The 237030-nt window shown below is 45.4% G+C and overlaps 4 protein-coding genes, 2 long non-coding RNA genes and 1 other non-coding gene across 8 annotated transcripts; 5 read left to right on the forward strand and 2 right to left on the reverse strand.

Annotated features, from left to right (window-relative positions):
• The first annotated feature begins 386 nt into the window (after positions 1–386).
• Positions 387–29910, forward strand: Ppm1f (protein phosphatase, Mg2+/Mn2+ dependent 1F). The gene is made up of 8 exons (XM_005077571.4): positions 387–502; positions 8163–8431; positions 13135–13268; positions 16995–17197; positions 18095–18283; positions 20675–20818; positions 24997–25090; positions 26230–29910. Exons 2-8 carry the CDS (start codon positions 8229–8231, stop codon positions 26607–26609), a joined length of 1347 nt encoding a protein of 448 aa, XP_005077628.1. The 5' UTR covers positions 387–502; positions 8163–8228; the 3' UTR covers positions 26610–29910.
• Positions 29911–38384: 8474 nt separating this feature from the next.
• On the forward strand, positions 38385–57574 carry LOC121142008. The gene is made up of 3 exons (XR_005879015.1): positions 38385–38821; positions 55430–55468; positions 56925–57574. It is a non-coding gene; the product is annotated as an uncharacterized LOC121142008 (long non-coding RNA).
• A 40172-nt stretch (positions 57575–97746) lies between these two features.
• Mapk1 (mitogen-activated protein kinase 1) lies at positions 97747–160474 on the forward strand. 2 transcript variants are annotated; one of them, XM_021231503.2, is made up of 9 exons: positions 97747–98078; positions 134033–134215; positions 135559–135748; positions 139303–139419; positions 140753–140867; positions 141070–141201; positions 150151–150260; positions 153328–153448; positions 156731–160474. In XM_021231503.2, exons 1-8 carry the CDS (start codon positions 97966–97968, stop codon positions 153442–153444), a joined length of 1077 nt encoding a protein of 358 aa, XP_021087162.1. In that variant the 5' UTR covers positions 97747–97965; the 3' UTR covers positions 153445–153448; positions 156731–160474. The 2 variants fall into 2 exon arrangements, with proteins under 2 accessions (XP_021087162.1, XP_005077625.1); XM_005077568.4 differs by having other exon boundaries at positions 97748–98078; positions 153328–153453.
• A 3010-nt stretch (positions 160475–163484) lies between these two features.
• On the forward strand, positions 163485–163591 carry LOC121142103. Its single transcript, XR_005879111.1, has one exon. It is a non-coding gene; the product is annotated as a U6 spliceosomal RNA (small nuclear RNA).
• Positions 163592–176665: 13074 nt separating this feature from the next.
• Positions 176666–177745, reverse strand: LOC121142009. Its single transcript, XR_005879017.1, has 2 exons — positions 177534–177745; positions 176666–177115 (listed from the first exon to the last, which is right to left on the reverse strand). It is a non-coding gene; the product is annotated as an uncharacterized LOC121142009 (long non-coding RNA).
• A 73-nt stretch (positions 177746–177818) lies between these two features.
• On the forward strand, positions 177819–202496 carry Ypel1 (yippee like 1). The gene is made up of 5 exons (XM_021231441.2): positions 177819–177966; positions 192934–193213; positions 196657–196700; positions 197111–197219; positions 199940–202496. Exons 2-5 carry the CDS (start codon positions 193097–193099, stop codon positions 200027–200029), a joined length of 360 nt encoding a protein of 119 aa, XP_021087100.2. The 5' UTR covers positions 177819–177966; positions 192934–193096; the 3' UTR covers positions 200030–202496.
• Positions 202134–234305, reverse strand: Ppil2 (peptidylprolyl isomerase like 2). The gene is made up of 21 exons (XM_040751131.1): positions 234171–234305; positions 232898–232947; positions 229540–229585; positions 226685–226747; positions 225328–225379; positions 219025–219076; positions 216110–216201; positions 215257–215346; positions 214536–214611; positions 212961–213121; positions 211401–211476; positions 210891–210997; positions 210418–210507; positions 210072–210105; positions 209389–209506; positions 205874–205930; positions 205176–205248; positions 205027–205089; positions 204742–204878; positions 204314–204434; positions 202134–202656 (listed from the first exon to the last, which is right to left on the reverse strand). Exons 1-20 carry the CDS (start codon positions 234200–234202, stop codon positions 204338–204340), a joined length of 1566 nt encoding a protein of 521 aa, XP_040607065.1. The 5' UTR covers positions 234203–234305; the 3' UTR covers positions 202134–202656; positions 204314–204337.
• Between the last annotated feature and the right edge of the window lie 2725 nt (positions 234306–237030).

Here is a 237030-nt window from a genome sequence, read left to right on the forward strand (position 1 = left end):
GGCCAGAGTGAAACTGGAAAGGGTGCTTCCACAATGTGCAAAGGCATTACACATGGCCACTGGTATTGAATGAGTGTTTCCTTTGACCTAAAGGTTATTTCCTTTTGATTTTCAAAGAAAACATCCCCATGACCCTCTCAATTAAAAAAACAAGCAAACACACGACCCAGAGGAATATGCCTGTCTTTGATGAGCGGCCAGCCCTGGGCAATATGTAGACACATCCTGCCCTGCGGCTGATCACCACACAAACTGTTTAATTTCTGAGCGTTGTGGAACAAGGACTACTTTCTACCTACTCGAAGCTGGAGAAGTGAAGCAACTTGTCGGTGGATGGAGCGCGTCTCCTCCCAAAAACAAGAAGGCTAAGAGACCGCCAGGGGGCAGCACAGGCCCACTCGAGGTCCGACTGCGCTTGCGCGGAGCCTGCGGCGCCCCAGGACGGGAAGTAGGCGGGGCCGGCCCAGAGCAGCTCGTGGGGAGCACTGCGGCAGGCTGGCAGGTGAGGCCCGCGGGGTGCTAGAAATGAAGGGCGAGGGTGGAAGACTCGGGCTAGGGTGGCGGTCAGGTGGGAGCATGAGGGTGAAATGAGCCTGAGGACGAAATGGAGAGGTGAGAAAGCACTGAGGACAAGACGGGTTTCGGGTGCCCGAGCCCAAGGGACATGGGGGGGGGGTTGCAGTGAGCAAAAGAGCGGGGCAGGCTGCAGGGACCCTGAGGAACCGGGGCAAAGCATGGGGAGCTAAGGACATGGACCTGGGAATCCATTAACCCCAGGGGATGTGACTGAACCATGATCCAGGAGGGGGCTGAGCTGTGAGGCAAAACAGTGCCAAGGGGTGACAGTCCTCCGTTCTCAGGGATCTCTCATTTTGCCCCCTCCCCAAACATGTGAGCCAAGCCCACGGCCCTGCCCTCAGCCCGACCAGGGAGGCCCCCTCTGGGACCACAATTTATTTGAACGTGAATGCCTGGCCCAGTGGCGCTCCTTCTACGTGTGTTAAAGCTCGTGTTTTAGTTAACGCCTGGCTTGGAGGCTCGCACTGAAGCTGTTTAGATTGCTGTAGAGCCTCAGTCATGAGAGCCTGGGCGCCACCATTACAGCTGTGTGGTCTCAGGCCAGCCCCTAAGCTCTCTGTAATGAGAGAAAGCACCAGGCTGTAGGAATTTCTGCACAGACTAACATCTAGGAGGCCCAGCGGAAGGCGGTGGTCTCCTCCACCAAGACCTTCTATTTCGAGGCCCCTTGAGTAACAGATGTCTTCACCATCTGCCCTGGGACAAGTTCTGTGAACTGTTCCCACCTGAGGAACCGAAAGAGAACCATCTCTACCTCGTGGTCTCTGTGCTGATATCCTTGCCCTGTCAAATTTCACCTTTTCTCCACAACAAACTGATATGGACGTGGCCAAGTCACTGAGCACCAGAGTGCTCAGCGGAGTCCTGCTCTGGTCACGTCTCAGTTTGTGACCTGAGAGTAGTACTTTCCTCCTAGCACCTGGTTTTTTCAGCTGCAGTGTCGCCTGATGACATGCACGGTTCTGAGAGATAAACAGAACTAACAATTGTTTTAAAAACCATAAACCTCCCACAACAGATTAATTTCTAGAATTCCTTTGTGATGTCACCTGAAGCCAGCCTTGTCTTAAGGCTGTCTCTGCTACCCAATGTGCTAAGGGAGTCTTTTCTATTCCTTTTTTAATAGCTCCAGGCCACAGGCTGCTTATCTCACACTCAGTGGCCATTCCGATTTGCTGAGCACAAAGGGCCAGGGTCCCTGACCACATGGAGCTTGGGATCCACTGAAAAGGAAAATGGCCACATAATAATATGACTGTCCTTGTTGTGGCAGAATGGCCCATTAAAGGTGGTTAAAGTGGGGAATGGGTGTGGCTGGGGTACAGAGCATCCTCAGCCTGCACGGGGCCCTGGGTTGAAACTCCAGCACCAACAGAGGAAAAACCTACTCTTAAAGTGGGGTATCTTTTTTGGGGGTTTGTTTTGTTTTGTTTTTGAGACAGGGTTTCATATAGCCCAGGCTGGCCTCCAACTCATAATGTAGCTAAGAATGACATGGACTTGTGATCTTTCTGCCTCCGTCTCCCAAGTACTGGGATTACAGGTATTTGCCAGGACTTCATGTGCTCAAGACAAGTATCTACCAACCAAGCTATACTCCCAACCAGCACCCCACCACCCCTCTGCCCTTTGGTTGGTTTTTGATTGGTTTATCCTTTTTTTTTTTTTTTTTTTTTGGTTTGGTTTGGTTCAGTTTGGTTTAGTTCTTCAAGACAGGATTTCTCTGTGTACCCCTGGGTGTCCGGGAATTTTCTCTGTGACCAGACTGACCTAGAACTCCAAGATCCTCCTGCCTCTGCCTCCCAAGTACTGGGATTAAAGACGTACACCACTGCCTGGCTGGTTTTTCTTTTTTGAGACAAGGTTTCATTCAGTAGCCCAGGCTTACATCAAACTAGTGGATTATAGTCCTGAACCACCATGCCAGGCTAAAATGATATTTTTAATATATATCTTACCACAATATTTATAATAAGCATCTTTAAATATAAATGAAATCCTGTTCATGTATGAAGTAAAAGATTGGTTAAGTTCTAGAAGGATTTACACCAATCTATTCCTAGCAATCAGTTACAAATAAAGAACTGAGCCCTGGAACTAGGGATAGAACAATGTTGATGGGCTGCTTACCCAGCATGCATGATCGACCCCAACACCACGTAAGCCAGATGTGGCATACACCTATGATCCCAGTACTGGACGGGGAGGCAGGGAGGTCACAAGATCAGGGTCTTAGGAGCAGCTGCCAGCTCATAAGTATAAAGAGGCGCCAGTCTAGAACCAGGGTGAGCCAGCCAAGGCCATGCAGCCGTGGCAGTCAGGAGCTTGGTGTCCCTCTGACCCTCCCCACAGGTCCTTGCTTAGTGACTTGCACACACTCATGCACTTGTCCCTCTCATCCTGAGCCCTTTGCTACTGGGAGGACACCATTGATTTCCAAACAGGCCCACAGCAGGCCTGGCATTTCTGTCCTGCCCCACCCCCATTCTCCGCAGACTCCTTTGTCCAGCTGCTGACTACCAACCAGCCACTGCTCTGCCTTCCAGTGACCCCAGTGGTGCCAGGCCCCTCGCCAGACCTTCCTGCTGCTGTCTGAACCTTTCTCTCTGGATCTGGAGTTCCCAAAGCTTTGGAAAGGCATCAGATTTAGGAGTTGATCAGAAAGAGGGAAGACAAGAAAGAGCCTTGCTCTTATCCTTTGCCTCAGCTAGACCCCAGGGAAGGAAAACTGGCCTGGTTCTTCACCACAGTGCAGAAATGGCCACAACAGGCAGAATTTCTCTGGGTGCACTGCCCTTGTAGTGCAAGTGAACAGTCAGCACAGGCCCTGAGAGCAGGCCAGCAGACACGAGCAGAGCTTTGCACAAGAGCCTGAGCATAGTGTCATGCTGTGTGCCTTGCCACCCAAAACCCCACTCAGCATGCGTGGTGCAGATAGCCTTGGGGGCCATAACAGATCCTGAGCCTGGAGCAGAGGGCACAGGGCAGTGAGAGCAGGTATATACCAGGTCCATTAAAGGCTTGCTTCAAGAGGGCTGCAGTGCAGAGGATGAGCCTAGCCTCCAGGGAGAACAGGTGGACTGGGGAAGGACTCCCGATGCAGGAACAGCCCAAGGACAAAGGTTAGAAAGAGGCACCTGCCTTCTGAAACAATGCAGGCAGGGTGATGCTGTGGGCTGGACTTCACCAGTTGGGGCTTCCTGTGTACTCCGGGGTATGAGCATGCTGCCCTTTCACGTTGATCCTAGTCATCGCTTTGTGTCGGCCCATTTAGCACTGCTGGAGATTTTGGTGCCTCTGGGTCTTATAGAACTGCATGGAATAATCCACATGCTCATCACTTGCTTGGGGACAGCTCTGCGGGATTCACACTTCTGTCCCTGCATGCTAAAAGGCTAGAGCACTTGGTGGTTTGGGTACAGTGTGACACTTAGCCTGGGCCTCTTGGAAATTAATGCCATCTCTTTGTCTCCATGCTCTGCAGCTCTATCTGTGTAAGACTGCCTACTGCCTCTGTTGTCCATCTTGCCAACCCCCAGCCCAGGGCCCACTGGCTTCTTCTGTCCTGACTTTGAATTAGACTGGATCTGTCTCATTCCCATCCTAATCTTTCCTTCTTTGCTTTATTTATACTCTGTCTTCTCACCTGCTCGATCTTTGTAACCCAGGCCACATTTTATTAACTTGTAAGTAAATCTAAGTGTAGTCAGTGAATTTAACTCTAACAACATAACCTTCAATAAAAAGTGCTGTATCTATATTTTTGTTTGTTTTTTACAAAGTTACTTTTAGTATTTTGGGGTATGTCCCCATAGGAATGAAAGAACCCTGGGAAAGGGTAGCCCCTCACCTGAAGGAAAGGAAACACAGAAAGGACCCACTTCAGAGTCGAGACAAAGGGAATGTGCTGGAACCTGTGAGCACTACAGGGAGGAAGGGGAGCATGATGGGGCTGACTCCAGACCCACAAAGGATAGGAAAGTTGAGCACGAAGCCTCTTAGGGTCCTCCTCATTTGCCTTCTGCTTCTGCGGCATGATCTCCAAGTCCCTCTGTTTGCAAGTGGCGACAGAAAGCCTGTGGTCTCTTACTCCCTTAAACTAAGTTGTTCTGCTGTATCGTACTCTGCTGGTGGATGAGCTCAAGCTGCCTGCGGTAGACCATAGTACAGCATCCTGCCCCTGTGACATCCTTGGAATCTGTTTGGTTTTTAACACAGTGTCTCTGTAGCCTGGCCTAACTTGGAAATTGCTATATAGACCAGAATGGCCTCAAACTTGTGGCAACCCTCTTGCCTCTGCCTCCTGAATACTGGAATTGCACCAGCTCATAGCTTCTGTGTGTGTATTTTTAAAACAGATTAGCTCTTGATTCCAGCCTCTGAAAAAAAGAAAGAAGTGTTGTGTTTTGTTTGCTTATCACTTGTATCAGTTACTTTTCTTGTTGCAAAAGAATACTTGACAAAAGGGACTTACGGAATGAAGGATTTGCTTTGGTTTTCAGCTTCAAGGAATCCAGTCCATGATGGCAAGATAATCTTGAAGAGGCAGCTGGTCACACTGTGTCCACAGTCCAGAAACAAGAGATTAGATGCTGGGTTCAACTAGTGTACTTCATTCATTAGTATAGGAACCCAGCTGATAGCACGCAGTTGACCTTCTCGCTTAAAAGAATCCCTCACAGACACGACTTGCTTCTTCAGTGACTCTAGATCCTGTCGAGTGGACAGTAACTGTCACGCGACACCTTTCCTTTTGTACCCTAAATACTATTTTGATTGATGTAATACTGGAAGCCCTCCCACATGTACTTGTTTTTGTGTTTTGTTAGTTTTATGTCGTTTGAGACAGTCTCATGTAGCCCAGGATGGTTTTGAAGTCGTGCTCCTCATCCCCGACCTCTCAAGTGCAGGGTCACAGGTGTCCACTACCACACACCAGTTTATGTTGTGCTGGGCATTGCAGCCAGGGCCTCGTGCGAGCCCGGCAAGCGGTCTACCAACTGAGACACCTCTCCATCCCCCTCTTGCGTTCTCTCTCTTTTCAGTACTGGGAACTTGGTTGTAAGTTAGGAATTGTGAGGACGGCCTTTGCTGTGGTGTGCGCTTTGAGTCCGCTTGAGCCCTGCAGGCTTTCCTTGTCCCTTGTCCTTCTCAGCCCTCCTTCCAGCAAAGTTTGGAGGCACCGTCTGTGGTGGTTCTAACGCTGATGGTTCTAGAAGTCTCTCCTGTCTTTCTGCCTGGTCCGTTTAGTGTTAGAACCTGAAAGGCCTCCAGAGGGGACTGTGAAGCTGCTCTCCAGGTTCTCCTACCCGGAGTCTTGTACCCAGTTTATCACCTTAAAGATCGCCATTTGTTTCCTCTGATGGTAAACACTGGACTCTTTCCTACTGAAAGTTCCTAAGCCAGAATAGTAAGTAGAGTCCCCAAAGGTGCCACGCCCTTGGGGAGCTAAAGTGAGTGGACAGCCACACGAGGCCTGGGGTATAACTGACAAAACGCAGTGACTGCAGAGAGGCTCTGTGTGAGCAGATGCTGGCAGAGAGGTTGTGTGCCCGCTGTGATGGAGAGTGGGACTCCACAAGATAACCCCGTGTCCTCCACATGTCCACACACACACACACACACACACACACACACACACACGCACGCACGAACGCACAAATTTCATCAGTGAAATGAATTTTACTTCATTAGAAGCTTTTTAAATCCTAGATATCAACCTGAAAATCGAAAGTGTTGACCTTTAAAATTATCCCTTATGTTACCATTTCCACTTGTGCCACTGTTATCTTCAGCTGAATTGCTCCCACCTTTCAAGGATTTAACTTGGAATGGGTTCTTTAAGAGGCTTTTGAAATGCTTAGTTAGTTATGACTTTGGATGAGACACTTTATTCTACCCAACACCTTACTGGAGGCGCATGTGTGGTGGTTTTGATCAGAGTGGCCCCCAAGTTCATATATTTGACTGCGTAGTTATCAGGAAGTGGCACCATTTGAGAAGGATTAGAAGGTGTGGCCTTGTTGGAGGAAGTGTTTCACTGGCAGTGAGCTTTGAGGTTTCACAAGCCTTGGCAGGCCCCGCCTCTCTGTCTCTGTCTGCCATTCAGGATGCAGCTCCCAGCTGCTTCCCCAGCACCAAGCCTGTCAAGCCTGCTGCCATGATCCCTGCCTTGGTGTTAGTGGACTAATCCTCTGAAACTGTAAGCAAGCCCCCATTAAATACTTTCTTGTATAAAAATTATTAAAGAAAGAAAGCAGTGCTCTGCTCCCACACCAAGGGGGGCAGTGGGAGGGAGGGACCATAGTGCATCACAGGGACATCATAAAAGAAAGGCAGAAGGGGTTAATGTGTGGCCCAGTAGAACTGGGCTTGCCTTGCTGCGTGAGACCTTGGGCTCAATTTCCAGCACCACAGAGGAAGAAAGCAGCAAGCCATAAGCAAGAGACACTCAAGCATTATTTGAGACTAGATGGTTGTAAGGGAGGATAGGAGTCCGTTTGGGTCGTCAGGTATCTAATGTGGTGACAGCCTAAAGGACCAGCCTGCAAGAGTATAGAAGGACTCGTTGACCGTGCTGGATGTGACTCTGAGCCAAATGAGAGCTAAAATCCCACCCCAGGGAAAAGGACAGGGTACAGCTATTGACTTGCAAGAGTCTTGGGCATTTTGTGTACCTCAAATGTGAAAAGATCGGTGTGGGTAGTGACAGTCGGTGGCTCAAGCAGGCGTTCCTCCAAGCCCTGTTCTTATCCTGACCTTAGGCAGGAGACCACCTACTCCAAATCTTGGTAAAATGTGGATTTAACCTGGCTTTGAAGAGCTTGGGGCCACACCCAGGCCCCGACAGCTACAGAGCCCTCAGTGTCCTTGTGTGGGGACAGGCTGGAACTCATGTCCCCAGCTTCAGAAGCCTGGGGTGTTCTAAGCCCTTGAGACACACTTCCCGTTAGAGAGCAATGAATAGACCTGACCACATCACAAAGGCCCCTTATCCCTGGCTATCCCTCTGCTTCTCCCCATCAGGCAGCCCCAGAGGTACCTTCTTGCTCCTACTTTGCTCTGTCTCCAAAGTAACAATGCCCCGAGTGCCCATGTGTGTTGGCTCTTCTGTTTCCCACCATCTCTACTGCCTGGCATATGTCCCTTTCTGCCAGCTGGTCAGTTACTGGCATGCTGGCATCACTTCTTCCCTGAGCCCTCCTGGCCACTGGCATCCTGAGACCTGTTTTGATGACGTGGTCCTGGTGTCCCTCTCCTGCTTGCCTCTGGTCATACCCGCCACTCTGTGGGGAACATGCATTCCCTCTGCCTCTTCTCTGAAATGTCTTCATGGCCTGCTTCTGGTCCCATCTTCTGAGGCTGCTCTCTAGGCATGCGTGTTTCTCCATTTGAACCCATGTCAGGATACTAAATGGGATTACCGCTCCATTAGCTGTATTCCCTGAACTGTCTAGGCCCAGGGCTTTTTAAGGTATCTGTCTCGCCTTGCATGCTGGTGAAAGAGACAAAGCAGGGACCTATACCCCACGTCGTACAGAAACTGCCACCTGTAATATTCTAACCCTGACATCTCTCCCCAGGGTGAAGACTCACTACTGGAGACCGTCTCACCCCAGCCTAGCTGCAAGCCCCCGGGATGCACTGGCATGGCCTCTGCAGTCCCACACAACAGCAGCCAGATGGCCTGTGACAGCGAGATCCCAGGCTTCCTGGACACCCTCCTCCAAGATTTCCCAGCCCCACTGAGCCCGGAGAGCCCTTTGCCATGGAAGGTCCCAGGGACAGTGCTGAGCCAGGAAGAGGCAGAAGCTGAGCTGACCGAGCTGGCAATGGGCTTCCTGGGCAACAGGTAGGCCTGGGCTCCCTCAGGAGGGAGGAGCCTGAGGGAAAGAAGCAGGGTGCTGCAATGTCTGTCAGCTGCAGACCTTGACCTCCCTAGGTCTCATGAGAGTGCCCTTCTCTGTAGGGGTCCGTTCCAGCAGAGCCTGAAAGTCCAGAGAGTGCTGGCTCTGTTACTCAGTGCTTTTCCTCCTGAGTGAGCACTGAGCAGCATAGACCAGGCCACGTCTCAGACAGAAGACTCATCCAGCATAGCCCTTAGCAGTCTCAACATGACTGGGGATGGGTGCTTTTGGATTTCTTTTGTTTCCTTTCCTTATGAGGTCAAGAACTTCCACCATCTCATTTAAAGGGAAAGCTCTATGGTTTCTCTTCACTGTCTGAATGCAGCATCACTACTGCTGAACTGTGCAGCTATTACTGAGTAAAATAGGACAGCTGCTAAATGACTAGTGGATAGGTGCACTGGACAGACATGGTTATGGTTCCCCGTAAGACAAGCACGTGGCTAAGCTTCCATCATGCCACTCATAATAGTTCACCTATTTCAGGTTATTTCTTTCTTATTTCTGCAGTTGGATTTTCTCTTTTACTAATTTTATTGTATGTGCATGAGTGTTTTGCCTGTATATATGGATGTGTGCCACATGCCTGCCTACAGATGGTTGTGAGCCACCATGTGGGTGCTGGGAACAGAACCCAGGTCCTTTAGAACAGCAAGTGCTCTTAACCATTGAGCCATCTCTCCAGACCATACACTTTTCCATTTAATGTTTAAGACTCATTGTTAATTAAAGAGGCAGGAAGTGCAACTTTGAGGCAAGGATGCTCCTGTGTAGATGCCCTGTGGCTACAGTAACAGAGTATTACAGTCGAGGGCTGAAAACAGGGGTTTGTCCTTTGACAGGTCTAAGGGCCAGAAATCCACAACCAAGGTACGAACAAGACCTTGCTTTCTCAGATTATGGGGAAATTGTTCTAGGACTCTCTGGGGCTTTTAGACTCTGGTAAATCGCCTCGTTCTCCCTGTCTGTAACCTCACTTTGCAAGGGTATGTGACCATTACCTGTGGTATGAGCCTTGTATGTAGCCTGCATTCACAGTCACGCATGTGTACACACATACTTACTTTGTGCCCCACAGGCCCTCTTGCTCATGTCCCCACAGCCAGTTTAGAGTTGAGGGTATAAAGGGCTCTTTTTTTTTTTTTTTTTTTTTTTTTTTTTTTTGGACAGAGTTTCTCTGTAGCCTTGGCTGTCCTGGAACTCGCTCTGTAGACCAGGCTGGCCTTGAACTTACAGAGATCTGCCTGAGTGCTGGGATTAAAGGCGTGTGCCATCACCACCTGGCAAGGATTTCTGATACATTGATCCATTGGCTCTTTTTTTTTTTTTTTGGATTTCAATTTGTATTCCCTCTGAGACCATCCAGAAGTCACGTCTGTGACCTCTGGGCTTTGCACTCTTTTTCCTTTCTTCTCCTTTTATTATGATTTTATTGTCACATCTTTAGGTCCCTGAGCAATATAAAGCTTACACTGTACTTATCCAGGTGTAGTTTTCATCCTGTTACATTGTAGGCTCCCGATAACTCTTCAGGTAGCCATTTGCTTGGCACAGTGCCCTCTAGCCAAATTTAAGAGCTCCCAGGGCCAGAATCAAGGCTGACATTTGTAGTGTGCTGACAGAGCTGGGGGCCTCCAGGACCCGTGGGTGGGTCTCTGGAATAAGGTGGAAGCCTTATCCAGGAAGGAAGTGCTGGTGGCTAGAAGCCAAGCATTGTCTGCATCTCCATGACTGGAAACTGCCTCCCTGCCCCCTACAAATGGAGCAGCCAGTGGGCAGGAAGCTTCGGGATGACCTCACCAGCCCCAGATGAGAAGGTACCCTCTCCCTGCCTCTAAAGGAAAACCCAGGGCCTGGCAGGAAATGCCTCAGCACGGGGGAATTTGTTCTCATGTCTTGGCTCACGCTCTTCTTTATTTGGGGTAGGGAATGTGGCAGGGGCGGAGTGGAGATGCAACCCAGGGGCTCAGCAAGCTAGGCGAGGGCCTTACCACGGAGCTGTACCCCTCCCAACTGCTCCGTTTTCAAAGGCACTTCCAGAGGCCTCTCCCCGAGTCTCTCTCTTTGGAAAACTTTGGCTCATTGTACAGTTCCAGAGACTGTCCGTAGCAGAGCCTGGCAGTGCTGTCGCATAATCTCAGTGCAGGAGGCTTGATGGCGCAGGCCTGCTAGGATACAGGGTATGACTGAAGGGTGAAACCTTGGCTCAAAGAGTAAAAAGAAAGCTGTGATACACTTTTGCCTAGCCTGAGGAGTCTCTAGGTTCAATCCCAGTTCTCTAAAACTAAAGGCCATCAGTAGATGGCCCTTAGGATAGGACTCATCAGCTGGACTCTTAGAAGGTGATTGCTGTCTTCAAAACTGAAGTGTCAGCCTGCCATGATGGCGCATGACTGTAACCCCAGCTCTCTACCTCAAGAGGCAGACCTGGGAGAATTAGGAGTTCAAGGTTAGCCTTGGCTACATAGCAAGCTTGAGACTGGCCTGGACTACATGAGATACTGTGGGTTTGTTGTTGTTGTTGTTTTGTTGTTGTGTTTCTTTAAAAAAAAGAAAAGGTCATAAAGGGGCTAAGGAGATGGATGATTTGGTGGGTAAGAGTGTTGTACAAGCCTGAAAACCTACATTCAGATCCCCAGTAACCACATAAAACCTGGATGTGTCTGCATGTATATGTAACCCCAGTAGAGACAGGCAGATCCCAGAAGCTCAGTGGCTTTTAGGTTCAATGAGAGTCCCTGTCTTAAGGGACTCCAATAGAGTGTGATAGAGCAGGACATTTGCTATCCTCCTCTCACCTCTGCAGAAACATGTGAATGTGCACCCACATGCATGCATATTTACAACACATGCATATACAGACAGAACGAGAGAAAGAGAGATGGTGTAAAGCCAGGCGTACTGGTTCACAACAATAATCCCAGCTGAAGCAAGGAGGATCACAAGTTTGAGGCCAGCCTCGGCTACATGGCTACTTTAAAGCCAGCCTGAAAAGCCAGACTGTCGCCATGAAGACTCAGCCGGATGCCCTTTGGAATAGGCACCCTGGGCTAGAGCACACGGTCTAGCTTCTGGGATCCCCCACTAGACATAGAGACAGGTTCTAAGGTTAAGGTACATTCTGAAGCTTTTGAGGCCCCAGGAAGAGTGACTCCTCTGCCAGTGACTTAGGGCTTCCATTTTAAACAGGATTCCCAAGGCTCAGAGCCCCATGGAGGGCAGAGCAGCCATAGAGAGGTGCATGTCCTCAGCCCACAATCTTCACCGCCCCTGGCTACAGCAGACTTGTCTCTTTTCCAAGCACTTCTCTTCCTTGGTCCCTTGTCCCATTTTGCACTGCTGCCTGCCCAAGGCCCCAACAGGAAACTGACGTTTCCTCTCTTCTGACCGCTATCAGTGTGAGGTGATGTTCCTTTCCGCTCTCCTGTGGTCTTCATTCTTCTGTGACTCCAGGACGGTCTGCATTCCTCAGAACCATTCTTCTGTGGTCCCTCCCCACTCCTCCAAGTCTTCCTGGAGCTGGGCCTCACAGCCTTCATTGCTCCAGGGCTCTGTGTCCTGCCACACCATGTTCCCTCAGCTCCCCAGGTCTCCTGAACTCTGCAGAACCTGTGGAACAGAATCGGGCTCCCTATCCCAGCTGGGCTCATTGTGGGGCTCCCTCTCCTCCCCAGCCAACTGCTCGCATCAGATACCTTGATTCTCTGTCCCTTCCTCTGACCCACTCTGGATCTGCTCCCCGCACTGTTCTACTCTGTCTGTCACCAAGGCTCCCTGCCCAGCCCTTAGGCCTTGGCCTCTCTAGACTGTTGTCACCAGCATCCATCATTCGGCCCATCCTCCACGGGCTCAAAGAGATCCAAGATCAAAACAGACCAGGGTTCCCTGTGGCCACAGCCCGCGCTATCCCCAGCTCCCTTCCCCTCAACCCCAGCAACTCAGAGACCCTGAGCTGTACAGAGCACAGCTTCTACCGGGCAGCCCCTCCCACGAGCAGTTTCCTGGGGCTGTCATCCCAAAGCACACAGACCATACACCGTCGTCATAGTCATCACTGTCTCACAGGATGGAGGCCAAGTGGAGGCGAAAGTGTCTGCTTGGCTGAGCCCTCCTTGTGGCCTGCAGATAATCATGGGCGTTCCTTGGTGTGTAGGGTCACCCTGCATCCCTGTCCTACCGATGGCTTTGTCCTCATGGGTGTGTTTGTGTCTGTTTACCCCTCCTCACAAAGCAGCCACATGCTGAAGCGGGGCCTTCCCACTCTACCATAGTCTCACCTTTACTAGTGCCATTCTCCTTGAGCCTACCTACAAGATCCATCCATCTGAGGCAGTAAGTGTTCAGCCTTCAGCATGCGAATTGGGAATACAGTTTAGCTCTAACATGCCCTGGTCCCAAGGGTCACCGGCTTGAGAATCAGGGCAGATTCCTGGCCAGTGAGGTTCACATTCCCAGCAGATCCTATCAGGTGGTGTGCCTCTGGTGTTGTGTGAGCATTCATTCCAGGCCCCTGGAAACAGTTATGACCTGCTTGTGATGACACCGTGCAGAGGGTATGAGCCATCATCTCCATGTCCGAAGTGAAAGATGCCAGGCCTAGGCTTGAGCTGGGAGCTGCTCCAGCCTGCCTCTCATGTCTTCTCCCTAGGAACGCTCCCCCACCGTTTGCTGCCGCTGTGACCCACAAGGCCATTTCCCAGCTCCTACAGACAGACCTGTCCGAATTCAAGAAGTTGCCTGAACAAGAGGAAGAGGAGGAGGAAGAGAAGGCCCTTGTGCCCCGTGAGTTCCTCTCAGATGTCTCTGAGACTGTTTAGCAACTGACAGACAGGTTGACACTAAAGGTCAGTGCCCAGGGTGCTGTCAAGACAGCAAGGTCAAAGTACAGAGGAATATGACACAGCAGCAGAAAGCCTGCCCAGCGCCCAGGCCGGAGCCTCCAGTGAGGAGGCATCTGCTGGTGCCGGGCACACCCTGGTCTTCTCTGGGTTATGCTTCAGAGCCTCAGAAGTGAATGGTGCTCGTTCTGCTTCACATGTGAACCCAAGGTGCTGCCTCAGCCATGCAGCCACCTGTGCTCGCTGCTCTTCCTCAGCGGATAGGAGGCATGTCCACCCAGGGAGGGGAGCAGCTGTTGTCGAGGCCCCCTGCCTCGACTTACCTTAGTTGGGACCACTAGATGTCAGCACTCGGTGATCCCATAGTCATGAGGTGGCAGAGACTTATGTGTCTGCTGCTAGTGGACATCACAACCAGGGGGACCCAGGGACCGGAGTGAGTGCCGAGGCCATTTGACAGAATTCACTTGTAAGAATGCAGGGCTCTTACTCTGCATGGCTCTTCCCCAGTCTTTGCCAAGGCGTTGGTTACTGAAGACCAACCAAAGGCACCAGGAAGGAAGTGGCGGCTGCAGGAATGCACCACACGGCTGTGGGGCCGTGTTTCCCAGACTGTAGAAAGCAGGGTCTCCTACGCTGCTGCTTTGCATACGCTAAGCTCAGCATTAGCTCATGTGTAGAAGGGAAAACAACACAATAGAAGGAAAAGAAAACTAGACGCAGCCGCCAGCACTTGTGCCTACCAGCCATCCTCCCCACCGCTATTTCTGGCGTCCTCTACAACTTCCTGCCAGCCTTCATCCCAGCCTCTGCCTGGGAGACAGCTATCCTCAATGACAGGCAGCCATTGTTCTCTCTGAACCCAGCAGGCTTCCAGCCTGGTGGCAGCTGCCACCAGGGCCCCACAAAGGAAGCACCCCCACCTTATGCTTCCAGAGAGGAGACAGCATCGCCTGCTGGTAGGAATGAGAATTGCAGCTGATAAGCCCTGCCTTCCACCAAGGCTTGTTTGTGGAGTAGGGAGGAGCCTGCCCCACCATCCCTGTCTGTCGCAGAGCTGCCTGCCATGCAGGCCCAGGCTTGTGGCATTGAACACTTGTGGCAAGTCTGTAGTTTCCAAGCTGCTCTTGCCCAATTATATCGGCACATCCTGTGAAGCTGACTGCCACAGGCAGACACGTGACTACGGCATCTTCGCCCGGCTGCCAGCAGCTTCCCTGTGTTGTGACCACAGACCTTCCAGGCAGTTCCTGAGGCTCAGTTCTGGCCCTTGGCCAGAAGTCAGGATAGGACTCCAAGAGCCCGAGGCTGGGCATTACTGTAGGGCTTGCCGCCTCGTTTTGAATTGAGCAAACATCCAAGTCCAAACCTGTTGCTGGAAATGGCAGTGCAACCTATGGCTGAAAAGGAGGCAGCCCAGGCCTAGAGGCCCTGGCATGCTCAGAGCTTCCTAAATACCAGCTGTTTCCAGGAGCAAGGGGACCACAGCAGCACCCAAGACAGGGGCATGAGTCTCACTGTCTACAGAAGAAAGAATGAAAGACCTAGGAAGTGGCGTGGTTGGAGACAGGCTGGATAAGGGGCACACAAGTTCAACAGAAGGCTACACTGGGTCACATTCTAGGTGTGGTCCCTAGGTTCTCCGGGTCCTCAGCCTGCCACTCCCACAGCTGTTGCTGAATGCCTGAGTGGGGCACTGTCCTGGACATGATGCTGCGGGAGACTGTACATGTCCAGTCTTGATGGAGATTCTGCTTGGCCTTATCGTTCTCCCTCGCATGTCCTCTGTGCCTCCCTCTGGCTTCCTTTCTCTTTCCTTCCACAGCCGTACTTCTAAGAGCACTTCTCCCTGGAGCTGGAGAGATGGCTCAGAGGTTAAGAGCACTGACTGCTCTTCCAGAGGTCTTGAGTTCAATTCCCAGCAACCACATGGTAGCTCACAACCATCTACAATTCAATCTGGTATATATGTAATAAATAAATAAATCTTTTAAAAAAAAAAAAGAGCACTTCTCCCAATTCTCCTTGTCCCTCTGTCGTGTGGCCTTTGATGCTTGAACTCTAGTTTTCGCTTACCTGACTTTGCACCATCCTCTTAGCCAATGGCTCTGACTGCCACACGACCCAGACTGCAGGAGGCTTTCTGCATTGAGATGAAGTGAGGCCTAAAAGCTCAGCCGGGAAGTCTCCTTTGAACACGATCCTTGTTGATCTCTTCTTAGAAGCTAGGCGTTGCGGGGCTTTTTATTTTAAACTTTGCATCAAGCCCGCAGCAGCAGCTTACCAGGTCTGACACCCAGGAGTGGCCTGAGCCCCGCTGGCTGAAGAAGCAGCGGAGTTCAAGGTCACATGGGGCAAGCACCAGTAACAGGGAATTGGGAAAGTATTAACACCTTGTACATGTGAGGACTGGGGGGGCAACATATGCAGCTCCTGGGGTCCTACTGCCTGTGTCTTGATTGTACAGAGACCATTTCTGCCTTTTTTTCTGCAGCTAAGTGACTTTTTTCATGTACCTGTGAATAAATATATATGTAATTTTCTACCATTTTCTCAATTTAAAATCATCATTAACAGTTTCACATTCTTGTAAACTTTGTAATGTCTATTTCTGTGTTGCTGTATAGTTTCTCTGTTTGTGGTGCTGGAGTCTAACTCAAGCCTTGGATGTGCTAGCAGAGGCCTCTGTCATCAGGCTACAGTCCCAGCCCTAACTGGCTTTTTTGTTTGGTTTTGGTTTTGGTTTTGGTTGCTTGCTTGTTTGGTTCAGAGCTTGGGTGGGGCTGGGGGAATGGGGAGTTGTACTGTTCTGTTCCATCTTTTAAATAACCTTTGTTTTGAAATAACCGTAGGTATACATGCAGTTAATTATGGAAACTAATGCAGAGATTTTCCAACTGTACATGACCCAGTCACAAAACTGTAATAATATGTCACACACAGGGTCTGAACATGGTCAGACACAAGACAGTTTCCTTATAGAAAGAATCCTGCATGTCACCTACAGGCCACCCAAACACACCTCCCCCACTATGCCCAGCCCCTAACTCCTGTCAGTGACTGGTTTTCTCCCTTTCAGTGATGTCATTTCATTTGGTGTGATTCTCCGGGGACTGACCTGGCTGGGCACTTTTCAGTGTGTCCCTCAGTTCTGCTGCTGAGCCCTCACCCAGGCCTAGCTGCCGAGCCATTTGTAGGTTGGAGGGAATCTGCACAGACTACAGATTTGGGCTATTACAGATGAAGCTGGGATGAGTCGTGTGGTGTTCTCGTGGGAACGGTCCTCAGTTTTCTGGGATTCACACCCAAAAGTATGGATGCTGGCTTAGAAGATAAGTGTGTGTTTAGTTGTGGACATCTTTTTAACAGAAGCCTAATTTTTCATCAGGACAGGCACAACTCACTTACGCCTCTGTCATTGGACCTAAAATATTCCTAGTTAGCAGGTGGTTACCAGACATTTTTTGTCACCAGTGACAGGCTTTCTTGCATAGTTTATAGGTTAGTGTGCTCAGCATGCCCTGGTTGGTGAGGTGGGGCCCATGTAGGCTGTTGAGAGGAGCTGTTTAAAACCTGGGAACATGTCAGGAAAGGAGTACGGGAGAGTAGTTAAGCCTCAGTTGCATGGTTTTACTTTTTGGTTAACAATTTTTTCCATCATGCCCATCAGTGCTAGATGCCAAAGGCCTGTCTCGGAGCTTCTTCAACTGGCTTTGGGAAGTCTGTAGCCAGTGGCAGAAGCAGGTGCCATTGACTGCCCAGGCCCCTCAGCGACAGTGGCTGGTCTCTATCCATGCCATCCGGAACACACGGCGCAAGATGGAGGATCGACATGTGTCCCTTCCTACCTTCAACCACCTCTTCGGCCTGTCTGTGAGTGTTACACCTGCAGAGCCCAGGAACGGGCAGTGTACCGTGGGGGTTGGGGGCTGACGCAGAAGGTGGGGAGCCGTGAGCACTGAGAGAGCTGCCAGCCAAAGCCAAGCCTTGGGAAACAAGAGAAGTTTCTAGCTTGGGGCTGAGTACTAGGCAGCTCTCAGAGTGCCACCCTGCTGAGTCTGAGAAGCTAACTTATAGCACCAAGCTTCCAGGCACATTCCTTCACATGGCCACAGACTAAACAAAGCCAACAGTTGGCCTGTGTTTTTATATAGAGTGCTAGGTTCAGACTTGGATTGCTGAGGCTGTACCAGCTCAAGCCTCCTGATGCATCTTACCTTGGGTTATGTCTGCAGTAGCCTGGTAGAGCTGGTGAGACTGAGACCTTTCCCATGCCTCCCTGTTTGCAGTAGTTGAGCAGTTTGACTTGTGTGATGGAAAGGGCATCACCAGTTCTTCCAGACCCTACCTGTCTGTTTTGTTGCCTGAGACTGGATCATTTATAAAAACGTATTTCTTACTGCTCCAGAGACTGAGAGACATTAAGGCAAGGGGCTGCATCTGAAGAGGGCTTCATGCTGATGGGGAACTCTGCAGAACACCAAAGCAGTGCAAGCCATCACATAGCAAGATAGAGCATGTTTCCCAAGGAGAAAAACTACTCCTTGATGGTCCGTTCATGCCTAAGTCGATTGATCCCAGTCACCTCCCAGAGATCTCCCTTACGTACTGGAGGGTTAGGTTCCAGCATAAGATTGTGTTGTTGCAACCATATTGCTGCCCTAGCTACCCCCTGGAGAACACCCCTCCCCAGATGAGAGCAGCTGCCTAGGGGTCTGACTCAGGCAGGTGCAAGGCCAGGAGGTCAGACTCCCACTGGGCTCCCACCAGGACTCTGTGGACCGTGCCTACTTTGCTGTGTTTGATGGTCACGGAGGAGTGGATGCTGCGAGATATGCCTCTGTCCACGTGCACACCAACGCTTCCCACCGGCCAGAGCTACTCACAGACCCGGCAGCGGCCCTCAAAGAAGCCTTCCAGCGCACTGATGAGATGTTTCTCTGGAAAGCCAAGCGAGAGGTGAGAACAGGCAGCTGGGTCTAAAGTCTGTCTGGGGAACTGTAGCAGTGAGCACTGGGGAGTTCTGGTCTCTGTAGAGGAAGGAAAGTGAAAGTGGTGGGTGGCTCAGGAGGGAAGGGTCTCACCGAGCGCTGCTGGCCTTCGTGCTGCTTCATTCCTTCAGGCACGGGGCTCAGTTTTCATCTGAATGAAGGCAACTCAAAACTTGTCTTTTGTACTAGCCTTGTTTTTCATAACCATAACAAAATAATTGAGATTGGGCCACTTTTAAAGACAGGTTTATTTTGACTCAGTTCAGGACATGCAAGACAAGTGGCCTTCTTGATAATGGTCTTGCTAGTAGTATGCCATTGTAGCTAAGAGCAAGAATAGGGAGGAGAGAGAGAGAGAGAGAGAGAGAGAGAGAGAGAGAGAGAGAGAGAGAGAGAGAGAGAGAGAGAGAGAGAACAGATAATGCATGTACACCTGTATGGGCATATATATGTATTTTCTGGGCTCCCTCCATCTCCCAATGCCACCAGGACCTAACTATGAGGAGCTCTACCCTCTACCCTGTCCGTTCATGGATTTATCCAGCCCCAGTCACCTCCCAGCAAAGTCATCTTCCCCAATACTATAGCTGGCGTTTTTACCCTCCTAATCTCTCATGATAGAAATTAAGTTATAGCACATAAAGCCTTGGGGCCTGCAAACCACAGCACTCCTGGGTCACTGTGCTGGTTCTCCACATGGTCTGCCAACCTAGCAGAGGGCTACATGACTTAAGATACAGGTTGGTTCCTTCAGCTGAGCATGGTAGAATGGCAAACGCATACTTAAAAGAACTGATCACTTATAGGTTCCAGGAGCCAGAGACAGGACAGAGAGGCAAGCCTGGTTTTGCAGGAATCTAAGTGCCAGCCAGCTTAGTACTGGGTACCCTGAATTACACATGCTAGTCCAAGCTAGCCAGTGCCGGGAGAACTTGGGCCCTATAGGTGAAGGAGGTGGCTTTGGGGGCATGGGCTCCAAACTGGCATACCTGTGAAAGTTAATACCAACAGGGCACTAAAGGTTCAACAGCTCTGGGAGCGGTGGTCTCACCAAGATCAACAAAACCTCAAATACCAGTTCATCTAAAAGCAAGTCAAGCAAACAGAAAATATAAATCATGATTAACAAACTGGCCCAGTGCCCCTTGTTCAGCCAGGTCTCAACAGGCTTCTAGTAGCCACTGGGAACTTCTCTTCTAGGAGTGACAGTGTGTGTAGGGATGAGGCCCTTGTTTATAAAATAAAGACAATGGGCCTCTCCTCTGTGTCCTAAAGCCGACCTCACTGGGCCCTCCCAGCAGCAGTGAGGACAGGGCCTAACTGTAGCCATCTTAAACATTGAGACACTGATGCTTACACAGCTTAAGAAACCAATCCCAGAAATGGGTCTGTGGGGCCTGCGCTCAGGCCAGCACAGTCCTGCAACGCACACAGAGGGGATGGCCTCTGGCTGACAGTGAGCAAGGAAGCCACGCTGCCCGGAGTCTGGAAGACCTCAGGCCTGGCCGGAGCTTCTGTGGCAGAGGCCGCCCTGGAATAAGAACTCTGGAGAGAGATTCTCAGTCATCATACAGTGACCAAACAACCTCAGTGGAGTACAGCAGACCTGAATTCCATTTCTCAACAGAAAACTATGGAACATCTAAAACTCTAGGGGAAGCCTAGTGGCCTCCATCACATCCAGCCGATGAAGCAGGGCATGAGATTAGGGTTACCCCTCAGCAGAGGGAAGTTTCTCCTTCCCTTTCCTCCTTCTCGTTCTGGGGATCAAACCTAAGGGCCACTGATCTACACCTTCAGCCACCCTTTTTTTTTTTTTTTTATGCTTTTTCGAGGCAGGGTTTCTCTGTGTAACAGTTCTGCCTGTCCTAGAACTCGCTTCATAGACTAGGCTGACCTCGAACTCACAGAGATCCACCTGCCTCTGCCTCCCAAGTGCTGGGATTAAGGCATGCGCCACCACTGCCCAGCCACTTTTATTTTTTTTATACAGAGTTGCTGAGATGCAGTTCGAGTATGTATTGTATTTGTTTACGGTATACAGCTGGGAGGTTTTGACTTACACATACACTCATGAAGTCCTGCCTCACTATTGGTCATGCCTGAATCTTCTTCCTGCTCTGTGGTCCTTCCCCATTCCTGCCCTTCCATGCCTGTTCCCGCTATCAGTAGTGCACTTCCTGCCACCGCAGGCCATCTTGCCAGTTCCAGCATGGGGTATGAAGGGTTCCTGTAGGACCTGCTCTCTCCACACAGCATGAAAACCACACGATCCATAAGTACAGCTGTGGGGTCCTTTGTGGAGGTTCACCTTCCTCCTCGGTCTCAAACCTCCATGACTCTCCTCCTCTCCCCGCAGCGACTGCAGAGTGGCACCACAGGTGTGTGCGCGCTCATCGCGGGAACTACCCTGCATGTAGCTTGGCTCGGAGACTCTCAGGTCATCCTCGTACAGCAGGGCCAAGTGGTGAAGCTCATGGAACCACACAAACCCGAGCGACAGGTAAGTCTGGGGACTTAACGGGGGAGTGGAATGCCAGGAGGTCACAGCTTGATGCTGTTGGGGCAAACTAAAACATGCAGAGGGTCCAGAAGCCCCTGCAGAAGGACAGTTCCTTTGCCTGAAGGGGGTCCCATGGGAGCCCTTCCTGGGAGACCAGAGGTTCAGGCAAGAACAGGGCCTTGTGCCCTAACAGGTAAGCCCAGAAATAGAGCCTGTGCTCAGGCCGGCACAGGATCCTGCAACACTGACAGGCAAATGGACGGCCACTGACTGAGAATGAGCAAGGAAGCCACACCGCCCAGAGTCTAGAAGACCTAAGGCCTGGAGCTTCAGTAGGTAGAGGCCACCCTGGAATGACAGAACTCTAAAGTCGCTCACTCCTGAGTCTTGAGGTCCTCACCTTGGACATTTGAGTTACAGGTGCTCAGATCCTGGTCTCCTGGAGTCAGAAAGGGGATGCTTAGAATCAAGGGATGCCTCTGCACCGCCTCCCCCAACCCTGCTTTCCCCATGCTCCTCTCTGCCTTGTGTCACGTATTTGTACAGCTGGGACCTCCCCTCATTGGCCCATAAAGCTCTCACCCTTTCTCGCAGGCACATAGAATGATCTTCCATTCCCAGGCCAGTCCCCAAGTCACAAACATGCACTAGGGTTCTCTTTTTCCCGTTCTGAAATGTGGCAGCAATAACTGTGTATATCACATGGTCCAGGCTCAGGCATCTGCACAGCAGGCTCCTAGGAGCAAGGATGCTAAGTCACAGTAGACAGACTGCAGTCTTGGAGATTTGCCCAGCTTCTGTCTTCAGCCTGGAGCAGCCTAAGCTGAGCACTGCTGCTGAGCGGCCTCCAGTCTCACCAGTACATGGAGTCTGCCCATCTGTTTCATGACATTTCATGGAGAGAAATAAACAAACACCTGTTCGCTCCAGCCCAGACTCACTTCTCCCAAATCTAGTGGGTGAACCAGTTTATTAGGATTACTTACTACCCCAGGCTCATGAAGGCTTCATCCCTGCAGCTTCCTGTGCAACATTGTGGGCCTCCCAAACCCTAACAGTCCAGGGAACTTCTCTTCCTCCAAAAGGGTCTATTTCAGTTGGAAGGAAATCATTGCAACACCAGCTGGAAGGCAAAGATACCTCATTTTCCCTTCATTTTCTCTTTCAGAGTGAGTTTTAGTCTCTTCATTTGTTGTTTTTTAGTGGGTTCTTCCTATGTAGCTCTGCCTGGCCTGGAACTTGCTATGTAGCCGAACTGATCTCAAACTTGAGACAGTCCCTCTGCCTCTCTGTCTCTGTCTCTCTGTCTCTGTCTCTCTGTCTCTGCCTCTCTGCCTCTGCCTCTGCCTCTCTGCCTCTTTCTCTCTGTCTGCCTCTGTCTCTCTGTCTCTGCCTCTCTGCCTCTTTCTCTCTGTCTGCCTCTGTCTCTCTGTCTCTGCCTCTCTGCCTCTGCCTCTGCCTCTCTGCCTCTTTCTCTCTGTCTGCCTCTGTCTCTCTGTCTCTGCCTCTCTGCCTCTGCTTCTCTGCCTCTGCTTCTCTGCCTCTCTGCCTCTGTCTCTCTGTCTCTCTGCCTCTCTGCCTCTGCCTCTTATTGGTTTTTGTTTGTTTGTTTGTTTTGTTTTGTGTTTTTTGTTTTTTTTTCCATTGGCTGTAGGCACTACAGCCATGTTAGGGGAGTCAGCTCCTGCCTGGGGACTTGGACATGTTCCCCACACAGTCCTCTTTTGTCATGTAAGGGCAGGGAGCAGGCAGGGACATGTCTCCTGGTTTGAGAGGCACATGTGTTCATCCTAGTGTATAGAAGAAAGAACCAAGGTTCAGCCACTTGCCCAGAGCATGCAGCTAATGTGGTAGCCTCTGCCACTCTATTTCCATCACAACCACAAAGGCCTGACATCTGTTCCCTGCAGCCCTCTTCCCCTGGGCAGGTAAAATATAGCCAGGTCTGGATGAGTACCAACCTTTGCTCAGAGGCTGAATATCCTGTTTCCCCCTGTAGACGGTGTCCTGTAACCCTGTTTTCCACCCAGTCCTGAGCCCTGTTTGGTCCTAGCTTGACCCTTCCGAGCCTGTCAGGCAGGGTTCCTTGTGGTATAGGATGAAGATGAAATTAGTGTCTGCACAGGAGAAACACACATGTAGCCTGCCAGAGCCCGAGATCAAGCCCCAGCTCCTTCCCCATCCTGCCAGCTCTTGCCTGGGATCCCTGCCACTGCCCACCAGCCGCTGGAAAAGCAATTAAACATCTGTACAAAACCCTTGTTGAAGCCAGGGCCACAGCAGGAACACATGAACCTGACAGCATGAGAGCCTCAGAGAGGGCTCAGAAACCACTGCAGTGACTCTTGAGGGTTGCGTGGGGACTTGTGATGGTATCTCATCCTGCAGTTGTCTGAACAGAGCCCATCCCACCCTGGGCTCAGTTTAGGCCAACTGACATTCAGTGTCTACTTAATGAGATGCTTTCCTGAGGCAGTACCCTCTGTCCAGGCACTCCGTCTGGGGGAGAAGCAGGGCCCAGTGAGGGTGCTGTAGACAACGCACATAAGGCATGGGCTGGGTCATGAAGACAGGTGTGACTGCAGCAGGTCAGTGGCAAGAGAGCGAGCAGCTTATGCACACTGACCTGCAACTAGGAAACTAGAGTGGAAAACTCACAAGGAGTCACTGCCGACCCTCATCATGGCCAGGCCACTAGAGGGCAGGCTGAGGTCAGGAGGGAGGAATCTAGACTGTGGGGAGGTATGGAAAGGGCCTTGGGAGTCCACACAGGCGCTGTTGACCTAGTGCAGCCTGGTGCCAGGGAAAGGGGGACTGTGGCTGTTGATAGCAGCTGCTGAGCCATCAGGCTTCGGCTGCAGAGAGGCTGTTTCGGGAGGTGGGGAGGATAAAGCAAGAGGAACTAAAGGGATGGTGTCAGAGGAAACAGGCAAGGATGGGTGGCTTGCACTTGGGACACGTTTGAGCACGGAACAAGGCTGTGATCAGTACAGACTGAGGAGGGATCCAAGAAAGGGAAGAAGGACCAGGATAGGACCGAGGTTACAGGGCCAAGCTCCCCAAGGCCAGCCAGCTCAGCACTTTTTTTGTTGTTGTTGTTTTTTTGTTTTTTGTTTGTTTGTTTGTTTTTTCGAGACAGGGTTTCTCTGTGGCTTTGGAGGCTGTCCTGGAACTCGCTTGGTAGTACAGGCTGGTCTCGAACTCACAGAGATCCGCCTGCCTCTGCCTCCCGAGTGCTAGGATTAAAGGCGTGTGCCACCAATGCCCAGCGCCAGCTCAGCACTTTACTCTAAATCCTGGCGCAATTGCCTGTCATGGGGGGGGGGGCACTGGTCAGTCCTGTTCCCACAGCCAAATATCTCAGGACCCGGAGCTTCAAAAAGGAGGAGGGTTCTGCAACTTAGAAGCCTCATGGAGGCTCTGCCCCAAGGAAAGTCAGCTTTATAAAACAAGTAAAATGGAGATTGTAAGTGAACTCCTTCATCCAGAGATCCCTTGCCCCAGAAAGCACAAGGCATGCACCAGCCTTTAATACTGGCCTCCAGGAGTCAAAGGACATCTGGGAGGCCTCTCCTCAGAGGGAACTGACAGGACCAAAGAGAGTTTCGAGATACTTGGGGCTAAAGCAAGCCTCTGCCCATCCCCTTGCAGTCAGGGTTGGAGCACCATGACCCTCTAGCAAACAGAGAATGCCTAGGAGTGAGCAGGGAGAGGGAGGACCAGGGCCGCCTCTCGTGGCCTGACTCCAGTGTATGTCCTGCCCCGTGGCCTTCCGTACACAGCACATGCTTCACCCAATGGTTTCCAACATGGACATAGAAGCCCCAGGTTAAAGTTGAGGGATCAAGCCTCCGAGTCTGAGCTAACACCAGTCTCCTGCCCCAAGAGTACCTTCTTGGCCCAAACACTGCTTAGAGATGCATCAAGGGTTACAGGGTGACCCTTCTCTGCTGCCCCGTTACTTGATTAACCAACCATTCCCACAGCTAAAAGATAGTGAGGTTAGTTATAGTTGATGCTGTTTTTCATGATGTCTGATTTAGATATTTAGCTAAGCCTCTTGACTAGGTTCAAGTGCTTTGGCTGCAAATGTCTTAGTGACTTAAGTTCTAGTTACATAGTAATATTTGAGTCCCCCACCCCCACCCAAGTCCCCACCTAATGACTGTCTCTTGCAGGATGAGAAAGAACGTATTGAAGCACTGGGTGGCTTTGTTTCTCTCATGGACTGCTGGAGAGTCAACGGGACCCTGGCAGTGTCTAGAGCCATTGGTAAGGGGGTACACCAGGGCCGCTGGGGGCGTTGGGGGAGCCACACGCTTACTCAGGTGACTCAGGGCAGAATAATGTTCCCTGAAGAACTCACAGCATATAGACCTAGATTACAGTGAGCAGTCTCCAAATAAACCATGATAAACTAAAAATACTGTATTCAGAATGTGATCCACCCAGCCTAGTGGAGCCCAGCTTGGCACAGTGTAGGGGAGTGTCAGCAGTTGCCTCCAGAATCCTAGCCAACTGTAAGCTGCAGTTCTCTGCTGCTTCCTTGGCACTGAGAGTGTTGGAGCAGGTCGCTCTACCCAGGAGAGGCCCAGGTTCAGGGTGTAGTTTCTGTTTACTGAATACCAACACACACTGTAAAGTCTGGAAATTATTAAATAAGAAGAGTGGCTTGTTCGGTAAAATGCCTGCCTAGCATGTATGAAGTCCTGGGTTCAGTTCCCACTTGTGCACTCCTTAAATCAGGCATGCTGGCACACAGCTGTGGTCCATCCCAGCCTTCAGGAGGTAGATGGAGGAGAATCGGAACTGCAAGGGTATCCTGGGCTACATAAGGTATTTGAAGCCAGCTTGGGCTAGAGTTCTTGACTCCAGTGATAATAATCAAGTAGAAACAGAAAATCAGGGACCCTCTATAGGTCCTCCTAAAATACAGTAGAAAAACCCTAACCTCTAATGGTTCTTTTCTTCCCCGCAAAACAATGTTCAAAATCCATTTTCCTCTTGGAAAATAGCTTTCCATTTTTCTCTGTATCCCACCACCGCTGGGACCCAATTCAGAGGCTTCTAACAACTCTACCTCCGTCTAGTCCCTGGGAGTCTGGCATCTGCCCTTCTCACCTCCTGTAGCCTCTGTTGGCTCCTTCCTCACAGCTGTCTTTATACCGCTGTAGCTGTTTATCTGTGGACACACTGTAGGCGGCAGCCATTCCTGGAGCGAGAACTGCTGTAGAGCTGGGGGATGATGACTCTGCTCCCGGGAGAGTGGGAAGCACTAGGCCTGCGGACTCTCGAGAGCCAGCTGCACTACATGTAGGCTCTGCCTCTGCATGCCCTTGGGGATGGAGATAGGAGGTTGGTCCTGAGCTTGTGGGCAGTAGGAAACAAGGCACTCTGTCTGTCCATTCCAGGGGATGTCTTCCAGAAGCCCTATGTGTCTGGCGAAGCAGATGCAGCATCCCGAGAGCTAACAGGCTCAGAAGACTACCTGTTGCTTGCCTGTGATGGCTTCTTCGATGTGGTCCCCCACCAGGAAGTCACGGGTCTTGTCTACAGCCACTTGATCAGGCAGAAGGGTAGCGGGTTACATGTTGCTGAGGAGCTAGTGGCTGTGGCCCGTGACCGGGGCTCCCATGACAACATTACAGTCATGGTAGTCTTCCTTAGGGACCCCCAAGAGCTGCTGGATGGCAGAGTCCAGGGAACAGGGGATGCCCAAGCAGACGTAGGAAGCCAGGACTTGCCCACTGGCCTCTCAGAACTTGAGACCAATAACTCACAGAGAAGCTAGGTGGTCCAGGCCCCCGGGCCCCATCCTGACTCCCCTCTTCCCTTGTGATCCTCCCTTCAAAGATCTTAGATCCAACAGGTATAGCGGGCAGGGGTGCATGCCCTCACAGCATTCCCCTAGCACCCCAGCCCTTCATGCCGCCTGCCAGTCTGTCCCCAGAACTGCAGAGCTGCAGTGGGCAGCACGTGGCTCTCAGAAGGAAGCATAGAAAACTGGCCTCACCAAAGAGAAAGTGGCTGAGGTGGTCCCAGCAATACAGGGCTGCGGACAGAAACCACAGGCACCTGTTGGCAGCCTAAGCAAAAACCCAGGTCAGGTCTTAAGAGACCCTCCCACAGACCTTTCAGGCCCATCCTAGGGTAAGGTCTGCAGCCAGGTGTCTGGCCCAGGCTTGTGACTTCTCACTGTACCCAAGGCTGGGAGGGTTTGGTCTGTACTGACAGACAGACTCGCAGTCCTGATTGACTACTGGCTTCCCCAAAAGGAGACATTGGCGTTGCTGGGAGGAGCACCAGGGGACTGGCCCACTGCCATTAGGGTCTTCTAGACCTCTCTTTCCCTTGATCATCTTAGGGAGGTAAAGTCAGGGGTGTGTGTGTGTGTGTGTGTGTGTGTGTGGTGTTTGTGTGCTTAGATTTATTGCAGGGAAAGGTCTAATCCAGAATCAGTGTTCAGGTTTTATCAGTGCCAAGCTGACCCACAAGGTCATGTAATTTAAGCTAAGCTTAGCATTTATTTTATTCCTGAAAACTTAAGTATTTTACTTTTTTATGTATTCATGAAGACATTTGCAGTATTACTCATTTTTTTTTCCTAAATCAAGATGGAAAGAAACTTTTCCAGGTTGTGTTAATAAGCCACTTAAGTGCCTTAAACAGCTTTGGCGTGGATGAGAGCTGCTGGCCCCGCATGGATCCTGCTAGGCAGACATGTTCAGGTTCTCAGAAAGGCAGCATTGGTTGTGGGAAGGCATGCTTTAGGCTAGAACTCTTTCTGGGAAGCTTCCTTTGTGTTCTGGGCACCTCAGAACTTCCTTGAAATGATTAGCAGAGCTAGGCTTCTGGGATGACAGTGGCCTCCTTGCCCATCCTTGGGGTCTGGCTAGATCCTGACTAGGAAGATCTTCCTGCTCGTAGACTAGAAGTTTCAGAATCTCTTAGTATACTTGTAGTATCATTGGGTACAGTGCATAGTTAAGGAACTTCGGCGACCCAGCAGTCCACCCCATCGGGGAGGTTCCTAGCAGTCTGCCGCCATGGTCACCACCTGTCTCCTGTGGCTGGTGTTCCTCCCTGCTGGACTCTGTCCTCTACCTGAGCAACACGAAAGACCTCCACATCCCTAGAGCAGGGGGCAGTGAAGACTTGGCAATGATGCCTGGGTGCTTGGAGAGCTGTGATGTATAAAACCAGTTAAGGAAACCAGGCAGAGGAAGGGGCACCTGGAGTAGAAGGACTAAGGAGGCCCCCAGAGAGGGCCAGTGTGAGTCACGGCTGCTCCATGCAGATGCCAGCAGGTCCGGAGGATAATGGGTGACTTAGCAGAGGCGCAGGGGCGTCAGGGAAGAAGCTTGGCGTGAGGTCCCCGTGGAGAGGATGATAGCCCACCAGTGGAGAGCACAGCCTCAGCAAGGCTCGCACAGTGTGCCTCAGTGCACCTAACCCTCTCAAAAGAAGCAGGGCACACATGCTTTTGTCCCTGAGGCAAGTCCAGCAGTGTGGGGGGAGCCACCTTTGGTTGGGCACACCACCTGTATGCTTGGCATTCACCCATTCCCACATCGGGGATGGAGGAGTTCTGGCCATGTAGTTGATTCCTTGATCAAAGTCTAAACACTTAGATGATTGCCCGCCATGACTGGGTATTGCTCAACTCAAAGACCTGGTATCCTCTCAGAACAGGAGTGTGGTGGTTTGTCCAACCTGCCTGTAGCAATGACCTTGATAGAGGGAGATAATGACATTGGTTTTCTCCCTTTTTTGCTAATCTTATTCTGTTCATTGCTGGTAAGAGTGGACTTTAGGCCCACATAGATGTCCCTTGATGGTCTGATTCATACTCACATATAAGGTTGTGCCAGATGCCAAGGGCTCAGTGTAAAAAGGGAAGCTCCCTTCCCAGGCTTCCCTGAATGCCTCCCCTCCTCCCAGTCCATCTGTAGTGGTGATTGCCAAGCCCCTGCTGGACAGTAGTCCAGGACCAATGCTAGGCACTGCTCCTCCTCTCCTAATGGCCAAGGGAGAGCACATTCTCCTGCTGTTGAGAACTGGCCTTGTGCTAGCTCATAGACGCTTCTATTCTAACTGGAGCTGCCAGTATCTAGCTTATAAGACTTCTTGGGCATTCTCTCTTCAGGCTCTCATCCCAAGAGGATCCCCTAGCCAGAGTGATCCCATTTCTTAAATCCCAGCTTTGCCACCATCTCATTGCATGAACTGAACAAGGCACTGCACCTCTCTGGCCTCAGTTACCCTTTGGTAAGGATGGAGGGGATGCACAGCATCACCAGTCCCTCCAGCCTAGAATGTCAGAGAGATAGGGGCTGCTGTAAGAGCAGAGGAGCCCATCCTGCACAGAGAGAGTTAAGTATTATTAATGTCTATTCTTAAAACTCAGTGGGCTGGAAAAGAGCTGAGTTACAGACGCCAGTGTCTTGCTTGGATACAAAAGCTAAAGCAGTCAGGCCGCCTCCCAACTAAGCCCGTAGGAGTAAGAGGTGGGAGGGCACAGGCAGGGTGTTAGTCAGGGACCAGCATAGGAAGGGGTGTGGAAGCAAGGTATCTGCGACATAGCTTTGAGAGTCTCGGGACTCATGGGAGAGGTCTTGGGAAAGCCCCTGCCGCTCACCATGATGTCTGCCCTGTCCCCTTGGGTCCTGCATGCAGTGCACCCTCACCCCATGGTAGGTCTCAGAATAGGTGTCCTGGCTACCTCAGCTGTATTCTCAGGGCCAGGAGGACAGCCCTGTCCACACTGTAGGGAAGCCAGGCCAACTTGTGTGAAGCGAGCTGTGTTTCTGGCTTGATAGTGCCTCTGTAGTCCCCAGGGATCGTCTTCGAGAGTCCTGAGCTTCCACTGGACTCTACAGCTTTACCAAACACTCTGAGCTTTGCATTTACATGCCATGTGGGCCTTGCCAAGGGTTTATTTCAGGGGGCTTCCTGGGAGTCATATGCAACAGTGAGCCTTGTTCTAAGATACCATGTTTCTCTAATCTTAGGGAAAAGTCCCAGGGTGGTGAACTCAGAAGGAAAGTCTCCTGGGCCCATTGTGCTGGTGTCAATAAACTGTGTATTCAAGATTGCTGAGTACCACGTGCATCTCCCTCTGAGTGTCTGTCTATGGTTACTTCTGTATCATAAAAAGGGCAGTGTTAGCTAAAGGTATTCTAGACAGTTCAACCTATGGTTGATCCCATGTGCTTGCACAGGACATGGTGGCAGGAGTATGTGACAGACTTAATGGGTGTCTACCTCAAAGCCAACCCAGGAAGTATGAGGAGGTGACAGGGACTCACACCAAGTGATAGGCTTCCTCAAGCCAAGACCTGCTTGCTATTTTCTGCAATTTCCCAAGATAGTACCAACAACTTGGGACCAAGCTCTGAAAACATGAGCCTTGGAGAGACATTTTGGATTCAGGACCCTCTTGGTGTCCAAAGTATGTTTTGAAGCTGCTGAGGGAATGAATACCTAGCCAGTTGGTCCTAGTTGTCCTCCTGACACTGTGCCACCAGCCATGGGGACAGTAAAGTGGGGCAGGGCTTCTCGGGAGCTCCAGCAGCATCAGTGCCTCACCACAGCCAAGAGCCTGAAATGGCTCAGGCATTTGTCCACGGAGACCCCTGCCTGCTGCCTGGCACTCTCTTCCTGCACATAGGGCCTTCGAACAGGGCAAGGGCAGGGGCTCTCAGCAGAGGGTACACAGTGGGGAGCATGGCTGCTGAGCCCTGAGTGAATGTACTAAGCTCTCAACACTGGTTTCTGAGGCAGGGTTATGAAACATTCCTTTTCCTTATTTAGGCTTTCCCCTGAGTTCCGTTAATACAGCAAACATGCTTTTGTTTTCAGTCAAATTTTATTTCAGTAGAACAGATGAATATTAAAATACTGTATTTTGGGGTATGTTATCTCCAGATACCCAAATGTTATCTCCAGATACTTTCATATTACTGTAATTTAAAAAAAAGCAAGTGATGGAAGAAGGTTCCAGAAGGGCACAATCCATCTGGATGGGGAAGACATGTCAGGAGGATGAGGCCAGCCCAGCAGCCTGGAAGAGTCATCTCATCTCATTCATACAGTGGAAGCAGAAAAAGACCAGAAAGTGAGGCCAACTATTAGTCTTCAAAGCCCACCCCAGTGACCCACTTCCCCCAGCAAGGTCCCAAGCAGTACCACCAGCTGAGGAGAAGTGTAGCGTTAGGGTCTGTAGGGTGCAGCTCTGGCTGTCCTGGAACTCACTCTGTAGACCAAGTTGACCTTGAACTCACAGAGATCCGTCTGCCTCTGCCTCCGCCTCCCAATTGCTGGGATTAAAAGTGTGAGCCACCACCACCCCAGCATGGTGTGCATTTCATATCAAGCCACAGCACCAGACAATCTTAAAACACCCCTTAGATTTACAACCCCTAAGGGGAGTCGGAAAGAGCTTGGTGTTGCTATGTAAACAAACTGCAGCACAGTGCTATGGGCCAGGAGTTACACACAGTTCCATGACTGAATCAAGTCAAAAAGGTTTTTGCCAAGAGCAACTGAAGTATCTGACTCGTAGAGAGCGTGCTTTAGACGGGCCAGTGGTGGTGCACACCTTTAGTCCCAGCACTCGGGAGGCAGAGGCAAGTGGATTTCTGTTGAGTTCGAGACCAGCCTGATCTACAAGAGATAGTTCCAGGACAGGCTCCAGAGCTACACAGAGAAACCCTGTCTCGAAAAAACAAACAAAAGAAGAATCATTAGAGCAGGTGGCCTTTAAGAGAGACATGCCTGGACCTACCCATCTCCTCATTTGACTCCAGACCTGCAGCCTCCTATTCCTCCACAGTGACCTCACCTTGGGGGCCTCACCCACCTTGGGGACAGCCAACAGCTGGCTAGAGTGGGATTTGCTCCCAGAGGCCTCAGCTGCAGTAAGTACATGCAGACGAAGTAGATCGGAGCCCCCAGGACATAGGAAACCTGCTCTTCAGGACACCCAAAAGCCTTCTCTGTGCCCGTCAGGGTTAGTACATCATTTCAAGTCAAGATGACTGAGGAGCCACCAGTGGCAGGGCTCAGTCTAGCCATGTAGCAGACACTAGCCTGGCATGTGTAACGCAGCTCCTGATGCTGAGATGAGGGAGCCCTCAAAGTCAGCCACCGAGTCCCCACCGAGAGTGGAAGACCCCCTGCCTGCCAAGTCTCCAGTGGCAATTCTTCAACCCAAGGAAGAAGCGGTTTTCGGGATCCCTAACTGTAGTTTCTATCAATTGGTTTGTGATTCCTTCATCAAACAGTAGCAGGTGACAGCGGCTGCAGCCTCAGGGACCCACAGAGAACATTAAAGCTAACTACGTGAAGCACAGCCTCGAAATGCCAATGAGGATAGGAGGGGTCATCCAAAACCAAGTATGCAGGAAAATGCCATAAGGAAACCTGTTACTGTATAGACTACTGAAAGCCAAAAGGCCTTCCAATAAACCTCACTCTGCCTTTTAAAGTGTCCTGAACGGATCCCTAGAACTAGGAAAGGCCCTTATACCTTAGGCTTCGGGGAGGGTTTACCAGCCTAGGCCCGCCACACCCCTTCCTCCCCAGCATCATCTCAGCCCAGGCCAGGTCCATTCTGCCTGTGCCTCTGGGCCTCTGTTGCTCCCCAGTGTCTGCCTTGTTTCCCCCAACCCTTCCCCAGCCACCCAGACTGGTCCTTCCAGGGCTGAAGATCATGCTTCACAGAAGGCACCCTCATCTGCCGCTGTTTAGAGTGGGAATGGGGGATGCTGGGGCTGGGGTGTGGCAGAGCCAGGCAAAGAGGCAAGAATTCTTTTTCCCTTTTTCTTTTCTTTTTTTTTTTTTTGGTTCTTTCACAAATGTACATAATACAAACACTCCTACAACCCACCCTCTCACCTCTCCCTACTACCTCATAAACCACTTCTCTCCCCTACAAATCTCTTTTCTCTGACTAGTGGGCTGGTGCCTAGCCTGTCCCCCGAACTCCCTGCCCCCAGAGGACACAGATGCCCACTAGGCAACAAGCCCAGAAGACGATAATGCCAACATGCAAATCTGGGGGTTCCTGCTCAGGCCCTGCCCCCCTGCTACCCACGCATCCATCTGTCTTCCCCTCCCCCCACCCACACAACTCCTCCAGAGCTCCTGGCAAAGCCTCCTTAAGTATATGCTGCCTTACTGTTCCCTGATGAGTCGTCTCGTGTATCTGAATCTCCAGATGGTGGTTTGCACTCCCCCTGTCCTCCAATTGCGTGTAGCTTGACACCCTCTCTCAGAGCCACCAGATGGGAGTGGGGGAGGCCTGGAGCACAAGTAAGGTGTGATGGGCAGATAGGTGCAAGCTGGAGCTATTCCACCCAAGTGACCAGGCTACCAGCATAGGGCAGGGAATGTGTGTTAGACTCGACCAGGAAGGAGCCGCAGTCTGCTAGGGTAGGTGGGATTGGGTCTTATTTATGTCTACCCAATGAAGGCTTCCTTCTGAGGAAGGGAACCTGAAAGCCAGGTCTCCAGGCAGGAATACTGGCTAGCAAGCTGATATCCAACTTGATTACGTATCTCCCCACTCACTAATCCTACACACCCGTCTCAGCCTCATCAGCTTGTCTGATGGGCTCTCAGCCGGTCAAAAGAGGACGTGAGATGGGACCCTTGGCACATAGGTCACTATGGGGTCATAACCCCAGCACTTAAGAGGCCAAAGAAGAGAACTGAAATCTCAAAGCCAGCCTGGCCTTATATTGGAAGACCTTGTTTCAAAAATTCAAAACAAGAGGCTAGGGAGACAGATCTTCTGGTAAAGTGTTTTTGCCTTGCAAGCAAGAAGACTTGAGTTCAGTCCTTAGAATCCATGATTTTAAAAAGCCAGACTTGATGGTGTATGTCCCAGAACTGGGGAGCCAGACAGAAGGATTCCTGGAGTTCTTTAGTCAGCTGGCTATATTAGAGGTTTTCAGAAGAACAGAAGCAATAGAATGAATGTATATTAAAGGAGATTTATTAGATTGGCATATATATTTATTAGATTGACTTTAGATTGGGTAGTCCAACAATGGCTATGTCACACCATAAAGGTCAAGAGTCTGGCAGTTGCTCATTCATGAGGACAGGTTGCCTGCTAGCTGCCCGTCTTCAGTCTACAGTAGAAGCCTTAAAAAGCTGGTTCTAATATCAATAAGGAGTGTAGCAGTTGCATCAGAACAGATGAATTTGCCAGCAAGAATGAAGGCAAGCTTCCTTCTTCTCTCTCCTTTTTATCTAAGTTGCCACCAGAAGGTGCCACCCACATTTAGTATGAGTTTTTTTCATTTTAAATAATCTAACCAAGAAAATCCCTCAAAGAGAGATGATGGTGTACAGTTTTAATCCTAGCACTCTGGAGGCAGAGGCAGGAGGATTTCTGTGAGTTCAGGGCCAGTGTGGTCTACCGAAGGAGTTTCAGGACAGCAAGAACTACATGAACTATCTCACAACGAAAGGAAAGAAAGGAAGGAAAGGGAAAAGAAAGGAGAGGAGGGGAGAGGGAGGAGAGGAGAGGAAAAGAGACTGGAGGGGAGGGGAGAGGAGAGAAAGGGAGGGGAGGGGAGAGGAGAAGAGAGGAAGGGAGGGGAGAGGACAGGAGAGAAGGAGTGCCCAACACTTAGTTGATAGCAGATCATCCATCCCAACAACCTAGCACACTTGGCAAGTTCTGGGTCAGTGAGAGACCGACTCTCAAGACAAAAGAATAAATAGGAAAGGTGGGTGGCATTTGAGGAATGAATGACACCTGAGGTAGTTGTCTCACACACACACACACACACACACACACACACACACACACACACACACACGCATGTACGTTTACCTAACAATAGCCTAAAGCAGAGCATTGAAGCAGAGGCCCTGTTGGGAGTATAGTGAGCGAACACCTGCTGGTGCCTTGGATTGTTAGGAACTAGTGCTCGTTACAGTAAAACCAGTTATTTCTGGGTGGTTAGATGCTATAGGTTTTTTTTTAAATATTTATTTATTATGTATACAATCTTCTGCATGCCAGCAGAGGGCACCAGATCTCATTCAAGGTGGTTGTGAGCCACCATGTGGTTGCTGGGAATTGAACTCAGGACCTCTGGAAGAACTGTCAGTGCTCTTAACCTCTGAGCCATCTCTGCAGCCCCCAGATGCTATAGGTTTTTATATATCAAAAAAAATGTATCTTCTTTTTGCTTCTTTGTTTGTTTGTTTGTTTTCAAGACAAGTTCTCTCTATGTTTGTTTGTTTGTTTGTTTTAGACAGGATCTCATGTGTCCCAAGCTGACCTTGAACTCCTGATCCTCCTGTAACTCCTGAGTACTTGAATGACAACTATGTACCACCACACTTTGCTTAAGTATGTTTTTTTTCTTCCTCCTCCTTCCCTCCTCCTCCTCCTTTTATCATCATCATCATTGTCATTCATCAATGTCATTGTCATCGTCATCTTACTACTGAGGTTGAACTCTAAGCCACACCCATGCCAAGAATGCACTCATCATTCATTTAGCTGTGTCCAGCCCTCATTTTCCTTTTTGTTGTTGTTGTTGATTTTTGGTTTTGATTCAGGGTCTCTTGTAGCCAAGGCTGGCCTCAGACTCACCCCCACCTGGAAATACAAGCACACACGATCACACATGGAGGAGTGGGGGTGGGAGGTGGCACTCACTGAGCCCCCCCCAAATATGCCTAGATGAAGTATGTCACCATAGCTGAGTGGAGACTTAGAGTCACACAGCAGAACCCCACTGTGTCCTTCTAGGCAATCAGAGTTGAGCCTTCCTCTCTCTGGTCACCACCTGCTGTATCTGAGAACTGGGATGGCAAGTATGTACATGTGTGCTTATGCGAGTATGTGAATGTGTGTGTGAGAACACGAGTGAGGGTGAGGATGCTAGCATGTGTGCTGGTAAATGTGTCTATGAGCATATGAGTGTGGAGAGAATGTGAGTGTGTATGTATGGAATTGTATGTGTGAGTTCATGATAGTATATGTGGAATATATCTGTGAGTTTTGTGTGTGTGTGTGTGTGTGTGTGTGTGTGTGTATGAGACGTGTGGCTGCCCATGTAGCTGAGTAGATTTAAATAGAATGAGTTTTTTAGAAATAAGACACATGTACCAGCAGTTGGTCTTCAACAAGTCTTGTAGGAACCTTTGGGAGGCTTTAGTCAGATCCAGCCAACTTTCCCAGTTCATATCTGAGAGGGGGAGTGTGGGTTGAGAAACAGCAGGTAAAGATAGTAAGGAAAAGATAGACACAGAATAGGGTCAGGAGGACAATCCAGTGACTACTGAACATCCCAAGTTTATTCTACAACATTCTAATGCACCCAAACCAAAGAGGGAGAAAAGGCAAGAGACTTCTTTATCAAGATAGACTTTCTTCCTTAATTTTCCGAACATTCAGTAGACTTAATCTCTTGTTATCTGACCTTGAGGGTTAAGAGTAACCATACCTTAGACCAAGTCTCTTGTTGTTTAGATAAGAAACCCACACCTTAGACTAACCATCCTATAGTAGCCATACCTTAGAACTTTAGGTCTTATGACTTAAACCTTGGAAGAGTAAGAATAGTTTAAAACTCTCTGACCTTAAGTCAAGATGAAGCGAAGCCATTTTTATGGACCCCCAACAAAGTTTTACTGAATTCTTATATCTTGAGAGAGAATCACTTCCTTAGTTTAGAGAATAAATATGGAGTTGTCACAGTGCTGCTGAGCCTGGGTTGTGTGGCAGTCAAGGTCCTTGAAGGTGACAGCAGAGTTTGCCCTTTACTTTGCCTGTGACACAAGTCTCGCTTGTGGGGATCAGAAAGAAAGTGTACTTCCATGTGAAGAGAGCCCCAGGGATGTGAGCATGCCTTCTGAGCTATCTCAGTTACTTTTAATTATTAACTTTGATGAGTCACCTGGGAAGAGGAGCTCAATAAATAAGGGATTGTCTGCATTGAGTTGTCCTGTGGGTATGTCTGTGGAGAATCACTTAATGATGTTGATTGATTTGGGAAGACCTACCCCTCCACAAGGCAGGGGGTACTGGATGGAATGTAACTGAAGAAACCCAGCTGAACACAAGGCAGCAAGCCTGTGTGCACTCTTTCTCAATGCTCTTGATTGTGGGTGTGGGTGTGACGCTCCTTCCTCCACTTCCCCCAGCGATGGACTGTGACCTGGGATTCTGAGCTGAAATGAACCTTCTTCCCTAAGTTGCTTTTTTTTTCCAGACAGGGTTTCTCTGTGTAATAGCCCTGACTGTCCTGGAACTCTATGTAGACCAGGCTAGCCTTGAACTCACAGAGATCTGCCAGCTGCTGCCTCCCAAGTGCTGGGATTGATGGTGTGCGCCACCACTGCCCGGCCCTGAGTCGATTCTTGACATGGTATTTTAATCACAGCAACAGAAATGAAGCTAGATCTCATGCCTTCTTACGCATGAGCGCTTGCCCTTGTACAAATGATGACATTTGTAGATAGCACCAACTGAACTTGCTGGCTGGCCCGGGAATGCAGCTCAGCTGGTAGAGGGCCTGTGCAGCATGCACGAATGAAGACCTGGGTTTCAATTCCCACCACCATTTAATTGGCATGGTGGTCCATATCTGTAGTCCCAACACTCAGGATGTGGAGGCAGGAGGATCAAAACTTCAAAGATCATTCCCAACTACATAGGGAGTTTGAGGTCACTCTAGGATGCATGAGAGTCTCCCTCAGCAGGCAAGGGGTGGTTCTTTACAGCAAACCCCTTTAACTGCAAGGGACAAATTCCAAGACCTCCAGTAAGCATTTAACCCACAAATCTAACCCCTCACACTTTTGGCTATCTCTTTTGTAGACTGAAAGGGGAAAAAAACTAGCACAAATTTCCTTTTTCTCCTTCATAATTTCACAGAAAAATTTGTTCTTACTATAGGTCTTACCAAACTTAGTGTATAGTTTTTTTAAATTCCCTTATTAAGTCAAGAATTTACACATTTTCACTTAAAGAAAATATTTTTGGCTTCTTTTGTTATATCAAAATCATCAATATCAATACTTTTTTTTTCTTGATTTTTCAAGACAAGTTCTCTCTATGTAACAACCCTGGCTGTCCTGGATGGCCTTGAACTCACAGAGATTGACCTGCCTCTGCTTCCCAAGTGCTGGGATTAAGGGCATGTGCCACCATGCCCAGCCAATATCAATATTCTTGTACTTTAGAGTCAGTACTAAGTAAATTAAGGAAGGGTTCCTAAAACTTGAGCATTTATAATGCCAGTACAATCCTTTATGACTAGTAGGTGGGTAGTGTGTACAGCAGGGATGTACTGGATAAAGGGGTGACTCACATCCTGTGTGGAATGAAGCCAGTTAGTGCAAATTTCATCACCCAGTGCTGAAGAGATGACTCAGTGGCTAAGAGTATTGGCTGCTCTTCCAGAGGTCCTGAGTTCAATTCCCAGCAACCACATGGTAGCTCACAATCATCCGTAATGAGATCTGGTGTCCTCTTCTGGTGTGGAAGCATACATGCAGACAGAACATTGTAAGATAGATGGATGGATAGATAGATAGATAGATAGATAGATAGATAGATAGATAGATAGATAAATCTCTTTTAAAAAGATTAAAACGAACTTCACCCAACTCAGAATGGCACACAATTTAGAACTGACAAATTGTTTATTTCTATAATTTTCCACTTAGTCTTCAAACCACATGTGACTTCAGATACTTGAAACCACAGAAGGGAGGGCAGTGAGAGAGAACTGTACCAAAGTATAGGAAAGGTCAATAAATTGTAGGGCCAGCAAGAGAGGATCTGGGACCATTGCGTGACCCAAGCATGAAGGTGAGGGGGAGAAGAGAGCCAGGAACACAAGCGAGAACTTGGCCTTTAACCTTCTGGTACTTTCTGTCCCCCACCCACCAGTCTTTTCCAGGAGCTTCTGGTCATGCCCACCTGAGAACCAGACCAAAGGGCAAAGCAAACCTGGAAGACAACAGGTATGAGGTGCCCTCAGTGGTGTGGCCTGTGCATGAAAGGATAGATGGTGACATAGTCTCATGATGGATCCCTGTATGTCTGTTTAGAAGATGATATCAAATTATGCTCAGACCTGGGCAAGAGGAAGCAATGACAACACACAAAATTATCCTATTTCAGCAGTGAAAATATAAGAACTTGTGTGTGTGTGTGTGTGTGTGTGTGTGTGTGTGTGTGTGTATGTGTGTGTTTTCCAGTACTAGGAGTTTGACACGGGCTTCCACAAGCACTTATATAAAGAAATAGGTATTGTCTCATAAGTTTCTCCTGAAAATCACATGGAGAATTCTAGTTCCATCTCAGAGGTGATGTGAACGAGATAGTGTGGACTTTCATGCCATGCTTCACACAAGATGCATCATTTTAATTTGTAAAACTCAGTGTCTTAGTCACTGTTCTATTGCTGGAGAGACACCATGACCAAGGCAACTCTTATGAAAGAAAGCATTAAAATGGGGGCTGGCTTACAGTTTCAGAGGATTGGTCCATTATCATCATGGCAGAGAGCATGGCAGTACACACAGTGCTGGGCAATAACTGAGAACTGCATTAAATTGGGGGCTGGCTTACAGTTTCAGAGGGCTGGTCCGTTATCATCCTGGTAGCACACGTAGTGCTGGGGCAGTAGCTGAGAACTGCGTTCTGATCTGCAGGCTGAGGGAGAGAAACAATGGGCCTGACACGTTCTTTTGAAACCTCAAAGCCCTCTCCCGGCGACACACTTCCTCCAAGGCCACACCCCCTAATCTTTCCAATCCTTTCAAATAGTGCCACTCCCTGGAGACTAGGTTTTGGAATAAATGTGCCTATGGGGGGGGGTGGGCATTCTTGTTTTGCTTTGTTTTGTTTTTCAAGACAGGGTTTCTCTGTATTGTCCTGGCTTTCCAAGAACTCACTCTGTAGACTGGACTGGCTTTGAACTCAGAGATCCATCTGCCTTTGCCCCCCAAGTGCTGCAGTCAAAGACATGCACCACCATGCCTTGGGGGAGGGGCATTCTTATTCAAACCACCACAAGGAGTATAAAATATTTTTCTCTTCTCAGTGTGAGTCTAAGAGCTCACATATCTGTAGTGTATGTGTGTGTGCGTGTGGATGCATGTGTGTGTGCCTGTCCACCTCATCTTTAAGAGTCTCTTGATCCAGCTAGGCTGGCTGGCTAACACACTTCAAGGGCCCACCTGTCTCTGCTTCTATTACTATGATTACAAATGTGTGCTACCAGCCAGGAGGTAGTAGTGCACACCTTTAGTCCCAGCAGTCGGGAGGCAGAGTCAGGAAGATCTCTGTGAGTTTGAGACCAGCCTGATCTACAAGAGCTAGTTTCAGGACAACCTCCAAAGCCACAGAGAAACCCTGTCTTGAAAAACCAAAAAAAAAAAAAAAAAGTGTGCTGCCCTGGCTCACAGAGTCAGTCAACGGGGACCCTAGGGCAGGGAGTGAGAATGGGGGGACGAGACACGCGAGAGACAGAGACAGAGACAAGACAGGATTCTGATCAAGTCTCATTTATTGAAAGCACCAACAGGGCTTAAGTAAGGCAGGTAGCAGAAGGGCGGGGGGGGGGGGAGCAGAAGTTTTCCTTGGCAGGGTATGTTCCAAGGACACAAGTCTGCAGCTGGGGGAACCTGGACTGCAGGCCAGGTGGCAGAAGGGTGGGAGAGCCTGGACTGCAGGCATTGAAAATGGGCTGTACAGGAGGATAAACAGGCACAGAGAAACAGAATCTTAACTAAGTGTTAGTCTCCAAGAATACAGTATGAATATTAAGATGGCTTCTATTATGCTATCCTTATTTAGGGCCCTCCACAGTGTGCTACCACACCTGACTTTTATATAAGCACTGGAGATCATAACTCAAGGTCTCATGCCTGCACAGAAATCACTACACTGTCTAAGTCATTCCCTCAGCCCCACAGGGAATATTATATAATTAAAAATGAAAAGAGTAGAGAAGCTTGGTTGTACATGGGAGCTAGACTTAGAAGAATCAGGAGTCCAAGGTCATCCTCAACTGTGTAGCAAGTTTGAGGCTAGCCTAGGCTACACAGGACTCTTTGGGTTTGCAGGGGTGTTAGAAGTCAGAGGTGCTAGAACTGCTAGGCTGAGGAAAAAGCTTAGGTGAAAAGAAGGGTTAAAAGGTGCTTGACAGAGAGGCCAGGCTGTCAATGTCAAGATCAACCGGGCTGTGGAGATGTGGCAGGGGCTGGGCTGCAGAAGACTTGCACACAACCCTTTGCCTCCTTACCCTCCCTTCTCTGCCTTCTCCTCAGAAATGACAACATGGCTGGAAGCCAAAGGAGGCAGTGGTGTGGTTGGAAAATTGAGCAAATATATTGAGGATAGTGTAAGGCAGGATTCTCACTGTTGAGGAAAATAACAAACACAGCTCTTATGTAAAAACCTAAGAAACAGAGCTGAGTTCTTTATGCATGTAATTGTCAGCTTTCAATCACTGTGACAATAAAAATCAGCTTTAAAGAAGCTCAAGGTTTCAAAGATTTAAATTCTGGTGACTTGGCATCATCATTTGTAAGTCTATAGTGATACAGAGCCTACATGGCAATGGTAACGGTCATGTCCAACCTGGAGGAAACAACCACACAGTTCTTGTATAAAAACATTCTATATGAGGATATATATGTATATATATATATATTAGATAAATGCTGTATAACTCTTAACAATATATGTGAACTCCCTCTATACAGGTGTGTTATCTCTCTTTGTACGTTTGGATAGATATCAAGATATAGGGGCCGCTGGGTGGTGGTGGCGCATGCCTTTAATCCCAGCACTCGGGAGGCAGAGGCAGGCGGATCTCTGTGAGTTCGAGGCCGGGCTGGGCCGATAGCCTCTGAAACAATACAGAGAAACCCTGTCTCGTAAAAACCAAAAAAAAAAAAAAAGATATAGGGGCCGACTTGAGAGAGCTCCCCTTCAATGGTCTACCTGACCTTTGGAGTAATGGGGAATGTTTTTCTGTGTATATGTTTGTCTTATTGGTTGATGAATAATGCACTGTTGACCAATAGGGAATCAAGATAGGTGGGATGAGGAGTCAAAGAGGATTCTGGTAAATGTAGTAAAGAGAAGTCACCATGTGATCCAAGCAGGAAGACATAGGGGCGGGGGGAGAATCAGTATAGAAGCAGGGACAAGCAGTCTCTTCTCTGCGGAGACTCAGAACAAATGTGATGTAGACTCCAAAGGAGTAAGAGGCCCGGATCTTCTCTCCAGTAAGATATGGCCACAAGGAAATACATAGATTAGTAGTTAGGGGTTAACAATTAGAAGCCCAAGTCGCCAGCCAACAGCTTATAACTAATATAGTGTCAGCATGTTTCTTTGGGGCAGAGAAGGGCAGTGGGACCTAGCTAGGCCAGAAAAAAACATCACATTACATTGGAGCATCAACATAAAAAGTTATGAGAGGGTAATAGATGTGTCCCAGTGAGTAAAGTGCTTTCTATCATTCATAATGCCCTGCGTCTGATCCCCAGACCCCAACCAACAACCCCAGAACTAACAACCAATGAATCTCAAGGGCATCCTTGGCTACATAGTAAGTTTGAAGCCACTTAGGCCTACATGAGAGTCTGTCAAAAAAAAAAAAAAGAAGTTGAGAGACTACTAACTACTGACTTGTAGAGACATCTATGAGTCCATATTACTCAGAAAGAATGGGAGCTCTTCTCTGTGTGCAGAACAACTCAAGAATATACAAAGAGCAACAAATTGAAAAAGCAGCTGTCTAGTCAGCTTCACTTGGTCTGGGGAGAACAGGCATCATAGAGTTGTGGCTGCTAATGCTGGTGGGCAGAGGTTTGAAGATTAGCTCCACAGAATCCCTCTTCCTCCACTCTCCTGTCACACCCTCCTATCACACCCTTATCAGGAAGTGAGGCTGCTTTCTCTGCCTTGAAAATTTCTGTGGGCCTTGGAACATGGCAGGAAAGAAACACCATGTAACTCCCAAGGTCGGGTCCAGAAGACACCCTCCTCTCTGGAAGCTCCCAATCTGTGACAATTCTCAAGTCCCAAAGGACCATCCCTCCTCATCTGTCTTTTAGCTCCCACACCCTAGGGTTCTATCCTCAGGGTGAATCTGGAGTATGGTGGCTGTTCTTGGATATCAGATAAAGGATGTACAGCCTTTATATACGATGAATGAAGATTTTGATTTTTCCATGTTTGCCCTCACTCTGGCTTGCAAGTCCTCTCCTACACTGGTATTAGAGACTGCTTCTTCGGGATCACAACATGTACTCAAGACCAGCTGAGACATCCAGCCTCGTGGACTTTCCACGGGGAGATAGCAATTGCTGTACTGGCCAAACCTCTAGGAGGCCTGTTAAGCAATTCTAATAAATCGTGTGTGTGTGTGTGTGTGTGTGTGTGTGTGTTCAGACTATCAGTTGTGTTCCTCTAGAGAACCCTGACTAATGCATGGAGCCACCAGCCATTTAAATTATTTTTAAAACATTGATATGCCACAGCCAGACATCATGAGGAGACTCAGAAGTCAAGCCTGATATATTCTGCCTGAATTCCTAATCCACAGAACCCACAATGAAATATATTTGTAATGTCATAATGTTTTAAGCACTCTATCAGGCAAAAATAGATAATACAAACATTGGCAGAGTATTAAACACCTCTGTATGAGACACCACAGGAGTTTTGTAGCAGAAAAGCCAGAGTGACCATTGTACCAAGGTCATAACAATGACCAAGTCGTCACCTTGTCTCTCTGATAGGATGTGATGTGTCTTCCCCACAGCATCATCTTGTATCAGAGCTCCAAACCTTAGAGGCCCCAAGACTTAAGCACAACAAACAAACTCCATGATAGAAATGCCATTCAGGCTGTAAAACTCATCATGTAGACAGTACCACCTTTCAAAACAAAAACAAAGACCTAATTCATCAAAATCCATTTTTCTGGAAAAGTCTCTAAATGTACTAACCTCGCTTTTTGGCTTCTGGAGTTCTGTTTCTAGCTAACTCTTCTTGTTAACTGAAGTATGTCAACTCAGAACATGGCTTTTGTTCTTAAAAGCTCACCCTTAGAAAAGTTCAGGGCTAGGCCGAGCGGTGGTGGCACACGCCTTTAATCCCAGCACTCGGGAGGCAGAGGCAGGCGGATCTCTGTGAGTTCAAGGCCGGGCTGGACCGACAGCCTCCAAAACAATACAGAGAAACCCTGTCTCGTAAAAACCAAAAAAAAGAAAAAGAAAAGTTCAGGGATACACTGAACGCATGGTGTAGTCGCCAGCCAGCTAGTAAAAACTTTCTATTGGCTTAAACCCATGTCTGAGCAGTTTTCTCTGGTGAATACCCACAATAATCTCTGCAGCAAAACATCTAGGTTGAATCAAAAAATAAACGAAGAAGAAGAAGAAGAAGAAGAAGAAGAAGAAGAAGAAGAAGAAGAAGAAGAAGAAGAAGAAGAAGAGACACAGTCAACAAGACAAAAAGACAGTCCACAGAATGGGAAAAGATAATCATTAACCCCACATCTGACAGAGGGCTAATCTCCAAAATTTACAAAGAACTCAAGAAGCAAGTCTCCAAAACACCAAAGGATCCAATTAAAAAGTGGACTACAGAACTAAATAGAGAATTCTCAATAGGGGAGTCTAAAATGTCTGAGAGACACTTGAGAAAGTGCTCAACATCCTTAGCCATTAGGGAAATGCAAATCAAAACAACCCTGAGATATTATCTTACTCCTGTCAGAATGGCTAAAATCAAAAACACCAATGACAGCTTATGCTGGAGAGGATGTGGAGAAAGGGGAGTGCCAACTGGTTCAGCCACTTTGGAAATCAGTATGGAGATTCCTCAGGAAAATGGGAATCAGCCTACCACATGACCTAGCAATTCCACTCTTAGGCGTATACCAAAAGATGCTCATTCATACAACAAGGATGTCTATTCCACTATGTTCATAGCAGCATTATTTGTAATAGCTAGATCCTGGAAGCAACCTAGATGCCCCACAACTGAAGAGTGGATAGAGAAAATGTGGTACATTTACACAATAGAGTACTACTCAGTGGAAAAAAACAATGGAATCCTGAAATTTGCAGGCAAATGGACGGCACTAGAAGAAACCATCCTGAGTGAGGTAACCCAGTCACAAAAAGAGAAACATGGCATGTACTTACTCATATATGGATTTTAGACATGGATCAGGAGAGTGTCAGCCTACAATCCCAGGACCAGTGAGTCTGGGAAACAGGGAGGTTCCCAAGAGATATGCATTATACCCCAGAGAAGCGAAAAGAGGCAAGATCTCCTGAGCAGATTGGGAACATGGGGGGAGAGGAAAGGGAACCAAGAAAAAGAGAGGAGGATAAGAAGAGGGTAGAAGAAGACATGGGGGAGCAGGAAGGTTGAGTCGGGGTAAGAATAGAGACCAGGATGAAAGACACCATAGTAGTTGGAGTCATTATAGCTTTGAGGAGAGAGCTGACACCAGTGAGGTTTCCAGAGATCTACAAGGATAAGACTAACTGGAAAACTAAGTAATAACAGAGAGACTACATTAATAGCCCCTACCTAATGATAAGGTTGATGACTTCCTTATATGACATCCTAGAACCTTCATCCAGTGACTGATGGAAGCAGAGACAGATACATACTCACAGCTAAACACTGAACTGACTCACAGGAGCCCAGTGACAGAGATGGAGGAGTGATGAGCAAAGGGGTCAAGACCATGCTGGTGAAACCCACAAAGACAGCTGACTGGACAAGGGGGAGCTCTTGAACCCCAGACTGATGGCTAAGAGGCCAACAGGGGACTGATCCAAACTCCATGAATGTAGTGTCAGTGAGGAGGCCTCTGAAATCTCTGGGGCCTTGGGTAGTAGATTAGTGTTCACCATGACATACAAATGAACTTTAGGAGCCCATTCCATATGGAGGGATGCTCTCTCAGCCTGGACACATGGGGAAGGGCCTAGGTCCTGCCCTGGATGAAATGACAGACTCTGGAGATCCCCCCAAGGAGGGCCTCAACCTCCCTGGGGAATGATGTGGGGATTGGGCTGGGGGTAAGTGTGGGGCTGGGAGGGAGAAGGGGGGAGCTGGGACTGACATTTGAATCATGCATGTTTCTAACTTAAATAAAAAAAGAAAGAAGAAGAAGAAGAAGAAGAAGAAGAAGAAGAAGAAGAAGAAGAAGAAGAAGAAGAAGAAGAAGAAGAAGAAGAAGAGGAATTAAACAAATGTAAAAAAAACCTCTGGGAACTTTGCTTTTAAATTTTTTTAACTTTTTATTTAACTTTATTTTATGTGCATTGGTGTGAAGGTGTCAGATTCCCTGGAATTGTAGTTATAGACAGTTGTGAGCTGCCATGTGGGTACTGGGAATTGAACCCAGGTCCTCTGGAAGAGAAGTCAGTACTCTTAATCACTGAACCATCTCTCCAGCCTGAACTTTTCTTTCTTAAAAGAAGAAAAAAAAGAAAGCATCAGACAAAGAATTAAACTTACCCAGGAAGAGTAGATGGCTGAAATAATCAAACTGAGGGCTGAAATCAATAAAATAGAAGCAAAGAAAACAATACAAATAATCAATGAGACAAACAGTTGGTTCTTCAAGAAAATCAACAAGATAGACAAACTTTATCCAAACTAATCAAAGTACAGAGAGAGTATATCCAAATTAACAAAATCAGAAATGAAAAGGAGGACATAATAACAAACACTGAAAAAATTCAGAGAGTCATCAAGTCACACTTCAAAAACCTATACTCCACAAAATTTGGAAACTAAAGGAGATGTACCACATACCAGAATTAAATCAAGACCAGATAAACAAATTAAATAGACCTATAACCCCTATGGAAATAAAAGTCATCAAAAGTTTCCCAACCAGAAAAGTACAGGGCCAGATGGTTTCAGCACAAAATTCTACCAGAACATCAAAGAAGAGCTAATGCCAGTACTCTTCAAATTGTTCCACACAAAAGAGGCATTGCCAAACTCTTTTACAAGGTGGCAGTTACCCTGGCACTCAAACCACACCAAGACGCAGCTAAGAGAATTACAAACCAATCTCCCTCATGAAAATTGATGTAAAAAATATTCAATAAAATACTGGCAAGTTGAATCCAGGAACACATCAGAAAAATCGTCCACCATGACCAGAGATGCAGGGATGGTTCAACATATGAAAATCTGTCAATGTAGCCCATCATATAAACAAACTGAAAGAAAAAACCACATGATCATCTCATCAGATGCTGAAAAAGCCTCCAACAAAATTCAACACACCTTCATGATAAAGGTCTTGGAGAGAGTAGGGATACAAGGAATATACCTAAACATAATACAGACGACAATATACAGTAACCCAACAGCTGACATCAAACTAAATGGAGAGAAACTCAAAGTAATCCCACTGAAATCAGAAACAAGCCAAGGAAGTCCACTCTCTCCATATCTCTTCAATATAGTACTTGGAGTTCTATCTAGAGCAATAAGACAACAAAAGGAGATAAAGGGGATACAAATTGAAAGAAGTCAACCTTTCACTATTTGCTGGTGATATGATAGTTTACAAAAGTGACCCCAAAATTTCTACCAGGGAACTCCTGCAACTGATAGACACCTTCAGCAATAACTCAAAAAAATCAGTGGCCCTCCTATATACAGATGATAAACAAGCTGAGAAAGAAATCAGAGAAACATCAACCTTTACAGTAGCTATAAATAACATAAAGTATCTTGGGACAGCTCTAACCAAACAAGTGAAAGACCTGTATGAAAAAAACTTCAAGTCTTTAAAGAATTAAATTAAAGAAGATATCAGGCCTGGCAATGGCAGTGCACACCTTTAATACCAGCACTTGGCAAGAGAGGCAGGTGGATCTCTGTGAGTTCGAGACCAGCCTGGTCTACACGAGCTAGTTCCAGAACAGCCTCCAAAGCCACAAAGAAACTCTGTTTTGAAAAAAGAAAAAAAGGCCGGGCGTTGGTGGCGCACGCCTTTAATCCCAGCACTTGGGAGGCAGAGGCAGGCAGATCTCTGTGAGTTCGAGGCCAGCCTGGTCTACAGAGTGAGTTCCAGGACAGCCTCCAAAGCCACAGAGAAACCTTGTCTCGAAAAACCAAAAAAAAGAAAAAAAAGATATCAGAAAATGGAAAGATCTCCCATGGTCTTGGATAGGTAGGATCAACACAGTAAAAATGTAAAAATGGCAATCTTATCAAAAGCAACCTACAGATTCAATGCAATGCCTATCAAAATCCCAGCACAATTCTTCACAGACCTCGAAAGGGCAATACTCAACTTCATATGGAAAAACAAAAAACCTAGGATACCAAAACAATCCTGACTTCAAACTTTACTGTAGAGTTGCAGTAATGAAAGCAGCATGGTACTGGAATAAAAACAGACAGGTGGACCAATAGAATCGAATCAAAGACCTGGATATCAATCCACAACCTATGAACACCTGATTTTTTATAAAGAAGCTAAAATTATAAAATGGAAAAAATAAAGGATCTTCAATAAATGGTGCTGATGTAACTGTATGTCAACATGCACAAGAATGTAAATAGATCCATATCTATCACCATGCACAAAACTCAAGTTCAAATGGATCAAAGACTTCAACATTAAACCAACCACACTGAACCTCATAGAAGAGAAAGTGGGGCATAGACTTGAATGCATTGGCACAGGAGACCACTTCCTGAACATAACACCAGTAGCACAGACACTGAGAGCAACAGTGAAAATAAATGGGACCTCCTGAAACTGAGAAGCTTCTTTAAGGTAAAGGGCACTGTCAACAAGACAAAATGGAAGCCTCCAGAATAGGAAAAGATCTTCACCAACCCCACATCTGACAGAGGACTGATCTCCAAAATATACCAAGAACTCAAGAAACTAGACATCAAAAGACCAAATAATCCAATTTAAAAAAATAGGTTACAGATCTAAACAGAGAACTCTCAATAGAGAACTCTCAAATGGCTGAAAAACACTTAAGGAAATGCTCAATATCCTTAGTCATCAGAGAAATGCAAATCAAAACAACTCTGAGTTACCATCTTACACTTCAGAATGGCCAAGATCAAAAACACTGATGACAGCTTATGCTGGAGAGGATGGGCAACACTTCCCCATTGCTGATGGTATTGCAAACTTGTACAGCAGCTTTGGAAATCAGTATGGTAGGTTCTCAGAAAACTGGGAATCAACCTACCTCAAGACCCAGCAACACCACTCTTGGGCATATACCCAAAGGATATAGACTTGCACCACAAGGACATTTGCTCAACTATGTTCACAGCAGCGTTATCCGTAATAGCCAGATCCTGGAAACAACCTAGAGACCCTCAATCTATGAATGGATAAGGAAAATATGGTACATTTACACAATGGAGTACTACTCAGTGGTTAAAAAAAAAAGCAATGACATCTTGAAATTTGCAGGCAAATGGACATGTCCATCTAGAAAAAGCTATCCTGAGTGAAGTAACCCAGACACAGAAAGACAAATATAATATGCACTCATTCATAAGTGGATATTAGACATAAAAGAAGAAACAACCAGCCTACAGGTCACAGCCCCAGAGAAGCTAGGTAACAAGGAGGACCCTAAGAGAAACATACATGGATCTGCCTAGGAATGGGAAAAAGACAAGATCTGAGTAAATTGGGAGCATGGGAGTGCAGGGAGGAGGGTGGAGGGAGAAAGTGGAAGGAAGGGGAGTGGGGGAAATATACAGTGCAAAAAGGAAGGAAGGAAAGAGAAAAAAAATCAGACAGCCAGTCACCACAGTGGTGAGCATCTTTAATCCCAGCACTTGGGAGGCAGAGGCAAATGGAACTCTGAGTTCGAGGCCAGTCTGGTCTACAGAGCCAGTTCCAGGGCAGTCAGGGCTACATGGAAAAACCCTCTCTCAAAAAAAAAAAAAAGGAAAGAGAGAGAGAGCATCAGAAACACCCACAACAAGACAGGACCATTGTGTCCATGATAGTTCAGATGCCAACAAAAACCAAGTTTTGATCTTAATGTATCTTTTTTTTTGGCTTTGGTTTTTACGAGACAGGGTTTCTCTGTATTGTTTTGGAGGCTGTCGGTCCAGCCCGGCCTTGAACTCACAGAGATCTGCCTGCCTCTGCCTCCCAAGTGCTGGGATTAAAGGCTTGCACCACCATCTTAATGTATCTTAAAAGTAGAGGGGAAATGAACATCATAATAACTAATTCCACCTTCATTGTCCTTATCTGCAACAAAACATCACATAAAAGGGATTTTGTGGCATTTTTTTTACTTTGATTTGTTTTTACAGGGTCTCACTCTTAGACCTTAAAGTTGGAACATTCCTCCTGCCTCTACCTCCCAAGTATTGTATTTCTGGTGTGGACCAATTCTCTCTCTCTCCTTCCCTCCATCCATTCTTCTCCCTTCTGTCTCCCTCTCTGTCATTAAGGAGAGAACTAATGCCAGGCTGGTGGTGCACGCCTTTAATCCCAGCACTCAGGAGGCAGAGGCAGGCGGATCTCTGTGAGTTTGAGGCCAGCCTGGTCTACACAGTGAGTTCCAGGACAGCCAGAGCTACATAGTGAGACCCTGACTCAAACACAGAAAGATGAAAGAAGAGCAAGACTACATAGATCCTGAAGTGCCCTCATGCATCCTGGTGGAGGACAGTCTCCAACAGGAATATTCCAAGAAGATGGGAGTCAGTGCATACTCCACCCACACACATACATACACGCATTCATACCATTTCACCCACTGAATGCAGCTGTAAGACTGGGCCAGTTCTTGGGCATTCAGCTGCAGACATTGACATCTTAGACAAAGCTACTGAATTTTAAATATCACTGTAACTGAACACAGTGAGCTTGCATCACGGTGCGTGCAAAGTCAAATAAGCACAGCTGAGACACAGATGAGGAGAGGAAGCCTTATTACTGCAGCAGACGAGGATGGCACAGGAGTCCGGTCCAAATCAGTGCTCTTTCAGAATAAACAAAGCAGGAGGGGTTTATTCAGGAGCTTTAACATTCATGTATGGGTTGGTCCATTCCTAAGCATAATCCGACAGCCTCCAAAACAATAAAGAGAAACCCTGTCTAGTAAAAAACAAAACAAGAAAACCATGGATAGCCCTGAAAACCTGCTGGACATGTCAGGATGCTCCTGATGCAAACGCTTCCCGGTGTCTCTCTAAGTCTTGCAGAATGCACACTGACCTGGTCCAGGCTTGTGCCAACATTGCAAGGCTTGGAGACTTGTTTAAAAAGTGTTTGAAAATGTAAACTAGAGCCAGGCGTTGGTGGCACACGCCTTTAATCCCGGCACTCGGAAGGCAGAGGCAGGCAGGTCTCTGTGTGTTCGAGGCCAGCCTGATCTACAGAGCAAGTTCCAGAACGGGCTCCAAAACAATACAGAGAAACCCTTGCTCAAAAAACCAAGAAAAAGAAAATGTAGACTAGAAAAGAAATGAAGTTGGGGAGACAGCTTAGTGGGTGAAGTAACTATATACAAACATGAGGACCTAAATGTCAACCCACATCTCTCACATAAAAAACTGGGCATAGCTGGGCTGTGGTGGCCCATGCTTTTAATCCTAGCACTCAGGAGGCAGAGGCAGGCAGATCACTGTGAGTCTGAGGTCAGCCTGGTCTACAGAGCAAGTTCCAGGAGAGGCTCCAAAGCTACACAGTGAAACCCTGTCTTAAAAAACAAACAAACAAACAAACAAACAAAGCTGGACTAGTGTTTAGAATTCCAGGTCCTGACCAGGAAGATAGGAACATGAGTCTTCCTGAAAGGTTGGTAGCCACTCAGTCTAGTTAAATTGATAAGCTGTTGGGTCAGCAAGATACCATATCTTGAAAAATAAACTGAAGCAGGCACAGTGGTGCACACCTTAAATCTCAACATTCTGGAAACAGAGGATGTCAATGAGTTCTAGCCCAGCCTGGTCTACATAGTGAGTTCCAGTACAGCTTGGTCTACATCATAACAAGTTTCAGGCCAGCTGAGGCTACATAGCCAGAGCCTATCAAAGAAGAAAGAGGAGGAGGAAGAGGAGAAGGAAAAAGAGGAGGAGGAGGAAGAGTTATTCTGAGTTATCTGCTATGTATCTAGTTTATAATAGATTATACTTGTTGATAGCTTCAAATATATATTATTCCTTTTTATAGTATATAAGAAGCTTAAACTAAACACTTTTGTTGCCATTCTAGGATGATGGCTGTATTGAGCCATTGTAGCTTCAGAACAAGGATGCTATTGTTGGGTAGCGTAGGAACAAGGCCATTGTTACTTCTGAGCAGGAACTGCATGTCATCAGAAATTGACTATAACAGACCAGTTCAATCTGTCTTAGGGCACCAAGACATTGCCATAGAAAATTCCATACTTTACAGCAGACCCACACCATGATATTCTACATAGCCAATCCTAATAAGAAACAACCCACACTCTGAAACTGATTCCTCAGCAAAATACTGAGTGCCACCCTAATCATTTAGACATGGTTCTACACAGGTGTCTACTTGATTAGACCACCTAATCATTGATGTTAGTGCCATTTGAGTGCCTCATCTGATTGAAGCTTACAATTTTCCTTGTAACTACTCCAGAAATAGTTTCATCCCTCCAAATAGTGTGATCACTTCTATTTATTCTGGGAAATCAGTGAACACTGTAATTTACACATCTAACAGACCTATATAGACCTGACCAGCCAGCAGCTCAGACAAAACCCATGTTAGTCTTTCATAACTTCTTTTTTTTTTTTTTTTTTGGTTTTTCCAGACAGGGTTTCTCTGTGGCTTTGGAGGCTGTCCTGGAACTCACTCAGTAGACCAGGTTGGTCTCGAACTCACAGTGATCCGCCTGCCTCTGCCTCCCGAGTGCTGGGATTAAAGGCGTGTGCCACCAACGCCCGGCTCTTTGATAACTTCTTATATAGAGATAATGTATTTTGATAATATTCTCTCCCCTGTTTCCTTCTCATATGCCTTCCTAATCCTTCTAAAGCATTTTTCCCCATCTTGCTTTTCAAGTTTTTGCTTTTGTTTTAAACCCACAAAGTTTATCAGGGTTGCCTACATGAACATGAATGTGGAATTATTTACTGAATTATGGTCAGTTTACCTGTGAGTGCATCCCTAAAAAGAAAGTGACTTCCCTCTCAGCACAAATTACAAGCACTATTTCCTCAGCTAGGGGTGGGGTCTCATGAGCCCCTCCTCCATTCTTGCTGAAAAGGTGACAGTCTGGATCTTGTGCAGGTCTTGTGCGGGTGATCACCACTGCTGTGAGTTTGTTGGTAAACGGCACGGCACTTCTTCTCAAGTCTCTGGCTTTTACTTTCTTTCTGCCCCCTTCCCATGATGTTCTCTGAGCCTTGAGGAAGAGGGCGATCTTGGTGTCCCATTTTAAGTGTGAGCACTCAACAGTCACTTGCTTTTGGTGCTCTACCTAACCATGAGAACGAGAGGGAAGTACATGAGACGTGGGCGAATAATATAATCAAGAAAACCTTGTTTAGACTGGCTGGGGAAACATAAACACGGTCCTCAGACCTCCAGCAAGCACTCTATAAACAAAAGCAAAGCCATTATGAGACATACTTCAAAAGGAGAGATTAAATAATAGAAAATAAATAAATAAATAAAAAGAATACTTTCGGGTGAATGCTGGCACAGCTGAGCTGAGTGGAAAGGGGACATTCTCGGGCTCTCTGGCCTGCCAGCCCTGCTTTGCTACTACTCAGGGAATGGCAGTTAGAATAGGCACCTTCTGTCTCTACAGCCTCAGTGTCCTCTGGCACATAGGGGAGGGAAGGTTGCACAAGTCCTTTCCTGGTAGTTCCCTTGGACCATGGCACCCACCTGATCCCACAGGTGAGACACCCGGAGAAGCAGCCCTCCCCCTGATCTTTCTACTGCTCTCCCCAAGGCAGCTTGGTTTGGCCATTATGGTGCCTATTCAAGAAGACTTACCACTGGGCTCAATTATCCATTCCCTGTTAACACCTCTGAATACAGTCTTACTCTTACCAGTTAATTTACTTATCAAAGATTTATTTAAACTAAGGGAAGCAAAGAGAGGTCTCTTAATATCCACAGCAAACAGGACAAAACCACATGTGCCTTTGTTTTATTTTTCCAATCTTTCCAGTAATTATTTTTCTTGTCCCATCTGGTAGGGAAGTTCTTGGTTGGTGACAGCTGCACTGGTTGCTGTAATAATGGGTCATTAGGAACCAAAAATCTGAGAGAGAATGCTGTGGGGTTTTGGGGGGGGTTGTTTTGTTTTGTTGGTATTTATTTATTTATTGGTTTTTCGAGATAGGGTTTCTCTGTATTGCCTTGGAGCCTGTCCTGGAACTCACTCTGTAGACCAGGATGGCTTCAAACTCACAGAGATCCACCTGCCTCTGCCTCCCAAGTGCTGGGATTAAAGGTGCATGCAATCAACACCAGACTAAATGCTTTGGTTTGAGTATAGTTTGTCCTGAGTATAGTTTGTCCTCTCTGAACTTGTGTTCTATCTCTACACTTTTCTCTGGCCACAAGACAACTTGTACCACCTCAAGTTTTGACCAGCAAAAAGACCACCACCAGATGTGGATAAGAAACATGAACCAAAGCAACACTCTTTTCTTTGTAGCTTACCCAGTCTTGGCATTGTGTTGTGAGCCACAGAAGATCAACTTTGGCTCTGAACAGAGACTGTGGTTCCCAGGATGCTTGAAAGGTCTATGCTGTCCTCCAGTGCTTTGTTCCAAAGGAGTGTGTAACAAAAATGCAGAAAATAAAATGTTATCCTTTGGGGGCTAGAGAGATGGCTCAGTGGCTAAAAACACTTGATTGTTCTTCCAGAGGTTCTGAGTTCAATTCCCAGCAACCACATGATGACTCACAACCATCTATAGTGGAATCTAATTCCTTCTTCTGGTGTGCATGAAGACAGAACTCATACAAATAAAATACATGAATAAATATATCTTTTAAAAATCTTATCCTTTGTATATATTGTGTCCTCCCAAAGACTCTTGTCTTAAAGGCTTAGTCCCAGCAGGTGGAGCCAACTATTGCTCACTCCTTTATTGAGAGATGATTGAGTCATGGAGACATGTTGCTCAGCTATTTGCTCTGAACTGAAACATTTGCTCATAGAGTATGTGTCTAAGACTGGAGAAGTAAATAAAGTTCACAAGGCCGAGGAAGCTCCTGAATCTTAGAAGATTCACAAAGTCCCTCCCTAAGATTATATGTGCACCAATAACCAGTGGAAAGATAGGAGGAAGGTGGGGGAGAGAGTTCCCTCATAGTGCATAGGGAGTTCCATTGATGCAGCATCTGTAACTTATCATCCATATTGGTGTGGTCTTTTTGGTGGTGCAGATGCCTTTAAATCAGTCATTCTCCTATAAAAAAAACTTCAACAATGCTCTTAAAAGTAACCAAGGAAACACATCATCTCACTAAGCTAAACGTAAGTGGGATCATCTTTGGTCTGTCACTGATATTCCATCTTTAATGAATATATTTGTTCATGTCTCCTCAGGAAAATTCATGCCAATCTTATCGACTGTTTACTGTGTTGGTGAGTTCATACTAAATAGACTTTTGGAAAGTGGTTTTGTCTTGCCTTAGCTCTTTCCTGTTTCTCTACCTTCTCTTAGTTTCTTTTCCTGTTGCAGCAATTAAATGTCCTAACAAAGGCCACATGAGGAAGAAATGGTTCATTATGACTCAGAGTTCAGGGGTTGAATCCATCTTGGTGGGGAAGGCAAGACAGTCAGAGCATGGAGCAGCTATTCACATCAACAGCTGTAATCAAGAGCAGTAAGTACTGCTCAGCCTGCTTCCTCCGCTCACAGAGTTCAGACTCCCCTCCCAGTCCCAGTCACCCCACAGTGGGTGCGTCTTTCCTCCTAAAGTAGTGAATCAAGTAACCACCCTGCCACACACACACACACACACACACACACACACACAGAGGCATGCCCAGAGGCCTGTCTCACAGGTGATTCTAGGTTCTATGAAGTTGGCAATAAAGATGCTCCCTGGATTCCCTGGCTGCCATGATGCAGGGGTATTGTTCACTTACACCCTTCAAGGATTCTCTACAATATAATACACTCAGAAACAGTGCCAGCTGACCTGTCTCTGAGGCCCGCAGCAAAACTCTCTCTCTCTCTCTCTCTCTCTCTCTCTCTCTCTCTCTCTCTCTCTCTCTCTCTCTCTCTCCCTGGTTTTGGTTGTTTTTTTTTTTATTTTGGGTTTTTTTTCTAGGCAGGATTTCCTCTGTGTAGCCCTGGCTGTCCTGGACCTCACTCTCTACACCAGATTGGCCTTGAACTCACTGAGATCCACCTGCCTCTACCTCCCAATTAAAGGTGTGCACCACCAACGCCCAAGGAGCCTCCTTTCCTTAAGCTGTTCTCTTAGTTATTTAGTTACAGTGACAGAAAATTGATTGAAACATAGACCACATGTTCCCAGCCTGAAGAGTACCTGTTGTCTATGTTTCAATCAATTTTCTAGAAAAAAAGTAGCCTCAATATACCCAGAAGGACCACGAAGGTGGAGGAGCTGTTTGGGAGCTCTCACACTCATCTCCAAGCTGTGTGTGTGTAGCTCTGACTCTAAGAACTGCTCAGTGGGACAAAGCACATTGCATATCCCAGACTGGTCACTTCACATCACAAAGGGAGACAGAGATGAGTGGCACTGTACCAGTTTTGAAAGGGACTAACATCAAAACCCCAGAAGAGTGGTCAGGACTTGGGACCTGAAACCTACCTTATCAATTGCTCACTTAAACAAATTACCAATACTTCCCTAGGATTGAACAGGGCACAGTGTCTTATGACATACTATTTCAAATGCCCAGGCTATAATCTGCTACAGACTATGACCACTCAAAGCTTAGATTGTGTAACATAATCCCCAGTGTGGTAGTATTTGGAGGTGGGGGGGTATTAGGTCATAAGAATAGGTCTTATTAATGGGATCCTTATAAAGATGGCATTCCAGAAACACTCTTTCCATTTCAGTCACATGGGACACAGAAGACAGCTATCTGTGAACCAGAAAACAAAGACCAGATGTGCCAGCACGTTGACCTTGAATTTTCCAACCTCCCAACCAGTGAAAAGTAAGTCTCTGTTGTTTGTAAACCCCCAGCATCTCAGAGATGGGATCTCTGTAAGTTGGAGACCAGCCTGGTCTATAAGAGCTAGTTCCATGACAGCCTCCAAAGCCACAGAGAAACCCTGTCTTGAAAACCAACCTCCCCCCAAAAAAAGACCTATGTAAATATGAGTGGGATCCAAAGCCCTCAATGTTATTCTGTCAAGAATTTCATGGCCTTTTATGCATTTACTGTTTATTTTATGAAATTATAGACTCCAATATTTAGTGAACAAATATTTATAACTGTTATATCTTCTTTTTAAATTTTATTTTATGGGTCTAGAGAGGTGGTTCAGTGGTTAAGAGCACTGGCTGCTCTTCCAAGGAACCTAAGTTCAATTCCCAGAACCCACACAGTTGTTCACAGCCATCTATAACTCCAATCCCAGAAGATCTGATACTCTCTTGTGGCCATCTCAGGCAATACAGACACACAATGCACAGACATGCATTCAGGCAAACAATAAAAACAAATATTATTAAAGATTTTGTAGGGGACTGGAGAGATGGCTCAGAGGTTAAGAGCACAGACTGCTCTTCCAGAGGTCCTGAGTTCAATTCCCAGCAACCACATGTTGGCTCACAATCATCTGCAATGAGATCTGGTGCCCTCTTATGTTGTACAGAGAGACATGGAGACAGAACACTGTGTACATAAATAAATAAATCTTTAAAAAAAGATTTTGGAACTTTGTGTATTCATGTGTATGCATCCATGTGCATGTGTGTATGTTCATGTTGGTGTGTGGGTGGGTGGAGAGTGCATGTATGTGTGCATGTGTGTGTGTGTGTGTATGCAAGTGTATGAGCATACCTGTGTGTGCACATGTGGGTATATGAGTGTGTATGGTGTATTTGTGTATGTGCATGCCTGTCTGTGTGTGTGCCTGTGTATGTGTATGTGTGCATGTGTTTGTGTATGTGTGGTTTTAGGCAGAATGTCATAAAGCCCAGAATAGCCTTGAATTTGCTGTGTAGCCAAGGATGGCTTTGAACTTCTGTTTCTCCTGTCTCTACATCCAAAGTTCTAGGATTATAGCTTAAGTGTGGTTTGTATACCCAGTGAGACTCTATCGGAGAAAACCTCTTTTCCTTTGTAGATACCTTCTGAGTTAAACCTGGAGGTTTGTGTCTCCTTCCCCTCTCAGCACTGGGACCTTGTGTTAGTTATGATTCTCTGGGGGAGCAGAACTGATAGAATGATAGAATTTTATATTTTTATTATAAAATTATATATATAATCATCTAAACAGATAAGTAAAAGGGTGGTTTCACAGTCTGTGGTTGTGATAGTTCCATGATGGCTGTCTATCAATGGAAGTCTGAGAATCCAGTAGTTGCTCAGACCTCAAGACTGGATGTCTCAGCTGATCTTCAGTAGACAGTGGAATCCTGAAGAAGTAGGCTCTAATGTCAGTGAAATCAGAGAGAGGGCAAGCAAAGAGCTAAAGCCTTCTTCTTGCCCTTTATACAGGCTGCCATGAGAAGGTGTGACCTGACTTAGGGTGGTCCTTTTGACCTCAAACACTGATTTAAAGTGATCTGGATTTAAGGTGATTCTTTCTGCCTCAAATGATCCAATTAACTAAAAATCCCTCACAGGTGTGCCCAGAACTTGGTTTTTTAGTGAAATCCAGGTGTAGCCAACTTGACAACCAAGACAACCATCACCTACCCTATCTGTCTTATGAATACCACCACACCACAGACTCTGAGAGTTCACATATGCATTGATCCTGTTGTGTCTAGAAGGCCTTGTGTCCTTGGTGCCCTCCGTGCCCTCTGGCTCTTAGAATCTTTCTGCCTCCTCTTCCTCAGATTCCCTGAGACCTGAGAGGTATTAGATGGAGACATCCCAGTTAGGACTGAGTATTCCAAGGTCTCTTGCTCTCTGCATATTTTCTTTGTTGTGGGTCTCTATATTTGTTCCTATCTACTGTAGAAGGAAGCATTTCTGAGGATGGCTGAACAAGACATTAATCTATGGGCATAGCAGAATGTCATTAGGAGGCATTTTATTTTTACATTCCTTTAGCTCCCCCTGGGTCCACAGCCTATCTAGTCTCAGGTTCTTGGTCACCCAGGCAGTGTTGGGCATGGGGTCCATCTCATAGAGTGAACCTTAATTCCAATCAAACAGCAGTTGGTCACCCCCACAACTCTGTGTCAACATTGCACCAGTATGTCTTACAAGCAGGTCACCATTGTAGACTTCAGGGTTTGTAGCTGAGGTAGTGTTTACCTTTCCCTATGGTGGCATGCAAAGTACCTTCCAGTACTATGAAACACTAGTAAGTAAGGGTGAAAGCTCTATCTAGGTACCCGCTTGACTTCTGTTCAGTATGTTATATAGGTTCTGTCTTCTGTCTTCCTCAATAGAGCCTTATTATCAGTTTGTGGAGAGCAGCATATTGCCTTGTCAATAGCCTGGGCCTCCTTGGCCAACAACTTGATTAGATGCAGTCCATTTTTGGTGCTTGATGTTTCGTTTGGTAGCAAGTGATGTCTAATTGGGGATTTGTCTCCCCCATTATTTGGTGATTCCATTTAGATTTCTTTCATATATATATTAAGAAGCTTCTACTGTAGCAGGTTTCCCTACAACTGCTCAAATGGCCCTTAGTTTTAGGTATCCCTCTCCAAATTCACTCCCTTACCTCCCTCTTTGCTCTTCCTCCCCATTTGATCTTCTCATTCCAGTTCCCCACCCCCAACTATCTATTATCTTTCCTGCTAGGAAGATCCTTCCCTGTCCCATAGTCTCTTACACTATATCTAGCATCCATGGTTATACAGCTCATAGCTTGTTTATGAAAGACTTAACAGCTAACATCCATATAAAAGCAAGCATTACTGTCTTAGTTAGAGTTATTATTGCTGTGATAAAACACCATGACCAAAGCAACTTGGGGAAGAGAGGATTTATTTGGCTTACTCTTACACATCATTGTCCATCACTGAAGGAAGTCAGGACAGAAACTCAAAGAGAGCAGGGATCTGGAGTCAGGAGCTGATATATAGGCCATGGAGGCATGCTGCCTACTGGCTTGCTCTTCATGACTTGCTCAACCTGCTTTCTTACAGAACCCAGGAACACCAGCTCAAAGATGGCCTCACTCACAATGGGCTGGGCCCTCCCCTATCAGTAATTAATAAGAAAATGCCCTACAGACGTGCCTCCAGCCCGAACTTCTGGAGGCAATTTCTCAATTAAGGTTTCCTACTCTCTCATGATTCTAGCTTGTGTCAAGTTGACATAGAACTATGTAAAGAAAAGCTTTTCCTTGCTAGCCGCTTTGGTTTATCCCCCGCCAGGTGCCTGGGCTCTGCCGCGCTGTAGTCCCCAATAACACACAAGACGCTGTATTAATTATGAAGCTGTTGGCCTTGCTTGTTTCTTACTGGCTAGCTCTGACTTAAATAATTACCCCATAATTGTTCATCTAAGTATTTCTCTTACGGGAGAATAGTTCCGGGCTTCCTACCCCATGGCATTACATCTTGACTACCTGTGTTTCTCCTTCCCAGAGTCCTCCTGGACTCCCAGTCCCACCTATCTTGGTTCGCTATTGGCCAACAGTGTTTTATTGACAAATACACAGGACTTCCCCCATCAGAACTAGCCAGCATACATATCATATTTATCTTTGGGGGTCTGGTTTGCCTCACTCAGGATGATGTTTTTCTCGCTGTGTCTATTTACTTGTGAAATTCGTGACTTCAGTTTTTTTTTTTTAATTGCTGAGTAACATCCTATTGTGTAAATATTCCACATTTTCTCTATCCATTAATCCACTGACAGACATGTAGGCTGTTTTCTATTTCTGGCTATTATGAACAGAGCAGTGAACATGGTTGAACAAGTGTCTCTGTTGCAGGACATATGCTTGTGGTGGTTTGAAAGAAAATGACCAAAGGGAATGGTACTATTAGGATGTGTGGTCTTGTTGGAGGAAGTGTGTAATTGTAGCAGTGGGCTTTGAGGTCATATGTATGCTCAAGATACCACTCAGTTTGTTTTAGTCCACTTCCTGTTGCTTTCTGATGAAGATGTAGCCAGCACCATGTCCACCTGCATACCACCGTGCTCCCTGCTGTGATAATAATGGATTGAACCTCTGAAACTGTAAGCCACCCCAATTAAATGTTCTGCTTTATAAGAGTTGCAGTGGTTATAGTGCTCTTCACAGCAATAGGAATCCTGACTAAGACAACATCTAAGACTGGTATAGCTGGATCTTGAGGAAGACCTATTCCTAGCTTCCAGAGGAACCACCACTCTGCTTTCCATGATCGTTCTACAGGTTTTCACTCCCATCAGCAATGGATGAGTCTTTGCCTTTCCCCACATCCTTGCCAGCATCAGGGGTCATTTGTTTTATTGACCTTAGCCAGTCTGACAGGTGTAAGATGAGATCTCAAAGTAATTTTGATTTACATTATCCTGATAACTAAGGATGTCAAACATTTAAATGCGCTCACCCATTTGTGATTCCTCTTTAGAGAATTTGTTGTTTCGATATAGATATATACTCCACTTTAAAATTGAATTCTTTTATCTTCCTCCTCTTCCTCCTCTTCCTCCTCTTTCTCTTCCTCCTCCTCCTCCTCCTCCTCCTCTTCCTCTTCCTCTTCTTCTTCTTCTTCTTCTTCTTCTTCTTCTTCTTCTTCTTCTTCTTCTTCTTCTTCTTCTTCTTCTTCTTCTTCTTCCTCTTCTTCTCCTTCTTTCTTCTTCCTTCTGTTTTGGTTCTCCAAGACAGTGTTTCTTTGTATAGCCCTGGCTGTTCTGGAATTCATCCTTTAGACCAGGCTAGCCTGAAATTCAGAGATCCATTGACCTCTGCTTCCCAAGTGCTGGGATTAAAGGTGTGCACTGAGCCGGGCGTTGGTGGCGCACGCCTTTAATCCCAGCACTAGGGAGGCAGAGGCAGGAGGATCTTTGTGAGTTCGAGACCAGCCTGGTCTATAAGAGCTAGTTCCAGGACAGCCTCCAAAAGCCACAGAGAAACTCTGTCTCGAAAAACCAAAAAAAAAAAAAGCCTCCAAGATGGGTGGTGATGGTGCATGCTTTTAATCCAAGCACTCAGGAGGCAGAGGCAGGCAGATCTCTGTGAGTTTGAGACCAGCCTGTCAGAGCTAGTTCCAGGACAGCCAGGACTATACAAAGAAACCCTGTCTTGAAAAATCAAACAAACAAAAAGGAAGGAATGAAGGAGGGAAGGAAGGAAGGAAGGAAGGAAGGGAGTGCCTCTATAAAATGGACTATAGGCAAACTTGTAGCACATTTTCTTAAGTAGTGATTGAAGTGGGAGGGTCCAGTCCATGGTAGGTGGTGCCATCTCTTGAACTGGTGGCCCTGGGTTCTATAAGAAAGCCATTGGGGCCGGGCGTTGGTGGCGCACGCCTTTAATCCCAGCACTCGGGAGGCAGAGGCAGGCGGATCTCTGTGAGTTCGAGACCAGCCTGGAGTACCAAGCGAGTTCCAGGACAGCCTCCAAAGCCACAGAGAAACCCTGTCTCGAAAAACCAAAAAAAAAAAAAAAAAGAAAGAAAGCCATTGGGAGCAGGCCAGTAAGCTGAGCTCTCCAAGGCCTCTGTATCAGCTCTTGGCTCCAGGTTCCTACCCTGTTTGAGTTCCTGTCCTGACTTCCTTCAATGACACAGTGATATGGAAGTATAAGCCAAATAAACACTTTCCTCCCAACTTGGTTTTGGTCATGGTGTTTTGACACAGCAATGGTTATGACTAGGATACTAGCCTATGTTAAGGTGCTTGATCCATTTGGTGCTGAGTTTTGTGCAGCATGGTAAATGTAGACCTATTTGCATTCTTCTACATGCAGTCATCTAGTTTGACCAGCACCATTTGTTGAAGATTTTGTGTGTTTTTTCCCAGTGTGAATTTCTTTATCAAAAATCAGGTGTGTGGATTTATATCTGGGTCTTCAATTTGATTCCATTGATCAATGTGTTTGTTTTTATGCCATTATCATCTGGTCTTTATTACTATAGCTTGTAATACAACTTGAGATTGGGGATGGTGATATCTCCACCAGTTCTTTTATTATTCAGAATTGTTTTAGCTGTCCTGGGTTTATTTTCCATATGAAGCTGAAAATTGTCCTTTCAATTTCTGGAAAGAATCGTGTTGGAATTTTGATGGGGATTGGGGATTGCATTGCACCTATAGACTGCTTTCGATAGAATGGTCATTTTCACTATATTAAACCTAATGATCCATGAGCATGGGAGATCTTTCCATGTTCTGATATCTTCTTCAATTTCTTTCTTCAAAGATTTGAAATTCTTATCATACATGTCTTTCACTTGCTTGGCTAGAGTTACACCAAGTTTTATTTTGTTTCGTTATGTTTTTTGTTTTTGTTTTGCTTTGGTTTGGTTCTGGTTTTGATTTTGGGTTTGTTTTGTTTTGTTATTTCCTTGATTTTTTTCTCAGTCCATTTGTCATTTATACAAAGGAAGGCTACTGAGTTTTGTATCATGCTATGTTGCTGAAGTGTTTATCCACTGTAGAAGTTTCCTGGTGAAGTGTTTAGTGTCTCTTATGTATAAAATCATGTCATCTGCAAATAAAGATACTTTGACTTCATTCTTTCCTAATTGTAGCCCCTTGATGCTCTTAATTGTCTTATTGTTCTAGTTAAGACTTCAGGTACTATATTGAATAGATATGAAGAGTGGACAGCCTTATCTTTTTCCTGATTTTAGTGAAAATGCTTTGAGTGTCTTTCCATTTAAATTGATGTTAGCTGTGGGCTTGCTGTAAACTGTCTTTATTATGTTGAGGTATGTACCTTGTATTCCTAGTCTTTCTAGGACTTATCATGAAGGCATATTGGATTTTTTATTTAATAAATTTTATTTAAATTAGAAATAATCTTATTTTCCATATCAATTCCAGTTCCCTTGCCTTCCATCCTCCCATGTCACCCGCAGACCCCCCCCATCCCATCCAATATCCACTGCCCAGGGAGTGTGAGGTCTTCTTTTTTTTTTTTTTTTTTTTTTTGGTTTTTACGAAACAGGGTTTCTCTGTATTGTTTTGGAGGCTATCGGTCCAGCCCGGCCTCTGCCTCCCAAGTGCTGGGATTAAAGGCGTGCACCACCACCGCCCGGCGAGTGTGAGGTCTTCTATGAGGGATCATCAAAATCTGTCAAGTCATTTGGAGCAGGGCCTAGGCCCTTCCCTGTGTATCTAGGCTAAGAAGTCCATTTGTACACTAGGGATACACTTTTTTTTGCATTTAATGAGATAGTCATGTGGTGTTTGTCTTTAAGTTTGTTTATATGGTAGACTACACTTATCAATTTATATATATTGAACCATCCCTGACTCTGAGATGAAGCCTACTTTGATGATGGCGGATGATCTTTTTTATGTGATTTTTTAATTCAATTTGCAGGCCTGCTATTGAGAACTTTTGTGTTTATGTATATAAGGGAAATTGATCTGTAATTATCTTTCTTTGTTGGATGGAGGTTCCTATTCCGCCTGGTCCTGCAGCCTTTTCATCCCAAATAAACACACAGAGGCTCATATTAATTATAAGCTGTTTGGCCCATAGCTTGGGCTTCTTATTGGCTAGCTCTCTCTTAATTATTAACCCATTTTTATTAATATAAGTATTTCCACGTGGTCTTATCTTACCAGAAAATGCCCAGACCTCTTGCTCCATCAATAGCTACATGGTGTCTCTCTGGCCACTTCTCTCTGCCTCCTCTCCCCAGCATTCTCCTTGTCTGTTTGTCCCGCCTATACTTTCTGCCTGGCTACTGGCCAATCAGTGTTTTATTCTTCAACTAATAAGAGAAAATGCACAGAAGGACATCCCCCATCATATCCCCTTTGAGTCAGTTCACAGAGCTGTGGCCCAAGGGGTCAAGGCCACACTCTGTCCTGGACTATGTAGGAAAGCTAGATAACCATGAGGTGTAATCAGTTTTTGCCTCTGGGTTTCTACCCTACCTTCCCTCAGTGATGGACTATAATCTGGAAGACTAATCCAAATAAATCCCTTCCTCCTCTAAATTGCTTTTGAACGAAATGAAACTAGAATGGCTATTGACTTACTTAAGTGCCATGTCCAAGGCAATTTATAGAAGGTGAGTTAACAAGCCAGGTGGTGGTGGTGCACACCTTTAGTTCCAGCACTCTGGTGGCAGAGGCAGGTGGATCTCTGAGAGTTCGAGACCAGCCTGGTCTACAAGAGCTAGTTCCAGAATAGCCTCCAAAGCCACAGAGAAACCCTATCTCAAAAAAACAAAAAGGTGGGTTTATTTAGAATTTACAGTTTCAGAGGGACTATCATCATCATAGTTTATAGTATCATCATCATAGTGTGGGAGGCAGCAGGCAATTCTTTCCTTCCTTCCTTTTTTTTTTTTTTTTCTTTTGAGACAGGGTCTGTCTGTGTAACACTGGTTAGCCTGCAACTCACTCTATAGACCAGGCTGGCCTAATAGAGATCCACCTGTCTCTACCTCCTGAGTGCTAGGGTAAAGTCATGCCACCACACCCACAAGAACTAACATCTTAAACAGCAAGCACAAGGCAAAGGACAGAGAGGAAAGTGGTTGGAGCTGCTAAAGTCTCAAAGTCCTCCCCCAATGACATTCTTCCAACAAGACCACACTTCCTAAGCCTCCCCAAACAAGCTGCCGACTAGAGACCAAGTATTCAAATGTCTAAGATTATGGGGATATCTCATTCAAACCCCCTAATTCTACCTGCTGGTCACTCTAGGCTTGTTACTGTATCACAAAGCAAAATGCACTGGCCAATTTCAAAAGTTCCCATGGTCTTTCCATCTCAACACTGTTTAAAAGTTCAAAGCCTCTTTCAAGATTCAAGGAGACCTCTAATTGTGACCTTGTGTGAAATAAAAGAGTAAATGATATATTCCAGCATATAATGGTATAGAATATACATGACATTCCAAATGGAGGAAAGGAGCCATGGAACGAATACTGGACCAAAGCAAGACCAAAACCCAGGAGGGCAAACTCCAAATCCTCTAGGTCTATGTGCCGAGTCAAAAGGATTGGTTGACTCTACCCTTCCAGGGTTTTTGTCTGTAACATAGTTTTTCTCGTCATCTGGTTCCACTCCATGTGTGCAACTCTCCTTGGCAGACATCCCACAGCTCTGGCATCTCCAACATCAAGGCCTCTCCACTAAAAGCCAGGCTTCACTTTCACAGTTTAATGCAATGCCCTCTAAGGGTTGTCATTCAGGGACTCCCCGCCATGCGCCTGTCTTGAGTCATGTTTACAGTTGAAAGCTTAGCTGGGTGGGTCCTGCTGCAAGGGCAGCTTCCTGCGGTCCAGTACAGGAGCCTTCCCTTGTCACCTTTTCTTTCTTCTCAAGCCTTGTAAGCAGCATTAATTTTCCCAGTGTTCTTTTTCATTTCAAACCGTACATTTTTTTTATTTCTTTCTTCCCCACTTGCTCTCTTTCATTATAGAACCCGTAAGAGTGTTTATTGATACAACAGAGTCAATATTAGGTTTTCTCGAAATCACTTCCGTCAAAGATTAGTTCGTTACTTTTAAATTTAGCCTCAGGCAAGTTTAGCATCAGGCAAATTCTTAGGATGAAGGCAGAAAGCAGTTACATTTTTTTTCCATCAAAATATCACAGGAATGGCCTCTACTCCAATTTCAATTACTGTTCCCCACTGAAACATCTTTTTTTTCTTTATTTAACTTTATTTTTATTTAATTTTTTTTATATTTTATTTTCCAGTTTAAATTTAGATAAGAAACGAGGTTGCTTCACAAGTCAGTTCCAGGTCCCTCTCCCATTCCCTCCCCTCCTCCCATGCCCTCCCCCCAACCCCCCCCTTATCCCCTCATTCCCCCAGGGAGGGTGAGGCCCTCCATGGGGGTGTCCATAGTCTGTCATTTCATATAGGGCAGGGCCTAGACCCTTCCCCAAGAGTTTAGGGTGAGAGTGCACCGCACATTGTTCTATGGGAGTCCAAAGTGCGTGTGTATACTTGGGATGGGTACTGATCTGCTGCCCAAGGCTCAATAGATTCCCTAGGCCTCCTTACTGACACCCAGATTCAGGGGGTCTTGATCAGTCCCATGCTGGATTCACAGGCTGATGCCTGGGATTCAAGAGTTAACCTTTGTCTGGTCAGCTGTTTCTGGGGGTTAAACCAGCCCAGTCTTAATTCCTTTGATCATCAGTCCTCCCTCTCTGTTACTGGCTTTCTTGAGTTTAGCTCAGTACTTAACTAAGGGAGTCTGCCTGTTCTTCGATCAGCCACTAAATGAAGTTTCTGTTTCCCAGACTCTCTGGCCATAGGATTGTAGGCTGGCACTCCCCAGATCTATGTCTAAAATCCATATATGAGAGAGTACATGCCATGTTTCTCTTTTTGTGACTGGGTTACCTCACTCAGGATGGTTTCTTCTAGTGTCATCCATTTGCCTGCGAATCTCATGATTCCATTATTTTTTTCTGCTGAATAGTACTCCATTGTGTAGATGTACCACATTTTCTCTATCCACTCTTCGGTTGAGGGACATCTAGGTTGCTTCCAAGTTCTGGCTATTACAAATAAAGCTGCTATGAACATAGTGGAACAGACATCTTTGTTGTATGAATGGGCATCTTTTGGATATATGCCTAAGAGTGGAGTTGCTGGGTCTTGTGGTAGGTTTATTCCCATTTTTCTGAGGAATCTCCATACTGATTTCCAAAGTGGCTGAACCAGTTGGCACTCCCACCAGCAATGGAGGAGTGTCCCCCTTTCACCACATCCTCTCCAGCATAAATTGTCATTGGTGTTTTTGATTTTAGCCATTCTGACAGGAGTGAGATGGTATCTGAGAGTTGTTTTGATTTGCATTTCCCTGATGGCTAAGGATGTTGAGCACTTTCTCAAGTGCCTCTCAGCCATTTTAGACTCCTCTATTGAAAACTCTCTATTTAGTTCTGCAGCCCACTTTTTAATAGGGTCCTTTGGTGTTTTGGAGACTTGCTTCTTGAGTTCCTTGTAAATTTTGGAGATCAACCCTCTGTCAGATGTGGGATTAGTGAATATTTTTTCCCATTCTGTGGGCTGCCTTTTTGTCTTGCTGACTGTGTCCTTTGCCTTACAGAAGCTTCTCAGTTTCAGTAGGTCCCATTTATTAATTGTTGATCTCACTGTCTGTGCTACTGGTGTTATGTTCAGGAAGCTGTCTCCTGTACCAATTCGTTCAAGGGTACCACCCACTTTCTCTTCTAAGAGGTTCAGTGTGGCTGGATTTATGTTGAGGTCTTTGATCCATTTGGACTTAAGTTTTGTGCATGGAGATAAACATGGATCGATCCGCATTCTTCTACATGCCAGTCTCCAATTATGCCAGCACCATTTGTTGAAGATGCTTTCTTTATTCCGTTGTATATTTTTAGCTTCTTTGTCAAAGATCAGATGTTCGTGGGTTAATACCCGGGTTTTCAATTCGATTCCATTAGTCTACCTGTCTATTTTTGTGCCAATACCAAGCTGTTTTCAGGACTATAGCTCTGTAATAGAGCTTGAGGTCAGGGATGGTGATGCCTCCGGACATTGCCTTGTTGAACAGGGTTGTTTTGGCTATCCTGGGTCTTTTGTTTTTCCATACAAGATTGATTATTGTTCTTTCAAGGTTTGTGAAGAATTGTGCTGGGATTTTAATGGGGATTGCATTGAATCTGTAGATTGCTTTTGGCAGGATTGCCATTTTTACTACATTGATCCTACCTATCCAAGAGCATCGGAGATCTTTCCATTTTCTGAGGGCTTCTTTAATTTCTTTCTTTAAAGATTCAAAGTTCTTACGATACAGGTCTTTCACTTGTTTGGTTAGCGTTACCCCCAAGGTATTTTATGTTGTTTGTGGCAATTGTAAAGGGTGATGTTTCTCTGATTTCTCTTTCAGCCCTTTTATCATCTGTATATAGTAGGGCTACTGATTTTCTTGAGTTGATCTTGTAGCCTGCCACTTTGCTGAAGGTGTTAATCAGCTGTAAGAGTTCCCTGGTAGAGTTCTTTGGGTCATTGATGTAAACTATCATATCGTCTGCAGTGAAAGTTTGACCTCTTCCTTCCCAATTTGTATCCCCTTGATCCCCCTTTGTTGTCGTATGGCAATAGCTAGAACTTCATGTACCATGTTGAAAAGGTATGGAGAGAGTGGACAGCCTTGTTTTGTTCCTGATTTTAGAGGAATTGCGTTGAGTTTCTGTCCATTTAGTTTGATGTTGGCTGTTGGTTTACTGTATATAGCTTTTATTATGTTTAAGTATGTCCCTGTTATCCCAGATCTCTCCAAGACCTTTATCATGAAGGGATGTTGGATTTTGTTAAAGGCTTTTTCAGCATCTAGTGAGATGATCATGTGATTTTTGTTTTTCAGCTTGTTTATATGGTGGATTACATTGATGGATTTTCGTATGTTGAACCATCCCTGCATCCCTGGGATGAAACCTACTTGATCGTGGTGAATGATTGTTTTGATGTGTTCTTGGATCCGATTTGCCAGTATTTTATGAGTATTTTTGCATCAATGTTCATGAGGGATATTGGTCTGAAGTTCTCTTTCTTAGTTGTATCTTTGTGTGGCTTGGGAATCAAGGTTATTGAAGCCTCATAGAAAGAGTTTGGCAAAGACCCTTCTGCTTCTATTGTGTGGAACACTTTGAAAAGAATTGGTATAAGCTGTTCTTTGAATTTCTGGTAGAATTCTGCACTGAGGCCATCTGGACCTGGACTTTTTTTGGTTGGGAGACTTTTGATGACAGCTTCTATTTCCATAGGGGTTATAGGTCTATTTAAATTGCTTATCTGTTCTTGATTTAGTTTTGGCAAATGATAGCTGTCCAGGAAGTCATCCATTTCCTTTAAATTTTCGAATTTTGTGGAGTACAGGTTTTCAAAGTATGACCTAATGATTCTCTGGATTTCCTCAGAGTCTGTTGTTATGTCCCCCTTTTCATTTCTGATTTTGTTAATTTGCGTGTTCACTCTCTGCTGTTTGGTAAGTTTGGACAAAGGTTTGTCTATCTTGTTGATTTTCTCAAAGAACCAACTCTTCGTTGCATTGATTCTTTGTATTGTTTTCCGGGTTTCTACTTTATTGATTTCAGCCCTCAATTTGATTATTTCCTAGCGTCTACTCCTCCTGGGGGAGTTTGCTTCTTTGTGTTCTAGAGCTTTCAGCTGTGATGTTAATTCTCTGGTATAACTGTTCTCCTGTTTCTTCATGTGAGCACTTAGTGCTATGAACTTCCCCCGTAGCACTGCTTTCAAAGTGTCCCATAGGTTTGGGTATGTTGTGTCTTCATTCTCATTGAATTCGAGGAAGTCTTTAATTTCTTTTTTTTTTTTTTTTTTTTTTTTTTTTGGTTTTTCGAGACAGGGTTTCTCTGTAGCTTTGGAGGCTGTCCTGGAACTCACTTTGTAGACCAGGCTGGCCTCGAACTCACAGAGATCTGCCTGCCTCTGCCTCCCGAGTGCTGGGATTAAAGGTGTGCGCCACCAACGCCCGGCTTGAATTTCTTTTTTTTTTTTTTATTTCCTCTTTGACCCAGGGATGGTGCAGTTGAGCATTATTCAATTTCCATGAGTTTGTAGGTTTTCTGCTATTTGTGTTGTTGTTGAATTCTAATTTTAAAGCATGGTGGTCTGATAAGATGCATGGAGTTATTCCAATTTTTTTGTAGCTGCTGAGGTTTGATATGTTGCCAAGTATGTGGTCGATTTTTGAGAAGGTTCCATGTGGTGGTGAGAAGAAGGTATATTCTTTTTTATGTGGATGAAATGTTCTATAGATATCTGTTAATCCCAGTTGGGTCATTACTTCTATTAGACCCTTTGCTTCTTTGTTGAGTTTCTGTCTGGTATTCCTGTCTAGTGGTGAGAGTGGTGTGTTGAAATCTCCCACTATAACTGTGTGGGGCTTTAGATGAGATTTAAGTTCTAATAATGTTTCTTTAACGAATGTGGATGCCTTTGTATTTGGGGCATAGATGTTCAGGATAGACACTTCATCTTGGTGGGTTTCACCTGTGATGAGTATGTAATGACCTCCTTCATCTCTTTTGATTGATTTTATTTTAAAGATTAGTTTGTTAGATATTAGGATTGCTACCCCTGCTTGTTTCTTGGGTCCATTTGATTGAAAAGTTTTTTCCCAACCTTTAACTCTCAGGTAATGTCTGTCTTTGAGGGTGAGGTGTGTTTCTTGTATGCAGCAGAAGGAAGGGTTCTGTCTTCGAATCCATTCTGCTAGTCTGTGTCTTTTTATGGGTGAGTTGAGGCCATTAATATTGAGGGATATTAATGACCATTGATTGTTCATCCTTCTTCGATTTGCAATGGTTGTTGTTGGTGGAATTATGTGTGGAATTTCACCCCTTTGTTCTTTTGGCTGTTGGTAGAGAGGGATTCTCTAATGCTTATGTTTTTCTGGTTGTAGTTAGCTTCCTTGGGTTGGAGTTTTCCTTCCAAAATTTTCTGTAGGGCTGGGTTAGTGGACACATATTGCTTGAATCTAGATTTGTCATGGAATATCTTGTTTTCTCCGTCTATAGTGATTGAGAGCTTTGCCGGGTATGGTAGTCTGGGCTGGCATCCATGGTCTCTTAGTGTAGGTAGAATATCTATCCAGGACCTTCTGGCTTTCAGAGTTTCCATGGAGAAATCAGGTGTAATTTTGATAGGTCTGCCTTTATATGTTACTTGACCTTTTTCCTTAGCTGCTCTTAATATTCTTTCTTTATTCTGTATGTTTGGGGTCTTGGTTATTATGTGGCGAGGGGATATTTTTTTTGTGGTCCACTCTATTTGGTGTTCTGTAGGCTTCTTGTACCTTCATTGGCATGTCTTTCTTAAGGTTAGGAAAGTTTTCTTCTATGATTTTGTTGAAAATGCCTTCTGCCCCTTTGAGGTGGATTTCTTCTCCTTCTTCTATACCTATTATTCTTAGGTTTGGTCTTTTCATGGTGTCCCATATTTCCTGATGTTTTGTGTTAAGGATTTGTTGGATTTAAGGTTTTCTTTGGTTGATAAATCCATTTCTCCTAGTGTATCTTCAACACTTGAGATTCTCTCTTCCATCTCTTCTATTCTGTTGGTAATGCTTGTATTGGTAGTGCCTGACTGTTTGTCCAGCTTTTCTATTTTCTGCCTTTCTTCAGATTGTGTTTTTTTTAATGTCTCTATTTCAGTTTTCAACCCTTGCAGTGTTTGCATTGCTTCTTGCAATTTTCTGTTTATCTTTTCGTCTGTTTGTTGCCTATTATGAATTTTTTGCTTTGTTCTTTCTTCCATTTCTCGCATTTCGTGCTTTGTTTCTTCTTCCATTTCCTGCCTTTTTTGGTTTGTTTCTTCTTCCATTTTTTTCATTTTTTGCTTTGTTTTTTCTACCATTTCTTGCATTTTTTGCTTCATTTCTTCTTCCATTTCCTGCCTTTTTTGGTATGTTTCTTCTTCCAATTCTTGCATTTTTTGCTTTGTTTTTTCTTCCATTTCTTGCATTTTTTGCTTCATTTCTTCTTCCATTTCCTGCCTTTTTTGGTTTGTTTTTTCTTCCAATTCTTGCATTTTTTGCTTTGTTTTTTCTTCCATTTCTTGCATTTTTTGGTTTGTTTTTTCTTCCATTTCTTTGAGGGATTTTCCTATATCCTCTTTTAGGGCCTCTATCATTTTCATGAAAGTGCTTTTAAGGTCGTTCTCTTCTGCTTCGTTCGCATAGGAATGTTGGGGTCTTGCTGGTGTGGAGTCTCTAGAATCTGGCAGTGTCATATTTGTTTTTCTGTTGCTGACTGTGTTTTTGTATTGTCTCTTTCCCATCTCTTCTTCTAGTGGGTGCAGAAAGAGCCCCTTACTGGTCTGGGTACCAGAGTTCCCTTTTGGTGGGTGCTAGCAAGTCCAATAATCTGGTGGTTCTTCTATTCCTTGTCCAAATGCTGGTCCCGTGGGTGGAGAAGAAGAAGAGGAATCTGGAGCGCTTAGCCTCCTACCTGGTCCCCTGGACCCTATGCTGGGTCCTGTTGTACCTGATCCAGAACAGCTACTCCCCTGGTCTCCCTGCCCCCTCTGGTTTCCTGGTCTCGTTGGTGGGAGAGAAGATCTGGAGTCTGGGGTGCTTGGCTCCCGCCGGGATTGGGAGCTCTGTGCAGTTCCCAGGCGATCTGCAGGCACTGGAACACAGGCCGGGGAGCCGGCCTGTTTACCTGATGCTGCCGGAGGAACAGCTCCCACTGAAACATCTTGACCTGGGCCTTTGCAGTCCTTATTGCTCTCAGCACTGTCTTCCAGGCTTGTGTTAGAACATACCCTCTAAGCCTTGCTTGTAGCATTCAACTGAAAAGTTGTCCCCATTTCTAAAAACAGAAACAAAACCAAAACAGAAACAAAACCAAGCGGCATGGTCAACATCACAGCAATAGCCCAAATTCTGTACCAGTTACTTTTCTATTATTGTGGTTAAAACACTCTAACCAAGGCAATTTATAGTATAAATGGTTTCTTTGGGGCTTACAGTGCCAGAAAGATAAGAGCCCATCACCATCGCAGTGGAGTGGAGGCAGGCGTGGAAACTGGAACAGGAAGCTGAGAGCTCACAGTTCAAACTGCAAGCCTAAGACAGAAAGAAAAAAACTGAAAGTGGCTTGAGTCTTTCAACTCTCAAAGGCCACCCCCAATGACACACCTTCTCCAGCAAGGCCACACCTCCTAAGCCTGCCCAAACAGCACCACCAACTGGGACCAGGCATTCAAAAGCCTGAGACTATAGGAGACATCTCATTCAAACCAGCAACTACCAAAGTTAATCAAAGATGAGGCAAACAATTTGAACAACAAGATTGATGCAGACATAAAAAAAAAAAACACCTCCTTATTGAACAAAACCTGGGTCCAGATAGAGTCAAGAGGAACTAAAACTAATGCTTCTTAAATTGTTCCATAAAATAGAAAAGAAGAAAGGAATGGCTCTAGCAAGACCAGATGGCTCAGTTCGGAAAAGCGCTCGCCCCAAGCCAGACATTGATCCCCAAAACCCTCAAGCACACTGACTTCTGCAAATTTTTCTCTAATTTCTACACAAGTTCTGTGATTCTGTGGCACATGCACGCGCACACGCGTGCGCGCGCGCACACACACACACACAAACACACACACACTTACACAGGGGTGGGGGAGAAAAGAAGAGAAAGAGTAAGAAATGAAATCTTTCAATTTCTTTCTGTGAAACTAGCATTATAATGTTAGCAACACCAGGGAAAATCACAAGTGAAAGTAAAACTATAGGCTGATCTTCCTTATGAACATAGACAAAAAATTCTCAATAAAATACTTGTGAACTGAATTCAAGACTGCATAAAAAAGCCTGGAGGCTGGAGAGATGGCTCAGAGGTTAAGAGCACTGACAGCTCTTCCAGAGATCCTGAGTTCAATCTGTAACTCCAGTTCTAGGGGATGCAACACCCTCACACAGAAGGCGAAACATCAATTCATATAAAATAAAAATAAAGTATTAAAAAGAAAAGCTCATAAACCAAGTTGCCTTCCTTTCATAACTGCAGGGGTGGTTCAACATACATAAGTCAAAATATATAACTCATCACATAAATGACCTCAAGGACAGACATTGTATGATCATCTCAACACAGACAGAAACAACCTTTGATAAAATCCAACAACCCTTCAAGACAAAATGCCTAGAGAGGCTATGGATGAAAAGAACATATCTCAACATGATAAAGGCTATATGTGGCAAACACACTGCTAAGCTTACCATAAATGAAGAAAACTTGCATCACTCTCACTGAAATCAAGATTAAGAAAAGGGTGCTGTCTCTATCTACAGTCTTCTTTTGCATAGTGTTACTAAAGCAATAACACATGAAAAGGAAACAAGAGTACTATGGATAGGAAAGAATGAAGCCAAAGTACCTCAGACCAGCAAGACTACACCAGGAAACTCTGTAACTGACACACACTCTCAGCAAAGGATACAAAGTTAACACAAGGAGAATTAGTGACCTTCCTCTATACCAATGATTATCAGACTTAGAGAAACAATCCCATGCACAGTTGTATCAAAAATAAGTAAAATCACAGCACTTAGGAGGCAGGCGTTCTCTGTGTGTTCTAGGCCAGCCTGGTTTACAGAGTGCTTTCCAGGACATCCAAGGCTACATGATAGAGACCCTGTCTCAAAAAACTAAATTTAAAAAGATGCCTTGGAATAAAAAGATCTAACCACAAAGAAATTGAAAGACCTCTACAAATTAAGTTCATGAAGGAAGAAGCTGAGGAAGACACTAGAAAATGGAAAGACCTGCCTTTCTGGTGTATCAAAAGAATTGACAAATCTTAATCCAAAAGCAATTTCAAGATTTAATGTAATGGCAATTTAATTTCCAGTGTTCTTCACAAAAATAAACAAAAAGCAAAACAAAAAAATCTAAAAAATAATTGGATCCACAAAAGATCACAGATAGCCAAAGTAACCATGAGCAAGACAAGGAATTTTTTTCCTTTTTTTTTTTTATTTAAATTAGAAACAAGCTTGCTTCACATGTCAATCCCAGCTCCCTCTCCCTGCCCTCCTCCCCCACACCCCCCACCAGGTCCCCCAGCCCCCCACCCAATGCCCACTCCATTCCCCAGGGAGGGTGAGAAGACAAGGAATTTTTAAAGAGGCATTGCTATACCTTAGTTACTTTTCTATTGCTAGGATAAAAGCACCATGGCCAAGGAAACTTATAAAAGAAAGTATTTAATTTAGGACATACAGTTTCAGATAGAGTCCATCACCATGGTGATGAGCATGGCAGCAGGCAACGTGACATGGCACTGAGCAGCAGCTGAGAGCTCAGATCTTGAGACACAACCATGAGACAGAGAGCTAACTGGGAATCACATGTGTTGAAACTCCCAGTGACACTCTTCCTTCAGTCAGACCATACCTGCTCCAACAATGTCACGTCTCCTACCCTTCTCAAACAGTTCCACACTAACTAGGAGGCAAGTACTCAAACATAGGGGTTTATGGGAGCCGTCCTCATTCAAACCACCACACCTTATTTCAAATTAAATCATAGAGCCATAGTAATAAAAATAGCACACTACTGGGCAAACACACACACACACCAAACACAAAACAGATATATAGATCACTGGGAGAAAACAGAGGATCCAGATATAAGTCCACACAACAGAACCTACCTAATTTTTGACAAAGATACCAAAAGTACACAATGGAGAAGAAACAATGTCTTCAATAAATAGTATTGGGGAAAGTGAATATCTACTAGTAAAAGAATGAAAATTAACTCCAAATGGATCAAAGACCTCAGCATAAAACCTGAAACTCTGAAAAAAAAAAAAAACCTGAAACTCTGGCCGGGCGGTGGTGGCGCACGCCTTTAATCCCAGCACTCGGGAGGCAGAGACAGGCGGATCTCTGTGAGTTTGAGGCTGGGCTGGACCAACAGCCTCTAAAACAATACAGAGAAACCCTGTCTCGTAAAACAAAAACAAAAACAAAAAAAAAACTGAAACAACTAGACCAGCAGTTCTCAATATGTAAGACAGTCTAAGAAACTCTAACAACTAAGAGAGTCTAAAAGTAATGTAGTGACTTAGATGAACCCATGGTACAGAGAAAGAAGAAGAAGGAAATGTGAACAAAGTCTTGGTTTTAATCAATAATAGTGTGTTGATACTGGTTTGTCCACTGTAATGAATGCACATGAATATAAGATGTTACTAATGAGGGAAGCCTGGTAAGGAGCCCTGGAAACTCTCTGAACTATAGTCCCAATGTGTCTATACTGCCATAGTATGTTCTAAACATTAAAACTTATTTTTTAAAAGTAAACAATATTTCTGGACATGGTAATGCACAGCTTTAATTCCAGCACTTGGGAGGTAGAGGAAGGTGGATTTCTGTGAGTTCTGGGCCAGCTTGAGCAACACAGTGAAATGTGAGACTCTGCCTTGAAATATATGGTATGTGTGTGTGGGGTGTGGTGTGAGTGTATTTGTATGTCATGTGTGTGTGCTGTGTATGTATGTGTGTGTGTGGTAGTTTGAGTGTGATTGATACCCATAAGCTCATAGAGACTGTCACTATTAGGAGGTGTGGCTTTGTTGGAATAGCTATGGCCATGTTGGAGGAAATGTGTCACTGTGGGGGTGGGCTTTGAGGTCTCCTTTGCTCAAGCTATGTTCGGTGTGACACTCAGACTCCTTCCTATTGCTTGAAGATGCAGATGTAAGAACACTCTCTCTGTTCTTTCTCCAGCACCTTGTCTGCTGGCAAGCGGCCTTGCTTCCTGCCCTGACAGTGATGCACTAAACCTCTGAACTGTAGTTGAGCCTCCAGTAAATGTTTTCCTTTATAAGAGTTGCCGTGGTCATGGTGTCTCTTCACAGCAGTAGAAATGCTAAAGAGGGTATGTATGTGTGTGGGGAGGGTGATGTGCATGTGCATATGGGGTGTGTACATAGGCGTGTGTGTGTGTGTGTGTGTGTGTGTGTATGTGGTGTGTGTGTGGTGCGTGTGTGTATATATATGGGGGGGTGGTTTTGTGGGTAGGTGTATGTTGGTCAGTCCTGTGAGAAAATGTGGTTGTGAGTCAGATGTGGGGGTTGGTAAAGAATGAGGTTGAGGAAGATGCTTATATTTTTGCTTAGGGAACTGGAAAGATGGAGGGATTCTTGGGTAAACCATGAAACAGTGGGCAGAGAAGCTTAGGAGGACATTTGAGATGAAGGGGTAGGTAGCAGGGGACACCAGAATTCTGGGCCCTGAAGATTCACAGCAGGTGCTACTGTGCTGACTTGAGTGGCGTGTACTGCTCTCCTTGTGACAAGCATAATTCCCAGCAACTCATCGGTAGTCATGCTTTCTTCTTACTGTGATGGCATGTGACAAATCACTGACCCAGTCTCCCAGTGAGGCTGCTTAGTTTCAAAAAGAGGAAGGACCTTAAATAAAAGCAAAGGCCAGCTGAATGAAGTGCAGGCTTTATTGTGTGTTAACAATGGTTTGTGGATTGTAATGAAGGCGCCACATTCGTGTAGGATGCTAATAGTGACGGAGCCTGAGAGGGGCACTGGGGACTTTTCCCATTACTTGTACAAAATTCCTGGCAGAATCCACCCAGAGGAACAATTTATTTTAGCTCATAGTGTCGTGGCAGGGAAGCCCGATGGTGGTCATGACAGCAGAAGAGATCCTGTGGAGACTTAAAGCAGCCAATCAGACAACAGAACTCAAGCTATAACTGTGTGTGACTGTAACTCAAAAGTCCCACCCCTGTGACTGTCAGTTGTGTCCCATTTCAAAAAGCCCCCAACCTCCTAAGACTGTGCCAGTACCTGGAGACCATCTTTTCAAACCCGTGAGCCTGTTGGGATCAAGACAGCAACCCCCAAAGAGACAACTCCATTTTGCCTTTTTACAGTGTGGTACCGTGTGTTGCCAGGGGCTGTTGTACTAACTCCCTATTGATCTGAGGATGATTTTGACTGTCCCTTCAAAATTCTTAGGTTGGGACACCAATCCTTCAAATTCATATGTTTGTGGTATTTGGTGGTAGTTAAGGAGGCTAGTTAGCTTCTTGCAGCTATAACAGAATACCTAACTTGAACAACTTAAAAGGATGAGATGTTTATTTTGGATCATGGTTTCAGAGATTTTAGTCTACACTTGCTTGGTTCCATTGCTGTGGTACTGGTGGGGCAAAACTTCATGGTGGAGTGGGTGTAACGAATCAGAAATGGCTACCTCATGATGACCAGGAAGCAGAGCTGGGCAGCCAGGCATAGCCCTGGAGAACATGCATATTGATCTGTTTTATCTAGACATCACTGCCAAATACTTCCAAGTAACACCGTCAGATTATATGGCCATCAGTGGGTTAATCCACAAGCTGCGTAAGAGGCCTCCCGATATAATCACCTCACAATGAGTGGGTCCACTGGCTGCAGAACACTGGCTTTCAGCATGCAAGTTTCTCTGGGCTACTCACATCCAAGCTACACCATCAAGTGAGGTCATGAGTGTGGAGCCCGATGATGAATGAGTGAGAGACCTGAGCGGCCACCTTCTTTCAGCCAGAGGATCCTTACCCAGCAGTCCCTTGACTAAGACAATGCAATTTATTTCATCTCAGTTTCAAAGGAGTAAGACACTTACAAACAGCAGAGGGGCAGAATACCTCTCTTAGGTTTGATGAGGAAGTCCTTACTGTTGGTGTCAACCTTTCTGGACAGAGACAAGCCTAGGGTGGGTTATGAGTCCCTGGACAGACTACTGAAAGGGCTCAGCCTCCGTGCTGGCACCTCCACCTGCAGAGAGGGCGTAAGTGCCGCACTGCTTCCTTGCCTCAACCTCGTTCACGCCAAGTTTGTTCCTAGACTGGTAGTTTCTGACTAGTAAGACAGAAGGCAGCAGAACTTAAGAAACATCCAGATAAATAACCCAAGGGACCTTGCAAAGGAATAAACATGCAGCTTCTCTGTGAGTCAGTGTGGCGGTCACCTGCTCAGTAGTTAAATAGTTATCGTCTAAGTCTGTGCAATTGTACTTGACAAATGTGGCGGTCTAAAAGAAAACGGCCACCATAGGCTCATAGGGAGGTCACTATGAGGAGGTGTGGCCTTGCTGAAGGAAGTGTACCAGTAGGAGGTCTCTGAAGCTTAAACCACACCCTGTGTGGCAGCCTGCAGATCAAGATGTGGAACTCAGCCTGGCGGTGGTGGCGCACGCCTTTAATCCCAGCACTCAGGAGGCAGAGGCAGGTGGGTCTCTGTGAGTTCGAGGCCAGCCTGGTCTACAAAGCGAGTTCCAGGACAGCTTCCAAGACAATACAGAGAAACCCTGTCTCGAAAAACCAAAAGAAAAAAAAAAAAAAAAAAGATGTGGAACTCTCAGCTCCTTCCAGTACCAAGTGCTGCCTGCAGGCCACCGTGCTTCCTTCCCTTCATGGTGATAATGGACTAAACCCCTGAAACTGTAAACCAGCACCAATTAAATGTGTTCCTTTGTAACAGTTGCTGTGGTCATGGTGTTTCTCCACAGCAACAAAACTCAAACTAAGACAGCATATTTCATGATTTCCTAAAGTGTATTACTGTGTCTGCTGTATTCCATCTCAACCAAAACATTCTTTAGTATAATGTCTTTCGGGGGTGAGGGAGTGGATTCAAAATAGGGTTTTCCTGTGTAACCCTGGCTGTCCTGGAACTCTCTTTGTAACTCTCTCCTGAGTGCTGGGATTAAATGCATGCACCACCACTGCCTGCTTAATATAATGTCTTCATTCTGAAGTATTTAGCAGGATACTGATTTTTAAAATTGGTTTCATTATTCATTTGTCAAATAATGTTAACACCTTTAACCCCAGGACTCTGGAGGCAGAGGCAGGTGGATCTCTGAGTTGGAGGCTAATCTGGTCTACACAACAAGTTCACAGCCAATCAAGACATTGTCTTAAAAACATCATCATCGTCGGGCATTGGTGGCACACGCCTTTAATCCCAGCACTCAGGAGGCAGAGGCAGGTGGATCTCTGTGAGTTCAAGGCCAGCCTGGTCTACAAATCGAGTTCCAGAACAGCTTCCAAGGCAATACAGAGAAACCCTGTCTCGAAAAACCAAAAAAAAAAAAAAAATCATCATCAGTCAGGCAGTAGTGGTGCATGCCTTTAATCCCATCATTTGGGAGGCAGAGGCAGGTGAATCACTGTGAGTCTGGGTCCAGCCTAGTCTACAGAGTGAGTTCCAGGACAGGCTCCAAAGCTACACAGAGAAACCGTGTCTTGAACACCACCCCCAAAAAAACCCAAACTGTAAGCATAATCTTTCTTGTTTTCCTTATGTATTTTGCTTATTACCAATTATTTCAATTTCTCGGTATCCCACATTTTTTAGTGGTGATTTTATTCAGCTACCTGGATATCTTAAGTTCTAAGGCTAACACCAGTTCTTTCCTCTTATTTTATCCTTCATGAGTTTCTGATTCATGCCCCCACTGATTTATGGAAAACTCCTAAGCAATATTTGAAGAAAATGGAGCTGAATTGTGTGTTGAAACTATGGTGTCAAGTGACAGAAAACTAGTTCAAATTATGTCTCACAAAAACCAAAACACAAAAACAAACACAAACAAACAAATAAACCTATGTTGGCTCATCATCCTATGAAATCGAGGAGCAACTTAACAACCTCAAATTCTGGCAGGAAATTGTATCTGTATCTCTGAATTTTACTTTTCCTACCTTGCCTTCATACTTAGAAAGCACTGTAATATGTTGGGTCTCAAATTTGCATTCACTACCCTGACATCCTAGCAGGGAGCAACATTGTTTTTCCAGTGGTTTCTGAGTCTCTGCTGAGTATCATTAGCCTGGACAAGGTCACATGCCCAACCTTCCAGTCAACACTGGTGATTCTGCTTGGAGAGCCCAGAGTCCTGTGCTTGGGGGGGAGGGGGAGGCTCAGCCCTTCTGAGTACAGGAGTGTGCAGACAAGAAAGACAGTTTACCCAAAGAAAACTGACTTGTTACTACTAGGAAAGGGAGACATCATGATGGACAAGTAAACGTAACAGCTATCCATTGTTTCATAAAATGTCTTCCGTAAATTGTTACCATTCTGTAGAAACACAACCAAGTATAGCCCTATCCCTAGATGACAGCTTAGTATATAGCATAGTATCCTACGGAGTGACTGGAATATAAACGCAGCAATTAAACTCCATTCTAGAAGGAATAATAAGTGCCATGGGACCTGAATGGAGCTGTCTACTGGTCGGGGACTTTGCCTGTTAGAAAAATTCATCTGCAGCCAAACTCTTTGGGTTGCTTAGTGTTCATGACACCAAGTAAGAAAAAAACATAGAGGCCAGATGTGTTGTGTCATTATAATATATTAGTTCTTTTTCTTCTGGAAAAAAAAATCCTTTTAGTTAGTACACAAAGACATTACAATAGCTGCTTTAAGAAGGCCATAAACATTTGCCCAGCCTCAAGTTCTGCCACCATCTCAGTGAACATTTGTATAGTACAAACAGCCTCTTTTGTTGAAATTCTGAAGAAAGGACTTTTTTTTTTTTTTTTTTTTTGGTTTTTCGAGACAGGGTTTCTCTGTATTGTTTTGGAGACTGTCCTGGAACTAGCTCTGTAGACCAGGCTGGCCTCGAACTCACAGAGATCCGCCTGTCTCTGCCTCCCAAGTGCTGGGATTAAAGGCGTGCACCACCAACGCCCGGCAGGACTTTTTGTAGTTGTTTTATTTTTATTTTTTAAACCAAGGTTCAAGTAACTCAGGTGTGCTTGAACTGCCTGCACAGGTGAGGATGACCTTAAACTTCTGATGTTCCTGCTTCCATCTCCTAAGCGCTGGAAATTCACACCTCCACCTCCACTCCCAGTTCACATGCTGTGGGTATTGAGCCCATGGCTCCTCCATGCTTGGCAAGGGCTCTACTGGTTTGAGCTCATTCCCAAGTCCCGGGAAAGATGGTTTACACTTTAGACTTCCATTGCCAATTTCATTTTTATGATAAAGTAAATTGAACAGAAGAACCAATTCTCTTTTCTTTAAATGGTGTCTCTAACCCAGGCCAACCTCAAACTCCCTATGAAGTTAAGGTTGGCCTTGGACTTCTGAGCCTCCTGGTTCCACCTCCTTAACAAGTGGAATTCAGAAGACAATCTGTGAGCCTCAGTTTTCTCTTTCCACCTTGTAAAACCTGGGAATCAAACTCGGGTCCTTAGACTTGACAGCAAGGGAGTACCCACTGAGATATCTTACCTGCCTGCTCCCTACCCTAGCCCCTATTTCTTGAACTTCTTTTTCCCTCAATGAACTGATAAAATTTAAGCTTTATTGCTAGCACTTAGAGTAGTGCAATAATACGCATGTCAATAAAATAATTAGTAAGCAATACAGACATGGTAATCTTGTTTTGAGGACATAGGGTTAGAACAAATGAAAATAAACACAAAATATATCAATGGCTACATAATTTCTTACTTTTAGACAAATGGTATGTTAAAAAGACATGTCCCATTTCTGAACTATCCCCTCAATAAAACTGTGTGTGGATCTGGAGTTCTAAAAAGTATTCTCATAATTCTGATAGCAACAGCTGACAAATTAAGAATACACACATAGAAATCTTCTATGGGTTGAACCAATCACATGCCACATAAACATCGATTTCTGGTTTAGAAGCTTATACATCAAGTGTCAATAATACACAACCCTTTAAAACATTTAGGGCAGGGACCTGGAGAGATGGCTCAGCGGTTAAGAGCTTTGGAGCCTGTCCTGGAACTCGCTCTTGTAGACCAGGCTGGCCTCGAACTCACAGAGATCCGCCTGCCTCTGCCTCCCGAGTGCTGGGATTAAAGGCGTGCACCACAAATGCCCGGCTTATTTTTATAATTTTTAATTTCATTTTATGTGTATGGTGTTTTATCCACGTCTCATATGTATGTAGTGCCTTCAGAGACCAGAAGAGGGTGACAGATCCCCTTGACCTGGAATTATGATTGTCAGCTGCAGGAGGGTTCTGGGAATTGAACAAGGGTCCTCTGAAGAACAGTAAGTGCTATTAACCACTGAGCCATCTCTCCAGGCCATAACTGAAGTGTTTGTGTGTCAGTGTTCATACTTAACCATTATTGCCTCTCCAGACCTTTTGTTTTTATTTATTTATTTATTTATTTTTATTTTATTTTATTTTTCTGAGACAGGGTTTCTCTGTGGCTTTGGAGGCTGTCCTGGAACTCGCTCTGTAGACCAGGTTGGTCCCTAACTCACAGAGATCCACCTGCCTCTGCCTCCTGCGTGCTGGGATTAAAGGTGTGCGCCACCAATGCCTGGCTGTCTCCAGACCTTTTAAATCATTTACGTGGTGTCATTTTTTTTAAAGATTTATTTATTTTTTGTGTGTACAGTGTTCTGTCGGCATGTATCCCTGCAGGCCAGAAGAGGGCACCAGATCTCATTATAGATGGTTGTGAGCCACCATGTGGTTGCTGAGAATTGAACTCAGGACCTCTGGGTTCTTAACCACTGAGCAACCTCTCATGATTAGTAATATCTTACTAATCTGTTTCAGTGCCATAGTTTTTGGGTTTTGCCTGGCTCCTCACAATCTTGATATGTGCTCTAAAGTTCAGTCAAAACATTATCTGGGAAGTATGGAAGGATACAAAAGCACAGTTCAATCCCAAGCAGCAAAAAGAAATGGGAGCCAGAGGGTGAAAATGATTAAATCTCTCGTAAAAAGACCAATCCTAGTAGAAGAAGAAACAACTGGAGATGGCACCACTGGAAGGAACCATTGTGCAGTTCCAGTAAAATGATACAACAGGCTTTAACCAACAAGTGGTTACACACTAAGTTTGCTTCTCAAACTGTAGATGAAAACTAATGACCTGGGGTTCTTGTTAAAATACATATCTGGATTCAGATTTGAAATGGAGCCTGAGATGCTACAGTTCTAACAAACTGGCAGAAATGCTGATGCTGCTAGGTCTGGGGACTGGGGAGAGGGCTCAGTAAGTAGGGTGCTTGCTATGAAAGCATGACAAATTGAGTGCAGATCCCCAGCACCCACATATAAGCCTAGTCCAGCAGTGTGCATGTGTGTTCCATGTCTGTCGTGTCCCCATGCACCTCCTCACCCCCCCACCCCCGTGGTGGACAGAGGGACAGGCAGATCCTACAGGCTTAATGGCTAGGCAGTCTAGCAGAAATGAGAACTCTAGTTTCAGTGAGCAATGCTGTCTCAAAAACTAAAGTGGAGAGTGATGAAGGAAAACACATGAGGTCAACCTCTGACCTCCACATGGACATGTACAGGTAAGTGCACTCAAGCACACACACATGCACATACATGTATACACCTTACACATATAAAGCAACAAAAGGAACGTTAAATATGTTCAAGCACATTAAACTTTATGGGAATTTGTGACTGGGTAGGTGGTATTATGTCACGTCTGCTGCGCGGCCTGTGTCCGAGAACGTGCGGAGGGTGTCGGGTATTGATAACACAGAGACTCGTTCAATGATATAAAGAGAACTTTAAACAGGCTCCAAAAAGGTTCAAGAAAAACTTCCTAAGAAAAGCTCCCACCAGAGAAGCTTCTGCTCTCTCCTCTACCCTGGCTGGTTCTGCTCTGACACCAGAGGTGGATGTGTGTGGGTTTTTGAAGGTGCGGTTAGTCTCTGGACAAGGTCGAGGTCAGGGCGGTTTCCGTGGGAAGGCCTTTCCCAGGAACTTATTGTATCATTTTTAGTAAACATGTTTTTACTAAACATTGTCTTACAGCTGCCTACTCCCAGGCAGAAGGGGAAGTGGCCAGGAACTTATCGTATCGTTTTTAGTAAATATGTTTTTACTAAACATTGTCTTACAGCTGCCTACTCCCAGGCAGAAGGGGAAGTGGGTCTCTGCTCAAGGTCTGGTGTTCCCACAATTCACCCCTTTTTATTTTCAAATGAGGCACTCCTGGCTTAGGTCAAGTAGGGTCACCCTCCCTTTCCCGTCTTTGGGGGACCTTGAACCCCTGTTTTAGGTGGGAGGGGTCTTCCCCACAGGTTGCCCGTCATCGGAGATACCCCAACCTTAAATCATCTGTAACCAACCTTCATGGCTATCGGGATTGCCATGGGCTAAGCTAAGCAATACTTGGTTACGGATCTCTTGTCTCTGGAACAAGGCACGTTTGAGCTTGGCATAAAGCCAGAATGCCTACCGCCACTGCCACCATTTCCAGGACCCCCATTGACATAGCGCCTCTCCATCACCATACCCATCACCAGATCTGGGCCATAACATTCTACCAGCCTTCATCTGTTACAAGGGTAACCCACATGTGATTTACATTTACAATTTGATAAAGTTTCCAATCATTTCAAGATCTGCTCAGGAAAGCATTTAGAAAGTGCACTTGCACAGATACATTAGGTACAATCATTGATGTTACACATGTAGCATTACGAAAAATATGAACAATAGTTGTCGCATTAGGACAAGTTGCATTTCTCCAGAAAAATACACTGGCCTAGTCGTGATTCCAGAAATAGGAACCATCAAGTCTGATATTTCAAGTGACCATGTCCTGTTCAAATACTGAAAAGAGGCTTTTGCCACTCATCATAGTCCATACCAATGTCCAAATGCTTTAAATGGGTCCTTTTTTCTCTGTTGGCTTTACGATGAAAACTCATGGGTCCAGAAGGTTGATGCAGCAGGTCTGTTGAAAAATTGGAAATCTCGAACCGACTGTTTTCTCTCTTTCTTGGGCTCTAGATTCGATGACATCAAGAATCAGGAACACTGATTTAGGATATCTCACTCAAACTGGCTTAGGTAGGCTCCCATGGTCTCAGGTCCAGTTTTTCTCTGCTCCATGCATCTCACTAAATGGTCTGACAGTTGCTGAAGCTCTATTCCTTTCCTGCAAGAAAACACAAACATGCCCTCGACCCCAAATTAGGGTCTTCTCCACTGTCTAGTGTATGGATGTCTCCATTTGATCTGAGCAATGGTTGCTCAAGTTCCATCATGCCAGAATCTGTCTGAAGCTCACTGGCATTCACATTATAAAATTTTTAAATGAGGAGTGTATTATTTGATGAGTCATGTGGGGACTGGGGACATTATTCCCCCTTTTTTATTTTCTAAAAAAATTTTCTTTTTGAACTGTTGAAGCTGGACCATAACAGTAGAAGGATTTGTCTACCCTCCTTGGTTAACTATCTAGGTAAATTGGGCTTACTAAATAACTTTTGAAAATTATTTGAAGTCTGTGAGCAGTCTTTCCCAATCTAACCTGTAGAACTCTCACTAGCTGACAAGGCCTCATTTGTATCTTAAATTTTTCTGTTAAAACATTAACAGACTGGCTGGATGTTCCTTTTGGCTATATTTAACACAATCTAGGTAGCTTCTTAACTATTTTTGAAGGGATTTAAGTATCCTTTTAATCATATAATCAGTTCACACTCACGCATTCACAATCACATTTCATACATACCGGTGTGGCCACACCATACATTCAGAACATACATGCATCTTTCAGTCATCCTTTTTCCCTAGGTCATGATTAGTCTGTTGCAATGAAGCTTCCTTAATTGAAATCTATGTAAAAGAACAACTCCAGCCAATCCTTGAACTAAAAAGGTTAAAAAGTCCTATATGTTTTTATCATTCCTCCATTTGAGCTACAGTCATGGGGTACAGCCGTACCTACTCCTTGTAACTCTGTAGATGCAAGGTAGAGAGGCCAGGCTTTTGGCCAAAAGTTTTTAGAGATGACTCACAAAATAGAACTTAAATGTAAACAAAATTTTCCATTCCATATACCTTTGTCTTTTTCTTTTTCTTTACTTAATACCAGTACCTCTTTTACTGTTACCAAAAAAAAAATTTTTTTTTTGAGTCAGGGTTTCTCTGTATTGTTTGGAGGCTGTCCTGGAACTTGCATAAAGGTGTGTTGGGATTAAAGGCGTATGCCGCTGGGAATCTCTTGGATTCCCCTACTTCCTGACCCTGGTATCAGGCTTAGGAGGGGGAAACTCAGAATGTCTAGTTTCTGACTTTTTAATCTCATTGGCAGCAGCCGCTTCCAATGTATTATTGGTGTTATAAAAATTGATGAACAGGGAGCTGGAATGACTAACTGGCATCAACATGGGGGGGAATCCTCACCAACGCACATATTTCCCTTACCTGAGTGTTCAGCAATGGTTGGATCATCTTTAGCATGGTGAGCATTACTAGTATCCGGAGTAGTATTGGGGTCGACATGCCCGATGCACCGTTCGGGGACCCAAATGGGCTTCTCACTTCCTGGAGGGAAAACACAAACAGCCCCTCGGACCCTAGCTAGTAGGGGAGTGGGTGGCTGCCATTTTCCTGTAATCAAATCCTTCCATCTGACCCATCCCAAGGACTGGGAGGGTTTGTTCCAATGTCTCTCCATAGCAGACAAATTATTATGATCTATGGTCAAAAAATTTAAAATGTAAAGTATGGTGGATAACTGAATATTGGGGGAGGTAACATACTCCCCCTTTTTTATTTTCTTAAAATACTGTTTGAGAGTGGCATGGGTGCGCTCCACAATAGCCTGTCCCGTGGGGTTGTGAGGAATACCAAATGAATGGACAATGTGATGTTCCCTGCAAAAGGCAGCAAAGCGATTGCTGGCATAGGCAGGGCCATTGTCCGTTTTTAGGGCATCGGGTACGCCCATGTAGGCAAAGGCCTGTAGGCAATGAGAAATAACATCTTTAATCTTCTCTCCTGAGTGGAGAGAGGCAAAAATCAGTTTAGAATACGTATCCACAGAGACATGCATATATTTTAATTTCCCTGCCTGCGGCAGGTGAGTGACATCCATTTGCCAGAGATGGTTGGCCCTGAGGCCCCGGGGATTTACCCCCTCATTGGGAGAATTATGATAAGGGGCACAATCAGGGCACTGAGAGGTAATCTGTGTAGCTATGGATAAGGGGCACCCAGTGTGAAATTTAATGGAGCGGGCATTTAGATGATACCTCTCATGGAGCTGGTGGGCCAGCTGCTCCTGAGTAAATAAGACCCTAGGGCGGGTCAAGGAGTCAGCAATTTGATTGCCCTGGGCAAGGGGTCCTGGAAGGTTAGTATGTGCACGAATAAATCCCACATAAGCAGGGTGGATGCGCTGCCAAATAAGATGTTGGAGCTGAACTAATAAGGAACGAACCTGGGAGGTTGGAAGAACATATGGAGAAGTTTCTAAAGGTCTAACAATGTTGGCAACATAAACACTATCCGTATATAAATTAAAGGGCTCTCCCTCAAACATTTGGAAAGCCATCAAGCATGCAAACAACTCGGCGGCTTGTGCTGACATCTGTCCTATGGGTACCCTCTTCTGCACCTGAGAAGAAACCACCACCGCGAAACCCTTGGAGGAGCCGTCTGTAAAGACTGAGCGAGCTCCAACTAGAGGGTTCTCCTTTAAAATCTTGGGAAAGATCACAGGGTGTTGTTTGAAAAAAGACATCAAGGGGCTGTTGGGATATTGGTTATCAAACTGTGCGCCTGTAGATGTAATAAACAGGGTCCACCCATCATGGAAGATCTGTAGATGTTCCACCTCCTCCTTACCATAAGGAAGGATAATTTTATCAGGACTCTTTCCAAAGGTTTGAATGCTAAACTTGTGTGCCTTCCACAACAATTGTAAAATGAGATCATAGTAAGGGGTCACTACCTTCTTAGGGGAGGCTGACAAATGTACCCAATAAATAGGACCAGTCTGCCAAAACACGGCAGTGGGCGAAAAGCTAGATGAAAGTACAACCAGAACAAGGGGCTGCCCATAATCTATACGCCGAAGGTGGGCTTGCTCTATACTTCTTAACAACAATTGTAGGGCTTCCCTGGCCTCTGGGGTAATCTGTCTAGGGGAAGTTGGAGCAGGGTCCCCAGGAAGAATATCATAAAGCGCTTTAAGAGCCCCTGTTTTAATAGAAAGAGAAGGGCGAAACCATTGCACCTCTCCCAAGAATCTCTGCCAATCATGAAGTGTTTTTAAATTTGAACAATCGATTTGGAGTCTTTGTGGCCGGAGGCCAGTTTGTTGAATTTGATGACCCAAATAAGTATAAGGGGGTCTCTTTTGGATCTTTTCAGGAGCCAAAATAAATCCTCGGGCCTCCAGAAGCTCCTGTAGCTCTGCAAAGGCTATGTAACATTGTCTTTCTTCGGCCGCGGCCAAAAGAATATCATCCATGTAGTGGATAATGTAAAGATCAGAGAACTTACGTCTGAGGGGATCTAAACAGACAGCTACATAAATCTGGCATATAGTTGGACTATTAGCCATCCCTTGGGGAGCACCACCCATTGGAAGCGAAGGGCAGGCTCCCTAAAGTTAATCGCAGGAAGGCTAAATGCAAACCGAGGACTATCTTGAGAATGCAAGGGAATAGAAAAGAAGCAATCCTTCAAATCAATGACAATCAAATGCCAGTCTCTAGGAATGGCCACAGGCACGGGCAAGCCAGGCTGCAGAGCCCCCATAGGCTGCATGGTCGCATTCACGGCCCTCAAGTCTTGTAGTAACCTCCATTTCCCTGAAGATTTTTTTATTACAAATATAGGGGTATTCCAAGGGGACGTGGAAGGAACCAAATGACCTGCCTCCAATTGTTCTTGAACTAGCTGGTGAGCCGCCCTTAGTTTCTCCGCTGGTAAGGGCCACTGTTCCACCCATACTGGATCATCTGATAGCCATGTGATGGGTATGGGGGCTGGTGGCGCAACAGTGACCCTCATCAAAAATGGCCAAAACCCTTCCTATCCCCTGGGGCCCTGTTCTCCAAAGGGAGGGATGCCACAGGGCAAACCTCTCCCTGTTCTAGTTTACCTAGTTCCCTCCCCGGGCTCCAGCCCCTCCCTTGCGTCATCTGGGGGCCCCTGCTTTTGGACTTGGGTGCCTGGGTGGTGAGGACCACTCCCATTTCTTGCATGAGGTCCCGTCCCCAGAGGTTAATAGGGAGGCCAGGCAAAACATATGGCTGGAAAAGCCCTGTGTGGCCCTCAGAGTCTTGCCACTTTAGGATTCTGAGGCTTTTTTGGGGTACAGCCTGTCCTATTCCCTGGAGGGTCACTGTCCCTTCCTCTTTCGGCCAGGCGGGGGGCCAGAATTTATCTGAGAGGACAGAGAAATCTGCCCCAGAATCTAAGACGCCCCTAAAGGACTTGCCTTCTATCTTTAATGTAAGATGGGGGCGGTTCTCCATAGTGGCTACCCAAAATGCTGCCGGGCCGGTACTTCCAAAACCTTGGTTGCCCCTTTTCTCTTTAATTTTTCTAGCCTCACAAGGAGCTGTAGGGAGAAGGAGTATCTGAGCAATCCGTTCTCCTGCAGGGATGGCAACAACCCCACTGCCCACTGATGTCATTATTTTAATCTCCCCCTCACTATCCTGGTCTATAACACCGGGGTGTATCAGGATGTCTCGAAGAATAGTACTGGACCGTCCCAAGAGTAGTCCGACCGTGCCTGGGGGCAATGGCCCATGCACCCCAGTAGGGAGGGCCTGGATCCCCATTTCCGGTGTTAGGATTGCCCGGGCAGAGGGAGCGAGGTCCAATCCTGCACTCCCGAGGTGGCTCTAAGGAGGTCTGAGATATGAAGGGGTTGCTCTGGGGGAGAAAATGAGTCCTGCCACTGCCCAGAGCAGGGGTCATTGCCCCGTACACATTGGTTTTGGGGCCCTGGGGCGGGGCCCTCCTCCCGTTTCCCTGATTATTATTAGCAGAAAGGAAATTTCCCTCCCTGTCAGTTTTAGAGTAGCAGTTATTGGCCCAATGATATCCCCTTCGACAACGGGGGCATAAACCAGGTCTCTTGAGACCTGTAGTACTATTTTGAGGGCACTCTCTACGGAAGTGTCCCTCCCTACCGCAGCTAAAACATGTTTTTCTCCTTCCCAGAGTAGGTCTTTCTTTCCCCACTTGGGGCCGAATAGCAGCAGCTAACACTTGGCCCTGGATGAAGTTCCCATCAATGTCCCTACAGATCCGGATATAGTCATTTAGACTTTTATTGCGATAGGGGCGAAGGGCTTCCTTGCAATATTTATTTGCATTTTCAAATGCCATCTGCTTTATGACTGGCATCGCAGGCCCAATGCCCCCAAATATTCTTTCTGCTACCTGACTGAGACGGTCTACGAAGTCTTGAAAAGGTTCGGAAGGTCCTTGAAGGACTTTGGACAGATGATCTCCTCCTTCCTTGGAAGGCAATGCTTTCCAAGCTCCTTGGGCCGCTGCTGCCACTTGGGCATAGACTGCGATGTCATATTGCATTTGCTGCTGAATGGTGGCGTATTGACCACTTCCGGTAAGCATCTCCACATTTCTCTGGGGCTGTCCGGCCTGTGCATTCCTTTGGGCTGTCTGGCTGCATCTTTCCTGAAACTCACCTCTCCAAATCAAATAATCTCCCCCCGACAGAGCTGCTCTGCAAAGCTGCTGCCAATCGCCAGGTGTCAAATTAAGAGACGCAAAAGATTCCATTAAGGAAAGTGTAAAGGGAGCCTGTGCGCCATAATTTAAAGTTGCCTCTTTAAGTTGTTTTATATCCTTAAAATTTAAAGGGTTATGACGCCTAATGACCTGTCCAGAATTGTTCGGATCTGGAACTTCCATTACTGGGGCCACCACCTGGCAGCATTGGACCCCTCCTCTGGGTCTTCCCTCCAGGTCCAAGAAGGACTGGGTTATCTCATAGGAGGAGTCCCTTTTTCAGAGTATGGGGAAGGGTTTCTCTCCCTGTCCTGTCTTTCCTTAATTAGAATCTTTTTTAGTTCTTTTTTAAGGGCCGCGATCTCAGCAAGTAACCGTTCCTTTTCAGACTGTGACGAGTCTGAGTCTGAGCTACTTCCATTTTCTAGGTCTGATAGAGAAGGATATAACCGATTCTGACCGGAGTCCTTCTTTTGGGTCACGCCCGGAGATGTCTACCCGTTTTTTTGTTGTTACTAAGAGACTCCTCCTCATCCTCACTAACAATGGAGCCTCTAGTTTCAATCACGGTCTCTTCATCATCACTCTCTGCCCCTGAACTCAAGGAGGCTTGAGTCTCAGTCTCTTGTAACTCTAAAAAGCCTCTTTTGTGTCCTGAACTACCTGGCGGTGACGAACCTTATCTGTCAAAAGTGCTCCCCTCACTAATCTCCATAAGGAGAATGTCGTAGGGGGCAAGGACTCAGATCCCTCTTTTCGTAAAAGTCTATGAAGATCACGGCGAACCTCCTCCCAATCTGGAATATTTAAGCTTCCCCCAGTAATGAACCATGGACTGGCTCGTTCGATCGATTTTAGAAAGCCTTCTAGGGTTTTAGACTTGACTGCAGTCCCATGTTCTTTAAGTAACTTTTTTAGTTGATACTGCAATGATTCTAGCTTCCTGGAACTATTCCCCATAGTTTCTTAACCCTGTCCACTTACCTCGCTTTCACGATCTCGGTGGGACCTCCAATTGTCACGTCTGCTGCGCGGCCTGTGTCCGAGAACGTGCGGAGGGTGTCGGGTATTGATAACACAGAGACTCGTTCAATGATATAAAGAGAACTTTAAACAGGCTCCAAAAAGGTTCAAGAAAAACTTCCTAAGAAAAGCTCCCACCAGAGAAGCTTCTGCTCTCTCCTCTACCCTGGCTGGTTCTGCTCTGACACCAGAGGTGGATGTGTGTGGGTTTTTGAAGGTGCGGTTAGTCTCTGGACAAGGTCGAGGTCAGGGCGGTTTCCGTGGGAAGGCCTTTCCCAGGAACTTATTGTATCATTTTTAGTAAACATGTTTTTACTAAACATTGTCTTACAGCTGCCTACTCCCAGGCAGAAGGGGAAGTGGCCAGGAACTTATCGTATCGTTTTTAGTAAATATGTTTTTACTAAACATTGTCTTACAGCTGCCTACTCCCAGGCAGAAGGGGAAGTGGGTCTCTGCTCAAGGTCTGGTGTTCCCACAGTATTACACTCAGGAGTGGAGTAAAATACATATTGGATAAATATTCTACCACAAAGCTATGCGCCAGCCTATGAGGCATTGCAATTATAGCCCTATTTGTGGTTTGTGTCTGTGTAAAGGCAATATTACCCACTAGATACAAGATGAGGTACAGGGTTGGGTGGGGTAGATAACAGTAACAGTAAGCTTTATTGGGTGCATAGTATACTATGTCCTGGGCTCTTTGTGTGTTATTTATTCTGTACAATACATATATGAGGTGGGTATTATTTATTGGGTGCATAGTATACTATGTCCTGGGCTCTTTGTGTGTTATCTTATTTATTCTGTTCAATACATATATGAGGTGGGTATTATTGCAGCCCCCTCCCAGTCTGGTTTTATCAGTTAACTGCTGGTAGTTTGTCTATGTAGAGTTCATGTAGATGTGGATGGTCACACAGCACTGTCCAGTGTGCAGTAGACATGCTGATCTGGAGCTCAAGAAGAGTTATTGTGGGCCAATGAGACGACTCAGAAAATAAAGGTGCTTGCCACAAAACCTGATGACTTGAGTTTGGTTCCCAGAACCCACATGGTAGACAGAAAGAAATAATTCCTACAAGTCGTCACCAGCTTCCACAGACATGCTGTTGGAGGCATGCCCTGCCCACCCCACCCTCAGTAATTAAATGCAAAAACAAAATTAAGAGAGTTATTCAGAGCAACAAAGATCTAGGCGGAATTAAGACTTCAGAGTGAATGAAATGATCCAAGGAGAATCATATCAAGCCCTCCCAACATCTGCCAGTCTTGTTTCATTCTCCTTTAACATTTAATTAACACAAAAATTATTATAGAGAAGAAATCTGAAGGTCGGCATTTAGGCACTTGGTTTTGTTTTGTTTGAAACAGGGTCTCCCATAGCTCAGACTGGCCTCCAACTTGTTTTGTAGTCAAGAATGACTTAAACTTGTGGTCCTTTGCCTCCACACACAGGATTATGAATATCTACCAGCACTCTGGAGCTAGTTTTTAGTTTTTCAAATAAGTAGCTTCATCCTATGATAGGATATTGTTAGTTTGTTCTTTATCCCTAAGATGTATCAAACTTCTGGCTGCTGGAGAGATGGTTCAACAGTTGAAGAGCACTGGCTGCTCTTGGGGAGGATCTACGTTCAGTTCTAGCAACCACATGGCCTTTTGTAACTCCAGGATCCAACACTGTCTTCTGACCTCTACCCATACCAGGCAAAACATTTATACACTAGAATAAAGGCAAATAAATTATTATGAATACAGCATTCTGTCTGTCTATATGCCTGCATGCCAGGAAAGGGTGCCAGATCTCATTAGAGATGGTTGTGAGCCACCATGTGACTGCTGGGAATTGAACTGGAAAAATAGCCAGTGCTCTTAACCACTGAGCCGTCTCTCAAGCACCTAAATAAATCATTTTTAAATGTGTGCACTTATCTACATTCCATCTTAAAGTTGTATGATGGTTAATACTGTCACTCTGACAGAATCTAGAATCTAGGAAACAGGCTTTGGGCATGCCTGTGAGGTTTTGTTGTTGTTTTGGTTTTGTTCTGCTTTTTGTTGTTGTTTTGAGACAGGGTTTCTCTGTATTGCTTTGGAGCCTGTCCTGGAACTTACCCTGTAGAGCAGGGAGGCCTCAAACTCACAGAGATCCTCCTGCCTCTACCTCCTAAATTCTGGGGCTTTGAGAGATTATTTAGTTCCTGTTAATAGAAGTTGGGAGATCCACCTTAACTATGGAGAGCCCCATTCTCTGGGCCGCAGTCTTAGACTGTGATTTAAAGGGGGGTGAGTATTAGCATCATTCTCTGCTTCCTGCTTCTACAATGTGGACAGAGGCCTCAAGCTCCTGCTTCCATGATGGACTGTTTTCTCAAACTGTGAGCCAAAATAGACCCAGACTCCCTTGCATTGCTTTTGTCAGAGCATTTTAACACATCAGTAGAATAGGTAGCTAAGACAAGCTGGCTTCTGTTTATTAATTTTCTGGAACCCAGTGAACCAACTACATTTTCTTCTTTCATACTGAGGAAAGTTTTCCTCCATTTGACTATTGCTTCTAATTGATTCCCTCAGTGTTATTCTTGGGATCTATATAGTTTGAATTCCTACCACTGTCAATTATCTTCTCTGTCTCTTTTAAAGGCAGGGTCTTACTTTGGAGCCCTGGCTGGGAAAATGCTGTGATTAAAAACATGCAACACTATCCTACATCATTTTCTCATGTCCACCTTTTATACTGCTGGCTTGCTCTTCTGTGTCATCAGGTCTGTTTTACTGTTTCAACTGCTACTATTTAAGTTGGTTAATGTGGTTTTAATTTCATGGTACTATCCATTTATCCTGTTCTTAAAAGAAATCTTATTAAAGCCATGGGGTTGTCTTCTAAAAAAGATTCTGCTGCATGGCCTAATACATTTTGAAAAATTAATTTTTGTTTTTGTTTTCTGAGACCAGGTTTCTCTGTATAATCATCCTGGCTGTCCTGGAACTAGCTCTGTAGACCAGGCTGGCCTTGAACTCAGAGATCTGCCTGCCTCTGCCTCCCAAGTCATGGAACTAAAAGTGTGTGCTACCACTGCCCAGCTTGAAGGACTAATTTTAAATTCTAGTGCTTTGTTTCTTTTTCCCCTGCAGGATTTTGTTCCTTTAGTGTTGCAAAAAGAATCTAAGGCCTGTGATAGGCTAAACATTCTCTCTACTAAGGGATACCTCAGTTCCTCTCTCTCTTTTTTTTAACATTTACTTTTTTATCTTTAAGATTGCCTAGTCGATCTTTATTGATGTCTAAGATCTCATTTGTTGGACACAGAGGAGTCTGCGTCCAGGGACAACAGGGAAGTACCTGAGAGACAAAAATGTGTCACTCACTATCTTACCATTGCTTTCCTTGGCAATTTTCTTCTTCAGTTCATTCGCGTTTGTGACTGGTTCTGACCCCAACATCACGTTTTTTCTAAATCTTGTTCAGGTGTTCCAGCATTTCTAACTGTGCTGTATTTCAGTATGCCCATCTGGGTTTCTGCTCATCTGTACCAAGCTGGTGTCGTGTGACAAAACGCTTCCTGGGAAGACACAACACACACCTAGTCACTACAGATAGGGAGATCACGACAGACCAAAATATGAAAACTAGCAAAGTTGAAGAGTGTCCTCCAGCTATTTAAATTGGTCTAAACCTCTTCCAGGCAGGAGGACTGATTTCTGCTTCTTCCAGGCGGCTTGGCTGAGTCTTTACAGCTCTGTGGAGTTAATAAGAACAGGGATTCTAAGCGTTTACTGCTTACTCTGGTCAGTTTCAAGGACTCCCAAAGTTCCTTTGCGTTGTTTACTTTCCTGTTTTAAGGAATTTCTCTGCAGAATAGAATGTTTCAATCTCGCAGGAAACTGTTACACAACACCTGGGTTCAGTCCCTGAATTTCAGTCTTTCTCCAGAGTCCCCACCCACAACTCTCTAAACCTTTCCTCCGCTTTTTATTTCTTCACAGCTCTTAGTTAAGTGAGTTTTTTATTTTGTCTGTCTCTTCTCCCTAGAAGGGTAGCTGGCTCCAACACTGTTAAGTATTCAGCAAATCTTCTTGAGCAAACCTCTAATTAGGGGATTCAATGCCTTGTGTTTTGGTTTCCACCTATGTCTCACACTTTTTAGGTGTGAAAGTATCTTTCTGGGTCTGGGTCATGTTTTTTGGGTTTTGTCCCAGTTTGGTAGTCTAAGTTCATCGTTCATCAGAGTGTGGGCCACAGATTCCTAGAGGCCTGTCTCAGGGGTCCAGTGCCTGGTGTATGGTGAGCCCTCCGGTCTCACGCCAAGTCCCTGGTTCCACATAAGTTCGTTCTGGGCCAGGTACAGCGGTGAGACACACTGTGGGGGGTCGTTACGCCCAGGCTTCTACCCGGCTTTCAAGAGCCACCAAACAAACCAAACGCCCGGGTCTCCAAATGCACGTGACGGCCCTCCCCCGCAGCCGCAGTGCTCCTGCCTCAGTTCGCTGCTTCCGCCGGCCTGCGAGACTCCGCCCAGCGCCGCGAGGAGCCAATCAGCGCGCACGCCCTTGGCTCCGCCCCAGCGCCCCTCGACGCCAGCCCCTCCCTCCTCCCGCTCGCTGCCCGCCCGTCAGGCAGGAAGGCAGGCAGTGGTTCACTGGCGGTCAGTTCTCTCCTCTGTGTTGTCTTCGTTCCTCGTTCCCGGTCGCGGGAGGCGGCGGCTACGCGGGCGGCAGCGCGGTCCCTGCGGGAGGCGCTGCACAAGCGGAGCAGCGGCCGCGAAGCGTCGAGCCCAGCGCGGCGGCGGCGACTAGGCAGCCAACATGGCGGCGGCGGCGGCGGCGGGCCCGGAGATGGTCCGCGGGCAGGTGTTCGACGTGGGGCCGCGCTACACCAACCTCTCGTACATCGGAGAGGGCGCCTACGGCATGGTTTGGTGAGTGTCTGCTCTGGTTTGCAAGCTCGGCCTCACCCGGTCACCCCATGCCTCTGCCCCTCGCTGCTCTGGACGCAGCCGCGGCCCTTCCCGCGCCTTGGCCTCGCGTTCTGCAGCGACCTGGACCCCTGACTTCTCTTTAGTCCACAATCACGGAGCCCGTCGAGGCTTAGTTGTTGCTGAGGTGCTTCCTGAGCTGACCCTCGTTTGCCATTGGAGGGGCACCCCACACTGAGGCCAGGACCCGAGAACTTGATCTGAAGCTCGTACTTTGGAGTCTCTCCCTTGGGACGGGAACGGAAGTGCACCGTGTCCCCTAATTTATAGCATTATAGCTGCCTTCTTTTGACATTAGATCGTAAAACCAAGAATTCCATCACATGCTTGGCCGTGGTGGTGGAGGCGGCCGTGGTTTTGCAAGCCAGAATCCTCGGCTTGTGTGTACGTGAACAGCTTTCACAAAATATCTTCAGTGGAGCTAACGATGCGTTCCTACTTAGGCTTTCTAAAAAGCATTAATGACACCAGCGTTGATTGAGAGGATATTTAAATCCTGAAGTTTCAAAATGGATTTAAATACCGTAGCGGTTGCGTTGCAGGAAGGATAAGCCAGCATCACTCTTTGAGTTATTAAGATGTATTTGGAATTGGGCCTAATTTGACTTTAAATTAACTCCTTCGTTACCATCAAGAGCGCTTTCAGCCCTACTAGTTCTTGCATGGTCATCACTTGCAGGATTTCTCACCTGATTGTGGAATGCTGAGGTGTATTGTTTTTATTAGAACAAGCATTTTTGTTTTGTATATTGAAAACTTGGGGGAGTAGATTTTCCTATCCCTAAATTTGTGTCTTTTGTGCTAAATGAAGAAAACTAATTTATTGAAGGTCTCTGAGATACTCTGCTATCCGAATAGTTTAATTTTATTTGGATAGCCATCTTGAAGAAAAGATACCCTCTTTCAGATAAGGTATAGAAAGGAAGTCCTTTCCCAAGGGCACAGAAGTAGAACCAGGCTTTTTGATTATAGACAGATCCTGTTTCAAATGCTGCAGCTCTAAAGTCATTACATATGCCTTTCTTTGATGTTATTAATAATCTCAGAACTTTTAGCGTACTCTCCTGATGAGCAAGTCTATTTCAGAAATGCATTCAAAATTGAATGGTCATAATTTTAGAAATGCTAGGAAAGATGTGTTTTTCACCAAGTGTCTTAACTAGATTAATTAACGTTTTTCTTTTTAAAAAGACTCATGGTGTACAACTATGAAGATAAAAGTGAGCTAACTGATCTTGGGAGTCAAAACAAATTAAATTAGGTCCCAATTAAGACCTTATAAAGCAATGGAGAAAAGGTACTTCCCCCATGTCATCTGTCTTGCAGGTATTACTGCTCTTGCACCTGCTTGCCAGCAACTCTCTTATATTCAAGATTGTCTATCATAGTTTCATTTATTTTGAATAGGCACAGAAAATTGAGGATATGTCAGTTGGACTCCCCACCACCACCACCTCTGTTTGATAAGATTAGGATTATTTAGGTTCTGGTGCTATTGCTGCTGTGGAGTTACTTGACCTTTGAAGTTTCCAGCTGCTGTGCAAAGTTCTCTTTAAAATTCAAATTTTAGGGGCTGGGGAGATGACTCAGCAGTGAAGAGCTCTTGGCAGCTCTGCATTCTAGTCCCAGTACCCACCTGCAAGTTCACAACTGTCAGTAACTCCAGTTCCAGAGGATCAGATGTTCCTTAGACATGCATTTAAGAAAATACCCATATGCATGAAACAAGTTAAATTTAAAAACACATTTTAATTAAAAAAAAAATACAGGCCACAGCACCAAGGAGGCGGCCACAGCACCAAGGAGGCAGAGGCTTATTTTCTGTTCTGTGAGTTCTACAAAGGGAGTGCCAGGACAGGCTCCAAAGAGAAACCCTGTCTTGAAGGGGGAGGGGGGGAGAAAAGAATGCAGGTATAATTGGAATTTGAATTCTGGATCCATTCTTTTATCTCCAGGTTGGTAACAGCTTAGTATTTGTAGAGTATTTTTAATTATAGGCCATTAGCATTTGATCAATGCTGGGTTTATGGAGGGCGTCTGGCCTTAAATGCCTGCTTGAATAGTTGTGATCTTCTAAAAAAACTATGGCTTAACAGTTAAACACCTTCAGATCCCAGCATCTATGTTAGATGACCCTCTGACTTCCAAGGGCATCTGCACAAATGTGGTGTGCAGAAAACTCATTGTGTACATAAACATACTAAAAAATTTTTTTTTAAACCATGAAGAATTGTTTAAGGGATTTTCAACTATTCTTTAGCAGGGTTTTCCGTAAAGTAGATCGTTGGAAATTGTTCCTATTTTGTTTGGTTCCCCTTCCTTATTATGTAGAAGACAAAAAGATAAGATTGGGTGGTGGGCGCTCAACTTAGAGTTCCTACTAGAATTCAGTTCCTAACAGCCAGTAACTCCAACTTCAAGTAATCTGATGCTTCTGACCTCTTGTGGGTACCTGTTTGTGCGTGCACATATATGCATGCTTGTAAATAACACATAATTGAAAATGTTTTTTAAAAGAAAAGACTGGGTTTTGAGTTGGATGTTTAAGAATAGGTGTGATTTTGATGGATAGGGACAAGTAACAGTCTGAGCTGTTGAATCTAAGAAACTTGGGTGAAAGCTGTAGAGGACTCATAACAGCAAAAGTAAGTGATTTTATTTGTTCCATGGAAAAGAAAGCCGTGATGTTTTTGAGAGTCAGTCCTGATCAAATTTTAGTTTTTGTGGTGGTACAGAAATCAGGCCATTGTAGCCATCTCAAGGTGCAGTAATTCAGTGTCAGTAGAGGTGAAGAATCTTAAGTAGACAAAATCAGTCAGAGGAGCTCTTGCAGAAGTGATAAGAGATTTAACAAAGGGAAGGGTGGAAGCAAAGCAAAGGTAGTTAAAAGAATCCTCCGGGTGTTGGTAGTGCATGCCTTTAATCCCAGCACTCGGGAGGCAGAGGCAGGTGGATCTCTGTGAGTTCAAGGCCAGCCTGATCTACAGAGTGAGTTCCAGGACAGCCTCCAAAACAATACAGAGAAACCCTGTCTCAAAAAACCAAAAAAAAAAAAAAAAAAAAAGTAAGAATCTGAGAAAGACAGGCTTAGGTTTGAAGATTGCTGAGCTAACATGAGATGAGGCTTAGTATTGGGGCCCTAATCCAAGAGAGGGTACTTTAGATACAGCAAGTTTACTAGGGAGAAATGATGATTTCTGTGTCAGCTTGTTAAGTTTGTAGACTAATCATGGCTGTACAGAAAGTATCTTGAAGTTTGTAACAAGGAAGCAGGAGCTAGTGATGCAAATTTGCGTACAGAGGCTGGAGAGGCGGCTCAGCTTTAAGAGCATTTATTAGACTTACAGAGGGCTTGGGTGTGGCTCACAGCTGCCCTTAACTCCAGTTCCAGGGGATCTGATGACCTCTTCTGGCTACACAGGTACTAGGAATGCACATGATGCACAAGCATACAAGGAGGCAAAACACAGAAAAAATAAATAAAAAAAGGAAAGAAAATTTTGCCAAGTGATAGTGCTACATGCCTTTTTAATCCCAGCACTTGGCAGGCGGATCTCTGTGAGTTCGAGACCAGCCTGGTCTACAGAGTGAGTTCCAGGACAGCCTCTAAAGCCACAGAGACACCCTGTCTCAAAAAACAAACGAACAAAAAAACAAACAAAATTGTGAGCATGCATGTGTAACATCTTTTAGTCTAATATTCAGTATATTTTCAGAGGGTTTCATGGTCCCAGTATGAGTAAGCAGCACTGAGGTGGCACAGGAGGAGTAAAATCACTGCAAAGAGAAAGTTGAGAACTGGCGAACTGTATGGAAGAATGGCAGAGACAAAAGGGAGAAAGGGAAGCTGTGCACTTGATGTCTACTAAAATGACTAAGTTCAATTTCAGAAAATCAGTGTCTGTGTGTGTCCATGTGTCCCCATCTGTCCTCGGAGGCCAAAAGAGGGGGTAAAGAGGCTTTGTGAGCCTCTTGATGTGGTTACTGCAAACTGACCTGGGGTTCTCTGCAAGAACAGCAAGCACACTTAAACCCTGCCTTCCTGGTTCTAAGAGATATGCATGACCAGTATCTTTGCTATTGCCAGAGAATTGCTTATTTTATCTGTATTGGGTATGTAAACTGGAGACCTTATGGGATGAAGGAAACCCCTTTTTTAAAGAGTAAAGAGCCATGAGAGGAATGTGTGTGTGAGTTGGTTTGTTTCCTTTCATCCTCAGACCTTTTTAGCCAAGCCAGCTTGCTGTAAGCCCCTAGCCCTGGACCCTGATAGGACTTCGTAGCTGGAACTCAAAGGTTAAAGGGCGTGGGGAGGGTGAAGTTGAGAAAATAATGGCTTTGGTAACAAAAATGTTACTCATTGTTTCTTGCATCTCATTTTAGCCTTCCTTAAAACTGTCCATATAAAGTCATTTGGTCAGAAAGAGCTTATCAAACACAGGATTCACTTGGTTCCTGCATGATGGTAATTTTGTCAGAATAGGACATACTTGGGCAGTAACACAGACACAGCACAGGAGAGATGCATGAAGGGCTGCGTAATGGAAGACATTTCAAACAGTTGAGCTTAGTGTTGAGTAGTTTACCACTAAAAATGCTTTTTAGGCAGAGAGAAATAATACATGCAAAGGTAGCAGCATGAAAATAGCATATGTGGTCAGGAGAACCAGAGTGCCACTGCTACAGTAAATGACACCTTAGGGATGAAGGTGTGAATTTGACAGCTGGGAGTTTGAACTTGGTGTTACAGATGACTGGGTTTCATCAAAGGATGCCCTTTTCTGCAGTTCCCTATAGAGTTTGTATCTTCTGCTTGCTCTGTTATTTCTGTCTTGTGTGTTTTCAGAAGGGGTCCAGTAGCTCAAGCTGGCCACTGACTCACTGATTAGAAGACGGTTTTGGACTCTTGGTTTCTGGCACAAGTGCTAGGTTTATAGAGTGTGCCACCACACCAAGCCTGGGATTCAGAAACTCATATTTAGTTGTTAAACTAATAAACTTCAGGTCATATTTAGAGCCTAAAGATGTGAGGAGGCCGGTTCACATGAACATCAGAAATACAGTGTTTCTCAGCAGTCTAGATTATAAAATTTTTGATAAAGTCTCTAAGGTACTCCTGGTAGTTAGTTGTAACTGTCCCACTGTTTCATGAATTTATTTGGATTATTTTCAGTTCTTAGGTATTACAAAGGTTCTTACGGACCACATCCATGTTTCCCTAGCAACTGTATGTATTTATAATTAAAAAAAAACAGTTGAAGCTGGGCAGGGTAGCCCACGCCTTTAATCCTGCGTTGGGAAGCAGAAGCAAGCTAGTCTCTGAGTTCAAAGTCAGCCTTGTCTACACAGTGAGACTCTGTCTCAAAAAACAAAAAGAGTTGAGAAAAGAAAAATAATAAAAGGTTAAAGGCTGGGTAAAAGTTTCTTTTGCAAGCCTGATGACCTGAATTGGATCTTTGGAACCCATGTAAAAACCCATGGTGGCATATATTTGTTTTTTTTTGTTTTGTTTTGGTTTGGTTTGGTTTTGGTTTTTCGAGACAGGGTTTCTCTGTGGCTTTGGAGGCTGTCCTGGAACTCGCTTGGTAGTCCAGGCTGGTCTCGAACTCACAGAGATCTGCCTGCCTCTGCCTCCCGAGTGCTGGGATTAAAGGTGTGCGCCACCAATGCCCGGCCCGGTGGCATATATTTGTAATTAGAGCACTCTTGAACATGACATGGGAGATGGAGACAAAGAATTACCTCAAAAGCTCACGGGCCAGCCAGCCTGGAGTATGCAGCACAGTGGCAAGCAAAAGACCCTGCTTCAGAGAGGACCAGTCCTTTAGGTTCAATGACCTCCACATGTTGCTACCTCATAACTGTAATTTTGCTACTGTTATGACTCATAACGTAAATATTTGTTTTCCAGTGGGTCATTTGACTCCCAGGTGGAGAATCACTGCCTTATATTTTTTTATTTTAGTTTTCAAGACAGAGTTTCTCTGTGGCTTTGGAGGCTGTCCTGGAACTAGCTTTTGTAGACCAAGCTGGTCTCGAACTCAGAGATCCGTCTGCCTCTGCCTCACGAGTGCTGGGATTAAAGGTGTGCGCCACCACCACCCCCGCCCTACATCTTTTTAAAAACCAGTCACCAACATGTTCTTGACATTCTGCCTGTGATAACATTTTGCTGATATTTTGGTGTTTTTATTATTTTTTAATTGTTGCCTGTGCATGTGGATGCCTGCAAAGGCCAGAGGTGTTGGATCCTCTGGAGCTGGAGTTAAGAACAGTTGTTGCCTGCCTGGCATGGGTGCTGGGGACCCAGAACCAAACAGGTCCTCTGGAGAAGAAGTAGGTGTTCCTAACTGTGGAGTCATCTTCAGTCCCTTCGTTTGCTTGTTTGAGTCAGGGTCCCACTTTGTAAGTCAGGCTGGCTTCAAACTCCGATTCACTTGCCTCTGTCTCCTGGGTACTGGGATTAAATGCAAGTGCTACCATGCGCAGCTCCCATCCCTTTTGATAATATTTTCAAGTAATCTTTTGGGATGTTCCTAGTCAAACACCACTCATTGACAATAAAAATGATATTTTCAAAGAGTATTAGAAATTGTCTTTAAACAAAGAGACCTGGAAAGAAAATAAACTTGTGGTTGCCTATACTTCTGCTTTGTCTTTCATTACTAAGGTTGTTGGTTTTGTTTTGTTTGTTTTTTGAGTTTCTCTGTATGACCCTGGCTGTTCTGGAACTCATTCTGTAGACCAGGCTGGCCTCAAACTCAGATTTCGCCTGCCTCTGCCTCCTGAGTGCAGCTTAGGTTTCTTTTTAATCCAGTCTTAGCTGTGCTAACCTACCCAGACACTCTCCATAACAGAACTGAAATGGAAGAACATTGTTGGTACCGGGCATTCCTACTTGTTCTGTTCAAGGAAAGCCATTGTTTAAAGAGGCTGCCTGAATTTTGAAAGATCAGCAAGGACAGACAAATGACTGAAGACAGTAGGTCTTAATTTAGAGGGTGGAAAAGAATCCTGCAAAGGGGGTCTGTAAGAATTAGAGTTCTTGGCTGTCTCCTTACTAGCTGGGGTTATAGGGCAGGGAGTGGGGATGGAGGAAGGAGATTGAAAAGTGGCAGGGGCTGGGTACTGAGATTGGCAGTTGCTAGAAGTGACAAGAATGGTAAGAAATGAGAAAAAGAATGTCCTGGTGAGGGCTTGAGATACAGGGTGTCATTATGTAGCTCTAGGTGTCCTGGAATTCACTTCTGGATGTCCTGGAACTCACTTGTTGTATATAGATCAGGTTGTCCTTAAGAGACCAGACTGAACTCAAACACTGCCTGCCTCTGCCTCCCAAGTGCTGGGATTAAAGATGTGCCCCACTAGGGCCTGCCTTGATAAAAATCTCTTATGGTGGGCCAATATCAGGGTTTGCATTGATTGGGCAGTGCTAGGAATCTAGGAGAACAAGTCTGGAATGCTGATTACTTGGTTTCAGGAAACTGACCATTTAGCCAGACTGATAGAACTTTTCAAAATGAACTTTCTCTGTATAGTCCTGACTGTCCTGGAACTTGCTCTGGAGACCAGACTGGCCTTGATCACAGAGATCTGTCTGCCTTTGCCTTCCAAGTGCTGGGGTTAAAGGCCACATTTTTGAGCTTTTAGGAAATTCTAAATGATGGCATTTCCACCTTTTACTGTTTTTAATTGCAGCTATAGAAATGCACGATGGATTATTTTACAGTGCTGATTTAGGTTTACTAGTAAGTAATAGTGCATGTGCATATAGTTGCATTACACCCAGAGCCTTGTACCTGTTAGACATTGCCAGCTAGTTACTGCTTTTCTCATTTGTTTTTAGTGTCAAAATTAGACCATTTTTACAGAGATAGGACATGTTCCTTCTGTTCTCCTATTTTTGTAAATTTATAATTGATTGATTCCTTAAAAGTTTGATAGAATTGTTTGTAAAACAGATGGGACTTGCTGAGTGACACATGCCTTTATTCCTAGCACTTGGGAGACAGAGGCAGCCAGATCTCTGAGAGTCAGAGGCCAGCCTAGTCTTTGTTTTTCCTGGAAGTTTGATTTTGATGTGAAAATACTTAAATTAAAAGTTATTTCCAGGCCGGGCGGTGGTGGCCCACGCCTTTAATTCCAGCACTCGGGAGGCAGAGGCAGGCAGATCTCTGTGAGTTCGAGGCCGCGCTGGACCGACAGCCTCCGAAAAACAATACAGAAAAACCCTGTCTCATGAAAACCAAAAAAAAAAAAAAAAAAAGTTATTTCCGGGCCCTCTGGAGAGCAGCCAGTGACGTCATCTCCCCCCCCAACGCGTGCCCTCTGAGGCCAGAAGCAAACTTCAAGTTTCAAATTGGAGTTGATGGTTGTGAGGCACCATATGGGTGCTGGGAACCAAACCTGAGTCTTGTAAGCACTTCAAATGCTTTTATTTTAACCACTGAGCCCTCTCTCCAACCCCTTTGTGATTCTTTTTACTATATTGTTTTTCTAGAAATTTATTACTGTATATATTAAAGTTACTTTAATTTGAGCTTGCAATTTACTCAATGTATCTAAACATTGATTAAAGAATAAATTAAGCCGGCCGGTGGTGGCGCATGCCTTTAGTCCCAGCACTTGGGAGGCAGAGGCAGGTGGTTCTCTGTGAGTTTGAGACCAGCCTGGTCTACAAGAGCTAGACCAGGACAGCCTCCAAAGCCAAAGAGAAACGCTGTCTCAAAAAACCAAAAATTAATTAATTAATTAAATGCACGCATTATCATTGTGCAGATTATAAAATGGGTACTTTATGGGGCTGGAGAGACTGTTCATCCTGAGGTCTCCATGTGCACAGACACAATTAACCAGTCCCCTTCCGGAGTTGGTTACTATCTTCAATTTTTTTGTGATTTGCATTTTCTTTTCAGTCTTGCCTCTTATTTTTTACTTTTATTAAAGCATGGTATGCATATAGAGAAGTGGATTTGGGAGTGTAGCTTGAGGGACTGACAAGCCCTTAGTGGGTAATGTGCTTGCCTTACAAACCTGATGACCTTAGTGTGATCCCAGAACCATGTAAAGGCGGAAGGAGAGAACTGACTGCCCAGAGTTCTCCTGTGACCTCCTCACCTGTGTCATGGCAGTGAGTACTGAGAGAGACCATTAGAGCTCCAGTTAGAGGCAATTGTGAGTTAGGGGTGTTAGGAACCAAACTTGTCCTCTGCAAGAGAAGTCAGTTCTCTTAATCACTTATTCATCTCTCCAGCTCCTAGAGTGAGTGAGTGAGTGAGTGTGTGTGTGTGTGTGTGTGTGTGTGTGTGTGTGTGTGTGTTTGTGTGTTTTAAGATTGCAACTTCTGAGTGCTGGCTGATCTTCAGCAAACTCAGTTCAATTCCCAGAACTCATGTGGTGGCTCAACAGTCTGGAACTATGAACTATGGTTCGAGGGGATCTGACAATCTTTTCTGGCCTCTGCAGGTGCTCTGTATCACAAATATGATATGTAGATATACATCAGAAACACTTATACACATAAAATAAAAATTAGAGAAATCTCATAAAAAAGATTGCAGTGTGATTTATTTGCACAAGGTAAACATACCAATTATAACCTACTTCCAGATCAAGTTTAAACCCTAGCACCAAAGACATCCTTCTTAATTCCCATTCAGTCATTACTCTCTAAAAGGAACCTCTATACTGGCAGCTAACAGCAGATTCATTTGATTTTGTACTTCATATAAATAGAATCAGGTAACATGTTCTTTTTTGTGTCTTTTTCCCCCTGATTAACATTCTTTGAGAATTCATCTTCACCACAGTATTAATAGTATATGATAAAATTATTTTTTCAAGCTGTGAATGGGCCTTTGATCTGTTGCCAGCTTTTAGCTCTATTATTTACTTATTCATGTATTGAGACAAGGTCTTATGTAACCCAACTTAGTCTCAGACGTGGCTGTATAGCCAAGAATGAGTTTAATCTTTGGATCATCCTCCGTCTACCTTATACATGTTGGGATAAAAGACCTGTCACCATGTCCAGTTTATACAGTACTGAGGATTTAGGGTTTCATGCATGCTAGGCAAGTACCACACTAAGTTACATTCCCATTCCTTATTCTCTGTTTCAGTTTGTTTGGATTTTTGTTGTTTCAAACAGGGTCTCACTGTGTAGCTCTGACTTTTCCTGGAACTCACTGTGTAGACCAGACTGGCCTCAAACTTCCACCTGTCTCTCCCTCCCAAGTGCTGAGATTAAAGGTATGCGCTTCCATGCCCAGCTTGTTCTCAATTTGTAATTAACAGTGCTTCCCTGGTTATCTTAAATGTGGTGAATGTGTACACAGTTCTCTTATATGTGCCATAAGAACAGAATGGTTGTGTCATCAGCATTGCATAAGTTTCAAAGGTTTCCAAAGTGATTGGATTTTACTGTACTCACAGTAGTGGTGCAGTTCTGCTCAGCCTCACTGGGTTTTGCCACTTCTTTGCTATGAAGTTATTTGTTTGTGGTGTGTTTTCTGTTTTGTGTGTGTATAGTGCACACATGTTTAGATTGCAGAGGTCAACCTTGGGTGAGATGCCTTGGGAGCTGTACACCTTCATTTTTTTGAGACGGTACTATCACTGATAGCTGGAGCTCACTCATTGTCTAGACTAGCTGGCCAGTAAGCACTACAGATCCTCCTTGTTAAGAGAAGCTTTTCCTTTGAGAAAAGCCTTCCCGCCCACCTGGTTCTAGATTGGCATCAGTCCCAAATAAACACACAGGAGGCTATATTAATTATGAAGCTGTTGGCCTTTGCTTGTTTCTTACTGGCTAGCTCTGACTTAAGTAATTACCCCATAATTATTAATCTAAGTATGTCTCTTACCGGAGAGGTTTCCGGGCTTCCTACCCCAGTGGCGTTACATCTCGACTCTTTGTGTTTCTCCTTCCCAGAATCCTCCTGGACTCCTAGTCCCTCCTATCTAGATTCCCTATTGGCCAGACAGTGCTTTATTGGCATAAGACTTCCCCAACACTCCTGTTCTGCCTCCTCTGGGATTACAAACACATGCCCCCATGCTTTGCTTTTTTCATGACTTCTGAGGATCAAACCGGTCCTGATGCTGTGCAGTCGCTTCCTCCCCCTCCACCTCCACCACATTATTGTTTGCATATTGCAAATATTTCCTCCATTCTGACGTCCCTCTTCTTTCTTCTGCTTAAGGGGTATCATGTTTTAAATAATAAGTTTTCACATTTGTGATTGAAAATTTGGTTTTCTTTAAAAAGGCCTTTGTATTAGGCCAGCAAGATACTCAGCAGTTAAAGGCACTTACCACCAGGCCTAATGGTCTGAGTTCAATCCTGCAGACCCACATAGTGGAAGGAAAGAACCTATTCTTGTAAACAGACCCCATGTGTGTCCCTCCCCAAAATAAATTAAATGCTTTCCTGTTTTAAGGTTGCATTTTTTCCTTTGAAACAGGGTCATACTGTGTAGTCCTTCCTGGCTGACCTGAAATTTTCAGAGTGCTGAGATTAAATGTGTGTGTGTCAGCATGTCACCCAATAAATGTAACTTAAAGACTATTGTATATAGTACAATACAGTTCTACATGTTGCTTCAGTTACATAAAACACCACAATGACTTGTGATCCTGTGGTAGTTTGAATGTAATTGACCCACATAATTTCATAGGGAGTGGCTATATTAGGAGGTGTAGCCTTGTTAGTGTAGGTGTGGTGTTGTTGGAGGAAATGTGTCACTGTGGGGTGGGCTTTGAGGTCTCTTGCTCCAGCTTTGCTCAGTGTGACATTCAGACAACTTCCTGTTGGCCTGTAAGAGTCACAGCTACTTCTCCAGCACTATGTCTGTCTGCATGTGACATGCTCCCCACCATGATGGTAATGGACTGACCCTCTGAAACTAAGCTGCCACCTCAGTTAAATGTTTTCCTTTCTAAGGGTTGCTATGGTCACCACAGTAGAAACCTTAACTAAGGCAGATTCTGATAGGTATCTTTTAAAAAATACTTTCTTAGAAGCTTAAACTGTATGTTTACAGTATTGAAACATCAAAACACCTCAATCCTGTTATTATTAATATTTTTCCCATTTCCTGTTGTAGATAAATTTTCTAATTCTTCTATTAGAACCTAAATCCTATTGCTGAATCTTGATTTTTCAATGTCATTTTGAACTTCAACTTCTGTTCTGGATTTTAAAAAAATAAACTGTGGCCGGGCATTGGTGGTGCATGCCTTTAATCCCAGCACTTGGGAGGCAGAGGCAGGCGGATCTCTGTTAGTTCGAGGCCAGCCTGGTCTCCGTAATGAATTCCAGGACAGCCTCCAAAACCACGGGGAAACCCTGTCTTGTAAAACTAAAAAAAAGAAAGAAAAAAAAAACTGTGCACAAGTGACTATGCAATTGCCCATTTTTACTTCAGACTTCTCTTTCCCAAAATTAAACCACTCAACATGTTTCTCTAATAATCTTCATCTGTGTTATCATCTACATCTATGAAGTGTTTTTTCAGCTAGACTAGACTACTCTTCCATAGCACCCAGAAGGGACAACTCTCTGGATGTCTGTTTTCTCTGTAGATTGCAGACTGCAGATTGTGTCTGGCCACTGTGTGGTGGTCCCATAGCTACACAAAGTGTCTGACCTCCTTTGCAGGCCAAGCCTACTTGCTAAAAGAGATGGTGGTAAGTTAGTCATGTAAGCATGTTAATGGCTAAGCAAAAGAGCAAGTGGAAAACAAATTAGATTGAGCTTTTTTCCTTACTCTTAATGGAATCCTTTGATTTTCAAAACAGGGTTTCTTTGTGTAGCCCTGGATATTCAGGAGCTTGCTTTGTAGACCAGGCTGGCCTCAAATTCAGAGATCCTCCTGCCTCTGCCTGAGCTCTGGGATTAAAGGCGTGTGCTGCCACCACCACACCACCACCACCACTTGGCCCTTAATGGAACTTTTGTTGTTGTAGCTATAAATTTCAGTTCTCAGGTGTAATTGATTATTTTGTCTATTAAGCCTATCAGTCACAGCAATTTAAAAGTTCACCTGTAATGAATCCTCTGTAGATGTTTCTACTATCCTTCTCTCTTCGTATGGTTGATAAGTAAATGCTCGATACTGTATATGGAATTGATGGAGGCCCTGGATGGCATTCTTTTCTTCCAGAGATTGAACTGACTTAAAGCTTGGCTGCACTTTTCATGCAGCTTTGTCTACTTTTGATTTTTACCATCACTTCTAAGGATATAGCCATCTATACATCTGCAAAGTTATGTATTTATTAAAGTTTTTAGATCCGGATGTTCTTCAGTGACTATTTCTGTCACCTTAGCACTGTGAGACCACAAGAAATACTTTCTCTCTTAAAAAATTAGCTCTGTGTGTAGGAGGTCAATGGACACTCCTTGGGAGTCAGTTCTTTCTTTTCAAGTTGTTATGCCTGAGCAGCAAGTATTTTTACCATTGAGCCCTCTCACCAATCCAGAAACACTAGTAGTTTTAGGAAGAAGTGTCTGTATCTGAGTGTTTCCCCCTCTTCTCTAATAGATTTCTTGAAAACCCAAGTTTATCTGGCTTTTTTCATTGCTGTGGCCTTATTTTACTATTTCTAGAATGACCACAGATGCCCTGAAGAATACCAGTTTTCCAGGTGAACATTACATAGGTAAGGAAGAGAGAGAATTTGTTTCTGTCTCTGTGGAGAGTGCCAGACTTGGTATTTAGTTATGTACACAAAACAAGACTTGAATGTGTACTTTGAGATAATCAAAGATGTCATATGAAAGTATAGTGATCATGAAAATGTCTCTTACATAAAACCTTGTGCTTTTTATATCTCCTTCACTGCTATCACCTCAAACCTCTTCGTAGGTAGAGAAGATGATTATTTCTGTTACACAGCTGTAGAAGACTAAATGGAAACAGGAAGGTGCATGTGTGTAGGTTACACAGCATTTGTGGTGGTTGATTTCTTTGTTTTTGTTTGCTTTTTTGTAATGGCTTTTCCTCATTGTCATCACCTTGATTGGATTGAGAAGCACCTAGGGAATGAGTAAAACACATCCATCCCTAGGCGGTTTTTGTGAGGGTTTGTTTTTTTTTTTTTTTTTTGAGGGTTTTTTCAAGGAGAATTAGCTAAAAGGTAGATCTACACCCGAATTTGTACAGCACCATCCAAAGGGTTGGTGACTTGGATGAGTTAAGGGGGAAAAGGAATCTACAAGAGGGCTGTGCTGAACCCCTTGAGGATCACTTGTTTGTCCCCCCCCCCATACTGTTCTACCTCCTCTCAGTCACAGGGTCATGGAGCAGGACTTCTGCTCTGGAATGGAATTCAAACTGAATTTGTCATAGTGATTAAACAACTTAACATTTGAGCTATAATTAAGACTAAAGTGACCATTTGAGTAGTTTGTCAGTGAGAGACAAAACGTTTTTAAGGTTTTTTTTGTACCAAATGGAGAAATGTCTGTTTTGTTGGATCCATTGACAGTAGTAAAGGGTTATTGTGGGCAGCAGGACCAGGCCTCTGGCCTGTACTGAGCCTCCATAGTTTGATGCACATCTGCACACTGCAAGATGACTGGTGGGAAGAATAGACGAGCTCTTTTCCCCCACAGGTACAGAAAAGAAAGTTCTGTAGGGGCAGATGTATTACTGCTGTGGACACAGAACACAGTTCTCACCTCACAGGAAGTAACAGTTTATTCTTGGGGTTAAATATGAATGTCCTTGGCCCAGGAACACAGATTCAGGTTAGCCCAAATACTATGTTCCTATGTGGAAACATTTGTGGTTTTTATAGTTACAGAACAAAAGGAAATCATAACCCAGTGTACTTTAAATTTTATATGTGTACATGTGTGGGAACATGCATACAATGGTATGTATGTAGAAATCATAAGGCAGTTTGTGTGAGTTGATTCTTTTACCATGTGGGCTCTGGAACTCAAACTCAGGTCATTGGGTTAGGGAGCAAGTATGTTCACTAGCACAGTCCAGATCAAGGTGTTTTTCAAATAAATAGTGTGAACATCAGATAATAGGTGGGTTTTAGCAAAGTGGGAAAATGTCTGTCTTAGATTTCAGATGCTCCCTAGTGACATTCTTAGCTTTAGAGTTTGTGTGCACCCATGTATACACCTGTGGAGGCCAGAAGTCAACATTGGGTGTCCTCTTCTGTGGCTCTCCATCTTAGTTTTTGAGGCAGGGGTTCTTACTAAACCTGTAGCTCACCAATCCAGCTAGACTGACTGGCCAGTAAGCCTCAGGGATCCTGTATCTCTGTTGCTAGAAAAATGGGTGTTCACTGCTACCCCCATGCATTTTTACATGGATATGGGTCCTCAGGCTTGATTGAATGAGGAAGCTTGCAAGTCAGCTGGAAATGAACCACATATCTTTTAAGTTTGTTAACGAATTGTTCTTGTTTTATCTCAGATAGCTAATATATGCATACTATACATACACTACTCAAGGAAGTATAACTATTAGTGATAGTGTCTTGAGGTATCCTGATATTTCTGTTCACTTCTTGCAACCTTCTTCAAGCAGGAAATATATCTCCTGTGTTGTTTTATAACACTCCTTTTGAAATCTCAGTTTAGGCCTTTAGTACTGGGTGACTTAGAGACTGGTTTTAGTTCTTTTTCCTTTTTGGGTTTTTTGAGACAGGGTTTCTCTGTGGCTTTGGAGGCTGTCCTGGAACTAGCTCTTGTAGACCAGGCTGGTCTTGAACTCACAGAGATCCTCCTGCCTCTGCCTCCTGAGTGCTGGGATTAAAGGCGTGTGTCACCACTGCCGGACTGAGACTGTTTTTGAGACAGGATCTTTCTTACACAGTAAGCCAGACTGGTCTGGAACTCATGATGATCTCCTGAATGATGGGATTGCAAACATTTACTGCTGTAACCTTAGTCTCTTTTCTCCTGGTGAGACATGCTTGTACCTTTTAAGTATGGAAATGATTGCATCAGCTAAATGACTATGTTTTGACACTAGGATTAGGAAGAAAGCACTGAAGCAAATGACTGGTGTGCGGTCTAATTAATGTTTATGAACATAGCTAACTTCATGACGACTTTAAATGTTGTAAGAGACATTTAAAACTCACCATTTTAACTGGGCAGTGGTGGCACATGTCTTTAATCCCAGCACATGGCAGGCAGAGGCACACAAATCTTTTGAGTTTGAGGCTAGTCTGATTGATATACAGAGAGAGTTCTTGGACAGCCAGGATAACAAATCAAACAAACAAACCATCATCTTATTCCTATTTTTCTGAAACAGGGTTCATCTTTGTAACCAAAGCTGACCTTGAATTTGTAACGTCCTTCAGCCTTTCAAGTGTTAAGAACTATAGTTGACAGCACCATGTCTGGGAAGGCTTGGAGAGATGGCTCAGGGGTTAAATATCACTGACTGCTCTTCCAGAGGACTGAGTTCAATTCTTGAGAGCTTGCTTGGAGGTTCTAGCCGGGGAGCGCAGCTACTCGCATATCCTTGACCGAAGACCGGTCCTCCTCTATTCCAGGAAGGTTGTCCTCTTTGACCGAGTGCACAGCTTTAGGAGGGACACACATGGAGTGGTGTTGGAGGAAGGGGACACCTGCCTAAGCCAGCCAGATCAGCCAAATCAACCTTGGCAATCAATGGGGTGACAGATGTCGCATCCGGATCACTCTCACATCCCTGAGTTCAATTCTTAACACCCACATGGTGGTTCACAAACATCTGTAACTCCAGTTCTAGGGGATCTGGTGCCCTATTTGTGGCACATGGTGCACAGATATATATATATGGAAAACACCTACTTATACATATAAAACAATAAATCTCTTAAAAAACACCTATGGTACTTTGGCATCTTAATCATTTTATTAAGTATATTGGTCAGTAATCTGAGTATATTTACATTCTATAATCTCTAGAATTCTCTTCCTTTTGCAAAGCTGAAACTGTATATCCATTAAACAGTAGTCTCCACTCTTCCCTCTTTTTAGTCCCTGGCTATGAATTTGGCTTTTTGTGACTGACTTATTTCATTTATCTTTGTCTTAATGTCCTCAAGATTTATTTATCCATGCTGTAGCCTGTATCAGAATTCCCTTATGCGAATTAAGCCATTCACAGATAGTTTTGTTTTGTTTTGTTTTGTTTTTGTTTTTTCAAGACAGTGTTTCTCTGGGTAGCTTTGGAGCCTGTCTGGGAACTCACTCTGTAGACCAGGCTAGCATGAACTCAGAGAGATATACCTGCCTCCTGAGTACTGGAATTAAAGGCATGTGCACCACCACTGCCTGGCAAGATTTTTTTAAAATTATTTATGGTTCTTAATTTTCTGCAAGCCATAAAGTCATGTATGTATATTAACATGAAAGTAGACGCAAAGAAGAACGTCTGGAGAAGAGAAACAAGATCAGTAGGAAGGGGAAGGAAGAAGAGGGCAAAGAGTAGGGGTATGGGGCAAGGAATTTGCTTAACATTATATAGCATACACTTGTATGAAAACGACCTTATATTGCACATTGCCATGTACAGTAAATAGTTTCTTAATTTTTTTCATTTGACTTATGTGTATGAGTGTTTTACTTGCATATATGTGTATGTACTGTACAATTGTGTGCAGTGCCCATGGAAGTGAGAAGAGGTGTCAGATCCTGAGACTGGAGTTCTAGATAGTTGTGAGGCACCATGTGGGTGCTGGAAGTCCAGCCTGGGCCTTGCAGGAGAACAGTCAGTGCTCTTAAAAACTGAACCATCCTTCCAGCCTCTTGATCTAGCCTTGAGCCTTCCCAGACCCTGCCTTTTGTTATTTACCATTTCACAGACAGGTTCTCTCGGGGATGATCTACTATACTGTCACCCAAATTTGCCTCTTGCTGTAGCCACATGTCTCAACCACTACCACCCATTCTCAGTTAAACCACACACACTTACCAATATGTACAGTCTCTCTATTTGATCTTTTTAAGTGAGGTTTTTTTCTTGACTCCTTTTTCCTCTATCTAAGGCAAATACCTTTCTTTTTTCTTTTTCTGGAGCATTTCATGATAAAGGCGGTTTCCTTCATAAAAAGTTGCCTTCACATCTTTCCATGAGATACCTCTGGTCTTTTCAAAGTCTTTGACCCTTTATGGATAGTTTTGGTTGGTTGGAAGGGGTAGATGAAGATTGTTTTGACACAGGATATCATGTAGCTCAGTCTAGCCTGGGTTGCAATTCACTTTGTAGCTTGAACTATTAACACCGCCATGAATTCTGGATTATAGGACTGGGCCACCACTGTATAACAGACCTTTTCCTGGGGGATGAAAGAATCACATCTCACCCCAAAAGTTCAACTTGGTGAATCAGTGAATTCTACTGGAGCTACTTACAGAAATATGGGGAGGGGTTACTTATTACAGGAGCAGAGACAGCTCCATCACCAAAGTCCATCCCAATACAGGTGACAGTTGGCAAAACTAGGAACCTGAACACACCCCACAGCCTGCAGGCAGCTCTATCAGGTTGCAGAGTATCCTTTTCAGGTGCCTTCTTTGTAGCTTTGTTCCCCTAGCCTCACAGGGACTCTCATCTTTTACTGCTTACTCTACAAGGAGTAAGCAATAAAGGCATGGTGTCACTATTTGTAGCCTTGGCTGGCATTGCAGTTCACCATGAAGGCAGTCTGGCCTTGAACTCAATAGAGAACCACCTGTCTCTACATCCTAGAGTGATGAGATTAAAGGCCTGGACCACCATACCCAGTTTCATTCTTAGTGCTTGAATGCTATTGTGTTGCATACAGTGCTGATGGCTATGTAGTCTAGAAGTAAAGGCATTCTTGCTTCAACTAGTAGTCTCTCCTTTAGGTCCCTGTTTGTTTTCCCTTGTACTTCAGGCTGAAGTTCCCACTGCTCTACTGGGACTGATGTCAGTACAGCTCTGCTGGCATTTTAGTTGTTGAGTTTATTTACTAACATCTTGTGGGGTGGGAGGTGAATGTAAAGGTTTGGATGCTTTCAGGAGTTGTTTCTCTTCTTTTACCATGGGGGTCCCTGGGATTGAACTCAGGTTTTCAGGTTTGGACAAGCACTTTTGTCCACTGAGCCATCTTAACTAGCCCCTTGTTCTTTTTTGTTTTTTTGTTAGTTTGTTTGTGCTTTGGTTTTTGTTGTTTTTAACCCTGTGTACTGCTTACACTGTATGACTGTATACTCCTTTCACATATCTGTGAGTTACCTAGGACATGTACTAGCACCATCTCTCATTTATTTGACTTTCTATTGCTTCACCATTTTTTGCTTGTTCTGGTTTTCTGAGACAGGGTTTCTCTATGAATCCTTGGCTGTCCTAGAACTCCATTATAGACTAGATTGGCTTCCAGCTCAGAGATCACCTGCCTCTGCCTCCCAGTGCTAAGATTAAAGGCATGAGACACCGTACCCAACTGCTTGGATACTTTTAGATGATGCAGTTATAAACTTTTTCTTAGCACAACAGCTCTCCCCGCCTCTACTCTGAAATGGAATGTCCAGGTTAAATAAAAAAATAGTATTTGTAATGTGTGACCAGATTGCTCTACATGCAGAAAGGAGGCTTGCATTTATTAAGCTTTTTAGCAGCATCTTTGTGCTTCCTTACTCCCCCTTGATGTGTTTTCTTTTACTTTTAAATAGATGTTTGAGGGCAGAGCTGGGTTGGTAAGAGTGACAGCCTTGCATGTACAAAGCACTGGTTTCAGTCTTTCATAGTGTATACTACCTGTACCATGCTACTCACCTGTAATTCCTACACTCAGGATGTCAAAGCAGAAGGATTAGACATTCAAGGTCATCCTTGGCTATGTAGATGCTGAGAGCAGCCTAGGGTGTGTGTGTGCATGTGCGTGTGTGTATTTAAGAGTTCAGTAGTATCAGGTAGTTAGGATTGCCTTATTTGGGAGTTATTTATAAAGCTAAACATTTTACTAAGTTTTACATTTTTATTTAGTACTTGAACTATATTCAAATAATTAGACTGTTTATCCATTAGAAATTGAGTATTAATCTTTAGTTATTATGAGAATATAAAAAGTAGACGCAAGCTTCATTAGAATTTATAGCTGGGTATGGTGGTGCACTCCTTTGATCCCAGCACTCCGATCCTAACACTGCACAATATTAGCTTTCCCCCTTGCTTGTAATCCTTTCACCAATGTGGCTCATTATCTTCCATTTGTCTTGTTTGTCCCTGCTTTATTCTACAGACTATAATGCAACTCTGTCACTTACTTGCTCAGATTCTTAAACCAGCATTTGTTTACACCTGAGTTTCTTCAAAAGTCCCATCTTTTTCTTGAGTATAGCTGTATGTTTATTGCTGCTGGGCTTCTGTTGCTTATAGGTCTTAGTAGGAAGAACGAAGGAAATGTGTGCACACTAACTCACACATTGCAGCTGTATTTCTGTATGTGTTAACTGACTCCTTGGCTGGGTGTAAGTCACACCTTTCATCTCAGCAGTCAAAAGACAGAGGCAAGCAGATTTCTTTGAATTTGAGGCCAGCCAGAACTACAATAGTGAGCCCCTATCTCAAATAAAAATTCCAGCATCTGTTGTAGTTTATTTTGTTATGCCTTTAACTTTAAAGTATCCGGCTGAGGCCGGGTGGTGGTGGTGCACGCCTTTAATCCCAGCACTCTGGAGGCAGAGGCAGGCAGATCTCTGTCAGTTTGAGGCAGGGCTGGACCGATAGCCTCCAAAACAATATAGAGAAACCCTGTCTCGTAAAACCAAAAAAAAAAAAAAAAAGTATCCAGCTGAGGTACTGTCTGACAGAATTTTCCCTGGTTCTGTAGTACGTTTGTATTACAGTTAAGTTGATTTGTTACATATATATCATGTTTAGGGTAACAGCTACTGTTCTATTATTTTGTGAAATTGTCTTGAAGTACTCTGATAGGTGGGCTCATACAATATTTGTCTTTATGGACTGGCCTTTTGGCTTAGCATGATGTTTTCAAGTTTCATCCATACTGTAATATGCCACAGGTTTGACAGCCCCCTTTCCATTTCCCCATCTTTCCCTCCCCCTTTGTTGCTCTTTTCCTCTCTGCAGATACTACCCCATGTGTGCTTTCACAGCCACATCTCCTCACTCCCATTCCTTTTCCATGGGTCTTCTCTCATAGCAGTCTTCCTACTTTCACGTCCACTCATGGCATGTGTGTTCATATAAATGCCTGTATCATACTACCCTTTTCAGTGAATTAGTTTTTATTTTATGTGTGTGGGCTAGTGCCCACAGAGGCCAGAAGGGGGAGGGAGGGCATGAGGTACCCTGAAATTGTAGTTACTGGTGATTGTGGGCTACCATGTAGGTACTGGGAACTGAAAGCAGGTCCTAGTAAAAGCAGCCCTGAGCCATCTCTCCAGCCCACCCTTCTTACATGAGCAAAAATAGGATAAACCTTTTTTAAATTAACTTTGCTCTTTTCATTTAGTCATCATATCAGTTAATTAGAGCTCTTCCTCATTCTTTGGTGTTTTTGTTTGTAGCCCAGGCTGTCCTCAAACAGCTGAGTAATTAATCCTCCTGCCTCTGCCTCCCAAATGCTAGAATTAGAAACATGCACCACCACATATAATTCACATTAATGTATTCAGATTCTGTCCAGTGCATGAGCATTTAGGTAGTGTATAGTTTATTAGTTAGGGTTCTCTAGAGAAAGAGGACTAATAGAAAGGATCTTGATCTCCCCCCCCCCCAAATATGGAATTTATTAGAATGGCTTACAGGTTATGGTCTGACAACAGTGACTGTCTTCCCAGGGAAAAGTCCAAGAATCCAGTAGTAGTTCCCATTTATGGGGCTGGATGTCTCAGTTGGTTCCTCAATATACACCAGAATCCCAAAGTAGGAGGCTCTACAGCAGAGAAGGAATGGACTTGCCATTGAAAATGAGGGCAAGCAGGCAGAGAGCAAACTTCCTCCATGTTCTTATATATGCTGCCAGCAGAAAGTGTGGCCTAGATCAAAGGCAGGAATTCCTTACCACCTCAAATTATTTGATCAAGAAAAATGCTTCTCAGGTGTGCTTGACCACCTGGGTTTTAGTTGGTTCCAGATGTGGTTGACAGAAATAACTATCACAGATTGGTTTTCTTCTCTTTTAAAATATGACTGCTCCATAAACTTGGACGTCATCCTTATGTGGGTGCCATGCTCATCTTTTCTGTATTCCAGTTTTAGTGTGTAGGCAGGGTTACTTAGGAGTATTGCAACACATGTTAAGTCATATCTAGGGCAGAAGTAAAACTCAGATCTCTTGATTTGAATGCTGTTTTCTTACAAATTAGTTTTTTTTTTAGTACTGCATTGGAAATTAATAAATAGTAAAGAGTTTTGGGGTTTAGTGTTAAGAGCACTGGCTGTTCTGGAAGAGCACCCAGCGTCAGTTTCCAACACCCATATGGTAACTCAAAATTGCCTGCGCCTGTCTGTGACTGTCATTCTAGAGGATCCAGTTTCTATGCCTGGCCTCTGTGAATTCCTTCATGCTTGTTGTGCACATAAATGAGCTCATGAAGATACACACTGCACATAAAAGTAATAAATAAGAATTAAGTAAATCTTAGTTTTGCTTTTTTTTTTTGTTTTGTTTTGGTTTTTTGGCAGGAGTTGGAGTGTTTTTGAGATGAGTCTTACTGGCTTTCCTAGAGCTCACTGTATAGACCAGGCTGGCCTCAAACTCACAAAGATCCACCTGTCTCTGCTTCCCGAGTATAGGGATTAAATGTGTGCATCACCATGCCTGGTGCATAAATCTTAAAAAAAAAAAAGATTTTAAAAGCCAGAAGACATTGAAAAATGCATTTGTGTGTGCTTTGGCTTGGAGTACCTTTTTCTAGAGGCTACATATGACTTCAATTATACAGTACGTGTAAGGTGTTGGAGCATGCACACTGATCACTTGTAGATCCAAAGCACTACTACTGTTGGTTTCAGAGCAAAAATGGCTTTAAGCTAGCTTTTATTCTCTTATTTCCTCATTTAATGGTTTGAACTCCCTTTAAAAGAAAAAGAAAAAAGACACAAACTCAGTTGCAGTGGCTTAGTGCAGTATGAGAGAGCCAAGTTAACGTAAGAAATACTTTTAAAACAGTCATTATCATCTACCTGCTTATTTTTGGAACAATAATTTGGATCAGTCTAACTTGTTTAGCATCTGAAGACAAGTTAATTTTTATCTGTGAGATGAAGTACTGTAGTTTTGTGTTCAGATAATTAAAGTTCACCAAAATGGGAGGCTTAGAGAACAGCTTAATGGCTTTCTCTAAAAATAATCCATTCACAGTTGATAGGTAGCATTTTGGTTGCTTAACGTTGTGTACAGTATGTGGTACTTTTACATAACCACTTTATTTAGCCATTATTGAGCCTTTGCTGTGAGATATGACAGGGACTGCATGACAGGTAGCTAGAGAGGATAGAGAGAAAAGCTAAACATAATCAGGTATTCCATACCAAAACATAGGGGGATTGTGGAAGACTGGAAATTTGTTCTAAAGATACTGTCACTAATTGAACCCTGTTTGGAACATTTACTTTAGAGTTGCCTGAAGATTCAGCCATGAACCATGAAGGAGGCCAGCCCCTTAATTTTGTGTCACACCTCAGTGTGTGCAGGTGTGCACGTGTGTGTGCATACATGCATGTATGGGTGTGTGGTTCCTCAGAAACCCCTCTTCATTGTGTTCTTTTAAGAGATTTTTGGTTTTGTTTGGTTTGGTTTCATTTACAAGACAGGGTTTCTCTGTGTAATTCTGGCTGTCCTGAAGCTTGCTCTGTAGACCAGGTTGACCTTGAAATCAGAAATCCACCTGCTTCTGTCTCCCAAGTAGCAGGATTAAAGGTGTGTGCCACCACTGCCCAGCAAAAAAGATCTGCTTTAATTTGTCTCTGTGTCTGTATGAGTTAATACCCAGGTATGTGGCTACACATGAAAGTCAAAGGTGGATATTTGGTCCCTTGGCACTGGAGTTAAAGGTGGTTGTGGGTCACCTGGTGTGGGCACTCAGGTCCTCTGAAAACAGCAAGCATTCTCAACTGGAAAACCATCTCTCCAGTCCCCTACTCTTTCTTTCTTTCTTTCTTTCTTTCTTTCTTTCTTTCTTTCTTTCTTTCTTTCTTTCTTATTTTTGGAAACAGGATTTCTTTCTGAAACCTGGGGCTTGGCTGTTGGATTAGAATGGCTGGTCTGCCATTCCCAGGAACCCGCTTGTTTCCACCTTCCCAAGACTGAGGTTATGAGCACACACCACCGTGCCTAGATTCTCCTATGTGTGCTGGGGATCTGAGCTCAGGTTCCCATGCTTGTGTGGCATGCACTTTACCAAGTATCTTAGGGTTTCTATTGCTGTGAAAAGACCACCATCTCAGCAGCTCTTTTACAGGAAAACATTTCATTGAGGTGATAGCTTATAGTTTCAGAGGTTTAGTCTGTTATCATGGCAGGGAGCATGGCGATGTACAGGTAGACATGGTGCTGGCTACATCTTGATCAGAAGGCAGCAGGAAGTGGACTGTGACACTGGGCGGTATCTTGAACATAGGAATCTTTAAAGCCCACCCCCACAGTGACACACTTTCTCCACCAAGGTCACACCTACTCCTTATAGTTTATGAGGGCCAATTACTTTCAAAGTACTACAGCACTTGAGCGCCTTTTCTCCAGTCTCCTCAGTCTTTTAAATATCCCCTAGGAAGTATCATTTTTCTGCAGTAAATTGCAGCTTTTGGGAGAGGGCAGAAAGAGGGAAGTGTAGCTTAGGGTTTGGCTTGTACTTAAGAGTGTATGAGGTCCTGAATTCAAGTCTCAGCTCCAACAAAAAGGGGGGGGGGAAGTAAAATGATTTTTATTTTTGAAGGCAGGGTCTATGAAGCTCTGGCTATCCTGTAACTCACTGTGTAAACAAGGCTGGCCTCAAGCTCACAGATCTATCTGCCTACCTCTGCCTCCCAAGTGTATGATTAAAGATGTGTGCCACCAAGCCCAGCTGAAATGCTTCTTTATATAGTTAAATCTTGATACCTGTATATACTTGTGTAACCACCACCACAGTGAAGTCACAGAGCATTTGTATCATTACAGAAGGCTCTCTTGCTCTTCATTGTATGCCTCCAGCAACCATAGACTAGCTTTTTGTCAGAGGTTACCCATAGCTTTCCTAGAGCTCATATAAATTACTCATTTCATATGGAAAAGAAAATGAGTACCATTTTACTGTCTTGCTTTCTTCTGTTTCATTCTTGTTACTGACAGTCTTCCCTCTCCACTTTTCTTCCCTGACTTATTCATTCATTTGCTTGTTTTTGAGATAATGGTCTCAGACAGTGGTAACACACACTTTTTGCCATTTTTTAATTTCATTTTACATTTCAGCCACAGTTCTCCCTACCCTGCCTCCTCCCACCACTACCCCCAGCCCAACCCCAGTCCACTCCTCATGGGTAAGGGCCCCCCTGAGGAGTCAACATAGTCTGGCACAATAGATTGGGACAGGGCCCAGCCCTTCCCCCATGCATTTAGGCTCAGCATTGCATCCTACCTTAGGAAGTAGGTTTTAACAAGCTAACTCATGTACCAGGTTTGTATATTGGTCCTACTGCCAGGAGTCCCTCAGCTAGTCCAAGCTTCACAACTGTCTCTCACATATGGAGGGCCTAGTTCAGTCCCTTGAAGTCTCCAGAGTTCATGAATTTACCCAAACTTGGTTCAGCTGTCTATGTAGATTTCTCCATCGTGATCTTGACCTCCCTCCCTTAATTCTCTCCTCCTCCTCACCAACTGATTCCTGGAGCTTGGCCTGGTTCTTGATTGTGGATCTCTGCATCTGGTTCAATCGATTACTGGATGAGAAGTCTATGATGATAATTGGGATATTCACCAGTCTGATTGCAGGGGTAGGCCACGATGGGCATTCTCTCCACTATCGCTAAGAGTCTTAGCTAGGGGCATCCTAAGCCCACAGTGACTCTCTCGATTAAGTTATCTCTTTCATTTCTCTTCCACTGCATCCCTCCCCGCCTCGGCCATCTCACTCCCTCCTGTTCTCATCCGCCCCTCACTCCCCCTTACTACCCTCCCACCCCTTTTCAGGGTGATCCATGTGTCTCTCTTAGGGTCCTCCTTGTTACCTAGCTTCTGGAGCTGTGGAATGTAGTCTGATAATCCTTTGCTTTACATCTACTATCCACTTATGAGTGAGTACATACTGTGTTTGTCTTTCTGAGTCTGGGTTACCTCACTCAGGATGGTTTTTTTAGTTCTATTCATTTGCCTGAAAAATTTCATGAGGTGATCTTTTTGTTTTGTTTTTGTTTTTTCGAGACAGGGTTTCCCTGTGTAACTTTGGAGCCTGTCCTGGAACTAGCTCTTGTAGACCAGACTGGTCTCGAACTCACAGAGATCTGCCTGTCTCTGCCTCCCAAGTGCTGGGTTTAAAAGTGTGCGCCACTACTACCCATCTGACACTTTTTTACTGATGAGTAGTACTCCATTGTGTAGATTAACATATTTTCCTTATCCGTTTCGGTTGAGGGGCATCTAGATTGTTTCCAGGTTATGGCTATTACAAATAACACTGCTATGAGCATTGTTGAGCAAATGTTCTTGTAATGTGATTGAACATCCTCTGGGTAAATGCCCAAGAGTGGCATCACTGAATCTTGAGGTAGATTGATTCCCAATTTTCTTAGAAATTGCCATGCTGATTTCCAAAGTGGCTGTACAAGATTACACTCCCACCAACAATGGGAGAGTGTTGCCCTTATTCTACATCTTCTCCAACATAAGCTGCCCTCAGTATGTTTGATCTTAGCCATTCTAACAGGTATCAGATGTTATCTTACAGTCATTTTGTTTTGCATTTCGTGATTAAGGATGTTGTACATTTCCTTAGATGTCTTTTGTCCATTTGAGAGTCTTCTTTTCAGAGTTTTCTGTTTAGCTCTGTACCCCATTTTTCAATTGGGATTATTTAGTCTTTTGATGTGTAGTTTCTTGAGTTATTTGTATATTTTGGAGATCAGTCTTGTCAGATGTGAGGTTGATAAAGATCTTTTCCCATTCTGTAGGCTGCCGTTTGTCTTGTTGACCATGTCCTTTGCTTTACAGGAGCTTTTCAATTTCAGGAGGTCCCATTTTATTGATTGTTGCTCTCAGTGTCTGTGCTGCTGTTGTTATATTTAGGAAGTTATCTCCTGTGCCAATGCATTCAAGGCTATGCCCCACTTTCTCTTCTATGAGATTCAGTATGGTTGGTTTTATGTTGAGGTCTTTGATCCATTTGGACTTAAGTTTTGCGCATGGTAGTGGATATGTGTAGACAGAAGTTTCTGTCCTGCCTGATCCCATTGCCAATTAGCACCAAATAAACACACAGAGGCTTATTTTAATTATAAACTGTTTGACCTCCTACTGGCTAGCTCTCTCTTAATTATTAACCCATAACTATTAATCTTTGTATTTCCACAAGGCCTTATCTTACCAGAGAATGCCCAGTTGTCCTACCTTCCCAGTTGCTACATGGCGTCTCTCAACCCACACTCTGCCTTCCTCCTTCCAGCAGCCTTCTCCTACTCTGGTAGCCCCACCTACCTGCCTGGCTACATCCTGCCTGTCCGTTGGCTGAAACAGCTTTATTCATCAACCAATAAGACAAACATTCATAGCATACAGAAGGACATCCCCCATCAGATATAGATCTGTTTGCATTCTTCTACATGTTGACATCCAGTTGTGCTAGCACCATTTGTCGAACATGCTTTCTTTTTTCCATTTTATAACTTTAGCTCTTTTTTTTTTTTTTCAAAAATCAGGTGTCCATGGGTGTGTAGACTGATATTAGGGTCTTCGATTAGATTCTATTGATCCACTTGTCTGTTTCTATGTCATTGCCAAGCTGTTTTTATTACTGTAATTCTATAGTAGAGCTTGAAGTCAGGGATGGTGATGCCTCCAGAAATTCCTTTATTGTACAGGATTGTTTTAGCTATTCTGGGTTTTGTGTTTTTCCATATGAAGTTGAGTATTGTTATTTCAGGTTATGTGAAGAATTGTGCTGGGATTTTGATGAGGATCGAATTGAATTTGTAGATTGCTTTTTGTAAAATTACCATTTTTTATTATGTTGATCCTCTCTATTCAAGAGCATGGGAGATCTTTGAATTTTCTGATATCTTCTTCAGTTTCTTTCTTTAGGGACTTAAAGTTCTTGTCATACAGATCTTTCACTTGTTTGGTTAAAGTTATCCCAAGATATTTTATATTTGTGGCTATTGTAAAGAGTGATGTTTCTCTGATTTCTTTCTCAACCCTGCTATTATTTGTATATAAGAGGGCTGCTGATTTCCCCCCCCTTTTTGAGTTAATCTTTTAATCTTGTATGCTGAGTGACACACTCCGGAGTCAGAGGCATGCTGATCTCTATGTGTTTGAGACCAACCTGATTTATAGAGCTAGTTCAGGACAGCCAGAGCTCCACAAAGAAATCCTTTGTTGAAAAAACGGGGGGGGGGGGAGGCCTGTGGGGGGGCCTCAGTCTCTCTGTGTATCCCTGACTTTCTTGGGACTCACTACATAGACCAGGCTGACCTTAATCAAACTCAAAGAATCCTCTCAAGGGAAAGTCTTGCTCATGCTCTCCTTGAACCTTTCTCAAGTGCTGGTGTTACAGGTGTGTGCCTCCACACCATTTTTTTTTTATTGTTTTAAAAGTATTTTTATATCATCTGAGCATGGTTTCCCTTCCTTCATCTTCCCCACCTTCCTACCCATCCAACTCCTGACTTCTTTCTCTTTCTTTAGAAAACAAACAGGTTGTATGTGTGTGTGTATTTTTGTTTTGTTTAGTGGGGGCCATGGTTACATGGAGGCTAGAGGTGTCTGATCCCCTTGGTAGAATCACAACCTGATTGTAGGTGCTGGGAACTGAACTGAACTCAGATCCTCTGCAAGAGGGATGCTCTTAGCTTCTGAACCAAGCCTCCAGTTCCCACACCTTGTCCATCTATTTGAGTTGTTCCTACTTTGGGGCTTTTACATCTCCTATAAACAGTTTTTAAAAGATTTATTTATTCATTAATGTGTTGTTATGTATACAGTGTTCTGCCTCATTGTCCTATGCAGCCCTTGTATGTACTCAACCCTCTATGTTTGAGTGCCATTTGCTCCCTCTAAAATCTTTGATCCATCATTGAAATACCACCTTCTACACTAAGAAACACTTGTCAAATTGTAACTGTTACTAAGAAGTGTTCATAAAACTTACTTTGAGGTCAGGCAGTGGTGGTACTCGCCTGTAATCCCAGCACCAGCAAAGGCAGGCTGATCTGAGTTTAAGGCTAGCAGAGGCTACATAGAAAAGCCCTGTTTCTTTAAAAAAAAAAAAAAAGGAATTTTTGTAAGTTAACTTTATATTTGTTTGGCTTTCTTAGGGTGACATCTGTTCACCCCAGATAGGGCATCAAGCCAAAGAAACAATCCTACCCAACTTTAACTTGGTGGATCAGTGAGTTTATGGGATTACTTAACAAGCTTGTGTGTGACTCAAAAACAGCTCTATCACTGAAAAGGCCTCCCCAGCATGAATGACCAAGTGGCAAAGCTGTCTCCCTGGAGTTCTCTCTACAGCTGATTAGCAGCTCAGGGAAGTCTCTTAGCAGTTGTTTACTGCTTGCATAACTTTGAGGAGGGGCTGTTTTCCTTCACTTCCATAAGAGAGTCAGGGGTACTGAGCGGTGGCAGTGCACGCCTTTAATCCCAGCACTCTGGAGGCAGAGGCAGGCAGATCTCTGTGAGTTCGAGACCAGCCTGGTCTACAAGAACTAGTTCCAGGACAGCCTCCAAAACCACAGAAAAACCCTGCCTCAAAAAAAAAATCCCAAAACAAAAAACTCATACCCTTATTTTAAATTTTTTCTTACATAACCTATGTTGTAATGGTTATTTTTTTTTCTTCCATTGAACTGGTCAGATTTAAATGCCAGCTTATTTTCTATAGTTTATGCAAACCGTGGCTGAGAGCTTGATTCCACCCACCCCCACCATCCCCCACCCCCCACTGCCTGAGATAGGGCTTCTCTGCACAGCCCTGGCTATCTTGGAACTCACTCTGTAGATCAGGCCAGCCTCAAACTCATAGAGATCTGCCTGCCTCTGCCACTGGAGTGCTGGGATTCAAGGCATGCATCACCACCTGGCAAAAAGAGCTTGCTTGCATTTGATCCAAAAGTTAGAGGCAGAGATACTGGGTCTGGCATGGGTTTTTGAAGCATCAAAGCCTACCACCAGTGGCACACATTCAAATGTGAGACTGTGGGGACCATTCTCATTCTCACATCCCACTCCTTGGCCCCAGAGGCTCATGGCCACATCATAATACAAAATGCATTCAGTCCAACTTCAAAAGTCCTCATAGACTTTCACAATCCCAATACTGTTTCAAAGTTCAAAGACTCTTTTGAGACTCAAGACATCTTTTAACTATAACCCCCTGTAAAAGTAAAAGGCCAATTGCACACTTAGAAAAGGATAGCATAGAATTAATTACCTTAAGAGATTACTGAGGAAATACTGAACCCCAAAGCAAAACCTGAAACCCAGCAGGGCAAACTCCAAATCCTATATGTATCTGATGTCAAAAAAAGCTTAAATGGCTCTTCAGATCTCTAGCTCCTTCCAGCTTTGTAGACTGCAACACACTTCTCTCTTTGGGACTGGTTCCATTCTCTGTATGCAGCTTTCCTCAGCAGACATCCCATGGCGTTGTCATTTGCAACATCTTGGGGACTCCAACAAAATTCAGGCTTAGCTTTCACAGCTTCATGCAGTGACAACTTCAGGCCTCCATTCAGGGACATCCCTGGCTTCAGTGGCATTCCTCAATAGCTGTGGAAGATTTTGCAAGCCCATTACTTCTGTCCTTGACTAAATGTAAAACCACATGTTTATTTCTGCCTTCTGTTTGTAAGGGATGGAACTGGCCCTCTCCTTGAATTACAGCTACATAAACTTTGTTTTGTAGTTGCTATTTAGGCTGAGGGAATCCTCAGGTCTCACTCTTAGAGCCCCATACTCTGTATTTCTCTTTTTGTTTGGGATTATAGATGTGAAAAAATATTGCACGAGAATATTAAAAAGCGGAGCCCTTATCCTGTCATATTGGAAGGTCTGTGTTTCCTTGCGACCCCAAGCTAGTATCTGCTTGGTTTCTCCTATGTAATTGTTTTTTTCATTTGTCCTCAAGCTTTGGTACAGTTTCAATACTACATCTGAAGTAAACTTGGGCTGTCTAAGTGATGGCATTCAGGAAGCAGAGACAAGTGGATCTCTATGAGTTCAAGGCCATCTTGGTCTACAGAGCAAGTTCCAGAACAGCCAAGGCTACATAAAGAAACCCTGTCTCAAAAAGCTTTTTAAAGAAGAAAAGAAAAGATACCCTTGGGCCTTGGAAAGGACTGGATCTGGTCTCATTGTTTTGGGCATTTTGGATGGGTGGGTGGGGATATGAGCCAAGTTGTAAAGATGATGTGTCCAGGTACTCAAATGCCTTTGTGTCTTTGCTTTTCCTTTCCATCCGCCTCTTTTGCCATGGGACACTTTCTCTTCCATCCTACTAGTCTCCAATGTTAATTTGCCCACTTCATAATACCCTTCATAATGTTCCCCTGCACCCTCCTCTTTTTAAGTCCCAGTTTTCTTTCCACTCACATCTGCCTTCCTTTCATTTCCTTATAGGACCAAGGTCACCTCATCTCACTGTAGGCTGAGTAAATGTTCTTGAGGTCTTAGCCTTTTCCACCTCAGTTTGGAGTTCCTTCTTTCTCTGACTTCTGAAATACCATTGTTTTCCTCTCCTGCTCTGTCTGTCTGGGTAAACACATAGACTTCAGAGTTGGCTAAGGGGTTCTTAGTCTGTTGTTTATGGTTTATTAATTTCTTACTGCCCTTAGCTGGTTTATCATCTTTACTAATTTGAGTTGTATTCCCAGATCTCTTTTCGAAGCATTTCTCCTTCACAGTGTTATCTGCTATGACTTCTATGGCTCTTCCTTACACTGCTGAGACCCATGGTCTCCAGCACACCCCCACAGGCATCTGTAGGTCTCCTTAGTCAGGTAGGCTAGGGATATGACTTGATGTAGAATACTTGCCTACAGCACACAGGGTTCCATGCTCATCACCACATTCACTCATTTATATACATATACACAAGTCATTCTCAGGTCCTATCCTAAAGGAATATACTTCTCCCAGATCTGCCTCTGATATTTGCAAGGTCTGGAGTGCTATAAAAGTCAAGTTAAGAAATATTTAATGAGATATGTATTATCCTAATGACCTTGAAGGTCAGGCTAAATTAGAAAATTCTTAGGCTTAGAATTCTTTCTTTCTTTCTTTCTTTTTTTTTTTGAGACAGGGTTTCTCTGTATTGTTTTGGAGGCTGTCCTGGAACTAGCTCTGTAGACCAGGCTGGCCTCGAACTCACAGAGATCCACCTGCCTCTGCCTCCTGAGTGCTGGGATGGATTAAAGGCATGCGCCACCAACACCTGGCTTAGGCTTAGAATTCTGTGCCATCAATTTCAGGAGAACATACCCTAGTGTAGCCCTATTCTTTCTTTCTGCGACTACACTGTTTCCCTCACTTTGAGCTTCAGAACAAGAATGGTTTGCTAGGTATGGGTTTGCATGGTTTCTGAGACAGAAATTGGGAGTTGTTGATGGATATGGATCTGAGAAGGAATAGTACTGGGTGAAGTGGGTGGTCCCATAGTTTTTACTTGCTTGTACCCCTGATTTTGTGTAAAAAGTCTACTTCCGGTTATGGTTTCTATAGGGCCAGCCTTCCTTCCTTCCTTCCTTCTTTTAGATGAGGGTCTCATTATGTAGCTATTGCTAGTCTTTCCCTCTTTATGTAGACCCATCTGCCTCTGCCTCCTGGATGCTAGGGTTAAAGATATGCACCATCATACCTGGAGCTTAGATCCAGTTTTTCATCCTTTCTCTAATACCCTTATTTGGAACTAATCTGCCCATATTCTCTTTATGTTGCTGTGTCCATTCCTTAATAAATTTGGAGCTTCTCAAGAGCAGGAACTTTTTCCTCTACTGCACTTCACTTTGCATGAAGTCTCTCAGATGGGGAAAGTAAATGTCAAGTTGCTTGAGTTCTCCAGAAGTTGTGACCAACACTCTTGTTGCTGTAGCAACCCTACCAAAACAGGAAATTAAGTCGGTTTACCATGACTATTCATAATTGACTCATGTTGATTCCCTTTTCTTCCCTAAGTGTTCACAAAGCATCCACTAAATAATATACAGAATTGTATGTACTTTGATTCCATATTTGCAGATCAGTGTGCTTTTGGAATCAGTTGCAACCCATCTCAGCCCTGGAGTAGAACACATATCCAAAGTCCTGCACCCCCCCCCCCATTTAAATTTAATGATTTTGTGCGTATATGTGATGTATCTGGGTGATGTCTAGCCCATTATCTCTCCTCCTATTTCCCTCAGAGGCCTCTAACATTTCTCTTTCCCACATTCCTGTCCTCTTGCTTTTCTTATAACTTTTGACTCCAGTTGGTGTGCAACCCATCAACAGCTGTGCCCCTAAAGAAAATTTACTTCTCCCCCAGCAGCCATCACTTGCCAGTTACTCCTCAGCTATTGTTGGGTATCATGAACCCTTCTCTCATTCATGCTAACGTATTGATTGGCTTGATCATATGCAGCATTTCCCAACATTCCTCTTGGGGGGGAGTGATGTACAGATGGACTGTTCAGGGCTGTGCATTCAACAGTCCCTTGTTTACACTTGCAAGTCTCTGCATTGACTGCTGCCCACTGCAGAAAGAAGCTTCTCTTACCAACCTTGAGAGAGCACTGGAACTTATGGGTATAGATACATTTAGAAGGCAGTTTGACAGCATGCATGTTCTCCCTGTGGGACCCATGTTTTCCCTGGCCATAGGCTAATAGTACAAGACATAGCTTTCCATAAGTGGTGCTGTGACCTGAACTTGGGCCTTCAGGAAGAATGTGAATTTTTTTTTAAGTTTATTATGTATGCAGTGTTCTGCCTGCATGTTCGCCTGTAGTGCAGGCCAGAAGAGGGCAGCAGATCTCATTCTAGATGGTTGTGAGCCAGTAACTACGGGGTTGCTGGGAATTGAACTCAGAACCTCTGGGAAAGCAGTCAGTGCCCTTAACCTCTAAGTCATCTCTCCAGCCCCCAGTATGAACTCTTATCCACTGACCTATGTGTCCCCCACTCCACACCCCTGCACTCCACCCCCCACCCCCGCCCCCCTCCCCCCACCCCCCACCCCCTCGCACACACGCAAGTCTTTCTTTCACTATGTAACCCAGACTGACTTCGAACTAAGAGCTCTACCTGCCACTACCTCCTAGTACTGGGATTATAGGTGTGTGCCATTAGGACAGGAACTGTAGCTCCACTTGTCCTTTCTTTTTAAAAGTTTATTCGTATGCATGAGTGTTTTGCCTGCATGTATGTCTACAGACAGGAGTGGGTCACACTGTATGAACAGGATCATAGCTTCCTTTCAGGTAAAGAGGGTAGTATCACACCTTCAAAGAAGTCATTTTGTTTTATTTCACCACCAAGTCAGAGGATACAGAAGAAGGTCAGACTGATGCTTGACTCATTCTAACAGTCCCATGAGATAAACCCATTGTGCTAGCCATGCCTTTGTTACCAGTGGCAGGCAGAACTGAGTTCCAGAACAGCCAGGGCTAGAAAGACCCGGTCTTAAAAATAAATAGATGGACGGTGGTGGTACTCACCTTTAATCCCAGCAATCTAGAGGCAGAGAAGGCAGATTTGTGGGTTTGAGGCCAACTACACAGAGAAACCCTGCCTCAAAAAACCTAAACAAATAAGTAAATGGCCATGCCTTATAAATAAATAAGTGAACAAACAGAATAAAAGTCAGTCCTGGTAGATTATACGTCTGTAAAACAAGCCAGGTTTGAGTGCTATATTTAATGAAAAATAAGAATTTACAATGTTGAAGCCGGGTGTTGGGTGGTGCACATCTTTAATCCCAGCACTCAGGAGGCAGAGGCAGGCGGATCTCTGTGAGTTTGAGGCCAGCCTGATCTGCAGAGCGAGTTCCAGGACAGGCTCCAAAACAATACAGAGAAACCCAGTGGGGGGGGGGGGGGGCATAAAAATTATAATGTTGAGTTTCTGACCTGTAACTTTATTTTTACTTAATTTTAGCCATGATGTAGGATCAAATTTCCAGGCTTTATGATACTACTAGGCAGCTTCCTAGCACGGAGCCAGCAATCCCAAACCTTTCTTAACTGTTTTAACTATGTTTTTTTCTCTTGTTATAATTACCAAGTTTAACTATGTTTTTTCTCTTGTTATGATGTGTATTTCTGTTTTTGTTTTTGAGACAGTGTTTCTCTGAGTGACTCTAGCTGTCCTGGAACACTGTAGACTAGGTTGGTCTTGAACTTGGAAATCCGCCTGCCTCTGCCTCCTGAGTGCTGGGATTAAAAGTGTGCGCCACCACCACCAACTGCCCAAGAATGTTTCTGAAAGTGCATCCCAGTGTAGATAACTTAAACTGTATGTTATTTTGCCTGCCTCCCTAAAAACCACTGCTTTGGGCCAAAGTGTACTAACCAAGGAAAAATAGCATTTAAATTATTCTGTTTAAGAACTGTATTTCATTTCAAAGTATTTAGGACAGTGAATTGCAAATGACTACAACTGCCACCAAGGTTACTCCTAAAGTATTATCTTAGGATAGACTCACTCAAAGGTATCAGTAAAAATATACAAATGCCAGTACATCTTTGATTTTTTTTATTTTATTTTACTTTTAGCTCTGCTTATGATAATCTCAACAAAGTTCGAGTTGCTATCAAGAAAATCAGTCCCTTTGAGCACCAGACCTACTGCCAGAGAACCCTAAGAGAGATAAAAATCTTGCTGCGTTTCAGACATGAGAATATCATCGGCATCAATGACATCATCCGGGCACCAACCATTGAGCAAATGAAAGATGTGTATCCTTTTCCAGCATTAGCTGCTGCTTGGTCACTTTGTGGAATAGACAACTGGAAATGAAGAATTAGTGCACAAAGCATTTTGTAATCACCCCTCCCATACACATAAAGCATGCTAAGGTGCTAAAAGGAGGTTGTAATCTGTTGCACTTTATTGTTTATAGCATTTTAGATTTTACTGGTTTTTTGATAGCTAATTTTAGTATGTTTTAGTTCAGTGGTTTCTCTGTCAGTGTCTAAACAATTTCCTTTTAGTTTTGGAAAACCTTGGTTATTGTCATTTCTAGCCCTGTTATGCCTGTTAATGATAGTGAAAATGGAAACAAACTAAAATTCACATGAGGAAGTAGATGCACCTAGCCAGATCAACACCTTCCAGACCATTCTAGTACGTTCCTCCTTCAGTCTCAACTTCCTAGGTTTTAATGGATAAACTGGCCTCGTGGTTAGGACTGGGTCAGCCCCGATGCATGTAACTGTGGCCAGTGCTGGAGATCAAGGCTGAGCTGCGCTATAAGATCCCCCTGTAGTAGCCTGCACCTGTAGGGAGTGGCGCTTCTGTGTCTCCAGGCACTTTTAAACAGCTGGTGTGATATTTTAAGTGAAATGCCTCCTACTGCCATCACCTGTTGGTCTTGTTTTACCTTTTGTCATAAAGCCTCTTACAGATGACAAGTTTTGTTTTGGTTTTTGGTTTTTCGAGACAGATTTTTCTATAGACCAGGCTGGCCTCGAACTCAGATTCACCTGCCTCTGTCTCCCAAGTGCTGGGTGTCAGCACTACCACCTGTCACAATATAATTTTCATAAAAGAAAGAAATAATGTGGCTTAGCTGAAGTTTTAGGTACTTAAATAGCAGCTATGCAGGCAAGAACAAAACCCAGCACCAACACCTTCTTTATACTGCTTCCTTTGCTTTGATATATGTATCAGAATTTAACAGTAGTCAATGAGGAAGAAAGGCAGAGATTGAACTCGGAGGCAGTGTCATTTCTAGATCTGTGAGGATATTGGTGCCATTACATGTTGCTTCGGGGCCAAAGAGATGAATGTTGATGTTTGTTGACCACACTTATTAAGCTTTGGAGACAATTGGCTAATTATGGACAATTTTGGAAAACAAGGGAGGTGAGACTTCAAGATTGGCCAGTATTCTGTTTCAAGTCTCAGTCTAGACCCACAAGAAGCCACATAGATGGTCATGTTCTCTTCAGTTTCTCCCTTCCATTGATGGCTTTGCTGTATCAGAAACTGCTGGGAAAAAGACTACGTGAAGTTAAATTTGTTGTGCTTTGCTAAGTATAACCAACTGTTGCATGTTTTACCTTAACCTATCAAACAGATATATAGTACAGGACCTCATGGAGACAGATCTTTACAAGCTCTTGAAGACACAACACCTCAGCAATGACCACATCTGCTATTTTCTGTATCAGATCCTGAGAGGATTAAAATACATCCATTCAGCTAATGTTCTGCATCGTGACCTCAAGCCTTCTAACCTCCTGCTGAACACCACTTGCGATCTCAAGGTCAGCGGAGTCTTTTACTTTGAGAATGGCACATAGTTTTAAAAACAACTTGTGCTTGAGATATTGGTTTTTTTTATTCAAAACTACAAGGAACATAAATATTTTATATCAAAAATACAAATACACAGTATCAGTCTTGTTCCTTTAATCCATTCTTCCTTTCCAGAGATAGTAGCCACTGTAGCAAGTTAGTAGCTCTTAATGTGCATGTGTGTGCTTACTTATTTTATGCGTGTTGTTTTTTGATTCTTTGTATCACAAAAATGTAAATAATCCAACTGTCTAGCTAATTGTGAATAAAATGTGGTAGATCTATACAGTGGGCTTATAGTTGATAGCATTAGGGGAAACAGTATTGATTTGTTAAAGTTTTTTTATGTTACTGATTGTTCTAAGGTTACATAACCCTGTGACTGTAATATTAAAAACTATAGCATTGTATACTTTAACTATGTGAATTATATCTCAGTAAAAAAAAAACTTTAAAAGTATATGTAGATGTGTAGGAATAATAATTTCTTGAGTTTTCAGTTAAATGAACATTTCTGTGTAAAGCTCTGTTAGGTATGCCAATCCAAGAGGATGAACGTCTGCCCCTGAAAGTGGAAAACTGAGAGATGGAAACCCAACAATATATAGTTGATAGTGTATGCTGCATCTGGTTACAGAAAATAGTATTCAAATGCAAAGAGGCACATACTGTCCATATCAGCCCTCCAAGAATGAGCAGGTTCTGTTGGACCAGAGAAATAAGATGTGTTTGGGTTTTGTTTGTGGTGGTGGGATTTTTGTTGCTGTTTGTTTTGTTGTTGTTGTTGTTTGTTTTTGCTTTGATTTGGTTAGTCTTCAGTATTATGATACTAAGAAAAAAGTTTGTGGCCAGACATGGTGGCACATACCTTTAATTCCAGCACTCAAGAAGCAGAAGCAGGCAGATCTCTCTGAGTTCAAGGATAGCCAGGGCTACACAGAGAAACCCTGTCTCGAAAGAAAGGAGGGGGTTAGGAGAAAGGAGAGAAAGAATATTTTGTGGCTGTACTGAGTGGTGAGCTTTGCTTAAAGGTGAATCATAAGATGAATAGTTAACTCTACAAAAGAGAAACCCTGTGAGTCACACATGCTGAAAAGCTTAAATCAGCAGAAATGAAATGGATTGGTCGTAGTCTACAGTAGAGAGTGGTGGCTAAGAGTACTTTCCTTCAGACATGGAAAAAAATCACTTATTTATTTTTTTCATTTGAGTCTTACTAGAAACCCTTCATACTATTAACTCTAAAGGAATTGATTGCTGTGTAGACTGGGCTGACTTTGAACTCACAGAGATCTGCCTCCTGAGTGCTAGGAATAAAGGCATGTTTCCACTACACCTAGTGGTAGAAAAGATGCTTAAGGAAATAAATAGAATAGGAACAATGAAAGCCTCAAGAGCAATCAAATAGAATTTAGAACTTAATTGTATTCTTCCTCAAGTGGTAATTGGGGGCCTGGTGAAATGGCTCAGGTGGGTAAAGGTACTACCCAAGCCTGACAATCTGAATTTGATCCCTGTATTGAATAGTGGAAGGAGATGACCAACTCCTAAAAGTTATCTTCTGACCTCTGTACACATGCTGTGGCACTGGCACATCTACATTCAAACACGTAATAATAAAAATAACTAAAATTTATAGTCTTAGCTGGACTAGAAATGTATCTTACTGGCAGAGTGTTTTGATAGCATGTGTCCATCAGGGTTGTAACTTCATTGGTAAGCAAGCTGTCTTTCAAAGGAGGCTCAGGCTCATGATGAAGGTTTGTAACCAAGTGGAGAGGCTGGAGAGGATGATTCGTTCCTCACTCTCCCCTGCATGAGAACCCACATGGGAAGTAGCCTCAGGAGAGTTAGTGAAGAAGAGGGTGCTCTGCCCACTTCTTTTGATGACACAGTGACAGTCTGCAGAACAAGTGTGCAGCTCTTTGAGAGCAGAGGTGCTGCTCTGCTGCCGGCCTGCACAGTGAGCTGGAGGAAGATACTTGTGCAGTGGCAGGGGTCTTTGCCTGTCTTTCTCAATGACCCTCTGGGATTTCTAAACAGATTGAGGTCCAAAAAACTATGTCCTGTATCTTTTACACTTATTCTTCCTTTGTTGTCTTACTTTTATGGCCAAAATGTAAGCCCTTGGTTTTTTGGTTTCTCTTTCTCTCAGTAAAGTTGTTTTATTGGGTCTCAATTCTATTGCAGAATTTTTGTCCAAGTATTTTCATTAAAATGTACTGATTTAGAGTTCTAATAAATTTTAAAATGCCACACACACACAAAAAAAAAGGTCCACAAAACATCTACCTTTTCTCCTGTAGGTTTTCTGATATCATTAACCAGTCTTTTACTGTTGAACTTAAGTGCTTGACCTTCATTTTTAGCTAACTTAGGACAGTGAAGCCTCCATATTGATCTGTCTTCCAAATGGCCTTCTAGTATACTGTGTACTATCTCTTAACCCGTCTCTTGCATTGGTTTCATGGAGACCAGAGATTATTTTTATTTACATGTATAATTGACCTAAGTATTTCAAATACACTGGAGTCTGTAAAGCAGCTGACCCAAGTAGCATCACAGTTTTAAGACAGCTAGATGGTGAGAGTCCTAGGATTCAGAATGTGAGAAGCTGGGTGCCACACATAGCAGTGGTGCATGACAGAGATAAAGCCAGATGACCTGAGTTTACTACCTGGGACCCACATGATAGAAGGAGAGAGTCAACTTCTAAAAGTTGTCCTCCTGACCACTACACACACATATATAATACATGAATGAACTTCAGAACAAATGGTTTATCTCCAGTACATGAAAGCTTTAAAACTGTCAGAATTGGCTATGTGAAAATTAGGGAAGTAAGAAGAATTTTTGGTAATAAAAACAAAAAAAAAATTCTAGACTAAATGGAAAACGGGCCAGAAATAGGAGTCTGAGAAATAGAACAGGGCAGATAGATTAAGGAGCAAACCATCAGTGATTCTTCGAGCCACAATGACATGAAGAGGTAAAGAGCTCTACATGGGTTTAGTGTTTTTACCCCTAACAGTTTGGTTTTTAAGGTTTAATTTTATTTATGTGTTTGTGTCTGTACATTGTAGTATGTTGGTGCCCAAGAAGGCCAGAAGAGAGTGTCAGATCCCTTGGAATTTATAGGCAATTGTGAGTCACTCAATGTGGATATTAGTTACCACTTGGGTCCTTTGTAAGAGAAGTCCATGCTTTTTTCACTGTTGAAACGCGCATCTCTCCAGCCCCATTAAGGTAGTTTTCTCAAATCACCCAGGTGAGTGCTGTGCACTCAATAGCTGATGGTGGTGAAATCCAAACATGATTGTCATATTGTGCCTGTTTTCTTACCTCCAACATATGATCTGTCATCACTTTAGAATAATGAGCTTGGACTAAAAAGGTGTCAGACATAGTATTGGTAGCATACGCTTGTAATCTTTGGTATTGCTATTGGCTTTTTTATTTTCATAGTGTTTTGATATTAGCTTCTTAGTATCCCTAAGAAGGTGTCCACATTTTTCCCCCTTAGATCTGTGACTTTGGCCTTGCCCGTGTTGCAGATCCGGATCATGATCACACAGGGTTCTTGACAGAGTACGTAGCCACACGTTGGTACAGAGCTCCAGAAATTATGCTGAATTCCAAGGTAAGAAAAAGAAACAATAGCTGTAAACTTTGGTCTCCATCCTTCAGTCTGGTATATCTGGCCACAGCCAGAGTGCTATCTTAGTCTTTCTCAGAATTGAACTTTTGGGTCTTAGAGTTTACCATCTTAAGTCATGGTGACCATAAATGTCTGTGTCCACCCTTGTCTGTAGTCCTAAGGCACTGGGTGAGGAAAAACTAGAAACCACTATAGACTCTTGAAATTACAGGTTAGACATGTTTCAAAATGAAATCCTTCCTCCTCTTCACTAGATTTTTATGAAGAGTGATCCAAGTCATCTAAACTCTTCTAACAAAACCTGGTTTTTAATCCCAACACTCAGGAGGTAGAGGCAGGCTGAACTGTGTTAGTTAAAAGTCACTCTGGTCTCCAAAGCAAGTTCTAGGACAGCCAGTGCTACACAGAGAAACCCTGTCTCGAAAACTAAAACCCAACAATCTGGATCATGGTAATATGTAGTGCATACCTTTGATCCTGGCATTCAGGAGGTGGGGCAAGCAGATCTCTGTGATTCTGCATAGCAAGTTCTAGGACAGCCCAGGCTACAAAGAGAGATCTTCTCTCAAACACCAGGAATTGGGAGCTGGGCAAAGCAGGCAGACATAATCCCAACACTCCGGAGCAAAGGTAGGAGAGTTGCCTCAAGTTTAAGGCCAGCCCGGGGTTTTATGAAGCATGAATTCCTTGTTAGAATTATAAGACAGTTAACAAAATTGAAGGCTTCTCAAGACGTTGAGCTTCCATTTGGGTTTGTTGTTTTCTGGTAGGCTTTTTGGTTTTGTTGTTGTTACATCCTTAGGAGCTGGAATTACAGGCAGTGGTGTGAACTAGTCACTCTGGCTCTAAGCAACATATGACCTGCTCTAACCCATGTATCTGGGAGGAATGTAGCACTGTCTCAGGGCTTGGCTTTTATGTCATGTCTTTAATGTGCATACATAGAAACAATGCTAACTTGAGCATATCAGAAGGCAAGGCTATTTGTGCTGATGGTGGGTTGATGCTCATGAGCAATTTCTGGGTCATTCCAGAACACTGCAGAGTAATTGGAGGGAAAATAGTTTGTGAAATTTTCTTTTCATCAAACTCCGAAATGTTTCTCTTACTCTCCCAAGTGCTGGGGTCAAAGGTGTGTGCCACCACCCTCTAGCAACAACTCTTAAGAAAGCCAAATTACTGTTTTTCATTTTGCGTGCATGTATTCCTAAAAGGGGGTCTCAAAAGAGATACTTAGACTCTCATATAAGAAGACCTCACTGTGTCGTTGTCCATACCACATTCTATTACTGTCTCTTGTCCCTTCCTGTCACAGGGCTATACCAAGTCCATTGATATTTGGTCTGTGGGCTGCATCCTGGCAGAGATGCTCTCCAACAGGCCTATCTTCCCAGGGAAGCACTACCTTGACCAGCTGAATCACATCCTGGGTATGTTCAGACTCACTATAGATTAAGGTGGGGGAGTTGTTATCATCTTCTTTAATTTAAAAATTTTAAAGATCTTTTTGTAAAAATTGGCCATTACCAGTCAGTGATAATATCACATTATATGTGGAGTCCCTTCTGTGTTGTAGCTGATATGCATAATAATTTGTTCTTGACAATTAACAGCAAATATTTTGTCTGATAGGTATTCTTGGATCTCCATCACAGGAAGATCTGAATTGTATAATAAATTTAAAAGCTAGAAACTACTTGCTTTCTCTCCCGCACAAAAATAAGGTGCCGTGGAATAGGCTGTTCCCAAATGCTGACTCTAAAGGTAAATCTTTCTTTATTGATTTTTTTTTCTTAAGCTTAGCTTTAGGTATTGACTAAATTATTAGGTTCCAACCTGAAAACTCAGCAAATTAACTTGCAACCATTGGGCAGTTCTTTATTTAAAATGTGCTAGGCCGGACCAGTGCAGAATGTTGACTCAAACTGAGATACACAAGCAGAGAGAGGGTGGATAACATAAGTGGGAGGGTCAGGGACAGGCGGGAGTCAGACAAAACAGGATCCAGAAACTAAAAATCTGTATCTTTGGTGGTTGAGTCTTTCTCTTCACACTGTTCTTTGTCACCGCCCATTGTGTTAGTTCCACTTTCCAGAAGGTTCTGTCCACTCAGGGTCCTTCAGTGCAATGGTTAGCATTGAATGTCAACATAAGAGGATCCAGAATCACCAAAGTCTCAAGGCTTAGGGCATGCCTCTGAAGGATTATATAGATTAGGCTGAGTGAGGTAGGAAAAAAAAAATGTGCTAGGCCGGAAAGATGTTTCACCAGGTAAGATTGGATGGCTCATGTAAAGAACCTGATAGTTCTTTCATCAGTCTCTTTACCAAGTGATGTTGACATTGTCAGAACTACTCGAATCTACTAGAGTGTGCTCTCTTTCTCCTGTCTCTCCTCTCTCTCTATTTCTTGGTGTGCACACGCACGCACACGCACACGCGCGCAAACAAGTAGAGGAAAGGATCTGAACAGGCCAAAGAGACGGTTGCTAGCACAACAATACTGCTTGTCTTTGTGTCTTCATGGCTAAAAGCGTACATACACATTTTACCTAAAATGTATACTTTTAAAAAATTGGCCGGGCGGTGGTGGCGCACACCTTTAATCCCAGCACTTGGGAGGCAGAGGCAGGCGGATCTCTGTGAGTTCGAGGCCTGCCTGGTCTACAGAGCGAGTTCCAGACAGCCTCCAAAACAATACAGAGAAACCCTGTCTCGAAAAACCAAAAAAAAAAAAAAATTGTACACTGTTATAAATTCTTAATAGTTTTTAAATTGTAGGAGTATTTTTAAAAGGTGAAATTTATTTCCAACATTATTTTCTTAAATGTCAATTGTTAATAGAAATGTGTTTATTCTTCATGTTAGTACATAGAAGTAACTTATCTTTAATGACTTTATATAGTAGTCGTCTGCTGGGAGTTTAGATTTTCCTTTTTTTTTTTTTTTTTTTTTTGTTCTTATTCTCTCCCTCCCTCCCTACCATATATTTTAAACATTGGGCAGGGGGAGGGGTGCCAGAGGAGGTCTTATAAGACAAGAGAAAACAGGTGTCATTTACCTGGGGCCTGCTTATCCTCCCATTCTTTCATGCATTCTGGGGACTGGAATCAGGCCCTCAAGATTTCCAGGCAAACACTCTACTATGGTGCTGTCTCCCCAACCCAGCAACATGTATGGGTCCAAGTTGAGTGCAGAAATGTTTGTTTATAATTTCCTTTGGTTATAGGAGAAACTCTTTTCATCTCTGATATTGTGTAGTATGTTATCGTCGATAATGAATAATGACAATCTCAAAATAACTTTTGAGATTGTGTTTATGACAGGGTCTTTCTGTATAGTTCAGGCTGGCCTTGAACTCAAAGTAATCCTCTTCCCTCAAATCAATTTCTGGAGTTACATTTACAGCCACCCAGCCTAATTACAAATTAGCTTTTAGTGTTTAACTATGGGTGTAACAAAATCATATATGTAGAATCATGTTGTTAAAATCATGTTAAAAATTAGAACTTAACCCATATGACACATTACCTTTTTTTAACATATGACACATTACCTTTTTTTAACATTGTTTTTTACATGTAGAAGTCAGATAATGTGCAAGAATTGGTACTCTCCACCACAAGGGTTCCAGGATCAAACTTAGGTGGTCAGGCTTGGCTGGACACACCATTACTTGCTAAAGCTTGCCATAACACAGTTCATTTAGGTTGGCTTGAGTGTCTCATCTGCTGAGCGTGGTAACCTGTTTCCAGATCTGCTCTCTTTGAGAGGCTCACACATGAGAAAACTTTGTGCTTAAGATACCATCACCCTTTGTTCCCTTATTCATTCCTCCTCTAGATGCTTTTGGTTTTTATCACATTACTTGGATCTTTAAAGTCATACAGAATTGATGCCATTAAAACCCAGGAAATTAGGTAGGTAGGTGGTGGTGCACGCGTTTAATCCCAGCACTCGGGAGGTAGAAGCAGGCAGATCTTTGAGTTTAATACCAGTCTGGCCTCAAGTGAGTTCCAGGACAGCCAGGACTACACCGAGAAATCCTGTCTCCAAAAATAAAACAACAAAAAGAAAAGAAAAAGAAAAAGCCCAGGAAATTAAACGAGTGATGTAGTGTAGTATCCAACTATAACACCAGAACTGGAGGCTGAAGCAGAAGAATCACACTAAGACCAGTTGGAGCTACATAACAATTCTGAGGAGAGCCTGGGAAAACCATGTCTAACAAGAAGAAAATCAGGAAGTTAATGTAGAAGGTTAGGGTTAGGTGACAGTACAAGTGTGGAAGGCATAGAAATGGGCATTGCCAGCTTTGAGGGAGGTAGAGTAATGTGCAGCTAGAGCACAGGCTTCTACAACCCAGACACTTAACTTGAAACTACCTAGAATTTCTAGACCTCCATTCTCTCGTTTCTAGAGCAGGACTGGTAATATCATTTACATCATAGAATCATGTGAAAATTCATAATAGTAGTGTTTATAACTCTGGATCTAAGATCCCATGACTAAAACTCATTTATGTATTTCAAAGATCTTAATCAGTAGCTTTATAAATGTGTGCATAGTGTTCTCTTGGAGGAATTACCTATAAACATCCTTATCTGGCCTCATAATGGACATTGAAGCTCACATGAGTTGCATTTACTGTTTTAACTGTTGGACAAGCCACTTCAAAACTTGGGACGTGGAATAATAACCAGGTATTTGTTCATTTGACTGGTTCAGCTAGGCGGGGAGGTTCCAGGCTCCCCTCCAGTGGAGTGGTCCAGAGCAGCCTCACTACATCTTGCTATTAGTGCTCTTTCTTTCTTTCTTTCTTTCTTTCTTTCTTTCTTTCTTTCTTTCTTTCTTTCTTGCTTTCTTGCTTTCTTTCTTGCTTTCTTTCTTGCTTTCTTTTTTTTCATTTTATTTGCATTGGTGTTTTTTGCCTGAATGTAGGTCTGTGTGAGGGTGTCAGGTTTTGCAGTTACATGCAGTTGTTAGCTGCCATGTGGGTGCTGGGACTTGAACCCGGGTCTCTGGAAGAGCAGTCAGTGCTTCTTAACCACTGAACCATCTCTCCAGCCCCGGTGCTCTTTCTTGTAGTTGTTTCTCCTCACTATGGTAGACTAGACTAGGCTTCTGGTAGCAAGAACATTTTAGACACTAGGTCTAACCACTGTGTGTTATGTTAGTGGGTCAAATTAAAGTACACTGTCAACTAGTACAAGAGATAAGAAGTACAACCCTCCCATTAATAGGAGCAACTGCTATGGGTTGTTAAGGTTAACCCCAGAGAAATTGTTAATATATTCTGTACCACCCTGGCTGCTATAACCCTGAACATAAAATCAACAGTAAGAACCTACCTGCAGGGAGCTAATAGCCCTGATTTGTATGAAAATGACATAAGAAAATGAATAAGTGATACCAGGGAATAAGTAATGGTAATTCATAGAAAAGGAGGGATTAAATACAAGGGAAAGTACCCCTCTTCACATATATGAGTGCTGAACAGTCAATAATAACTCTTATTTCCTTATCAGCTTATCAAAATAGCAGATGTAAGAGTTTAACTTGTTATTTGGTAAAGGCTGTGGGAAATAGAGCAGAATATACATAGGTTGAGTCTCTGTGGTGTGAAGTTGGGCAGTTTTGTCTTGGTTCTTTTTGTTTTTCGAGACAGGGTTTCTCTGTATTGTTTTGGAGGCTGTCCTGGAACTCACTCTGTAAACCAGGCTGGCCTTGAACTCACAGAGATCCGCCTGCCTCTGCCTCCCAAGTGCTGGGATGGATTAAAAGTATGTGCCACCAACACCCAGCTTGTCTTGGATCTTTTGTTCCAACAATTCTAAGCACTCACCTTTTGGTCTGCCAACATTGAGGCTGAATATAGTATTAAATTGTTTAGTCTTGATTAAGAATTAAATTGAATGTCAGGTGGTGATGGTGGCTCATGCCTTTAATCCCAGCACTCAGGAGGCAGTGGCAGGTGGATCTCCTACCAACCTGGTCTACAGAGTGAGTTCCAGGACAGCCAGGGCTACACAGAGAAACCCTTGGATGGGGGTGGGAGCCGTAAGTGGAGAGTTTTTTATACATGGTTGTTTGAGTAATAATGCTGCAGGTTTTTTTCTTCAGAGGAGTCTTGGTTTAGAATTCTCCAAGGTGACTTGCAGAAATAATAATTACCGCACATGGTGCTAGGTAAGGTAGTTGAAACTTCATTTGGAATAAGTTTGCTTTAAAGTATTGCTGTCTTTGAACTTGGTTCTTGTGCATCCGCTCTCAAAGTAGCATATCTTCGGTAAGCTTTAATGGTTATAAAGGGGTTCTAAGGTCAGAAGGTGTGAGGAGCACTGTTACTGTGGCAAATTTTAAAATTAGATTGTTTGCTCCAGTCCTGCCCAAAAACTCAAGTTGAAGTTGCAGTATTGATCCAAGATGAGAATTTAACTAAATAGGTAAGATAGACCTGGAGAACTAGTCAGCCTGTCCAGGATGTGACTAGGACAAGGATAGGAAGGGCAAAAGAATGGGAATCAGTTGGCTACATATGTATAACCTTTGAAAGTACTAGAAGATGTGGGGTTGTGAGGCTGTAACAGCAATCCTCGTCAGATAGAATCTTAGCTGGAAGAAAGAATACACGCAGGCAGCTGCAGCTCGTGCTATCTGAGTAGTGACCTGATCTCTGGTGTGGGGAGATGAGCTTTCTGATTGTGATCGCAGCACTTGCCAGCTGCTGCACATTTCTCTCCTTTTGTCCTTTAATAGCTGTGAATAATGCAGAAATCATGCTTATGGCAAAAGAGCCTGAGATTTAGATACTTTAAGATAGGAAAGGTATCATCTTTTGGAAAATTTTACTTGGTTTAAGGACCTGGACTTTAACTGGAAGAAACCAATGGGTATGACTTAGAAATGCTTTAGCTGCAAATTATCTGTTTGCCTTGAAGAGCTTCCTTCATGAAAGCCAACAAGTTTGAACTGACTAGAAGCACCCTACAGGCTTACGAATAATACCGTTAAAATTCGGTTTTAATCTCCCAGACTTTCTAAGCAGTCTGTAGTAACTAGGCAGACAACTTGGTTATGACAGAAAGTTTGGCTTTATTCTGTTGGTTTTTTTGAGAAAGTTTGTGTATCTAGCCCAGATTGATTTCAAATTCATAATCCTCCTGCCTCAGCCTCCTAAATGCTGGATTTGTAGACAAGTGCCATCGTATCCAACCAAATTATTTTCAATTGCCTCTCAAGGAAAACCTTAGGGGAGAATTGTAAGGCTCTTAGAAATGAGGATCAGGAAAGAAGTCAGGTGGGTCTTACCCCACTACGGATGACAGGGATCAATACGTATCTCATGCTCTTGTGAACACTTAGGTATAACAAGTTTTTAGTGTTTAGGCTTTGATTGGGGTGCCTGAGTTCTTGACCACACATACATACTGTCCTAAGGGGCACTTGCACAAGCCAGTTTGCAGACGGGTAAGGATGGTGTTGGCATCTGCAAATAACTTTAAGAAATCACTGTAAGAATAGAGGCTTTATTAAATAGATTGCCCACATCTATTGCCAAGGGGTTTTGCATTGTTTTAGTATCACATTCTCTAAAAAGCTGTATTATTTACTGGTTATAGGTTTTTAGACTGACTTAAGCCTTGGAATTTTCAGTAGTATTTGATGGTCTATAAATGAAGATCCAGAGATGATGTCTTATCCATTTCATACCTTGAAGTTTAGAGTTTAAGTTGAAGAAAAGGTCTTTATAGTAACTTTTCTGTTACTATAATAAAACATCATGTCTAAGAACAGAATCTAGATCAGACAGGGTCTAAAAAATTAAGTTTAAAAATAAAACTTTTTTCTGTGACCATGGAGGCCTTTTTTCCCCCCTGTGATGGCTGACAAACATGATTTTCTTGGGCTTGGTTGTTAGGTCCCCACATCCCCCTTCTCTTCCTTCCCAAATCACTTTCAACCACTTTCCCCTGCACATGCACTTAAACCATATTCATGGACTATGTTGGTAATTGCAGGCTTTCTTCTTCTATGTCCTTCATATAGGCTGCAACTGGAAGGTATGACCCAGACTAGAGATGGCTCAGAGGTTAAGCATACTGACTGCCCTTCCAGAGGTCCTGAATTCAGTTCCCAGCAACCACATGGTGCTTCACAACCATCTGTAATGAGAGCTGGTGTCCTCTTCTGGCATGCAAGCATACATGTAGGCGGAACACTACACACAATTTTTTTTTTTTAAGAAAAGAAAAATCCTTTCACAGACAGGTATACCCAGGCATTAGTTCAGATAATCAAGTTGATAACCAAGAATACCATCATACTGGAATACCTAAAACTGAAGAAAAAAAAATAAGCATAACCCAGAAGTACAGGAAGAAAATAAATACACCTATTTGGTGTACAAACTAAGAGTGAGAATACTAACAGCAGCAAAGTGGTGACACGTGGCACACTTTGAAACATTTAGATTCCTGTGTGCGGTTTGGAGAACCTGTGAAGGCCAGGAAAGTAAGTACAAAGAGACCTGGAGGAGTAGGTAGTAAACCATAAATGCCTGCAAAACAGCCATACACATAAAATAAATATATTTTTTCAAAAGAGGGGTGTGGATGGAGAAAGAAGAGTAACAGGTAGTGGACAGTTAAGTGAGAAGGGTAAAGCAGGAGCAGGGAAATAACATGGATAATTGAAAAGGACATAAGAGGAAGAAAAACTTTTGTTACTTACATTTCTGTTGCTGTGGTAAAACACCATGACCAAGGCAACTTAAAGAAGAAAGGGTTTATATTTGAGTTATGGTTCCAGAAAGTTAAGACTCCATTGAGGCAGCAGGCACCACCTCAGAAACAGGAAGCTGAGGACTCGCATCTCAGACTGCATGTAGGAAACAGAGAGGGTAAACATGAAATAGACTTTAAACTCTCAAAAGACTGCCTCCAGTGACAGTTCCTCCAGCAAGGCCACACCTTCTGAGTGCCCCCCCCCAACAGCACCACCAACTGGGGATCAAGTATTCAAATGCCAGAGCCTGTGAAAGGCACCGTACTTCCTTCCAGTGTTGGCCAGCTTTCATAGCATAAGGTGTTAAGGAGGCTGCCAGGGGAGGAAAGGCACTAACAGGGTTACCAGGTTGTGAACTACAAAAACAACTTTTGAAGGGTAAATCCATTGGTGTGTGGTGGCACAAATGTCTTGGGGAAGGGGTAACCCACAGCTATCTGGTTAGATTTAAGACCTCATCAATGGGAAGGAACTGTGTGCCTGGTGTACTGTAAATCCAGTCAAGAATCAAGGGCTAGAGAGCTCATAGATCCTAGGGGAGAACCTGATGCCATATTGCTAACCCAGTAGAGTATCTAACTGCCTTCTAAATAATCAGTCCATATGTTCATAGGCTATAGTCCAGCCCAGACCCTCATCAAAGGCACTTTGTAGTGCATGGAGATTGAGGCTAAGAACTACAGAGTACAGAGATAAGTGACTATAGAATGCTTTTTCTGAAATGGGACATCCCCCAAAGCTCAGGAAAGGTCTTGAAAGAGCCAGATGTCAGGAAGATGTAATGCAAAACAGTAGCTTTTGGACATGATGGGCAGTTGTGTTCACTACTTTTAAGACCTGTATGAGACCAATCTGATCAATACTCTGGAGTGGATGGTTCAAGGGTGTGTCCCCTGGTAAGTTGGCCATGCTACATGCATGCCTCACACTCATACTACATGTGTGTCAGTAAGTAGGTTTTATAGAGTAGAAAAGAGAAGTGTTGGGAAGAGTGAACAATGGATTGATCAAAATATTTTTTGTATTTTTGAGGGGAGGGAATGACTTTGGAGTGATTCTAAGAGAAATACTTTTTGCATATGCATGAATTTTCGTGTGTCAGGTGTCTTCATTTGCTTTCTACCTTATTGGGGTATGTGAATATAGTATATGGAAGTCTGTGCACATGACTGTATGGGCGTCCTTGCTTATTTATATGCCTGTGGAGACCGGAGGTCTTTGTTGGGTATCTTCCTGAATCACTTTCCACTTCACAGTACCTATAGCTCACCCATTCATCTAGAATGACTGACCAGCAAGCCTCTGGGATCTTTTTGACTCTGCTTCCTTGCACTGATAATCCCATGGACTTTTTTATGTGAATGCTGGAGATCTGAACTCAGTTCCTGTGTTTGTAGAGCAAGCACTTTCTGAACCATATCCCAACTCTGTACTTTACAAAGCTGTGTAATAGAGAAATGTCAATATTTAGTAAGCAAACCTGGGGTTGAACACTAGTCTTCACTTTTCTCCTTTGGCTGTCCATTCCCCCTTTTTGAGCATTGGCATCTGTGATTGCCATGTGGTTAGCACTTACATTCACATAGTTGCAAAAGATTTGCAGTAAGACTACTGGAGGGTTACCTAAGTAGTTAAGAACACCAGCTGCTCTTCCCAAAGAACATAGGCTCAAGTTCCTGGGCCCACATGGCAGCTCACAGCCATCTGTAACTCCAGGCTCAGGTGGATTCAACCTGCTCTTCTGACCTCTGTGGACAGTGCACTCACATAGTGTACAACATGCATGTGACACACTCAAATACATACGGTTTTAAAGAGAGGCTTTAACAGTGATGGCCCACTGTCTTGAAGACAGCTCCATAGGAGATGTAAAACATTTGGTAATGAGTCCTGCTTCTCACCACTGCAAAATCCTTTCTCTTTGTAGCTCTGGACTTACTGGATAAAATGTTGACATTTAACCCTCACAAGAGGATTGAAGTTGAACAGGCTCTGGCCCACCCATACCTGGAGCAGTATTATGACCCAAGTGATGAGGTAAGAGTGCACCCTCCTGGTTGTTGCATCAGAGATGTTCAGTAGTCAGTAGAAGCTCCAGCCATGCCCTTGTCACGATTTTCCTGAGGAACATAATGGCATACCCACCTCCTTGAGAATGAGTACTGTACGACACAGCAGGCAGAGCAGTGCGGGCACAAAGAGGGCAGCTGCACCACTGTGGAGCGTTGCAAGAGGGACTTGGGTACAAGACTAATGTTACTCAGCTTATAAATGATTATAGTTCCTGAGGGTTAGGGTCCATGGCCATCATGGCAGGGGCATGGCAACAGGCACACATGACACTGGAGCAGTAGGTGAGAGCTCCCATCTTGAGACACAGCGACAAAGCAGAGGGAGGTACCTCAGAATCATAGTCTTCTGAAACCTCACAGCCTTTCCTCTGACACATCTCCTCCAATAAGGTCACACCCCCTAATTCTTCCCAAACAGTTCCACTAAGGACCAAGTATTCAAGCGTAAGCCTATACTACCACAACAGAAAGAGAACAATGTTGTATGCACATCACCCTGAGGGGGAGGTAGACAGCCTTCAGTTGAGGCAGCAGGTAGAGTCATGAGCTCATGTCTCTTAACAATATGCCATTCCCTAGAGACGACAGACAAAAAGCACTTTTAAAGTAGGAAAAAGCAAGTAGAGTTCACATTAAAATGTAAAAGAAAGACATCATAGCTAAAAGCTGATAAAAATGAAAGAGTATAGAAATCAAGATGTCTTAGCACTTTACTGCGGTAAAGAAACAGAGGTTTAGTCCATTATCATCATGGCTGGACATGCTGGCATGCAGACATGGTGCTAGAAAAGGAAGGGAGAGTTCTACATCTTGGTCTGCAGGCAGTGAGGAGTGAACTGTGTTCCACTCTGGGTGTAGCTCAAAAGCTACCTCCACAGTGATACTTCCTAATTTGCCACTCCCTGTGAGCCAGGCATTCACACATATAAGTCTATGGAGGCCACTCCTGTTCATGTCTCCACACAAGATGAAGATGGTGTTCCCATCCACATCTAAGACCACCCTTCAAGCACTTGGCAACTTGCCGAACACCTACAGTGTAGTTGATGACAACTCATTGGAAATTCAGAGATCTCAGTCCCTTGCACAGGGTATTTGTTTCCTAAGGGGCTGGTGTTCTCCTTAACAAACTGAGGCAGTGCATGACATGCATGGGATATTTTATGTGGTCCTGTACACTCAGTGTCCTCCAGAGACAGTTGGTCTTTTGCTCACATGACCAAAATACAATACAGTGTTTGAGTCATGTATAGGGATTGGGTACTACATGAGATGAGGAAGCCTAGATATATACTAATTGACAGCTTGTGTCATTGTCTACCTTAGTCTTGTGATATTTTAGTTTTAGACATTTAAAATCAAAACATGAGCTGGGCAGTGGTGGCACACACCTTCAGCCCCAACACTTGGGAGTCAGGTAGGCTGAGTTCTGAGTTCAAGAACAGCCAGGGCTACAGAGAGTAACTCTGTCTTGGGAAAAAAATGGGGCCAGCAAGATGGTTCAGTGGGTAAATGCACTTGTCAAACCTGAGAGCTTACTCAGTCCCCAGGACCACATGGTGGGATGAGAGTTCGCCTCAGTCTTCCATGCTCGTGCTTTGGTACACATGTTCTCACCCACATACACACAAGATGTTTCATTCATTCATTCATTCATTTGTTTGAGACAGGATTTCTCTGTGTAGCCCTGCCTGTCTTGGTACTTACTTTGAAGACCAGGCTAGCCTCAAACTCAGAGATCCGCCTGCCTCTGCCTCCCAAGTGCTGGGTTTAAAGGTGTGTACCACCAATGCCCAGCTTCCAGTTAATTTTTTTTAAGAAGTCAAAAAATATGGTATACTAGGATATTGTTTACTTGATCTTTTTCTCACCTGTCATGCATGCAGTTCTGGTGTCCTTCCCAAGCTGTGCATAAAATAGCATGGTGATAGTGCATGCTATGTGATCCCAGTGCTCCGGAAATGGGAAGATGAGAAATGCAAGGCTTCATAAGCAAATGTGAGGCCAACTTGAGATACATGACAGATGTCACCTATAATCAAAGCAATCAGGAGGCTGTGGCAAGAAATGATACATGTAAAGCAAACTGGGCTATATATTATACTACACACAAAGTGAAACTGTCAAAAAGTTTTCAAGTGAGGGTGAAGAGCATTTCCTCCCAGTTTTAAATTTTTCTATGTCTAATTTTTAAAAATAATTTCTTTCTTATGTGTGTTGGTGTTTTGCCTACATGTATGCCTGTGTGAGGGTGATAGATCCCCTGAACCAGAGTTGCCATGTGGGTACTTGAAATTGAACCCTAGTCCTCTGGAAGATAAACTAGTACTCTTAACCTCTGAACAATCTCTCCGGCACCCCTATATCTAATTTTTAAGTAAAGTAGGATTGACTTATATGCAGACATGGGTATTTCTATACAATACTAACCTCCCTTGTAGCTTCATTTTTAATAGCTTATAATGTTCCTTCAGATAATAAATATCAGCATCATGATTTATGTAATTCAAATGTATTTATCTCAGTTTAATGTTTGTTTGTTTTTTGTTTGTTTGTTGTTGTTGTTGTTTTTTTTTTTTTTTTTTTTTTTTTTTGCTACTAGGCATTGAACCCAGGTCTCAAGTGCTCTACTTCCCCAGCTCTGTTTTTACTCTGACAAGTTCTCACTGAATTCCCCAGGCTAACCTCTGGCTAGTTTTATGGTTTTGATTATATAATCATGCAACAACCTCTTTCTGTTACTGAGATATTTGGTATCTTAAAACATTTGAAAATCATTCCAAGAAATGTGTTAAGTTGAAGAAATTCTCACCATAACCATAGTCATGTCCCCTCTGTTTGTGTTTCTGTACTGTGCAGAGCTTCACACATGCCACCACTTTGCTGCACCCTAAGTCCTGGGGTTTTTAGGTTTTGTGAGGCATTGGTCCTGCTGTGTAAGTTTAGAATGTAAGCCAGAGTTGTGTTATAAATCAGTACATCACTGCCTTGACTAGTAGGTGACTAATAAATAATTCTGTTTTGTCTTAAAGCCCATTGCTGAAGCACCATTCAAGTTTGACATGGAATTGGATGACTTACCTAAAGAGAAGCTCAAAGAACTCATTTTTGAAGAGACTGCTAGATTCCAGCCAGGATACAGATCTTAAATTGGTCAGGTATCTAGAACTTTAACTGTACAGTTAACCCCCTAACAAGGGAGAGGTGGTACAAGTTAAAAACATCTTTAGAAAGAAAAAGGAATTCAGTGTTGTCCCTCTTTGATTGATAGAGCTTTTGTTCTGATTGCTTCCTGGTGTGAAATGAAGAAATTAGACTTCATCTTTCACAGATTATGAGGACATGAAATAAAGTGGCAGCTCTTACTGTGACGGTGATGTGTATTGGGGGTGGGGGTCACATAGGAGAAAATAACTTGGGAGGAACCAGCTTTGAGGTATTTACTCCCAAAGCCCTTATTTTATTATATGTGACATTTTAAATGTTCAGAATTTCTATTGTATAACTTTTGTGGCCTTGGGACTGTGTAGTTGGTTGGTCAGCTGGTTGGTTGGTTGCTGGTTGTTGGTTGGTTGTGATGTTAGGGATTGAATCCAAGGCCTCATGCATGCTAAGCAAGTGCTATACCACCAAGCTACACTCCTAAGACTTGATAAGAGGAAATTAATGGGAGAGGAAAAGGGGGTAAGAGGATAATGGGTGAATATGCTCAAAATACATTATACATGTATGAAAATGTCAGTGAAACCACTATGTATAATTAATATATACTAATAAAAACGTTTTAAAAATAAAGATTTGAAAAGATAAAATTTTATTCACTAAACAGTGTAACTGAATGAAACAGATATGGAAGCATTCAGGACAAACACTGAGAGGAGAATTACACAAACTAGGAAGACAGTGAGTGTGTGGGGAGGGTGATGGAGACTATACAGGAGACAGCCAGGAAAGGAAGGAGAGAGAGAAAGAGTTCTAAACAGTCTCAAGGAAATAGACTTCGTGTTGTAGCTTCATATTTTGAAGGATTCAGTTGGGGGCTGGAGTGTAGGACGTGCAGTACATAGCAATTCTTGTGCTGGCTAGGAAGCATGAGTGCCAGGTCCCGCTGCTTTCAGAGAGGAAGGGCCTGTTGTTAAGTGGTGTATATTCAGGGTAGCAGTCCCTCTAGCTTCTGTGTTATAACTCAAGATAGTCCACTTGAAATTGGAAGTAAAAATCTTTTTGAAAGTTTACTCACTCTTTAGGAGTCATGTTCCTTCCCACTCACCCCATCATACCACCACCGCAGTGTCAACTTACATTCAGATTTACATGGCTCCTGTCTGTCCTCAAGGGGCCACTCTGATCATCTTACAGTTGTCCTTTTTGTTCTTAGGCAGATTCACAGCACACCAGCACAGTCACAGTAACCCACAGTGTTAGAGTTCTCCATGTGTCTCCCCTGATTAGACAGTGCTTATGCTGGAGTCCCCTGATGGACCAGGTCTGCAGATGTCACTGTGCCGGAAGCCAGTGTTGTTGGTTCACACATGGAGTGTGGCAAAGGGAAGCCGGGAAAAGCTTTCTCCGGGAGGGGAAATTCAGACTGACCCCTCAGAAGGGTCTGTGTGTGCCTAGGCTAAAGCGTTCTGAATAGATCTGAAGTGGCTGCTGGGGAAAAGGATTTACAGAAGCAGCATGGAACAGGCTGATGTTAGCCTTTGGCAAAGAGTCATGACCGTAGACACTACAGACAGACAGACAACCAAGAAGATGCTGTTAACAGGAAGCCAGTTATAGCAGTTTAATGCTGGAGACCCACAGTTATTCCATATATTTCTAAAGCGTGACATTTTCCCAGTGATCTTTTAATGACAATTCAGCTATTTTAAAAAATTAAAAACAATTTTTTTGAAGTAGGTACTCCTATCCCACCACCAGATGCCGTTAACATTTGGCTGTACTTATTTTTCTCCTTTTATCAGTCTGTATCTTCCTCCATCTACCTATTAACCCAGCTTATTTATTTCATACATTTCAAGGAGAAATTGTTATCTAGAGTGACTTTTAATTTATTTTTTAAAATGAAAATAAGGGGCTGGAGGAATGGGTCAATAGTTGAGGCCAGTGGCTACTCTTCAGAGGACTTGGGTTTGAGTTCTAGCACCCATGTGGTCACAACTCCAGTTCCAGGGTTCTCCCTCCCTGTTATCCAGAAGGTAGCACTGAAGTGTTTGCTAACTGACAGACAAATCAATCCTCTTGGGGTCATTCTGCATGTGGTCATACTCCTCACTGGTCCCTGAGCTTAGCCTGTGGAACTCAGACAAGCTGAGGACAGGGAGTGCTGAGAGACACGGAGACATTGGGGACATACATACATGAAAAAGTAAAACAGAAAAACTACTTGCTGCCTGAGGCTCACTTTCTGATGTCCATGTAGTGGCCTGAGTAGTCCTGAAAGGTCAGGGTGTTTGATTGCATTTTGCGTATGGACATTTCCAGTGGTGATCTGAAGGGATGCAGTCAGTACCTCATTTTCATCCAGACCTGAGTCCCTACTGTGAATATAGAAGTAATCCTTTCTTCCTCTCTACCTATTTCTGAGTTTTCTCAGGTAGATGGATTACTAAGAGCATTATTAGCCTTGCCAGGTAGTGGTAGCACACACCTTTAATCCCAGCACTCGGGAGGCAGAGGCAGACAGATATCTGTGAGTTTGAGACTAGCCTACAAGAGCTAGATCCAGGACAACCTCCAAAGCCACAGAGAAACCCTGTCTAGAACCTCCCCCCCCCAAACACACACACACACACACACACACACACACAAGAGCATTTAGCCTTAGCTCCCTTTGGTTTACTGGAAGATAGAAACATTTTAGGTCTGGTTAACCTGTCAGCCTATTACCTTGTACATAGTTGGCACTCATCCTTACCACCCTGACTTTTTTGGGGGGAGGCACTGGAACAGGGTTTCTCTGTATAGCCCTCGCTATGCTGGAAATCACTCTGTAGACCAGGGTGACATCAATCTCAGAGACCTACCTGCCTCTGCCTCCCAAGTGCTAGGGTTAAAGGAAGAGACAGTGAACCACTGGGCCTGGCTTGAACTTCTGAACCCTTAAAACCCACTCCCAGTGATACACTTCCTCCAACAAGGCCACACCTCCAGTAATGCCACCGTCATGGCGGGGCATTTTCATTCAAACCGCCATACCCCACCAACTTAGCTCTTAAAAATTGTCTGAGAAAGATGGCTGTGAAGTGGGGGCAGAGCTCGGACGGACCTCCAAGGCCTATGTCACACGTGTGTGAGAGTACAGTGACCTTTTTACCGTACTTTAGTCCCATTACATCTTTACTTTGCCATGTTGTACTGTTGCTGCCTTTATTGTGACATGGCTCAATCCTTACTCCTGAGTTTGTCTTTTTTTTTTTTTTTTTTTTACAGGACAAGGGCTCAGAGGACTGGACGCGCTCAGATGTCGGTGTTCTTCCCAGTTCTTGACCCCTGGTCCTGTCTCCAGCCCGTCTCAGCTTACCCACTCTGACTCCTTTGAGCTGCTTGGAGGGGCAGCTTCTGGTAGTAGTGGCTTTTATACTTTCACAGAATCCCTTCATCCAGAGATGTCTTCTGGCACCAGTGTCCTGCAGCAGTGTGCACTTCGGTGCACTTCCTGCCTGCCATTGTTTAGTCACTAACTGCTTTCTGGTTTGAAAGATGCAGTGGTCCCTCCCTCCCAGAACCCTTTTTACATGTCATCCTGCTGAACCATGCAGCCTCACCAGAGCCGAGTCTTTCCAAACTGGCCCCAGTCACTGGCATCTCGCTGTACAGTGAGTAATGCTATTACATAAGGCACTTTTAAGTCAGTGACAGTTCCCAATTTGCACTTCATCTGTTGACTAGTAACTGTCTACCCAGAGCAGGAGCTTGTGGACATCCCTGGATGTTGTTACAGGCTTCAGGGACAGGCTCTTCTTTCACGGGAGTCGTTTGGGGACATTTTTCTGTGTCTCATGTTAGTCCCATATTTAAGGTATGTACTATTTTCCCGGCTTGTAAAACATTGGGTCACTGTTCTAAGAAGCATTGCACCAGCAGTGTGATTCTGCAGGTTTCCTAAAGTTACTTCTCTTGTAATGGAGGTGTAGCACATGCTATCCCTAGCCAGAGATTTAAAATAACAGTTCTGCTTGTCATTTGCTGCAAGATGTACAAGCACTGAGCTGTAGAAGTTTCTGGTGAAGTAGAGAACAAGCTGACCTAGATGTTCAGGGTGGAGTTCCATATATGCCTTGAGCTATTTCACACAGAAGGCTGATTTTGTAACTACATTCACTGCCTTGGGGTTTAGCTAAGAGGAACACTGCGTCTTTAAATGAGAAAGTGTACAGTTCTTCTCCTAAAGCATGTCGGCATCTCAAGCTCACTTTTCAGCGGTATAATGACTTGTAATAAAGCCTTCATGAGCTCTCATCATGAAGCTCTTTTCTGTTGCCAAGTATTGAGGTGTTTCTGGTACTGCTGAGTTAATGTCATAAAAGGCTAGCAGTAACTGTGTTCGAGCTCTCTCCTATTTCCTCATTTATTTTGTTCCTGCGCTGTGTGCTGTGGAGTTGATGGTGTTATCCCAGTACAGTGCCTCCTGACCCCTTCACTGCTCTCTGATGAGAAGTTTGCCTTGTTCAATACTTACTGTGCCCTTGCATGACTGTTAAGGCTTTCTGTGCAGAGATCACTGTCCAAGTGTCACATCCTATGATTGAGCAAAATCTATTGTGACCTCTGAGTTGTATTCCACAGAGACTGCTCTCCAGAAGATGATTTAGGAGATATAATTCTAGTGTTAGCTTTTCATTTCTCAGCTGTCTTCCCCCCCCCCCACATAATTTTTGACAGCAACAGAGAATGGGTTCTATAAAGACTGCCTGCTAGTATGAACAAAATGCACTTGTAACTCATGGAAATAAATGTACATCTTTATCTTTACACCGATAATATGATTCAGTGTTGATTTCCTCTGGATCGGTGTGTCTTAAGTGGACAGATACAATCACAGTCAGTTTAAAATTTGTGCTTTAGGCAAAAATGTTCATGGACCTCACTCCACTCCTCCCCACTCACCCCTGCACTGCCCCACATGTCTGGTTATGTAAGATGACTTAGAACGATCCTTTTCAGCCAGACCTGGTGTTGTACACCTTTAATCCCCTCACTCAGAAGGCAGAGGCAGATGGATCACCGAATTGGAAGCCAGCTGGGACTACATAGGCCCTCCTCAAAAAACCAAAAAGAAAAAGAAAGGTTCTCCCTTCACCCTCTGAGCAGCAAATGATTCTGACGTAGCCCTCTCAATATTACAGGTGTTAAGTAGTCAGATGTTGATGACAACTCCCAAACATGCCAGGTTGGAAGTTCTGGTTCCCTCTGAAAAGGGCCTTCTGCCTGTGTACCCTAGAGCTGTGGGAGGGAGGGGCTGTTCAGTAGTACCCTTGGTGTCTGCTACCAGGTTCAGAATGACACCCCCCCTTACCTGGCTAAAAAGGGTGACTGACTCCTCAGAAACCATATCGTGATTCTTGCTCTAAGTACCTGCTTTTCACTTCCACACATGAAGCCCACCCAGCATTAAAAGATGAAGAATCTACTTTTATTGATGCACTAATAGTGAGTTTTCTTTTCTCTTCTTTTTTTAAGCATTGATAGTTTTCCTACTTGTTTCTTCGTATTTCTAAAGGAGGTATTCACATTACATTATCAGATTAATCTGAAATCTTCTAAATAAGGAAACCATAGCCTCATCATCTAGGGGCCTGAGCTCTCTGCACTTCCCCTCTCTGGTACTGTGAGGGAAGATTGATGTTGAAACCACTCTGCATCCTAGAGTCACTATTCCACAATTAGTGCAGCTTCACTATGTGCACGGCAAATGACACACCAGAGAACAATAGAGCCAGGGTAACTGTGGCAACTGGTAGCTGTCATGTGTGGTCACACTCATTGCTTTGGATCTTCTCACATTTCTAATAAAGATACACTGGTGACACTGAGTAGTTTTGTACATACATAGGCAGCTGTCAGGTGGTGGTTTTTTTCCATGTCTTAGAATATAAGCAGAACACTGGTGAGAACATGCTGCTTCTTTACTTTGTGTGAAGAAGACACCTGCCCAACACTCCAAGAGAGACTGGTGAGAGTTGTGCCCAGGGTTGAGGCCTCTCAGTAAGGAGCAGTGTGGTGCATGTGTGCTCACTCTGCCGTCCCTGCTCCTGTGCATCAGGCAGTGCAGTGGGGTGGAGGTGACCATTAGCTGTGTCTGAGGAATCACAGAGGCCCATCCCCCACGCTGCATGCTGCATAGTATTCAGACCACTTAGAGGAGACTTTCATCTGCTTACCATTAACACTCACATTAATATGAATAATTACATTTGAACTTTGGTGACTTATATAGTGTGGTAACGGTATGTTAATGCACATTCATATATGCATATGCTTTGGGGTCCTTGATAATTCTTTTATATTTGTAAATCAGTGTTTTGGAGCAGTCCCACATTTAAGGGAAATATTTTTGTAAATGTATTGGTTTTGAAAATCTGAGCAATTCTTTTGCTTACACATTTTTAAAGCATTTGTGCTTTAAAATTGTGCTGGTGTTTGAAATATGGTCCCCATGACCCAGATGAGACATGTTGAGGGGTAAACAGTGTGACTTCTCAGACTGTGTCCAGCTTGACGTGATGGATCAGCAACAGTGGGATCCAGAGTCTCTAGGGTTGCACCAGGTTTACCTAAAGCTTGTTGCCCTTTTTGTGCCATTTATTCCTGAAGAACACTCCAGAAGGTTCTTAATTGCTTTGTATCTGCTTTGTACTGTTGGTACCTTTTTGGTATTGTATCCCAAACTGCATAGATATTAAGAATAATGGTAAGTTTAAAAAATAAATGTTGAAGGAAGATTTTATTCAGAATCTAAATGTTTTTTCATTATATTGTTAAACTTGAACATTTATCTGTGGTTTATGTGATTTGGTTAATGTGCACAAAAATTGTAAGAGAGGTTTATATTTCATCTTAATTCTTTTGATGTTGTACACGTGCTTTTTAAGAGAGATAATTTGAATGTTTATGGCACCAGACTTGTAAAAAGAATTACAAAAATTCTTAGACTCATTAAATTGTGTCACTGTATTACCATTCGCCAGTGCTGTTGAATACCGTGTGGTTGTTCCACATAGAGTACCTACCAACTGTGACTGTGCTGGCAGCTGTTAGTAGTAGGGTCACAAATTGGTGCTCTGGGTGACTGGGTACCTCCTGAACCCTCCCCCATCCCCTGGCCTTCAGTGGCCCCATTACAGGCAGACCTCAGATGTAGTCTCTTTTCACACCAGGAACTCATAACTATTAACAGGTCTTGAGCACTTGTTTCTCAGTATTTGTTGGGTGCTTTGGATCACTAAAGCCAAGTTGAGTATTTTCCCCTCTGTTGTTAGCTGCAGCTGGCTCTCTGTGCTCAGTCTACGGCAGACTGCCAGCCATGTGTCATGTGCATGGAAGGTAGAAACATATTCAAATAATTATCACCGCACCACAGCAAGTACTCAGCAAATACCAAGCCTTCACAAATGTCTCTTATGACACTGTATGTTGTTGCAAGGTGTCGGTAAATCCCTACTTACTAAACCCTACTTCTATCCATCTAAGGGGAAAGCCTGTTTTGAAAAGTCCTCAGGGAACGGAGTTGGTGTCAGATGGGTGTCTGAACCACTGGGTATATCACATTCAGATCTTTTCCAGGAGAAAGCAATGGACATGACTCTCTTCCTTATTCAGTGCCGATGCCTGCTGGTTATAGTTGAAGATCTACTAGTTGGGATCTAGTACTGAGGACTGAGAGTGTCCAGAGCAGTGGTGTGATGGGTTTTTCTGGAGTGCATGTTTTTACATCTCTGAGTCTAAAAGCAAAGAGACAACAGGGAAGAGAAGATAGAGTAAAACAAAGGACTGTAGGTACCAGCTTCTTTGACTCTGCCATCAAGAATGGCTAAAGTCATGAGAAAACAGCAAGCTCATGCTTCATAATCGGTCTGTTTTTGTGAGTAAAGATCGCTCTGATGGTGAGGAAGATGGAAATGAAAGGACTGTTGTCTAGGGAACATTGTCCTCTAACCCTTGATGCCATTCTCTGGCTTAGACAAAGCAAAGTGCTGAGAGGACAGAGTGGAACAGTGTCTCAGAGAAACAACCAGCAGAGGGCCAGGGCAAAGCACTGTGCTGCAGGTAAAGTGAACTGTGGACGCTCATTACAGAGAGGGTGTAGCAGGAGGAGGGTCCCCCTTGTGTCTCCACAGGAGAGCAGAAAAGTAGGTAGAGTGTTTGAGGAGTCTGAAGACCACTGCTTTGGATGTGTTTCCCTTATAGGTAGTGATATTGGATAGCTGGAGTGAGAGAGGGAAGAGCAGATCTGATAGAGGCTATCAGATGGTAGCACACATTTAATCCCACTCTAGAGGCAGAGCCTGGTCTTTAAAAAAGAGTTCCTGGTCAGCTGAAGCTACAGGGAGATGGGGGGGGGGGGACTCCCAGTAAAAGAAACTTGTCTGTGTATCTTTCCCCTGGTTTACTAATTTCAAATGAATCCAGCAAACAATGGATTCCTTCTGTGGACCTGCACAGCCAGCAACTGACTGCCTCGAGGACTATCAGTATCTTCAGGAATCACCAGAGCTGCATCTTTCTGCAGAGAAGGGAGAGAACATTCAATGATATAAAATGCAAGAAGACCCGTTTCCAAAAAGAAAGACAACAAACTTGCCTGTACTAGATTTGGGGTTATTCCTTTGTGGGGATTCTTGAAGTATGCACTTAAAAGCAAAGATTGTGACAAGGATATGAAAAGTGGTCACTTAAAATAACTTTCTTGACCATCAGCAGGACCACTGGGTACCAGTCACTCCCTTTCACCATAGACCTGCATACATATGGGAAGTGGTTGTGGGAGGGGAGTGTAGGCTATGTGGTGTCTGGGGAAATCCTTTGTTTTCTTCTTTGCCTTCATTCTCAGTTTTCTACCTTCCTCTTCACAAGGTTGAGAGTTCATGGGAGAATGAAGAGGGCCCTTGCGTTTTGATATTTAGAGTGCTAGAGATGAACTCCAGATCCTTCAGCATAAATAAGAACTAGGACTCCGTCACAGTGTGCCCCCAGCCTAAGGGATGTTCTTGCCTTCCACACATGAGCTTAGAAGTGATCTTCCCTTCACCTGAGGGGCATGGCTTGGAACTGTAGCCTGTAGTACTGGGCTGGACCAGGCCAGGGACAGGAAGGATGCCCAAAGAGTGGGTTCAGTGATGTACAGGGGACAAAAACTTAGAAAAGAAATGGTAGAATTCAAGACCAGCATGGGCTGCATAGCAAGACTATAGATAGATAGCAAGTCTAGATAGATAGGTAGTAGCCTGGCTGTGTTGGTCCACACCTTTAATCCCAGTGCTTAGGAGGCAGAGGCAGGTAGGTCAGTTAGACCTGGTCTACAGAGAAAGACCTGGGACAGCCAGAGCTACACAAAAGCCTTGTCTCAAAAAACAAGGTGGTAAGCCAGGGGTTAAGTGTTGGGTTTCCTAGCAGGAGCAGGGGAGCCAGTGTAGATGTGCAACTGCTGAGTGGAAGCTGCCTCCCATAGCCAGGTGGGTCTATCTATGTAGTAAGAAACCGAGTAATGAAAGCTAGGCATGTAAAGAAGCAGCAAGTGGAGGTGTACAGCCTGGGGGGCTGGGGTCAGGGCTGGCGAAGTCAAGAAAAGACCCTGGGCAATGAGTTGCTGCAGACAGGCAATGCAGGAACACACACTAGCTGACATGCTGGGAGCCAGTTCCGCCCTTAAGTCAACCTTGTCATTGTTCCCTTGGGCCTACACCACCTGGTGCCTCGGTGTTCTTACATCTCTCTGAAGACCTCTCCCTTTTCAGCACCAGAGTGAGATTCTCAAAGGCCCTCTAGAACAGAAAATGTGGATTTTCTTAGAACTGACTATACAGACTTGGGGTCACTGAGACAAGACCAAAGTGAAAGACCCATAGAGATAAGTGGAAGCACTGCCAGGGCTCCCAGGCCGACTCAGGCTGTAGCTGTAGTTTAGTGGTGTGTATCACACACAAGTTCCAGTACCCCAAAATACTCCAGTTCTCAGTTACTTTTAGTGCTCACTTCAGCAGCACAAATACTAAAATTGGAATGATACAGAGAAGATTAGCATGGCCCCTGCGCAAGGATAACATGCAGATTCGTGAAGCGTTCCATGTTTTTATTTTCATATTCTGAAAAAAATTACTTTTGGCCATCTGTTGTCCATGTGAAGTCTGCAGCACCATGTTCTCCAGTTTTGGGTGCCTTTCTCACTGGTGCCCTTTCATGAGATGGACTCTGGAAAAGTGTATCTCCATCCTGTCTGTCTCTGGCTCCTAAAGTAATTTTTGAAGACGAAGTAACCATGGAATCGGTGAAGCCACAGCCAATTGTTCACCATGCACAGAGGTGGGCAGAGGGGACTGAGCTGGCAGCAGAGGCCCTGGAGCTGGAACAGACCCAACACAAAATAATGAACTTTTTCAAAACAAGATTATTTCATAACTGGATTGTGTGTTTCCCAAACATGAACTTTGTAGATGCCAGCATCATAATGCCAAAGTCTAGAACTTATTCAGTGAGTTTATCCTGCTGACCTAGAAAGATGAGAAGATCAGACCACTCTGCGTGGAGAAGACATAAGCACGGAGGAAAGGCACCTGAGAGGTAAGGCGCAGCGCTCAGTGCCTGCATAACTAACCCGCAGTGCCAGAGCCTATAGGAACGGAGAGCACCCTGCTCCCACTTCATTAGACAGTGCACTGGCCACTGCTCAGCTGAGAATAAAACAACTCGTGTGGGCTATTGAGGCAGGTGCAGAGATAAAGGCACCTGCCATTAATCCTGAGATTGATTCTTGGGACCCACTTGCACTCACACAGACACATGAAACTTTAAATCCCTACGTGCCAGAACAGCTGCTTCATCAGAACACATTTCAATTGCAAAGCAAATGTAATACCAAAATATTTAATGAAGGAAGCTATGCTATTAGTGGTGGTACTGTCTCACCCCAAGGAACCGTTAGAGAATTAATACAGGGATAAGATTGATTTGCCAGATGGTAGTGGCAGCAGCACTCGCCTTTAAACTCAGCAGTCAGGAGGCAGAGGCAGGTGGACCTCAGTGAGTTCAAGGCCAGCCGAGTCTACAAAGCTACACAGAGAAACCCTTTCTCCAAAAAAAAAAAAAAAAAAGAAAAGCAGATGTCATGAAAGAAACAGCATGCTTCTGCCCTGTCCCCTTTGTGTGTCCTGGTCAGCACTGGAGTTGGCAGAACTTCAGCCTGTGCTCTGCAGTTGTGTCTGAGAGGCAAGCAGCCAGCACACAGTTCTACCCAGACAGGAACTGGATGACTGCTGGGAGCCATGTAGACCTGACATGGGCACCCTTCCCCCTGTCCACTTGGGGTTAAGTGGATGCTTTCTTGCGGTTTCACTTAAGAATGGCTGTAGCCAGAGCTGGAGAGATGGCACAGAGGTTAAGATCACTGACTGCTCTTCACAGAGGTCCTGAGTTCAATTCCCAGCAACTACATGGTGGCTCACCACCATATATAATAAGATCTGGTGCCCTCTTCTAGCGTGCAGGCAGAACACTATACATAATAATCAAATAAAATAAAAAAAAAAGAAAAAGTGGGCTGTGGTCATAGGAACCACTATTGGGACACCTTGGCAGCCAGAGCCAGGCAGCACATCTAGGCTGCTGATTGCTGGCGTGCCTTAGTTACTCCCCTGGGATTCAGAGGGGCCCTGGGTCTGCACACATCCAGCTCTACTGAGTGATTGCATAGCTTTAAACAAGTCTGCATTTTTAGCAAGATCATCTAGTGATTTGCTAAGTGAGAAGTCCTGTACCTTGGTTGCATAGCCACTCTAGGACATATTCCCATCATTGGTTAACTTTCTAATTAAAATACAGTTTATTTTCTCCCTCACAGTGGGCGGCAGGTCCTTAGCTTCATGCACTCCTTCATTTGCAGGAAAAATGGGAAATCGAGTGGCAGCTGGCAGCTCCAAGGAGAGCACAGTGCCATGGCAACTGCTTCCATCAATAGCTTACTTTCATCTCTGCTCTTAGATTTTCCTCGTCTCGGTCCTAAAGCTGGAAATGTTTTAATTTGGAAAGAACATAAGATAATGTGTGGTTGCCATGTAAGTGGCATCTGCACACTTCCTTACTGAGCTTGAAAGGTCAGTGACGTTTAGAAACAGGGCACTCTGAAGAGTTTGCATCCCTGCTCCTCACCGGCCTGAGGGGTCCAATCTTACACCTATGTAGATTGCTTCCTCCTGGCTGATTCAAGGATTTGCAACAGAACTGTGGGGTGGAAGTCAGGCTGGCAGGCCCTTTAGGAGGATTGCTTTAGTTTTCTTTCCCAAGGCCCAGTGCATATATGTCTACTAGGACTGCCATAGCAACACTGGTGGCTTAAGTGATGAGTTGTCACAGTGCTGGCAGTTGATGTCAAAGATCAAGGTATCCCGGGGTTGGTTTCCTCTGAGACCTCTTAGCTTGTCGATGCCTGTGTTTGGCCTGTGGCTTTACATGTAGTCAGTGTCTGACCAGAATATCTTAGGCCCGCCCTAATAACTTGATTGTAACCTAATTACCTCTTGGGAGGAATGGTGGGGGTGTTGGTTTTGGTTTTTTCCAGACAGGGTTTCTCTGTGTAGCTTTAGGACCTGTCCTGGAACTCACTCTTGTAGATCAGGCTGGCCTTGAACTCAGAGATCCACCTGCCTCTGCTTCCCAGTGCTGGGATTAAAGGCCACCACCGCCCAGGCTCCTGATTACCTTTTTTAAGTTTCAGCAAACCAGGCAGTTAGTTCATGACTGTGGTCTCAGTTATTTGGAAGGCTGAGGTAGGAAGATTGTATGCTTGATGCCAGCCTTAACCACACGCTAAAGAGATGACCACAGTTAAGAACACCGGCTGCGCTTGCAGAAGACTGAGGTTCGATTCCTAGCACATGGTGGCTCACAGATGTCTGTGAAAACAGTTCTGGGAACCTGACACCCTCTTCTGGGCAGGCACCCAGCACACATGGTACACAGACATTCAAGCAGGCAGAACACCCACATATATAAAATTTTAAAAACTGCAGTCACATTTGGGGTAACCATTCAGTCCATGACATCTTCCAGCCTGGATCCTCTAAGGCAGCCTTGCCTTTGCCATCTGTGTTTAAAGAGCCAGCTCCCACACAGCTGCCAGCCCTTTTTTGAGTGGGGAAGGTAAAGAGATGTGTAGATACTTGTACAAAGTGTGCACACATGCATGAATGTATGTGGTTACCAGAGATGGTCTACTGTTCCCCTCAGTCACTAGCCACTGTTCTTCCTCCTTTATTATTGTTTGAGAATTTCAGGTACATATATAATGTGTTTGACAAAGTCTGGCCCCCATCCCCTCCCTACAATTAATTCCTCCTGTTCCCACTTTTCCTTCCCATCTTCATGTGTACTGTTTTTGTTTTTGTTTTTTAATTTCAGAGTTCACTTAGTGTTATCTCTGTTGAGACAGGGTCTCTGTACCCCTGACTGTCCTGGAACTTCCTTGTAGACCAGACAGGCCTCAGAATCACAGAGATCTCCCTGACTCTGCTTCCTGAGTGCTGGGATTAAAGGTGTGCGCCACCACTTTTTTTTTTTTTTTTTTTTTTTTTTTGGTTTTTCGAGACAGGGTTTCTCTGTAGCTTTGGAGGCTGTCCTGGAACTCACTTTGTAGACCAGGCTGGCCTCGAACACACAGAGATCCGCCTGCCTCTGCCTCCCGAGTGCTGGGATTAAAGGCGTGCGCCACCAACGCCCGGCGCGCGCCACCACTTTTAAGTGCATGTATTTCTATCGGATCTCAATCTGTGAGTTGTGACCTCTTTGGGGTCAAATGACCCTTTCACAGGGGTCACCTCAGACCATCTGAAAAACAGGTATTTACATTACAATTCATAACAATAGCAAAATAACAGTTAACAAATCCATGAATAACTTTATGGTTGGGGTCACCACAACATGAGGAACTATATTAAAGGGTTGCAGCATTAGGAAGGTTGTGAGCCACATTGGTTTAGGTGTTGTACATCCCTGAAAAAAGAATGGACTCCCGTTTTCTCAGAAGCCACAAATGCCAATAGTTGCTGAGCTAGGGGTGAGACTCAGGGACTACCTCTTCCCCTGTGAGTGCAGCTGCCCTTTTGTGTTTGAAAATGCTACTGTAGGTGTCTGCTTGCTCTCACAACCTCTTCCCTTTCCTGTGATGGTCCTGAGCCTGGGTGGGGGCATGTGATATGGTGTCCATCAAAACTGCGACCTCTAGTCTCATTCTCTGCACCTGGACCAGCTTGAGGACTGGTAATAGTCATCTACCACAGAAAGAAGCCTCCGTTATGCAGGCTGAGAAATGCACCAAGCTACAGGCGTAAGGATAAATCAGTGCCTCTGAACCCTAGCCACAGGTTTTGGGCCCTAATTAAGTGCCAGATGAGTTTGCATCTCTTGGAGCAGGTCTTAAATTCGGTCAGAAAGTAGTTGGCTACTCGCATTCATACACTATTGTGGCAGAGGGCGTATCTCACCAAGCCAGTTGTTAAGAGCTGGCAGAGCTCACAGTTGGTTAAGATTGGTGTTTGTGCCAGGCAGGCACACTTCTTTACTCAGCACTTGGGAGGGAGATTGAGAAGGAGCACTGAGTTTGAGGCCAGCCTGGTCTACAGAGTGGAAAGAGGACACTGACTTCACTCTTTGGCATGGTGCACAGCACCCTCCAGCACTGTATGAGCCAGCCAGGTGGGATGACTCATGCCAAGTTAGTTCTGGAGGGTACCCCATAGCAATGGCAATAGCCTGGAATGTTAGCAACTCTGAGAGGGATCCCACGCCTGACACTAGAGTTTTTATTAGATAGCCTGCTCTAGGAGGACATTGTCCCCACACTTTAGGGTAGCTCCGTTTAAACTTCACCAACTGAGCCCCTGCCAGTGTGTGTGCGCTCACCTGCACATGGGCCTGTGGAGGTCAGAAAACTCAAGTCTCCCTCATAACTCTCCACCATACTTTTTGAGGCAGGGCCTCTCTGGTTAGCCTGAGAGCCTCCTGTCTTAGCATTGGGACTACAAGCACTCCCCACCATGGCGGGCACTAGGGATCCACATGAAAGGCCTTCATATTTGTACAGCAAGCCCTCTACCCACAGAAGCGTCTCCCCAGCTACTGCCCTGCTGTTGGGTTTTTCAACTCAGCCACTAACCAGTAGCCAACCTAATGCTGCCTCTCTCCAGGAAGCCCTGCTCTGGCTCTGAGAGGAAATATCTGGACATAACAGTCCTGAGCATTGACTCTGGCTGGCATCTTGGGTTTTAACTGTGTCCTCGAATACCCTGCAGCACACACACCTCATTCAACACCAGCCAGGATCAAACTAAGTCCCTGCCTTCAGGGAGTAAACAGCAAAGGTGAGGGAACAGGGAGAATGCAGAGGGAGAAGGGAGAGATGAAGGCAGCGGCCTCTGGTGTGTGGCAGAGAAGTCTTGTCTGGAAAGCCCAGGTGAGTAGAGCCCTGGAGGAGAGGAAAGAGTAAGAGTCCCTGCAGGATACATGGGAAGCCATGCATGGAAGGGCACGTCTCACAGGACCCTGCTGTCTACCCTCAGCCTCTAGTGAGGATCTCTAAGCCCCTAAATGCCTGGTCTGGCAGAAGAGTTCATTTATCTGTAGTCATTCCCTGGAAATGGCTTTGCTGTGTGGCTTGATGTAGGGCTAAGCACCACTGACTTCTAGCTCTAGTCCCACATGGCCTGTTACATGAACTTGCACTGAGGATATCAGCCCATTGTGGGTGGTGTCCTGGATTCTATAAGAAAGCAGGCTGAACAAGCCATGAGGAGCAAGCCAGTAAGTAGCACCCCTCCGAGGCCTCTGCATCAGCTCCTGCCTCCAGACATAATAGACAGTTCCTGCCCTATTTGAGTTCCTGTCCTGTCCTGGTGATAGAAAAGTGTAAGCTTTTTCATCAACAAGTTGGTTTGGTCATTGTATTTCATCACAGCAATAGTAACCCCTAACTAAGAGGTATATACTGCCTTCTGGGGACCCCCAGCCTCCCAGGCTGCTTCCACATAATCAGTGCTGTAACTGTGCCTTCAAATGGCCATTCCATCTTTCTGTCAGGCCAGCTGCTTCAAGGTGATGGTGAACAGGGTAAAACCAGTTTATTCCACAATGTACTCAATGTGCCACCTGGTCACTGACTGCGCATCCATCCCAGGCAATGGTGCCATACCCGGGGCTCAGTGTTGGTCTCTGCTTTTAGCAGATCTGGCACTCAACTGGAGCTGTAGCTATGTCGGCTGTGGTGAGTGGAAGTCCATGGATAGCCCCCATCTCTGCCACCATGGCCACTTTGTTTGTGGGCCCAATGGCCAATGACAGGGATGGCTGGGAAGAAAAAGACTATCCACAAAACAGGTCATCTTACCTACTTATTATAGAAGTCACCTTTTGATGAGCATTTACATGGGTCACAAGTATCTTCCCATCTTCATTTGGAGAGACCCAGGTACATATGTCTTCCCCAGATGTCTTTCTCACCAATTTTCCAACCACGATCTTTCCAAGCCCCTGATCATCCAGACAGTCTGTAGGCTACAGCCGATGAATTGGTGAACAATCACACATCTGGCCGTTTCTCCTTCCAAACAAACTGTATGACCATGTGTACTGCCTGGAGTTCTGCCCACTGTGAAGATTTCCCTTTGCTGGTGTCTTTCAGAGTTGTCTCCGAAAGGGATTGTAATGCTGCAGCTGTCCACTTCAATGGTACTTACATCATGTTCAGAACCATCAGTAAACAGGGCCCTAGTCTCCTCTTCCTCAGACAACGGGTCATAGGGCACAGCCCATGAGGCTACGGTGCATACTGGGTAGGACAACTTCATCAAGTAACTTACTTGTGTCTACAGGACCTGCTTGGGACCCATCATGTGTATACCACTTCCATTTGATAATGGGCTGCTGCTGTGCAATCCTTCTTTATGGCTTGATGGGTCCAGTTACCCAGATCATAATGAGCAGCTCAGGTCACATGGTAACTTGGTGGCTCATTGTAAATCCTTCAGTTTCCACTAAGGCCCAATAGCAAGTCAAGAGAGAGCAGTTGTCTGCGAGTAATGGTAGAGCCTTGCTCCAAAATCTCAAAGGTCTCCTCTGTGATTCACCTACAGGTCCTGGCAAAGGCCCTGTAGCCTCCCTATCTACCACTGACATCTCAAGTACCATAGGGTCTGCTGGATCATATGGTCCAAGGGGTAGAGAAGCCTGCATAGCAGTCTGCACTCATTGGAAAGTCCCGGCCCCATTCAAAAGCTAGCAGCTTTCTGAGTCACTTGGTATATGGACCAGAGTAACACACCCAAGTGAGGGATGTGCTGTCTCCAGAATCCAAGTAGAACTAAACATTGTGTTTCTTTCTTTTTCTTGGTGGTGGGAGGAGCCAGGTACAATAACTTACCCTTCACCTTAGACAGAATATGCCGGCATGCCCCACACTCCTGGACTCCTAAGAATTTCACTGAGGTAGAGGTTCTGGAAATTTGGTTGGATTTACTTCTCATCTGATGTGCATGTGTTAACAGGAAGTCAACCTTCTTCTCACTTGGTCCTGTCAGCATAGTTTTGTCAATGTAGTGAACCAACGTGACACTGTGTGGAAGAAACGATCAAAATCCCTTCAACTTTGGGGCCGTGGAGGCACACGCCTGTAATGCCAGCACTTGGGAGGCAGAGGCAGGTGGATCTCTGAGCTTGAGGCCAGCCTGGTCTACAGAACAAATTCCAGAACAGCCAAAGCTACACAGAGAAACTCTGTCTCAAAAAAAAAAAATCTCCCCCAAATGACAAATGACTACACGTTCTACCTCCTCTCTAGGAGCCTACCTTGCCTCAAGTCTGGTTGTAGTCTAGGGGCAACCGTAGGTGCTCCCTGAGGACATCCGTATTGTTTGCCTGGCGTCTCCATCTGAGAAAGTCACTGTTGGTTTAGCAGGCAGTAAAGGGTTAATTTCCTCAGTCAAAGGTGGAAAGGGAATATTTCAGGGGGTTGGGGTACATCTGCTGAAGTGGAGAGACTACTTCCTCAGGTGAGATGAACCCTTGAGAATCTGAGGGTTCAAGTTCTTGGCTTCAATAGGATCCTCCCACACATCTCCATCCCGAGATACAAGGTCCCATTTTTACCAGTTGATGTCCTTACTTTAACTGCCAGCACCTTCTGAGGCTGGGGCTTTAATTTAGTTGTAATTATGCCAACGTTCTAACAAGGGCTTCAGTTGATTTTTTCCACAGAGCAACTTGAGCTCTCTGGCTGCTGGAGAAGATTCTCTCCTGGGCATACTTGGACACCTTTAGACTGTTAAATGGGCATCTGGAGCTGGTCAGTTTTATCACTAAATTCACCATCATCCTTCACTATTCTGAGATGCTAGAAGTTGGTTACTTTTACCTCAGAGCTCATTCTTTTCCTTTGCCAATTTATCCAGTGGTGCTAATAATCAACCAATTGATGTCATCATTTTCCTTGTTTTCCCACAAACTGTCAAAAGTTTTATACACAGTCACCAAGTTCATTGCCTCTTACAGTTGGTGAATCAGGATAATCAGATGCGTTTGTCTCCCTCGGTTTGTAATATAATCTACACCGTGGGCTTTGAATACTCTAAGCTCCTAGGAGAGGCTTCAGTGACTGTAGGTGTCAGCAAACTGAAAAGCCTGGCCGGGCATTGGTGGCGCACGCCTTTAATCCCAGCACTCGGGAGGCAGAGGCAGGCAGATCTCTGTGAGTTCGAGGCCAGCCTGGTCTACAAAGCGAGTTCCAGGACAGTCTCCAAAACAATACAGAGAAACCCTGGCTCGAAAAACAAAAAACAAAAAACTGAAAAACCTATTCCAGATACTTACTCAGCCTTGCTGAGCTTGGTGGTACACACCTTTAATCCCAGCACTTGGGAGACAGAGGCAGGTGGATCTCTGTGAGTTCAGTGCCCTCCTGGTCTACAAAGTGAGTTCCAGTACAGGCAGGGCAGTTACAGAGAAACCCTGTCTCAAAAATAAATAAATACATTTTAAAATAATTTATTTATTATGTATGCAGTGTTCTGTCTGCAGTGTGTCCCTACAGGCCAGAAGAGGGCATTACAGGTGGTTGCTAGCCAACATGGTTGCAGGGAATTGAACTCAGGACCTCTGGAAAAGCAGTCAGTACTCTCAACCACTGAGCCGTCTCTCCAGCCGAAAAATAAAAATTTAAAAAACAAAACTCACCCCTATGCTTCTGTTACTCTTGAACCACGTCTGTGTGTTCAGTGTCTTCTGGACATGGCAGGGACATGACACCCAGGAACTCAAAGCAGCTATGGCACCTGGACATAACCAAGTCAGGCAGTACTCCACAGGAGCTTCAGATGCCCACCTGTAACCAAGGAGCCTTCGGCCATAGGAGAGGGAGAGTCAGTTTTCATCAGCACCGCATTTGGTAGATGGGCCCATGTGCCAGTGGATGGCCAGATGTTTGGGGAGGTCCTTCACTGGGTAGGGCATGGCTATGACTTAAATACATTGTATCTTTTTTTAAAGCAAGGTCTAGAGCAGATATGCGTGCACTCATGCATAGCAGCATTGTTCACCCTAGCTAGATGTTAGCAGTCCGAGATCACAGGGCAGTAAGTGATCTATTGGCAACAGTGTTATACCTCCCTAGAGAGGAGAGAAATTCTAAGGCATGCATGGATGAACCTTGGTATTAATACACTAAGTGAAGTAAGTCACAAAAGGACAGTTTGTGATCTCATTTATGTAAGGTATATAAAGTAACCGGATTTATACACAAAGAGTGATGACTGCCAGGGCCTGGGGAACTATTGCATAACAGAATTTTAGTTTATGTCTGAATCTTGTCAAAATTGTTTTTTTCCCCAGTGTTTTTAACTTAGCAAAAACAACAGGGACTTACAATACTTAAGAAAAAAAACTTGAAATCTTTTGAAAAAAAATCATGAAAAAGAGCAAATCTGCAATCTGGAGTAGCAGATAGGATGCTAAATCCTGCAATCTGGAGTAGCTGATAAAGGATGCTAAACCTAGCTGGGCATTGGTGGTGCAAGCCTTTATTAATCACAGCACTCAGGAGGCACAGGCAGGCAGATCTCTGTGAGTTCAAGGCCATCCTGGTCTACAGAGCAAGTTCCAGGACAACCTCCAAAGCAATACAGAGAAACCCTGTCTCAAAACAAAACAAAACAAACAAAAAAAGGATGGTAAACCTATGTGAATAAGTCACAGTGGGCTGGGCTAGAGCTTACTTGGTACAGACCTTGCACAAGCATGCTTCAGGCTCTCCATTTACCCTTATACCAAATGAAGCAGGTGGGCACGGTGGTACACACCTATAATCTCAGCAGTCAGGAGAATTAGAAGTTTCAAGGTTATAGGTGCGCCCTCCAGCAGCACATATACCAAAACTGGAGGATACAGAGATTTGCATGAACTCTGAAAGGGTGGTCGTTTTTTGTTTTTTGTTTTTTTTTTTTTAACAGCAAGGTCTCATATAACTCTGGCTTGCCTGGAAACCAGACTCTGCTTCCCCTCCCTCCAATCATTGCAATCAAAGGTGTGTGCCACCACACTGGACAAACACAAAAATTGTTTTGTGTTTTGTTGTTTGTTTCTGGTTGGGTGGGTGGATTGTTTGTTTCATTTTTGGTTTTTCAAGATAGGGTTTCTCTGTGTAGCCCTGGCTGCCCTGGAACTCACTCTCTAGATCAGGCTGGCCTTGAATCAGAGATCTGCCTGCCTCTGCCTCCTGGGTGCTAGGATTTGAGTTGTGTGTCATCACTGCCCAGCTTCACAAAAATTCTTGGAGTATCAAATAACACATTCTCTCTCAATGTGGATTCTAGCTCTTAAAATTTTTAGATTCATGTGTCTGTCCTGGAGTGCTTCTAGAGGCCAGGAAGCTAAAAGGGACACGTCTTTAATTCCAGCACCCGGGAGGCAGAGGCAGGCGGATCTCTGTGAGTTCAAGGCCAGCCTGGTCTACAAATCAAGTTCCTGGATAGCCAGGACTGTTACACAGAGAAACCCTGACTTAAAAAACAAAAAAAAAAAAAAGAAAGAAAGAAAAGAAAAACAAGTCTGTTGAACAGAGTAGCCTATATGGATGATCAAAAGCCAACTCTAGAGGCAGCCATGATGCAGTCATGGTAACACCTTTGATCCCAGGCCCTCAGGAGGCAGAGGCAAGGGAATCTCTGAGTTCAAGGCCAGCTTGGTCTACATAATCAAGTTCCAGGAGAGCCAGGGCTATACAGTGAATCCCTGTCTCAAAAAAACAACCAACAAACAAGAAAGGCCATACTAAGGAGGTGATCAGCCCTGGGGGCGTGCCAGCTGTCCTGTTCAATGGGTGTGTGGTCAAACTGCCTTCTAAATGTTTGTGTGTGGACCAGGGCTGCCTTCAACCTTGGTCAGAGAAGCTTCCGTTTACAGTGGCCAAGAATTAACAGTCATAACTGGTTAAAGTGTTGAAACAAGACTGTTGAATGCTCAGCCCTAAACAGGACATCTGTATCTGAACCTCCACGGCTCAGGAACCTGTGAGGACAGGGCAAAAGGAATGTAACAGCTGGAGGATGGGGAGGGGTCTGTGAAACAGTCTTCTGAACATGATATGGTTGCTGTACTCAGGAACTCACAGCACAAGATAGGGCCCAAACACATTATCACCGGTGGGAGAAGAATTACAAGACTCCACCCTCCCTGGAGATCTACTGATAGTTAATAGTTACTGGGGATATCAAACCTGCTTTTTAAAGATTTATAGTATAGTATAGTCTGTGTCTGCATGTATGTACCTGTGAGATTTATAGTATATTTTAAATTTATGTGTCTGTGTCTGCATATATATACCTGTGTTTATCTGCATGTATGTTTAGATGACTATGAAGGCCAGAAAAAGGTATTAGATTCTCTAAGTGAGTTGTAATGTGTGTGCTGGGAAATGAACTTGGGTCCTGCAAGAGCACCAAGGGCTCTTAACCCTCTAGTCATTTCTCTAACCATTTTAAATCTCACCCTCCTTTGGGAACAGGGTCTCTCACTATGTAGCCCTGGCTGGAATTCACTATGGAGTTCCATAGACAGGTGGAACTCACAGAGAATCACAGACTCCCACCTATCTCTGCCAGGATTAAAGGTATACCCCACCATGTTAGAATCTGTCTTTAGTGGTGTAGTCACTGGTAAGTTGCCCTTGCTCCAGCAAATAACCACCCTTATGTTCATGCAAGCATCTTTTTTTTTTTTTTTTTTTTTTTTGGTTTTTCGAGACAGGGTTTCTCTGTATTGTTTTGGAGGCTGTCGGTCCAGCCTGGCCTCGAATTCAGCAAGCATCTCTTAAACACAATAGATCTCTGTGTCTCTGTCTCTCTCTTACACACACACACACACACACACACACACACACACACACACACACACACCATGAAAATAAGAAGGTTCCAGGAACCCCTTGAGTGGTTCAAAACCACCAGTAATTCCAGCTCCTGAAAATTGATGCCCTCTTCTGGCCTCTGTGGGTGTGCAGGTATGTAACATACACATCCATGTATATAAAAATAAACCTTTAAAAATTAGATTAAATCCTTTAAAAATAAAAGGGCCAGCTAGATGGTTCAGTGGGTAAAGGCGCTTGCTGTCAAGCCTGATGACCTGAGTTCAAACCCCAGGACCCACATGGTAGGAGAGAATCAGAGCTGTCCTATATTCTCCGCGGCATGCTGAATGCACAGAAGCACACGCTTATTCACACAGTAAGTTTAAAAGTAAAGCTCAAGGTCATCCTTGGGCTACACAGTTGAGGCCAGCTTGAATTACAGAGACTATATCTTAAAAACCAAAAACCGCCGGGCACTGGAGGTGCATGACTTTAATCCCAGCACTCGGAAGGCAGAGGCAGGCGGATCTCTGTGAGTCTGAGACCAACCTGGTCTACAAGAGCTACTTCCAGGACAGGCTCCAAAGCTATATGAAAAACAAAACAAAAAAACCAAACCCAAAACCATGAGATTCCATCTTCTAGCTAGGAAGGATATAGAAGAGAGTAATCGATCACTTGAGTGAGTCGCTAAGTAAATGGCAACTCATGGGTACTGTTGTGCCCACCAGATGACCTCAAAATCCAAAGAGCCAGCGACACCCGAATGCAAGCACATAAAAGGTTTTATTTCGAAAACCAATTAGCTGGGGCCTCACTCTCATTGGGAGAGTGGAAGCCCCAACTACGGATGCAAGGTGTTTTTAAAAAGAACAAGAAGGGAAGGGGGTCATGAGACCCCTGATCTCATGTCACAAGATTTCCATGGTTACAAAGTTTCCGTGCAAGGTTATCACAAGACAAAGGGTATTGAGCAAAGAGGCTGTAACTGTCGTTTGTTCAGGTAGGGGGTGGGGGCTGATTAACACATCCTGTGGTCTGGGGGATTTATGACCAGCAGATCAAGAGGCCATCTAGTTCCCAGTATTCTTAAAGACAATGGGTTAGGGACTGATGTTGACACAGTTGGTGATGGGCTTAGGTTCCCTTTTTCTTGTGGAAACTGCTTGTGGCTCCTGTCACTTAGCCTAGGGTCAGAGGTCTCTCATCACAGGTACCTGGCAATAAAAGCAGCAATCTAATCAATTAGGAGCATTTTCAATACAATAAATCCTAACACTCTAGAGGGTGCTAGCACGTATTAAAATGTGCACACCCGCCCTCAGCAGTGTACTTTTATTTAAGAATCGATCTAAAGAGACCAAGAAAAAAAAACAGGAATATGGACGAGACAAGTGGATGTAGGCTGCTTGTGTTGTAGGCGGGAGATCTGAACTGGGGGTTCCACAGTTCAAGTCCTCGGAGATCTTGGAGAGTTGAGAAAGGGGGTTCGGGATGGAGAAGCCAAAAAAGCTTGCACTCCAGGAATCCAACTGCAGAGGTTCTTCTGCGTGCCGCCTGAGGCGCAAACCTGTGGGAAAGCTGGGCCATGTGGCCTTCTTAGGGCCTGGACCTCCCTACCCACAGCCCAGCTACCTGCTCAGTCGCCTCGGATTCCGGACTCAGGCAGTTTTTCTCCAGGCCCCGACCCTCGAGACCCCAGCGATCTCAGCCAAGGGCAGGCCGCTCAAGCCGAGTGCCTGGGGCGCAGCGAAACGCGTGTGGACGCGTGGGGCAGGACGAGGGCGGGGCACGGCGGAGGGGCGTGGCGGCGAGGGCGTGGCGCGGGCACCGATTGGCCGGCGCGGCGTTCCGAGGCCGTTTATGGCGGCTGGGCCGGGCCACCGCTCCAAAACAAAGGGCAGGCGGCCCGCGGGGCGGCGGCAGGAAGATGCCTCGCGCGGGGCTGGGGCGCCAACGGCCGGAACGCGTTCCGGGCCGCACCGGGACCGCCTGAAAGCCGAGTCCGCGCCGACCGAGCCTGGGCCGGATGGGCGCTACGGACCGGGCCGCGGACCGCCGAGCGGCCGTGAGTACGGGCGGGCCCCAGGCGGGTGCTCTGCGGCGACCTGAGGATCGGCGGCTCCGGGAGGGCGGGGAAGCACCTGTTGGGCGTCGGCAGGCGGGGCGGGAGCGCGGAGGACGCGTTGACTTTTTGTTCAGATTTTCCGGTGTGTTGGTATTTGGTTCATTTCGTTTTGGAAGACAACACAAAACCCCGGTCTTTTGATTTTTTTTAACACCCCTTTCTCCCTATTGTTTTTCTCTACCTTAAAAAAATGGGAAAGGAAATGAATGCAGAAGATACCACCAATAAAGGATTGTTAAGTAAGGGGTGGCATTTTCGAGTTGCCTGTACGACAATAACTAAAAGGAATCGTCCTCATTGTTTACCACTTGTGACTCTAGGCTTTATTCATGCAAATTGCCCACAGTAGCAACAAAATAAGATATCCTCTCCGCAATACCGATATAAATGCTCATCTTTGACGTCCCTATCATGTGCTGAGCTTTAGGATGAAAAGCAGGCAGAATTCTGATTTGGATGGATGATAGACGTTGAAAATACCATATTCCATCCCAAGAGCTTTCTAATTCAGTTGCCGCCTTTTGAGTATCCAAAATTATTTACCTTAATCTGATGTGTCTCGGCCAAGAATTGTACACACCTGCCCCTTGCTCTGCTAAACTACTCAGGTCCCAAGGCTAGGCTTACCTCCTCTGAGGAACCCATGCTCACTCATCCCGTTACCTCTGCACATTTGTAGGTGTGTTAACCAATGTTTGCCGTGGACCTGCCTCCCCCTCCCCGGGAGCTGTTGTCCTGTGACATCAAACATATGCTGGTCCTGGGGGTGGGGGGTTGTGCATGTGTATAGTGGGATAGAAATACATACATACATGTATTTGTTAATGCTTTCCTGCATGTATGTATGTTTGCCATGTGTGTACCTGGTGCCTACAGAGGCCAGAAGAGGGTATCACATCCCCTAGAACTGAAGTTACAGACGGTTGTGAGCCACCATGTGGATGCTGGGAACCCTACCAGGGTCATCCACGAGAGCAACAAATCCTTTAAAATACCAAGCCATCTCTCCAGCCAGTGTTTGCGGGCTCCTAAAAAGACAGGGTGGCGTATTTGAAGAATGCTGCTACCAGGCTCTCTAGGCCTTTGTGTTCCTGACCAGTGCCTATGTAGTTATTATGTCTTCTTAAGGATTAGAGCAAATTCCTGCCTCACCACAGACATGTATAGTGCAGACATGTGAAACACACACACACACACACACACACACACACACACACGTAACTGAACAATGTTAGTGACCAATCTGAATAATAGTCTGTCTTTGGTTCAGAGCCTCATGCATTCTAGGCAGGTGCTCTATCACAGCTTACCCACAGCTCCAATTTTGTTAATAAGCTTATTTTAGAATAATTTTAGAATGACATAATGTCATAGAAGAGCTGTGGGTGTGGCTCAGTGGTAGAACATGTGTTGAGCACGTGTGAGGCCCTTGGTTCCATACCTACTAAACACACAAATCAAAAGTTTCCAGCTGCCAGGTGGTAGGGGCACACACCTTTAATCCCAGCACTCAGGAGGCAGAGGCAGGTAGATCTCTGTGACTTTGAGGCCTGTCTGGGTCTACAGAGTGAGTTCCAGAACAGGCTCCAAAGCTACACAGAGAAACCCTGTCTCCAAAACACAAACACACAAACAAAAAGGAGAAGCAGGGATGGAGAACAGGATGCAAGTCTGGGTGGCCAACAGAGGCCTGATAACTGCCCTGGACATTTCAAATATAAAGAAGCAGCTTGTTCGCAGGTACACGAAACCCAGTCTGACTCATACTAGGCAAGTTGGGTGGGATTTAGCAAAAACAGGTGAGGGAAAGCCCTGAGGAGGTGGAGAGCTAAGGGTTCTAGGGAAGGCAGTATGAGATAGAATCAGATAGGAGATCCATTTTGTCCCCCAGGATAACTTCCTGTTACAACTCAATGCCTGGACCCTGCACACTACCAGCAGGCATATGTGGAGTGAGAATCCTTGAATGTTTGATTATGTTTTATTTAGTATGTAAGGAAATAAAGTTGTTTAGCTAGGCCAAGCACTCAGGAAGCAGAGGCAGAGATCTGAGTTCTAGGCCAGCCTGGTCTACTTAGTTAGTTCCTGGTCAGTCAATCACAGCAAGACTCTGTTCTTTAAAAAAATTAGTTTAGCCAGGCATGGTGGCAGGATGCGGAATTCAAGGTTATCCTTGGCTATATATGGAACTTTAGGCCAACCTGGGCTACATGAGATCCTGTCTAAAAACAACAAAATAAAGGGCTGGAGAAACGGCTTAGTGGTTAAAAGTGCAGACTGCTCTTGTAGAAGAACCAAGTTTGATTCATAGCACCTCATGAGGCAGCTCCAGCTCCAGGTGGTCTGATAGCCCTGACTTACCCACCAAGTGCTCACACTCATAATTAAAAGGAGGTCTTTAAAGCTCTCAGCTGTGTTTCTCCTCTCCAGCTGTCTATTTGAGGAACCCAGGCAGCTAGCTTTCTGCTGGCCTGTGTCTGGCCAGAGCTGTGTAGAGCTTTCTTGTTGGTGACAGAAGGGAACAGGATGTGCTGTGACACCTTCGACAAGAAAAGCTGGTTGCACACACATCAGCAGCAGCCATTGTTGTGCTTGAGCCTGGCAGAAGATGAGGGATTGATGGAAGAGGTGTCTAGAGCGTTGCTGTGGAGGGGCCAGATCCCCCGAAGTCCCGAGAGAGGAGGAGACACAGGGCATTTTGTCTTGGGGCCACCGTCTAGACTGCTGTGCCTGAAGGGCAGGAGAAAGCTTGCTTCTCATCCCGTGATTCAAGTAGGAAACATGGAGAAGAAGAAAGAAGTAGGTGCTGCTGGGGGCCAGCTACAGCAACACTGGCTGTTTGAATCTTTCCAAGCTTGTGAGTGTAGGTACTGTGCTTGCTTGGCATCAAAATATAAAGGTGCAGGGCCAGCAAGATGACTAAGCAGCAAAGACACCTGCCATCAACCCTGACAACCTGAGTTTGGTTCCTGAGACCCACACAGTGGATAGAGACCACCTCAGCATTGCCCTCTGACCACATGTGAGGTGCACGCGCGCGCGCACACACACCCACACACACTCAGGACAAGCAGGCTGTCCTCACTGCAGCCTCAAGCCCCATCTCAGCGGTGTCTCTTACACATGAGGGCACTTGCAGACTCTCAAACTTAGGGTGTTTTCTAATTTGTTGTCATTACAAGGGAATGTTGTGACTGCTTGTATCCAATTGTTTTGCAAATGTAAACTCCCTCAATGGACCAACCACTCTAGTACAGAGACATACATCCAGAAATGTTCTAGGTGAAACCTCTCCCCTTTCCCCAGAGTCCTCCTATGTTATCCATCCTGGCTTCAAATTCTTAGGCTCAATAGGTCTTCCTGCCTCAGTCTTCTGAGTCGCAAGTGAAATTATGGAATGACCCAAGTCCACCTGCTTGTTAGTGGCAGTTGTAGAGCCTTTAAGCCAGGCTGTGGAGACTGCTGGGCGCAGTTCAAGGTGTGAGGCAGGTGGTGGTGCACACCATTAATCCCAGCAGAGGGAGGCAGAGGCAGGCAGAGCCCTGTGAGTTCTAGGTCAGCCTTTCTACACAGCAAGTTGCAGGCCAGCCACAGCTCTGTAGTGAGTGAGGGGGGAGATACATGGCCTGCTGGAGAGGTACCAAGGCTCACACTTCAAACCATTGGACCTCAAGAGCCACTGGGCTTTCTTTTGTTCCTCAGTGTCTGGCACAGTGTGGACACGATGAGCCTGATCCACCAACTCTCAAAGTGTGCTTATTTTAGGTGAGAAACTTCTGGAACCCGGCATACTGGTTTGCTAAGAAAAAGGGAAAAAGGAGAAAAAAGCAACAACCAAAACCTGTCTGTTGTGCAGGCAGATGTCTTCCACACTCAGGAACTCAGGAACTTCTGGTGATGGTCACGACTCACCTGGCAGACTGGCCAGCATTTGCTTCCCAGTCACATCACCGTGGCTCGCTGCTTAGACCTTGCAGGGTTTCCCAATGTGTCGCTTCTGATTAAAAGCCAATTAAGTTGACACACATACACCATGTCAGGGATGGCTGCGGTCAGGCCTGTTGCTGGGCAAAGATTAGAGTTGCGAGATGACCTGAAGTTTGTATGAGGCAGCTACAGACCAAGTCCATTAGGAGCTGCTCTGGGGACTGTGACAGACACATAGGACGTTAGATTGGGATTAATGGAAGTGATGTGGAAATAAGAAAGCCAGGCATCTCCAGAAACGGAACTGAAGGGCTGCCATCTTTAGAAGCAGAGACTACACACATGGTGTGGGGGTCTTGGGCTTTACAGGATGGAAAAGGGAACTTTGGGGATGGAATTGTCCACGTGCAGGCCAGGTCCCTGCAGTCTGGAAGTGGTAGACACCAGTAGGTTTGGTGCAGGGTCTCCTGACCAGGTGCCATCAGTCAAGTCAGCTTCCCTGAGGCTTGTGGGTCATTAACCCTTCACAGCCGCTTCAGGTAAGGACACCTTGAGAGCAGGGCCACATAGTGACGGCCTCTGCCATAGTCTGCTTTCTGTTGTCATGATAAACACTGTGACCAAAAGCGACTTGAGAAGGACAGGGTGTGCTGCATCTTCCAGGCCATACTCCGTCACTGAGGGAAGTCACGGCAGTAACCACTGAAGACTGCTGCTCACTGATCTTCTCACTCTCTGCTCATGAGCAGCTAGATTTTACCTAGTCTTTGTTTTATGTGTGTGGGTGTTTTGCCTGCATGTTTGTCTATGCACATATGTGTAGGTTCTGGGGAGGTCAGAAGAGGGCATCAGATCCCCTGGAACTGGGGTTACAGGTCAGTGTGAACCCAGAAACTGAGCCCAGGTCCTCTGCAAGAGCAGCAAATGTTCTTACTCATTGTACCATCTCTCCAGCCCTCTGCTTGAAATGTTTAATTCATTCTGGACCCAAGCTATTTTAACAGTAAGCTAAGGACCTTGAATCTATATAGATGAGACTACTTCCTGCAATCCCCAGAGACTGATCTGTTAAGCCCTGGTGTTTTGGAGGACTATGGTCCTCAACCTAGGGAAGTGTGTGTCAGGATGAGAGGGGTCCATGTCATGCCAAGCCACCCACCAGCCCTTCAGAAGCTGCATTTTCCTTGGTGAGTCTCATGGCCACCTTGTCTGTCTGTCTGTCTGTCTGTCTGTCTGTCTGTCTGCCCGTCTGTCCGTCTGTGCACATGAATGCAGGTTCCTACAGAAGCCAGAGTTCCCCTTGCAGCCATAGTTACAGGTGCATTTGAGCCACCCCACACAGATGCTGGGAATTGAACCCAGGTCCTCTGAAAACATAGTACACACCTCTCCAGCCCTGTCGTCTTTTATTACCTGTATCTTGTGTCTTCTTAAATCATTTCAGTTTTAATTTCTTCTGTATTAAGCACATAATACATATGAGCATTGTAACTCAAACATGGGCGCCCTCATGAAGGCTCTGGCCTTGGCATCTCCACTCTTAGGTTGGAGCTGTGTCTCTTGTGAACTATGTCTACAGATTTTGCTTGCTGATGTAATCTGAAACCTTGAACTTTTAATGCATTTATGATTAATATTAACATTGATGTATAATTTAGGTTTAAATCTTCTTTATTTGTGATTTCTATTCCTTTTGTTGTTTCCTCCCTTGAGTGCTTCTAAACAGATAATTTTTTATCATTCTTATTTCTCTTAATGGATTTGGGAGTTATTCACTTCAGTTTTATACTTATATAAGTTTCATTTACCCTTTATCAGATTCAGAACTTCGTTTATAATGACATTTTGGTTACCAGTGTGCCACATATATGTTGACTCCCCTACAACCATCTGCCTAGTGTGTACAAGGACATCTAGTAATATTTGCACAACAACGAAATCCTCTGATCTCACATTTCTCGGAAACATATCTGTAATTAAACAGTACTGTCTTTGGAGGGCCTCAAGGACTGCAGTTTCCACTTCAGCTGTCTCCTCATTTACTGCTGTCCTCTGTTGCAGTCGGATCTCTTTAAGACGCTACATGTTGCTTGTCCACATAGGCCATTTTGTTTTCTACCTGTAGTTTTGAGTATGAAGTTTAGGCTGTATGTACAGTTGCTTTCTTCTCTAGAGCCATATCCTTGAACTTCCTTTACTAATATTTTACTACAATAACTTTTAGATTGTGTAACAATCTTTTGTTTTTTGTTAGAGGGTGGTAAGGAGAACAGATGTTTTGTTGGGTAGTCCAGGCTGGCCCAGAACTCAAAATCCTCCTGCTTCAGCCCTCAAATTGCTGGGACTAAAGATGTGAGCCTATACCTAATTCTTTTTTTTTTTTTTTTTTTTTGGTTTTTGGAGACAGGATTTCTCTGTGGCTTTAGAGACTGTTCTGGAACTAGCTCTTGTAGACCAGGCTAGTCTCGAACTCACGGAGATCTGCCTGCTTCTGCCTCCCGAGTGCTGGGATTAAAGGCGTGCACCACCAACGCCCGGCTATACCTAATTTTTTGTAAAAGTGAATTGGTTCTGTTTCAGGAGTTGCTGGGGTTTGAGCCCATCTGATCCCATCTAGAAAGACTACTGCATATAAAGCTCTAGGATAGCAGCTAATGTAAAAATCTTTGTTGTTGTTGTGGTTTGTTTGTCTTTTGGTTTTGGGTTTTTTGTTTTTGTTTTTGAGACAGGGTTTCTCTGTGACCCTGGCTGTCCTGGAACTCACTCTGTAGACCAGGCTGGCCTCAAACTCAGATCCGCCTGCCTCTGCCTCCCGAGTGCTGGGATTGATGGTGTGCATCACCACGTCTGGCTGTCTGCAAAGTCTTGTTGACACCCTCTTTCGCACTGTTTGGGTTTCAGTTTACTGTGGAAGCACTTCTGGTCATCAGTCCTCTCCCCCATTACTGGACATGTTTATGACCTTTTTGTCTGTTTTCTTTGGTGTTCTTCAGTTTCCCCGTTCTATGTCTAATCATGATTTTATTTTTGTTTTTCCTGCTTGGAATTTAGCCCAGATACTTCTTCAGTCTGTCTCTTGAGTTCTGGAAATTCATCATTAATTTCTCTGACTCATTTTCAGTTCTGAGTCTCTCTTCATCTTCATCCCATTGTATTAATGGGGTTTACTTCTAGTTGTTTATACCAACTGCTAAATCTGCAGGGTCATTTTCCCTCTTTTGCTAGTTGTGTAATCTCTGTAAAGGGCTATAGGTAAGAGCTCCTTCCCGTGTACATGGCCTGAGATGAGGGCTCTGTGAGTCTCCACTTGTCTTTGCCTGTGCTGCTGCTTTTTTCATGACAGCCTGCCATGCTAGACTAGTGTTCTACCACCCTGAGCCTTACCCTAGCCCACCTGGCTTTGTTTTGTTATACTGTACTCTTTTCTAATGTTTAAGATCACATTTATGATTTGATTGCTTGGGAATTGGGGTGTGCCTCAAGAGAAGGTCAGAGGGAGACTTTTGGGAGTTGGTTCCTTCCTACTGCCCTGAGGACCCTGGTGATCCATCTCAGGCCACCATGCTCTGTGGCAAGTACCTTTGCCCACTGAGCCATCTGGCCAGCCCATTATATGTTCTTCCTGTGAGGATTTCTCAGGACTGGAAATCCTAACTTTCTCCAAACTAGATGTGTGCTTCTACCTGCCTCTGCCAGGTGCCTTAGGGACTTGCAGCAAAAACCCATCTGCTGGGAGTCCCTGAAACCCTCTGACTGATGGAATTAGGGGCTGTGATCCACAAGAGGGCCGTGCTGTGATTACTGCCTCTGTGGTGAGCACATCTGCAGGCAGCCTTCAGCTTGCAGAGAGATGCCCATGGTGCTAGGTTCTGCCAAATGCTTCTAGGGCAAGAACAACTACCATGCTCAGCCAAGACTTCTGGGGTCAGCTGTGTAAAACAACAACAAAAAATCCAAGAACTATTTTATTTGACGAGTATTTTCAGTACTTCTCCATGGCAATGTGTGATTGATCATAGTTTTAGAGTGGAAGTTAACTTTTTCTTTTCTTTTTTTGTTGTTGTTTTCTTGAGACAGAGTTTCACTGTGTAGTCCTGCCTGTCCTGAAACTCACTCTGTAAACCAGGTTGGACTTGAACTCTGCCTCCTGAGTGCTGGTATTAAAGGCATGCATCACTACTGCCCAGTGGAAGTTGAAGTTTTGTTTTTTCGAGACAGGATTTCTCTGTGGCTTTGGAGGCTGTCCTGGAACTAGCTCTTGTAGACCAGACTGGTCTCAAACTCAGAGATCCACCTGCCTCTGCCTCCCAAGTGCTGGGATTAAAGGCGTGCACCACCACTGCCCGGCAACTTTTGATATATTAAACAATCTATTTTTCACTTACTTTTTAAATGTGTGAGTGTCTGTCTCCATGTACACCTGCATGTCAGAGAGGGCATCAGATCCCACTGCAGGTGACTGTGAGCCACCATGTGGTTACTGGGAATTTAACTCAGGACCTCTAGAAGAGCAACCAGTGCCCTTAACAGCTGAGCCCTCTCTCCAGCCCCATTTACTTTCATCTTTAAAAAAAGATTATCTTTTTAATTATGTGTATATGTATATGGTTGTGCGAATGTGAATAGCAAGTGCCTATAGAGACTAGAGGGCTTGGGTCCCCTGGGACTGGAGTTGCAGCTCTGAGCCTCCTGACACAGGTGCTGGGAACCACACTTGGGCCCTCTGCAAACTCTCATACTACTCTCCAGACAGGGTCTCTCTGTGTAGCCCTGACTGTCCTGGAACTTGCTCTGTAGACCAGGCTGGCCTCAAACTCAGAGATCCTCCTGCCTCTGCCTCCTGAGTGCTGGGATTAAAGACATGCACCACCACACCTGGTCTTCTATTCATTGTTCTGAAACAGGTCTGTCCTTGAACTGTGGGCTTTTCCATGGGTACCAGGGATCTGAATTCAAGACCTCATGCTTCTGAGTAAAGGACAAAGACACTTTGCTGACTGAACCATCTCCCCAACAATAGGTGTGTAGTATGTTGATAGGTTACAGTGTGTCGATAGGTGTGTAGTATGTTGATAGGTGTGTAGTATGTCAATAGGTGTGTAGTATGTCGATAGGTTACAGTGTGTCGATAGGTTACAGTATGTCGATAGGTGTGTAGTATGTCAATAGGTGTGTAGTATGTCAATAGGTGTGTAGTATGTCAATAGGTGTGTAGTATGTCAATAGGTGTGTAGTATGTCAATAGGTGTGTAGTATGTCAATAGGTGTGTAGTATGTCAATAGGTGTGTAGTATGTCAATAGGTGTGCAGTATGTCGATAGGTGTGCAGTATGTCGATAGGTGTGTAGTATGTCAGTAGGTGTGCAGTATGTTGATAGGTTACAGTGTGTCGATAGGTGTGTAGTGTGTCAATAGGAGTGTAGTATGTCGATAGGTGTGTAGTATGTCGATAGGTGTGTAGTATGTCGATAGGTTACAGTGTGTCAGTAGGTGTGTAGTATGTCAATAGGTGTGTAGTATGTCAATAGGTGTGTAGTATGTCAGTAGGTGTGCAGTATGTTGATAGGTGTGTAGTATGTTGATAGGTTACAGTATGTCAATAGGTGTGTAGTATGTTGATAGGTTACAGTATGTTGATAGGTGTGCAGTATGTCAATAGGTGTGCAGTATGTCAACAGGTGTGTAGTATGTCAATAGGTGTGTAGTATGTTGATAGGTTACAGTATGTCAATAGGTGTGTAGTATGTCAATAGGTTACAGTATGTCAATAGGTGTGTAGTATGTCAATAGGTGTGTAGTATGTCGATAGGTGTGTAGTATGTCGATAGGTGTGCAGTATGTCGATAGGTGTGTAGTATGTTGATAGGTTACAGTATGTCAATAGGTGTGTAGTATGTCAATAGGTTACAGTATGTCAATAGGTGTGTAGTATGTCAATAGGTTACAGTATGTCAATAGGTGTGTAGTATGTCAATAGGTGTGCAGTATGTCGATAGGTGTGTAGTATGTCGATAGGTGTGCAGTATGTTGATAGATGTGTAGTATGTTGATAGGTGTGTAGTATGTTGATAGATGTATAGTATGTCGATAGGTGTGTAGTATGTCAATAGGTGTGCAGTATGTTGATAGGTTACAGTGTGTCAATAGGTGTGTAGTATGTCAATAGGTGTGTAGTATGTCGATAGGTGTGTAGTATGTCGATAGGTGTGTAGTATGTTGATAGGTTACAGTATGTTGATAGGTTACAGTATGTCAATAGGTGTGTAGTATGTCAATAGGTGTGCAGTATGTCGATAGGTGTGTAGTATGTCGATAGGTGTGCAGTATGTTGATAGGTGTGTAGTATGTTGATAGGTGTGTAGTATGTTGATAGATGTATAGTATGTCAATAGGTGTGTAGTATGTCAATAGGTGTGCAGTATGTTGATAGGTTACAGTGTGTCAATAGGTTACAGTATGTCAATAGGTGTGTAGTATGTTGATAGGTGTGTAGTATGTTGATAGGTTACAGTATGTCAGTAGGTGTGTAGTATGCCAATAGGTGTGCAGTATGTTGATAGGTGTGTAGTATGTTGACAGGTTACAGTATGTTGATAGGTTACAGTATGTCAATAGGTGTGTAGTATGTTGATAGGTGTATAGTATGTTGATAGGTTACAGTATGTTGATAGGTGTGTAGTATGTTGATAGGTGTATAGTATGTTGATAGGTTACAGTATGTTGATAGGTGTGTAGTATGTTGATAGGTGTGTAGTATGTTGATAGGTTGCAGTATGTTGACAGATTTTGTTTTCCGTCTAGCTAGAATTTTCTTTTGGAGAACTTAAAACTCATTACTGAATGTACACACATATAGGCATATGTGTGTTTATATGACACAATACTCATTCATCTGTTATCTGAGTAGGTTTTCTGGAGTTCATAGCTTGCATGCACGTGTAAGATGCAGCATTCAGCATTATACTGCTCATAATGTATCTGACACAAAGGGGAGGCCATGAGAGGGCTGCTCAGGACTTCCGCTGGACCAGAGCCACTGGCATTTCATTTTAAAGCAATGATCCCATCCGGATGTTGGCTTGCATCTACAAGTCCCCCACAGGTCACCAGGTCCCCAGCTGGTGGTACTCTTTGGGAGGTTGTGGGTTCTACCTGGAGGAAGTGGGGAGGCCTTTGAAGGTGACATCCTCTTCTTGTTTTGGCTTGCTGTCTCTGCTTCCTGGTCCACTGCCATTATACCCTCCCTGTCACAAAGAACTGAAACCCCTCAAAATTGTAAGTTGAGATGAACCACTTCCTTTAAGTGGTTTCTTTCATACCGACATAGAAGCAACTACTATAGTTGTCCATAGTTACACGGCTGTGGTCTCTGCTTTGGCTAACCAGGCAGGGCAAACCACAGCTTGTCCCCAAACATCTCTCTGCCAGGAGGCAATGACATGTCCACCCTACAGTTGTTTGTGGTCTGTTTTGGTCCCCACAATGTGTCATGTGCCGTATAGTATACATGAACAAAGCATCAACAACTAATAAAGGGTAGAAGAAGAAATCAACCACTTCAAGGCCAAGTTGAAGAAAACGAAGACACAGGATAAGAATAACCTATTAACCAAAGACCACTGAGGCTAGTGATGCTTCCGGTGAACCAGGCCCGTTCCCCGCCATTGTCTCTAAGGCTCCGTAGTGTGGAGTCGCATGCAAGGAAGCCATAGGCACACGCTGCACTGGGAACCCAGCACTCTATGCAGACACGTCTCTGAGGGGACCCCATGCTGGCTTCCAGGTTGTTCAGCTTGCCTTAGAGTTTATAGAAACTTGGTTGTATGGATACAACTGTAATGGAAATGAATAAGACCTCATGAAAGGGAAGACCCTGGAGAGATGCCATAGAAGAGAACCCGTATCTTACAGTCTCCTGTGAGCGGCCAGCTGGAAGCAATGCTGTCACATGCTGTCTTACACCTGCCAGGGGAAAGAACACAAAATGTTGCCTAATCAGCAGACAGGATGAAGAGTATTAGGAGCTGACCCACTGTTAGGTGTCCCTGGCCCCTTCACTCCCAGGGCTGACCAGTGACACACCTGTTGTCTACCAAAGACAAGCATCCATGGTGGCGCTGTGCCCTGAGCAGTCTGAGGGCTGCTGCACACCTACAAGCTACCATGAGCACTCACGGCACAGTCGCCCAACGAAACGCAAGCTGCCATATTATCATGGTAGTGTCTCCACAGCACGGCTTGGAAGGCACAGTGGTGTCGCACACTTGGGGCCACACACAGGACATAGCTGTCATAATGGATAAACCACCACCACCGCCACATTAGGTGGTGTCTAGATGGGAGGCTGCGGAAGGGCGCACGCAGTTACCCAATGGTATTGAAAAAGACTGGAATGGAAGGCAGCCTGGGACAACTTGAGATGCCTCTGTCTGCTGGAACAGTGAACTCTGGGCTGGAGACAGAGGTGACAGAGTCTGCAGGCAGCTTCTACCAGGCCTCCCAGAAGCTTGCCAGCCCCCCGTCTCCCCCCTGGGCCTGTGCTCTGTTGGACCCACCCTGATAGCTTCATCTTAACTTCGTTACTCACTGAGCCATCTTGACAGCTCCTTTTCTTTTTTTAAAAGGCCCATTTGGAAGCTGGGCATAGTAAGTTCATGCCTGAAATCCCAGCTAGTGCTTAGGAGACTGGGTAAAGGCGAACAGATTTGAGGCCAACATGAGCTATGTAGAAAGACAAAGTTTTAAACAAAATGCTGGGGAGTGAAGGTCTTGGATGTGGGTTCAAAGCATCACAGCATGAAGCGCATTCGCTGGATTGTTGGAAATGAGGCGTGTACTAGGAAGGCTGTTGATGCTGTAGAAAGAAAACAGGATGTTGGGGACTCTAGAGTGCCGGACCCAAGGGCAGACAGCGTGGGGGAGGGGAGCTCTGAGAGAGGAGTGAGACCCACACGGCAGAAGTAGGTCTCTTCTTGTAGCTCTCTGGGGATGGAGCCTGCAGCCAGGTCCTGAGCAGGGCACAAGGAAGGATGGGCAGCTGCGTGGGTGACTAGCAGTGTCCTGTAACTGCATCCTAACATCACATTCTTAAGGGCACAGGACATGTGACACACGCTATAATCCCAACACCAGAGACAGAGACTCACAGGTCCCTGTAGCTTGCTAGCTTAGCCTGACTGACAAGCTCCAGGCCACCAAAGGACCCTGTTTCATACAAGGAGGCCTGGTGAGATGGCTCAGCAGGTAAGAGCTCTTGCTGTACAAGACTGAAAATCTGAGTCCGTCTCTGGAACCTACGGAAAGCCAGATGGATCAGCACCTGTTTAATTACAGCCCTTCTGTGGTGAGATGAGAGCTCTGATAACTGTTTTATTTGCACTAATAAACAAGGACCTGTGAACATATCAAATCATATGCATCACACCACACAGAACCCCTCACTTGTGACCATAAAGAACCCTGGGGACGGGGGTATGGCAGGCACACTGACTCATCTGGTCACATGGATACACCTCAAGGACCCCACACTCCAGCTCCGGTGCAGTCTCTCCCACCTATGGTGACTGGCACAGCCCGTAAGCCAGGCCTGCCTGTGACAGCCTTGCACCTGGACAGTTCTACACCCATCGGTTATAGGGCTGGTCTGGTCCCTAGAGACTTCACTTTTTGTTTGTTTTTTGAGGCAGAGTCTCACAAAGTAGCCCTGGCTGGCCTGGAGCTCGCACTGTAGACCAGGCTGTCCTTGAACTCAGATCTGCCTGCCTCTGCCTCCTGAGTGCTGGGACTAAAGATGTGTACCACCACACTGGGCCAGACCATTCTTTCTGCCTGTGAGTTCTCTGCCTCTGAATTCTGTGAGTCAGTCTTTCTGAATCATTCTGAAACCTGTACCTTTACAAATATTTAAAATAATGTGGAAAATAGAATGTGTGCTCTGGGAGGTAATATTCACAGTTAAGATCAGAGATCTGGGAAGATGGCTCTGAGGAAAGTCTTACTGCGAGCATGAGGACATACACAAGGTCAGAGCAGAAGAGGAGCTGGGGAGATGGCTGGAAGGATAAAAGGCTTGCACAGGCATGAGGCTGACATCCAAACCCTAGAGCACAAACAGCTGGATATGGCATCAGATGCTTGTACTGGGGGAGCAGAGAAAGGATCCCCAGGCCAGCCAGTCTAGCCAAACCTAAGTTCCCAAGGTGACCTGGCAACTAAAAGCACTTGCCACACAGTCTTGACAACCTGCATTGAAATCCTTAGAACCACAGTGGAAGGAGAGAATTGACCCCTGAAAGTTACCATTTGCCCTCATGTACACACACACAGGCACACACACACACATGTGGGCACCCACTCATGTGTGTGTGCATGCGCGCACACACACACAGTGATAATTTTTTCAAATGAGATGAAGAAGGGTTGAGAATGACACCAAATATTGATCCCCAGCACATGTACCTACACACACAAACATATGTACATACATACATTGCATTTACTCATATACAGAAATTGGAATAAAAAACCCTTTAATCAGCAATGAGCATACTACCAAGTAAAATCAGGGTTACTTGGCACAGTGCAGCCAACAACTTTCTGTGTTGTGCAGAGGCACAAACGTGCTTGTCTCTGTTCGTGAAACACATGCTTACAGCATTAGGTGCACATGCAAAGGCGGCTCTCAGAGGAGAATGAGGCAGGAGGATTAAGACCAGTCTGGGCTACAGAGTGAGACCCTGCCTGAAAAAAGCAGAACCTCAAGACAAAAGAGATCTTGGGCAGAGGATATAGCTCAGTGACCGGCTTGTGCTTCCTATGCACAAGACCCTGGTCTTGACTCCTAGCACTGCAAAATAGGATGGAAGGGGTTAGAACTTTAGCTTTTAGGCCTGCTCCTGTTTAAATTACCTGAGCCCTAGCATACCTCCTCACGTGTCTGCTGCTGTTGTATAAACCAGAGCCTGTCTGATTTGTTCGCAGGTCGTACTGCTTTTCTCTCGCCCCAGTGTGTGGACACCACCACACGCCCTCCAGACCAGCAACGGCTCTTGCGTGTATTGCCCAGTGTTTCTGTCAGAGAGTCCGACAGAGCCATAGATCCTCCAGTGCTGGCCTGGAGCTGAGTCACGAGCGCCCAGCAGACATGGTGAAAATGACCAAGTCCAAAACTTTCCAGGCTTATCTGCCACACTGTCACAGAACTTACAGCTGTATCCACTGCAGAGCCCATCTGGCCAATCACGATGAGCTCATCTCCAAGGCAAGTGATCTGGATTCGAAACTGATAAAACAAGGCTCGAATGCCTCTAGTCCCAGCACTGGGAGGCAGAGCAAGAGGATCTCTGTAAGTTCAAGGCCAACCTGGTCTACAGAGTAAGACCCTACCTCAAAAAGAAAAAGAAAGTCATAAGGTAATGACAGGCAGAACTGGTTGGGAATGACAGGGCTTTGGTGACTTGGTGACAATTTCTGTTAAGATTGTCACTTGAGCCAGTAGTGAGAGTAAGGGACCATGTACGACCATTTTTCCTTCAGCATGCCAGGCATATCCATCATAGAAAGGGGCACAAAAGAAGTTTGAAAAGTGATTTTGACATTAGCTGTTTAGAAGCTTGCTAGAAAAGGAGTGATTTGAAACTTATCCATAGCATCAAGTAAGCATTTCAAGTTGGAAGATGCCACAAATAAAATTCTTAAAGATATACAGACTCCCAAGAGGTACGAAACCTTCATCTGAGCTGGTGGTTGGTGGTGGTGAGGGTGACTTTTAGCTTTGTGTTCCTGCAACAAGGATACCTGAGAAAATCAGCCTAAGAAAAGAGGAATTTGTCTTTGGTTTCAGAGTTTCCCTGCGTGTCCAGGCATCCCAAGCATGTGGCAGAGGACGATGGAAGGCAAAGAGGAGGAGACTGGTGTTGCAGCAGCCTCCAAGGCTTGCCTGCGGTCACCTAACTCCCTTCCACTGGTCCCCACCTCCTCATGGTTCCCGCGCCTGCCAGTAGCAGCACATTCAGGATCCAGATAACAGTGACAGCCATGGCAAACGCTCTACTTTGGCGGGCTTTCTGCTTAGGGCTTAGTGAAACTGAGGAGCACATGTCATGAGAGTAGTTTCCAGCACGCTGGGAACTAGAGCCACCTCCGCGAGTCTCTGGGCACACATTTGTCACTTAACAAGGAAGCCTCTGGTCCATAGAAACCCCTCCCTTCTTAAAAAAATGGTCTCACTATGCAGCCCAGGCTGACCTCAGACTCAGAGATCCACCTGCCTCTGTCTCCTGGGTGCTGGGATTAAAGTTGTACTCCAGCACATGTGTCCCTCCCGCACAGTGGACTCTCGGGTGTGCTCCAGCACATCTGGTCCTTCGCACAGTGGACTCTCTGGTGTGCTCCAGCACATCTGGTCCTTCTGCACAGCTGACTCTCGGGTGTGCTCCAACACATCTGGTCCTTCGCACAGCTGACTCTCCGGTGTGCTCCAGCACAGCTGGTCCTTCTGCACAGCTGACTCTCTGGTGTGCTCCAGCACATCTGGTCCTTCTGCACAGCTGACTCTCGGGTGTGCTCCAGCACATCTGGTCCTTCTGCACAGCTGACTCTCGGGTGTGCTCCAACACATCTGGTCCTTCGCACAGCTGACTCTCGGGTGTGCTCCAGCACATCTGGTCCTTCTGCACAGCTGACTCTCGGGTGTGCTCCAGCACATCTGGTCCTTCTGCACAGCTGACTCTCTGGTGTGCTCCAGCAATCTGGTCCTTCACACAGCTGACTCTTGGGTGTGCTCATGTCTCCAGTCACCTCAGATGACTTGTGCTACAGAGTAACTGTGTTTCCTGAGTCATCACTCTCCAGCTGTCCTTCATAAACTGCTCTGTCACTGAGGAAAGCCTTATGGAAAGCGGAGGGCTTACAGAAGTTGCAAGCAAAGAATTTAAGGCTGAGGGGTGTGTAAAAAATATCTAGAGATGAGTGTTAGTTAAACTGAAAAGAGAACACAGAATAATACTCTTAGTCCTAGAAAATTGCTTTAGGAGATACTCCTTTTAAGCCTGAAATCTGTATTTTATTTATTTAGTTTGTTTTTTTCTCTGTGCAGCCCTGGCTGTCCTGCAACTCACTTTGTAGACCAGGCTGGCCTCAAATTCAGATCCATCTGCTGCTCTGTTTCCTAAATGGGATTAAAGACATTCACCACTCTGCCTGGCTGAAATCTGTATTTTAAAGTCAAACTCTGGGTGGGCTGGGACGTATCGACATGGCAGAGAGCTTGTGAGGTGCCCAGCCTTATGTTTTTGTTGTTGGTGGTGGCTTGTTTTTGTTTGTTTGTTTTTTTTTTTTTTTTAATGAGACAGGGTTTCTCTGTATTGTTTCGGAGGCTATCGGTCCAGCCCGGCCTCGAACTCACAGAGATCCGCCTGCCTCTGCCTCCCAAGTGCTGGGATTAAAGGCATGCGCCACCACCGCCCGGCCTGTGTGGGAATATTGAACCCCTGGGTGTAGGTGTCCTCAGAGGTCAGAGTTGTTGGATCCCCTGGAGCTAGAGTTGCAGGGTTGAGAGCAACCCAAAGTGGCTGGGGGAACCCCCTCAGGTCCTCTGTAAAGGCGATGTGTGCTTTTAGCTGCTAAGCCATGTCTCCATTTCCTTCCCCCGTTTGTAGCTGGGCTTCTCTGCCGGGCCTCAGTACACCATGACTCAGCCTCCCAAGTAGCTCAGCTACAGTCACAGAATGTGACTTTGTTACCAGTTTTTCTGAGGCAGGGTCTAGTCATATAGCCCTTCCTGGCTGCTTGGAGCTTGAAATGTGGGCCAGGCTGGCCTTAAACCTATGGTAGCCATCCTGCCTCTGCTCCCAAGGACTGGAATTAAAGACTTTTTTTTCTTCTTTATTGTCACTTTTGAAAAAGTACAGAAACCTCAACTTGTCCCCTAATACCTGAAGATAGGTAATAAGGTGGCCAGAGAGATGGCCCAGGGTTACAAAGTGCTTACCACTCTGCAGAGGGCCTGAATTGGGTTCCCAGCACCAACATGATGGCTTACAACTTCCTTCAACTCCAGTTCAAAGGGGTCCGGTACCCTTTTCTGACTTCCAAGGGCTCGTTCATGCACATGGTGTAACCCAGACACACAAACCCACACACATACACACACACACACACACACACACACACACACACACACACACACACACACACACGCAGAGTAAGTTTAAACAAAGACGAGAAAAGAACATGTTTATCTATAGGACCCCTAGAGTCCCTGAGGGCAGCCATGTGAGCATACAGAGCCTACTCTACTGTGTAAAGCTGATTTGCAGTGATTTTCTCTTAACTGTTATCCAGGCCAATCTTGAACCTAAGTTGAAGCATTTCTCCTACCTGAGTGTTTGTAACTGGGGCTGCAGGAAGTCCCAGTTGTAGCTCTGGTGTGCTGTGAGTTGATAGTGCAGACAATTGCACAATGATACCCCACCTTCTTGCGGATGAAGTCTAGATGCAGAATTGTCATTTGAAATTGGAAGGCAGTGTCTGTCGTGTCTTTTGTAACCTGTCCCAGAAGATGCACAATCCACAGAGCTTTAGGAATTGCACTTGTGGGGTGATTGGTGGCCAAAGTGACTGCACCTCTCCTCCAGCATCCCAGAAAGCAGAGCCTTCAGTGTCTTGCCTGACCCCCTGCTAACACCTTCTTCTTCTTTGCAGTCTTTTCAGGGGAGTCAGGGGCGAGCCTACCTCTTCAACTCTGTGTGAGTACGTGCTGTACTGGTGTGCCTGACTCTTGGCCTGTTTGGTGGTTAGGAGCTGGGGTTGTAGCTGAGCTGCACAGTGCCTTGATCATGGGAAGAATCTAGCCTCCTGCATGTTTTGAAAGCACAGTTGTGTCTGAGAGTTTAGCCTCCAAGCCTGACCCTTTAAGATCCCCTTGGTGGGCTGGGTGTGGCTCGGTAGTAGAGTGATTGCTCAGCATGTGGGAGGCCCTAGGTTTCATCCTGAACACAAGAAAAAAAAAAGTTCCCTCTTGTTAAAGTGGGGGTAGGAGAGCAGAAACGCCTGTGATGATGTGGGAATTCTGTTTCTGGTACACTTAATGATGTGGGGGAGGGGGAAGGGGACTGAGCAAGGGGACCCCCAGCACAGTCACCCTGTGTCTTGACAGGGTGAATGTGGGCTGTGGCCCCGCTGAGGAAAGAGTCCTTCTGACTGGGCTGCATGCAGTGGCTGACATCTACTGTGAGAACTGCAAGACCACACTCGGGTGGAAATACGTGAGTATCTGGGCCTGGAGAGGGATGGTAATATGAGGACACTGCAGGTTCTCATGGGAACACAGCTCAGCCGGTAGTGCTTCAAAGGTGTGCACAAAGCTTCCGTCCCCACAGCTTCATAACACCCGTCCTGGAGCCAGCCACATGGCTCAGCAGGTAAAAGCGCCTGCCACCAAGTCTGAGAGACAGCCAGGGTCTGACCCCTGGATCCACACGGGGAAGAGAGAACCGGATCTTGCCACTTTTCCTTTGAGTGCCACAGAACACACATGCACAAACACACATGCATTCCCGTGTGTGTGTTCGTGTGTGTGTATGTGTGAGACAGTTGTACACTTTTGTGTGTATGTTCCTGTGTGTGTGTGTAAAGTGCACACTTCTGTATGTTCCTGTGTGTATGAAGTACACAGTTTTGTATGCATGTTCCCGGGTGTGTGTGATGTGCACACTTCTGTGTGTTCCCATGTGTGTGTGCCATTATACATGTTCCCATGTGTGTGAAGTATACACTTCTGTATGCATGTTCCCATGTATATGTGTGACGTGCACACTTCTGTATGCATGTTCCCATGTGTGTGACATGCACACTTCTGTATGCATGTTCCCATGTGTGTGTGTGACGTGCACACTTCTGTATGCACGTTCCCATCTTTATACCTGGAAGCCAGAACCTGATGTCCAATATCTCCCCAGTCTCTGCTTAACTTTCTAAGGCAGTGTCTTCCCAAGTGCAGAACTGATTCTGATGGTCTTCAGTCTGCCTCCCAGGCCCTGTGACTACAGGCAGTTATCACATCTGACCTGCTCTTACATGGGACTTAGGGAACCAAACTGTAGTCCTCATGCTTGTGTGGACAGCATTTTATCCACTGAACAGCCCTGTGTCTTCTTTTGACTTCTGGATTCTCATAGGACATGGTGGCCTGCTCTTTCCTTGAATTCCTGAGTCTTCCAAACTCCTCACGAATGGCAAAGAGCCAGACACAACCCCACAAAGCATTGGCTTTGGGAAACCCAGCCCCTCACCTGGTTGGCCCTGTGTCTCCAAGTCCCCTTTGTCCTCCCTTGTAGTAATCATGCTGCTACTGCTATGTACTGCTGGGACTCCTGAACCAGTCACCAGGACTCATCTCACACGTGTCTCCAGGACCTCACCAAGCCACATGCTATAAAATGCTAAGGGAGCATTCACAGCCGTACTCCATAAAGCATCTGCTCTTGGGCTGGGAAGATGATTCACTTGGGAACGTGCTTGCTATCCAAGCAAGAGGACAAGTTCAGATTAGTGTCACATATTTGTAAAAGGCCAGGTGGGACAGCGTATGTCCATAGCCCCAGTGGTGAGGAGACAAACAGGTGACTGGCCAGTCAACCCAGCTGAGTTAGTGAGCCCTAGGTTCTCAAAAAACAAAGTGAAGGGGCTGGGGAGACAGCTCAAGGGCTAAAAGCACCGGCTGCTCTTCCAGAGGACCCGGGTTCAAATCCCAGCAACCTATAATGGGATCGGATGCTTTCTCTGGTATGCAGGTATACATTAGGGCACTCATACATGAAATATAAGCAAATTTTAAAAAATTTACTGGGTGGTGGTGGTGGTACACACCTTTCATCCCAGCACTTGAGAGACAGAAGTAGGTGGATCTCTGTGAGTTCAAGGCCAGTCTGATCTACAGAGTGAGTTCCAGGACAGGCTTCAAAGCAATACAGAGAAATCCTGTCTCAAAAAAAAAAAAAAAGAAAAAGAAAAAAAGAAAGAATAAAAGAAAAGAAAAGGAACACTAACTGCTCTAACAGAGAACCCAGTTCAATTCTCAGCACCCACATAGGGCAGACAGCTCACAAGTTCCAGGGGGATCCAGAGCCGCCTTCTGGCCTCCATGGGAACTGCATGTGCATGATGCACAGACATGTGTGCAAAGGAGACATACAGGGACACACCCACACAGTGAGAATAACATCGCCGGGCGGTGGTGGCACACGCCTTTAATCCCAGCACTCGGGAGGCAGAGGCAGGCGGATCTCTGTGAGTTCGAGGTCGGGCTGGACCGATAGCCTCCAAAACAATACAGAGAAACCCTGTCTCGTAAAAACCAAAAAAAAAAAAAAAAAAAAAAAAGAATAACATCAGCCAATCAAATCAAATAGAGAGCTGGCAGCATGGCTCAGCAGATGAGATCAGGCCTGATGACCTGAGTTTCCTCTGAAGAACCCATGATGGAAGGAGAAAAGACTCCCAACTGCTGTTCTCTGGCCTCCACACACATGCTATGACATGCCTGCCTCCCCACAGTAATAACAAAACTTAAAAGTGGAGGGCAATCTAAACATCAGCCTCTGACACACACGCACGTACACACACCCCAGCCTCACCTGTGAATGGCTGGCTGTTCCCATCACTCACCTCCACACACAGTCACTGCCACGTGAGCGGTGTTTGTGTTGCTGGGGATGGAGCTCAGAGCCACAGGCATAACAAACAGCACACACTGAGCTGCAGCCCCAGAAACAGGTTTGAGTTAACGTTGCTCCTGAGTGTGATGAGCCACTCAAAATCACCCACAGATCAGAACCAGGCCACAGATCCTCCTGGGCCTGGATCAGGGCACAGCTCAGAGAATGTCTGAGTGGAGATGCTACAAACTCCACTGTTTACCAAGAGTATAATAGAACAGGAGAATAAAAGTGTGTATTGAAACCTTCTCTCTGTTTTTCCCCTCAAGGAACATGCCTTTGAGAGCAGTCAGAAATACAAAGAAGGAAAGTTTATCATTGAACTTGCCCACATGATCAAAGACAATGGCTGGGAGTAGAGCGAAGAGGTCCACTCCTGCCGAGTACCGTTATAAAAGCTGAGTGTGGCGAAGGCCTGGCTTCTGGGGACAATACTTCTTGAACTTTGACCTCACAGGCCACCCCAGTTCAACACTTGGGGGCCTCTCTCTAGTCTGTTTACTGGGTAAGGTGCCCCTATCTGAGCTCCCTTCATGTACACTGTTGTTTCTGGAAGTTTGCATTCTTTTTCTAACTTCTTACATTCTAGAGAAAGAATTAACCAACTGACGACTCACCTGCCTAGTTAATAACTCTGTACATCTTCAACATAGTCTGTGTTTTCACCAAACCCAAAAAGGGTCACTCGCACAAGCAAGGCATAATGGCACTCAAGAATCTTCCAGAAATAGTAAACAGATTTACAGGTGAAACATATGGCTTTAAATCTGAAGGCAGCCACTAATAACAGTTAGAGAAGCTAAGGAAGAGAGACTCAGTGTGCTTTATTTAAGCCAACACCCCCATTCCCTCGTGTAGAAAGCCTGTGACTAGTGGCTAAGCATTCTGTCGCTAGGCCTACAGGAGGCTGCCACGGCACAGCAGCTCGTATGTGGGGCTGGTCCCTGACATAGAGCAGCAGGCTGAGGTTCATCTCACCCCTGGATGTACTTGAAATACATTAGTCATGCACACAGAGGCTGGAGCCAGCACGGGAAACTTGAGAACTTGAGATTTTCTGTGATAAAGGAAGAGCTTTCTCAGTATGGGAGTTGCCTTTCCTGCCTGGGATCACCTTATGACATGGGAGGGATCTGGGCCATCCCCCAGGTCCTACATCTCAGATTTTTAAGTCACAACCGGTAATCCTCCATGCATCTGCAGGGGATGGTCAGTTAGCAGAGGATGGAGGCCAGGCATTCCCAGATAAGTTTTGTGGTTCAACTTTCTGTACTGAACACAGAAGAGCAGGAAGGAGGCCTGGGAAGGCTAAGCACCACCGTAAGCTGGGTAAGCAGATGGGGAAAAGCTGCAGCTGCCGCCTGGGGTGTGCTTAGTCAAGAGCAGCTTCTAGTCCTCCCAACCCCAAACCTTCCAAGCCCAGATCCTCTGGCCAAGACAGGCACTTCTTCATCAGGCTGTTCCAGCTCCCTGCTCACTCCAAAGCCTACATTTTGGAGCCATGTCTTTACCTAAGTTTGGAAGCCTGCTAATACAAGAAATGCCTAGGCAGCAGAAGACATGCTTGCACGGTCTATGAGCCTCTGTGCCTGGTCCTGGCCAAAGCTGCTTTCTCCCCAGCTATGCCCCGGTTCCCTCTAGACTAACCCAAAGCAAGGTTACTCCACCCAGTAAGGTAACTGCTGAAGTCCAGCATAGGCAGCTAGTCCGTGTGAAATCTAGCAGGCCCAGACTCCATCCTTGTCTAGAATAAACACTAGCCACAGTCAGCACCCAGGCTGGTTCTCAGTACTCTTGCCAGTGGGAATGTGGCTGCTGAGGCTGGGAGACCAATGTCACCTCAGGAAAGGTGAGGGCACGCTGAATATATATATATATATATGTATATCCCCATGAATGCTTCACGTAAGTTGAAGAGCCCAGAGTCCTTCTGACCAGTTTTTGTATATACTAAGATTATATCTACAGCTTTTTATGTTCTGGGCATGCTTTCTGCCCTGCTACTTGAGCACTTTTTGTATTGTCTTTTGTGATAGCATTGACTGGAAATTTTTTGCCAGTACCCTGACTTATTTTGTATTGGGGGGTAATGGATATCAAAACTTTTATGGAGTTTTTTGGATTTTGTGTTGGCCTTCTGTGATATACAAACTTTTTAAAGCAAAAGAACTGACCATGAGCTGGCTTCAGGGGAAGTGACATGACTCCACAAGCAGATGTGCTGATAAACTGTGAGACTACCCACCTTCTTCAGTTTCTACAGCGTCGTTCTGTGACGATGCTGACATGCTTTCTTCAGAGCAGTGGGAGGTGGCACCAGGTCACAAACACTACTGCTTTAGAATTGTGGGTTATTTTGTTGCTGTCTTGTTAGCATATTCATAGTATTTTTATACCTTAATGCTTATTCTCGATGGCATCAGTTGGGTATTTGAAAAGATCAGAAATGAGATTTTCTTTTTCTTTAAAAAAGTCCTTTATTTTCTGATGACCTCATCAGGCAGTTTTTAAAACCCAAGTGTTAGTACTGTCTAAAAAACTACCATTTAAGCTCTGGACAAGGCGTGGAAATGCAAGCCCTGGCGGGGCCCGTCCTCTATCCTGGATGGCAAGCATGGAGGAGGATGCAGCTGTTCTTGGGACAAGTATAGGCTCTGGGTAAGGCTGACTGGACAGTGACCTGGAAGCAACTGGGAGTTCACCATGAGTAGCATGACCACCAAGCTCAAGCATACACAGTGCCCTTGGCCTCCCTGTCCCTGGCAAAACTGTCGCCCTTGGAGTCTTGTCTGTGAAGGATAGAAATAAAGCTGCTGTTGTCAACAAGGTTTCCAGAGTGCACGCTGTCTTGGAGGGATAACCACACTTTCTTGCAGCATCCACTGAGAACAAAGGATGTGTCAGGGTTTCAGAGCCCTTGAGGAGCCAGGCTTCTGGGAGTCTGGTGCTTCTCTGACACCAGCTTGTAGGACCTTGTAAGTGTGGCCTGAGAAAAGTATGAGAATGCAGTCAGACACTGCTGTCTGTCCAGAGAGTCCTTGACTTTTTAAACAAAGTCTCACCATCTATTTTTTTTTTTTTTACTTTAGGGGACAGTTATGTGGCCTTGACAGGCCTAGATGTGCAATGACCCTCCTTCCTCTACTTCCCAAGACTGAGACTACAGGTGCAGTGTCACTGTGTCTGCCCCCCCCCATGACCTGTCACAGCACAGGCATCAACAGAGGGTCCTGAAAGGATAGAGGAGGGCAGGGTGGAAGGATAACATGGCAGGTGGCTTAGTGGGCTAGGCTGGAGAAGTGTAGCTGGCCTATGAACAATCAACAGATCACATTCTTGCCTCAAGAACAGCCAGTGATGAACAGCAGTCACACCCTGAGATCATGCACAGCAGAAGGGGAAGGCAGGGCAATCAGGACAGATGCTGTCCGTCTCCCAGAAATACAAAAGGCTTGGGGTATGCTTTTAACATCAGAGTTGAAAAGAAGTACAAGGCTGTATTCTAGAACCAAGAACTTCTGAGATTTTGTGGATACAAGGTTTGGGGCAAGATAGGAAAAAAATAAGAGCCTAAGTTACAAACAATATAAATGTGACATGCTCTAAGGAGTGATGGCCCAAGGGCAAGAGAGCCCTAGACAGGCTGAACATGAAGTGATTAGTGCCAGAGAATACAGTGACATGGCACTGCCTGCAGAGGGGACAATCTGCCCACACTTCTGAAGAGCAGCTGGGGAAAGCCAGCACAGGTTCAAGACGGAAGGCAAAGCAATGAAGAACAGAAGGCTCTAAGCTGCCTGGACATAGAAAAGCCAATGGCAAAACCCTTTTCAGGGTAGAGGCAACTGTCCTGGAATCAAAAGGGGTCGGTAAGTCAGGCACAGCACACCCCTTTAACCCTAGCACTTGGGGAGGTAGAGGCAGGTGAATCTCTGAGTTCAAGGCCAGCCTGGTATACAGAGTGAATTTCAGGACAGTCAAGGATACACAGACCCTGTCTCAAAAACACAAAACAAGGAGTTGGTGACTGTTAGGAGAAAGGAGTCAGCAGGGGGCCACCTCTTCAGTAGCACAAGCTACTGACTCAGCTCACGGAGGTATGGTTGGTGCAGAAAGCAACTGAGAAGATAGGTCATTAAGCATGCGTGTCCCAAGCAGGGGGCAGCGCAAGCGCCTTGTGGAAGTGGTGTCAACAGAAGGAAGTCCTTGGGGTCTCGTCAGAATAGTCTGGGAGTACAAGCAGAGTCTGAGAAGCAATCTCCATCTCCATTTCTCTTTTGAGACACTCTCCCTATGTAGACCAGGTTAGCCTTGAACACTCAACCCTCCTACCTTGGTAGTCTGAATGCTGTGATTATAGCAGCCTCTTGATAATCTGCATTTTTAAGAGAATACACAGGTGGTGGTACTAGAACACATAGCCATCCTGAGGCAGAGACATCTTGGGTGGGGGTAAAGGATACAGCCTTCATCACTAACCCAAGATAGGTCCATTAGCACCCAGATGAGGGGTGAGGAGGCCAGAGGTCCCAGGGGTCAAAACTGGACCCAGCCACAGGCAAGAGGTTTATTGGCTCATAGTCCAAACTGACAAGGGCAGACAGCTCAGACACAGACCCTGAAGCCCACAGCCCTGCCCCTACCAGGATCAATGAGCCAGCCTACGGCTACCAGGAGCTGAAGTCCCCAAAGCCCCGGCTGGGCTTCTTCTTGGCCATGGGGACAGCCGTGCTGGTTGATGGCTCTTCCTCTGCTGCTCGTTTCCTGAGAGACAAAGAAAGCTACTCCAGTTGGCACCAAAGAGCCAGGTGCCCATACTCGAGTCGTCTGAGGAAGCACCATACAGATGGCTTCAGAAGGGCCCTCTCTACAGAGGGCTGCTCCCACAGTCCCAGCCACTAAAGCATCGTTGGCCTGCACTGGGCCCTTGTCTAGATCCCTTAGCTGTAGTGTCCAGTCTGGTTTGTGGTATTCTTACCACCACCTGGTCACCCCCTAGGAGCACTATGAAGAGAGGTCCCAGCTTCCAGAGAGAGATGAGAGATGCCACTCTGATATCAAACACACTCACGTGGCTGCTGGGCTGATGTATTTGCCCACCCCCTGGCGGTACGTCTGGGGGCCCTGGTTCCCAGGCTGGGGCTGGCTCGTCTTGACCTTAGCCTCTGGTTCCACTTGCTGCTGTGTCTTCTTCCGCTCCTGGGCAATCTGGGGATAGCAAGAATGTCTGATCCAGAGCCTTGAGGCGGGGTCTTCTCACTCCTAGCTAGGAGGGAGGGCAGTGTCTGATCCAGAGCTTCAGGGTGTGTTCACCTGCTCCCAACCAACGGCATGACTTGCCCGGCACCTTCCTCACCTGGGCATCAGCCTCCTCATAGGGATCCACAAACACTGTGGTTGCACATATACGAACTTCCTCCTGATGGCGAAAAGGCTCTGTGAACAGGCAGCAGATCCCCCAGCCGGCACCCAGTAGGCAGTGGTCTGTTGTCCCTCGGTACATACCTTAGGACGGTCAGTTTTGGGGTCACTCTCCACATTTTCCATAGCTGTCAGCGTGTCAAAACCTCCAACAACCCTGTAGCAGAGGGACAGAACTGGGTGTCTGTGTACCTTGAGCAGAGCACCATCATGGCAATGTCCAGACATCAGGAGGAGGACTGGCAGACAGTGGAGGGCCTCAGAGCCCAGACTAGTCACCAGGCAGCACAGGATGAGCCAAAGCACAGAAGGGGGCAGCAGACCATACCCAGCCGTTTGCTCACTAAAATCTTACTTGGACAAAATCCGAGTCCTTGTTTCCATACTTGGTTTTCTCCCAGTTTGCTAAGGCAGGGTCTTAGACAATCCAGGCTGGCCAGGAACTAACTGATCCTTTGTACCTAGCTCTCTTCCCCCCATAACTCTAACTGGATCATCAGCACAGACTGGGTGTCCTTTGGGAAAATCTGCTGACCCCCAGACTAGGGACTGAGGAGAAAGGGGAATGTGCTTCAGATACCCAAAAAGGTACCCTGAGAGGAGAGAGGAGCTAGAGCTGCCTGGATCTCCTCTCCTTGGCTCCACAGGCCTGAAGAGCCAACCTTCCCCCACAGAAATACCCACAGTCCTCAGCGGGGACTGTATGAGGATAATCCCCAGGTCTAGGGAAAGACAGTGAAGGCCCACACTGCACTGTGAGCACGCACAGCCTCTGCTCTTACCGTCCGAAGATGGTGTGCTTCTTATCCAGGTAAGCGCAGGAGCGGAATGTGATGAAGCTGGGGAAAGCACATGGAGGTCAGGGGAGCAGCGGGCTGGCCCACCCAGCATGCTCTAGTTGTAACGACTGCTCCTCAGTGGAAGCCATCTGCTCTTTCCCAAGTAAATCCAGACCTCTGGGACCCAGAGCTCCGCTGCCAACATCCCATGAGAGCCAAGCAGGAAATAGTGGAGGCTTGAGCTCACTACCGGACTATTTGCAAGAAGGCCATGTTAGGGGTGAAGTAAACAGGCCATGGATGTGCTGCCTGGAGGGAGCCCTGGACTACAGCTGTGAGTGGGCGACAGCAAAATGCTGGAAGACAACAGACAAAAGGAGGACATACAGCTGGGGGTGGGGACTGACACCTGCAACCCTAGCGCAGGGGGCTGAGTTCCAGGCCAGCCTGAGCTCCACAGTGAGACCTCATCTCTAAATAACATGGAAAGCAGGAAGTGTACGGGATGGGTTGCAGTGCAGGAGGTATGCAGTCCCTACAGAGTGGTAGGTGGACTCGGTCCTACTGTGACCACAGGACACAAGCCTCATCCTGACAGCCCACAGAGACCCCTCAGTGAGCCACAGAGGACTGAATCTGCAACCTGTAATGAAGATGCAGCACCCAACAAGCAAGGGCACTCCTGAGACCACCAGGCAAGTCAAAGAGCCCAACCTATGCACAGTCTAAGCCCTCACACTGGCTGATCTCTTGTTACTGCTGTTGGAACAAGGACTCATTTGGAGGACTGAACTGATCCTATTACCCCCACACCTAGCTCTCTTGAATTTCTAACATAATAAAGGAAGCTAGAAAAAGAATGCAATGAACCTGAAAAACAAAAAGAGGGAAGTAAAAAACAGCAAAAAACAAAACTGCAACGGGAATATTTCAGTTTTAAGTTTTTGAGGAAACTGTAGGGAAATCCTGACAAAGGAAAGCTGTCACGTGTCCTGGAGAAAGGGCTCAGCAAACACAAGTAAGCACAGCTCCTTCAGGGTATAAATTCAGCCCCACAAGAGAAAATTACTCTACATGCACACCTCTCCTATCCATACCAGCAGCAACGGCTCAGTCACATGGCTAAGTGACATTTAAAACCTAGACCCCTGGCAACTCAGCCACCTATCCTAAGACCCAAGCCCTGTGACAAACGTTAGACGACTAAACCACATTTCATCTGGCGAGCAGCAGGACACATGTGCCTACCTCCACCAGCCCAGTGACAATGTGACTGATGTGCACATGGGAAGCTGAAGATGTCTCCTCCTCTGGTAAGGTCAAATATCTACAAAGAAACTTCATTCAAACTGAGGAGAAATGGCTCAGCAATTAAAAGCACTGGCTGCGCCGGGCGGTGGTGGTGCACGCCTTTAATCCCAGCACTCGGGAGGCAGAGGCAGGCGGATCTCTGTGAGTTCGAGGCCAGGCTGGACCGACAGCCTCTAAAACAATGCAGAGAAACCTTGTCTCGTAAAACTAAAAAAAAAAAAAAAAAAAAAAAAAGCACTGGCTGCTCTTCCAGGACGACAGTTCTATTCCCAGTACTTATACTCACAACCACCTCTAACTTCAGTTCCAGGGACCAAGGCCCTCTTCTATCCTCCTCTGGCATCGGGCACAAACTTACATGCAGTGTACGGACATACATGTAGGCAAAACACCCATACACATGAAAAAATGTTGATTTTGTTTTTCTCTGTGTAGCTTTGGAGCCTTTCCTTGAACTCACTCTGTAGACCAGGCTGGCCTAGAACTCAGAGATCCATCTCCTCTGCCTCCCAAATGCTAGGAGAAAAGGCATGTGCCACCACTGGCCAGCTAAAAAATTTTCTTAATTTTTTTTGGTTTGTTTTAAGATTTGATTGTAGGGGCTAGAGAGCGGGCTCAGCAGTTAAAGAGCACGGACTGCTCTTCCGGATTCAATGCCAGCACCCACATGGCAGCTCTGTCTGCATCTCAAGATCCCACACCGTGGTACAGACATACAAGCAGGTAAGACACCAATGCACACACATAAAAAAATTAAAGAGGACTTGACTGTAGCTGTGTGATGGCCCACACCTGCAATCTCAGGGCTCCAAGGCAGAGTTCCTGTACAACCAACCAGGACTACATAATGAAACTTCCCATCAACACAGGTTGGCAGTGGAGGCCCACACCTTTCATCCCAGCACTCAGGAGGCAGAGGCAGGTGGATCCTTGTGATTGAGGCCAGCCTGGTCTACAGAGCGAGTTACAGGACAGCCAGGGCTACACAGTGAAAACCTGTCTTGAAAAAACAAACAACCCTACAAATACTAAAATTCCTTTGGATAAACATTACCCAGGAAGTCAGAAGACCCACATAAAGCAAATGACAAAATTGAGCTGAGAAGCTGGCTTGGCACATGAAAACACCTGCTGAATATGGATACGCCTGGCAGCCTGGATGTGATGACACAGTGAATGAACAGTCCTGACCCACAAAGTTGTCCTCTGTGGTACAAATCCCCTCACATAAGATAAGATGTAGTCAACTGTGATGTTTTTTTTAAATGATAGCCACGTTTATTAAAGATACCTTTCATAATAAGAACTTCAAGAAGATATAGAGCATTTTAAAGATTTTTCTTATTTTATGTGCACTGGTGTTTTGTCTGTGTGAGGGTGTCGGATCCCTGGAACTGGAGTTACAGACAGTTGTGAGCTGCCAGGTGGATGCTGGCAACTGAATCTGGATCTTCTGGAAGAACAGCCAGTGCTCTTAACCACTGAGCTATCTCTCCAACCCTGATGGTGAAAGTTTTTAAACACAGCACCCAGGACACAGAGGCAAGCAGAACCCAGTGAGTTCAAAACCATCCTGGTTCCATAAGAACCAGACTACATAATGAGATACGGTTTCAAAATATTTTTTAAAAAAGAAAATAACAAAACTATACTCATAGATAAAATATACCCTGGATGGAGACAGTTCTCAATAGTAGAACATGCATATAGCATGCACAAACCTTAGGTTCACACCCCAGCACAAAAGAAAAAAAAAAAAACCATATCCAGGAGAATTAAGCCATATCCTTAGATGAAGAATAGAATATAATACACACCTATTCCAAAACACAAGACCAGACATCCAAGAGCCTTACCGCCCACCAGCACACACATTGGGCCTTGATCCAAGCCAGAGTGTTAGACATCAACACCACTACCTGACCATTTGTCCTCAGAATACCTCCTCCCAAAGCACTGGACCAGCAACCTTGCACGGCACCTGGAACCCACACACTCCTGATTTCCCTGTTGTACCCCAAGAGGCCTTTGGGGACCCACTCATGATCACTATCAGCTGACTCCGGCTCCTCTCCTGGAGGGGCCTGTGTTCCACTGGCTGAACACCCCCTTGCTTGGATTTGACTTGGGCCCTGCACAACCTTTAGGGAGAACACCAGGCACTTTGCAAACCATCCTAGCAGCTGAGCAAGAAGAGCTGGACTCACAACTGAGACTTGTTGGTGTTGGGCCCCGAATTGGCCATGCTGAGCACCCCACGGCCTGTATGTGAGAGGTTGGGGCGGAACTCATCTTTGAAAGGCTTGCCCCAGTAGGACTCTCCGCCTGGAACAGAAGAGCAGAGTCAGTGGTCAGCTACAGAGCCTAGTCCAGAAGCAGAAGAGAGCACCCAGGCCCTGAGACACCCTTCTTGATGACCCCTAGATTCCAGTGCCTTCCTCAAGCTGGGACTGCTCACTCACCCTGTGGGCCAGGGGCTATAGGGCCAAAGCTACAAGACATCATTCAAACATATGGGTGGAAGTCTGACTTGGCCCATGCAGCTGAAAGTTTGGGGAAAAGGTTATTATGCCCTGTAGGGGTCATGGGACCACATTATATTATTATGATGGAAGGGCATGGCCAAACCTCCTGTCAATGAGCAGGTGGTTCCTCTGTCTTGTTATGATAAGACCCTGGGCTTAGGAAAGAAGAAATGATCCTCACTGTGGGAAAACTAGGGCATGCCCAGGTGGCCCAGGAGGCCAGACACTGAGATGTAAACCACCCTCCACCCCCAAGTCTGAAAGAGTCCATATCTAGGGCTCTTCAGCAGACCCAGCTTCCCCCAGGCCCTGTAGTACAACCACATACATTACTCCAACAGAACAGGCCTGGCACCAGCACCTACCTGTGCCTGTACCTGTGGGGTCACCACCCTGGATCTGCAAAAAAAAAAAAATTCAGTGAGGTCACTGGCTCTGCTGCTGCCTATCATCCATGCTCACCCTGCCTCCTAACTAGACGGGCTTCCCAATGGCATTTGCCGCAGTGAGGACAGGGACTGCCTCTCTGACCCCAGGTCTTCCTGAGCAAGCACTCAAGGATCCCTGGCACAAGATACACCTTAAGACCCTACCCTGACCACACACAGCCTGAACCAGGTGTCTGGGACAGGGCAGGTACAAGCCCATTTGGTCATGGATGCTGCCCATGTAATCACGCATCTATGGCCAGCACCAACCTGTACCACTCACCACAAAGTTCCTAATGGACCTGTGAAAGATGGTGCCGTCATAATACTGTTTCTTGCAGAGCTTGATGAAGTTTTCACAGGTTTTTGGTGTCTGTAAAATATTCCAATGTTCTATGAGGCACAATGGTCAACAGCACAGTCACAATGACAAGTAGGCCTTTAATCACACCAGGAGCTACTGTTGCAGACCTTGCTTCAATCTGACCTCCAAAATCTAAGCAACAGAGTCCTACAGCCATGTGGCACATGGCAGAGCAGAGGCAGAGCCAGTCCTGTTCCTAGGATTTGCATACACACCCAGCAAGCGGCAGTCAAGGAGGCACGTGCTATGTTGCTTAATCCAGGGAAGGAAGCCACACTGGTTCCCAGCTGGAGTCAGGCATAATTCTTAGAAGTAAACTAACTACAGCCCCACATTTAAGATATGGCTACCCAAATACCCCAGGAACCAACTGGAAACAGCCACATACTCACCAGGTCACAGTGCAGCTCTAGGTTAAGGTCGCCCTTGTTGGTGTGGAGCCTCACATAGCCCTTCTTCTTCACAAACTGGTAGCGCAGTACATCTTCATCAATGACAGCTGCAAACAAGTCCTGAGCTCTGTACTTGCCCTGCACCTGAGGTAGCGCCTCCACTCAGGCCTCATGGCCTGTCACACAAGATCTGCACCAATGAATCTCCTGCAGTCAGGAGCCCCCAACTCTAAGAATGCAGGAGCCACAGGCTAGCGGAGATCATATCAAGGACAATATGATGCCAGAGGCTCTAGGGACCTAAGAGCAGGGCACTTCAAGATAAGGGCCAAGACCTTATGGTCAGAGTGCCTCCTGACTCAACACCAAGCCCACTTTCTATGAAGCACCCCACCAAAACTATTGACCACCAGGAGGCACAATGGGGTTGCTGAGGCAAGTAAGCAGGAAGCCCTGATCACTCCCAATGTAAAGTCTGTCCCAGTGAACACAGGACGTAGAGACAGCTACCTGCTTCGTGCGTGGTCTCAGGTGCCATGGCAGTAGAGGTGAAGGACGCACTGACCTTTCCTGTGGAATAGTGGGCCTGCAAGAAAACCATGTGTGCTGGGCGCTGGTGGGCACGCCTTTAATCCCAGCACGGGACGCAGAGGCAGACGGATCTCTGTGAGTTCCAGGTCAGCCTGGTCTACAAAGGGAGCTCTAGGACAGGCTCCAAAGTTATAAAGAAACCCTGTCTAGGGGGGAATGACGGATGGACAATTAAAGGCTTAGTTGAGGGAATCAGAGCCCACAGCCTCAAACACATTGAAACTAACAATATTAAGTCAAGACAGAAGAACCTCACAGGTGTAGCATTCTCCCAAGACAGGAATCTGAAGGCACTTAGTTTATTTCTAAAGGCTTCTTTTTTGTTTGTTGTTTGTTTTTTTGAGACACAGTTTCTTTGTAGCACTGGCTGTCCTAGAACTCAGAGACATGTCTGCCTCTGTGCACCGCCATATTCAGATTGTGGTGCACACCTTTTATCCCAGCACTCTGGAGGCAGAGGCAGGCAGATCTATGAAAGTTCAAGTTCAAGGCCAGTCTGGTCTACAGAGTGAGTTTCAGAAACAGCCAAGGCTGTTTCGAGTAACAAACAAAATGATTATGTGTACGTGTGTTCTCCTTGTATGTATATATCTTTGTACCACGTATATGCCTGGTGCCCTCAGAGGTCAGAAGAGGGAGTCGGGTCCCCTGAATGGTTGTGTGCCACGTAGATGCTAGGAACCAAACCTGGGCTCTCAATAAGGACAAAAAGTGTTCTTAACCACTGATTCGTATATATTATGGATCAGTTATTACATATTACTAACCTGGTAATATATATTTTTTAAGAGTAAAACACGTGATCTCTTTAATGGGGAGGGAAATATTTTTTTCATTATATAAACAGAAGGAAAAATAAATGAGGACAGTTCAACATAACAGTAATACTAAGAGGTGCAATGCCCATGTTCAAACAGGGAAATTATAGACAATGAACTTCATTTACTTTTCCAAATTTTCCTCAGTAACTCCCTATATGGGAACCCCACCTCTGCCTTTCCCATGGTTGAGGCTTTTTAGGCTTGGCCTCAATGGGAAAAGGCCAGCACCTACCAGCTAAATGTGCTGGAGAAATTCCAGCACCACCGTTGCAGACAGGACCTCAGGCAGACCAGCACCTGCACCCCAGATAAGGCCTAAGCAAGGTCAGAGACCTCAGGAGCCTGGCAGCCCCAGGCCTCCCCCATCTCTGTCCTGAAATGGAGACGCTGCCTCCATGTCAGAGACAAGGCAGCTTGGCACTGAAGCCTGAGTCAAGGCCCACAGCACAAAACAGCCCTGCTTCTGCTGATCCACCGCTGCCCCAGGACCCCAGCCTGTCAAACACTCCTCCACCCCAAGAGTGTATTACTCCCTGCTGATCTGTTTGGAGCTGGGTCACCTCAACAGCCCCGGAGGGTCCCAGCCACCACACCTCCAGGTCATCTCTTCCCCAGCATTTTCCACTGGTCAGAGGCAGAGACAGAGCAACCCACTCACAGCGTTCAGTTGGTCCACCTTCTTCTTCTCAGGTGCCTTCATGGTGGCTGCTAAGATCTCATCTCCTTTGAACTCTTTGTAGAGCTCCTGTAGTGTCTCTCGGGTCTCAGTATTTGTATTTTTCAAGTAATAAGATGGGTCCTGTTTGGCCTTTTCCTCATCTACAAAACAGGGTACGGACACTGAGCAGCCAAGACAGCAGGCAGCCAAGGCCACAGAGGCTCAAGACGAACACAACAGGAATAAGAGCTGGAACCCGCCACATGGCAGAAGCTGTGGGCGGCCTGACTAAGACAGGCTTCTCTGGCCATGGCACAGCCAGAGCTTACTGCCCTGGGGCATCTGGCAGCAGCACTAGTAGGTGCAGCAAGATAGGATGCACACAGAACACAATATCATGGGGCCTGGTCCCAGCCTACAGGGGTCTCCCTCATACAGTCAATGGGAGTCTCGGGATGGTTCAAACTCAAGTGTCGCCGTTCTCTGTATTCACCTGTATACTGCAGCCTTTTCACAATGATGTTTTGCTTTTGTGATTTTGAACGTGCTTCTTTTTCTTTTTTGGGGGGGCAGTGTTTTTTCAAGATAGGGTTTCTCTGTGTAGCCCTGGCTGTCCTGGAACTCACTCTGTAGACCAGGTTGGCCTTGACTCAGAGATTCACCTGTCCCTGACTCCCAAGTGCCCTGCACTGCCCCACTAAAAGTGCTTATTTCAAAGGAAGGAAGAGTCTGGGGTATTTCATATATGAAATGCTTCATCTATGCCGCACATTGCTTGCCAGGCCACCTACTGGGCAGTGGGCATCCCTAGCTGGTCTCTTGCTCTCCTGAGCTCAGCTACTCCTGAGTTGTTCTACCTCCCTGAACCCTGACTGGTCCACAGTGTACATTATGAGGGTCAGAATACTGCTTCCTGCTGAAGGGGCCAATTAAGCTCGGGCCATGAGGGAACTGGGATTGATATGTAAAATAAGATTGTTTCTAATTTTTAAAAAAAATTTATTAAAAAAAAAAGCTCTGGCCATGAGTCTAGCTGGCTCCTTGGTATGGAAGAGCAAATCCAGAAAATTCAGCCACTCGATAGTATGTTATAATGTGATCAATGGCATGGGCCAAACACAGGAAACGAGAGGACCAGGGGCCCACTCTACTGTACCCTAAAGGTCTGATGTCACCCAGAGTCTCACTTGCAGCTCGTCTATCACTGTTCCTGGAAAGAACACAAGCCAACGGAATCCAAAACCCGCAGGGCCACCAGGGCTGAGGAAGGAAAAGAGAGGTGTCCTGGTATTTCCAACACTACAGCCAGCTGCTTCTCTGACCACCTGGAGTCTGACAGGCATGGTGGTGCATGCATTTAGAAGGCAGAAACAGGAGGGACACTGCCAATTTGAGGCCAGCCTTATCCATACAGAAAATTTCAGAATAGCCAGGGCTTCCCAAAATAAAGAAGTCTGAAGCCCAGTTAATGAAAAGCTACTGTGGAGCCCCAGTGTCTGGGCCCCCAGAAGGAAGAGCTCGCCCGAGAATGAAGCTCACCCCCACTCTACTCACCACAGCCTCGGCTGTCCATACCTGGATCTATGACTTTCATGTTGTTCTTCACATGGAAAAAATTGGAAACATTGAACTTGTCCAGATTGGTGGGGTCCTGTGACAAGAGGAGAACACTCAGGAGGAAAGCCAGGCCTGCAGCAAGCACCTGCTGCTGGCGGCAAGGCTTGACAGGTGCCTGCAGGGGAAGAGACTGCAGCTGGGCTGTGAAGCAGGGAAGGAGGCTGTGCCCCGACAAGATGACAAGCAAAGGCGCTGAGTCCAGAGAACAGGCTGCCCAGCAGCTCATCAAGCACGGTGCCCAGCCTCCAGGGCACAAATACCAGCAAGACTTGCTGCAGGTAGCACAGATGCAGACTGGGCAGCCATGGACCAAGTTTCAATCAGAAAGGGACAAGCCAGAGTGCTTTAAATCTGTCCTAGACTAAGCTCCATGGAGCCTTCCCTACTTTTCTGTCAGTTTCACCACTGACCCAAACCGATGCAGACACCTGTACCAGAGGCTGCTCTTGGAGCAGTGGGGTAGAATCTGACAGCAGCCTGTGTCCTGAAGCCTAGGATGGTTGTGGAGCAGATGTAGCCCTGTGACACAGAGCCAGGGTGGTGTGGGGGAGAGGTATGGCACTACAGAACAGTGGGGAGCAGTGGCCAGGGGTGCTGTGGTACAGAAGCCTCATGAGGAAGCTGGAAGGCAGAGGACAGAGCTGAGGGTCAAAGGAGGCAGACACTGTGGAGCACTCACCTGCAGGGTGATGATGTCTTGCCGGGAAAAGGGCTCATCAGTCAATAGGTCCCTCAAGTTCTTGGCTTTGATGTTCAGCTGCTCCACTGCCTAGAGCAGGACAGACTGTCACGATCCCTTCTGGGCATGGCACATAAGTAAGAGGTAATCCAGCACACAAAGAGCCACTCCGGGGTACACAGTCTCAGATGCTCTCACCTTCCTGGCAGAGACTGGCTAAACCAACCCGGCTGCTTCAGGCAAGAAGTCTAACATGGGTTCTTCTGCACCACAGACTGCTCCTTGCAGGAAGACAGCTCCCGTACCTCCCATCAACCTGACACCTCCTCCTCCCTAAGAGCCTGGCCTCCCCATTCTCCCTACACTCCCAGGGTCCTTTCCAGAGTCTGGTCCATGCTGAAGACAGGGAAGACTCCCTGGGATGCAAGGAATCCTTTCTTAGGCTGTACCAACTGCCTGCCTAGGTTTCAGGGTCAAAGGCCACCAGAGTCACCTGGGTTCTCCCCACCCCCCCAAGACAGGGTTTGTCTGTATAATAGTACTGGCTATCCTAGACTCCCTCTGTAGACCAGATTGGCCTCAAACTCACAGAGAGCCGCCTGCCTCTACCTCCTGAGTGCACCACCACCGCCCAGCTGAGGTCACTTGATCTTTATTTTAAACCCTCATAAAGCAGGATGGCTGGCTACCTACCATAAATGATGCCTTGTGCTGAAGGCTATAAAACCCACGAGGACAGGCATGCTCACTGTTCCTGGTTCACCTCCGGCACTCAGCCAGGCTTTTGCACTATCCCCAAAGACATGTGACGGCCCCACATTTGACAGTCGCACTCACTACAATGGGGGACTACCTCATAGGTGTAGACATTGCCGGTTGTCCTGATGGCCACAATATGGGTGTTGTCAGTGAACACGGAGTACAGCACTGGACAGTGGTACTGCCCTAGAAAGAAAGCACACACAGGGACAGCGGCCCTCAAGAGCTGTGATTAAGCAATCGTGATAGTACATATTTATAACCCAGCTACTCCAGAGGCTGAGGAGAACAGAGTACAAGGCCAGCTGGACAACTGAAGAAGTCTCAGGTCTCAGCTGCAGAGAAGGCTCTGTGCTTAAGAGCACTGATGGCTCTTCAAGAGGACCCAGCTTCAACAGGGCAACTCACAGCTGTCTGTAACTCTAAGACCTGACACCCTCACACAGACACACATGCAGCAAAACACCAATGCAGATACAATAAATTACTACGAGAAAGACTACTTTTGCCTCAAAGTGAAATTTAAAAGGGAGGCTCACTGCACTTCCTAGCATGTACTGACACTGCATTCAACCTCAGGTCACGATGGGTGACGCTGGGGACGTGGGGGGGAGGAAGGACTGTTGGTGGTGGCACACACCTTTCGTCCCAGCACTGGGAGGCAGAGGCAGGCGGATCTCTGAGTTTGAGCTTAGCCCGGTCTACAAGAGAAAGTTCCAGGACAGCCAGGGCTACACAGAGAAACTCTGTCAGGGTGGGGGCAGGGAGGAAGAACCAGTAGGGGTTAGAGGAGGGAAGGAGGCAGAACCTTAGGCCAGATACCAAGACTGGGAACTGCAGGGATGTCAGCCATTCAAGCTCCCTTCCCACACTGTTAACAAACGCCTATTCATTGTTACAAGACCCAATCCTTGATTTCCCTTACTCAGAACAGTGTTAGCCTCCCCACTGGCTCAGGTGATCCACCTTCTCTTAAAGCCAAGCCTGACAAGAAGTGGCTTATCTTTCTAGAGACCCTGTTTCCATGGCTTTCTACCTCAGACACACAGTACCCACCAACCCCTTTACCTTTTAATTAGTGTACTACACTTGTGGGTTTTTTTTGTTTGTTTGTTTTTTGGTTTTTTGAAACAGGTTTTCTCTGTGTAGCCCTGGCTGTCCTGGAACTCATAAATTTGCCTGCCTCTGCCTCCTGAGTGCTAGGACCTTGCAACCACACCCAGCTCTGTATTATATTTTTATTCATTAATTTTGTGTTCTGGGGGAGGGGACAGGGATGTACACATGTCACAGTGCAAGTGTGGAGGTCAAAGAAGAAGTCAGTTTTCTCCTTCTGTAAGTCTTGTAGATGGAACTCAGGTTGTCAGGCTTGGCAGCAAGTGCCTCTACCCCCTGAGCACCACGCTGAGAGTGCCAAGTGCAAGCCCTACACCAGCAGGCTGTAAGGATCTGCTGCTGAGAGGCACAGGTGGAAATGTCTCACTAATGCTCTTTTCATGGGTCTGAAATTTCAAATCAAACCAAAATAGAGTTGGCCTAGGTAGTATGAGCCTAAAATCCCAGTACTTGGGAGTATGAGAAGGATCAGGAATTCAAGCCAGCCTCAGCTACAAAGTGAGTGTGCAGCCAATCTGCACTTTACCTAAAAATACTGGAGGGAGGGGCTGACAAGGCCAGTTCATTAGTAGAGGATGGGGGGGGGGCAACAAGGCTAGTTCACCAGTAAAGGACTTGCATAGTGTGTAAAGCCCTCCCTCCCAGCACATCAAAAACATGAGGCCCAGCTTTGAGCTCTAGTCTGGTCTGACTCCCTAGTGTACTGCAGGACTGACCTGCCTCCCATCCCCACCCCTCACGTCTTAAGCCATCTGCCCTTGATCACAGGATCTCAACAGTAATGGACTCCTGCCATGCATGGGACCCTCGAGCACATGTCTGCCTTTGAAGTGCCTGACCCCTCTGCCTAGGGTTCTTTCCATATCCTCAAACAGCTCCCTCTCACCAAGTTCCCTCTCAGATCCCGTCTGCTACCCTCAGTGCTGGCCCCTTCCTTCGTCCACTTCTGTCTAAAACAAAGGATACTGGATGCCCTACTTATCTCCTGCATAGATTCCTCCCCCAGCAACAAAAGAACTTCTCACTCAAGACACACACACACACACACACACACACACACTCACTCGTGCACGCTCACACACCCCCTCACCCCACCTGCTTGTTCTCTGCACATTTCCAAGCAGACACTCCAGGAAGACCTGCTCTGTAACAGACACATATGACTTATGAACCCAGGGCTGCTGTAGATCAGACAATGAAGAAAAAGACGGCTCATTCTCTCTATGCTTGCAACATTTCCATGGAAAACACACACCCAGTGAGCACTGACAGCAACCCCAACTGTGGTACTTACATAAGAGTGAAAGGAGGCCCCTTAGTCAAAACCACCAAGAACCTGCAACAAATTCAGACCCCAGGACAGGGGAAGGGCAGCTGGAACTGAAGCTACGTTATCTAACTGAGCACAAAAGGACTTCGAGCAGGAGGTCCCAGTGGGGCAGAAGTCTGAAGGAGCAGTGAGGATTGACAGTCTGTTCAAGACTAGAAATGCCTCCCAAACATCACAACCACAGTTGGGCTAGGCACCCTGGCCTGAGCAACTTCTACCTACAGCCAAGAACAGACCACGGCCTCAGCCAGGTATGGCCCATGCAGGAGGCCCAACTATGGCACCAGCAGCTCACAACAGCCCAACAGCTTACTTAAACTAACCCTACTTTGAGAAGTCATGTGTCAACTTGGCAATCAAAAGCAAGTGTCAGGAAGGAATGAGTGAAATTTGACTCAGGCAGATCACTTGTGTTGCATGTGTGAGGCCCCAAGTTCAGTCTCCAAACACAAGAGAAGAGAAAGGAATGCTTGATTATAGACAAGGAGCTGGTGAGAGCAGTGAGAGCAGGAGCTTAGGGTTCTACGGACCATTTTAGAGCTAGCTACAAAAGGGACTCTCACCTTCACTGTTCTTTGCAAAGTTCAGCTTGATCAGGGACTTGCCATCAAGTTTCTGGAAGACAATTAACAATAATGAATAAGGGGAGGAAGAACATGAAGGCTACCAAATCAGGAGCACCAGGGACAGAACAGAAAGATCTGTCCAACTGACTCTCTTCAGCTTACACTAGGGGAACTTTCTCTGGGAAGTCTCCAAGACACAGCCAGGACTCCTGAAGGATGCAGAATGGCAAGCCTATATAGTTACATTGATGTCATCTATAAATCCAGGCTGGAAGCAGATCCCCAGATTTATAACCATCAAATCCAACAAACAGAAGGGATAGTCACTTGGCTAATGATGAGACTGTGGAATAACGACTGATGCGTATTTCCACAATGTCTGAACTTTTCTTTTTGGTGCCAGGACCTCATATCTATTAAGCGTGTGCTCTACCACTGAACTCCATATCCAGGCCTTGTCTAAACATCTTTATGGTAAGCACACTTAATGAGTGAGTGCAGGGCCGTTGAGATTGCTTTATACAAGCCTGAAAACCTGAACTCAATCCCTGAAACCCAAAGTGGAGGGAGAACAAACTCCTCAAAGTTGTCCTCTGGCCACATGTGCAGCACTCTAACACCCACATCATATCCTCTCTCTCTAACAATAATAATGCTAATAAATAAAATAAAAACAGAAACAAAAATGCGTAGTACTAAAAATGAGTAGGGAAGCCAGAGAGATTGCTCAACTGGAAAGGTGCTTGTCATTGAGCCTGATATGTTCCGTGCCCAGCAGGACCTACAGAGGAAGTCGAGGACTACTTCCCACAAGTTGTCCCCTGACCTTCACACACATGTGGCAGGCCCACGTGCACATATGCATGTACGTGCATACACAAAATAAATAATACAACAAATAGAGCTAGTGAGAGTACCCACACAGTCTGCTTGTGCTGTGGTACAAATATTTTTCAAAGGAAACAGAACACTGAAGATGGAAAAACTGGTGATGTAGCTCAGTGGCAGAGTGTGTGTTCAGCAGGGTTAAAGACCTAGGTACAGAAGAAAAGGAATGAACACGCCCACAGACTAGGAGTGCTATAACAGAACAAAGGAAATAGCCAGCTTCTCATCATGACCAAAGTCACTGCTATATGTAGTTTGGCAGCTGTAGAGCACGGGCCAACTAACAAGATTTGATACCCCAAAGAGCACCTGTTGCAAAAATAACAAAAAGCACCCGGTGTAACTGAATAACAATGTCCACCAGAACAGAGGCTGAGGTCATGAGGACAACTGTAGACAAGATAGCAGGGGTGCAGCTTGGAGACAGAGGACAGAGAACACTACCAAAACAGAGAAGAGTAGGGCTGCAGCAGGGGAGCCAGTTCAACATCCTTAGTTAGCCACAGCCTTAGGAAGGCAGAGACCAACCAACCCAAGGCACAGGCAGGCAGCAAGACCTCATAATGAGGAAACCAGTAAAGGCTATCCTCCTAGCCCCAGGCCTCAGGAAAAAGCCCCTGGAGCTTCCTGGATGTCAGCAGAAAAAGCTGGCCACACCTTCAAGGGGGAAACACCAAGGAAGGAAAGCAAACTACTTTGGGAGGTGAGACCCAAGCTTCCATCCCAAGCAGCTCCCGAAAAAGCACACAGGCTCTGGAAGCAGTCTAAGAACCCTGTGTATAGCACAGTCCCCCCTTCCTCAAGAACAGGGAAGAAATGAGCTGACAACATATGCATCTACACTGGAAAGAATCCCTGGAGAGCCGGGCGTTGGTGGCGCACGCCTTTAATCCCAGCACTCGGGAGGCAGAGGCAGGTGGATCTCTGTGAGTTCGAGGCCAGCCTGGTCTACAGAGCGAGCTCCAGGACAGCCTCCAAAACAATACAGAGAAACCCTGTCTTGAAAAAAAAAAAAAAAAAAAAAAGAATCCCTGGACCCCACAACACACCCAGACTGTCACCAGGCAAAAGACTGTGGCTACCTTCCTGCCACTCAATAGGTTGAAATTTTATATATGTGGATTTGGGGGTGGGGGAAATGCTAGAAAACAGAAGCCAAGGCCTTCTACAAGCTAGGTAAGTGCCCTATTACTGAACTGCAACCCCCAATCCAGGGGTTCTTCTTGCCAAGGAACTCCTGTCCCAGGCTGCCAAGTGGAGGAGCAACATAATCTGCTCTAACAGGACAGGCGGGGTCACCAGAGGAAACACATTGTAAGTTCCCTAGACGTAGGCTGAAAATGCTTCCCCACACTTTACAAGCCCCAGAAACCTTACTTCAAACAGGGCTTTCAAGAAGGTAACCAAGTTAAGGTGGGGTACTCTGGCAACAGTGGTGGGATGGGCCTAGCCTCAGATCCTGAGCCTGGACTAACTACCAGATTCCACTGGTCCTCATTGCTGATCAGGATAGCACCAACTTCTAAGTCCCCAAGACGTCACAATGCTTGCTGCTGAGTGCTGAGATCTGTCCCTACTGCCCTAAGGACAGGACTCAGACCCAACACCTTAAACATCCTGCTGCCCCCTTTCCTCTGCCTTCAGCCTGGTGCAAGGGCACATAGCACAAATGTATGATCCCGGCAGATCTCCCCAGGGCCACCAGGCTCCTTAGAGCGCCTTCCTAACAAAACCAGAGCTCTCCTCAATACAGGCCGGGTCATGACCCTGCCTGGGCTTCCAACCCACCATAGCTGTCCAGGGCCAGCAAAGTTCTCCAATGTGGCATCTAAATGCCATCTTGTCTCATCCTCAGGACTGAGCATGACAGCAGCCCCTCAAAGATTGCTCAGCCCTCCCACCCTCCCTGTTCCCCCTCGCCATCTCCCTGTGTGTCATTTCAGTGACTCACACCTGACCTGTCTGCTCCATCCCCATGCTGGGCCTGCCACATACAAAGTTGATGTCTTCTTCACAGGGACAACCGAACGGATGGAGAACTAGGCCCACAGAAGACGTGGACATAAACCTTTGAGACGCAAAGGGTCAAAAGGACCAGAGGATGATTAAAATGTGTGAATAAGTCAGGCTGGAGAATGAGCTACAATCTTAATCAGAAATACTGGTCCTGGGTGGCACAGAAGTCACAATATTGAGCCTGTGTGCAGGTCACACAAGAAGTGACTTATTTGATAAAAAAAATGACTTGTTTTTGCTTTTTCGAGACAGGGTTTCTCTGTAGCCTTGGCTGTCCTAGAACTCACTCTGTAGACCAGACTGGCATCAAACTCACAGAGATCTACCTACCTCTGCTTCTCAAGTACTAGAATTAAAGGCATGCATAACTTTCTTTTTGCCCATTAAAAAAAAAAAAACCTACCAGGTGATAGTGGCACACGCCTTTAATCCAACGTTCAGGAAGCAGAGGAAGGCAAATCTCTGAGTTCAAGGCCAGCCTGATCTACAGAGTTAAGTTCCAGGACAGTCAGGGTCACACAGAGAAACCCTGTCTCAAAAAACAAAACAAAAAATCTCTGATGATACCCAGAATTGTCAAGGACATGGGGAAAAAGCATTGTCTTCTTCACAGTGTGGCTAAAAACTTCAAATGTATAATAATTTTGAAGGCAGTTGGCTAGTAGCTATGGAAATTGATAATGGACCTTTTTTGACTCTGAAGTCCTAGAATAATCCTGTATGCTCAGGAAAATGTGCATGGGACCATTACTGCACTTCTGCTGCTACTGGCAAATGACAGAGGATTCAGTACCGGCTCAGCCACAAAGATAGACACAAAGCCGGGCATTGGTGGCGAACGCCTTTAATCCCAGCACTCAGGAGGCAGAGGCAGGTGGATCTCTGTGAGTTCAAAGCCAGCCTGTTCTACAGAGCAAGCTCCAGGACAGGCTCCACAAAGCAATACAGAGAAACCCTGTCTCAGAAAAAAAAAAAAAAGACAGACACAAGACCAAAGATGGCTCAGTGGTAAGTAAAGTCACTTGCTACCAAGCCTGACACCTTGAGTTATATCCCTAGGACCCACATGGTGGGAGGAAAGAACTGACACCCACAAGCTGTCCTGACCCTGTGCCGTGCCATGTGAACTCACACAGATATCCTACATACTTACACATACACTAACACATAAGTAAGTGTAAAAAGCCATTCTTTCTAAAGAACAGACAGAGTCTCACAGAAAAGGCTGTGCTTTCTGTACTGACACCCATGAGACTCACCAGCACCTTGCAAAGCACACAAAGCAAGATACAGACAAGTCACCCACTCTGATCAAACAAGAGAAAACATAGGACAGCCAAGCATGGAGGCTAAGGCAGGACTGTTGTGAGTAAGAAGACAGCCTGGGCTACAGAATAAGACCCTGTCTCAAGCAAACAAAGACATATACAATAGTGTACACTCACAAGAGATTAATACCAAGACTCCACAAATATTCCAGTCTCAAAATGATGTAGCATTTGAAAATCAAAACAACTCTGAGATACCATCTTACTCCTGTCAGAATGGCTAAAATCAAAAACACCAATGACAATTTATGCTGGGCAAGATGTGGAGAAAGGGGAACACTCCTCCACTGCTGGTGGGAGTGCCAATTCGTACAGCCTCTTTGGAAATCAGTATGGAGATTCCTCAGGAAAATGGAAATCAGCCTACCACAAGACCCAGAAATTCCACTCTTAGGCATATACCCAAAAAATGCACATTCATACAACAAGGACATCTGTTACACTGTGTTCATAGCAGCACTATTTATAATAGCCAGAACCTGGAAGCAACCTAGATGCCCCTCATCTGAAGAGTGGATAAAGAAAATGTGGTACATTTACACAATAGAATACCACTCAGTGGAAAAAAACAATGGAATCTTGAAATTTGAAAGCAAATGGATGGCACTAGAAGAAACCATACTGAGTGAGGTAACCCAGTCACAAAAAGACAAACATGGTATGTACTCACTCATATATGAATTTTAGACAGGGATCAGGGGAATGTCAGCCTACAATCCCACTGCCAGAGAGACAGGGAAACAGGAAAGACGCTAAAAGAGATATGCATGGTACCCTAGAGAAGGGGAATGAAGCAAGATCTGAGCAGATTGGGAGCATGGGGGGAGGGGAGAGGGAGCCAGGATAAAGAGAGGGGGAGAAGGGAAGGAGAGGACATTGGGGACCAGGAAGGTTGAGTCAGGGGAAGAATAGAGGAGAACAGGACGAGAGATACCATAATAGAGGGAGTCATTATAGGCTTGAGGAGAGATTTGGCACTAGTGAGATTTCCAGAGATATACAAGGATGACACCAACTGGCAAACTAAGAAATAGTGGAGAGACTACCTACCGTAAATGCCCCTCCCTGATAATGAGTTCAACTACTTCCTTATACGCCATCCTAGAATCTTCAACAAATGACTGATGGGAGCAGAGGCAGACACCCACAGCTAAACACTCAACTGAACTCCTGGAACCCAGTGACAGAAGAGGGAGGACTGATGAGTAAGGGGGTCAAGACTGGGCTTGTTTAACCCATAGAAACTGCTGACCTGAACAAGGGGGAGCTCTTGGACCCCAGACTGATGGCTGAGAGGCCAGCATGGGACTGATCTAGATTCCCCTGAATGTGGGTGTCAGTGAGGAGGCCTCGGCCATCTATAGGGCCTTGGGTAGTAGATCAGTATATATCCCTGGCACACAAATGGACTTTGCATGCCCATTCCACAATGAGGGATGATCTCTCAGCTTGGACTCTTGGGGAAGGGTCTAGGCCCTGCCCTGAACGACATGACAGACTCTGGATATCCCTCATGGAGGGCCTTACTCTCCTTGAGGAACAGAGTGGGAAATGGGTGGGGTCCTGGGGGGGCTGGTGGGGGTTCATGAGAGGAAGGGAGGGAGAGGGAGCTGGGATTGACATGTGAAGCAGCCTTGTTTTTAATTTAAATAAAATATCTAAAAAATAGATGTAGCATTTGAATGGAACCTATGTGTGCCCTCTCAACAATTTTAAACCACCTCTAGACTGCTTGCTACCTATTACAATATAAATGCTACACAAATAATTATTATCTGATACTTTTTAGGAAATAATGACAAGAGAAAGTATGCAGATATTTAGTACAGATACAATTTTTCCACAAATGTTCTTTTTGAGCATGATTGATTGAATCCAAGAACACAGAATCTGCAAATACAGAGGGCCAGCTGTACATGCACATGTGTGGACACAGAGGCAACACTTCTGGAAAGTGAAGGACTGTCATTCTAGGCCCTGTGAGCAGTTCTCCACTGAGGACATGTGGGAGGACAAAGCAAAAGCAGGGCACAGCTCCATGGCAATAAGCACCTGCATGGCCACCTACCTCTCCGTTGCTGGGATTGGTCCCATACTTCTTAAGCCATGGAACAATGTTCCTGATGGGAAAGAACAAACAGAGTCACTAGGGGGCTAGAGAGATGGCTCAGCAGTCAGGAGCACATGGTGCTCTTGCAGAGGACCCAAGCTCCCAGCACCCACATGACATGCCAGTAACAATTCTCTGTAACTCCAGTTCCAGAGAATCCAATGTCTGCTCCCGGCTCCCACAGGCACTGGCCAATCAACAACAGACAGGTAAGGAGCTGGGCATTAAAACATGGGGCTAGGAGGACTCAGCTCCATCCTGGCAATGGCAACAGCACTGCCAGCCAATACTGCCTGCTAGAGGTCACAGAGCACTTTCTGCCACGTCCCTCAACACCTGGCCGTCCTTCCCAATTCCCTAAAAGTGACAGGAGATGTCCTTCTGTATTCTGTGAATATATGTTTCTCTTATTGGTTGATGAATAATGCTGTTTTGGCCAATGGACAGGCAGGATTTAGCCAGGTGGGAAATCCAAACAGGGATAGAGAAAGGTTGTAGGCAGAGCCAGGGAAACACCATGTAGCTGCCGAGGAACAGGAGTCCCAGGCATCATCAGTAAGCCAATGGACATGTGGAGATACACAGATTAATAAAAATAGTTTAATAATTAAAAGAGAGCTAGCCAATAAGAAGCCTGAACCATTGACCAAACAGTTTATAATTAATATAAGCTTCTGTGTGTTTATTTGGGACTAAAAAGCTGTGGGACCAGACAGGACAGAAACTCTGGCTACACAAAGAGGCTCACCTAGACCTCATGAAGATTCTAGGGACAAGATTTTGGTGACCCTGTCCCTGCTTAGAGCCACAAACTCAACATCTCTTTCTTTGGTAGGTATCAACAATCACACAGTACTTGTTAAATCAAAATTAAAGGCAGTGCTGGAAGACAGCTTACTGGATAAAGTACTTCTATGTAAACACAAAAACCTGAAATTTGGATCCCAAAAACCCATATAAAAGGCAGACAAGGCAGCGCACATCTGTAACTTTAGTAGGGTTTAAAGTACTCAGACAGGCAGACTGTGGGGGCTTGCTGGTCAGGCAGTCTAGCTGAGACAGCAAGTCCCAAGTTCAGTGACAAGGTCCTGTCTCAAAAACATAAGGTGGAGAACAGAGAAAGACCCCTGAGGTCAGCCTCTGGCCCCCACATACACATGCACCTGCACACAATCACACATACACACTACCACATACCCGGACACACACACACACACAGAGACACAGACACAGACACACACAGACACACACAGACACACACACACACACACACACACACGTATAAAGAAACTTAAAAATTCAAGAGGAGACTCACAGCAAGTCAAAGACGACGCCTTCCGGGGTGCAGACCGGGTAGACAAATGGCTGCAGAGAGAGACTGAAAAGGACAGATGTCTGGTCAGCTTGTGGGCACACTAAGCATGCTACAGTTCCTATAACCTTCCCAACAGTTCCAAGTATGTCCTGCCACTGGTCCATGGCACCACTAGGGATGAGGCATCATCCCAAAAGGTGCCTCAGCACTTGGTGCAGAAGCAGCTAGGCTTCTTCAAGCCCACGTCATACTATGTAAGGGTTCTGTTGTCAGATTCAAGTCAAAAAGAGGTCCCCAGTGATGGCCTTGAGAAAGCAAGACTAAGATCCCCTCTCCAGTTCCTCACACAGCAGGCAGACCAAGCTTTCATCCCAAGAGCCACCCTCCCCCATCCCAAGCTTTGACAAGGCCACTTTGGTAGGGTGCCTGCACCACTCTGATGTGTGCTGGGAACATGACTGAGTAAAAGCTGACTGAATCCTTGGAATCTCTGAAGCAATGGGTGAAAGGTCGGCAACAGCCTCAAGTACCATAACCACTTCCCACATGAGGTGTCCTCCTGGTGAACAGCCCAGGCTGCCGCTTTCCCTTCTTTCTCGTGATGGTCTCAGCCTTTAAATCTAGCACAAGGGAGGCACCCGATCTGCTTGAGAAGCAGGCCAGCCTGTCTACACAGTGAATTTCAGGTCCGCCAGAAACCAGAACAGTATATAGACCCTATCTAAGAAACAAAAAAAGAGCAGGGTGGTGGTGGCACACACCTTTAATTCCAGCACATGGGAGGCAGAGGCAGGAGGATCTCTGTGAGTTATAGGCCATTGTGGTCTACAAAGTCAACCAGGACAGCCGGGGAAACCTTGTCTCAAAACAAAAAACAAAAAACAATAAAAACTCCTTTGATTCTAACTAGCCAGTAAGTGGCCGGAGCAGAAGCAGCAACAGAGCCAGTTCCACAGACTCTGGTAGAAAGCTTACTCCCCAGCACATCCTCAGGGGCTATGTTCTCCACCACAACCCACTGAGGCTAAAGGCGACGAGTAGAGTCAGAGGCCTCCAAAGATGCTAGAACGAAGAGAGGAAGCTCTCTCAAAGACCGATGTAACCCAGACAACATTCATTCCAACAAGGTTGATGACGGAGCCAGTAATGACAGAGAATGCCCAGGGACATCTTATTTGTTCACCCTCCCTGAACAGGTGCTACCTAGCTCCCATTACCACTGCACGGTGCTTCCTGAGGGAGGCCTGCTTCTGGAAAAAACAACTATCTCCAGGCCTTTCTGCACTTGATCTGTCCCTCTACTTCCTGTGCTGCAGTTCCCTCCCTTTCTCACTGCACTGTGACACGTGGCTGAAGGCTCCACCTGGGTGGGTCACCTGACCTTCAGAATTAACACTTGGAGGAAAGGACACCAACCTTACCAGAGTTCCCTACCCTTATAGTATCCCCCCCTTCCCACCTTACCCTCAGAGAGACAGTATGTGTGTGGGAACAGACCTTGGCCATAGACCCACTTCCCCATCAGCCTGGGCACAGGCAGCTGTGAGACAATGTTTACTGAAAACAATCCAGTGCCCTAAGAAAAGTTTACCGGAGCTATAAGTTCCAGATAAGGGCTTGCTCACTGAAACACCCTGACTTTGATCTTTCCAATGGCTAGCTGCCTCTTCCTGCCCCCTGCTGCTACTACCGATTCTGGTGTCAGGGATATAACCACCAGCCAGGAGGAGGTAGGTAGGTAGGGTGTGTGTGTGTGTGTGTGTGTGTGTGTGTGTGTGTGTGTGTGTGTGTGTGTGTGTGTGTGTGTGTGTGTGTGTCAGAAGCTTTTCTGGAGGGAAGCATTTTCTTGGGAAGTTCTCTTGAGCCTTCTTGGGGAGCATAAAGTTTTCTTAACACAACCGACTGGTCTCTGTGTTATCAATTCCAACACCCTCGCCACAATCTCAGATACATGCTGCGCAGCAGGTGCGGCATATGTGGAGACAGCTGGGTCCTAGACATGCTTTCACAGCAGGCCCTCCATCCAGATACCAATATGCCCCAAAGCAATACTTGATGACTCTTCATCTGGGCTACCCTCCCCTTCCCACCAGTACCTGAGACCCCAGAGAAGGAAGGGGCCTACCAGAATCATCACTATTGCTGATGCCACGATGACTTACAATCTGGAACAAGAATATATAGGCAAGTCCAGAGTGAGACCACTGAGGCCACAACTCAGCAGTGCTACTTTCCAGATGTGACACCAGGGAATATTCTATCCTCCTAGGCACTTGTCCTCTCAGACATAAAATAAGCTTAGCCGGGCAGTGGTGGTGCACGCCTTTAATCCCAGCACTTGGGAGGCAGAGGCAGGCGGATCTCTGTGAGTTCGAGACCAGCCTGGTCTACAAGAGCTAGTTCCAGGACAGCCTCCAAAGCAATACAGAGAAACCCTGTCTCGAAAAAAGCCAAAAATAAATAAAATAAGTTTAGCAACAGGTCTACTCAAACTCAGAAGAATGAAGCTTAAAAGCAAAACTGGTAAACACAGACACAATAACCAGAAAATACCCATGCACTGTCCTAATGGCCCACTCTCCCAGCTCAAGTTATCTTGAAAGGCACAGAGAAAACCCTGAATGTATGTCAAAAGGTCAAGTTCACACAGATGGTACTTGTTGAGCATCCCTAAACTTAAAATTCCCCCATAGAAGGCCTTACCCTTCCTATGGAGCAGAAGAGGGATGGGATGGGGGTCGGTGGAGGCATGGGAGAATGGGAGAGGGAACTGGGATTGATACATAAAATAAGATTATTTAAGTTAAAAAAATGAAGAAAAAAAAAAGAAAACAGAACCCTTTCAAAGGTCTTACCTACAGTGATCAAAAGGTAAGCGGCGAAAACTTGTCTGTGTGATATCTGTTTAAATAAAAACCAGAAAACTTATTTAGAAAATATTTCATCTAGTGTACCTACCATTAAAACTACATTACCATGGATTAAATTTTTTGTTGCTGTTGTTTCAAGAGAGAAGAGTATATTATGTATTTCTGGAGATGAAACTCAAGACCTTATATGCCATGTGCTAGGTGTAGCACTGAGCTACACCTCCAGGCCCCTGACAGAATCTTTTAGTGCTGGGAAGTGGTGGCGCACACCTTTAGTCCCAGCACTCAGGAGGCAGAGGTAGGCAGATCTCTGTGAGTTTGAGGGCAGCCTGGTTTACAAAACAAGTTTCAGGACAGCCTGGATTATACAGAGAAACCCTGTCTCAAAACAAAAACAAAACAGAAAAAAAAGAAAGAAAAACTATTTTGGTGGGGACCTAGAAAGATGGCTTCACAGTTAAGAACACATACCACTCCTGTAGGAGTTCAGTTCCCAACACCCACATCAAGTGGCTCACAACCGCCTATAATCACCAGAAAACCTAGCTCCTCTGGCCTTTGAGGGCAGACACACACTCACCTAATTAAAAATGGCTAGAGAGACGGTTTAGTGGCTAAGAGTATACTTCACTGGAGGTAGAAACAGAAGGAACTTACTAACAAGTCAGCCTAGGCAATCAGTAAGCTCCAGGTTCTGTCTCAACAAGAGATGGGCTGAGCAGTGGTGTTAATTCCAGCAGCTGGAAGCAGAGGCAGGTGGATTTTTATGAGTTCAAGTCCAGCTTGATCTACATAGTGAGTACCAGGGCAGCCAAGGCCACATGGAAACCTTGTCTCAAAGAAACAAAAACAAAAACAACAAACAAAAAAGCCCACCCACACTCATACACAAAAACGACATTGATATACGAATTCATATACACACATCACCTCCATACACATTCACATTCATGCACATACAAACACCTGACTTCATACTCAAACACCCAACTTCATACACAAACACCCACATTCATGCACACTACAAACACCAGCCTTCATACATAAACACCCACATTCATATACATACAAACACTTACAGAACCTTTTTGCTGTTTACCTTTTTGAGACAGTGTTTCTCTGAATATCTCTAGCTGTCCTGGATTAAAGGTATGCACCACTACACCTGGATTCACAGAATCTTTTGATATTATCAACATAGATAGAGGGCCTGGAGAGATGGCTCAGTGCTTAACAGCACTTGCTCTTTTCCAGAGGACCCAAGTTCAGTTCCCAGCACCCACATGGCAGTTCACAACTGTCCATCACTCCAGTTCCAAGGATCCAATGGCTCTTCTGGCCTCCAGGGACACCAGATACAAACATGGTACACATATACATGCAAACTTAACACTCATACACGCAAGATAAGTGAATCTTTAAAAAAGAAAACATGAACCATGAGCAGAGTCCCATGCCTATAAGTAATCCCAGTACTCAAGACTGACACAGGAGACTCAAGTTCAAGGGCTACCTGGGCTACACAGTATAGGCTAGCCTGAGCTACAAAGCAAAACAAAACAAAAAACGTCAGAGGACCAACAAGCTGGCTCAGTGGGTAAAGGCTCTTGCCATGTGAGCCTGACCACCTGAGTTCAATCCCTGGAACCCACAAAAAGGTTCCAAGACAGCCAAGTACATCAAATTTGCCTCTGGCCTCCACATGTATACCAAGGCATACCCACACCTGCACTTATATCATATACACAACAATAAAATTTTACATTTTTCAGAAAAATACCTAAGAGTGACTGTAAGCTTAGCATATGCAAGGCCCCAGCATTTTGAAATTTAGAGATAGAAGAAAGGAGCATATTTTACTGGGCTACAGACATCCCTCAGTCGTAAAGTGTTTGCCTAGCATGCAAAAAAGCAGGTGTCTTCAAACATGCTGAATAATTCCAATGAATTTTTTACTGCATAGAATTTTTTTTTCTGGTTTTTTTCGAGACAGGGTTTCTCTATGTAGCTTTGGAGACTGTCCTGGAACTAGCTCTGTAGACCAGGCCGGCTTCGAACTTACAGAGATCCGCCTGCTTCTGCCTCCCGAGTGCTGGGATTAAAGGTGTGCACCACCAACGCCCGGCTCTGCATAGAATTTTTTTAAACGACTTATTTTTATTTTAAATGTGTCTATGTTTTATCTGCACGTATGTCTGTGTGAGGGTGTCAAATCCCCTGGAACTGGAGTTACAGACAGTTGTGAGCTGCCATGTAGGTGATGGGAATTGAACCTAGGTCCTTTGAAAAAGTAGTAGGTGCTCTTAACCGCTGAGCCATGTCTCCAGCCCTATCACAGAACTTTTTTTAAATTTTATTATAGATAAAATATATAATAAAATAGTATATATGTTTTTCAAGACAGGGTTTCTCTGTGTAGCCCTGGCTGTCCTGGAACTCACTCTGTAGACCAGGCTGGCCTTAAACTCTTAAATCTGCCCGCCTCTGCCTCCTGAGTGCTGGGATTAAAGGCATACACCACCACACCCAGCCTGACTGAGCTGTTTTTAAAACACATATTCATTTTTTTTTTTTTTTTACGAGACAGGGTTTCTCTGTATTGTTTCAGAGGCTATCGGTCCAGCCTGGCCTCGAACTCACAGAGATCCGCCTGCCTCTGCCTCCCGAGTGCTGGGATTAAAGGCGTGCGCCACCACTGTCCGGCCCCAAAGCACATATTCTTTACTAACATTTCAACTGTGACTATGACTGGGTACAGTAGCTCATGACTATAATCCCAGCACTGGTGAGACAGAAGCAGAAAGATCTTGAGTTCAAGGCCCCAGCCTGAGCTACACAATAAGACTGTATTAAAAAATATATAAATACATAAATTATATATACATATGTGCATCCATGCACTGGAGAGTCGGCTCAGTGGTTAAGAGCACTGGCTGTTCTTCCAGAGGACCCAGATTCAATTCCCAGAATTCACATGGCAACTCACAACCAACTCCAGTCTCACAGGATCTGGCACCCTCACAGAGGCATACATGCAGTCAAAACACCAATGCAAATAAAATAAGTAAGTGAAAAAAATACAACTACATCCTTTTTTCTATAGCCTTAGGAACCTTGGATATTACCATTCATGTTTTCCTCCTTTATAGGAGGAAAAAGTTTATCGCACTTCCTAAAGAAAAAGCCATTTTACATTATATTTTAAAAACTCTCCACTGGTACACTCTATTATGTCGAGTATGCATCCTCTTTTGTGGACTCTGCACTCAGCCCAGTAATATACACTGTAATGTCAGCATTCTGGACCACTATATACGCTCCTCAGTACCACCAACACCCTTACCTGGCTTCCTGCCACCGTAGAAGTGAGTGTATTCAGCGCAGGTGATGTACCTAAGGAAGACAGAGGATATCACTAGTTGCCCTCACAGAAGGGACAGAAGCCGTAGACGTCACATGACAGAACTGCCACTCACTTGACAAGTGCACACCGAACATCTGCAGCATTAGACATAATGATACGGACAACACACAGAAAGATAGACATCAGTGGCCTTGCCTGGATAATCTGGCCATGAGAGGGAGCCAGGCTTACAAACATCTGGGGATGCCCTTTACAGGACAGCACTTACTGAGTCTGGAGCAGGAAAAGCTGAATGTGCGCCAGGAAGGAGACACTAGAGAAACGTGTGAGGAGGAGACAGAAGCAAGAGCAGTGGCTGATCATAAAGGAGTCCGAGGATCACAGGAAGTACTACTTGTTGCCTTAGATGTGATGGGAAGTCATTGAACCGCTTTGAGCAGGACCCAGACATGACCTAACATAGCTCTGTTTGCATGTGCTGGTGTGTAAGGCTGAAAACCGTCTTCACTCTATGTATAGCAAATAAGAACTTACTATGTAACCACTGGAATAAATGGACATAGAGCAGGCTTAAGGTGTGAAAATTATCAAGAGTTCCCTTTCAGGCATACTGATTCTGAGAAAGCTACTGGGTAAACAGCTGACTTAGTGCAAGACATAGACTTCTAGAACAGATCACCACGGAGAACACAAATGAAGGGATACCCATGAAGTCTGGGGCAAGGGAAGAGAGCCCAGCAAAGAGGAATGAGAAAAAGAGAGGTCATGGTCATGGATCTTACAAGCAAAGCCGCTTCTAAGATCCCACTAAGGTCAGTTTCGGAAACGGAAGGAGCCCAAAGACTGAGAGCTGCGCACTAGATTTAGCAATACAGAAGTCAAAGGAGTCCTTGCAAGCAGTTTGGGGGGAGAACATCTGATTACACTAGTTTCAAGAGACACAGAAAACAGCATGCAGACAGACAGTGGCAAACGAGAGGAACACGGAACACAGCCCGCTAGTCTTAAACTGTCGCTTGTATGTGGGCTGGCAGGTGAGAGCCAGGGCCTGGCTGAGCAGGGCAGACAACCTACGCAGGGGCAGAGAAAGGGGCGGTCAGGGTAAGCCCCAGATGTGAATCAGTCCGGCCAGCAAAACGCCCTGGCCGCGGAGGCCGCGCTGAGGGACGATATCGGGCCTGCAAGAACTGAGGCTTCCGGGAGGAGATGACCTTCAGGAAGGTGATGAGGTGAGAAATGCTACCCAACTTACATCTTGTCCTTCTGGTGCTGTCGCTTCCCCATGGCGGCGACGAAATCAAGGCGAACCCTGAAGACGATCAGACTCTGGCGCCTCCGCGTTCTCGACTACTTCCGGAGTTCGACTCACCGGTCCCGGAAGTTGGGCTGAGGCATTCTGGGAATTGTGGTTTCCAGGTACCCAGAGTGCCTGCCGGGCATGGCCACCGTGCGAGGCTGTGGCTTGCTGACTCTGAGTAGAATCCGTTTTTCTTGTCTCCCGCCAAACTGCGTGCGACTTCTCAGAGGCTTCTCTACGCACTACCTGGTTACTTGCCCAGCCCATGCTATAGTGGCCAGATCTGCTCAGACCTGCCCAGCCTTGGTTCTAAAGCCTTTTTCCCTAGCTCCTGGACCAGCGCCCACAAAGGCGTGGCTATCTCACGGTCTACTCACCTCCTTTTCTTTGCTCTCCAGCCCCCACGTCCTCCATGGCAGGTGATGAAGCCCTCAGGTGCAGTGCCCTCTCCTCTGCTAGATCGTTCCTTGGGGCCAGATCCTTGGTCTGGTTTGTTTTTGCCCGAGGATGATGAGGACTAGAGATTAACCCTAAAGCGTACGCAAAGTACAAACGCCTGAGTTTCCTTTTAAAGTATGTGTGTGGTCAACTATGTGCCATGGCACATGTGTGGAATTCATAGAACAAGATGTAAGAGTTGGTTCTCCTTGCCAGGCTCGTCCGAAAGTCTGTGAAGTCTCCAACCTAAGCTTGTGGCTTTATTGTTTATGTGCACTGGTGTTTTGCCTGCATGTATGTTTGTGTGAGGGTGTCAGATCCCCTATGGGTGATGGGAATTGAACCTGGACACTCTGGGAGAGCAGGGAGTGCTTTTAACTGCTGAGCCATCTCTCCAGCCCCCTAAACTTGTGGTTTTAAACCCCACTTATATCGTGACTCTGGTCTACATGTCTGATCAAAAATTTTCAGTCTCCCTGTCCTCTGTTGCAAATCTCCACTTTGATGTTGACATGCTCCACACCCTATATAGCCTGACCTCCAACTGCTGGGTCTCAAACTTGGGACACACAGCTGAGGTGCCTGGTTAACATATCAAAGTGAATGCTGGCCACCAGGTTCTCCCTGCGTTCTTCTGTCCCTACCTGCTACAGAGGCCTCCCAGCTAGCATACCCTGCCCCCTACCCTAAACTTCTCCAGCCCAAGGGCTGGGCTGCCCTTCCCCCAGCTGCTCTCCCCATATAATCCAAACCTTTTGGTTACCTGGCCTTTTCATCGGCTCTCTTTGAGCCTCGTGGCTGCTACACCTGGTTCCCCTCTCCCCCTTCCCCTTCTCCTTGTATGGTTCAGGGTCATGTCCACTCTGGACTCTTCCAGATGTCCCTGCCTCTGGCTAAGTTCTTCCTTTTATCTATAATAAACCTTCTCCTCCTCCACACCTAGGATCAGTCATGTTCCTTTCCTTTTTTTTTTTTTTTCATTCACCACCCTGATAAGATGGTTCAGTCAGCCAAATTCCTATGTAACCAAAAAACCTTTGGAAACCCCCTAGCCTGGCAATGTTGGGGGCTATAAATAAACCATGTTTCCTGTGTTTAGGGCTATTCTCTCAAACCCTGCTTTTAGAGAGTAGCCATGTCTGGCAGGAAATAAAGCTTGCCTATTCAACCAAAAAATTGGGGTAATGGTCTTTACTCTCATTGAGTGGGATTAACACGGACCACCATCCCCCATCACCCAAAGCAAGTTACCTTCACCTCTTCTCATGTCATGGCTTATGGTTTCCAAATAAATCTCACCTCAAAAGATCTTTTAGTCTAGCATGGTGACACACACCTTTAATATCAGCACTTGGAAAGAAGAGGCAGGAGGATCAAGTTCAAGTCCTGCCTCATCTACATAGTGAGTTACAGCCAACCAGGAATATACAGTGAGGCCTTGTCTCAAAAAGAGAGAAGAAAAAAAATACACTTCCTTGGCCACCCCTCATCTCTCTCCCATAGTTTATCACAATTTGTAATTATGCAGTAATTTTGCCTATGTTCTGATTTTTTTAAATACAGAGTCCCAAGCAAGGCATGGGCATCCACCATGACTAATATGTTACTAATGTCCAATAGTGATCAACATCTGGAATGGAGAACAGGCTCTAAGGCCTGCATATGAGATAACAATGAGAATCACATTTTTGAAACTTAGAATTAGCAAGCTGGAAACTGACAGACCTACTGAATCACTTCCAGGCAAAAACACTCACCAAAGTAGGCTTGTGTTTGGAGAACATATATAAGGAAAATATACTTCACTTTCAAGGAAAGAGCAACCCAACCCAACGGGGTCAATCACTGAAGAGAAACAATATCCCCACCCCCTTCTCTCAAAGTGCACATACGGAATTGCTTGTTGGGAGTGTAAGCAAGGGGCCACTGCATGGTACTGATCTAATAAACACATACAATCCATATTTGGCAGGAGGGGGGTGGGACTAAAGGTGTGCACCACACATGACTGAATACATACTATACATATTCTTCTTCTTTTTTTTTTTTTTTTTTTGGTTTTTACGAGACAAGGTTTCTCTGTGTTGTTTTGGAGGCTGTTGGTCCAGCCCAGCCCGAACTCACAGAGATCCGCCTGCCTCTGCCTCCCGAGTGCTGGGATTAAAGGTGTGCACCACCACCGCCTGGCATACTATACATATTCTATGCAGCTTTAAACTGGGAATTCAAGTTGGCTGTATCCCATTTGTTTTGATGGAAGTACAGAGAGGATGTAGAAGCCCTGGGGAGCGCAGCACCAGTACACTGTGATGATGTGTCTTTGCCAAGGCACCTTCTGATTGGTTTGATAAAAGAGCTGACTGGTCAGTAGCTAGGC

The sequence above is a fragment of the Mesocricetus auratus genome, unplaced genomic scaffold, assembly GCF_017639785.1.
Source record: "Mesocricetus auratus isolate SY011 unplaced genomic scaffold, BCM_Maur_2.0 Super-Scaffold_100008, whole genome shotgun sequence".
NCBI lineage: Eukaryota > Metazoa > Chordata > Mammalia > Rodentia > Cricetidae > Mesocricetus > Mesocricetus auratus.

What these genes read in the sequence shown, in the direction of transcription:
- Ppm1f (XM_005077571.4), top strand. Translation starts at nt 8,229, where the DNA reads ATGGCCTCTGCAGTCCCACACAACAGCAGCCAGATGGCCTGTGACAGC. An exon ending in ACCACCTCTTCGGCCTGTCT is followed by an intron (nt 17,198 to 18,094) that starts GTGAGTGTTACA and finishes GGCTCCCACCAG; the next exon opens with GACTCTGTGGACCGTGCCTA. An exon ending in GGCAGTGTCTAGAGCCATTG is followed by an intron (nt 25,091 to 26,229) that starts GTAAGGGGGTAC and finishes TGTCCATTCCAG; the next exon opens with GGGATGTCTTCCAGAAGCCC.
- Mapk1 (XM_021231503.2), top strand. Translation starts at nt 97,966, where the DNA reads ATGGCGGCGGCGGCGGCGGCGGGCCCGGAGATGGTCCGCGGGCAGGTG. An exon ending in ATTGAGCAAATGAAAGATGT is followed by an intron (nt 134,216 to 135,558) that starts GTATCCTTTTCC and finishes CCTATCAAACAG; the next exon opens with ATATATAGTACAGGACCTCA. An exon ending in ATTATGACCCAAGTGATGAG is followed by an intron (nt 150,261 to 153,327) that starts GTAAGAGTGCAC and finishes TTTGTCTTAAAG; the next exon opens with CCCATTGCTGAAGCACCATT.
- Ypel1 (XM_021231441.2), top strand. Translation starts at nt 193,097, where the DNA reads ATGGTGAAAATGACCAAGTCCAAAACTTTCCAGGCTTATCTGCCACAC. An exon ending in ACGATGAGCTCATCTCCAAG is followed by an intron (nt 193,214 to 196,656) that starts GCAAGTGATCTG and finishes TCTTCTTTGCAG; the next exon opens with TCTTTTCAGGGGAGTCAGGG. An exon ending in CCACACTCGGGTGGAAATAC is followed by an intron (nt 197,220 to 199,939) that starts GTGAGTATCTGG and finishes TTTCCCCTCAAG; the next exon opens with GAACATGCCTTTGAGAGCAG.
- Ppil2 (XM_040751131.1), bottom strand. Translation starts at nt 234,202, where the DNA reads ATGGGGAAGCGACAGCACCAGAAGGACAAGAT. An exon ending in TTACCTTTTGATCACTGTAG is followed by an intron (nt 226,748 to 229,539) that starts GTAAGACCTTTG and finishes TGTCCTTTTCAG; the next exon opens with TCTCTCTCTGCAGCCATTTG. An exon ending in TGAGACCACGCACGAAGCAG is followed by an intron (nt 210,998 to 211,400) that starts GTAGCTGTCTCT and finishes ACTTGTTTGCAG; the next exon opens with CTGTCATTGATGAAGATGTA.